The sequence below is a fragment of the Hemitrygon akajei genome, chromosome 14 (assembly GCF_048418815.1).
Source record: "Hemitrygon akajei chromosome 14, sHemAka1.3, whole genome shotgun sequence".
In the NCBI taxonomy this organism is placed as follows: Eukaryota; Metazoa; Chordata; class Chondrichthyes; order Myliobatiformes; family Dasyatidae; genus Hemitrygon; species Hemitrygon akajei.
In genome coordinates, this window is record NC_133137.1 from 15,658,795 (window position 1) to 15,935,969 (window position 277,175).

Here is a 277,175-nt window from a genome sequence, read left to right on the forward strand (position 1 = left end):
TTAAAGTCATGATGTGCATGAAGTCTAGGATGCAACACTCTAGGAAGGATGTGATGGTGCTGGAGAGAGTGCAGACTAGGTTCATCAGGATGCTGCCTGGGTGGGAGCTATTTATTTATGGGGAGAGCTTGGGTAGGCTGGGCTTCTTTTCCATGGAGTGGAGGAGGCTGAAGAGTGGAAGGTGTATGGAATTAAGAGAAGTAGATAACACAGCTAGATAGTCAAGATCTGTATTCCCATGGTGCCAATATCAGAAACAAGAGGACAAAGTTTGAAGGAGATATTTGAAGAGGAATTCGGGGTAATTTTGTGAGTGTTGCTTATTGGTAATTGTTCTTGACACAGTGATTGTTGAATCTCTGGAATGCACAGAGAGGAGAGAGAGTGGAATCAGATCCAATATTATGCTCGGAGGAATTTGACTGACACTCAAGTAGGCAACACACAGGATGAGACAACAGACAGCTTACGGAAACCTGTGAAAGACTGGAAGCTCTTCACTATCCAAGCCCAGCCTGCAGCGCAGACGGGCTAAAATGTTGGCGTGGATGCGGTGAGCCAAAGGACCTGCTATTGTGCTGTACAAATCTGTGACAGATTAGATCCTTCATGGTGAGCAAACATGCTGATGTCACTGCAGTGATCAAAAATGAACCATACCAGTGTTGATCAGCTTTGCAGAGAGCACCATTTTATTTCAACAACTAATATGCAACGTGAGGATGTAAGGAAAATACTCAACTCATGGAGTCCATTGCTACAATACATAATGGCGTGACGGCATCTGAAATGGCTTCCCAAAGCACAGGTCACTTGGATTATTTATTACACAGAACTTTTACTAAACTACAGCAGTTGCCTATCACTGCTCATATTTTAAAAAGACAGATCGTACTTACTCTTGGAAGAAACCATCTGAATGACTGCACTATATATCCTTCCAGAAGCTACAGGGAAAAGGTCTGTCATAGAAACATAGAGAAACCTACAGTGCAATACAGGCCCTTCAGCCCACAAAGCTGTGCTGAACATGTACTTACTCAGGTTACCCATAGCCCTCTATTTTTCTAAGCTCCACGTTCCCATCCAGCAGCCTCTTAAAAATCCTATTTTATCTGCCTCTGCCACCATGGCCAGCAGCCCATTCCACGCACTCATCACTCTCTGCATTAAAAATTTACTCCTGACATCTCCTCTGTACCTACTTCCAAGCGCCTTAAAACTGTGCCCTCTCATTTTAGTCATTTGAGCCCTGGGAAAAAGCCTCTGACTATCCACACGATCAATGCCTCTCATCATCTTATACACCTCTATCAGGTCACCTCTCATCCTACTTCGCTCCAAGGAGTAAAGGCCGAGTTCACTCAATATACTTGCATAAGGCATGCTCCCCAATCCAGGCAACATCCTTGTAAATCTCCTCTGTACACTTCCTATAGTTTCCACATCCTTCTTGTAGTGAGGTGACCAGAACTGAGCACAGTACTCCATGGGGTCTGACCAGGGTCCTATATAGCTGTAACATTACCTCTCGGCTCTTGAACTCAATCCCACAGTTGATGAAGGCCAATTTACTGTACACCTTCTTAACCACAGAGTCAACCTGCACATTCAATCATTGCTGAGATCAAAACTTCTTAGCCTGGCCAGGCTAGAATTCAAGCAACACTTTGAACAAATTAATTTCACTTTCCGAATGTCTAAGTGAGCAATGGAATCTGGGGGGGATTTAATAGAAATGTAAGGACAATAAAAAAGGGGTTAGTGTAATGATAGTATAAGTGGCTGGTGGGCAGAAAGGCTAATCCCACGCTCTGTGATTCTAATTCTGCTTTTAACCGCATTGCCTCACTAATCATAGTGATCTTTTGACCATAATGGGAATGCATAAGGGAAACAGATTTCCATAAGTTTTGTATGTGCTGCACACTGAGCAGTTGCTAAAAAACGTATTTTCAGCACAAACTGGGTTTTTAATTATTACAAGAATTATTGAAGCATCATACTAAATAGCTCAACTGATGATTGTTCCATAAAGGTTTTATTTTATACCGTTTTGCCTGGTCAAAGACAAAACTTAATTGCATTGATTTTTTTTTACTGGATAATGGGATCATTAATATTTCAATTTTCCGTTGGTCTGTTGCGAACCCTACAATGATCTACAACCCCCTGTGATCCTTCTTATTCTAATCAGCCAATGATTGCAGCACACTGCACAGAAGTCCGTAACAAGAAGATTTTTAATGCCTGTTTACCAGATTATATTACACCCTAGCTTAGCCTGAAATTAATGTCATATCAGATTTAATTCAGCGATTCACATTTTCATGCTTTTTTAAAAAATGTTTTCTTCTCTGTAAATCCAGAAAACTCACCCAGCGTCTTCTGTTCCAGATCATGTATCAAAATTAACGTCAGACTAATACACTCCAGTATGGAGACTAATCAGTCCTTAGAAATTCTGACAAATAGTCCATGCTCTTAGAAAGCAAGAATTTTTCTCTAACATTTCTAGACAATCTCTAGATTATTTCATTTCTTTGATCCCACTTCTATTTCCTGCCAGCAAAAATATGGTACTTGATTTTTTTTTCCCTCTTCAAACTTAAAAGAAGCTCTTTTTTTCAGAAATGCATCGCTTTATGAAACAATTCATTTCCCCACAGCTATTCATCTATCTGGTTCTTATTGACGAGACAAAGCTGTGATTTTAATCTCAAACAACTAACTACCGAACTTTATTACTTTGAGACCCAGGAAGGAAGTTCTTTCTCCTCCTTTCTCTTAAAACTAATTGACTTTTCTGGTTTTTAGATATACTCAAAACTTAAAAGTTCAATTGTCTAAATGAATGAAAAATTCAAATCCATAACTCACTTTTAAGTTGATTTTCAGAAAAATGAAGCCACTTACTTATATAGCACCTTTGTTCAACTCATATGTTCCAAAGGTATTCATAGTCATATTTCATACTTAGTAATTTAGCCTGTACAGCAACGTAAAAAGAGAACATCAGCCAAATCATGAACAGCACAGTCTTGCACACATCGATGAGAAAATTGCCAGTTAGTACTGCCCAAATCACTAGCGGAATTTGACTCGCTGTAAGTAGATTCAAGGGATCTTTTGCACCAGTCTGAGACAGCAGAATATGTCAGAAAGTGGTGCAAAGCAACTTGAACTCTAGTGCAGGATTCCCTGAAGGTTAAATTGTAGGTCGAGTCAGTAGTAAGGAATGGAAATGCAATGCTAACATTAATTTCGAGAGGACGAGAATATAAAAGCAAGGATGTAACGCCGAGGCTTTGTAATGCATTGATCGGACCACACTTGGAATACGGTAAGCATTTATCTATGAAAGGATGTATTGGCATTGGAGAGGGGCCAGAGGAGATTCACGACAATGATCTTGGAAATGAAAGGGTTAACGTCCGAGAAGTGCTTGATGGCTCTGAGCCTGTACTCTCTAGAGTGTAGAAAAATGAGGGGGATCTCATTGAAGATTGAAAGGCCTAGACAGAGTGGATGTGGAAAGGATATTTCCCGCAGTGGGGGAGTCCATGACAAGAGGGCAAAGGCTCATAATACGAGGATGTCCCTTCAGAACAGAAATGAGGAGAAAATTCTTTTGGCCAAAAGGTAGTGAATCTGTGGAATTCACTGCCATGGACGGCTGTGGAAACCAAGTTATTGGGTATATTTAAAGTGGAAGTTGATAAGTTCTTGATTATTAAGGATGTCAAAGGTTATGGGGAGAAGATAGGAGAATAAGGTGGAGAGGGATTATAACTTAACCATGATGGAATAGCGGACAGACTCGATGGGCTGAGTGGCCTGTGACTTAACATCTTATGGTCTTATAGTAGTTCAAAATTGTTCCCAAACTTAAATTAAGACAAAGCTACCCACCTTGTATATTTTACAGATAATTACTTTGTAATAAGGGAAGAGTATAAAGGTAATTTGTCTTTTTAGGTTTTCAGTCTTGAATAGATATTAGGTGAGTGTATTTGTGATACCAGGTGAAGCACTGATCATTGGAGTACTTGAGCATTGTTACACCAAAAGAGGATAAGAAACAGAGGTATAAATTTGACATTAGGGAGGGCTCCTTCACACTGTGTGATTATTAGTCAGAAAAATCTCAGGGTAACAAGTGGGGCGGGAAAAACAGAGGTGAGATTCTTCATTGGGGTAACCAAAATCTTTAAAGAGAAAAACCCTAAGGTCTCCGTGGAGTGGAGAATTTGACGGCTGGATGGCTTTGTTTACTTCTTTTTGTGACAGCAACAAAATACCCAAGAAATTAGATTAAAAAGAATTTTTGCTTAAATATTTATAATCTCTCAAATATAAATAATTCTAAATTAATTCTTGTAAAGTGTACATTTTGCATGAACAAGTAGGAGATTTACATTGAGAAAGATCTTTAAAATGAGATCTTCTTATCTCATAATCTGATGTCTCACACAGTTAATATTACCCCTTTCTATATGAAGGCAGTGTGAAATTTCCGTCCTGAAATTAAAAAGGGATTGAATGGTTGAATATTGTGTATTTACATTGCGATAAAACAGCTATTCATCAATATTGAATAAATAGCTAATGGCAAGAGAGTAATGAATGCAACGACACTCAGTTAATTGGACAAGGAGCATCTCGGTAATCTAATGCAGTTGCCCGAGGTACTCACATCTTTTTGGAACTCTCTATAGCAAACCTGTCAGACCTGAGTGATGAAGTTCAGTTGAAAACTGCTCGGCATGATTTTGGATCTCAAACCTCTACAGGCAGTGTGTGAGTCCGTGCCGCAGGTACAGTCTAAGATTTTAGGTGTGTGCCAGAGACAACATATACCGAAATCACAGCAGAATAAAGACAGTGCAAGGCGCAGCTGTGCTGTTGACCAGAGGTGATGATGCACGAAACAATAATGTTCAGACAAGCCTAATTCCTTCCTTACAAGTTAAAAGAAGTCTGCAATCGCTAATATTCTCCATTCTGAAAATATAGACATTATCACTTTAGCCTGTTTTTGGGTCACATATTTTACTATTTTTTGGTTATTAAAATCATTGAATCGTATATGACTATAATGTTATCTAATCTCATCCTATTTACCTGCATTAGGTCTATACTCCTCTTCAGCCTTCCATTCTGAATATCTATCCAAATGCATTGTAATGGTATCTGTTTCTGCCACCTTCTCTGGCAGCTCATTCCACAGCACCACCACTGTCTGCTTGGAAAAACTTATCATCACTTCTTTATATTCCTTTCCTCTCATCTTAAACCTGTGCCATCAACCTCTAGACTCTTCTGCCTTTGGGGGAAGAAAATCTATCTATCCTAACCACATGGCTCATGATTTTAATAACACCTTTCAGGTCACCCTCAACCTGACAAATTCCAATAAGAATAAACCAGATCTATCCAGTCTCTCCTTATAATTATTCCCATCTTGGTGAATTCCTTTAGTGTTCTCCCTTTTGCGATTACGTCTTTCCTATCATGTGGCAACAAGAACGGGGGCACACGAATCCAAATGCAGTCTACCTAATGTTTTGTACAGTTGCAACATTACACCCCAACTGTTATACTCAATGCCTATGAATTAAGTGTATTCATAGGCAAGCATATGAATTGCCTTCATCTCTACTCTATCCATCCATGTCACCTCTTTCAGCACCTAATGTCACTCAGACCACCAAGATTCCTTGCTCTACAATGTAACCTGGGCCCCACAGACCCCTTAGTTAATGGTAGGGGTCCATGTCATAGAATCCCTGCTCTACATGTTCTATTGTGAAGGGACAATCAACACCTTTGCATTTTGTACATCAGCTTTTCTTACCATATCATTATTTGCTGGTCGTACTTCACAGAACCAATTTCCACACTTTTTGAATTCTAGAACGTGAAACACAGCATTGAATCTGTTAGGGCATATTCAGGAATTAGGGTGTTACAGCAACCAATCTTTAGACCTGAATGTGGATTGTAGGTTAAATTTAAAATGCATCCCTGGACAATATTTTCCCGAAGCTGTGGACAGCAGTTAAATGAAAAACCAGACAATGCTGATTAACATTCGTTTTGGGTGTCTAGAGTGTGGGTCCAAAGAAGGTGTGAAAGTTATATGAAATTCAAAGGAAGCATTGTAGGTACATTGTAAATATAGAATCGTCCTTTGATCTTCAGCATATAAAATGTCATGTGATATTGGGTTGAATGGGCCTCTTCCTCCAGAGAGTTCATTTTATTGAATAAAAGGTTACGTTTGTATCTAGCTTCAGTGTCTCTCTGGTGACTTTGTTCACATTACAACAGAATTCATATTGTCAACAGGTATTTCACACCATTTCTCCAGTATCATTATTGTTCAACATCCGCAGACTCTTACTGTTTGCATTATTTTATATAACACATAAGTTTATCAATAATTTACCATTATAGAGATGATAATCAATGTTTATAAGTCACACAGAAATGGCAGGTTTGCAAACTGTTACTCATAGAATTCAACAGTCACTAAAAGTGAGGATAGAAAATTGACTTAAATGTAGTAAGTAGAGAATGGGTACAAACAGAAAAATGCCAGAGGAACAGCATCTGGAGAGGCAAATGGATAGTTGACATTTTAGGATGAGAATCTGCATTGAACACCTCCAGCCAATTTTATGCCCTGGATTCCAGCATCTGCAGTCTTTGGTCACCAATAGGTAGAAATAGTTGTTTTTCAAATTGAAGTATGGTAGAGTAGTTTCCAAGGATCAAATCAGTGGTTTTAATATTTATTAGAAATGGGGCAATGGAGGACAACACCTCCCAATCTGCAGCTGGCATATGTTTGGACTAATGATAAACAGTGGCAAGAATTGGATTAGACAGCAAGACAATTTAGTTAGGCTGACAGATTAGACAGACAAACCACAAATGAAATCTAAATTTAATGCTAATTAAAGCAGTTTGGCGAGAGGAATAGGAAGAGACAAGAGTTAAATAAGGGCACGAAGGAACTGAGACACCTGATATAAATGTATATAAACCTTTGAAAGTGCAAAGCCATGTGCAGAGAGTGTTCAGTAAAGTGTAAAATATGCTGGGGTTTATGATAGACAAATGGAATACAAAAGGAGGTGCTTTAAAGTTCAAGGTTCAAAGTAAATTTATAATCAAAGTGCAAAGGGGATTATTGTGGACTTCAGGCATTCTAGGAGCCACACTCATGTCCCCATCTACATCAACGGAGCTGTAGTGGAGCGTGTATCAGGCTTCAGATTCCTTGGTGTCCACATTTCCGATGATCTCACCTGGTCCCTGAACTCCTCCATCCTGATCAAAAAGGTGTAACAGCGCCTTTATTTCCTGCACAGCATCAAGAAAGCTCACCTCTGTCCCAGGATACTGATGGACTTTTACCACTGTACCATTGAGAGCATTCTCACTAACTGCATCTCAGTGTGGTATGGCAATTGTCCCGTATCGGACCGCAAAGCACTCCAACGGGTGGTGAAAACTGCCCAGCCGATTATCAGCACCCAATTGCTCACCATTGAGAACATCTACCATAAACACTGCCTGCGCAGGGTGAAAAGCATTATCAAGGATGCATCTTCCCCAACCATGGACGTTTTACTCTCCTCCTATCCAGTAGGCTCTACAGGACCCTCCGCTCCCACACCAGCAGGCAGAGGAAGAGCTTCTTCCCTGAGGCTGTGACCCTGCTGAACCTCACATCACAGCGCTAAGCAATATTGCACCCATATTGGACTGTCTCCGTACTTTTATATCTGTGTGCTGTAGCACTGACTTTTAATTTGCAGTTATTTTGTAAATAACATTATTCTTTTGCACTTCTGGTTAAATGCTAATTGCATTTCATTGGCTTTGTATCTGTACTCGGCACAATGACAATAAAGTTGAATCTAATCTAATCTAAATATATGTCACCATTTACAACCCTGAGATTCATTTTCTTGCGGGCATATTCAGCAAGTCTACAGAATGGTAACAATAACAGGATCAATGAAAGATCAACCAGAGTGCAGAAGACAACAAACTGTGCAAATGCAAATTTAATAAATAGTAATAAATAATGGGATAATGAAATAAAGAGAACTTAGTGTGTGATCATTGGTTGTAGGAACATTTCAGAAAGGGAGCAGGATAAAACAACAATTAGGCCTCCATTGAAGAACTGTACCTAACCTAAGGAAGTATATGAAAGTACCAGAGAGTTTACAGAAAATAAATACTAACATGGTTAGATTGCAGGAACTGTGCTTGTTCTCCTTGGAGAAAAGAAGATGGAAAAGAAATTTGAAAAAGATGAAAAAATCGTGACTTATTTAGATGGGGTGAATAGGAAGAAGCTGCTCCTGTTAGCAGATGGCTCAAAGAGCATGGGAAATTGATTTTAAAAAAGTTGGCAATCAATACGTGATGTGAGGGAAAGCAGTTGTATATACAGAAAGCAGATACGATCTGCAGGGAAAGTACTTCTTACACTCATTACTGTTAGGGCAGTGCAAACAACCATAATTAAGGCTCTAAAAGGAAACTGGAAAACCAATTTGTTGGAAAGTAATTTGCAGGGCTACATTGAAAGAGGTGGTGAATGGGATTGATCTGACTCTTTGGCTCGAAACTGGGACAGACTAAGTGGGCCAAAGGGCCTACTTTGTCACAACAATTGTTTAATTCCACAACATTTTGTTACAGCACATGCGTGAAGGGAATTGAATTCCCGTTCTTGTCCTCCAGGTATTCAGTTCTCCTCTCGAGTGGATAAAGTGTGAAACAAGGCAGAAACTTAAAGCCTGCATGTACAGTATATTGTGGTTTATTCCAAATTATTGACCTCTGGTCAGAATATTGATGAAGGTGCGAAGCAATTATATATGTCTTAAAATAGACCCCACTAAGGATTTCAGTAAAAGATGAATTCAGCTGGACTACTTTAAATACATAAATCAAAAGTTTGTAGAAATTTGTGAAATAACTGTATTGGTTCCTCTATACATTTGGATGGCAATGTGGCGATACATCTCTATCCAAAGGAAATGTAAGGCACAAGGCGCTCTTTCCCTCCACTAGCTTGCAGGTTACCCTTGGGTAAGGTGTAGCACCTGCTTAGCGCATCCGCCCCCAACCAATCAGGGTGACGTAAAGCCACGGGAGCAGGTAGTGGATAGTCGTATGAGCAGCTGGTGCATACCACAAGTCCTGGTTGTGCAACCACTGACAATTTCTGAAGTGTATTGTTAATGGCTGGGGTCACCCATCTTGTAAAGACACTGTCCAGTAGAAGGCAATGGCAAACCACTTCCGTAGAAAAATTTGCCAAGTGCAGTTATGGTCAGAGAAAGACCATGATTGCCCACATCACGAACGATACGCTTGGAATCTATATAATCTACTATAATAATAGAACTCACTCTAATATTTTCACAATATTTAAGAAAGATACATTCGCAATTGATTTTTTATCTGTTACATTGTAGGTATCTTCAAGAATTCATTCTCTTTTTGATATGATCATATAAAGCACTAGGGCATCTATGCTAAAAGAGTTGTTTCAATATCAGATGTCTCTAGCCTTTTCTGATCACAAATCTCCAAAGTAGATCAGTGAAGGCACTTTTGAAAATGTAACGCAATTTTGATCTATGTATTATCATTCCTCTGTCCCCATCCTTATTATTCTGGCATCCTTCTCCTTCCTTTCCAGTCCTGAAGAAATATCTCAGCCCGAAACATTGACTGTTTATTCATTTCCATAGATGCTGCCTGACCTGCTGAGCTCCTCCAGCATTGTGTGTGTGTTGCTCTGGATTTCCAGCAGCATCTGTAGAATCTCTTGTGTGTATGTTTTATCATTATTGCTTCTCATGGCTCATTATCCCAGACTGTGAGTGTTAAATTTGCTATTTAGCTCTCGAGGCATTTTCAGGAATGCCTTATAATTCATCATTGTTGTCCTCTTCCAAGAGAAAATGAGTTACTAGAGAGCTTGGAAACATCACATGAGATGGCAGCAAGCTTTCGACCCATTCCAAGAGTCAGAAAAGTTCATGGTGTCCAAAGGAAAACAGCTAGTGCTCTTTAGAGTTTCTGAGAGGGGGGGGGGCAGAGAATGCAGCTCAAAAATGAATAAATCGATGCGAGAAATATGAGAGAGCTCCAGAGGCTCTTTTTGATCCCTGGGATTAACTATGACCTATTTCAACTGACAAGGAATGTACATCTTTGACACCATTGCAGTCATACAGTACTGTGCAAAAGTCTTGGGCACATACATATGGCTATGACTTTTGTACAGTACTGTATTTGTCAATGTGGAGCAGAGAGCAAGTTTGTAAATCAGGTTGGAGCCAAGGATATTGGGAGGGGTGTGAGACAGATGCAGAGAAGGAGTGCCAGAGGCAGGGGGTGGCACAAATGCAGACACACCCAGCCCTGAGACACTAGGCAAGGTCAGTTGATTCCAAACAATTGGATTATTGATCATTACAGAATGTTTCTCTGGTGCCTCCTTCTCCCTCTTCCTGTTCTGAACCATAAAAAGGTTTCAATAGGTACGTTTAACGTCAGAGAAGTGTATAGAGTACACATCCTGAAATCCTTCTTCTTCGCAAATATCCACGAAAACAGAGGAGTGCCCCAAAGAATGAATGACAGTTGAACATTAGAACCCCAAAGCCCCCCAGCTCCTCCCACACACACACAAGCAGCAGCAAGACAACGACGCCCCACACCCCCACCAGCAAAAAGCATCAGCACCCCCCACAAAGCACTCAAGCGTGCAGCAAGGCATTAATAAAAATACAGACTTGCACAAAGACTACTCACTCACCCGGTAATTCGACATTCCACAGGCTCTCTCTCTCCCTAATAAGGAAAAAAGAGGTGTCCCCGTTTCACAGCGAGACGATTCCCCTCTCCCTATCCCCTTCCCACTCTCAGTCCTAGCTGGAGACCCATATCAGAATCAGGTTTATCATCACTCACTTATATCATGAAATTTGGTTGTTTTTTTTGCGTCAGCAGTACAGTGCAATACATAAAATTACTACAGTACTGTGCAAAAGTTTCAGGCACCCTGGCTATATATACACACACATATATGCCTTGGACTTTGCATGGTACTGTAAATAGTGGGGCCATTTCACAGCAACCTGCAGGGTAAACAAAAGGCATCGTACAACTTCCTTTCAATAATTCTGTCACTAGTGCCCAATGAAATATATGCAAACCCAATGTCACAAAGCCTCCAAGTGGACCTCAACATAGCGTTTGGAGGCTTGCGTGCCACAATGACCCTACAGTTTCTGGAGTCAGGGTCTTGTGCTTGGTAGGGTCATCCATGTCAAATAGGCCAAAGGGCAGAGGCTACACTCGGAGTGGTCCACTGGTCTCCAGGTTCGAGGCTCAGCCCAGGGTACTGTCAGCATTCATGTTCAGCATGTATACTGTCCAGCGGGAAACTGAAGTGATGGTGGCTTAACCCAGAGACTCACAGAAATCTCTGGTTATCCAATTCCTGCTCAGGTCAAAAGGAAGATCAGACAAGAAAAGTTCCTCACAGGGTCATCTACGTTTTCTCCCACTCCACCACCACCTTTCAAAGAATTGCCATTTTTCAGCCAAGGACTTTGTAGGTTCAGAGGTTTAAGGTGGTTCCACAGGCTGGCAACATCTCTTAACCACCTTGTAGTGAATTAGCTCTTCCTGCTGATAGGAGGTAAATAGGCCCACAATCCTAAATTATACAAATCAGTCATAAAGAAATAGAAACAAGTTATCTCGGACAGAGAGGATGTTTCCATTATTAGGATCTGAGAGCACAGCCTCAGAATAAAACTGAGATGAGGAGGAATCCCTTCATCCAGAGAGTGGTGAATCTCCAGAATTCATTGCCGCAGAAGACTGTGTAGGCCAAGTCATTAGGTATATTTAAGCAACACACGCAAAATGCTGGTGGAACGCAGCAGGCCAGGCAGCATCTATTGGAAGAAGCACTGTCGATGTTTCGGGCCGAGACCCTCCGTCAGGACTAACTGAAAGAAGAGATAGTAAGAGATTTGAAAGTGGGAGGGGGTGGGGGAGTTCTGAAATGATAGGAGAAGACAGGAGGGGGAGGGATGAAGCTAAGAGCTGGAAAGGTGATTGGCACAAGGGATACAGAGCTGGAGAGGGAGAGGATCATGGGATGGGGGCCTAGGGAGAAAGAAAGTGGGAGGGGAGCACCAGAGGGAGATGGAGAGCAGGCAAGGAGTGATTATGAGAGGAACAGAGAGAGGAAAACAAAAAGGGGGAAAAGTAGATAAATAAATAAGGGATGGGGTAAGAAGGGGAGGAGGGGCATTAACAGAAGTTAGAGAAATCAATGTTTGTGCCATCAGGTTGGAGGCTACCCAGACAGAATATAAGGCGATGTTGCTCCAACCTGAGTGTAGTTTCATCTTGACAGCAGAGGAGGCCATGGATTGACATATCAGAATGGGAATGGGACGTGGAATTAAAATGTGTGGCCACTGGGAGTTCCTGCTTCCTCTGGCAGACAGAGTATAGGTGTTCAGCGAAACCGTCTATTTAAGCTGGAGCTTGAGAGGCTCTTCATTGGTAAAAAGGGTTTAACAGTTCAGGATAAAGGTGGAGTAAGAGGCTGAAAAAAGATCAGTCATAGTTAAATGGCAGAGCGGACTCAATGGGCCAAATGACCTAATTTTGTTCCTCCATCTTATGGTCTTATCTGCTCTGGATTCCCAATATTTTCAGTGTTTCAAATAATTTACAGTACTGAAGTATTTTGGTTCTCACTACATTCGAACACAGCTCATTCTATGTCTTGCAAGCAGTTAAATGAGGATTTTATTCAAATAATTTATTAATTTACTGTAAGCAAATAGCTACAGCTGGGATAAATTGGGAGTTTGATTTTTAAAGCTCTGTTTTCATCTCAGCAGCTGGTAACTTGTTTCTATTGGTGCAAGAAGTTCATTCTCATTTCATGGCTCACTCCATCGCATCCATTCACATATGTTTTCAACAAGCCTTAATTCTAAAAGAAATTTCCTCATGATGCTATTGTTATTGCTAATGAAATACTGTCTATAGTTATAAGCAAAGCAATTCTGAATGCATTGAAATATATTAGCACAGTTACACAGAAATCAACTCCAGAGAGAGTCATTATTCAAATATCAGAGCATTGCATCCTTCACGTTCCTTTCAGATATCATTCTGCAAAATCTGAATTTAAAAATACTACTTCCGTTTAAATAGATCACAATCATTAAGGACCCCATCACCTAGGACATGCCCTCTTCTCATGCCATCAGATTTCTAAATGGACATTGAACCCATGAACACTATCTCAAATTTTGCACTGCTTATTTAACTATTTTATAAAGTTATATATATATATATACATATATATATAAAACACACATATATTTAGACATATTCATATATACACACATGCTATATACATACATACACACATACACAGATATTTGCTGTAATTTACAGTTTTTATTATCCTGTTTTGCAATGTACTGTTCCCACATAACAACAAATTTCACAACATAAGCTGGTGATTGATTTGGAGAATTGGAGATTCGTTGTCTCTCACTACCAGATCCCCTCTTGTTATCTCACTGATTTGTGAGCAATAGCTTTTGTTTATAGCTTAATTCAGTGCCAGAAGAAGAACAGAGTATGTTACGTTATTTACCTGGTTCACTGCAGAGTATGGTGCTCCTGAATACTTGTTCCTTGGGCTGACACTGCACCAGTACCCCCAGTATTTTTTTCAAACTAACTCAAAGTCTAAAGGCAAAAAATTGCACTTTACCTATTAAGCACTATCATCCTCTTAAGTAACATTTTCTTATTTACTCACAAAGATACGAGCCGATAATTACAGTTATAACTATAGATAGATAGATAGATAGATAGATAGATAGATAGATAGATACTTTATTCATCCCCATGGGGAAATTCAACTTTTTTTCCAATGTCCCATACACTTGTTGTAGCAAAACTAATTACATACAATACTTAACTCAGTAAAGAATATGATATGCATCTAAATCACTATCTCAAAAAGCATTAATAATAGCTTTTAAAAAGTTCTTAAGTCCTGGCGGTAGAATTGTAAAGCCTAATGGCATTGGGGAGTATTGACCTCTTCATCCTGTCTGAGGAGCATTGCATCAATAGTAACCTGTCGCTGAAACTGCTTCTCTGTCTCTGGATGGTGCTATGTAGAGGATGTTCAGAGTTATCCATAATTGACCGTAGCCTACTCAGCGCCCTTCGCTCAGCTACCAATGTTAAACTCTCCAGTACTTTGCCCACGACAGAGCCCGCCTTCCTTACCAGCTTATTAAGACGTGAGGCGTCCCTCTTCTTAATGCTTCCTCCACAACATGCCACCACAAAGAAGAGGGCGCTCTCCACAACTGACCTATAGAACATCTTCAGCATCTCACTACAGACATTGAATGACGCCAACCTTCTAAGGAAGTACAGTCGACTCTGTGCCTTCCTGCACAAGGCATCTGTGTTGGCAGTCCAGTCTAGCTTCTCGTCTAACTGTACTCCCAGATACTTGTAGGTCTTAACCTGCTCCACACATTCTCCATTAATGATCACTGACTCCATATGAGGCCTAGATCTCCTAAAGTCCACCACCATCTCCTTGGTCTTGGTGATATTGAGACGCAGGTAGTTTGAGTTGCACCATATCACAAAGTCCTGTATCAGTTTCCTATACTCCTCCTCCTGTCCATTCCTGACACACCCCACTATGGCTGTGTCATCAGCGAACTTCTGCACATGGCAGGACTCCGAGTTATATTGGAAGTCTGATGTGTACAGGGTGAACAGGACCGGAGAGAGTACGGTTCCCTGCGGCGCCCCTGTGCTGCTGACCACCGTGTCAGACCTACAGTCTCCCAACCTATGTATTAAAACTATGTATTAAAGGGCCAAATACATATTCTGTCTGGCTCCTTAATTTCATTCCTGCCATCCCTGGCGCATTTAGCTTGATTCCATTATTTTGAATAGGTTTGCTGAACTTTAATGAAATAGTGAAGGCAAGCAGTTCAGCAATTTTTTCAATTTCAAATAACACTGTCTTTAGTTAATTCATGTCAAATGGTTTCAAGTGAATTTATTTTATTAACTAAATTTTTAAAAATCACCAAGTTTCTTTCATGTGTTTCTAAATACCTTTCTGTTCAGACTTCAAAGTAAATTTGTAAACACAGAAACATAGAAACCCTATAGCACAATACAGGCCCTTCAGCTCACAATGTTGTGCCGAACATGTACTTGCTTTAGAGATGACCTCGGGTTTCCCATTGCCCTCTATTTTTCTAAGCTCCATGTAATATCAAAGTATGTATATTTTGTTATAAACTACCTGAGATTAATTTTCTTATAGTTATTTATGAGAAAAAAGAAAAAAGAATTTTATGAAAAACTATACATAAGCAAAGACTGACCATCAATGTGAAAGACAAAATGCACAAATAAAAAAATATTGAGAACTTGAATTGTAAAAAAAGTCCTTGAAAGTGAGTCTAGAGGTCATAGAATCAGTTGGGAGTGGTGACGACTTAAGCTATCGATGCTGGTTCAGGAGCCCAATGGTTGTAGCATAATAACTGTTCCTGAAACTGGTGGTGTGGGACCTAAGGCTCCTATACCTCCTGCTCAATGATCGTAGCAAGAAGGCATGGCCTGCACGTTAGGTGTCTTTGACGATGGATGCGACTTTCTTGTGTAGCGCTCCAGGTTAACGTACTCAGTGGCGGAAAGGACTTTGCCTGTGATGGAATGGGCTGTATCCATTAATTTCTTTGGCCTTTTCCGTTTCTGGACATTGGCACTTCCATAGCAGGCCATAATGCAACCAATCAGGATATTCTCCTACATCCACCTACAGCAGTTTGATGACTTTGGTGATCTGCCAAATCTATACAAACTTCTAAGCAGAGGTACTGTCGTGCCTTCTTTGTGATGACACATGCTGGCTCCAGGACAGATCCTTGGATATGTTCACGCTAAGGAATTTAAAGCTGCTGACCCTCTCCAACTCCGTCCCCTAATGAGGACTGACTCATGGGCATCTGGCTGATAATCAGCTCTTTGGCTTTGCTGATGTTGAGTGAGAGGTTGCTGTCGCTGGGGCATCAGAGACATTTGGAAGCAGTGAAATAGCCTCAGACAGCACAAGGTGTCGGGCATCCATCAGGCCAGCCTGTCAGCAGACTGCTTGATTGCTAGGTATAACCTTCTCCATCTTGCATATTGATCAAGGCAGTAATGTCGGCAGAACCAAGAGCTACATGGTCTGAATCACATTAGTGAGCTGCATAGCTACCGCAAAGGCAGACTGAAAGACGTCGGCAGGATTGGTGAAATAAATCCACAGGAAATACCTGATCACAAGGTGCAATTCTTAAATACCAACCAATATTCGATATGCCCCATATTCTACATCGCTCCTTTAGTAATGAAAGGCAAAGAGAAAAATGTCCAAAATAACTTGCTAGTTTCCAAACATTTTGAATCCTTCAATTCCCTTCCTACATTTTTTACACCTCCCATTTCTCTACTGCATAAAACAAATGCATACTCATCTGCTAGATGCTCGACTGGAGCGATTGTTTGTGTCAAAGCAATATTCATGATGCTGTCATCTCCCTTTATCCATCCTAATTGCAGTACTGTACTATTTTCAAATCTAGAGTGATTTTTTTTTTGGTCTATTTCAGTGAAACCCATATAATAGCTCTCCTGATGCTTTGGATTCACCTTCAGAGATCAGCTCTGAGTCAGCTTCAAAGATTTCCTGTTACACATGACTCATATATTTCAACTGCTCTGCCTCAAGATTAATAGCTTACTTTGGAAGGGCATTGCACGTGGCTCCCAAATCAACTTGAAATGCAACTGGTCGCCCTTGTACCAAAAACTTGTTTTACATCTTGAGTGTGTTTCTTTTACAGATTTTTCATTTGAAAATCTCAATCTGACCTTGCTTTAAACCCTGCTCAACTCATCTCATTCAATCCATGGATTACTGAGATCCTCTCCCCCATGTATTCTCATTCTGGGAATGTATCCTCAAAGTTCAAAGTACATTTAATTTCAAAGTATGTAAAAATTATATATCCTTGAGAGTCATCTGCTTACAGGCAGCCACAAAGCCGGAAACCTGAAAGAACCCAGGGGGAGAAAGGGGGAAGTGGGGGCAAGAGAGGGAGAGAGGGGGAGAGGTGGGGGCGGGAGAGCGAGGAGGAGAGGGGGAAGGGAGTGACAGAGATCATACAAATAGTGCAAACAATAAAAGCAAGCAACAGCATTCAAAACAAAAGTGAATTCATAGACACGAAGCCCGGAGCAGCTGGAACAGGCCCAGAGCCTCGGTCTCAGTTCAACACAAAGTGGATCAAAACCAAGCTTTCAGACACAAAGCCCGGGGTAGCCAGAGCAGGTGTCAGCCTCAGTGCTGCAGAGAGTGGAGTATAGGTCTCGGAGCAGCAAGCAGAACTGATTCAACCATCGCCACTGGTCCCAACACCCAGCCTTTTCAATCCATTCGGCCTCGTGCTTGAATTGTCCAAACAACAGGTCATCCCTCGCTCTAGAAACTGCTGCTCCAGCTTTTCTCAATTTTGCATCGCACCCCCATGCCTCGGTCCTCGAGGCAGTCTTGTCTTTGATCGCCTCTTCATTGTTTACACCCCATTGAGTACCAGCGTAATAGGGAGTCCACCTCCTGCAGATGACATCAAATCCACCACCTTCAGTATGGTGATTAATAAAGTCACTGAGTAAGACAACATGGAAGCAGGTCTTTTAACCGAACTAGCCCATTCCGACCACAGTATCCTCCCTGCTAATTCAAGTTGCCCTCAATTGATCCATTACAATCCAAGCTGTTCTCCTCCCTGTACTTTTCCAAATGCCTCTTTAAATATTACAATTGGACCCACTTCAACCACATCCTCTGGCAGCTCATTCCAGATACTCATTACCCTCTGTGTTAAGAAGTTACTCTTCTAATTCTCTCTCCTATCTTGTATTTGTGCCTTCTACTCTTGGACACCCAACAGTGAGACAAAAACTAGTCCCAATCACCTTGCCATACCCTTCTTGGTTTTATAAACTTCTATGAGGTCACCCTCATTCTCCTGCTCCCCAATGTGCCCAATTTCTCCATTTAGCTCAAGCCTGGATCTAGATCTGCTAGATCTCTCTACACCTTCTCTAGTTTGACAATATCTTTCCAATAACAGAGCAACCAAAACTGTACAAAATATTTCAAGAGCGACTTAAGTAACTGCAACATAATGTCCCTACTCCTAACCTCAAAGATAGCATGCTAAAAGCTCTTCTCAACATCCCACCTACTTGCACAACTGCTTTCACCAAAACATGCACTTGTACTCCCAGACCCTTTGTTCCACAACACTTATCAGTGCTCTGCTGTTGACAGAGTAGCTCCTATTCTGGTCTGATGGTCCAAAACGAATCATCTAAAATGTATCTTGGTTGAAATCTGTTAGCCATTCCTCAGCCCATCTCCCTAACTGATCAAAATATCTTTCTCATTCATTGTAACCTACGTCACACTAGCAATGAGACCCCCCTAATTTAATATAATCAACACACTTGCTAAGCTACACACATAAAATGCTGGAGGAACTCAACAGGTTAGACAGCATCTTTGGAAATGAATAAACTGTTGATGTTTTGGGCTGAGATCCTTCTTCAGGACCGAGAAGGGGGAGGGAAGATGCCAGAATAAGAGATGGGGGGAGGAGAAGATGGATAGCTGGAAGGTGATCGGAGAAGCCAGGTGGGCAGGAAAGGTCGAGGGCTGGAAAAAAAGGAATCTGATAGGAGGGGATTGAGGACCATAGGAGAAAAGGAAGGAGGAGGGTACCCGGGGAAGTGATAGGCAGGTGAGAAGAAGTAAAAAGGTCAGTGGGGAATAGAGGAAGGGGGAGAGGTGGGGAAATTTTTTTTACTAGAAGGAGAAATTGATATTCATGCCATCAAGTTGGAGGCTAACCAGATGGAATATAAGGTGTTGTTCCTCCACCCTGAGGGTGGCCTTATCTTGGCACAAGAGGAGGCCATGAACCGACATGTCAGAACAGGAATGGAAATCAGAATTAAACTTGCTAATTATGCTATGTGCATTCACGTCCAAGTCATTTACATGAACAATGAACGATAGAGGTCACAGCACTAACATTGGGGCAGCCCACTTGTTGCAGGTCTCCAGTTGGAGAATCGACCTTCAACCATCAGTCTCTGCTTCATAGTATTAATCTAATTCCAAATCCTCCTTGCCAGTTCTCCCAGAATCCCAAGCTACCAAATCAGCCTGCAATGCAGGACTTTGTCAGATGTCTAAAGTCTATGTAGACAACAACCACAACCCTGCTCTATCTCTTTATTTAACTCTTCAAAAAAATTCCAAAATTGTCAGATGTGACCTTCCCTACATAACACCATGTTGACTATTTCTTATCAGGGCTCAAGATTCCAAGTGACAGTATATCTTGTCTCTCAGAGTTCCCTCCGGTAACTACTCTATAACTGAAGTCAGGCCCATTGACCTGCAGTTCCCTAAAATTAATATCACTATGCATTCAAACAATGTGGTAAAATTGAAAACGAACCAACAAAGATGAGTGTAACAAGCTATTGATTCTTGGAAGAAACAAAAGGGTCAACACCGTACAAAGATTCCAGACCTCATCAAAAGTGGTCAGGCATGAATGAAATCAAGTTACTGTTGAAGCAGGCTATGTTTGTTGTGGAAGCCTACTGCTTATTTGCTTTAAACAAGACATGTACCATTTGTCAGATGCTCGGGTGCCACATTAATAACAAGAGTTTGAAGCTTTGTTGGCTCAGATGTGAGCATTGGTTATTCTACTTAGCTAAAATTTTACAATTTCTGTGGTGGAAAAGGACCACAGAATTATGAATAAAGTTTTGATAGGATTCCCAAGAGATTGAAGTTGAAAATTATCTCAGGAGAAATCACTCTTTCATTCATTTTGCAAGCCTTCTGTATACTGACTTTTACAAAGTAATTGCATCCCTCAGTCATAACAGATGCTGCCTGAAAAGAATTATACCCGAAGGAATCAATTGTGACAAATGACAAATAACTTGCTGAGTGTGAACAATTCTGGACCAGAGCCGTCTGTGGTACATTCAAGCACAGGATTCACTTAGTTTTGGGGAGAAAATGAAATTATTAGGGATGGCATAATGCATGGCATTATGTGTGGGAGATCCTGTCTCACAAATTTGACCAAATGATTGATGAGGGTAGAGCAGTGAACATTGATTATGTTCAAAGTAAATTTATTATCAAAGCACACACGCCACAATATACTACCCAGAGATTAATTCTTTGCTGGAATTCACAGCAGATACAAAGAAACACAATAGGATCAATGAAAAACCACACACAAGGATAGATAAACAACCAATATGCAAAAGGTGACAAATTGTGCAAATACAAAAGGGAAACAATAATAATAATAATACATAATAGAGAACTTGAATTGTAGAGTCTGAAAGTGAGTCCATAGGTTGTGAAATCAGTTCAGTGTTGGGGTAAATGAAGTTATCCACTCTGGTTCAGGAGCCTGAAGGCTGAGGGGATATAACTGTTATCGAACCTAGTGGTGTGGGACCCAAAGATTTTGTACTCCCTTCCAAATAGCGGCAGAGAAAAGAGAGTATGACCTGGATGGTGAGAGTCTTTAATGATGGATGATGGATGCTGCTTTCCTGTGACAGTGCTCGTTATATATGTTTTGCAATAATGGGGAAGGCTTTTCCTCTGATGGACTGGGCTGTAAACGCTACTTTTTGTAAGCTTTCTGTTCGTGGGCATTGTTGTTTCCATGATGCAGCCAGTCAGTATACTTTCCACTGTGCATCTATAGAAGTTTTAGATAATATGCTGAATCTTCACAAATTTCTCAGAAAGTAGAGGCACTGCCAAAAGGACACTTATGTACTGGTCCCAGGAAATAACAGTAGCTGAGAAATTTGAAGTTACCGACCCTCTCCACCTGTTTCCCCCCAACCCAGTCAATAATAGGCACTTTGATTTTGCTGCTGTTGAATTAGTGGTTGTTGTAGCACCATTCAGCCAGATTTTCAGTTTCCCTCCTATATGCCAACTTGTCACCTTATTTGATTTGGTCAACAACTGTGGTGTCGACAGCAAGCTACATAGACCATAGTAAAGCATTTGGCAAGGTCTCTTATGTTAGGCTGTTTCAGGAGATTGAAGCACCTGGGATCCATGGTGAATGGGTACATTGGATAAAGAATTGGCAATGCCATATAAACCAGAGGGTAGTGGTGGAGGAGTGTTTCTGTGACTGGCAGATGGTGGCCAGCAGGATCAATGCTGCGTCCAGTTGTTCATACACATGATCTGAATGAAACTGTTGGTGGTTTGATTATATGTTTGCAGATGACATTAAAATGAGTGAAGTTGTGGGTAGAAAGGAAAGCTATCAAATGATACAGATTAGTTGGAAATTTAAACAGGGAAATAGAAAATGGAGTTCAATCCAGCTAAGTGTGAATAATAGCATTTAGGGAGGACAAATGCAAGAGGTAAGTGCACAATAAATGGCTAGGATCCTTAGGAGCAATGGTGCACAGAAGGATTCTGGGGTGCAAATGCATAGCTCCCTGAAAATGGCAACACAAGTTTAAAGTAGATGCATTATCAAATGTATATGTCACCATATAGAAACATAGAAAACCTACAGCACAATACAGGTCCTTCGGCCCACAATGCTGTGTTGAACATGTACTGACTTCAGAAATTACCTAGGGTTACCCACAGCCCACTATTTTTCTGAGCTCCATGTATCTGTCCAAAGAGTCTCTTAAAAGACCCTATTGTATCCACCTCCACCACCATCGCCAGCAGCCCATTCCACGCACTCACCATTCTCTGCGCAAAAAACCTACCCTGACATATCCACTGTACCTACTTCCAAGCATCTTCAAACTGTGCCCTCTCGTGTTAGCCATTTCAGCCCTGGGAAAAAGCCTCTGACTATCCACACGATCAATGCCTCTCATCATCTTATACAGCTCTATCAGGTCACCTCTCATCCTCCGTCGTTTCAAGAAGAAAAGGCCAAGTATACTCAACCTATGTAGGACATGCTTCCCAATCCAGGCAACAGCTTTGTAGATTTCCTCTGCACCCTTTCTATAGTTTCCGCATCCTTCCTGTAGTGAGGTGACCAGAACTGAGCACAGCACTCCAAGTGGGGTCTGACCAGGATCCTATATAGCTGTAACACATTACCTCTGGGCTCTTGAACTCAATGCCATGCAGAGATTCATTTTCCTGCAAGCAATAACAGTAAATAAAAGAAACACAATAGAATCAATGGAAGACCACACCCAAAAGAGCAGCCAAGCAATGTGCAAAAGAAAGAAAAACAATACAAATACAAGGTAGAGAAAAAAATGATAGTACATAAATAAGCAGTAAATAACGAGAACATGAGAAGTTGAAAGGGAGTCCCAGTTCAGTGATGGAGTGAGTGAATTTATCCCCGAATGGTTGAGAGGTAATAATTGTTCCTGAACCTGGTGGGGTGAGTCCTGAGGCTCCAGTACCTGCTTCATGGCCTGGTTGGTGGGAGGTCCTTGATGATCTTTGCTGCTTTCCTGCGACAATGCTCTGTGTAGATGTGCTCAGTGGTATGGAGTGTTTTACCTGTGATGGAATGGGCTGTATCCACTGCTTTTTGTAGGCTTTTCCCTACAAGGGCATTGGTGTTCGTATACCAGGCCATGATGCAACCAGTCAATATACTCTCTGTCACATGTCTATAGAAGTTTGTTGAAGTTTTAGATGAAATGCCGAATCTTCACAAACTTTTAAGGAAGTAGAGGTGCTGTTGTGGTTTCTTCATAATGGCACTTACTGTATGTGCTGGACCCAGGTCAGATCCCTGAATGGGGTGGTAAAGACATGTTTTATCTTTATCAGGCAAGATACTGAGTACAAATGTTGGGAGGTCATGTTGCCATTGTATAAAATTTTGGTTAGGATACCTTTTTGTGCAGTTCTGGTCATCAGATACAGGAAGATGCAAAGGTTAACAAATTTCACGACACATGCTGGTGATAGTAAACCTGATTCTGATTCTTAGGAGAGGGTGAAGAAGGGTAAAACCAGGATGTTGCCTGGACTGGACTAAATTAGCTATAAGAAGTTAGACAAACTTGGATCGTTTCCGCTGGAATGTCAGATGCTGAGGGACAACTGAAAGAAGTATATAAAATTGTGAGAACCATAGATAAGGTATATAGTCAGAGAATACAGTCAAGGTGGAAAGGACCAATACTAGAGGGCAAAGATATAGGTGACAGGGGTAAAAGTTCAAAGGAGATCTACAAAGTTTATTTCCTAAACACAGAGAGTGGTAAGTGCTAGAACATACTGCCAGGGAGGTGGTAGAAGCAGATGTAACATATTCGAGGCACTTAAGACAGTCAGGGGAATGGTCAGAGACAGGCCACGTACATAAGTTTAGATGATGGGCCACAGGGCTTGTTTCCATGCTGACATGTTCTATGTTATAAGCTAAGTAGCACAGAAAACATTATTATTCAGGGAAACCCAGAAAGAATTCAACTTTGCATTTTATCTAAAGAACAATATTTTCAGTAATCAATTAGAATATCAGATTAAATGACAGGTTTAAATTCATAATCCTCCGACCTAGAGGCAAATATGCTCTTAACTAATCCATCTAACAACATATCTAAATCTATTAACTCCTTATACTAGAAAGGTTTAACTCCCACAAGAGAAACAGGCTCATTTAACAAAAGCACAGCAGATTAAAACAGAGCTCGTGGCTATAAAGTGCAAAACACAGCTGCTGTGCAAGGGAAGCTTCAAGTGTGAAGGAAGTATTTCAGATACGTATTATGAAAACAGACTAAATATCCAGACTTATCAAAGAAAGCCTCTATGTAGATTTAAATATATCAATTTATTATTATTTTCACGGCTTTCCCCAAGTATACTGTATGACCAGGTTAAAGAAAAACAAGTTACATTATACTGTAGAGTATCTGTGATGGACATGAAGACCACCTTATAGTCAACAGGTTTTAATGTATCTAATCACACAGTAAGATTACACAAAAAATATGATAATCACCAGATTATCTTGATGTTTTTAATTTGAGAAAAAATATTACGCAGAGCATCAAGGATAAATGCTGCTGTAGAAGTACCGGGGGTCCTTAATATCTCCTGTGAAAGCAGAATATAAATGCAAGTTGTTCTTTGTACCCAAGTTGAAGAGTTAGTCTAAGTCTTTAGTACTAATGGACTTTATAGGATGAATGTTGGAAGCAGTTGAGGAAGGTTTTACTGAAGTAATACTTGGAATGGGAGATTGCTTTATGACAAAAAGTTCTGTCTGCTAGAGTTCAGAAGACTGACATGTGACTTAAATGAAATAAAGTAGCTTAAGTGGCTTTAACAGAGTGTATATGGAGAGAATGTTTTCATTGGAAATCTAGAATTTAACAGGACTATTTTAAAATGAAGGACCAGCCAATTAATAAGGCAGATCAGGTGAAATATCTTTTAAGGGCCACAAGTCTTACAAACTTCTTCAAACACAATGAAAGCAGAAGTTTTGAATATTTTTAAGCCAGAAAGGCTACCAGAACATTCAGCAATGTATAGTTGAGTTATAATCAGCCACAATTTTATTGAATGGAGGAGCAGGCTCAAAGGATCAAGATGCCTAATCCTGCTCATAGTTTGTACATCTACCAATTCACAATTTAAATAAACAATAGCTGCTCATTGGTAAATCGGAACAAATACGTGGAAACTTAATTATCAGTTTGCCTCAAAGTCCTTTTGAAACAAAAATAGATGAACTCTCCCAAAATGAATATAATGCTTATCTAGTTGAAAATGTCAGTGAAATCTTCTTTCTACCTATGGTAAATTGTGCAAACCCTCACAATCAGAATGTAGGGGTGTGGTTGCAATAGTTCAAGCAGAAGAGCCACAAGCCTAGGGTCCTGATGCAATTTGCAATTCGATAAAAAAAAGTTCAATCAATATGCATATTGTCTCACACGCCCACTAATTCTCTCACACTTTTTCTGCAATCAACCGACACTGGAGGTGGGTTATAGTAGCCATCCAGCAAATCTGTGAGAAGTCGGATGAAACTAGATCACCCTGGGGTGGGTGAAGAAAAAAGAAAATGGAAATGCTCTGTGCATTCCTGGAGAAAACATGCAAACTCTTCACAGACTGCCAAAATCAGGATTAAACCTGGGTCAACTGAACTGTACAGTGATCAGTACTTGTTCAGTGCCAACCCCTTCATGGTTTTAATTTTCAAACCATTCACTCTTTTGATTTGAACATTTTTCTGTCATTTCAAATTCAGTAGTGTTGCTATATTATTATTTAGCCAATCACAAGTGTTGATTAACGAGGGACTCCCATTACTAAATATTATAGATGTATTACATGTGCAAACAGACCATTAGTATTGTTTCAAATGGAATAAAATCAATAGAACCTAGAGTATGAAGCTTACATTTCTATGGCCTAGGCAGACTTTAGGCGCTTCTATGTAACATCTAACAGGAGAACTCAGAAAAAAAGGATGGTGCAATAATTTACTGCTTGAGAAATCTTTATCTACAACCACTAGTTTTAAAGAAGACAATTAGTACTGTCAGGCAGTCTCAACTGATGAATGTATACTTGTCTTTCTAGTAGATCTACTTCAAAAATTAATTGTTTTTAACAGCTCCTTTGCAATCATTAATTACAATAAAATGAAGCAGCAAACCAGAAAAGGCACAGAAACTCAAGTGCTATTTGCATGTGCAAATAAACCTTCTTCAGAAGTCTTACAAACTTCCAAGTGTATCATTTAAAGTAACACGAATCAAGCTTTTGTATTGTTCACATGTCCTTGTGTGTTAACCCCATTCAACATTCAGTGCAGTCTTCCAGCCTCCAGGAGGTGGTGGATGTAGAGAAGGTGGTAACTCATGGACTGCATGATATCCTGGAGGTAGCCAATACATAGCAGGCGCATCTTCGTCTTTTTCCTCTTCCAGATCGCTAATAAAATATGACATAATAATATAATATTAATGTTACTACAATATACAAGTTCTCAAGTAAAAAATAAAGTCATGATATCACAGTGTTATAGAAAAAAGATCAGTAAATGGGATGTACCACTGGCTGGTCTTGGTAGTGCAATATTCAGCAACATTCAATTTAAATAATTTTAACTTTAGAACTTCATATTAGTATTACACTTCAGGGTAACATTAAAATATCCCAACAAGAGAGTGAAAATCATCTTTAAATTAACATTTCAGACAAATAAAACTTGTTAAGACAATTTGCCAGTTTAAAGTTGTGGCAATACATTTCATTCACAGGCTCTTCCATCAGTATTTGGGACTGTGTATACAGTACTTTGAAATGTGTTGTAACCAGTGTTGTAGCAAAGCACAGAGCAAGGGATGTAGTGAGTATTTTAAAACAAGGAATCAAAGTTGCAAAGATGTGGTATATCGAAGATTAGAGGCTAAGAGAGTACATATTAATGAAAGAAAGAAAGAAAAAGGGCAGTACTGTAGCATAGTGGTTAACATAATGCTCTGGAATACCAGCGACCCGGGTACAATTCTCACTGCTGTCTATAAGGAGTTTGTATGTTCTCCCTGTGAAGGTGTGGGTTTCCTTTGGGTGCTCCAGCTTCCCCCCAGAGTCCAAGACTGTGGTTAGTAATTTAGTAGGTAAAGACCTATGGTTAGTAGGTTAATTGGTCATGCAAATTGTTCCACGATTAGGCTAGCATTAAATTAGGGACTGCTGGGCATCGTGGCTGATAGGGTTGGAAGAGCCTATTCTGTGCTGTATCTCAATAAATAAAAACTGACAGGAAGACATGAAGCCATAGCCAAACCAACATGAACATCAGACTACAGGTTACAGAAAAATAAGAACAAAACTAAAGGCTCTACACCTGAAGACTTGCAGCATTTGAATTCATGTTCAAGTTCCAAGTTACAGACACAGGCATACAGTATATACCGAGGGTATAAATGCAATGAAAGCATTTATAGCAGCAAATCTCAGGTTCAGCAGGCTGCAATCAGGGTGAGATGTCAGTTTTTGGCAAGGCAGTGTATAGTATAAAAAGAGCTCAGGGCCTTTGGAGCCTTTTGCACCAGAAGGCATAATAAATCACCCTTGATGAAATGGCAGAGCAGACTTGATGGGCTGAATGGTCTGATTCTTCTCCTATATATTATGGTCTTATAACTAAATTGCAACTAACCACCAGAGAAATGAGAGGTAACATTAGTTCTTAAAAATGAGAGACGAATACAAGATATATTCAATTCTATATTTATTTATACAGCAGCACTTCACAGCTAACTAAATGCTTTGAAACACAACCACTCTTGTCTTGTTGGACATGTGACAGCCACAACATACTTAAAATTGTTGCTTGCGGGATTATGCTCAGCACTAGATACAATGTGTAAGCAAAAACCAGAGTAACTTGAAATAAACACAGAGAAGTGATTCATCAAAATGTAGATCCACGAGCAATCAACATGGCCCTCATGAATAATTAATATCAAAGTTAAGTTCACACACACCACTAAAACTGGCTTATTATGAGCATGTAAGAATTCAAGATGATAACTACATAAATTACCATAGACACAGATAAGCGAGCTGCTAGGAATGATTGAGTTCATCACTTTTATTTCAAGCTTACATCATTTGCAGAATTATGGTAGGAGTGGGGAAAGAGGTAACCAAAGAAAGAAAAAATAGGTAGACATTGCATAAGTTGAACAAGTCCTTAATATTGACCATACCACGAGGAAGGTTCAACACAATGCCTGAAGTACTTTTGACAAAGAAATTTAGAGGATTGCTGTTATCTGTGAGATAACTTGATCAAAAAACCATGGAGATCTCTCATGAAGAAGTCAGGCTCATTTTTAAGTTTATGAATTCTAATCAATTTGTTTGTCCTTTTAGCTACCCAGCTAAAAAAAATAAGAATTGTTGAGTAAATAATTTGTCCACTGAGGATAGTAATGTTGAATAACCAGTTTGAATTTCAATGTTTTTCACCTGAACAATTATATTTTCAGTTTAGCGATAGAAATCAATTTTATTGATTAGATAACAGAACTAATTAAACCCTTATGATGCCGCTCATCTGTGATTATGCTTGCTTCACATAGTCAAAACAGTATCATTAAACATTGTCAGAGTAATGGGAATCTTATTTGTATAGCATGAGCAATTGTTATTATAAAGAGACAGAGGTTATGTTGATAAACACAAGAAATTCTGCAGATGCTGGAAATCCAAAGCAATGCACACAAAAATGCTGAGGGAACTCAGGAGTTCGGGCAGCAACTATGGAAATGAATAAACAGTCAATATTTCGGCTGAGAAAGGTCCTGAAGAAGGGCCGCCAACATTATGTGTGTGTTGCGGCAGAGCTTACAATGAAATTGCATTTCACACTCTTTAGTGCAATAAATGGGAGCTATACCAGTGCTAATACATTAGTTTCTCCCACACAAGTATAGATTACAAATGTTTTAATACCTCTAGAACCTCAATGACCAGAATTCATCAATAATTATTTTTTCTAGACCTCAAGTGTTAAGTACAAGATAGAAAGATCCAAAACCACAAACAGCATATTAGATCTCAGGCCAGATATTGAACATGGTCCCTCACTTACGTAAGTAATCAGAGAATTCCCAAGATCCTCCACTATTCTGAAATAACAAAGCACTAAATTGCATAACAATGCCAAGCAAATTACGATTATTTCAGCGGAACATGTTGCACAAGACGGCTCTTCTGCAACGCTCTGTATGTTATTTCTCTAACGCAACTCTCAAATCTAAAGATCCTTAAAATAGAAATGTAATAGGGGTGTTCCCACCTATTTTTGATATTGTACAGTGATAAGTATATAACATAATTAACTTTAGTGAAGAATATTACAACTACACATCTTAAAGGCTGTATTTTAAGCCAGCTTTCTTGGACATCATCCAAAAAGACAAGCTAAAAGTCTACAAAATAGATAATCCCTCATACAAATCAAAAGCAATACTTCAAACATCATATTTACTTTTAATGTTTTTCAATTGGAATTCAAGTATTTTTAGAAAAGACTAATTATGGATTTTAGTAAGATGCTCGACAAGGTCCCCACGAAAGTCGGGAGGCATGTGATGATCCAGGTGCACGGATACAGAATTGGCTTGCCTACAGGGCTTGGTAACAGATAGAATGTATTTATTCTGCCTAGAGATTGGTGACCAGTAGTGTTCCACAGTTATCTGTCTAGGATGCCAGCTCTTTGTAATTTTTAATAAATGACTTGGATGAGGAAGCGGGAGGGTGGGTTATTAAGTTCACAGATGGCACAAAGGTTGGTGATGTGTACAAGGTTGTCACAGGTTTCAATGAGACATTGGCAGGACGTAGATCTGAACTGAGAAGTGGCAGATAGAGTTTAACCCAGAAAAGTCTGAAATAAAAAACTGGACTGTCAACTTGAACGCCGAATATGGGGTTAACGGCATGATTCTTAGAAGGAAAGAGAATCAGAATTACTATCGTCCAGGTGATCCAAGGCCAAGTGGAGAGCTAGTGAGATTGCATCCGCTGACCTATTGAGGCGATAGGCAAATTGCAGCAGGTCCAGCACCTGGATCAACTGATTCTAGCCACGACCAATCTCTCAAAGCATTTTATCATAGTGGACATGATGGATGATAGACATTGAGGCAGCTCACTCTGCTCTTCTTGGGCACTGATATGATTATCACACTTTTGAAGCAGGTGGGAACCTGACTGCAGCAGTGAGAGATTGAAGATGACCTTGAACATACCCAACAGTTGGTTGCCACATGTATTCTGAGACCTAACTGGTACACCATCAAGGCCTGGGGATCAAGGCCACGTGATCTCCCTCTGGAAAGATGTTCTAATGCCAGCCTTCAAGACAGAGATCACAGAGTCACCAGGGATTTGCTTAAATGTAGTTTTATTCTCCCTTTCAAAGTGTGTGTAAAAGATGCTGAGCTCATCTGGGAGTGAGGCATCACTGCCATTCATGATGTTAGGTTTCACTTTGTAAGAAGTAATGGCCTGCAAACCCTGCCAGAGCTGACATGCTTCCAATTCCATCTCTAACCTCAACCAGAATTGGTTGTACCTGAACTTCCTGTATAGTTCTAGTTCACCAATATTGAATGCCACAGATCTAGCCCTCAGCAAATTATGAATCTCCTGGTCCATCCATGACTTTTGACTTGTGTATGTTCTCAAAGGCACACATTCATCCACATCAGCTTTGATGACAACTGTGGTATATTAATTTCTATCCAAAGATGAATCCCTGAATATGGTCCAGACCATCAAGTCAAAGCACTCGTGTAAGCAGTCTCTCACTTCCCTTGACCATTCCTCCTTGGTCTTAACCACTGGTGCTATGGTCTTTAGTGTCTGCTTACCTTATATGCTGGGAGGAGTACATCCAGGCGATCGGACTTTCCAAACTGTGGGCACAGGATGGCTTGGTAAGTGTTCTTGATGATGGTATTACAGTGGTCAAATGTGTTGGCTCCTCTGATTGCACAGGTGATAAGTTGGTGATTATTGTTCAGAAACTTCTCGAAGCTGGCCTGGTTGAAATCTCCCGCAATGATAAGGAAAGACATCAAGGTGTGCAGATTCACGCCTGCTGAATATGTTGCTCAGCTCCTTCAGAGCCTGCCTGACATTGGCTTAAGCTGGAATACACACTGCTACCAAGATGACGACAGATAGAATGGACGGCATTTGACTGCTAGATGTTCCAGGTCGAGTGAGCGGAACAGAGACAGAACTGCCACGTTTCTGCACCACAATGAGTGGTGCAGACTCCAACTCCTCTGCTTTTAAAAGACTGAGCTGTCCTGTCTTTGCGGAGAACGGTGAAGCCATCAAGCTGCAACACTGGGTCCAAAATGGCGGGTGTGAGCCATGTTTCCTGATGTGTCTTTGATACAGCAATCTTGCTTTGATGTCTTCAATTTCATTTTCCAGAGGTTGTACATTCACCAGCAGGACAGTTGAGAGCGGAAGTCTAAAGCCTCTGCATTTCAATCGAACTAATAGACCAGCACAGTGTCTCTGCCATCGCTTTCTTTAAGGGAAACTGCACTCGCAGCCAGAGTCTGCCATCTGAGTTTCATCAACTGTGTGCATTGATTGATTTTTTAAAATGTCTTAAAATTATGCTGCTTACTGAAGGATCTTGGGGTCTATGTCCATGGATCCCACAAAGCTGCATATTGACTGCTGGCCTTCATTAGTCAGGGGATTAAATTCAATAGCCGCAAGGTAATGTTGCAGCTCTGTGAACCTCTCGTTATAGCACACTTGGAGTATTCTATTCAGTCTGGTCACTTCATATAGGAAAAACGTGAAAGCTTTGGAGGAGCTGCAGAGGAGATTTACCAGGATGCTACTTAGATTAGAAAACATTTCTTCTGAGGAAAGGTTGAATGACCTAGGGCTTTTCAGTTTAGAGCAAAGGAGGATGGGAGGTGACTTGATAGAGGTGTGTAAGATGATAACAGGCATTGATAGAATGGACAGCCAGCACTTTTTTTTTGCCAGAGTGGAAATAGCTAACACAAGAGGGCATAATTTCAAAGTGTTTGGAAGAAAGTATAGCAGGGTGTCAGAGTTAGGTTCTTCACACAGAAAGTGGTAAGTGCATGGAACATCCTGCCAGGAGTGGTGGCAGAGGTAGAAACTAGGGACATTTAAGAGATTCTTAGACAAGAACATGAATAAAAGTAAAATGGAGGGATATGCAGGAGGGAAGTGTTAAAATGAACTTGGAATAGGTTAAATAGGGCCTATACTGTTCTATGTTCTATCTATAGAATTTTAAATGGTTAGAACAATTTAACCATTCTTTATTTAGGTACATTGATTCACAAATTTTCTTCTACAATACCCTAAATTCCATTACATTGGTCAGCAAATATAAGTGAAAACAATTATAACATAATACTTCAGAAAACACTTTAGAATTCAAAACAGGCAGCATGTCAAACCAGTCCCTAGATTAGATGTCAAACATATTTGACAGAGCCCTACAAATTTTTTTTGCTCTCTAGTCCTGCAAGGTGATATTTTGATAGGAGATATTTTGAATATGTTGCTGCAGAACAAAGGTGCAAATAGTTCAAAGAAAATATTAAAAATAAACTTATTTCACTATTTATGGATAGAAATTGTAAGTCACTTACATGCAAGCAATCTGGCTTAATAGAATCTCAAAAAAAGACATGTAGAAGTGATGGAATTAATATTGAAGTGTATCCAGAAAGGCTTCCCACAGTTAAAAATGCCAGGTGTTGGTACTAGTTTCAGCCAAGGTGAATTAAGATTCAAAATATAAAAACAATTCTTGCTCAGCTGAGAGCATTTATGCCATTTGAGCAAGAACATATTGGGTTTCTTCCCATACTAGGTTTTGAATTCCAAACAGTGCTATCATTAATCCCACAATTTTCCATGAAATGAAATAAAGACACATTCATTTTATTACTATTCAAGGAAGCAAGGTTTTCTCCTATACCCAAGCCAATATTGCACCTCAGCATTTAGAAGATTCATTTTTAGTTAACTTCCCTTACTGTTTATGCATTGCAGAAACTATTATTTACACAAGTCGCTGTTTTTCAAAGAAAACATTAAGCACATTCAATACTAATTTGCATTTTACCGTACAAATCAATATGCTACTGTAACATATTATTTGCCTTACAATGACATTTTGATCTGCATAGTTGCTCATTAAAATCATAACAAAACACAATAAAAAGTCTTCCACCTCACTTAAAATGTAAACAAGAGAGAAAGTGCTAGCAAGAGAATAATGACCCTCCTTAAATGTCAATAAATATTTGAGGCTTGAATTCATCAAACTGAAATGCAGTATTCCACTCAGCTAAAAATAACCTGCATGGAATGTGGTCATCATGGTTATGGAACACATACAGAAGCACACAGCATGCATCATATTTGAGCAGAATGCCATAGCTGCTGACACATGAATTGGAAAAACGTCACATTCTTCAGAGCTATCAGTTCTGATTACCAAGAGTATCAATTTCATGTACAGACAAACACTACAAATTCTGATACAACAGGTACAAAATCCTGGAGGAACTCAGCAGGTCAGGCAGCATCCATGGAAATGCACAAACAGCTGATGTGCAAACACGAGGAAATCTGCAGATGCTGGAAATTCAAACAACACACACAAAATGCTGGTGGAACACAGCAGGCCAGGCAGCATCTATAGGGAGAAGCACTGTCAATGTTTCGGGCTGAGACCCTTCATCAGGACTAACTGAAAGGAGAGAAACTAAGAGATTTGAAAGTAGTGGGGGGAGTGGGGAGCTGATGTTTTAGGCCAAGAACTCACCTTCAAATTCTGACATAGCTTTCTTAGAAACTTACTAAATTCTATCTTATTCAATATTGGAAGTGTAACAATATCATTTAATAATACTATTCTTTAGCTTCCGTTTATGTTTTACTTTTGAACTTGAACAAATGTCAATGTGTCAGACTTACTGTACATTCATAAAGGAAACCGCTGCATATTTATTTATAAAACAAATCTTTAGAACATAAAATTAAGATATATGTAGATAACTGATGAAGGTGTACATGATCAATTGGAGGAAGGAATCTTTTAATATGCACTGAATGTCACATTATTCCACTGTTCATATTATAACATTGTATTTGCAAGTTCATCTTTTCACTACCTCAATAAAACACATCCCAAAATTATTCTGCTAACTGCTATAAAACATAAGAATGACCTCCATCAGAATAAATCAACATGGAAGACTGGTTCTGTTCTGCGGGTGGAACTGGATTCCCTGGTGGTTATTTCTGAAAGGAGGATGCTGCAAAAGCTAAGAAGCATTATGGACAATCCCTCTCACCCCCTCCATGACATAGTGGACAAACAGAGAAGCACCTTTAGTAACAGACTGATTCCACTGAGATACACCACTGAATGCCAGAGGAGATCCTTTCTTCCTGTGGCTATAAGACTCTACAACTCCTCCTCAAGTATATGGTTAATTGCACATCTGTATTTTGCACTATTACTTCTTAGTGCACATTTATACTCTTTTTCGTACCTCAGTGCTTACATTTTGAATTTTAAAGTATATACTTCTGACTAAGCAACCTTGCAATAACTTCCTTTGGGATAAATACAGTTTTATCTTATCTTATGGTAAGTCCAGTGCTTTTATGTATTTACTTATTTGGAGTAAAAGCCCTTCAGACCCAACGAATTGCACCACTCAGCAACGCACCTATTTAACATTAGCCTGGCCGCAGGACAATGTAAATTGACAAATTAACCTACTAACCAGTACGTATTTGAGCAGTGGGACTATGTACAAACTCCAATACAGATGCCACAGAATTGAATCCTGAACTCCGGAATGCCCCAAGCTGTAATAGTGTCGTGCTAACCACATTGCTACGTGGCACTCTACCTAACTTTTGTCCCTACATACTGTTTAAAAATGACTTTTCACTGGTTAACTCCCCATATACTGTACCGTGCAAAAGTATTAGGCATGTGTAATAAAATTCTGTAATGCCAAGGTAAATAATGAAATGAAATGTTTCTAAATATCAAAAAAGTTGCTTTAAAGGACAATGACAGTAAAAAAAAACTAAATTAAATCAATAGTTGGTGCGACCACCCGTAGCCTTTAAAAGTGCATCAGTTCTCTTAGGTACACTGTCAAGCAATTTTATAAGAAAAAGCAGCTGGTAGATTGTTCCAAGCTTCTTGGAGAACTGGCACAGTTCTTCTTCAGACTGTGGCTGTATCGTTTGCTTCTGTTTCTCTAGGTAATCCCAGACAGTCTCGATGACGTTGAGATCAGGGCTCAGTGGAGGCCATGCCATCTGTTGCAGGAACTCCTTGTTCTTCACTTCACTGAAAATATTTCTTTTGGGGTCATCATCCTGCTACAGAATGAAGTTGTTCACCAAACAGATGCCTCCCTGATGGTACTGGATGATGGCTAAGAATCTGTTTGAACTTCTCAGCATTGAGGATTCCATTAATTCTGGTCAGATTACCAACTCCATTTGCAAAAGTGCAGTCCCAAACCCACAGGGAACCTCCACCGTGCTTCACTGTTGGCTGCAAACACTCATCCATGTAGTGCTCTCTAGCTCTTCTACGGACAAACTGCCTCCTGCTTGAGCCAAAAATTTCTTATTTTGACTTGTCAGAGTCTTAAGCACTTTCTGCAATTGTTCAACACCCCAGTCCTTATGTTTTTGTGCATAGGTGAGTCTCTTGGCTTTGCTTCCACTTTGGAGCACTGGCTTTTTGGCAGTAACGTTTTCATGAAGACCATTTCTAACAAGACTTCCCCAGACTGTAAAGGGGTGCACTTGAGTTCCAGTCGTTTCTGGGAGCTCAGAGCTGATAGCAGTGTTGGATTTCCTCTGATTAAGAAGGAACGCCAGTTTAATGTATCTCTCATCTGCTGCACTCAGTTTCAGTGGCCAAGCACTGTGTTTCTGGTTCCCAACCTTGCCAGTCTCTTTGTAGTTCTTCAGAAGAGCTTGGACAGCACATCTGAAACTCCTATCTACCGCGAAATTTCTGCTTGGGAGAGACCTTGCTGACTTACATGACCAACTTGTGTCTTGTTACTATGCTCATTCTTGCAAAGGTATAAGAATCGATGATTTGAAGGTTAAAGTGTCACATCTGCGACACCCTCACCTCTAGGTTTGATTGTCCTTCACCCAGTTTATTCCTTCTACACCTTTTTATGTGTCCTTTAATCAGTTTAGTTCATTCAACTAATTATGTCATTGATCATTGGGAACTGTTTGTTATCTTTGTTTAATCATGCGCTTGGCTACATACCTACAAAGTAATGAGGTTTTTATTTCAAAAGTGGTCTATTACTTAATGTTACTTCCTTTAATGAAATATTAAAAAAATCTCTGTAACATTAATTATTTTGGAAAATGAATGTTTGGAAATCTAAAACTTGCTCTTTACTGACACACTGACAGATGCAGAAGACAAAAGATAAACATCTAAAACAAAACTTGTATAAAAAATCTAGGGTGCCTAAGATTTTTGCCCATTACTGTATTTAATTACAATTTGCCGCTGCTTTAGGAACATATAAAAGTGAGCGAATTGAGTATAATTCTGTTACAAAGCTGATAACGCATTACAACTCAATGCATTACATACAATTTACCTTGTGTGTGATTTGTTTTCTTTTCGTTTGGCTCTCTTAGCCAACCATTCATCAATGCTAGGAGCTGGCCTGTCATCTTGTTCAACTTCATTTTCATCTGCAAAAAAATAATTTTAAATAATGTTAATAATAGAAATATTAAACCCGAATAGTTAACTCAAGAAACTTGAAAATTCCCTCACCCTATATTTCTTTTATAATTACGTTACCATGTTTTCAAAGGACAATGGACAAGACAGTTAAATTTTGGGTTTTCACTCATTTACATGTATGTAGGGTTTACTTTTATTTTATTTAACTTTGCAAAGCTGATAAATATCAGAAACACAAAAATGTATTTCCCTTCTGACTTTCCTGCTATTTTCTTCTCAATCAACCCTTAACATTCTTTGCTGCCTCACTGCTCCTATCCATGTGTAGTCTGTGGACACTGCCAATTTTTAAACCAATTCTTTGTCCAGATTAATTTCTTGGGTACACTATGCACATTATACTCCCAATAGCTGAATCAACAAGGCAAAACGTTACACTAAAATAACGTGAGGGAAATGTGGTATACACTGAAGAAATTCAACCTCAGGAAACAAAGAAAAGCAGTCACAAGAATGATCTAAAGATAGAACTGCAAGAAAAAGCATGGGGGGAAAAAACATATTTTCCAGGGTTTAAAGGGTAACTGAAATACCTACTGCAGGAACACCAAAGATCAATCAGCCAAATTGTAGGAGTCATGTTATCTGTTCTGTATACAAAGGTATTCTGTACTGCGGTGTTTTATTACGCTTATTACAGTAACTAGTCACAAAGGGAATAAGCTATGCATTCTTGCCTATTTCATCGCAGTTTGTAGTTTGGGACCAGCAGAGGTCGTATCTTTTGCTGACTGCTGAGATAACACTCAAAAATGTTTAATTGTATGTTTGCTAAATGATCATAAGGGATTGAATAAAGGGTTCGACTTTTGGAGCAATCTTTGAAGCTGTGGGCACATCACAGTCACAGGCAAGTAGAACATGTTTTGTTTTGATTTTGGATTAGTTTTGCCGCTACAGAAATTAAATTACTGACTGAGCAAGCGGCAGAGATTCTACACTGCACATGTTTTTAGTTGGTTAAGGAGGAACCTACTTACAGTTCTTTCTCATATAAATCTTACAGTATACATCATAAAATGTGGTTCAACAGACAATTTATCAGTTTAAACATCATTTCCTTCAACTGGAATAATATTTCAGTTTTCAGTTTGCTTTGTTGATTGTTGTTTTGCTTTTATTGAGTATGTCTTGTGCACAGTCTGTAAGAGATTTGGGATCTTAAAGAAAACCTATTAAATTGGGTAATAAAAACAGATAATGTATAAGCATTTGTGTAGAAGACAGAGTTAATGATCATTTAACTTACCCTCTAAATCTGAACAAAAGCATTTGGTACTTAAGCTGCTAGGCTGAGCACAGACGTAGTCTATATTCAATGCAACAGAGTATCAATACTGTGGAGGCTTTAACAATAAACAACTGTCTAATTTACAGCCTCCAAAATCATGAAGGTCGTGGGAAGAATCTCTAATGAAGGGATAATGTTGAACTGGTCTGCCCAAAGAGTGATGGATATGTACAAAAGACTACATCCACCATGAAGTATCAAAAAGGTTCAGTATTTCAAGTATAATTATACAGGTACTTACAGAACAGTTATTCATTAAGATGGTGGAATATCTGCCAAAATGCTCTTCTTCATTAAAGATCCAGCTTTAAAATTTCACTCAAAACAATCAGAGGTGCTATCTTTTGATGAATATTCAACAGACTTTCCAAGCTCCCAGACTCTCAAGCCACTATCCTCAAAAATCCATCCACTATACTCAGAAGTTTCCCATGGACTAGCCACCAAGTTTCCTTCGAAAGAATATCCGGCTATTTATCTATTAGTTATGGTAAAAACTCTGATGCACAAATTGACTTTTCTATCCACTGTTATGATCACCCAAAAATTTGTAATTTCGAAGGATTTATAAGTGTCTATGCAAATGTAACCCCTTTTAAAAAAAGGCAATTTTACAATCTCTTTTGAAAGCCATTTAGATCTATATGCATTGTTCTGGTCATAACGATGGAAAATTACACAAATTAATAAATTTAACAACATAAGCTGGTGATATTAGATCTGATCTGATCTGATTCTGATTTACTTAGTCGTCATTGTGGGGTTGATAGTGGGGGAAGAACCAACAGCTCCATCTGCTGGAAGAGTTGTTTTCTTTTGACTCACTGCGGTTATGAAAAAAAATCAACACGTTGCTGAAACATTCTGATTCAGTGAGATTCTGTATAGATTTGTCCAAAATTTGAAAGGTTGGGAAGGAAGGGGGTAAAAAGCATTTGAAAACAAAAGTTCAAATTCCAAAGGTAAAAAAATTCATCAAAGCTGTTGTGAAGAAATGGCAGCAATATGAAACATGATCCCTCCATTAATGTTATCAGCATTTTCTATTTTTAATTTTGTGTCTGAAGTACTGGTCATTTGCCTACATGCTAGGATATTTTGCAACAGTGTGGTCAGCCCCTAATAAAACAATGCACCACTGAATGAAACACTATTATTAGTGCTGCAAAGGCACACCAAAATTCTCAAAAATTCTTTATCGTGATGATTCTTCACTGAATTGGAATGTCAGTGACAATAAGGTTGCTTTCCCACAACCTTGACAAACCTCAATTATCGCCTTTGGTATCTTGTGCCCTGAGATTTTCTATAAACCTATAGACTTTACAATTATGGATACTTAGCTTGCCCTACATTTCTAGAGTTTTATGTTTCATCTTTTATTTTTACACTTAGATGAACTTTGTACAGATGTATAACTGTATTTCAACAGTTATAGCCATTACACCTATAAAGTGTAGCTGGTGTAGAAATTATAAATGGATTTTGATATTGCTGCCGACATGTCCAAGGATGTAGTGTGTTCCAAAATGTTCCAATTGCTCCATAAATTCTGTCTGAAATTGGTTGCTTATTTTTTTTCATTATTCTTCTGAAACTAACCCATGTTCTTTAAAACCAAATTGAAACAAAATTGCTATTTTATTTATGCCTGGTTAACATATAATCAAATTTGGCTAGCACAGGCTTACTGCAACAATTGATTTTAGTTTTCCAAATGCATGCAGCTCTTGATAAATGACCCATTTTCTCCCATCCCTATATACAATTGCTTAATATTATGACAATATTATCAGGGACCAAACATCAGTGATTTTTTTCCTATACTAGTTGCATCAAAAACATCAGAATTGCTTCTTAGATGCAAAGTAGATTTAGTCCCGCAGTGCAAATCAGCTGATGTAGGGGAGATTTCACAACCAGCTTTCAGCTTACAACATCAAGAGTAGCTGAAAAAAACCCAGCTTGTTCTAAAATTTTAAAGAATATAATCAATGCGTTACTCTAGTGGACAAGTGTGCACAGCTAAGTGTTGCTTGTATCCTTTCTTTTGCACATCAGACCTGATGACAAGGTGTGACAGCTCATGTTGTCGTGGTGGACATCACCTCTGCCAAATTAGACCCCATCCATCAAAAAGGTCTGCTGAAGGATAAAATAGACTTCAATTCAAGGTCATCAATGAGATGCATTAACAGGAAAAAACAAGGGATTATTCTGGGATCAGTGTGACACAACTGCTTGGTGAATTAACTGAATCCCAGGGAAACTAGTTTTCATATCCAGTAATCGTATTACAATGTATCACTATCACCTACTGAAGTGCTGTGACAGTTTCACTCAATATTGTTCCATGTCTTTAGTTACATTAAAGATAAGACTAAATTTCAAACTTTTTGACAGCCTAGAGTGTGGCAGATTGCAAATGGAAATAAGGAAAATTACAAAATAATACCTAAGAAATATTACAAACACAAAGCCTCCAGTCCTGTCCTTCAGAGCCAAAGAAAATGGAAAAAATTTATTTCGTCAGACTTTCTGATGTCAAACATCATCAGAATGTTCATCTTTTATACCACATGCACTAACCTTCCACCTTTTGTCTCAACTTCTGAATATCTTCATCTGTCATATGGGAAAATTTGCAATTAGCCCCAAAATCACACTGTCCTGCAGAGAAAAAAAATAGAATATTGTAATCAATAAAATTATCAAAGACATAGTGATAAAATAACAAACATCAAACAATACAACAATGGACAGTGGGATCCAAGTATGCAGGCTCAGGCAGAATTCTCAATCTGAGCCATACTGGTCAGTCCCAAGTAAATAACTCAGATTGGGGTATCTTACTGAAGATATGTCATGAACATTCTACCGGCTGCCAAAAAGGTATACAGTTGCTGATATGCTAGCAGTATGTTTCCCACTCAATACCAAAATTATTTTGTCAAATGACAAAATTCAAAACACTTACTTAAAACAAATCTAAAATAAATTTCAAACTCATCAATCGTGTCATTGATATCCTGTTAATAATAAAATAATAAATCTAAACACATGGAAGTCTGCCGATGCTGGAAATCCAAAGCAACAAACACACAAAATGCTGGAGGAACTCAGCAGGTCAGGCAGCATCTATGGAAATGCATAAACAGTCATCGTTCAGGCAGAGACCCTTCTTCAGGATTGAGAAGGAAAGGGAAGATGCCAGAGTAAAAAGGTGGGGGGAGGGGAAGGAGGATAGCCAGAAGATGATAGGTGATGTCAGGCGGGCGAGAAAGGTCAGGGGCTGGAGAAGCAAGAATCTGATAAGACAGGAGCGTGGACAACAGGAGGAAGGGAAGGAGGAGGGGTCTCAGGGGAAGTAATAGGCGGGTGAGAAGTAGTAAAAGGTCAGAGTGGGGAATGGGGGGGGGGGGGGGTGGAATTTGTTTACCGACAGGAGAATTCAATATTCATGCCATGAGGTTGGAGGATACCCAGCCGAAATACAAGGTGTTGCTCCTCCACCCAAAGGTGGCCTCATCTTGGCACAACACGTCGGACTGGGAATGGGAATTAAAATGTTTCGCCATCACAAAGTCCTACTTGTGACTGTTTGTGTAGAGGTGCACAACAAAGCAGTCCCCCAATTTGTGAATCTGCTGGGGTTGTCCATTGTGTCCAGTGATCCTGAAGCGGTCTCCTCGACACTGGTGAGACTCATTGTAAATTGGGAGACCACTTTGTTGAGCACCTCCGCACCATCTGTCACACATGGGATTTCCAGCATTTGCAAAATCTCTTGTATTTATTCCCAAGCTAAGACTGGATAATTAACCAGCTTTCAACATATCCGCTATTACATGTCTGTGATCAGCCTGTATCAGTATTTTTTTGTACTTAACTCACAGGGAAGTATTTGGTCTGATATGGTGGTAATGCCTCTACATACCATCTTCTTCTATTCATCCACTCCTCAAAAAGAACAAGAGTTTAATGGGAGAAAACTTTAACAAGAGAATGGAATTGTGACAGATGTCTATGTACAAATGTCTCTTGCAGACATGCAAAAAGTTAGCTTACAGACAAGTAAGACTCAAAGCCCTTCTCTTATAACAGAAAAAATACAAATTGCATTTACTTTCTAATTTCACAGTTCTGATGAGAAGTTATCAATCTGAAATATCAACTTTTTAAGAAAAGAGGGACAGAGAAAAAAAGGGAATTATAGACCAGTTAGCCTGACATCAGTGGTGGGGAAGATGCTGGAGTCAGTTATAAAAGATGAAATAGCGGCACATTTGGATAGCAGTAACAGGATCGGTCTGAGTCAGCATGGATTTACGAAGGGGAAATCATGCTTGATTAATCTTCTGGAATTTTTTGAGGATGTAACTATGAAAATGGACAAGGGAGAGCCAGTGGATGTAATGTACCTGGACTTTCAGAAAGTCTTTGATAAGGTCCTATATAGGAGATTAGTGGGCAAGATTAGAGCACGTGGTATTGGGGGTAGGGTACTAACATGGATAGAAAATTGGTTGGCAGACAGGAAACAAAGAGTAGGGATTAACGGGTCCTTTTCAGAATGGCAGGCAGTGACTAGTGGGGTACCACAAGGCTCGGTGCTGGGACCACAGCTATTTACAATATACATTAATGATTTAGATGAAGGGATTAAAAGTAACATTAGCAAATTTGCAGATGACACAAAGCTGGGTGGCAGTGTGAAATATGAGGAGGATGTTAGGAGAATGCAGAGTGACTTGGACAGGTTGGGTGAGTGGGCAGATTCATGGAAGATGCAGTTTAATGTGGATAAATGTGAGTTTATCCACTTTGGTGGCAAGAACAGGAAGGCAAATTACTATCTGAATGGTGTCAAGTTAGGAAAAGGGGAAGTACAACGAGGTCTAGGTGTTCTTGTGCATCAGTCACTGAAAGTAAGTATGCAGGTACAGCAGGCAGTGAAGAAAGCTAAAGGCATGTTGGCCTTCATAACAAGGGGAGTTGAGTATAAGAGCAAAGAGGTCCTTCTGCAGTTGTACAGGGCCCTGGTGAGACTACACTTGGGAGTATTGCGTTCAGTTTTGGTCTCCAAATTTGAAGAAGGACATTCTTGCTATTGAGGGAGTGCAGCGCAGGTTAACAAGGTTAATTCCCAGGATGGCAGGGCAGTCTTATGTTGAAAGATTGAAGCGATTGGGCTTGTATACACTGGAATTTAGAAGGATGAGAGGGGATCTGATTGAAACATACAAGATTATTAAGGGATTGGACACACTAGAGGCAGGAAACATGTTCCCGATGTTAGGGAAGCCCAGAACCAGAGGCCACAGTTTAAGAATAAGGGGTAGGTCATTTAGAATGGAGTTCAAGAAAAACCTTTTCATGCGGAGAGTTGTGGAATGCCAATTCTCTGGATGCTTTCAAGAAAGAGTTAGATAGAGCTCTTAAAGATAGCGGAGTCAAGGGATATGGGGAGAAGGCAGGAACAGGGTACAGATTGTGGATGATCAGCCATGATCAGATTGAATGGCGGTGCTGGCTCAAAGGGCCGAATGGCCTGCTCCTGCACCTATTGTCTATTTTTACCACTTTCTCCACAGATGTTTCTCCACACATTACACATATTTTTTTACTTCAAAGCATTTAGGCATCCAACTCCTTTTTGAACTTATAACCCAGAAGAAAATATAAAAATTACGTTCAAGCAAAGGACTTCAGAATTATTTTAAATTCACAGTCAGATTTCTCCCACTAATAGAGCTATGTACGGTTCCTACCACAACCATCTTTGAGCTCTAACTACCATCCCTAGAATCAAAGGAATTTTAAGACTTTTCTGCAGATCTTCCCTAAAAGTATTCATCAAGGAGCAACTGAGCCCCAGAAACACACTCCAAATCAAGAGACATGGTTAATTTGAAGATGATCTCCCAGCCAAGATGCCAGCGCAACAGGTATAACCAAATTCAGTACCCTGGGTTATGGAAGAAAACAAGTGTTCCTGTTTTGCTTTGCAAAAACAGTTGGTGAGTGAAGTAGGAGACCTTTGCCCAATGTTGACAAATCTCTCTTTTAACATACAACTCTATGTATTGATTTGTGCAGTTAGCATTACTCAGAGTTGTATACTGCATACATAACAACAACAATAAATGGACTTTGAACCTTTCTACATGACAAAAACTACCCTTGAGAAAGTGGCAAATCACTGCATCCTTCTTAAGGAGGTACTCCTAAAGTTCTATATACAGTACTTAATGTATTCAGAATTTAGAACTAGAAATTATGAAGAAACAATGATTAACCCAGGAAGGTGTGCCTCATTGCACTCTTGATTTCAGTCCTTCCACTAACAACAAAGCAATGAGGAGTCACTTGTCACAAAATGTCCAGTATCCCATCCAAATTATAAATGCTAACGATCAAAAATGTGCACTTAACTGCTGAAGACATGTTTAGGAGTCAATGTTAACACAAAGTATACTGCTGATGCTGTGGTCAAATCAAGACGTACAAAAAAGGCTGGATGAACTCAGCAAGTCGGGCAGCATCTGTTGAAAGGAGCAGTCAACGTTTCGGGCCGAGACTGAAGGTCCTGACGAAGGGTCTCGGCTCGAAACGTTGACTGCTCCTTTAAAAGGATGCTGCCCGACCTGTTGAGTTCATCCAGCCTTTTTGTATGTCTTAGGAGTCAATGTTGATGCTCCTTGATATAAGCACAAATTGAAAACAGAATTTTTTAAGAAGTAAACAGAATCTGAAATTTAGATATGCATTTATTTGGTTAAGTTTCTATTCAATAATAAGTCGTGATGGTGGCAAGGCACAAAATCAGTGAATACCAAGGAGTAATTGGATAGAGTCACTCTTTGTGGAGATTGTCATTGCCTGTCGCCTATGTAACTTAAGCATTTTATCAGCCCATGTCCATGTGTTGGCGAGATTTAGTGATATGCAATCTTGGGCTGCTTCACTACCATGTTATTTGATTGACATTCACATGATTATCAATTGTAGACTGATGGTATGGCACTAAAAAGGTAAACTGTACTCTAGCAACAAACAAGACAAAATAAATTAGCTCTAATTTTCCAATTCAGATGGTCATTATAGAATGGACCACTATAAGCACTGGATACACAACTAATCCGTGTTAAAAATTTGCGATGATTCTTAAATCAATATTTAATCTTTAATATTAAGAGGCCTTTAATAAATGATTGTCAATATAGTTCCACTTGTGCTTTAGATCCACATCTAGTAGGAAAAGGAAGAGAAATTCATAAAAGCATTCAGAGTTTTCATCAAACTAAAGCCCTGGATGACCATGAGATCTGCAATTTGCTGAGGACCAAGTAAAATACAAGAACGAGCTCCAGAAGGCATCTCAAGTAGGAAGTAACAATTCTGGACCAACTTGAATCACTGAAGGATGCTTGTCATCTGTAGCAGGGCTTGAAGGCTATCATCTCCTACAAACTGAAACAAAGGGACATAGCTCCCAGATGAGCTCAATGTCTTTTATACTCGCTTTGACCAACAAAACATCAAGGCACTTTCACAAACTCCCACAGCCCCAATGACTGTGATTTCAGTCTCTGAGGCCAACATGAAAATGTTCTTCAGGAGGGTGAAGCCATGGAAAGCATCCAGCCCAGAAGGGGTACCTGGCCAAGTACTAAAGACTTATACTGATCCACCAGCTGGAGTGCTCACCAATATCTTCAACTTCTTGTTTTAGCAGCCTGAGGTACTTACCTGCTTCAAGCAGACTTCAATTATAATGGTACCCAAGAAGAACATGGTAACCTGCCCCAATGATTATCACCCAGTTTTACTTACGTGAGAACTTTCAGCTAATATATTGCCAGTGAACAAAAGGGTGACCTCTTCCAGATAGTCAATTACTTCACTTTTTCTGTGTCTTTTACTTATTCTTTTTAATCTTAATTGTATTTTGGAAATGCTGAACATGTGACTTACAGTTTGGAATTCACGTGAGTGATCTAGTGATCTGCTGTCTCCGAGAAAATTCCAGGAGAGGACCGCGAGCACGAGCTGTCCTGAACATGAGACCAGAGGCAGGATATGGGGCAATGATCATCTCCCATTTCTCACCAATCAAAGTGTCAAGGAAGATTGAAACATTGAGGTGAATACAGAGGAGGCCAGATCAGTGGTGCTCTTCACAGGTCAGGCCGGAGGTCAACCCCCACGGGAGGCCACGTGCCGGCGAATGAAGGCCCCACAGAAGAACTGAGTTCGAGCTCTTGCTCTTCTCGATGCTGACATAGGATGTTTCAAAATTCCAAATGCGATTATTGGTGGGGACTGTAGTATTGGTCTCCTTCAGTTTTTCTGTGTTTTCTTTCTTGTTGCCGATTGGCAGATGATCGATGTTACTTTTTTGGGGGAGGGAGGGAGGGGTTGGGGGTTTGATGTTGTCGATGTTAGTGTCACTGTTTTTTTTGCATGGGAGGGGCTTGGGGGTTAGGGGTTTGATATTTTAGCTACCGTGTCCAGATGGGCAATCTCTTAGTTTTTTGTGTGAGGGACGGGTTGGGGGCGGTTGCGAGTTTTATTTCCTTTTCTTTTCCTTGCAGGGGTGGGGGGTGTGGGTTATGTCTTTTCTTTCAATGACCTCCCTGTATTTTCTGTATTTCATGACTATCTACAGAAGATGAACCTCAGAGTTATACTCTGCGTATGTACCTGGATAATAAACCTCTGAACATCTACTGTGATGAAGTGTTTTGAGAGGCTGGTGATGAACTTATCAACTCCTGCCTGAGAAGTGACTTGGATCCACTCTAATTTGCCTACCGTCATTTCATTGGCTCTTCATTCAACCCTGGAACATCTGGACAAGTGAAGATGCATATGTGAGGTTTACAGCTCAGTGTTCAATACTGTAATTCCCTCAAAATTAACCATGGTTTCAATACCTCCTTGTGCAACTGGATCCTCAATTTCCTTATTTGCAGACTGCAGTCAGTTTGGATTGGCAACAACAACTCCTTCACGATCTCCATCAGCACAGGTGCATCACAAAGCTGTGTACTTAGCCCCCTGCTCTACTCACTTTACACTTATGATTGTGTGGATAAGCACAGCTCTAATGCCATATTTAAGTTTGCTAAAGACACCACTGTCCTATTCTGAACGAAGGTGGTGACAAATCAGCATATAGGAGGGAGATTGAAAATCTGGCTGAGCGGTGCCACATCAACAACCTCTCATTCAATGTCAACAAGACCAATAGTTGATTATTGACTTCAGGAAGAGGAAACTGGAAGTGCATGAGCCATTCCTCATTGAAATGATAACACTGAGGTGGAGAGGGCCAGCATCTTTAAATTCCTCACTGTTATCACTTCAGCGGATCTGTCCTGGGTCCAGCATGTAAGTGCTATTATAAGGAAAGCACAGTAGTGCCTCTATTTTCTTAGAAGATTGCGAAGATTTAGCATGACATCTCGATCTTTGAACAACTTGTTATAAAAATGCAGTGGACAGTTTGCATTTTGGCCTGGTATAGAAACACCAATGCCCTTGAATGGAAAAGCCAACAAAAAGGATTCTATACAGTCCAGTCCATCATGGGTAAAATCCTCCCCATCACTGAGCACATCCACATGAAGCACTGTTGCAGTAAAGCAGTACCCATCAACAAGGACCTCCACCATCCCGGCCATGCTCTTTTCTTGCTGTTGCCATCAGGAAGGGGCAGGAGCCTCAAGAGTCACTCCACCAGGTTCAGGAACAGTTATTACCCCTCAACCATCTAGCACTTGAATCAGAGGGGATAACTTCACTTGCCCCATCACTGAACTATTCCCACAACCTATGGACTTACTTTCAGGGACCCTTCTCCTCATATTCTTGATACTTATTGTTTACTTATTATTATTACTACTACTTATTTTTTTCTTTCTTTTGCACTTGCAGAGTTTGCTGCCTTTTGCACATTGGTTGTTTGTCTGTCTTGCTGAGTGCAATCTTTCATTGATTCTAATGTGTTTCTTGTACTGTGAACCCATGCAAGTAAATGAATCTCAGGGTTGTATGTGGTGACATAAATGTACTTTGTAATAAATTTACTTTGAACTTTGAAATTAATTTTCAATAGCACATGTGAGGTTGAGATGCAAGCAAGCCCCAGAAGTGATCGAAGTGTGCGTTTATCACATTACTCTGTTCAGTTCTTACACTTGGTTTTGACATTTGACTTACCTGATTGTAGAAACTTTCTGCAAGGCTTTTTGGTAAGTTCTTCTGCCAGGATTGTGGCACTATCTAGAATTTTTTTTAAAAATTGGAGAAGTTATTATTTTAAATAGTAATATTTAATCAGGGCTTCTCCAAAAACAAAAAAAAAACACAAACTTATCTTAGTTTGGCAAGTTATCATTTATGTGATAGTTAGGCCTTTACAATTAGCCAAAGCATTCTAGACAGATAACATAGAAAAATAAACAAAATTCAGTAATTTCAGTTATTATTCTGTCATATATACTAAATATACATCAGTAAAGGCAAAACTCTTACACCCACTACTATGATTAAACAATCTGACAGGTTACACAATAATTCTTCTAAGCATTGCTTCTTTTTTATTACATTTCACTTCTCCAGAAAAGCACATTATGATACAAGTTTTCAAACCATCACTTTCCCCAAGCATCTCATTCCAGATTATTAATCCCAACCCATTAAAAATGAGTCCTTTTCGACTGTGGACAACATGTGTAGAATTCCATATTCATCTTCCTTGATGTAAACAAACTGAAAGTGGGAAACCTGGAAGGTCCCTTATCCTGAGATGACAGGAGGAGGGTGCTCTCACTTTTGAGTAGCAACCAGAATAGGGAATTTACTACCAAGTGAAGTAGTTGAGGCAAACAACCAAAAATCAGATAGACAGCTGAAAAAGAAGTAGAATGAGATACAGATGGGATGAGGCTTCACTGGATCATTAAGCATGAAAATGGATTAATTGGATTAAAAGGATTACATCTATACTGTATGATTTGTATAATTCTGAAGAAAGTAGTGTGTGCCAAATGAGCAGAGAAAAGGCCATTAGAATGTAATCAGTTATTCGACATACAAGATTAATTTGTTATATTAAACATGTACTCAGATAAACATCCCATGACTCAAGTTATGGGAGCAGTGGTATTAAATGAACAAAAAAAAATCTTGTGCTACATCAAAATGTTTTTTACAACATGCTACTTTTAAGAAACGTTTGAAACAATGACAGCATGGAATTTATTTTTAAGTGGCCTTTCAAGACACTAGTTCTCTCTTCCCTATTCCCCTGGCAATAAATTTTGAATGACATCTGTGTTCTGTGAATCTTTTCATTGCTTGTTGATTTCTACAACATTGTAAGCAATTAAATAGATAGTGTGTAATTTAGGAAGTTTGCTGATTCTCCTGTTCCCTTCGGTCTACAGCAGGTGGCAGCAAAGACAGAGAAAAATTGGTCATTCATGAAAAAGGTCAATGTAATCATGTTCACCTCAGACAATTCTATTGAATCAGAATAGTTTAATATCTATCACTGGCACATGTCATGAAATTTGTTCTTTAGCAATAGCAATACATTAAAAAGTCTATAAATTACAGTAACAAATATATACACACTCAGTGGCCACTACCTCCTGTTACTAATAAGGTGGCCACTCTGCATGTTTCACATATTGTGTGTTCAGAGATGCTCTTCTGTACACTACTGTTGTAACGTGGTTACTTGAGTTACTATTGCCTTTGTGTCATCTTGAACCAGTACGGCTATTCTCATCTGACCTCTCTCATTAACAAGGTGTTTTCACCCACAGAACTTCTGCTCACTGGATGGTTTTTTTAAAAAATCACACCATTCTCTGTGAACTCTAGAAACTGTTGTACATGAAAATCCAAGGAGATCAGCAATTTCTGTGATACACCACCGCTGTGGCGCTCACAGTCATTCCACAGTCAAAGTCACCTGGATCACATTTCTTCCCCATTCTGATGTTTGGTCTAAACAAAAACTGAACCTCTTGACCATGTCTGCATGCTGTTAAGCATTAAATTGCTGCCACATGTTTGGCTGATTGGATATTTACATTAATGAGGTACACAGGTGTACCTAATAAAGTGCCCACTGAATGTAAATGTTAAAAAAAAATAAACAGGGAATGCAAAAGGAGAGCAAAAAAAAAGTAAAGTGGTATTCATGGGTTGGTTTGTTAACCATTTGTAAATCTGATGGTGGGGGGGAAGCAGCTGGTCTTAAAATGTTGAGTTTTATGCCCCTGTGCCTCTTCCCTGATAGCAGCAATGAGAAAAGGGCACGTTCTGGGTGATGGGAGCCCTTAATGATCGATGCTGCCATTTGAAGCATTGCCTTTTGAAGATGTTCTCCATGCTGGGGCCCATGGTGAAGCTAGTTAAGTCTCCAGCTCTCTGCGGCTTTTTCTGATCCTGTGCAGTGGGGTGCATTCTTCGTAACTGCATCAATATCTTGGTACCAGAGTAGATCTTCAGAACACCCTTTCCACTGTTGAGCCAATGAGGGCTAGTGCGTGTTCCCTTGACTTCCCCTTCCTGGAGCCTACGATCAATTCCTTGGTCTTAGTGATGCTGAGTGCAAGGTTTCCTTGCAACACCACTCACTGAGTTGATCTATCTCACTCCTGTACGCCTCCTCATCACCACCTGAGATTCTGTCAACTACAGTTGTGTCCTCAGCAAACTTATAGATAGCATTTGAGTTGTGCCTAGCACACAGTCATGTGTGTAGAGTACAGCAGTGGCTATGCATACATCATTGAAGTTTGCCCATGTTGACTGTCACCGAGGAGGAGATATTACTTCTGATCTGCACTGATTGTAGTTTCTGATGAGGAAATCAAGGGTCCAGTTGCAGAGGAAGGTACAGAGGTCCTGGTTTTGAAGCTTGTTGATTTGTACTGAGGGTACGTATGATGATGATGTTGAACGCTGAGTTGTAATTAATAAAAAGCAGCCTGACATAAGTATTGGTGTTGTCTGGCAGTCCAAGCCTAAGTAGAGAGCCAATGAGATTGTATCTGCTGTAGACCTATTGTGGCAGGAAGCAAACTGCAGCGGGTCCAAGTCCTTGCTTAGACAGGAGTTGATTCTGGTCATGACCAACTCTTAAAGCACTTCATCATGGTAGATCTGAGCAGAACAGGTATGATTGACACCCATTTGAAGCAGGTGATAACCTCCGAATGCAATAGTGAGATTGAAGATGTCCTTGAACACTCCCGCCAGGTGGTTGAAACAGATTGTCAATGCCCTACCAGGTACACCATTGGGGCCTGATGCCTTGTGAGCCTCTTGAAAGATGTGCTGATGTCAGCCTTCGAGACAGAGATCATAGGGTCGCCAGATGCTGCAGGGATTTGCACAGGTGTAGTTTTATTCTCCTTTTCAAAGTGTGCATAAAAGGCATTGAGCTCATCTGGGAGTGAAGCAACACAGCCATTCTGTGATGTTAGGTTTCGCCTTGTAAAGAGTAACAGCCTGCAAACCCTGCCAGAGCTGATGTGTATCCAATTCTGTCTCTAAATTCAATTACAATTGTTTTTTTAGCTTTTAAGATAGCCTTCTGTGGGTTACAGCTGTACTCTTTGTTTAGTTCTGAATCACCAGCCTTGAATGCTATAGATCCAGCCTTTAGCAAATCTTGTTCATCTACAGCTTTTAGTTCATGTATGTCCAGTATGGTCTCAAAGGCATACACTCACCCACACAGGTCTTGAAGTTGGTGACAACTGGCATATTCATACAGATTCAAAGATAAACCCCTGAATATTGCCCAGTCTAATAATTCAAAACTGTGCTGTAAGTGCTCCTCCATCTCCTTTGACCACATCTTCGCGGTCCTCACCACTGGTCCTGCGGCTCTGAGTTTCTGTCTGCATGACGGGAGTAAAAATACAACCAGGTGTTCAGACTTGCGAAAGTGCGGATATGGAATGGTGCTGTAAGCACGATGATGTTACAGTGGTTAAGTGCATTGGCTCCTCTGGTTCCACAGGTGATATGTTGGTTAGAATCCTTCAAGCTGACCTGGTTGAAATCCTCCGCAATGGTCGGGAAGGCATCAGGGTGCGCTGTTTCATGACTGCTCAACACAGTTCTCAGCTCCTCTGATGGCTGCCTGACATTGGCCAGGAGTGGAATGTACACCACTATCAGGATGAAGGCAGAAAACTCCCTTTCATTTCAATCTTAATTGCAGCCCAGCCCAGCCCACTTTCCATGTTTCCTTCCTCTTAAAAGGAAACTGCACTTGTGACTCGAGTCTGCAGTCCAGGGTCCACCAATTTTGAAGTTTGGTAAGATTTTTTAAACATCTTAAAACAACGTTGGTACTGAAGTACTCATGGATTTCAGCTACAGTAATCCTACATAGGAATAGCTGATGATTCTCTTCAGAGCTGCATGCATTAAAGTGGTTCATAGGGCTCACATGTCTAAAGATAACCTAGAGCCTTGAGAGATACCGAAAGGAAGTATTCCAAACTTTCTCAGTACTTTTCAAGATAAATTTTAAGCCTAACCCTTCGATCGCATTATATGGTATTGTTGGAGGAAAAGACTATTTTAGAAACACCTGATTTGCATATTTTGGCTTTTACTTCTCTTATAGCTAGGAGGGCACTCTTGCTTAAATGGAAGGATGCTGTTCTGCCTATTCATGCTCAATGGTTACGGGATGTTACGTCATGCTTAAATTTAGAGAAGATCTGATGTTCAGTTTTTGAATCTAGCCAAGACATTTACACATTGTGGGGACCATTTCTGAGTTATGTTCAAAACCTTTGATTTGTTATAAAAGTGGCTAATAATATATTTTATTATATGATAAGGGTTTTTCCCCCTTTTTTCTTGCTTTTCCTAACAGCTCTGACTTAGGTAGTGGGTTTACATTTTTTTTCTGTATAACAAAATAATTATATTTCAATATTACAATTTAATTTAATTTTTATGAATATAGGGTTTTGTGATTGTAACTGTATTTTAATACAATGTATTTGGTACTATCTTTTTTTTCTTTTGACTTATTATATCTTCTTGTACTCTGTATTCCTCTATGCAGAAACTAATAAAAATATTGAAAGAGAGCTGCATGCAAAGGGTCATCACTTTCCGCCACCACCTTGTAAGGTTGTTTTACAGAGTAATGTAACAGCTGCAAGATCTTTCTTATTAAGTAAAAAACAGGTGCACGTACATATATTTTGGATGATATTATCCAAAAGTTATAAAAATATAGTTAAAACTGTTATAGTCACAGTCCATGAAGAGATGGTAAATCAGCTGCACAGAAGCAAGCAGATATGTACATATACAATGGCATTACAAACATGCAGGGAAGCAGTAATATGTTCAAGACTTTGAACACTGATGTATTGAATACCTGTGATATAATAACAACCAAAGCATCAGGAGGCACAGAAATCAAATTCCAGATAGGTGCTAACACTGCCACTAAACAAACCTTTTAAAAATTAAGAGCAGCACTCAGGATGAAATAACATAATATACACATTTATTCTATGTTATTGAAGCTATAAAACAAGTTTTATTTATTTATTCTTCCTTTAATTTCTGTGTATCTTCTTAAGTATACCACAGTCTTCCAGATACAAGAGTTCAATAAGTTCAGAGTCTGAAATAACAACTGGAAATTCTGATTAAGCATCTATAACATTTTTCTTTTGGAACAAAACAAATTGACTTTTCCCACAGTTATTTATTTATTGGGATACAGTGTGGAAAGACCTTTCTGGCCCTTCAAGACACGCCACCCAACAACCCCAGATTTAACTTTAGCCTAATCACAATTTATAATGACCAATTAACCTAACAACCGATACACCTTTGGACTGTGGGAGGAAACTAGAACACCCAGAGGAAGCTCATTCAGTCACTGGAAGAATGCACAAACTGCTTACAGATAGCAGCAGGAATTGAACCCAAGTCACTGGTACTGCAAAGCATTATACTAACCACTACACACACTACTGTTCCTCCAAATTGATCTTTTATTTCACTATCCCTTTTCACTTTACATTGCACTGGATCCCCACAAGGCTGTGTGCTTACACTGCTGTTTACACTGCTAACACATGACTGTGCAGCCAGATTCAAGGAGAACCTGATCATTAAATTTGCTGATGATACCACAGTGGTGGGGCTCATCAGCAAAAATGATTAAACAATGTACAGGGTGGAGGTTAAACACCTAGAGAGCTGGTGCAGTGACAACAACTTGATACTTAATGTCACCAAAACCAAGGAGATGATCATCGATTTCAGACGGTCTCAGCCTGAGCACACACCCCTCAGCATCAGCGGCTCCACAGTGGAGAGAGTGGAAAACATCAAGTTCCCTGGGGTGCAAATCTGGGACAAATTGGTCTCAGACCTGGTCCAGGAACACCACTGGGATTGTGAAACGAGCCCAGCAGAGATTGCACCTTTTGAGGAAGTTTAAACAAGCATCACTCCCCACTAACATCTTAACTACATTCTACAGAGGAGTGATTGAGAGTGTGCTGACCTTTTGCATCACAACCTGGTACTCCAGCTGCAGTGCTGCTGACAAAAAAGCCTTGCAGAGGGTGGTTAGGGGAGCAGAGAAGGTTATTGGGGTCTCCCTACCTTCTGTCTAAGACCTCTTTCAGAGTCGATGCCTCCAGAAGATACGATACATCATTAAAGACCCCTCACACCCTCTCCATGAACTGTTTGTTCTTCTGCCATCAGGTAAATGTTACAGGAGCATCAAAACTAAAACCACAAGGCTACTAAACAGCTTCCTCCCACAGGCAGTCAGGCTGCTAAATAACTGCTCTACCTGACTCTGCTTTGCGCACTTTTAACTTGCACTGGACACTTATAACTTGTTTTTAACTGACATGTGGTTGTTGTGTTTTACTATTTATTGTTATGTTTATTATTTAGTGTTGCATTTGTTACGTTATGATTGCACTGCTCCGGGAAAACACTGTCTCATTCTGCCCTGCAGAGCTGATGTACGGTTAGAATGACAATAAAGTTTTTGAATTTTTTTTTGAATCTTGAATTATCATTCATTTTATTATTTAGTCTCTCCTACAATCTACTATTGTAGAACCTCATAAAAATGGAAGAGAGAACACTCTTTAATGATCCCCAGCTCTGAGGAAAAGTCACCAAACTGGTAATATTATTTCTCTCCACAGTTAGTGCTTAACCTGTTGAATAGTTCCAGCTTTCGTACTTATATAATTATGTTAATCATATACCAGGGGAGGGGGGAAAGGGGGACTTCCAGTCACTAAAGCCCAGACATTTTAAAGGCAGAGCTATTCAGAATAATACGTACAACTAAAATGCCAAAAACTTAAGATGGTTGAAAGGCTGGGAAGGTTACAGTTAGATTTGATGATGGAGGGGTTTCACTGTAAAGATGACAATTTTACAATTAACGTGTTGCAAGATCAGGGAGTATGCCAGTAAGGGCAGGGTTGATCTTGTGCAATATAAAAATAACACACCAGGATTCCTTGGGATTTGCCCTAATTTTCCTTACATATTCTATATGCTACTGACACTGTATTCCAAGCCTCAAACTTGTATGTCTTGTACAATTTATTAATAAATACACAGCAAGACACCTTTTCAACATCATCCTCCAGATAAGTGATATGTATGTTTAGCAGCTAGGAATTATCTGTTAAAAGATTATTTTTCTGACTGGAGAGAAATATGCAATAAGCTCACTCCAAGGTTGGTATTTGAAAGATTACTTTTCTTAAAAACATTACTTCTTTTGTAACTTGGTCTAGGGTAGATGAAGTACAGTTTCAAAATTTGTAGCTGGTACAAACACAATAATGTGGTGAATATTTAGGAAGTGCAAAGGACACGTTTATGAAAAGGGTAAACATGTTAGATATAAAATTAATGTCTGATGGGAGTTGTATACAAGTCTCCAAACAGAAACAAAGATGCGGAGTACAAATTACAATGGAAGATGCAAATAGCATGTAAAAGGGCATAGTTACGACAGTCATGGGGATTTCAATATGCAGGTAGATTGAGAAAATCAGGTTGGTGCTGAATCCCGACAAATGGAATTTTTAGAATCCCAACGAGATGGCTTTTTAGAGCAACAAATGGTCAAGCACGCTAGCAAAAGCAATTCCGGATTGGGTGTTGAATAATAAACCAGAATAGGGAGCTTAAGGTAAAGGAGACAGAAATCATAGTATGATTGGATTCATCCTGCAATTTAAGACGGAGAAGCTAAAATCAGATATGTTGGTATTACAGCTGAGTAAAAATAATTACAAGAGGCATGAGAGAAGCTGGCCAAAGTTGATTAGAAGGGGACATGAACAGGGACGACGGCAAAATAGCAATGGCAAGAGTTTCTGGGGACAATTCAGAAGGTGCAGGATAGCTACATCCCAAGATGAATAAATATTCTAAACAGAGGATGAGGCAACGATGGCAGACAAGGGAAGACAAAGACAGCATAAAAGCAAAAGAGAGGGCATACAATATTACCAAAATTATTGGGAAGCTTTTAAAAACTAACAGAAGGCAATTACAAACCCATAGGGCGAGAAAAGATGAAATATGAAGGTATGCTAGACAATAATAGGAAAGTGCATACCAAATGTTTTTTTCAGATATATAGAGTAAAAGAGAGGCAAGACTGGAAAATGATGATGGAGAACTACCGTAGTCATAGGGAACAAAGAAATGGTGTATATATTTTGCGTCACTCTTGGCTGTGGAAAACAGCAGCAGCATGCCAGAAACTCAAGGATGTCGGAGAGCAGAAGTGAGTACACTCACTGTTACTAAGAAGGTGCTTGGGAAGCTGAAAGGTCTGAAGATAGGCAAGTCACCTGGACCAGGTGAACTACACTCCAGGGTTCTGAAAGAGGTAGCTGAAGAGATCGTGGAGGCATTCGTATTGATCACTAGATTCTGAAATGGCACTAAGGGACTGGAAAATCACAAATGTCACTCCACTCTTTAAGAAGGGAGAAAGGGAAAAAAAACCCAGGAAATTATGGGTTAGTTAGCCTGACTTCAGTGGTTGGCAAGATGTTAGAATTCAGGGTATTTGAAGGCACACAATGAAATTGGCCAAGTCAGCGTGGATTCCTTAAGAGGAATCTTGCATAAACAAATCAATTTGAATTATTTGCATTGAATTATCAGCGTGCCCACTGTGTTCCAAGCGAGGAACCCTGGAGCACATCCTCAGCAGCTGCACAAGGGCACTTGGTGAGGGACGGTACCGATGGAGGTCGTGAAGCCATCAGCGCAGGAGTGGAGTGGGTGAAGCAGTCCCGACCCTCCAAGCAGACCATTGCCTTTGTAAGAGCTGGGGAGCAGCCAATACCCAAAAAGAACATCGGCAGGTATCCTGACCTCTGCAAGAGACTGGCAGCTGTTGGTGGACCTCGAAAGGCAGCTGAGGTTCCCCGACCATACCACAGCCACCACCCTGCGACCAGACATTGTCCTTGTGTCTGAGTCTACGAAGCAGGTGGTGATGCTGGAGCTGACAGTCCCATGGGAAGATCACTTGGAAGAGGCCTTTGAAAGGAAGCTATCTAAGTATGCAGGACTGGTCAGCAACTGCCAGCAGGCTGGATGGAGAGCGAGGTATTTCCCAGTGGAAGTTGGTTGTGGGGGATTCGCAGCCCGTTCCTTAGCCAGAGCCTACAGCAATTTGGGCACTGAGGAAGAGAGGAAGAGGAGAGCCATCCGCAGTACCACCGATGTGGCAGAGAGGGCCTCAAGGTGGCTGTGGCTCAAGAGAGGGGAGCCATGGAGTCATGTGTAGCTAGCCACCTGGACACAAGCTGGGGTCTGATCGGCCCCAGCTGGGTCACCTGGAGGAGGGTGTATGATGTTGAAAGACCCGAAACACCCGATGGTTCCAGGAACATCACTGATTATGTGTCCAGAAACATCAGTAGATATATGCACACAGAGGAAATAACATGCAGGATAGACAAAGGAGTCAGTAGATGTTGTTTACTTGGACTTTCAGAAGGCCTTTGACAAGGTGCTGTATGAGGCTTCTAAATAAGCTAAGAACCAATGGTACTACAGGAAAGAAACCAGCATGATCAGAAGATTGGCTGACTGGCAGAAGGCAAAGACTGGGAATAAAGAGGGGCTTTCTGATTGGTTGCCAGTGATTAGTAATGTTCACAGGGGTTCCTGTTGGGTCTGCTACATTTCATGTTATGCATTAAAGATATGGATGATAGAATTAACACCTTTATGGCCACATTTGTGGAGGACATAAAGATAGGTGGAGGGGCAGGTAACGTTGAGGAAGTAGGAAGTCTGAAGAAGGACTTGATAAATTAGAAGAATAGACAAAGTGGCAAATGGAATACAGTCTACAGAGGTCATGCAACTTGGTAGAAAAAATAAAGGTGTTGACTATTTTATAAATGGGGAGTGAATTCAGAATTCAGAGGTGCAAAGGGACTTGTGAGTCCGAGAGTAGGATTCCCTAAAGGTAAACTTTCAGGTAGGGTCAGTAGTAAGGAATACAAATGCAATAACACACACAAAATTCTGGAGGAATTAAGCAGGTCAGGCAGCATTTATAGAAAGGAATAGAGTCGACGTTTTGGGTGGAGACCCTTCATCAGGACTGCAATGTTAGCATCATTTTGGAAGGAGTAGAAATGCAAGGATGTAATGCTGAGGCTTTATAAGGCATTGCTCAGACCACATTTGTGAGTAGATTTGGGGCTCTACATCTATGAAAGGACATGCAGACATTAGAAAGGGTCCACAGGAGGTTTATAAGAATATTCCCAGGAATGAATGGGGACTCGATAGAGTTTATTGGAATGAGAGGGACTTTCATTGAAAACTACTGAATATTGAACTAATTGAGAAATTAGCCAGGATTCCCTTCGTTTATTTGGGACACTATGCCACTTAATTAGGACAGAAGACTGTTACTCCAGTGATTTTTTTTCACTGACAGTTGGCAGAAATAAGTAGCAAGAAAATTTGGAAATCTTTTGCTCACTGTGGTTTCAAGCATTTAGGCTTGGAGATTCCAGAAATGGCCAGGAATGAAAATAAAATGATTACGCTCTTTCCAACAAGTTAGAAACAACAAATAATTTAATGTATCAGTAATCATCTTGAATGTTACAATGAAAATGTAGATTTAGAGGCTGGAATCAGCACCTCTCCCTAACTTATTTTCCTGTAATTTCCACTCTAAATTGCCAAGCAACACCACGATTCTGCTACCACCCAGCTATTATAGTAGCCAAGCAACACACACAAAATCCATCATCTGCAGATTTTCTCTTTGTTTGTGATTGAACCTACCAAGCAATATTGGTGGATCTTGATGATAAAACTCTCAGCCCATGGTGAATAATTTTAAACTCGATTTCTACTTTTCCAAATTCCCTCCGCCAAGCTTCGCACTAAATCTATCTACCAAACATAGATGTGCCCATATCTGTCAACCTTCTCACTACTCCAGGGCCTGCCTCAGCCATGTCAGGACAGGACGGGACACAACACACACACACACACACACACACACACACAAGATGCTGGAGGAACTCTGCGAGCCGGGCAGCATCCAGGAAGGGAAATGCACAGTCTACATTTGGGGTTCAGACCCTGCCCCGGGCGTGCCAGGACCCTATCTGTACCCCACCACGTTACGATCCTCTTTATAAACTCGGTGAGCAGCCAGTCCCAAACCCTTGACCTAAACGAACTAAATCCGCTTTTACCTCGAAACGAATCGAACCAGAACTTCTTTGCCCTCTGATGCTGAACTCCCTGCAAGTGTTTCTTTCTGTTATGAAGATTATCTTGGAAGGATCTGCCACAGTAATCGCAGAAGTAAGTCTTGCCCATGGTGCAGCACCCGGCGGCGGCTCACGTTGCCGTGTTCTGCCGCAAAATGTAGTCCCAGCATAAGTCCACAGGTTGGATGCAGCTGCAACAGCCACTTACGAGGGAGTCTACCTCAGTGACTGTTTTTTTTCTTTAATAATACGTGACTGGGCGGCGGGGCAGCTGTAAGATTAGCCTCAGAGACGGCGGCGGAGGGAGACGCGCTGGATGGAGCGTGTGTGGTGAGCGGGCTCAGTCCGTAGCAACATGGCGCTCATGAGGAAGGTCTACAATCTGCTCTTCAGGAGGACCTCCACCTTCGCGCTCACCATCGTGACGGGGGCCTTTATCTTCGAGAGGGTCTTCGACCAGGCCGGCGACGCGATCTTTGAGCGCATCAACCAAGGGGTGAGGCTGCCACTTCGAGCGGGACGTGGGTTCATTCGGGGGCAGGAAGGTGACCTACGGGGAGGATGCCGCTTGTTGCCCGGCCTTGGCTGTCGGGCTCGGAGGCTGAATCCCCCCCCCCCCCCCCTTCAGCCGCTTGGTGTCTCGCTCACCTTACCGCTGAGTTCCACCTGGCTATGAAATGTGTAAAAGCTGACGGTATAAAAAAATACCAGTAGCTGTTTCCTCACCGGCGTGTGAACATCTGCATTGTATCTTCTATTAATATTTTATTTGTCTTGTTCGTGCTCGGTTTTTCTTAAAACAAAACGCCGAATATTCTCTGAATTAAACAAAATGTTTTAGGAGAAGCCGTCAACGTTTTTGGTCGATGACCTTTCAGAAAGGTCGTGGACTAGATCATTAACCCCTTCCCGCCCTGCTTGACTTGCTGAATATGAGAAAATAATAGGAGCAGGAGTAGGCCATTTGGCGCATCTGCCTGCTCCACCATTCAATAAGATCAATGAGCCCATGGACTCATCTCCACCTGCCTGCCTTTTCCCCATAACCCTTAATTCCCCTACTATGCAAAAATCTATCCAACCTTGTCTTAAATATATTTACTGAGGTAGTCATTGGGCAGAGAATTCCGCAAATTCACCACTCTTTGGGAAAAGCAGTTCCTCCTCATACCCATCCCAAATTTACTCCCCTGAATCATGACTTATGTCCCATAGTTCCAGTCTCACCCACCAGTGGAAACAACTTATCTATCCCTTTCATAATTTTATATGTCTGATAGTTTATCTCCTTTCGAATTTTAAATGTCGGTACTTTGTTTGACCCGGTTTACTTTCTTGATCTTTGGTGTGGGTGGTGATAGTTTGAAAAGTGATCACTTTATGTTCAGAGGTACATCATGATAAAGGAGAATTTGTCAGAGTTAGTACTCTATAAGTTTTCCATTTTGTGTCATTGAGTCTTTAATTGGTTTTTCAAAGAAACTAGTAGAGTTGATGAAACTGAAAGCCAATAAATCCCAAGGACTCTGATTTTATTAGTTTTTTTGGTATCTTAATGCTTGTTATTACCCATCGTTGTGATGATAAGCTACCACCTTAAACTGTTGTACTGCTTTTGAAGGGACTCCCACAATCCATTGACATCCTCCTCTGTGATTTTACCACTCAACATCTAACCAGACTCATCCATGTCCTATCAGATTTCTGAAGTCTTATGAACACTACTTCACTATTTTGCTCTCTTTGCATTGTTCATTTTTTACACCTTATTGTAACATCATCTTTTATATGTTGCACTGCTGCTGCAAAGTTAACAAATTTCACAACATATGAAAGGGGCAGATAAGATGGAGGCAGGAAAGCTGTTTCCACTGGTAGGTGAGACTAAAACTAGGGGACATAGCCTAAAGATTTGGGGAAGTAGATTTATGATGGAGATGAGGAAGAACGGCTTTTCCCAGTGACTGGTGAATCTGTGGAGTTATCTGCCCAATAAAGCAGTGGAAGCTACCTTAGTAAATATGTTTAAGACAAGGTTGGATTGATTTTTGCATAGTAGGGGAATTAAGGGGTATGGGGGAAAAGGCAGGTGGGTGGAGATGAGTCCACCTCAGAAATCCATGGCCAGATCTGATGTTCTTATATGTCAGTGATAATAAACCTGATTCTGAAGTAAGGTCAAGAACCAAAAAGAGGCTAAAGTTCAAAGTACATGTATACATTATCAGAATTAGGTTCAAAATTTGTTAACTTTGCAACAGCAGTACAATACAATACATGAAAATAGAGGGGGAGAAACTGAATTACATTAAGTGTATGTGTGTGCATATAGATATAAAAAAAAGTAGTGAGGTACTGTTCACGGGTTTGATGTCCATTCAGAAATCGGATGGCAGAGGGGATGAAGCAGTTCCTGAATTGGTGAGTGTGTGCCTTCAGGCTTTTGTATCTCCTTCCTGACAGTGCCAATGAGAACAAAGCATAACCTGGGTGATGGGTATCCTCAATGATGGACACCGTTTGAGGCATCACTCCTTGAAGAAGTCCTAGATATCATGAAGGCTAGTGCTCAATATTAAAAATACCTTTTCTGAGATAAATTGCGTTAAATTACTGCCGCAAACAGTGAAGGGGTGAGCAATGGTGAGGTGAGTTTGGAGGACGAGCCGAGATTGTGTGTTGCAGACGGAGTATCAATGCCTGTACAGCTGGCCTGGGTGCGGGGTTGGATTGCTCTGGGCACCAAAAGGAGAAGTCAGGGCCTGGGCTGAGAAGTTCTGATACTCGTTCAACTGGCCTCGGTACAAGGCTGGATTGCTCTGGGTGCCACACTGCCTTTCGATGTTCTGTTGTTTAGTCAATTTAAATGCTGGCCCAGATGGACTGAAAAGACAAGGTGCCGGTCAGGACAAGAGTTGTTCTCTATGGTGATCATTTTTATGGAGCTGAGGCTTTGAAGACTGCCCCAGCGGCTGTACTCTATGCCCGCTAATATGAACTGATAAATGAGGCGTTGGGCCTACTCCGAGCTGCTCTGGGGTTCAGATCTGAGGACTCAATTTTAGTTTGGAATGTTGTTCACTTCAATTGTTCATATGATTATTTTTTCTCTTGTACATCAAGTGTTGACTTTTTTTTCTTTAATTGAGTTCTTTCTTACTTTGTGACTACCTGTGAGCAAGCATATCAAGGTTGCATAATTTATACATTCTTTGATAATGTACTTGAATCTTGGATCATCTTAAGTTCACAAATTTCAAACCTTCTCTCTTCCTTCCTGCTCCCATGCCGCACAGTGATGCAGCCTGAAGGATATACTCAATGAGGTACATCTGGAGAAATTTGTGCTTTTGGTGACATAGCAAATCTTCTCAAACTCCTAATGAAATATTGCTGCTGTCATGATGTAGCTGCATCGCTTTGTCAGGTCCAGGTTAGATCCACAGAGAAATTGACATCCAGGAACTTGAAATTGCTCACTCTTTCCACTTCTGATCCCTCTGTAAGGACTGGATAGTGTTCCCTCATCTAACCCTACCTGAAGTCCACAACCAATTCTTTGGGCTGACTGAAGTTGAGTGCAAGGTTGTTGCTGCAATAACACTCAGCTAGCTGGTATATCTTGCTCCTATACACCCTCTTGTCACCATCTGAGATTCTACCAACAATGGTTGTATCGTCAGCAAATTTATAGATGGCATTTGAGCTGTGCCTAGCCACACAGTCATGGGTATAGAGAGTAGAGCAGAGGGCTAAGTACACCTCATACCATATAATACCTTGAGATTTTTCTTGCAGACATTGCAGAAAAAAACCCAACAGAATTTAATGAAAAACTAAATATAAACAGACTGACAAACAATGTGCAAAAGAAGACAAGCTGTACAAATAAAAAGTAATAGAGAGCATGTATTGTAGAGTCTCGGTGAAACCTAGAAAATTCTATGTCTCGACAAAGTGAATGCTAGGGTGGGGAATCTAGAGCAAGGGGCCACAATGAGATGAGGAGCTTCTTCACTTGAAGGGTATTGAAATTCTCCTCCTGGAGGATTATAAAGTTTTGATAATTGAGTTAAATTAAAAAGGTGAAGAATTAATTTAGAATCATAAAGCACTACAGCCTTTGGCCCATCTAGTCCATGCTGTATTATTATTTTGGACATTAAGGGAAGTAGAGAAATAGTGCAGGGAAAATGGAATTAAGGTGGAAGATCAGCCATGATCTTGTTGATTGGCAGAGCAAGCTTGAAGGTTCAGCTGATCTACTCTCAATTTATATCCTTCCTTAATGCAACAGTATGTTTAAAAGAAACAGAACATTGTGCATTCTAAGCCATACTTAAAAATTTGTTTGTAAATTAAGCTGAAGCCACATACTAAAACATATATTGATATAGAGGTTAAATCAAGGCTCCATTGGCTTTTTCTCATTTAAATGAATTCTGCATTGAATGGCAGTGACAGTGTTTCAAGAGCAGAATTCTTCTGAAATCTTAGCTGTCGCTCCTTCAACCAAGGCTAGAAAATTTGGACATCAGTTTCTCAGCTGTTAGTCAGTTTTCTCTTAAACATTTACGTGCAACATTACCTTGTATAATCTTCAACTTCTGTACAAAATGAAATTCTGAAGTGGGATTTAAACATACAATGTTCTAGAGAACTATGGTCAGTCATGTAGAAAGGAAACATTGACAGAGGATAATGAGTAGTGTTCAGCATGGTCACCACTGGAGAAAGATGACTGAAATTGACCAAGATTTGCTTTGAATATTGCTACAGTGATAGAATGAGAGGTTGGGATTTAGTTTGGTGCTAAGTGACACAAACAGCAGCCTGCAAAAGGAAAGAACAAATAAAACACCTGCAAAACTCCTAAGCCACCCAGGCAGGATCGTCGAGAGTTAACTTGTAGAAAAAGAGCTATGCCACCATAATGGGCACCATGGTAGTGTAGCAATTAGCACAATGCTATTACAGCTTGAGGCATTGGAGTTCAGAGTTCAATCCCGGTGTCCCCCGAAAGGAGTCCGTATGTCCTCCCCGTGGATTGCGTGAGTTTTCTCCAGGTGCTCTGGTTTTCTTCCACAGTCCAAAGGTGTACCAGGTAGGTCAATTGGTCATTGTAAACTTTCCTGTGATTAGGTTCGAGTTAAATTGGGGATTGCTGAGGTGTCGCTGCTCAAAGGGTCTATTCTGTGCTGTATTGCTGAATAAACATCTGAGATTGTTGTAATCTCCTCATTTGCTCAAGGACTGACCATGTACAGTTCGAGACCTTGCCAGGACTAACATACAAAGCTTTGAATTATGCCTGTCAGTGGAGTAATCTGAGTATGGGTAGATGAAAGATTGCTCAATAAGGGAATAACAGCAGGAAACTGAAACAAAAAGTCCTAGAAACATTGGAAAGTACATGGCCATGCACTTTGGTAGATTAAATAAATAGGTATACTATTTTCTAAATGGCTTCAAGAGGACCAGAATATGAAAACAAGGATGTAATGTTGCTTTCTAAAGCACTGATGAGGCCTCATTTAGAGTATTATGAGCAATTTTGGGTCCCTTATCTTAGAAAGGATGTGCTAACACTGGAGAGGGGTGTCAAAGGAGGTTCACAAATGTGACTCCAGGATTGAAAGGTTTGACGTATGAAGAGTTTTTGATGGTTCTGTACCTGTATTCACTATAATTCAGAAGAATGGGGAGTGAGCCTCGAATGTTGAAAGGCCTTGATAGAGTAGATGTGGAAAGGATGTTTCCTATGGTGGAAGAGTCTAGGACCAGAGGGCACATCCTTAGAATAGAGGGGCGTCCTTTTAGAACAGAGATAAGGAGAAATTTCTGTAGCCAGAGAGTGGCAAATATGTGGAATTTGTTGCCACAGGAGGCTGTGGAGGCCAAGTCTTTACATATATTTAAGGCAAAGTTTAATGGATTCTTGATTAGTCAGGGCATGAAAGGATACGAGGAGAAGTCAGGAGATTGGGGCATAGAGAGAAAGTGGACCAGCCATGATGAAATGGCAGGGCTGACTCGATGAGCCCTTATTGTGCTCTAAATCTGCTCTTATTGTGGTCTAATCCAGCCTTTCTCAACCTTGAGCCTTGTGTCTTGGAGAAATCCTTGAAATAATTTTCTGGTCTCGGGGAATCTCTGCATAAAAATTATTATATCTACAGCTCACGGTACGTTAGTGTGATTACTAAGTTATAGATATAATCAAAAATAATTGTCAATGCTCTTTTAAGTAGAATGTTACGTACCCCGTAACTGGGTGTCTGACCAGCAAAGATAGAAGAATCCGTTGGAGTCTGGTGGTACTATTTTCAAACAGTGTTTATTAGTAAAATATACAAATCAATATCAACAATGCAAATATACAGATAAGATACGTTACCAATACTAAACCTAAAAGTGTGGGTATAATAATAATCAATAATAAACAAGCTCTATCGTTGTCTAGGGGATAATGAATTGTCATATGTGAAAGTATAAAGTTCAGTTCAGTTGTGCTGAGGTAGTTGTTGGTTCTTGTGTTTTAATTGTGAGAGAGAGAGAGAGAGAGAGAGCAAGCGAGCGAACAGTGACAGCTACAGTCAGTCAAACCTTCCTTTATGTTCTTGATCCGTCAATGTGTTGTGGCCATTCAGGTATGACCCCTCTGTCCTTCAAAGCTAGACCGTTCTTCTGTGGTGGACTCGTCACCCAGGCAAGGGCGGACACACACACAAGCCCCCACTGGCCCTGCTGTAAACACTGAGTTAAACTGACCGATCCTTTGCCCCACATCGGGGGGATTGATAGGGGATTCTATAGTCAGGGGGGCAGATAGGAGATTTTGTGGGGAAGATCGGGATTCTCAGATGGTATGTTGCTTCCCTGGTGCTGGGGTCCAAGACATCTCAGATCGGGTGCAGGTTATTCTCGAGAGGGAGGGCAAGAATCCAGATGTTGTGGTCCATGTAGGGACCAATGACGTGGGTAGTATGAGTGAGGGAGTCCTGCGTAGGGAGTTAGGTGCGAAGCTGAAGAGCAGGACCTCCAGGGTAACAATCTCAGGATTGCTACCTGTGCCACGTGCGAGTGAGGCAAGGAACAGAAAGATTATAAAGATTTATACGTGGCTGAAAGGATGGTGCAGGAGGGAGGGCTTCAGGTTTGTAGATAATTGGGCTTTGTTCCAGGGAAGGTGGGATCTGTTCCGAAGGGACGGCTTACACCCGAACTGGAGCGGTACTAACATTCTTGCAGGGAGGTTTGCTAGTACTTCTTGGGGGGGGTTTAAACTAAATTTGCAGGGGGCGGGGATCCAGAATATGAGAGAGGATAGCGAGAGGAAGAATAAAGGACAGGTGGGGACTACACGGTTCCGGAATATTAAGTGTGTAGTAGAGAAAGGTAGGCAGAACAAGTGATAAGGAGGACACATGTACAGAGGGATGGTCTGACGGAACATGAAGTTAAATGTGTTGAAAGAATAAGTAAATTTAGGAAGGACAACAAAATTCTAGAGGCGTATAGCCCGATGGGAGTTCGGGGAGCTGGGTTAAGCACAATAGGCAGCGATTCAAACAGAGAGAGGAGAAATGGGCTAAAAATTCTATATCTGAATGCACGAAGTGTCAGAAATAAGGCAGATGAGCTTGAAGCTCAGGTGCGAATGGGTAACTATGATGTTGTTGGGATAACGGAGACATGGCTGCAGGGAGATCAGACCTGGGAAATGAATGTACAAGGGTATACGTGCTATTGTAGGGACAGAAATGTGGGCAGAGGGGGTGGGGTGGCCCTGTTGGTGAGGAATGAGATTCAGTCCTTTGCAAGGGGGGACATAGGGTCAGGAGAAGTAGAGTCTGTGGATAGAACTGAGGAACAGTAAGGGCAAAAGGACCCAAATGGGTGTTGTCTACAGGCTACCAAACAGTAGCATGGATATTGGGTACAAGTTGAATAGGGAGTTAACATTGGCATGTGGCAAAGGTAATGTCGCAGTAGTTATGGGGGATTTCAACATGCAGGTGAACTGGGAGAATCAGGTTGGTGCTGGACCACAGGATAGGGAGTTTGTAGAGTGCCTACGGGATGCGTTCTTGGAACAGCTTGTACGAGAGCCGACTAGGGACAAGACTATTCTGGATTTAGTGTTATGTAATGAACAGGATTTGATAAGTGATCTTGCAGTAAAGGAGCCTTTAGGAGGTAGTGATCATAATATGATAAGTTTTTATCTGCAATTTGAGAAGGATAAGGGCAGCTCGGAGGTGTCAGTGTTGCAGTTGAACAGGGGAAACTATGGAGCCATGAGGGAGGAGCTGGCCAAAGTTGACTGGATGGATAGCCTAGCAGAAAAGACAGTGGAACAGCAATGGCAGGTATTCTTGGGAATAATGCACAAGGTGCAAAATCAGTTCATCCCCCAGAGAAGGAAGGATTCAAAGGGGGGAAAGGGGCCACAGTGGTTGACAAAGGAAGTCAGAGATTGCATAGCATTAAAAAAAAGTAAGTATGACAGAGCTAAGGTGAGTGGGAGGACAGATGATTGGGAAGTTTTTAAGGAACAACAGAACTTAACTAAAAAGGCAATACGGGGAGAAAAAATGAGGTACGAACGCAAGCTAGCCAGGAATATAAAGGAAGATAGCAGAAGCTTTTTTAGGTATGTGAAGAGAAAGAAGATAGTTAAGAACAATGTTGGGCCCTTGAAGAATGAATTGGGTGAAATTGTTATGGGAAACAGAAATGGCAGAAGAATTTAATGAGTACTTTAGATCTGTTTTCACTAAGGAAGACACAAGCAATCTCCCAGATGTATGGATGGGCCAAGGACATAGGGTAACAGAGGAAATGAAACAGATTGACATAAGGAAGGAAACAGTGATGAGTAGACTGATGGGACTGAAGGCTGACAAATCCCCAGGTCCAGATGGTCTGCATTCTAGGATACTAAAGGAGGTGGCCCTGGAAATTGCGGATGCATTGGTAATCATTTTCCAATGTTCCTTAGATTCAGGATCAGTTCCTGAGGATTGGAGAATGGCTAATGTTATCCCACTTTTTAAGAAAGGAGGGAGGGAGAAAACAGAACTATCGACCTGTCAGCCTGACATCGGTGGTGGGGAAGATGCTAGAGTCCATTATTAAGGATGAAATAGTGGCATATCTAGATAGCAGTGATAGGATTGGGCCAAGCCAGCATGGATTTACCAAGGGTAAATCATGCTTGACTAATCTGTTGGAGTTTTTTGAGGATGTAACCGGGAAGTTAGACAGGGGAGATCCAGTGGATGTAGTGTACCTCGATTTTCAGAAGGCATTTGATAAGGTCCCACATAGGAGATTGGTGGGTAAAATCAAAGCTCAGGGCATCGGGGGGAAGACATTGACATGGATAGAAAACTGGTTGGCAGATAGAAAGCAAAGAGTAGCGGTGAATGGGTGTTTCTCGGAATGGCAGGTGGTGACTAGTGGGGTGCCATAGGGCTCGGTATTGGGACCACAGCTGTTTACAATTTACGTCAACGATTTAGATGAAGGCATTGAGAATAGCATCAGCAAGTTTGCTGATGATACTAAGCTGGGTGGCAGTGTGACGTGATGAGGATGTTCGGAGAATTCAGGGTGACTTGGATAGGCTGGGTGAGTGGGTAGATACTTGGCAGATGACGTTTAATGTGAATAAGTGTGAGGTTATCCACTTTGGGAGTAAGAACAGGAAGGCAGATTATTATCTGAACGGTGTAGAGTTAGGTAAGGGAGAAATACAAAGAGATCTAGGAGTCCTTGTTCATCAGTCACTGAGGGTGAATGAGCACGTGCAGCAGGCAGTGAAGAAGGCTAATGGAATGTTGGCCTTTATTACAAAGGGAATTGAGTACAAGAGCAAGGAAATCCTCTTGCATTTGTATAGAGCCCTGGTGAGACCACACCTGGAGTATTGTGTACAGTTTTGGTCTCCAGGGTTAAGGAAGGACATCCTGGCTGTAGAGGAAGTGCAGCGTAGATTCACGAGGTTAATTCCTGGGATGTCTGGACTGTCTTACGCAGAGAGGTTAGAGAGACTGGGCTTGTACACGCTGGAATTAAGGAGATTGAGAGGGGATCTGATTGAAACATATAAGATTATTAAGGGATTGGACAAGATAGAGGCAGGAAATATGTTCCAGATGCTGGGAGAGTCCAGTACCAGAGGGCATGGTTTGAGAATAAGGGGTAGGTCATTTAGGACAGAGTTAAGGAAAAACTACTCCCAGAGAGTTGTGGGGGTCTGGAATGCACTGCCTCAGAAGGTAGTGGTCTGGATGCTTTCAAGAAGGAGCTAGATAGGTATCTTATGGATAGGGGAATCAAGGGATATGGGGACAAGGCAGGAACCGGGTATTGATAGTAGATGATCAGCTATGATCTCAAAATGGCGGTGCAGGCTCGAAGGGCCGAATGGTCTACTTCTGCATCTATTGTCTATACCTTCTCGTGGGTTCCAACACTTAAGCAGTGCTCACTAGTGTGTCTGAGGGGTGTCTCCCCAGACCTCACTTTTATCCCTACTCACGGGGTCTCAGGTGTCAATCAGTTTTGAATGGCTTAGTCCATCAAACCAGCCCACTCCGGCTGTCCACGGAGGAATTTTAATGAATAGAATAGTACCAAGTAAACAGCCCTCTCCGGAGCCATAAGTCTTTCAGCAGTCATAATATGGTGGAACAACAAGTCTCTCTCCCCTCTCTTATCAGTAGCAGATGTTCTGGCATGTTTTTGTTCCATCTCGTTCTCTCTTATTAACAGCATGGCAACAGTAACGGTTTGTAATTCTCCCAGGGGAGGGGATATGGGCAACTCTGCACCCTTCTGCCCATCAGAGCTGTTCATCCTTCGTAACAAGAGAATGAATTTTTTCCCAACCTTCCTTGGGGGGGGGGGAGGGGAACATATAGTTAAGCTTAGCTTACCTTTCTTGAAATTAATCTTTTTCTTTCATAAATTTTAAAAACTCATGAGACAAACAATTAATTTCTCAATTCTGGTTTGTACTTGATATAAGCACACACAGATTTCACTGTCAACTCAAATGAAACGATTTCTATACTTTTGATGCTTGTTAAACAAGAAAAATGTTGTTCACACATGTAAGAAGTTGAAAACTGCAACAGAATGTTCATTGCTTTCCTATGAATGGTAGGATACTCAGAAATCCAGAACTTGTCCAAGGACACGTCAGTAAATCTCATCTTGGGTGCATGATCAGAGCGCAGTGTACAAAGTTCTTCCTCTTCTCTCAAAGTCAAGTTCTCAAGCTGAGCAGAAGATTCGGAGGAAGGATCCCTCACCCAGTCATTAACTTGTGTTGAAAAGAAAAAAAATGCTGTTCAATTTTGTTCTGCAGTTCTTCCAGGTGGTTTTCAATAAGACGTGACGCTCTGATATCCTTCCTCACTCTGAAGCCCAAGCTGCAGTGGAAACGTTTCAAGATTTCCTTTTGCAACATAGATTTAAAAGGAAACTGAATCTTTGGAGAAATCAAGAATCTTGTCTCTTGAAATCAAAACATTTTCTCCAGGGCCTTACAAAGACCTGTTTATTAATAGATTCATATGATGAAAAGTGTCTATAGGTGACTTTCTACAGCCATTCTTCATCTTCAAAATACTCAGCAAAATCTGACCTCCTATCTTCTTGAAAGTACTCCTGCAATTCACCTTTCAGCTCAAACACCCTGTTGAGTACTCTTCTGCTAAGCTACTGGATTTCTGTATGTAGCAGGAGATTGGTGTGTTCTTTGTCTAAGTTTTCAAGCAGTTTTTTTTTAAATAAACGTTCTCTACTGAACTGGTCTTAAAACCACTAAATAACTTGCTTCCTGATTATTTTTACTGACTGTGACTTTATTGTCAGTGGGCCTAGGCCTAGAATCCTTCTCTTCCATTTCGCACCTCTTCAAAAGTCGCCACACTGGAATATCTTTAGAATGAAAGCTTCCTTCCTATGTTTTACTACACTGGTAGTTTGTTCGCTCCCATAAGTCAGTTGGCAGCGTGCAAGTTGAAGTTGAGGGAGGTAATTCGGGAGGGAGAGTCTGATGTCATGGACCAAGTTGGGCAAGTCCATTCAATGCTTGGGAAAACACACTTTCACGCTCCTCATCAGCCTACCATCCTCCCCTCTATGCAATACAGCACTCACCAATTATTAACGGTATCTCCTATCTAAAGTCAAAAACTGAGAATGGACTCAACCAATTAAACACTGTCCAACAGCAGAACCTGGGCCTCTGTACCTCCTTCTGCAATTGGATCCTTGACTTCCTATCAGGAAGATCACAATCTGTGTGGATTGGTGATGACGATCAATGTTGGTGCACCTCAGGGGTGTGTGCTTAGCCCACTGCTCTACTCTCTCTATACCCATGACTGTGTAGCTAGGCATAGCTCAAACACCATGTATAAATTTGCTGACAACTATTTTTGGTAGAATCTCAGCTAGTGATGAGAGGGCGTACAGGAATGAGATATGCCAACTAGTGGAGTGGTGCCACAGCAACAACCTGGCACTCAAATCAATAAGATGAAAGACTGATGTGGACTTCAGGAAGGGTAAGATGAAGGAACACATACCAATGCTCATAGAGGGATCAGAAGTGGAGAGAGTGAGCAGTTTCAAGTTCTTGGGTGTCAAGATCTCTGAGGATCTAACCTGGTCCCAACATATTGATGTAGTTATAAAGAAGACAAGACAGCGACTATACTTCATTTAGGAGTTTGAAATATTTGGTATATCAACAAACACACTCCAAAACTATTATAAATGTACCATAGAGAGCATTCTGACAGGCTGCATCACTGTCTGGTATGGGGTGGCTACTGCACAGGACCAAATGAAGCTGCAGTGGGTTGTAAATTTAGTTGGCTCCATCTTGGGCACTAGCCTACAAAGTCCCAGGACATCTTCAAGGAGCGGTGTCTCAGAAAGGCAGTGTCCATTATTAAGGACCTCCAGCATCCAGGGCATGCTCTTTTCTCATTACCATCAGGTAGAAAGTACAGAAGCCTGAAGGCACACACTCTACAATTAAGGAACAGCTTCTTCCCCTCTGCCATCCGATTCCTAAATGGACATTGAACTGCCTCACTACCTCACTTTTTTAATATGCATTTGTTTTTTTACACAATTTTTAATCTATTCAATTCATTGATACTGTAATTGATTTACTTATTTTATTTTTTTCTTCTATATTATGTATTGCATTCAACTGCTGCTGCTAAGTTAACAAATTTCATGTCACATGCCGGTGATAATAAACCGGATTCCGATTCTGAACTGCGTATTGCCATACTTGGCTGAGACCTCTTGTGTGATTGCTAATGGGGTTGCCCACCACTACAAGTGCTAGCATCACACGTTGCATGAAGTTCAAAAAATGTTTTTTTTAGATCTGTCACGGAATCCTAGTTGAAAAGCCCTGGTCTAAACACTTGAGTCAAGCATACCTGTAGAAACACCAACACTTGACATTTTGGGTCAAAACCTCCTTCATTGGAACTTGATTGAGCTGCCTGCCCAAGTTTCATTTTAGATCTCAATCCTTTGATGTTTGTCGGAAAACTATTAATCTTAATTAATTCATGTACCTTATAAATTTACTTTATCCTGGTACTGCTTTATATTTCAAGTTGATAGTCATATTTTCAATTTGTATATTCTAATAACAAATGAGATGAAAATTAGATCAGTGAAGTAATAGCTTTTCTGTTTGCAGAAACTGTGGAAACACATCAGACACAATTACGAAAACAAAGAGGAAGAATAGGATTCCATTGTGTAATGAACATTGAATCATCTTGAATGTTGCTCCTAATGAAGAGCCCTGCATTGAGATCGAATCCACTCGGACTGTTTATTTCTTTGGATGATTTCTACACAGCCCCTACGAGAATGGATTATTACTTTAATTTGATTAATGCTCAAGAAGATTACTAGAGATAACAAATAAATGTTATAATATTTTTTTTGCCTTTATATCATTTTTGCCTGTGCTGATCACTAAAGACATCTTTGAGGTATGGCAGGACAGATGGTATATTCAATCATATTTTTCAGTTGAGAGATACTGTGACCCCTTTATTCAATGTTGCTGAAATTGAGCTGTACATTTCTGGTTTTTGATATTTTGTTATTTATGATTAGAACTAATTTATTTTAGGGTAGGATTAAAGTCAATTTTAGAAGTTACGTTAATGAAATAATTCCTTTATTTCTGATAATGTACCCTCCCAAGGGCATTCAACAACTTTTGACCTATATGGGGGAAATAGAGGTTTAGTCAAGTTTTCTTTCTTTTTATCTTCTGCTCTGCATATGTGTGAATATATTTTCCCCTCACCAAAGTTCCAATAAGACTGAGTTTACTCATTCTCATTTATTTTTTCTCTTCTTATTAGATTTTTGAAAAGGCTTAAATAACCAGTTCCTTCAATACTTAATGACCTGGTTAGGGAATTATGAAATTCACCTCCTAAGTCTCAGGAGTGAATGATGAGTGAAAGGAAAGTAGAAAATGTTATCCATTTTAGAATGTTTGTATCAAAGAGTAGATGGGGAAGATTTTGTGTAACATAGGAATTAGTAGAAGCAATCCATATAGATCTTGAACTTCCACTAAGATCATATAATATGGTCTTTCCACTCATACCCAGATCTTTGTAAATTTAACTTCCCTGTGGTCCAAAAATCTGTTTCAATCTTGCTTATACTTGCAGAATCCTCATACTTGGGCAACATTAGCTCCTTGTTCAACATAAAATCCTCAATGATTTTAAATTGTGTTCATTTCTCCTTGCCTCGAAATTCTTTCTTACAACGTTCTGATGACACAAATAGTTACTGTTTTAGGTCAGTGAGTTTTCACCAGAGAATTAGAAAATAATCAGAATTGGCTTTATTATCACTGAATTATAGAACATGAAATTTGTTTTGTGGCAGTGCCAAGATAAATTGTAGAAACAAATGTTTTTTTTAAGAAGATGCAGTAGCCCAATGAAGGGGGTGATGGATAGGAGGATAATTGATAAGTGCGATGATGCAAGGCAAGGAAAGATGCTTCCATAGTCTAGCAGTGTTTTGGGAAATTTTATAGGTAATTCTTGTTAGCTGAGTACTAATGGAAAATCTGTACTTGAACTGACATTACAGCTACTATGTGAAAGAACTTCAGTGCTTCTAATCTCTTAGCAGCTCTGTAAGAGGTCAAAAAAAATCTCTGCTAAGGTTTGAAGTTATTGCTGTTAAGGCAAAAAAGCTGCAAACTGCACCATAGAAAGATGAAGAGTTGTTTCTGAGTGCATGCTGAACAACAAAACCAAACAGAGAAACAAATCTATAAACAGGATATTGTGCATGCTAAGCATTGGCAGCTGCATGTCATACAGAACCAGGCAAATTTACAATCCACATGGTTCAAATCAAAGATGCAATCCTGCCACATCAATTTGTAGGTGAGAGTAGCTAATTAAGCAGCTAAACAGAACTTCTGGCCACCTCAATGCTTGACAGTTGGAGGGCCTAACATAAGTACCAAAGTCAATATTGAAATAGATGAAGACATATTTGAATGCATGTACAGTGTATTATCCTTATTGGTTTTTTTGTGTTGTAATTTATGGACAACATAAATCTCCATGATACCAAGACTAACAGGATCTGACTATCCCACTAAGGGTGCTTAAGATATATTCTAAAACTAGTGGCACATGCCAGGTTGTTCCTGTAAGGATACAATATTGGCATCTATCCAATGTATAAAATTGCCCAGATACATCTTGTCTGCAAATACCAATAATCCAATCCACTGATCATTCTCTTCTGAGTTATTACAGTGATGGAAGGTGTTCTTGGGGATATCACCTGTGAGTCTTTCCAAAAGACCTGTCCTGGCCTAGAACCATTGTTGCTGTTTTTTCTTCATTATTTGGTCTAAATAGCACTTCACCACAAAAATTGCTGTTTCAGGATAGTTATCAACTCGTAAAGAATAATTATGGACGGACAACGATGTCACTAAATGTTGGCAGAATTTCATTCAGATCCCACAAATTAATAAACAGGAACCAATCAGGGACACTCGTGTATCACTCATATTCTATTCAACTATTCCAAGAATTATCTGGATACAAATAGGAATTTATGACACAGAAAACCCTTGAGCCCTGGGTTAGACAATCCTAAAAGCTCTATTATCTGATGGACACTGAATACACTCAGTGGCTACTTTATTAAGAGTAGAACCCAGTATGGTCTTCTGCTGCTGCAGCCCGTCCACTTCAAGGTTTGATGTTCAAAGATACTATTCTTCACACCACTGTTGTAACAGGTGGTTAATTGCGTTACTGTCAGCTTGAACCAGTCTGGCCCTTCACCTCTGACCTCTCCAATTAACAGTGTATCTTTACCCACAGAACTCCCGTTCACTAGATGTTTTTTGTTTTTCACACCATTCTATATAAACTCTAGAGATGGGCGTGAAAATCCCAGGAGATAAGCAGTTGTGAGATGCTCAAACTCCACCATCTGAAACCAACAATCATTTTGCCTAGATTACATTTCTTCTGCATTCTGATTATTGGTCTGAAAAACAACTGAACCTCTTGACCATGTCTGTATGTTTTTATGCATTGAGTTGCTTCCACATGATTAGCTAATGAGATATTTGCATTAACAAGCAGATGTACCTATAACAATGGCAGTCTAGTGTCGTCCTGGAGTGTTAACTTATGCTTTGCATATTTTTTCTCCTGGGCCAGCTGGCAATTCCTGCTTGTCCAGGTGACTAGGCTCAAGAAAGTGAAAAAAAATCCTAATTAGTGATTTCTTAATTTGGATAGTGACACTTAATTGTGTCTGCACAGTTTGCGGACAGAATTGCGTGTTATCAAATGGGCAGCCCATGGGACATGTGATCATGCATTTGTCAAGATTTATCAGTGAATTTTATTGTTCTACCAGATGAACTATATTAAACCCAACAAAAAAAAACTTCTGGAGGAACTCATTCAGTCTAACAGCATCAGGAGGCAAAGAGCTGGTCAGCATTTTAGGTCAAAATCCTGCATCAAGATTGATGATTCATTCCTTTGCTGCTACCAATGTTGCTTGATCTGCTGAGTTCGTACAGCAAGTTTCAGCATTTGCAGCCTTGTGTCTTTATTTTAACCAACTTTCCTCATACTTGTATCATCACCAATAATGGTCTTAACAATTTAGATACAATTGACCCATCTTAAATCCTTGATCATTGTTTTAAAGATGGTAGAGCAGAAATTTGTCTTCCGTAGGGTATTTTTAACTGTTGCTGTATGTAGTGCTGGATATGTAATCACTAACGATCTACTATGGTAATTTTTTTGCCACTTTCTTGCACAAATTTCTAGCCCTGTGGATTATAAGACTTGTATTCTCTATCATCTTTTGTCATAAATTCTTTGACACTTTAATCATTTTCATTTCACTTCTACACTTTCTTTCCTGTTCTATTATGAACCATATTTAATGTTTCATTTTAATCTCTAGCCTTGAATCATCACCTGTCATCATTTTAGGATATCTTTTGTTGTCATAAGAATATATTTAGTTCATACCCAAACTAGCTCCAGTATTTTTCATTTAATTTATAATCTATATTTACAGCAATTTGAATGTAAGTTTTTCTTGTGCTGCTAGAAGTGAAAGCACAGACAATGACTTTGGCACTACTCCTTATGAATTACAGAAAACTAGGGGATATGCAGCAAGAAATGAAAATCCGCAGCTTAAACTGTTTGTTTAATTGTATGTTTCCACATGTGTGGCACCATTTTATAGAAATACAGCACAAATAAGTCAATTAGCTGCAAGAGGATATGCAGAAATATGCAATTAAAGCCACCCTTGTTGGCAAAGTTCATATCCTCAAATTAAAAGAAATACAAAATATACTGATGGATGGCACATATTTTATTTCAGAAGTATTTATATCACATGTAAATTTCTGCAAATACATTGGTTGTAATTAAGTGTGGATTCTGTAATTACCACTGGTTAGTACAAACCATAAACTCTGCAAATCGGGATTTAGTCTATTGTTCTTTTCAATTCATCAATGTGCAAACTGACTGTGCCATGCATACATGCATCCTTTATATTTTCCCCAATGCTTTCACATGAGTCCAAGTCAAAACTTCAAGCAAGGGGCAAGAAAAAGATTTCCATAGTCCAGGTACCCAAGACTGCGAAGCTGTCTCTTAACAGCCAGGTCAAACTTGGCACCAATGACAGGTTTTGAAACCAGAATTAAAAAACCCTTTCTGGATATTAAATAATACATGACATTAGTGCACCTAAAAAAAAAAGAATGAAGTATCAAGAATTTTTCTCAGAAAACTTTAAATAAAAGTTCTACTTGCTTAATTACTCAATTGTAGCATGGTCCAACAATAATGGACAGATGCATTATAGATACATTAAACTGAATTACAAACAGATTGAAACATTTGCAAGTGTTATTTTATCACTGCAGTCTAGTTTTGACTGACATAAATTTGGCCATCATGTCAGAATGAGATTATGCAGCAAAATGTTCAAGGGAGTGAACACTATCCAGAAAAAGAGAAAAAATAAATGTATTATATTGTAAAATAAATGTATTACATTTGGCTCCTCTTGCCTGAGAAAGAACATTATGGAAAATAAGGGTCCATTTATACAGCACATGATCAAAGTGGGATAAAAGACAAAGTTTTAAAAGCAGGAGAGAACGAAGAAGAAAAGGTTAAATAGAAATAATGATTAAAAGGAAGTTGGAATCATTCCTTTGTTGCGCTTTCTATCTGCTAGTGATCGTCGATTATGATTAGCTCGAAAGGATTTATTAGCCTCCTTTTTTCTTCTTTCTGCTAGTGTTTCTTTGGATTGTCCCTGGCCCTTTGCAGCCCCTGCAACAGCAGCGTCACGTTTGATTCTGCAGAAATATAATTTTAGACGTTATTTAGACAAAAGAAAATAATGTAAAACAATTGGCTTTCGTCATTCAGAGGAGCCAACCTAACAAATCAATCACACCAGGATATTGTGATGGGAGAAGAAAATACTTTGAAAGGCAGTGCAATGATGAGATTTGCAGTAAATTTAACTAGTGTCACAATGTGTGCATGTTTACAAATTCCCTAAAGACCAGTTTAAAATCCAGAGATTCCCCATAATGAATAAAAATTATTGAATAATAAGCACTGCAATTACAATATACCTCAAATGAAATTAAACTAAATCATTCAAAAAAAATTACAGCTAAAGAGGAACGTAAAAATCTGAAGATTTTTGATTAAAATGTTCTCAGAAGTCTTCTGCAGTACTTATAACTGAAAGTTTTCAGCATAGGCCATACCTGAACAAAGAATCAGATGGAAACCAGAGAAAGGTCTGTCATATTAAACAACTCACCTTGCAACACACAAAATACTGAGTTCCTCCAGCATTTTGTGTGTGTTGCTTGGATTTCCAGCATTTGCAGATTTTCTTGTAAATAAACAACTAACCTTGGGAGTTTCAAAAGCAATTCATATATATATTTCCCAGCAAGAAGAGTAAGCAGCATATGAACATACAAAATGGAAGCATTCCTCTCATTGCAATTCAATGTTCAAAACTTATTTGTATCCTGCATTTTACATTCCTATCTACCCATAGCTATCAAGTATCCTTCCGCCAACCACATAAAACCACAGAAATAATTTTAAAATACAATGGATTCCAGTTAACTGGAACACATTGGGACCAGTACATTTTGGCCCAAATAACCAAAGTTTCACAGAAATAGTTAAAAAGTCAAATTACTGGTTAACTTAGTAACAAATTATGTATTTAAATGAAATACAGAACAAATTAGAACACTACCAATGCTACTACAGTCCTAAAGACTGTATTAGTTCCTGACAGTTATTGACATAGGAATTTATCTAGTGTATGCTGCTGTGTATGGGGTATCCAGGGAAGGTTAGCACCTCTGGTAAAGGGGCTTGTCACATTCATTTTGGGACAGTTGACTCACCTTTAGACCCCACTGGCCACTCAACTCTCATCTGTGGCTTCAAGTAGCTGTTTGCATGTGACAGTGGCCTCCCAAAATACACCACCTCACACGTCTGGATTAAACTCCATCAGCTATTTTTCCATGGAAATTTCCAACTGACCTATATCCTGCAATATCCTTTAACATCCTGGAATATCTGCAATTCCACCCACTTTTATGTCACCTACAAACTTACAAATCAGGTTACCTCTATTTTCATTCAGATAATTTAAAGACAACACTGATCTTTATGGAACAACAACAATCATGTATCTTCATTCAAACAAACTCATCCCACACATCACCCTCTGTCTTCTCTTACCAAGCTATCTACTGGATGCACCTAACAAGTTCTGTCACATTTAAGTCATTGGTGCAAAGGGAGTCTCAGTCAATATTGGTGAAATTAAAATCTGTTCTTTTTACATCTGTGCATGATCTACCCAAGTATTCGTTACTCTGGCTTTTGGGAGGCATATAATATCATTCATTACAGTCACTGCACCTATCTTATTCCTGAGTTCGACTTAGGAAGATTAAGCCTGCACTGCTCCCTGTTACTATTGATGGTGAGGACATGGATGTAGTGAGGATATACATGCACCTGGATGACAGACCTGAGTGGAGCACCAACACAGAGGCTGTGTACAAAAAGGGAGAGGGTCGCCTCTACTTCCTGAGGAGATTGAGGTCTTTCAGAATATGCAAGTCTCTCCATCACATGTTCTACCAGTCTGTTGTCACCAGTACAATCTTCTATGCAGTGATTTCTGATTAGAAAGGCTGGCTCTATTATAGGAGTCAAGATGGACACACTGGAGGCTGTGGTAGAACAAAGGACCCTACAGCAAAACCTGGCAGTGGTGGACAATGTTTCTCACCTCTGCATGTCACCATGAGGAGAGCTTTAGTGATAGACTACAACAACTGCACTGCTCCAAAGAGCTCCATATGAGGTCACTCTTACACTCAGCCATAAGGCTAACTTTATAATGAGTTGACCTATAGCCAGGGAAGTGATGCCACCCCTCCTGTTAGACTTTGAGATAACTCTTTTATTCTTTCTACTTCTCTTCTTATATTTATATATCTATGCACTTGTAATACTACTGTGACACTGTAATTTCCTTTGGGATCAATAAAGTAGCTATCTGTCTATCTACCCACCCATATGGCTTCACTGAATAAGCCTCCAGGATGTCCTCCTGAAGTGCAGTTGTATCATGCTCGCCGAATTGACATCAGGAGGAGGAATCCGGAGGTCCATCAGCCAGTCCTCATTGGGAGATCAGAGGCGGAGAGGGTCAGCAATTTTATCATTTCAGAGGATCTTTCCTGGGCCCAGCATGTAAGTGACATTAGGAAGAAAGCATGGCAGTGCCTCTACTTCCTTAAAGGTTTGTGAAGATTTGGCGTGACGCCTAAAACTTTAACAAACTTCTATAGATAGGTGGTGGAGAGTATACTGACTGGTTGCATCAAGGCCTGGTATGGAAACATGAATGCCCTTGAACAGAAAATCCGACAATAATTAGTGGGTACAGCTCAGACCATCACGAGTAAAGCCCACCTACATGGAGTCCTGTCGTAGGAAGACAGCATTCATCATTGAGGATTTCCACCACCTAGGCCATGCTCTCTTCTCACTGCTGCCATTAGAAAGTTGGTACAGGAGCTCCAAGAACCACACCACCACTGTTTAGTAATAGCTGTTACCCCTCAACCATCAGGCTCCTGAATACAAGGGATAACTTCATTTGCATCATGAAATGAAATGTTTCCGCAACCAATGGACTCAAGGTCAAGTTTATTGTCATCTGACTATACATATGGATGACCAAACGGAACAATGTTCCTCCAGACTAAAGTGCACCCACACAACATATATCACAGGCAGCAGTATAACCCAGTATTATTATACTAAAAATTAAGTTAATAAAATATATTTCAAAATGCATGTAGTAATGCAACACGGGTAAACACTAAACAGTAAACACCCCACTGTCCTAGTGACAAGGCCTCAGTGGTGGCAGGATATTCATCACTCCCACAGCCTGAAGGAAGAAGCTGTTACCCCAGTCTGGCAATCATTATCCAGATGCTCCTGTACCTTTTTCCTGACAATAGTGGGTCAAATAGATTGTGGGATGAGTGCTGGGATCCTCAACAATGCTTTGGGCCCTTTTGTCTGCAACACTCCTGGTAAATATCACAAATGAGGGGGAAGGAGACCCTGGTGATCCTCTCAGCTCTTTTTACTATCCTCTGTAGGGTCTTGTGAGTGATGCCTTGCAACATCCTTACCACACAATGATGCAGCCAGACAGGATACCCTCTATGGTGCTTCTGTAGAAAGTTGTTAGAATAGGGGTGGGGAGCCATGCATGAATCAGCCTCCTCAGAAAGTGCAGATGCTGTCGTGCTTCCTTGGCTAGTGAGGAGATGTTGTGGGTCCAGGTTAGATCGTCCTTTAAAAGCACACCAAGGAACTTTGTGCTCTTCACCCTCTCTGTGGCAGAGTTATTGATGTGCTTCACTCTTCACTCCAGTGGTCTGCATGCAGGGGTTAGCAGAATGGATGTGTGATCTGAGTATCCGAGGTGAGGACAGGGGGTAGGCATGTAGGCTCGACAAACATTGGTATATATTCTCTCCTCTGGTTGTGAAGTTGACATGCTGGTAGAACTTTGGCAAGACTGTTTAAGTTGATATGTTTGAAGTCACCAGCAACAATGAAAATGGCTGAGAGTTCCCTGCACTTCACCATTAAAAACTCTTAACTGTAATGAGCAGTGCGCCATTACTACCGAGGCATTCACACACCAGTTCATTGGCATAGACACACAGACCTCCTTTCCAAATCTTGCTGTCCACCCGAAAGGAGATTAGGCCTTCTAGCTGGATGGTCCAGTCTGCACTGGTGTCTTGAAGCCATGTCAAGTGTGCAACAGCCCCTCATCTCCCGCTGGTTCAGACACAAACGCAGGTAGTTCAGTTAAATTCTACTCCAGCCAAGAGCAGATATGCTGTATCCTGGCATTGGTCTCCTGGAATCCTTTTTTTTGCTTTGGGCAGCTCTGTATCAATCCAATCTCAGGAAGGTGTTAGTCACCTTAACTGCAAGCCTTGCCAACCAATACCCAGATGGTAAACTTGGAATTTCCATACAAGCCATAAGGAAGAACATATTTAATACCTCAATAAAATTTTTCTCTTACTATTAATTACATCCCCCTCTTTTATTTTCAATTTTAGAATCACCAAAGTAAAAATAGCACCAAATTTTTCAAAGACTGAAGATTTATGTTTAAACTAATGTGGGAGGAAACCAACACATCCTTGCAGATGTAAATTTTACAGACGTAGCACCCAAGGTCAGGATTAATCCTGGGACACTGGAGCAGTGAAGCAGTAGCAGTAACTCTGCTGCACCAATGTGCACCCCCCCCCCCCCAAACAAATCATGTTGTTGCATCAGGTTTAAAAGTCGAACCATCTGGAGACGAGTTTGAAAAATAAAATTGACACTAGAGCAAACACTGCCACGAATGATGGCACTTTCAACTAATTTTAATGTATCCTAATCAATATTTTATAATTGCATGCATATTTTTCCTTCATGAAATGAAATTAAAGCATGTAAAATTAAGTAAAATCAGAATATAAATAAAATAGGCATGTAAATGTGGCTGCAGTGCTTCTCTACTACATTTAGAAAGTCATTACTCCGAAATCTGCACTGATTCTTGGAGAACTTTGTCCCTGGAGTGAGTCTGAACACTCACAGGTATGTACCCTCCGAAGTTCAAAGTTCAACATATTATCAAAGTACATATATATAGTGTACCATGTACAACCATGGGTGCCCACAAGGAGATGAATGTCAATGAATCTCCATACTATAAACATGACATCCACTCGGGCTATGGTGCTGGGAAGCTGGCATATCCACAACAATTAAACATGCACGAGAGATTGTTAAGGAAAATGATTTAAAAAGATAATATAATAAAGGCACTAATATAACAACACGTCAAACATGTTTGGTTTTTTTTTGTTCTGCCATGCCTCCTTACCCTTTTCTTGCACAGAAAGCAGCACGCCTTGCTTCAGCCTTTTCTCTTAGCAATGCTGGGTCCTGCACAAATAGATCCCTCTTTGGTCCTTCCTCCTGGAAATTACAACAATCCATTAATCATCACATTTTTCAGCAATCTCAAACACCATTCTTTTTACCTTCACGGAAATAGATCTTTGGTAGCTTGCTGGTTTACGTCCAGAACCATCATTCATTCTCCAACAATCTGAACAATAGAATAAGCTGAAAAAATGCTGGATTTAGCAAGCATGCTGTGTATTTCCACTATGTTCTATTTTAATTAAAATTTTCAATGTCTGCAGTTTTTTTTTGGTTTTTCATTTTAAACAATAGTTTTATATGTATTGGAATATTAAAAATAACTACATGGGTACCACCCAATTTAAATAGCCTTCATAATCAGAACAGTGGATTTTTGTGTTGAAACAATCAAAGTAACAACTCCAAACCTGGAAATTTTATTTTAAATGATGAATTCATAAGGAAAATATTTTAATCTAATACATTAGGATGCAGTGCCTGATACAATGGCAGATATGGGAAAATGATGAGACAAGATGTGCCGATTTCTGTGCCAATATGGTAAGCTCCCCTTCCTTCAAAGGGGAACAGATAAAATTGAGTGAAAAAAAGAGTTACTGAACAGATGCAGAGGAAGGATATGGGAGTGTAGGAGATTAATTTGGGCATAAACTCAACAGGCTGAGAGATTTTATGAAAACAGTTACTTTCCCCCACCATGCCATTTAATGTGAACAGGATTACATAATTTGTAGTGTTGATGAAAGAACTGGAAGTTACTGGGTGAACTTAACAGATTGATTGTGTTTCTCATTTAAATAGAACAAAAGCAGAGCTTTTATAGAAATACTTAATTTTCCTCCCCAAAGAAAACAAAATCCCAATGGAGTGCCTCTCAAAAGAAATGATTATTTGACAAAAATCTGTGTGAATGTGTACTGAATATCCTCAAATGTTACGGCTAAGTTACAAATACTTTTGCCTTGAGTTCTAACATATTTGCCTTTAGAGCGAAAAGAATTTCTTGACAAAGTACTATGGGTAGGTTCTAAATTGCCTTTCATTTTGGAAAATAGCTTAAACAAATCCAAGTCTTGCCTTTATTAAAAAGTGATTGTGAATGAAATGAAAGATTAGTTGTGGAGAAAGGACATCAGCCTGAAACTTTAATCCTGTTTCTCTCCCCACTGAATAATTCCATACAGTATTACGGAATTTTAGATTGTAAGAATTTGCAGTTCGTTTTTCATAAATAATTTGACTCTGAGTAACATAATGATTTTTCTAAATGCTGAACATTGAAAAGAGACAAAATAGGCCAAACCAAACTGGATTGCAACTAGCCCATGTTGAAAGTGTTTTAAATGAATGCAGGGACAAATCAAATAAATGGAAATACAGATACAAGAAAGAAAATGACAGACAATTGGAAAGCTTGTTATTGCAAATGCAAATATGCCACTTAATATTCAATAAGATATGCTTCCTGAGTAGCAGCTGCATAAATTTTAGGCAGGCCACATTTGGAGTACTGTGTGCAGTTTTGGTCACCACACTATAAGAAGGAAGTGGAGAGGAGTGTCATAGCTATAGAGGAGAGGTTGGTCAAACTTGGATAATTTTGTCTCAATACTTAGAGGTGGAGGTGTGAAAATTATGAAGTATTAAGAGTCAAAGAAAAAGTAGATAGTCACAGTCAATTTCCAAAGTTGGAAGAAATGTCTCAATTTTAGAGGAAATAGGTTTAAGTGAGATTTGCAAAGCAAGTTTTTTTTTAGTACACAGAGAGTAGTAGGTGCATACAATGCATTGCCAGAGAAGGTGGTGGAAGCAGACATGGTAGCAACTTCTAAAACAAACACAAAAACAGGCAAAGCACAGAGAGATATGAACATTGCAAGCAGATGGGATTAGTTTAGTTTGACATCATGGTTGGTACAGATAGGCCTTTTCCTGTGCTCTATTGTTCTATGTTCTAAACTTGTGAATACCATAAGGGAAAGATCGCGGAGAAGATATTAAGCTTAGAATGATTCATCTTGAATTTGTTTTTGGTACAACTCCATTATTTGAATTAATATAGAAAGACAGAAAAGATATTCAAATACAATCACCAATCCCACCCTGGGAATCAAAAACAAGCTAGAAGAATATCAAAACTTAATTGTAAAGTAAATGGAATATTAGTCTGTGCATCAGCTTCCATGAGTTGCAAAATTGCACAAATTGGACTTCATTGGTCTAAATAATTTGCATTACCTTTGGTACTTCATCTTCAGCTTCCTCTTCCTCTTCTGCTTCCTCTTTCTGTCGTAGAACACGAGGGATCGTAAATGGTCTGTGGGAAAACAAGCAAGTGGATTATGGCGCACACACAGACAAGTAAAACCTTTTATTTGTGAATGCCACTGAGCTCCAAAATGCACCTGTCCAATTTTTAAATTATTACATATGGTTCCTGGAAATGTATGTCAAATGCATAAAGAACAGACTATTGAAGACAATTCCTCAATTAGAGGAGCCTAATTTCAATTCCGCACTGGCTTCCTTATCCTAAATGGAAAAAATGCTAAAGTCTTGAAAATATTGGAGCACACGTCCCTTTAAATTGACTGTTGAGCTTCTACATAATCAATCTAAGATATTTTTCATCTTGATGCACACCCTCTATACAAAATACATTTACTACTGTTACACAATTTCAAACTTGGAAAGCTTCACTCTCATGATATTCTATCTTTTCCTTACTTAAATTCCACATCATGCCATTTGGCTATCTTTACATTGTAATATTTTCTTTTCAATTTGTTGACAATATGTCAATTAACTTTTACTGACTTACTAAACTTTCTTATGAGTCTAAAGGAACAAACTCCTTATATACAACTATAATCTCCTTGGTTCACTTTTTTTCAAAGCCTTTCAAATGAAATCATATATTAACCTCATGTATGTAAAAAGATCTGCCTGAAGGCTGGTGAAAATCTTCCTGCTGGGATATACCCTGTACACAAATTCCCTTATGGCCAGAGTGCCTTGGCTTCACACAACATGGGAAACTACTCACTTGTAGCTAATTGGCTACAACCCTTCTGGATCATGCCAGCTTTTACCCTTAATTTTCTGGATTGAGAAAGGAAACATGGATAATGATAGAGAGATTATAAAGTTATCAACTCAACAGCAAAAGAAAATTATACTACTGTGTTTTCGTTAGTTTATCCTGCATAAACTTAACAAGGTGTACTTTTACATCAATAATACATACAGCTAAACAAAAAGAGTATCTGTAAATAATTTCAAAGTGCAATATTGAAAAACACAATCAAATATTATGAGTTTAGTCACAAACAACAGTTTTTATATTAAAAGCCTGAACATCATAAATACATTTGATAACATGAAGGTTTCTAAATAAGTTATCAATCACATTACGGCATATTATCATTCATCCTACCTTCTGCTGATAAGTTCATCATCAGAATCCACGTCATTTGCTCCAATTTGATTAACGTCATATGTGTCATCATATTCGTCATCATATTCATCCCCATAAAACTGAACTCCATCTTCTACAGGAACATCCTCTACAACTATACTATAAGCATTATATCTTTCCTTTTGATGTGCAATGTGAGTTTTATCATCAAGCAGTGCTTTCCCACTTTCTCCTTTTCTGCAAAGATGAAAATACAATCCTAGTGAAAATCTCACAGCATTTTTTGTGTTCATCTCATAAATTTAATTAAATTATTAACTGTGCAAGAAAATGAAATACTTGTAGGTTATTGGGCTGCAGTGATCTTTTCCTGAGACACACACCACCTGCAGTATGCACCTCAAAACACTGGGGAGATACCATCAGTGCTGCCTTCACAAAATACTCCCATCCATTGACAGTGTAACCAAACAAACATTGCTGCCCTCCTGTTTCCTCTCAGGTCAATATCATCTCATCACAACACAGGGCTCCCAAAACAAGCACATCGCTCCAAGCTCCATCACAGCAAAGGACTTCAGTACTCACCAATCCGTCCCATCAGGCATCTCCTGCCCCATCTGTAGTGAGTTCAGGGTTCCAGGATTAGCCTCATCAGTTACTTCAGAACGCTCAGAATCAGAGTAGAAACAAATCATTTCTGATCCCAAGGTACTGTCTAAGGAGCATCTCAATACCATTTACAAATTCAAACACTGCTCTTAAATACCTCCATCTTATCTGCTCTTAGGATAATAATCTGGCTTCTCTAAGGTCATTCATCCCTGGACAATTCTAGCAAATGTACTCTACACATTCTTTGACTCCTTTCCTACTGTCTGATGCTCAGAATTGAACATAATAATAATAGTCCAGTTGAATCTTAACCAGTGAATGTCAAGGGAATTTTGCAATTCACTAGATTTTGGTCTCCACAGCTCAGTTTTTAAATCATATGCCCAGGGCTCAGGAACTATATGAATGGAAATGGAAGGGGCTTTGTTCTCTTTAAACTGTAGAAAAAGCAAGCACCACTGATTTAAATGTAATTAATAGAATGATCACAGGCAAGAGAAGCAATAGATTTATTTTCTAAGCAGAGGATATATGGAGCACGCCATCTAATAGAGGATGTAGGATAGGGGATGTGTAGGGGAAAAAACTCTCACCATATTTTACTAAGTTATTAAATAAGAACTGTCACTTGCTGTAGCATCTAGTGCAGTAGAGGTTTGGTAGCTCTTTTTCAATTAATAGAAAACTGCTGATTTTATATGCCTTCTTTAAAACAATTTTTTTTACTTGCATAATTGCCTTCTTTCAAAACTGAAGATACAGCCCAGATCTCTTGATTCCTGCTCCCACTTCCAAGATATATATCATGTGGTTAATATTTGCTTCCACATCTTTCCTAACAAAATGTACGTGCTTCATTTCATTAAGATGGATCTACCATTTATGTCCCCATTTCACCAGCTTATGATTTCCTGCTATTGTTATTGCTTCCTGCATTAAGTTTTGTCATTTTTTTAAATTAAAAAAATCCACCAACAAAATGGAGATTTATACAGTGCAAAACAAACGTGTCTAATATACAATTCATAACAATACAGAAAAAGCACCCAAAATGAAATCATATAGTTAGTATCCTCCCCACCCTCCACTACAAAACTCCAAGCCAACCATTACAATGTAAAGATAAACAAAGCTTTCATCACCATAGATCTGCAAATATAAAAAGTATAATGCCTAATACCTAAACTATAATGTATTTCACATCAGAAAAAAAACCGTAAAATTTAACCAGAAGAAAGAAGCTGAAAGTAAGGGATTGTAGTACAAAAAAGAGGATAAACCTTTAATCTAAAGAGGAATTGTGAAAATATTCAAGAAAAGGTCCCCACACCTTATGAAACTTTATGTCCGAATTAAGGAGAGAATAATGAATCTTTTCAAGGTCTAAGCAGGACATAATGACTCTAAGCCATTGAGCACGAGTGGGTGGGCCAACATCTCTCTACCCAAGAAGAACTAACCGTCTAGCCAAAAGAGATGCAAAAGAAAATGTTTGACATTTAGTTATACTCAAATGCGTGTCAACTTCACCCAAAGGTGCCAAAAAGAGCAATCAAAGGGTTAGGTTCTAAATGGCAATTAAGAACATGGGATGAAGTTAAAAAAAAAAATCTCTCCAAAATTTCTCCAAACTAGGACAGGCCCAATACGTATGAATAAGAGAAGCCTCGAACCTCCCCCCCTTATGCTTATCACCACGATAATTTGGTTTAGGTCATCTTTAAAATTACACTCCATATTCTCTACCAAGACATCAATATCATCAAAACAAACAGTGGTTCCAAAATCAACTCTAATAGAAGAGGGAAATAACATCTTATAATTCTCTGTAAATGGGAAAATAACAATTTTACATATTGAGTACTGTTTTCCATCTCTTAACAAATTTTGTATCTATTAAATAAAACCAATAACAGTTATTTCAGTTATTGAACAGTTCTAATGAGTCCCTTGGCATAGAATACTACATCAAGTTAGTTTGTGTAGCTTTAGCTTAATTGAAAATGAGAAAATAGTCAATTAAACTAAAGCTTTTACTCTTGCATTATGTTGGAGATTGTAAAGATGGATACATTTTGTAGACACTATGGTAATAATTTGCTCTTACATTTAGGGGATTGCAAATGGTTAAGATAAAGGGCAGAGTCTGATATGACCTCTCATTGACGAGACCAATTTCCATTACAAGATATACAGAGTTCCATATTTCAAAAACATACTGTTTGTATAATACACAACAGAAAACAATGTCTATAATCTAATGAAGAATAAAACTTTCATAGTGGATTTTCAGCTCTCCATTCTTTTTCCCCAAAGATGTGATTCTTTATTGATCAATGTTGATTCTATCTATAAGATTAATGATCATAAGAACAAACTGAGAAGAGAGAGCATACATGTTGTAATTGTAATCAATACTGCTTCTGTACTGTAGTAAGGGCAGAAACCTGAATGAAGAGATCCAAGCAAAAATCTCAGGCAAGATGTGCATGTATTTAGGGAACTACATCTTATTCAAGTGCTTTTGAGAGAAATGAAAAGTTTTGCATTGAATCACAAATACATTCCTTCACCAACCTACATTTCCTGATGACAGTGGTTTGTACTGTAGCTGAGATTTCCTTTTTCCAAAAATAAGTTGAAAATACAGATGCATAATTAAACCTGGGAAGTATATGGTCTTTAATTAACCTCTGAGTTACAAGGACAATGGCATTTTTTTACTGTAGAATATACTTTGTTGGCTTACCTTAAAGCTCTAAATAAAAGTACAAAGATTCAGAATAAATCATAAAGATTTAGTCCAACATATCTACAATAACTATTAAAAGGTCAAATTTTGATTTGGAATGTCAAACTTACTTCTTGCCTTTCCAGATCTTGCTCTGGTCTACAGTATTTCTACTGTAAACATCAAACTCATCATAGTCAAAAACATTTCTTCTGGTTGACAGAATTGATTCCTGGTTCTGGTTCACCTGCCTAATGAACACAAAAAATCATACTTGTTAGACTTTGTTTCATGGAGTATTGCAATTTGCACTTCACATTACTAAACATTTCAAGAACATATTCCTAAACCGGTATTTGATTTTAGACTGTATGTACACCAATTAAATGCAGGATTATGAGATTTAAATATTCAATGCTAAACTGAAAGATGAAGTGGAAAATCAAGTTTTTTTCAGAATATATTGTGTGTGTGTGTGTGTGTGTTAGTATTACGTATGTGTATACATATATGTACACATAGATGTGAAAATTTGTTATTGAGCCATTCCAATTACTTTCAAGAGATTCCAGGAAAATGTTGTTTAAGGGGAAAAGACTGAACTTTATACAAACCCAACCTGCAATTAGTCTTTCAATTGGCCATAATTAGCCCATTTAAAGAGTCAGCACAAAATGACCCAGTGAAAACTTCACAAAATATTTAATTTCTCAGAGAATAGCTAGTTAAGGTGAAACAAAGAATAATCCCATTTGAAAACAATAATGGTACCATGCCACAGAATTTATCAGAGGCAGTGCTGTAAGTTGACCTGAATATGTCAACTTCTGTTTTTGTTACATGGTCATAGAATGATAGGCAAAAAAATTAACATTTTTTATTAATGAACATATTCCATTACCTGTAAACTTAAAATGATACCCTTTACAATTCTGAATCTTAAACATAAAATGGCATTAAATGATGAAATCTGAACAGCTACCTATGCTGGTCAGTTCTTACCAGTGAACATATGACCAAACTTAATTCAAAAAAGGTATCATGTGAACATTAACTGATTATGATTTAGAAAAGGCTATGCATCATTTCTTGCAAGCTTAAACATGGGCATGAATAACACCATTGAGGCACTGTGATTCAGGGAATATACTGAACCAACAATTTTGATTTGCACAATTCCTAATTTTCCCATTGTGATTTGCTATTATTTTAACTTGATTGAGTTAACAAAATCAGAAGTGAAATATAACAGAAGAAATTCCACAGTACCTAAACTCTTGCAAATATTCTAGTTATAAGTGAACCAAATAGCTAACTAAATAAAGTGGTAATTAGACATATTTAAACTGACTACATAGGGAAAAAACTCTGCAATCACATTAACTCCATTAGCTGTACCAAATGGATCATAAAAGTGACAAATTCAAACTGTACAAGTTTCATTGTTTGATTTTGATAAACCCTGGGCTCTGGACACATTTGGAGATTCCTAATTGCAACAAAGGCAACTGAACACATCAACTAACATATTCAGAAACCACTGTAAACAACACTATTGAAGATTTCAGTTTTAGATTCCTGATAGAAAATTACTTATGCCCAAGAGAAAAATTTAACAGCTGGAAACATATTATACCATAAATATGTAATCAGATAATGTAATAAAATTTAGCTTGTATTCAAAATAATTACACCTTGAAATTAAGAATGAAGATGGATGCAATATTCTCTAAACAAATCATATTTCTTACACATTCCTCATGGAATAAATTAATCAAAACCTAACAATGCTACTATTTTATGTTTTCACAGTGGTACTTTACAGCTTTTGTAAGCACTTTGATTTAAATGTTCTTTGGATATTTGTTTCCCAATAAACCTAAGTTTTGATTTTAAATTGGGAAGCCAAGTCAAATAGAAAACCTAAAATTCCTTTTGAGAGTATAAACTTAAGAAGTAGAAAATTTTTAGCATGCCAATTAGGTTTTCACCTGCAAAACTACACCCTCTCGCTAATAAGCTGCCACCAAGCGGTACTTTCATCAGGAAATACTTTAGCACCTCACTTGGCATAGAGGATGCATTCCCAGGAAAATATATACTAATGGAATAAAAACTAAGATCAGTTATTATAGCATTATATTCAGAGGAATGTATTACTAATGGCATACTGCACTGGTAGTCTGGTGCGACCTCCTAACTCTTCCTTGTACCAGGAACCTTCTAAGAAACTAGGTCACTCTGCTCTTTCTACAACTTGTGCTTTGTTGTGCAGAGGCTGCCTGCAAGGGCTGGTGTTGGTCAAGCTTGGAGGAGCTATGTGGCTGCACAGCACTGAGATGAGGGGCTAAGGTCTGGCCTGTGCCAGGCATGATTGCTACAACCCTGCAACCGTTTGGGACTCGCACCATGCGTTGAAAGACCACTTATTACTACAGACTGCAATCTCTGGGACAAGAAGAGTAGTTCAACCAAAGAAAGATGGAGGGACAACAGTTTCCATTAGATTCATCTGGAGGTGACAAGAGAAAATGTTCCATTGCTTATTACCAATAATGGCATGTACCTACTTTGAAGGCCATCACTTGGCTTTAAGACGCAGATCAAAGCATGTAGCCACAATACTTCTCACTACAGCTCACCCCACACCAGACCTCACAGGCAGTCTTGCAGATCAAATCAATGATTCATTGCTGGGGAGCACCAGTAGAGGCCGCTGATCTTTTGACAGGATTTTGGTTCAGTAGCACAAAGGAGGGAGTCTGTATCATGTCCCATGTAGTGCATAGTGCACAGACTAACCCGATGTCTTTTTCTTAAAGTATTTGTGTGTTCAGATTCCAGGATCAAGGGCAGAATATCTGTCGGGCATCACTGAGTGGAATGTACAAAATCTATGGCATGTCCAGAAAAACTCAGAATAATTTAAAGATCCTTGATATCAAAGAATATTCAAAATTATAATTAAGCAAGAGTTCTTACTTAATTCAAGGACTGTACTATGCCAGCAAAACTTCAATTTAGAATAGCTAACCTTAATTTATTACCTTGGAAGAGACTGATCTACTTTCTGAAGTGAAGGTGATATTTTATTTTCAAGGATATTATTGATTACTTTTTCTGTGTCATAATTGTATTCCTCCAAGCATTCAAGGATGAAGCCTTCTCCAAGATGTGGTAAAACGTCCTTCACTTGAGAAACTAAAGAGTCCAGCTCTACTCCTGTTACCTTTGCTGCAGCTGCACCTTCACACTATATGTCAAAACAAGGAATTAAAAACACATTTTCAATAAATTATAAAAGTTACTCATTTTATATCTCAATCTAAACTACAATGAACATTTATTAAAGTCAAAGTAAATAAAATTTACTGGCACCTAATGTCACTGAAATTAAAATTAAATCAATATTTATTCTTAGTAAAATTCAATTATTAAAAATATTTTCTGTATGTACCATGTCAATTCTTATTATAAATTCTTATAGCCAAATTTATAATAGGAAATAGCTGCATAAACTTGTAATTACACTCCCCAGACAACACAGGCAGGAGGTGCAATTACAGCAGCAGTCATCCTTTGTTCTTTCAAGAAGGCAATTGTAAGAACTGGAGAAGGGAATATCTGTCAAATAACAACAGTAAAATTAAACAAAAACATGTGAGAATATCCAGCAATTCTAACTGCTGTGCAAAAGTATGTTCATGCTTTAAAAATATTCCGTCCATATCCTTATGAATGAATACCAACTTCAGAATTGTGCTAAGTTTTCATTCTCAATTAATCCTCAATTCCTAAACAATATTGGGCCAGTTACATACCTTCCAAATGTAGGCCACAGGACTCCAAATAAATTCATACAGCCATTAGGAATGTGAACTAAAGTAATTCTCATACTCACATAGTCATCATTTTGATGTTCTGGCTGTTTGAGGTCTTGGTCCACTTCGCCATTTACAGCTGAAACCTGAGAGGCACCAGATGCACTTGAAATATGAGAATTTCCTGTGGCAAAGACAGGTTTCTTCCTGCTACAAGCTTCCCAAGCACTGTCAACCGCTTTGATGATGTAAGATGTCCTGGTTTCATCACTGTGATTTTTGTTAAGATGGAAGCAAATCAAATTGCATACTATAGACATATTAGCATTAAAAACACTTTCTGTGGTTTTAGAACACACAGAGTAATAGCTAAAGTGAATACTGTAAACTTAAAATCAACTTTCCCTGACTTTTTGTTAAATACCCACCTCTACATTGGTGGCACAGCAGTGGAAACATCTTGCACAACTTCTCCTGGTCCCAGAACACATCCGACACAATCAGGAAATCTCATGAATGCGCCTCTACTTTCTGAGGAGGGTGAATAAAGCTGGACTATGCACTCATGTCATTCTAAGTTGCGCAGTAGAGAGCATCATAACATGCTGTATCACTGCATGGTACAGAAACTGCATTGTGGCAGATCGGACAACACAACAACAGGTAGTCAAAGCTGCCCAACACATTATTTAACAGAAGCCTACCTGCCATCAAAGGCAGACTGGTACTGAAAGGTACCAGTGGGCCAGTAACATTATAAAGGATCCCACCCATCCTGCTCACGGACTGGTCGTTCCATTCCCATCGGGGAGGAGACTACATAGCATCTACACGAGGACCACCAGACTCAAAAACAGTTAACTTTCCCCAAACAGCAAGGCTGATCAACACCTCAACCCACTAACCACTTATTGTACTTTTTTTTTTATTGTGCTGCATTGGATCCAGAGTAACAATTACAGTGGATTCTGGTTAATTTGGCCATCAGTTGTTTAATCAGGGCAGCCACTTATTTGGGGCAACTCTTAAAGAACAAAAACTAATCGATAAAGTAGCCAGGATTCCCTTCACTTATTTGGCACATGATGCCACTTAATTGGGACAAAAGACTGTTGCTGAACACTTTCTAACTAGCATCAGTTGCGTATACTTGTACGGCCATTAGACACTACCTGTGCTTAGAGCAAATGGTTTTTAAATAGCATTAGTTGCGTGCTTGTTTTCAAAAATCTGTGATTTTTTTGTCACTGATAGTTGGTAAGAAATAAGTAGTAAGATAATTCCAAACTATTTTGCTTATTCTGATCAAGAATTTGGGCTTTGAGATGCTAGAAACATCTGGAGTGAAAATGAAATGATCGTACTATTTCAACAAGGTAGGAACTACAAAGAATTTGAAGGTATCAACAATCATCTTGAATGTTACAATGAAAAAGAAGATTTTGAGGATGCAATCACTGAAAGCATTATGTGAAGGCAGACCATTATCTGCACAAAATGCACTGATTTTGTTCATTTACAGTCAATCAAAAGAACACAGCAGTATAGTCTGGATTAATTCCTTCAACAGTAACAATTAGGAACTAATATGCAGTTTTATAGTACTGTATTGGTGGTATTCTAATTTGTTCAGTATTTCATAATTTATTAATCAAATGGTTGTTCGTGCTTTTTATAGCTTTTTTAACTATTCCATGAAACCTCAGCTAATTGCAGAAGCCGCTTAATTAGACCAAAATGTACTGGTCCCAGTGTGTCCCAATTAACTCGAATGCACTGTATTTTGTTCACTTGAGTACTGGAAATGACATTAAACAATCCTATTTGGGTTTTTTTGTTGTTAATGCAACATTTAGAAAGTCAATTTGGTTGAAACATTTCCTGCACCTCTACGATTTGAGACTTATAGGAAAACTCCAAACTACTCCATTTGTACTTATCCTTTACTGAGTGAAGAGGAAGACACAGATTTTATTATAAAAGATACAGAATGTTTTTTACCCAAGTCTGTCGTGTATAATTCTAAAAAAAAAGCACCAAAGAAACAAAAGGTGCATTTTTTTTCTTTAAAACCATTTCTTTGCTTCCTACCATAGTAAAAATGCAAGAATGTGAGCATTCAGTCAGATAACATACATTTCCTGGCCTGTCACATGGCGGATACTTCGGCAATGAACCAGTTGCACGAGAGCTCAGAAAACTTCTAAAACACTTCAACATATTCCCATTAATGTTAAGTCTCATTCAGAGTAAGATTCATCTAGTTGATCACATCAGCTGTTCAGCACAGCTTCAAAATACATTTCAGTTCTCATTTTAACATGATATGGCTTGAAAGTGCTGGATGGATGGCAACAACCTTACGGATTAAAGAACTTGCAAACAAGTGGCTTTTTATCTGTACTTATAAATTACATTTTTCCAACAGATGCTCAGTAACTTTTGCTCAAAACGATAATGTATATTAAATCAAAGATGATGACAATTCTCTATAAAATTATGTTAGAAGCATGTAATATTCCACAGGCTTGCAATATTCCAGTACCACATAATTTCATTCATAAATGTGTGGAGAGGAAAAGAATTCAAACTACTCTTCAAAAGCCCCTAAAATTCCAGAGATTATCTTCAGTAGATTAGAGTTCATAAAAGAACAGGTTCTTGTACTGCCAGTTACCATTATTTAAAATCAAAATTGATAAAATACCAATTCTTTTTTCCTGCCAGTTGTTACTTCAGCAGTAAAGGATACAGTGCAGGAAATGCCTGTTGTAGAAGGCTGATATCATCTGCCACTGGAAACTGCTCATCATAGTCTGTCAAAAACCTGTGTAAAGCATTATGAAATTCTTAGTATTAACACGGTCAACCTTTGCAGATGTATAATGCTTGCAGGTATATATACGGATTCTCAGAACTGAGAATATTTCCCTTGCCATTTCTTTTTGCAGATATCACACTATTTATATTATAAATAAATAACTGACCTAAATTATTTCATACACATTGGAATAGGTAATTATAAGAGCATAAGAAAGCTGATGGCTTCCATAAGCATTTTTTGCAAATATGCTTTCTTTTAAATAAAAAATAAAATTATTTGCAATGTATGCAAATTTCACAATGATGTCAAAATAATTTGGGTCAGTTGTTCATGGCACACAGGTGTTTACTGGTTTGCATATTTGTTATACTTCTTTCAGCTTGCTCTGTCTCACTTGTAGATTTTTGCTATTAGCACTGTGATGCAACCCAGTGGAGAACAGATCAGGTACATACTTCATTACAGCTCAATGATTAATCAATACAGGCACATCAACAGAATAAGACTAATCATGCAACTCCCTTTTCCCTTCTTTCGCCTTCAAACTGGATGTACAGCCAATGTAGTACATTATTAAATGAAGATGCTAAACAACAAAGTAGCTCCCAAAGGAATAGACAAGGTTAACAAAGAACCTCATCAGAGCCAGTACTTTACATTACAATTGACACTACAAAAAGGATAGGTTCTGTTTTCTTCACCCTGACTATTAATGCACCTTAAATAACTTCTCTTAAAGCTTTAACATACCAAATTACTTGAAACCTTTGGCTGGGAAATGTTTTCTAATGTTGCAAATCTTCCAGAGCTTGACTGCTCACTTACCTTTTTTGGTGTAGTAGAGCAGTAAAGATCTGAAGGAAATCTTCTATAAAAGTCAGACTATGTTCAGACCTATAAAAGAGATAAACAAAACTATCAAGGGGCTTAATAAATTATCAAGTGTGCTTTGCACAGCTCTTTTGTAATAAATTTCCTACAAGTTTTTTTGCACCAAATATTATTATATTTGCAATATTTAAGTATGGTCGCTTAAATGATCTAAAGATTAAATTATTAAAAAAAAGGAATGATTACATAACTCGAGGTGTTTTTTTTGAAATTCAGAAGGTTGAAGGGTAATGATACAAGTTTTTAAAGCTTTTAAATGAGAACTAATAGGGCTGAGACCCATATATTAACATGGTTTATATCTGAGGTTTTTCCAAGGAAAATAGAAATCCTTAATTTAAAAAAGAGTCCCCTGGAGAACAAATTTAATTAAAATATATCCAATTATTTATTTACTTTTATAAATGTTCCAGAAACTCAAAATAATGAATTTAATTGCTTATATTCAATTGATGTCTCTATATTTATGCAATCATGTTTGGTTCAGTCTGCCTGTAACAACAGAAGCTGCATTTTGAAAACAATGGATATTTGGGGTAGTGCACTATGTATACCATTAGACAATTTTAAATTAAAAAAGTACATCTAATGGGTGACAATAAACTGAATGATGATGGAAGGACTCACTGTATGTTGTATTTACCTTACAATCACTGAGAGAAAATGAAAAATAAATCCTTTGACCTCCCCACAAGATCTGAGAGAGGTAATCAAATTGTTAGCGGCCACCAAATTTCCTAATATATCAGAACATTCAAATTTCCGACAAATATTCTTAGCATTTCCAATGAAAGCTATTAGATTCTCTTTTTACAATTAAATTCTGAAAGTTCTCATTTGTTGGCAAATATCCCATTTTGAAGGTCATGAATGTACAGAAGCACAACAGTCAAGTCTACTAGCAACACAATATGTAGGGAAAAAGCACTTCAACATTTGAAGCAATCCTTATATTTCCATTCAAACATTAATGAAGACATTACAAAGAAATGGTGACAGTTGACAATTCTGCCACACTGCCCTTTTAATAAAGGCTATGTTCAGTGATTCTTTATGCTGAGTACACATCCAATGGAAAATGTAATAATTAGCTACGTACACTTACGTTCCTAGTTTCCTCATGAAGACAATTCAGTCAAATTTTTTTATGAAGAGGAACTAAAATAATGCGTTAGTTTTTTTCAGGCATGACTGACATTCCCACAAAATCACTAAAAACACAAGACATCATTCAGCAATAAAATTCAATGAATTGATTTCTGATTATTTGTTGTCATTCTTAAATCTGAGAAGTATGTGGAATGATCTTCTTGAGGCATGAAAGTAATTTATGTTTAGCAAGTTTTCAGATTGTTATCTTATCTGGATGGAAATCATTACAGAACTATATACAAATTCTGTAGTTATATCTCAGCAAACCAGCAAACATTCAGCACTCAACCATGAGTGATAATTAACAAATAAATGGCCCTGACCACCATCTAGTGAGCATGTTGAAAGATGGATTTGTATGGATGTTAGATAAAATACAATTGGACTGAGTTGTGGTGTTCTCCCAATTGAAAATTGCTACACACTTATGAGTTAAGTAGAGCATACCCTTCAGTATTTATTATACTTAGCTCTAAATACAAAAATATTATATTAAAATATTCTCCAACATCTTTCAAATTGAAAAGCATACTTGCCAGTACAGTGACAATGAATGGCCTAACAAAGCTTTTATAAATATACAAAACTAGTTTGTTCCTTCCTTACCCATTTTCTAATATAGGTTGAAGGCACATGTAATTAATGATGTGATGAAAAGTTTCAATAATTTTCTTCCTTGAGTGTGAGAGTCGCCTCCACAAGTCATTCTGCATACTGAAAAGATAAATTTCAAATATTAATACTTTGTATGGAGGAGTGAGGAGTGAAAGAAATGGGAAGGGTGCACAGCAAGACATAAGAAACCACATGACCCTGTATCAGTATTTACACAATAAATCCTGACTTCTTTAATCCAACTAAAGTGGATATTTCAACAACGGTGAGAGGGAAGTAAACAGAACTTTCAGCTTGCTGCTACAAAATATGACATTTCTAAGTTAATTTCTCACTGAATTTCATAAAATTCAGAGCATTAGGGAAATTTCAGTCCTCCCTCAGAAGGCTGGAAGCGAACACTGGCTTAATAAAGTTGAGATAAAGTAAACAGCAAGAAGAGGTTAAGATCTAAACTCAAGATATCTCAAAACCATCATTAAACATACCTAGCTGCTTCAAAATGCCTCTTTTTAATCGTGTTTTCTAATTCGGGGATAATTAGTTCATAAAATGAGGTCAATCTGCAAGAAACAGAAGAATTGTCAAAAATACAATATTAAAATATAATAATTCTTAATTATGTCACTTTGGGTAAAACCCAAATACTTAAGACTTACGTGGCAAATCAACTTCAAGTTTAATTGTCAATTTTACATATGAATACAGCCAAATAAAACAGAGTTCCTCTGGGTCCAAGTTATAAAACACAATATGATATGGTACATATAATAATGACAGCAGAGAAACATAGCCAGAGAAAAAAAATATTAAAAATATATATAGCCCAAGTCCCTGAGTGTCATGGTCTGTAGATGTTGTAATGAACAGATGCTGTCCTGGAGCCACGTTTCTGCAAGAACAAGTCCGCAGCAGCTCCTCATTTTACGCAAGTACAGCCACAGACGAACTTAATCCAGTTTGTCTTCCACTGAGCAAACACTGGAGAGTAACACTGTTGAGAGGGGCCAGCCCCCTACCCAATATGGAATCCAGCAATAATCCAGTATGGTGGGAAAGGTAGAAGCAAATGGGAAGGTGTTATTTATTTATCTATTTATTTATTGAGATACAGTGCAGATTAGGCCTTTCTGGCCAGCAATCCCCTGTTTTAATCTGAGCCTAATTATGGGACAATTTATAATGACCAATTAACCTAGCAGCTAGTACCTCCTTGGACTGTGGGAGAAAACCAGAGCACCCAGAGGAAACCCATGCGGTCAGAGAGAGAATGTACAGGCAGTCCCCGGGTTACTAACGAGTTCCATTCCTGAGTCCGTCATTAAGTCGGATTTGTACGTAAGTCAGAATAGGTACATCTGGTATTATTTAGCGTCAGTTAGTCAAACGTTTGTCTTAGTGTATAGTATATATTTTACCTTTTTATGCATATGAAACACTTAAGAAACATATGTATTTCAATAACTAAACCACTGCGTTGCTGAGTAATAATTGTAGCTTTCATTGGGGCAGGGCCTTTCACATGCTCCATTATTCTCACTTTATCCATTACCTGTATCCTTTAAAGTTGTTCCGATCATTGACCAACTGTAGCCTAAAGCTTTTCCAATGACCGATGGCATTTCACCTCTTTCCAATCACTTTATTATTTCCACTTTATTTTCAATCGTGATCATTTTCCGTCAGCGGAACAGAAAACTGCGGATTTTATGTTCTATCGCTGAGCAGCAGTGAACCGTCTGATTGGCCTATCAGAGTTCTCTTTAGGAACTAGTTGACTTGATCAGCATTTCTGATCTGGCTATTGTTCACGATCGCACTTAATAAAAAAAAATACAGCAGCAGCCATGGGCGGCGGGTCTTGTGCTGCTCCGGGTCCTAAAGTCCACCCGCACTGAGAAAGGTTAAATGGGACAAGTGGGGGCAGTGCTGACTGGAAAGTGGGGGGGGGGGGTCAGGGTGAGTCTTGCTAAGAAATATTTAAGCCAAATACAAAGTTACACACTCAGTGTTACCAGCAACAACTTAAAATGGTGGACGGCGTCATGATCTGACTGAAAATGGCGGATGGCATTCTCCTCCCTCAGTTCGTAAGTACGAGTTGTCGGTAATTTGGACATTCGTAACTTGGGGACTGCCTGTACAAACTCTTTACAGGCAGCAGCGGGAATTAAACCCAAGTCACGTGCACTGTAAAGCGTTATGCTAATCACTAGCTACCATGGCATCCCAAAGCTGCATGGGAAGGTCCCACAAAAAGAGGAATGGGTCTTATTAGAAATGGAAGGGCAAAACAAGAAGACACCAAGAGACCTATCCTTTTGAAAGGAAAGGGGATGGCGTAGCAGGTGATCACATCTCAATGGTGGGAATTACAGATATTCACTGTATGGAAATTCATCCCACTTGGACATCCTCTCTTCTCCCCCCTTCCATCAGGAAGAAGGTACGAGAAGTTTGAAAGCACATACCACCAGGATCAAGGACTGCTTGGCCTCTCAACCTCACAATCGATCACATTATAGCCTTGCATCTTATGTCTGCCTGAATTGCACTTTCTTTTTAACTGTAACACAAACTATTAAGGGACTTAATAAATTATCAAGAAAACAAAATTATTCACATGTGATAATACTAAGCCAATTTACCAAATTATCATCTAGTAGATGGTGAGATGGAAAGCAAGGACAAGGTGAACCCTAACTTGGGTTTGAGTGACAGTAGAGTGCATGAAATGAAACAGACATGGTTGAGAGTGTTGTCAACTTGGTAGGAGCTATTTTTATGGAGCATGGAAGACATCACAAAAGCATATGTGTCAGCAATGTGGTCTTCCAAACAGAAACAATCTTGATGAAGAAAAGAGAAATAGAGTCCTTATAAAAAGGAGGTGGGAGGAGGCACAACACCTCCTGATATTAACTTCATTACCCTCTCTCAGATAACAGCAACACCATTAGTATTATTTTTCTCTCTTTTGATCTACACTACCAGAGGTATTTTCTTCATCTTTTCCGAAATCTGATGAAAGATCATTAACTTGGAACACCAATTCTGCAAATGTTGTCCAGTTCAGTGGATATTTTCATTATTTTTTGCTTTATTTCAGACTTGCTTTATGCTTTCGTACCTTTGTATAAAGTCATGCTTTTGGAATGTCCTACTAGCTTCAGGGAAAATGTCCAAGAATGCAAACAACGTAGTGCAGGTATCACACAGATACAGCAAAACATCCTTGAACTCCTACAAGGCAAAGAGTTTATCATGACATTGTTTATAAATGCAATCTGACTTGCATAACAAACCAGAAATTTTTTTTTCAGAATTATTCAGACCCAAATCTCCTAACACAGAATAAACTTGTTTAGTAGATCGACACTTTTAACTTGTGCAGCTTAACTGTAACATATAGTACCCTGAGTGTAAGAATTCTGCTATTTTACCAATAATTCTAAAGAACAAGTAATCACATGGCTCTGAAATTAAAATTGACACCAGTTCTCATCATATTACATTAATCACTTAAATGGGAGATCAAGCAGAGGTATAGTATATACTGTAGACGCAATGATGCATGCTCGAAGAGCATTCATCGTGGAAATGGTCATGAAGCAATAATTAAATGGCAAGACCCAACGAACATATTTCAACTAGCCATTTAAAAAATCGTTGCTTGAATATATTTGTGGACAATTTCCAATACCAATACAAAACAAAATTATAATCATGATAGAAGCAATCTTAAATACATTTATCAATAGGTCTATTATTGCTAACAATATGAATCAGTATTGTGTTAAGAATTTATTTAAAAATATTATTTTTAAATCATACACAGAAATTAATCACAAGTGATGCTGCTTGTACAGTCAGTAACACAGAATAGTGTGTGATTGTTTAAAGAACTAATCAGAGCTAACACATTTTGCTGCAAATTTTGTTTTAAATATCTTAGCTGTTAATTTCGCCAAAATATTTTTTACTGCTTGGAGCACATTTATTCTTCTTGGTTAACATAAGAAATACACAGAAGAGATTTTGAGAGATTGTTTTCCATTTACAAAGCTAAAGCTCTATTATGAATGCTTTAGTGATTAAACTTATTTTTAAGAATCAAAGTGAACAATACCTGAAGAGGCATATCCATGGGTGAAACTTTGGTTTGACCATCAATCTTTTGAGGGCAATTGGAATAATTTTCCAGCCTTAAGCCACACTTCTCACAAATGTTACTGTAAACCTTGAAGAATGAAAAAAAATATCATAATATTACAGATATCCAAACTCAGTATTTTTTTTATTTTCACCTTTTCATGCTATCAGGAGTCACATTAGCAACATCACTAGTCAAGGAAACCTTGGGAGCTAAAATATTTACTGGATAGATTCTGGTATTTGTAAGATATATCACAATAATTTCACAAACTTGCTGTGGAATGTGTCCCGAGAAAATGAGGTGAAAATAGTTACTTTATTTCATATATAGTTGAGAGGTGATATATATTTCTACAGTCAGGGTCAGATTTAAATTCTTGTTCCAGAAAAAAAAATATCAAGTGCTCTCAGTCACTCTCAGGATTTTGCATCTATTTTTACACAATTGTCAAATCTATTTGCAGAAACACAATAGTTACCTTTAAGGTATTCCAGATATAAATGTTTACAAACAATGATGCTTTTCTAGTAAACTTACAACAACCTTATACAATCTCTACAAAATTTATAGTCAAGTAATTAAGCTATAGAATAACCACAAATCAGTTTCAATACCTGGAGGATTGTGGGCACTGTTTCATTCAGATCATTAAAATAATTTGGCTGCTGATTAAAAACATTTCCTGTGGATAAGAATAAACTCAATTAAAGTACAAATAATGAAGATCATCCTTTACAAAAAAAAGCTACACATTTCTTCAAGACTAACCAATCATTTTCTTAAGAAGAGCAGCATTTCCTTTTCCAAATATTACGCACAAGTCAAAAATTTTTGGGATGTCGAAGAGAAAGCCGTCATAGATAATTTCTCCAAAAACACTGGGTGTAATGAAGTGTTCCTAATGAAAAAGAAAATAGTTGGAAAACAATTAGATTCATCTGATCCTACACGTATGTCTATCAGCCCAAATTAAAAATCAGGCAAACAGCTCTTTAGCTCTGCACATTTTTGACAAATGAATCCACAAATAGATTCATTAGTGCAATCTTAATTGGCAAAATATAACTGGCATCAAAAACATTTTGTTTTAATTGCAGAATGATTATATTCATTAAGTGTAGTTGAAAGGTTCACCCACACAAAGGCAGGCTACAAGTTATTCGAATTCCTGGCCAATTTGATTGTGCACGCATTTCATTTTCATTCCAGCACCTTTGCTCATTTTTAACGTGATTGTTTTATTTTAGAAAGCACAGTTAAGACACAAGAATCCCCAATGTAAAATGGTATAAACAGTTTTAATACAATCATATATCGGATCCAATTATAGTGAGCAAATAAGCTGCTATTCTATGTTTGTCGGGACCCCTGGTAATATAGAAATAATTAGATCATTATTCAATGCAATAAGGTTATCAGCTAATCTCGATGTTTCGTTTATACAGTATTCAATTATGATAGGCCTTCTTGAGAAACCTATCTTCCATTAGTTAACGAGTTTCCATTCACCTGGAGAATGGAGACGCGCTAACAAACAGATCTCGAGTTCAGGATACAGAAGTATTCAAAAGGGTCTGTTCACGTGAAAAACTTATGAGTCTTCCCTGAGATAAGTAATATCATAAAGATTGCAATATCAGAATGAAATATTTTAAATGAAAATCAATCAGCTATTAGGTCTCAGGCTGATCTCTGCTATATTGTTAAAATAAAGATACCATTTGGCTTTTTAAGGACGTCATAGTTTAAGTGGACATCCCCTTCTTATATTTAAGCAATAAACTTTGAAATCACACTAAAATCAGAAACAATTTAGAAATGTAACTATTTTTTTCTCGAGAAAAACACCCACTTCTAAAACAACCTCTACAAATGAAGTTCTCTACAAATATTACAATTGAGAAAGACAAGTTCTGAAGAACAAATACCGGGTAATAGAACTGTATACTTAAAGTAGATGGATTATTTGGAATGTATCTCATAGACTCAGAGTTATACAGATGGAAATAGGCCCTTTGACCTAACCCACCCATGTCATCCAAAGTGGTTATCTAAACTGAACCCCATATGCCTAGATTTGGCCCATACCCATCTAACATTTCCTAACCATGTACATCCTAGACTTCGATCTTCTGTAATTCGTTTATTTACCCTCTGATGTTAGAAATGAATTTTCCCACATATTCTTCAATTTAAATAGATTTTGGTCTGTCTCTCTCTCAGAAAATTACATGGTTATGGGAGTAAAGTTAAAAGTACACATAAACTGCACCATGCTGACCCAGCAATGACCTTGTGAGGAAACTAGTCTATATCCTGTTTGTAGCTGAATAAAACAAACTTGTAAAGTTATTGATGCAAAAAATACACAAGCACCAAATGTACATTTCAGAAGGGGAGACAATGCAGTCAGCTGAGGTACAATATGATTGGTGATGATACAATTATTCTCAGATAAAATACAGAAATGCATGGGCACAGAACTCATTTAAATTTACTCTAGCAAAGTATACTCAATGTCTAATCAGATAAGTATCATGAAATGTTTTATTGCACAACCCGAGGCAAAAGCTTATAAATAACAACTTCTGACCAGAATATCGAATACATGCATGCAAATTTGTTAGTTGAAAGAGGTAATTGAATTTGATTTTGAACCTATTTGTCAAATATTATTTTAATATATTTGATTAAACAGTAATGAAGTATTTTGTAAATCTCCTACTATCCATAACAATAACTTTATTCAACATACCTGTTTATTTATTGAGATACAGCGTGGAATAGGCCCTTCCAGCCACACCGCCCAGCAATTCACTTATTTAATCCAAGCCTAATCACGGGAGAATTTTACAATGACCAAGTAACCTACCAACTAGTACGTCTTTGGACTGTGGGAGGAAACCAGAGCACCTGGAGGAAACCCACGTGGTCACAGGGAGAATGTACAAACTCTCAACAAGCAGCAGGGACCTGGGTCATGTGTGCTGTAAAACACTGTGCTAACCACAACGCTACTATGCCACCCCACTACTTTGGTTCAGCATTTGCTCATTGAAAACTAACATAAAGAACATATTTAGAAATAAAATTATGATATACTTTGGACTCTTTGTGGGTGGACATCCTAAGAAAGGTCATAAAGATGTTGCGATGAAGGCGTTTTTGCATTTCTGCTATGGCTGGAATTGAATTCACCATTTCGTCATACTGACGAGGTGTGTAACGCAAGAAAGAGTCCAAAGACTTCTGCAGAGTCTCATCAAAAATAACCTAAAAGTGAGCAAAAAAAATTACATTACAGTAACATTTAAGGTATTCAAAGTTTACACTTCCTATCCATTTGTTACCTCATAAATTCTTTGACCCCAAATTTAAAATAGAAACTAACCATCCACATACATCGCACTAGTTAAACAATTTTTCCACTGTGTCTTTCTTAGCAATGCCCCGCCATGTGAGGATATGATGTGATCATATGACAAAGTTTGTTTTTTAAATTGCATAAGTTAATCCACTACTTCATCTATACAGAAATATAGTAGGCAATTCCCAAATACAGTAGATACTGGTTAATTGGGACACTGGTTAATCGAGGCAACCACCTACTTGGGACACCTCTCAAAGGACAAAAACTAATCGAGAAAAAAGCCAGGATTCCCTTCATTTATTTGGGACACTATGCAACTTAATTAGGACAGGAGACTGTTGCTGAAGTTTATAACTAGCGTCAGTGAGTTGGACACCACACCGTGCTTAGAGCGAACAGTTTCTAAAAAACATCAGTTGAGTATGCTTGTGTTCAAAAATCAGCGATTTTTATCACTGATTTATGTCGAGAAAGTAAGACAATTCAGAACTGTTTTGCTCACTGCGGTTTCAAGCATTCAGGCTTGGAGCTGCTAGAAATGGCCGAGAGTGAAAGTGGAACGATTCCACTATTTCAACAAGTGAGGAACATATGTGAGTACAGCTAAACGAAACAGTGTTACTCCAGGGCCAAGGAACAAATCATAGTCACACACAATACAAGACACATAGAGCATATATAACAGTAAAAATACAGTCACACAAAAAAAAGTCTAATTCCCTGAGTCCATGAATGTTGGTTGCATCAGTCTGTAGTAGAACACAATATGGCTTGTCTTCTGCCAAGTGAACACTAGGGCGCAGCATTAACTCCAGCATGGACACTGCACCACACTGCCTCCAGCACTCCAATGCCTTCGTCTCTCCCAGGCGGCTGCAAACAGGCGAGACCGCAACCTGAGTCCTAGACCTCGCTATGTACGGGGCCACACAACTCCCCTGCTGTCTGCCAATAAACCAGTTTATGACAGCTCTCACCATTGTAGAGAAGGCCACATTGGAAGCACCAGACCCCAGCAAATTCACAGGTGAAGTGTTGCCTCAAATTGAAGGACTGTTTGGGGCCCTCACTAGAAGTGAGGGAAGAGGTGAACGGGCAGGTGAAGCACCTTGGCTGTTTACAGGGATAAAATCCATAAGGGAGATTAGTAGAAAAGGACAAATGGACAAGGGAACCATGGAGGGAGTAATCCATGTGGAAATCTGGGTCGGGGGCAGGGGGGAAGTAAAGATATGTTTGGTGGCTGGATCCCTTGGGATATGGTGGAAGTTGCAGAGAATGTGTTGGATGCAGAGGCTCATGGGATGGTAAGAATGGCGGGAAGATGGGATGAACCAGACAATCGGGAGAAGTGATGGCAGCATCACTGATGGAGGAAGGGAAACCCCGATCTTTGAAGAAGGAGAGCATTTCTGATGTTCTGGAAAGTAAAGTCGCATCTTGGGAACAGATGTGGACAAGATGAAGGAAATGAGAAAAGGAAATAGCATTTTTACAGGAGACAAGGTGGAAAGAAATATTATCAAGATAACCGTGTGAATCGGTAGGTTTATAAAAGATTTCGGTCAAGTTTGGCTCCAGAGATGGAGATAGAGAGATCAAGAAAGGGGAGAGGGGTGTCAGAAATGGACTAAGTGAATTGAAGGGCAGGGTGGAAGTTGGAGGCAAAGTTGGTGAAATTGATGAGCTCAGCATGGATGTGTGAAGCAGCACCAATGCAGTCATCAATGTAGCGAAGAAAGAGTTGGGGACCATTACCAGGAAAGGCTTGGAACATGGTCTGTTCTACACAGCCAACAAAAAGGCAGGTCTAGCTGGGGTCCAAGCAGGTGCTCAAGGCTAACCCTCAAGTCTGGAGAAAGAGGGAGAAGCCAAAGGTTAAATTGTTGAGGGTGAGGACCAATTCTACCAGATGAAGGAAGGAGGTGGTGGAGGGGAACTAGTTAGTTGTTTTATTGAGGAAAAAAAGCAGAGAGCTTTAAGGCCTTCTTGATGAGGGACAGAAGTGTATAGGAACTAGATATCCAGGCGAAAATGAGGCAGAAAGTGCTAGGGAACTGAAAGTTAGTGAGGAAACTGAGAGCATGAGAAATGTTGTGGATATGGTGGGAAGAGACTGAATCAAGGGGGACAGAATGGAGTCAAGGTAAGAGGACACGAGTTCAGTGGAACAGAAGCAGGCAGAGACAATAGGCCTTCTCAGACAGTCAGGTTTGTGGAAATTGGGGAGGAGGTAGAAGCAAGCATTGGAACTATGAGTTTGGTGGCTGTAAATGGGAGTTCTCCAGAGATGATGAGGTCAGTCATGGTGTCAGAGATAATTTTCTGATGGTCTGGTGTGGAGTCCTCTTCAAGGGGTAGTTTGAGGATGTGTTTAAGAGTTGTCACCTGGCCTTAGAAAGGTAAAGGTGAGTCCGCTACACTACAACAGCACCCCATTTGTTTTGTTGATTTGATTGCAAGGTTGGAATTGGTGTGGAGAGAGTAAAGGGCAGTGTGTTCAAAGAGGGCAATGTTTGAGATTTGAGATTATAAGATCCAAAGCAGGATGAGAACCTGATCGGGGTGGCCAAGTTGAGGAGGAGGGTTGGAGATGAGAGAAGGGATCATCAGTGCTAGGTGTGGAATTCTTGCTAAAGAACTGGGCTCGGAGAAGAAGGTGACAGAAGGAGAGCTCAATGTCATGATGGGCCTGGAACTTAGTGATGTGCGTGCAGAGAGGGATAAAGGTAAGGCCCTTGCTGAAGACAGAACATTCCACCTCAGAGAAGGGAAGGTCTAGGGAATGGAGAAGACACGGCAAGGATTACAGCTGGGATCGGAGGGGGGGGGGGGGGGGCGTGGGAAAGACCTGAAGTTGGAGATGATGGTAGGGGAAAGAAAGCACAGAGGCCGAACAACAGCAAGAAACGTCTCAGGTTGTAAGTGCTAGCAGCTGAGGTCCATGCTGGAGCCAGAACTAGAGGCCATGCAATTTGCAGTCTGAAAACATCCAGGGTCTTTGGAACAGGGGTTGGCGACAATTGTGTCACAAGTCTGGAGGCGCCCAGGGCCGTCAGAGCTGAGGTTGGAGTCCGCGAGTTTGGCGGTCTGGGGGCACCCTATTAAATCAGGGTCCAAGTGAGAAGCAGCAGGGACCACTGTCTGGGGACGTCCAGGGTCATTGAAACCAGAGTTGGAAATGGTGGGGTCCACAGTCTGGAGATGGGCATTCTTCCAATCCTTACTGAACACAAGGAAGGTGGAGAACCGGCAGTTAAAGATCTGGATACGGTGGATGATGAAATGTCAGGGAGGTCCTGTACTGTAGTGATAGTGCTCTAATTCGTACTGTATTTCATTAAAAAATACATAAATTATTACTGAGTTAAATGGTAGTTTGTCATTTTTATACATTTTTTTACTATTTCCATGTCACTTCAGCTAACTGGGGCAGCTGCTTAATTGCGCCAAAATGTACTAGTGTCGCTGTGTTCCAAATAACTGGAATCCACTGTATATGAAATTTCTCTCAAATCAGACTTCAAGAAGTCTGGAGACTCTTACAAAATATATATCTGTCTATAGCCTTGTTGCCAACCACCAAAAACAAACTTGAGATCTACCAAGAGATTTTAAAGAACATTTTATTGCGCTTGTATTTTGAAATAGAAAGGAGGATTGTATTACCTGGCACCAAAATTTATCATGAGGAAGAGATAGCAACCATTCAAGATCTCGAGCAATGAAATTTGCACGCTCCAGAAATTCTTCCACCAGTGCTGGTATGTCATCTTGAGGTGGAGGCTTATACAACACAAAGTAACATTCTTCTTTCCTGCTTGGGTGCTTTTTCAAAAATTAATACACATATAATGAAAAATCATGAATATATTAACTTTACTAAGCACAAGGCTAACTCAAAAATTTAGCCTTCATTAATGAAATATTATTCCTAACAGGCTTTACACATACAACATTCTCAATGATGTTACTGTTTTAAATTAACTTCACAACATTCTAAAGGGAAATCTGAATAAAACAAGGATGCTGAAGAAGAAGAAAATTATTTGGCAATTCTACTTTGCAATATCATGGCACCATTCAGGTATAAAAGATGGCTATACTGTCTATTAAGTTTCTATTTTTGTGGAACAGGTCTGTCAGATCCACTCTCTCTCCTGAGCCCTGCAAATTATTTTCTCTCACCAATGGTTGATTGTTTTACTAAACTTTGAAGTAATGAGATCCAGATCAAAGCTATCTGCTTAAAAAATTTGACCACAAATCACCTGTCTTTGGACAATCAGTCGCTATCTGCATCTGTGAATTTATGAAGTATCTACTGGTGAAAGCATAATTCTCTACACAAACACAATCAAATTTTCCAGTAATTTATTTTTATTTCAAGGAGAACCACCCCAGCCTCTCCAATCTAACCACGTACCAGAAATTTCTCATCTCAGAAACCTTTCCAGCAAATTCTCCCCTGCATTCTTGCGAGGACCTCGACATTCTTCCTAAATTGCAATGACTAGAATTTTACATGATACTAAGATGTTGCTCACTTTTTTATATGCTTTTTTTTACTCTTTGTGCAGTATATTCATGTTATTTTGCATCATGGTGCCATTATGTAAAAGACCTGCTGAAAAATGTGACAGTGCCCAGATTTCTGTGTTCAGTTTATAACATTTGCTCATCATCTACAGTATCACTACCCGGACTTTGTTATTACAGGGCACTCTGGCTGTTATGGAGTCTATAAACCACACACAAAAAGAGTTGCTATCATAATAATAAACCTGTTTAGGACGCCCATCAATGAGTCACCTTTTTCCAACAGCATTGGAACTATTCGCCACAGGAATCCAATTTAAGGTGATATTTTATTATCCAAGTCACTGTAATAAGGAACCCATGATGGGAGGTCACCAAGAATGGGAATGACTGGTGACTGGGTCAGATTATAAGCAACAATATTGTGGTGAGTTTGACGCTTAAGCAGCATGGAGAATGCAAAGCCAACCAAGAAAGAGCAAAATGCATTAATCAACTTCAGATGATAAAGATAGAAGCAGGGAAAATCATGTTATAGAGGTAAAAGCAAAGTCTGTATGGAGTTACAAAGTTCAGCCAGAGGGTGAATAGGTCCACTGAAAACAACAGTAAAAAAAGACATCTGAATGGTTGGCACAGGCGCAGATCTCATAATAGTAGTAAAAGAATGATAGTTATAGTATTTTCAACAGTTCACTTAAGGAAAATATGGATTCTCAAAGACATACAGCAGGAGAGTACAGAGACAATTGGAAAAGCTAGTCAAGAAGATTGGTGGAGAAACAAAACTACAAGTACATCGCATGGAGGATTGCTCTACAACTTGAGATGATTTCAATAATGGTCTACCATTAATAGTCAGAAGAATCTTACCAATGCTGGTAGCTGTTCTGTCTTCCCAGTTTTTGCATCTGGTTCAGACACAGAAATTTGATCTAGAGGCAAAGTTGGGGCCATGATGGATTTTTCCTAATGTCAATTTAACAAATAGAAGCTATCAATATACAATATTGCTAATACAATTGATTAAGTTAAACATAATACATTCATTCTTTGATCATGAATGTCAATTTAACCAAAAACATTATTAACGTTCTTAAGGAACAATATATTCACATATAATATTGCCATACATTCTTTAATGCAAGACATTCTGCAGATGCCAAAAATCCAAAGAAACACAATATGCAGGTTAGGCAACTCCAATGGAAAGAAAACACCTATTGAAAGGAAAGGACTCTATCCTGATGAGTCTCTCAGCCTAATGCATTGATTCTTTATTCCTTTCCATAGATGTTGCCTGACCTGCTGAGCTCGTCCAGCATTTTGTGTATGTCACACATTCTGTTACCTTTTTGTAGAATCCACACAAAATTGACAAATCTATTGTAAATCTACTGGAAGAAAAATCTTTCACAGAAGTTCCAGATTTGTTTATTAAAAGCTAACTACTCATAGGCAAAGGAACATTCATACTAGTTAAACAGCTGTGTAACTTTATGTTGATCCAGAGTTTTTCTCTCAATGACTGCAAGTTCTACATCCAAGGTCAATAGATGTTCAGAAAAATTGTGCATCTCCCTTTTTCAAATTAGCCACTAATGAACTAGCTCAGATTGGAATCCAAGTTTCAGGAACATAACTTAAGTAATAAAAACAAAGAATATTTAGAAATATTCAGCAACCCAACTAATACCTCAGGGGAACAAAATTAGAGTTTGGGCTGGAGGTCTTTTATTCAGCCTATTTCACTTTGATACATAATCGAAAGCAGTTTTATCTGTGCAGTACTGAGGTTTCATGAACAAACTGTTAAACCAAAACAACAACCACTTTAATTGGTAAGAAATAATATTGCATAGTTCTAAAACTTGTACATTTATTAAATACTCTACCAAATATTCCTTTTCAGAAATTAACAACAAATTAACTGCATACTTAATTAATTTGCTGTTTGTCACAACCCACTGTATACCAATTGTTTGGCAAGTTTGCAAAGGTAACAGTATTTCATTCATTTCAAAAACACCCCACATGACAAAAATACAGCAAGTCAAGTCCCTCCTATTCAATAAAGAGCTACTAGACAGGGAGACTCTTGAATTTTTTCCAATTTACATTTTTTGTGGAAAACCCAATTGAAAAGCAGGACCTTTTATCCTAGCATTCACTTTCCTTTAAGTGTAAACAACAGTTCTGACAAAGTTAAAACAAAACAGAGGAAATAGCAAACAAAACAGCCTAATCAAGATATCAGGCAAATTGAACAATTCAGAAATACTGCACACAGATTGATAGAATATTATCAATGCATTTTTGGTATTGAACAAAATACCAAATTAGTTTCACACTTGAACCAGTAAGAAAATTGGCATGATGGAAGCCAGAAAATTTAATTATTATACTGTGTATTTTTTTACTCTCAAAAGACAATCAATGAACTCTTTGGGGAGGTTTGTAAGAGTCAGCAACACCTCTACACTTGAGCAACTTTCTCAATGAGCACTTGATATGATTAATTAATTTGTTTTTCTAATAATAATCAAAACTATAACCTACATTGCCACAGTTAACTCCCCCACTCAATTTTGGTGCGGGATCATAGTTTTGCATCCATCTAAGGAAAGAGACAGCTTGAGTTTCAAAAGATGGCATCTCAGATTGTAAAGTATTCTGTATTTCACCGGAATGACTACCTAGAATTTTGTGCTCAAGTGGCTATATAATGTGCTTCAAACCTCACCCCCGCCCTCTATTTTATCACTCAAGGGAACCCTTTACCAACTGAGCCACAGATGAAGGTTTAAGCAAAAATTGTATTTTCATAGCCTATCCACTTCAACCATTGGATATAGTTTCTAGTATGATTATAAATTTGCACCTTGTTTTCAAATTATAAATTTGATTATAAATTTATATTATATTATAATGATTATAAATTTGCACCTTGTTTTCAATTCTGAGCCACATAGGTGTATCCAGAGATAGCGGCCACGTGACCGATGCACTGCCACCTGGCTGGTCGGAGGACACACCACATGCCAATCAACATTTGATCCCTCCCAACTAATCAATGCACACCTAAATTATTGGTCACCTTAATTGGATTATCTCACCCAGCCCCATGCTTTAAAAGGTGAGACTTGCCCTTGGCTGGTCCTCTCTTACAGACCACCACATTGGAGGTAAGTGCATTGATTTATGCTTGGGAAGGTCTATTGTTTGTCCTGGTAAGGGAGCTGCAGCTATCCAAGGTCAAGGGGGATAGCTGTCGTAGTGCTTTTCCCTTGTTCTTTGTTTGTGTAACTGTACCCTGTCCCCACACTGCATCCTGTGTATTGTAGTTGCTTGTGTTGACCCGACTTCCCCTTGTAAATAAATTCCTTATTATTAAAACTGTGTGTGTCCAGGCCTCTACTGTTGAGACTCAAAGAACCAGTTATTTTCCATCACAACAATAGGTCAAAAAATAATTGAAAAGAATATAATTGTAGATACTGAAAATATGAAATTGCATCATAAATTACTGAAGATAGTTATCAATTTAGGCAGCATCGACGGAGCACAAAAAAGGTTAATGCTTCGGGTCAAGAGCTAGGAGAATGAGGAAATCAGAAGTTTTACATTGTTGAGACTTTCAGGACAGGAGAATAAATATAATAGGGTGGTGACAGGTTAATCTGAAAGCAATTTTTTGTGAACTCTGTTATCATAGTTGATCTGTCTGTCAAAATGTACAGGGAGATGAATGAGGACAGTTATAGAGGGAAAAAATTGTGACCTTAACTTAGTTTTTATCTGCACAGATGTTGCCTGGCTTGCTGATATTTTTCAAAATTCATCTGGATTTCAGGAATTTCATGTGTTCTGTGTTACGAACCCCGTAACTGGGTCACTTACCAGCAAAGAGAGAGAGGTCCGCTGAAATCTGATGGTACTATTTTTAAACGTTTTTATTTATAAAGGGGCACAAAAGTAAGGTTAATACAAACATTCAGATAATATACGTCGCCAATACTCAATCTAAAGTGCGGGTATAGTAATAATCAACAATAAGAAGTAGCTCTATCGTTTGTCTGGGGTAAAAATATTGTCCGATGGAAATATCAAAGTCTCGGAAGTTCATACAGGCTTTTAGCCTTTCAGGGACCGCTGGGGTCTCACGTGTTGGAGAGAGAAAATAAACTTGCCAGCCTTTTGGACTCAACTCGTTGAATCGGGAACGTGGGTTCCCCGTTGTCATTTCGAAGTCTTTTTTGGGGTTATCAACCACTCATTCCCCAAGCTAGGGGAACCGAATCACACATGGCTCCCGAACAGCTTCCCGTCATCACGGGAGCGATGAGCGATGGTCTCTCCTTCTGGTGCGTCGCTGGGGTACTGCCTCCTGCAGTCTACTTTTTATCATGACTGGCAGATTTGTAAATGTCAATCAAGGTAGGGTGATACAATCCCCACCCCACATTGCCCGAGGGTGTCCATGTCCCTGATAGCTGGCACGTACTATAGAGTTGCAATTCACACAGGTGTCTCTAAGAACAATGGTCAAATCCGTTGCATTGTCTCTCATTTCCTGGGTCCAAGACCTGAATTAATAGCGATCTTGCGATTCTCCGGAAGGAGGGGGCTGGTCCCGCACCCTTTGGCCCCTCAGAGCTGTGGTACATTCATAACATCTGCATCTCACTATTTCTGTTTAACTACCCACATTCTCTTCCATAGTTATATTATGACATATATTGACCACTGGACAGCCTTGATCTCTGCTCTACAACAGAAATTTCCTTTGTTTTCTTCACAAGTTCAAAAAAATCTCTTACTTTTACGTGTTCTGATAAGATGCTGTTATTGAGAAACTTAAACGCTCACAATACATATTGCTTAATCTAATGACTATCTAGCATTTTTGTATTTATCTTAAAGCTACGGTACACTATGCATATTAATTATGACAAGGCCAAAGGCAATGATTCAAAAGAACCACAAGCTGCAAATCAGCTTTGCTGTTTTATCAGTTGTTGCACCAGTACACATGGAGATGCAAACCCTTCCGATCAACCACAGAATTCAGAAAGATAGAAGCGGCGGAATGCAACTTCAGTATTAGTACTGCGCAATGCGAATTTATTTTTGTTTGCTTTAACTTATCTCACCAGAACACTTGGGCATGTGCTCAGGATAAAACAACTTGACAGAAAATAAGTAACATTCAACCCATCTTCCAACGCTGATTAGATGTTCTTCTTTCCAAGGACAAATTGAGCCATAATTTGCTGAAAGCTTACCAAATACAAGATATATTATGTTCTGACTAAATGATGAATTCCATTATTTTATTATAAAAGACATTAAAATTCCATACTAATATTTAGAAAGATCTAAAGGATTCTAAGAGTGTGGTTTTCATAAGTTATTGGTGATAGTTGTATACAAGATGGTTGGAAGTCTCAAATTAATATTTTGGTATAATAAATTGCAAGTAATATTTGTGCCTCAGAAATTCTTATCAATGACCATTTCCAACAAGGCAGAACTACCTATCCTTGATCTTCAATGGCACAGTTATCAATATCCCGGGGGTCACCAATGACCAGATACTCAACTGGACTAACCACATAGATAACACAGCCACAAGAACCAGACTAAGGTTGGGCATTGTGATCAGTGACAGACCCACAAGGTTTAAATCAAGGGTGTGGTAAAATGCTCTTCAATTGAGTACAAGGTCATTAACAAAAGGCTCAACATCACCCAAGGCAAAGCAGCCCATTTGATTGACTTTCCATCAACCACTATGCAGTCCTTCCCCCCCCCCCCACCCCCCCCCCCCCGATACTAATGCATGATGGCTGCAGTGTAAACCATGCACAAAATGTACAGCAGTATCACTCAAATTTGTGAACTCTAACCCCCAGAAATACAAGGGCAGCGGGGGCATGGAAACATGACAGTGGCTAGATCCTCCTCTAAGTCACACATCAACCAGACTTGGAAAAAGATTGCCAGTGCTTCACTATCATTTGGTCTTAATCTTATAATTCCCTGCCCAAGAGAAGTGTATGCAAATCCTCAGAAAAAGGAAAGAAGATCATCACGACATTTTCATGCTTGATTAGGGATGTGCAACAAATGCTATCCTTGCCAGTAAACATAATTAATATAAACTTCAGAAGACTGAGAGGGGATCTTACAGAAACATACAAAATTTTGAAAGGGATAGATAAAATAGAAGTAGGAAAGTTGTTTCTATTGGTAGGTGAGACTAGAACTAGGGGATATTGCCTCAAGATTCAGGGAAGATGATTTAGGACGGAGATGAGGAGAAACTGTTTTTCCCAGAGAGTGGTGAATCTGTGGAATTCTTGGCCAAGGGAAGCAGTTGCAGTTTCTTCATTAAATATACTTAAGATACAGTTAGATGATTTTTACATAGTAAGGGCATTAAGGGTTATGGGGAAAAGGCAGGTAAATGGAGCTGAGTTTACAGACAGATCAGCCATGATCTTATTGAATGGTGGGGCAGGCTCGATGGGCCAGATGGCCGACTCCTGCTCCTATTTCTTATGTTTACGTAAAGTTACAAAGCAGTTATTGAACTGATTTTATAAATTATCTCTGATTCGCATACAAAAAAAGGCAAATTAGATTTGAAAATGAAAGGAGAAATTACTGAATCAGCAGTTTACAATCACACACTGGGAACTGATGTGTACATTAGTACAGATGAGCAAAAAAAACACATTGCACTTCTGTCCTCTTCCAAACTTACTGCAGAATCCTTCTTCTGTCAAAACTACATTTTTACCTTTCAAATGCTAACTGAAAACTGCTAATTTGATAGAATCTGCACTTTGCTTCTTTCAATGTTCACTGCCCATGGAGTGCAGTCATGGGCAGTGTAGGCAAAATTATCAAAAGAATGTCAAATATTATTTCCTTGAAATATGGATGAAATCTACTGAACTTGAACAAGAAAGAGTCTGCTTTCATTTTCTCCTAACTTTCTATGAAGGGTATTTATGTCAATGAGAATAAATAATTTATGCACTGTGATCTCTGGGCCTAGGCACCCTAGCTATCACAATCACCATTCTAATTTGTCCAGTTCTGTTAAAATGCCATTAATTTATGGAATCTCCTCTCATGCTTTTAAAACTTAATGAATAGAAGTCTAATTAACTCAATCTTTCTTCATATATCTGTCCCATTACCCCAGGAATTCTCTATATTGCAAGAACATCCTTCCTCAGATAGAAGACCAAAACTGCACACAATACTCAAGGTGCAATCTTATCAATTCAATCACAACATCTCTGCTCCTATTCTAGAGTCCCATTGTTATGAAAGCCAGCACACAACTTTCTTTCTTAATCACCTGCAGGAGTTATGTGCTTATTTCAGTGAAAGGAACACCAGAATCCCCAAGCACTGACTCGCTTCCCAATCTAACACCATTCACATAGCAATCTGACTTTCATATTATTACCATCAAAGTGGTTAGTCTCACCTTTATACTGCACCTTGCATGTATTTGCCTACTCCCTGAACAAGTACAAATGAACCTGGAGTTTCTCTGCATGCTTGTCAGGTCTCAACTTACCATCCAGTGCTGTATCATCCAACAAATCTGGAGATACTACATTTAGAACCTTCATTAATATTGAATGAGTTGTGAATAACTAGAGCCCCAGTACCAATTTCTGACATATTCTATTTAGATTGATCTTAGAGTAGGTTCAAAGGTCAGCACAACTTCATGGGCCAAAGAACTGTAAAGTTCTATCCCACTAGTCGCTGCTTTTTACTCAGCCATTTTTATTGCTCCGCCATGTTTCCTATCAAACAAACAGTTCCCTATCTATTCAACACCTTACCCCAAATCCCACGTGTTTCAATTTTGCAAGGCAATCTTATACTGCACCACATTCACTTGTATACTGGTTATACCAATTTTCCTTTCACAAATCAATGCTGCCTTTGTCCAATCCGGTCACCATTTCCCTAGAACTCTACTTTTACATTTTAAAAAAAACGAGTCTAGTATTTTTAACACTACCAATGGGCAATCTGTAATTATTTTTTTTTCTCTACTTTCTTTTTAAATATTAGCTAGCCTTCAATCCACAGGAAAAGAACCACAAATTCATCTACGATTTCTAGGGCCACTTCCTTAAATGTTCTGAGAAACCAGAAAAACTGGAATCTGATATATATCAAGCATCAGTTCCACTAACATCATTTCACTAATAATACCAATTTCCTTCAGTTACTCTCTCTCATCAGACCCTATGCTTCCCTCCATTTCTCAGACGTTATATGCTTTCTCCATTGTGAAGGCAGAACCAGAGTCTGAACTGAATTTATCTGCCATTTCTTTGTTTTCTGATAAAGTACCCTGTCCTGACTGTGAGGGAAATGAATTTGTCTTCATTTCTTCTCAGAACTTTTATACAAAAATTTTTGTTTTCATACTTTCTTCAAGCTTATACACATACCGGTACTTTCTCCTTACTAATGAATCTCTTTGCCCTCCACAGGTTTGCTGCCGTTTTCTGACCTTTTTATGTTTCTCCACCTGGACTAATACTATCCTTAATTTATTCTGACATGAACAATCAAACCACTTCTCAAACTTTGCTTTTGTACCAGATAGCAATGAACAATTTCTATGGTTTATCCATGAACTATTTAAACATTTGTCTACTGTCAAGCCTTTAAGTAATGTTTCTCAGTCTGTCAAAGCCAATTAATTTACACCCCACATCTTCACAACTTTCCTTATTGACACACCATTGTCTCAATATTACCGTATCTCTCCTGCTCTTCATCCTATGAAGATTTCTCTCAAAGTATGGTCACTTTCTCAAAGGATTTTGCACAACAAGCTTGTTTACAGATCTCTTCTCATTAAAGAGGACCTGGTCTAGGATAGTTCATTCTCTAGATGGTTCCTCAACATACTGCTCCAAAATGCTATCATATCATTTTCTCGGAATGGCAGGTGGTGACTAGTGGGGTGCCACAGGGCTCTGTATTGGGACCACAGCCGTTTACGATTTACGTCAACGATTTAGATGAAGGCATTGAGAATAACATCAGCAAGTTTGCTGATGATACTAAGCTGGGTGGCAGTGTGACATGTGATGAGGATGTTAGGAGAATTCAGGGTGACTTGGATAGGCTGGGTGAGTGGGCAGATACTTGGCAGATGACGTTTAATGTGAATAAGTGTGAGGTTATCCACTTTGGGAGTAAGAACAGGAAGGCAGATTATTATCTGAACGGTGTAAAGTTAGGTAAGGGAGAAATACAAAGATCTAGGAGTCCTTGTTCATCGGTCACTGAAGGTGAATGAGCAAGTGCAGCAGGCATTGAAGAAGGCTATTGGAATGTTGGCCTTTATTACAAAGGGAATTGAGTACAAGAGCAAGGAAATCCTCTTGCATTTGTACAGGGCCCTGGTGAGACCACACCTGGAGTATTGTGTACAGTTTTGGTCTCCAGGGTTAAGGAAGGACATCCTGGCTGTAGAGGAAGTGCAGCGTAGATTCACAAGGTTAATTCCTGGGATGTCAGGACTGTCTTACGCAGAGAGGTTAGAGAGACTGGGCTTGTACACGCTGGAATTAAGGAGATTGAGAGGGGATCTGATTGCAACATATAAGATTATTAAGGGATTGGACAAGATAGAGGCAGGAAATATGTTCCAGATGCTGGGAGAGTCCAGTACCAGAGGGCATGGTTTGAGAATCAGGGGTAGGTCATTTAGGACAGAGTTAAGGAAAAACTTCTTCTCCCAGAGAGTTGTGGGGGTCTGGAATGCACTGCCTCGGAAGGTAGTGGAGGCCAATTCTCTGGATGCTTTCAAGAAGGAGCTAGATAGGTATCTTATGGATAGGGGAATCAAGGGATATGGGGACAAGGCAGGAACCGGGTATTGATAGTAGTTGATCAGCCATGATCTCAAAACGGCGGTGCAGACTCAAAGGGCCGAATGGTCTACTTCTGCACCTATTGTCTGTCATAAATGCACTCTAAATATTTCTCCTCTCGGTTTATTGTTAATTTAATTTGTCCTCTTGCCCTCACAATGTACCTTGTTATGACTTTACACTTTATTGTCTGCCGCACTGCACTTTCTCCGTGACTAACTTTTATTCTGCAGTCTGCTATCGTTTTACTCTGTACTACCTCAGTGCATTGGTGCAATGAATTGTTCTGCATGAACAGTATGCAGGGCAAGTTTTTTCCAGTCCCTCAATGCACATGGCAATAGTAAACCAATGAACCAATCTATAACCACATTGAAGACACTCATAGATACAGTTGTACCCTCATCTTTAATTTCTTGCCTAATGCCATTCTCTACATTACCATCACTGTTTTGAAGTTTGGAAATCCCTCTAACAATTTCTGCTCTTGGTTTCATCAATATGGATTCCATGTTCAGTTCTCAGAGCTAATATTTTTGCTCACTATTGTACAGATTGCTGCTTTACTGATGATGCTCCGACACCTTCGTTCACGCTTTGCTTCTCTTCCAGAATGTTCAGTTCCCAACCCTGCAGCCACGTTTCTGTAACTGCAACTATTTGTACTGTTATTTTCTACTTTTAACAAACTGTCAGCAATGATTAACATAAAATTTCCTCAACTTCAAAGTAAGCCAGCCATATGTATCTTCTAAGCACCAAATAGATGAGTATACTAACACAATATTTTTTTAAAAAATCTGCAGACCTACTATCAAATTTCCGATTTTCTTTGTGCAACTTAAGATCTTAATCACAATAATAAAAGACACTGAACAAATTTGAGGAAATCATAAATGTACCAAATTCCTTGCTCTTGCAGTAAGCCAACTAAAATGCAAAATCCGACTTTGAAGATAGGAAGATGGCATCACAGAAGTTATGATCCAATATTTTCCCTTCTCCATCATCTAGCTATTAACTCAGTTCGTTTGCTGTTGACTTCTCTAGGCACATATAAGATCAACTGAAAGATCAAAAGCCTGAAACATCAGGTCTGTATCCACCAAAGTTCCCGGTCAGCTTTTTCTAGTATTTAAAGGACTCAAAGCATATTTATTATCAAAGTATATATGCAGTATACAATTCTGAGATTCGTCTTCCTTGCAGGCAGCCAAGAAACAAGAATCATGGAACCCATTCAAAGAAAGAAAACATCAAGCCCTCTGTATTTATTTCAAATTTCAAAAGGCTGCAGTATTTGACGTCAGAAACGTGTAGAACAATGTAGTTTTATCACTGAACATCCTCGCAAGTTAAGTCAATGAGTTATAAAATATAACCATTCTCAAGAAGACAAGTATCATGTCCAAAGTCCTGGATTCACTTCCTATGTCACACATAAGGGCAGAGGAACATAGTCATAAATGCGATTTGACAAAGAAACGAGCTCTGTACAACTTAACATTTACAGAATTATTTGCTTAGGATCAAACCTTATAGCGCTCCAAATGCTGACACCAGACCACCCCAGGCTGGCTGCCGACAAGCTCTGCCGGTTCAAAGGGCGTTTCCAAGGAGTTGACGTGGCCCGCAGCTCCGTTTGAAAACAAATGGTCGCGTTCAGCCAATGCGGCCGCGCTCCGCCGGAGGGGGCGCGGCGTCCGCTCGTGAGCGCGCGTGGCCGCCGGGTGACGTAGCGAGGGTAGTTGACGTTCCCCTCCCCTCCCGCCGCCATGTTCTGAGCCGGAATCCCATCTCCTTGGAAAGAAAAATAATAACAAATGAAAATGACCTTTCTTCAGTGAAATAAAAAGGCAGTTCCGGGCATCGAGGAGTCTTGTATTCGAGTGCTCCCGGACGGAAGGGACAGTTTTATGTTGTCTGCGCTGGGGGGAGAAGCCGGTAGCTGGTCTGGTGCTCAGGTTAGTTTACAAGTTGTTTGCTTTCAGGGTGTCCGCCCTCCATCTTGACAGCGTTCGGGGATATGCGCCGTATACGCGCTGCTTGGCTTTTAGTTTCCTTTTATTCTTAAAGCCTCGCCGTCTATTTCTTTGGACGACATTCCCGTCCTGTGGAAACGTCAGCCCCGAATGGCATCCATTGTAGCCTGAGCGGAGTTTTTAACTGGATGGGAGCCGCCGCAGTTTTATTGAATGAGTAGTCGTGGGATTAGTTCGTGAGGGTTTTGGTGCTGCTCAGCTGATGTAGTTGCTGTTCGCCTCTGTCCAACGTGGCTGCGTTTGCCTTCTTCGCTTGGTGTTTATAATGAAATATCTTGGGCGCTTTCCATCTCCCATCCCTCCCCCCTCAGCTTGAGGCTAATGTAAGGGGGTTCAAATATTTAGTTTCATGCTGCAATTCATCTTTTCTAGTGACATCAATTGAAAATTCCCTGAACTCGATATCATAAACAGCTTAAATAAAATCAATGTTTTAAACGCATCTTTTGTAGATAACTACGGTACCATTTTGCAAAGTGTGCAGTCAAAGGTCATTTTATTTTTGATAACCAATTTATTACCATTGTTATTTAAATGTTACTGAAAGCCATGTAGGGTGCCCTGAGTGATTCCAAGTTACAACTTTTTAAAAAAATATATCAATATATGCTTCATTTAGACATCTAATTAAAACCAATATAGTTTTAAGCAAAACTGGCATCGTGTCAGTTGATATTTTCTAATTCTCACCTTTTAAAAAAACTGTTAATTTCTATCACCTCATGTGACGTACTGATAACACTGGTTTTTAGAAGCAGTGGTAAGTGGTAAATATTCGAGAAAATCGTGAATATGAGTTGAAAAGAATTGCTGTAAGCTGCCACACTACATAATTTTTGGATACTAATTGAATGCACTTGAGCTCTCGTGATTTCTGAGGTATATCCCCGGGAGAGCGTTGCCGCTTTGCAACATTCGCTTTTGTTTATTATGCCTTTTGTCATTTGATTAGAGTAAGGGCAGTCTGTTTCTGAGTAAAAACTTTAAAATTTAAATTTCTGATGGGAGAATCTATGGGAATTTAGGTCTGAATATTTACCCATAAATGACTACAGTCTTAAGAATATTTACTCATCAAATGACTACAATGTCCCTGAATCAACCTGTGGCTTCACTTGCCACCTTGAGTGTGATATCAGAATCAAGGTGTGCTTACTTTAAAGCTGATAAACTGAGCTAATCGGTAGTAAAATGTAAATTTGTGGACAGTTAAGCCAACTGCTCTGAATCAGACTTAAAAGAAAATTCATGAATGTTTCTTGAATATAGAACATTCCTGCTTTTCAGGGGTGAAGTAAGTCCTAATGTGAAACTGCCAAATTCATATTTTTAAAATTTTCAATCTTCAAGTGCTAACCCATTTATTTTAAATGTAGTATTAAGGGTTCAAATGCTGGTGATGTAGCACATTGTGAATAATTCTAATGCTCGATTTTATTTTAGGTGAAAAGCTAAATGTCTGAAACTGCCACTTTAAAACCAAGAATGCTTCCATTAAAGTAGATGATTTAACTTATACCAGATTGTATTTTTAAAAATTTGTTCTTTATCATGTCATCTAAGTTTTGATGTATGAAGTTATTCTGAAGTGGTTTTCCCTCAATCATTTTGTTTTGAGACATCACACTGCATTTGTAACTTCAAGCTGTTGTGTTGCAGCCTCCAAAACTCTGATAGTGTGTTTATAGAAACTGATTTGTTAGTTCCTGCATGATAAGGCATCTAAGGTCATTAATGCTGTAAAGTTTCAATGTGCAACCATAGGAAGCTAGGCATTCTGGGTCCAATTTAATGCTGCTCTTTGGGATGGAGAAGGTAGTGACTGAGTTTTAAGCAGTCTTTCAGTATCTATAGGTATATGAGAATATGGTTGTCAATCAGATATAATTCATCCTTTTAATCTTGTAATCAGCTGCATCTTTTTTTGTTTCAACTGAGTTTGTCATGTTATATTCTTTCTCACTTTAAGCAATTTATATTTGGTTTGTATCATTTTTGATAAGGTTTAGCTTTGTTTCAATTATGTTGGTAACTGGATATCATGTACATGACACAGTTGGTGTATAATTATGTACAGTGGTGAACAAATGGAGATTTCTAAACTAATTTTTTTCCTATAATGTTAAAATGGTGTGCTGAATAATGCTGAACCAAATTAATTAGTTGGAGTCGGAGCTTGAAATTTCCCCTGCATCTTCCATAAAGAGATGCTGTCCTGAGATATACCAGACTCCCAACAGTGACAGTAAGACCTCTATGTAGCACTGCACAAAAAAATTCAAAAAGTCCACTATGCTTTTGATAGCTAGAGTATTGTGAATCCAATTTTGCCAGGTGTAAACACTGAACAATTTAACAGATTCTTCAAAAAGGTGGCATCCATCATTAATGACCCCCTTCACCCAGGACTTGCCCTGTACTCGCCCTGTACTCTTTGCTGCCATGAGGGAGAAGGTACAAGAGCTTGAAAGCACACACTCAACAATTCAGGAACAGTTTCTTCCCTGCTACCATCTGATTTCTGAATGGACGTTGAACTCATGAACACTATCTGACATTTTTTATTTCTACTTTTTGCATTTAGTTTAAATTAAATATATAAATCCACAGATTTTTCTGTAATTATGTATTACATTATACTGCTGCAAAGACAACAAAATTCAGGACATATGCTGGTGATATTCAACCTGATGCTGAGCTTTAAAATTGTTTTGACTAGGCTTGGCATTCAGAGTCTATATTTAAATTTAGGGCTTTGCACAACATTTGTGGATTTTTATTCCATTTAAATGGATAAGAACAGAATATTGTGTATTAACCAATAAGACCCATAAATTAGCTCCTTTGTAACGAAGATAATTTATTCATCTTCATTTGGATTTCTAAACTGGCTTTATTTATTTTTTTAACCGCTCAACATTTTTCCTGAAAAGACTGGCCAAGGTATGAGCTAATACTTAGAATAATGGTTGGCCTTTTGCCCCTTGGACAGTGGTGAGCTTCAACAGCTAATGTAAATTGCTTATTGGAGCCATTTGAGAGGCAGCCCCTGTCCAATCTTTTGCTGACTAATTGTATGTATTTGTAGTTTCAGTGCAAGGTAGTGAATCAGATATTTCTTGCCCAACTTTAAATTATGCCCATATTGCTGCCTCCTGAGATTAAAAACTTGGCACAAAGCCACATCAGTTTTGTAAAATTTATGACTGCATAGCTGAGTCATTTGCTGTATTAACAAAACCATCAGTGGAACCTTCAACCTGTTGGGAAAACATTTTGGATCCATAATGGGTTTGGATATTAGGAATACTTGAAATTTAAAATTGTCTTTCTTTAATACTTTGGCTGCTTTTTCCCTTCCTAGCCATCTAATCTCTTCCAGTCAATAGAACTTTGAGAATTTTGCTTTTGTTACTAAGCATTTCTCTTCCTCTTAGCAGAAATATTGACCTATAACCCTAAAACTTTGGAATTGTAATGAAAGTTTCCACATTTCTTTTTCTTTGAGATCATCTTAAAACTTTATGCACCCTGTTATTCTGTCCTTTGGGTTGTTACTATCGAGATTTCTTGGGACATTTAAAGCTTTGTACAGTGTAAAACCTTGCATATTTCATTTTGTGTATCTGGCAGATAAATGCAGATGCAGCTTCCACTTTTGAATAGTTCATAATCCCTTGCTGAAGCGAGGCCATGCTGGTAAAAATCACAGATGTTGCGTAGCATGATTTACTACAGTCTGTAATTGTTGCTCCAGCTTGCAGCATTTGAAATGCTGAACTAGTGCATCACGAAGTTTCATCTGTACGTACATTGACCTAGGATGTTTTCAATCAAAGCTTCATGTATATTTGCACAAAGCAAACTGATCTCAGTTGCTCTGAAATTAATTAGTTTCCTTGGTGCAGCAGAAGACTGGCAACATGGTAGGGGAGGAATTAATCTTAAGTACTTGTTCCCAGTTTTTACTCAAAAGATGCTCATGTGGACATTGGTTGAGAGCATAATAAAACTTAATGATGGTGATTTTCTTTATTAGCTTGCTGAAACCGAGGCTTGTTAATTTTTTATAAAAAGAAGCATTAAATGGCTGGAACTTCTGCTCAGGAGAGGCCATGTGAGTGCAGAAAAATACAATGAAAACATTGTCTTTTAAATCATGTTTTGTTATTTATTTGGAATGAATGTAGTCCTTGATTGTGTGAGAAAATAGTTGGCAAGTAATGAAAAATAATGAAGTCAAATTAGCAATGGGACTCAGAGTAATGTTAGTAGGCAATAGAATAGACTATTATGTAGTTGTATCGAGGGTTAGTAAATTACCCATTCACCTTTAATTTTAAACTCTGGTTTAGTTGGTGCTTCTTTTATGTCAATTAGGGGCTAAATAGAATACAGCTAGGCAGATGCACATTTTCAACATCGAACTATTCCATCCTTTGTCGCTGTTAAGGCAAATGTTTTTCTTAGTGTAATGGCTAGAAAATGAGCTTTTTTTAAAAAAAAAAATAGAGTATTGATTTCAAATGAAGCTTTTCCCAGTGCAGCAGGTTTCTCTTTCTCTAGTACTGGTACCAGCATCCCATGAATCTGAACCCAATTCTCCTATGTCAGTTTTTAACCATGCATTCACTTATCTGATCTTATTTACCCCTTACCAATTTGTACTTAAATCGGTTAATAATGACTGTTTACTGCAGAAAACAATGCCCATTCACTAGGCTTTTGAACTTAATTTTTTCCCTTTACACACCCATGCCCACTCAGTGTCACAGGGGATTTGTATATCTCCTCTGCTCTCATCCAAGCTAGTAGCAAGAGCATCATACCTGTTAGACAAAGGTAAGGACTATGGATCCTATGAAGATACTATAATGAATCCCCTGCTTGTCTTTTTTTACAATCACCCTTTTGCTGTCTGTGCGCACGGATCAAATTTGGGGTAATTAATTGGCATTCTAGAATAGTGTCTACAAGGCTTTTCCGTCTACAGTCTGGAGGTCAGAATCATGTTTTTCAATTCTGAGCCACAATTAATTGAGCAGCAGCATTTGCTGGATTTGGATTTCATTATTTTAGACATACACTCAGTGGCCACCGTATTAGAATAGCAGTGGAACATGGTGTAGTCTTCTGCTACTGTAGCCCATCCACTTCAAGGTTCGATCTGTTGTGCATTCATAAATGCCCTTCTGCACATCACTGTTGTAATATGTTGTTCTCTGAATTACTATTGCCTTCCTGTCAGCTTGAACAGTCCTCTGACTTATTAAAAGGTGTTATCACCCACAGAACTGTCGAACGCTAGGTGTTTTTTGTTTGTTATTTTGCTTTATCCTCTGTAAATTCGAGACTACTTGTGAAAATTTCCAGGGGATCAGCAGTTTCTGAGATGCTCAAACCCACCTTGTCTGGCACCAAAAATCATTCCATGGTCAAAGTCACTTAGATCACATTTCTTCAATCAGATGATTTGGGCTGAACAACAATTGAATTTCTAGTCCACATCTGCATGTTTTAGTGCATTGAGTTGCTGCCACATGACTGGCTGATCAGATATTTGCATTATTGATCAGGAATACAGGTGTACCTAATAAAGTGGCCACTGAGTGTAGTGCTTTTTCTTTCATAAATTTTGGGCCATTCATAAAGAAACGAAAAAAAATACCCAACCATCAAATGATTGAATATTGATAATGTGTAATCTAATATTCCTATTATGCAGAATTATTTGAACCGATTTGAAAACTTAAGATTATATATAATAGAGTTACATGCTGTAGCATTTTTTTCTGGCACTCTTAAGAGAGATGTGTACCAAATTCTGAGATTGCTGCAAAATGAACTCATATAATCAGTTGGCAAAGAAATCCAGAAAAAGCTCTGACAGCTCTAAATTTCTGTAAGATTAATAATTAATACAGCCATTTTTAAGATCTTTATGCAAATAAACTGAGTTATAATTTATAATATAGTTCATTTTTGTGTTCAGTTCAGAATTATTTTAACTTGAAGCTGCTATCTGGTTGTAAATTGTAACATGAGTAGCAAGATAAATGTACAAGCAAAATATTTGGAGTGTTGTATTTTGCAATGAGTTACCAACCCATCTATTAATCTAGAGTTCTAAAGTGCAGCAAAATTGTTACCTTCACTTGTTTGAAATCTATTAACCTCATAGATGTTAGGAGGGATTTTGTTAAATAAATTGTGATAGGTGGGTGGTTCAAATACAAACAACACACTTTAAAAGCTGTGCAGATTTATTATTTAATTGTTCATACTTTTTTATGTTGAAAACTTTTAATCTACTGCACCATTCTCCTTTAATGTGATACCATTTTCTTTGAATAATTGTAGGATTAAGAAGGAAGAATACTTTAAAAAAGTTCATTTTTTTGTATGGTAGGAGAAATAAAGAAAACAAAATAAAGACTGGAATTTTCAAAAACCGTGCCACTTGGGATAAAAATGCCTCAAGTGTGTCCACATCTGCTCTCTTTTTTGTTGCAATAACACTTTATGCACAACAGTGAAGTGTTCTTAACACAAAGTACACTGCAGATGCTGTGGTCAAATCATTACGTACAAACAAGCTGGATGAATTCAGCAGGTCGGGCAGTATCCATTGAAAGGAGCAGTCAACGTTTCGGGCCGAGACCCTTCGTCAGGACCCTGCCTGACAAAGGGTCTCGGCCCGAAACGTTGACTGCTCCTTTCAACGGATGCTGCCCGACCTGTTGAGTTCATCCAGCTTGTTCGTAAGTGAAGTGTTCTTGGAAGCTTGGGAGATGATTCATGTTAAATGTAAAGATTTCATGACAATGTTGATGTAGACAAAAGGGTGTTGATTCAAAACCTCAGATTACAAATGTAGTTAGACTCCCAAAGTAGGATCATTCTTAAATTAAAATCAAGACTGTCATTAGGAAATTTTGGAATGTCGTGTAATTAGCAGAAACAGATAAAATTCTATCTTCCTTACAATGAAATAGAATTCAGTTATTTAATCTCCAAAAATGCACTATGAAATTGATTTTAAAATTGTGGACATAGCCAAATTTAGAGGATAGGAAGTGGGGAGGTGAGGAGAGAGCCAGTCTCTCCATAATAAATTGCAATAAGGCATTAATAGCCTTAATTGGTATTTAATTAATAAAGTAATTCATGCACAGAAAAATGGTAGGGACAATACACATAATGCTAGAGCACCTCAGTGGGCCAGGCAGCATCTATGGAAAAGAGAACAGTTGACGTCCCAGCCAAAAATGTCGACCGTAATCTTTTCCATAGGTGCTGCCTGGCCTGCAGAGTTCCTCCAGCATTTTGTGTGTGTGTTGCTTGGGTTTCCAACATCTGCAGATTTTCTCTTGTTTGAAAGCGTAGGGAAGTTAGTTCTGCTTGAAATATTTGAACCTAAGTAGAAATACAAGTACACTAATCACTAAAAAGTTGTGATGTAAGGGATAGTAATGTTTTTATGCGAGGGGGGGGGGGGGGAACAAGCCCTAAGGTGGAACTAAATACCAGAATTTGTGAAACTTTTATCTTAGTAGATCGAAACAGCCCATTTGATGATGATCATAGAAAAAGGAGAGGATATACAAAGATTCACAAGAACTGTATAGCCTTGTTCTGAAACTAATATGAAAAGTATAGGCAGGGTCTCAACTTGGAATGGAATTGCTATAATTTGATAGAGTAAACAAAGCCATTATTAGAAACAGGGAAATTGGATGTTTGGGGAGTGATATGATGCTTTGGGAACTAATAAAGTTTACAGGCAAGGAAGTGGTTGAAGTAAATAGTTAATATATTTAAGGAAAGGCTAGATCTCCCTATGAGCAAGATGCAGAGAATGCCTCATCTGCCAATGTGTAGGCTAGGTGATTTGTCTTACATTATTTAATATTCTGTGAAGGATTAATTGTTTGCTGTTTTGCTATCTTATGAATGAAATTTATGGAACTGTTTTGGAAGATATTTGCCTTGTGTCCTGAAAATTTAGTGGAGAAGCATATTTATTAATAAGTAAGCTTTAAGGAATTTTTTTTAAAAAAATACAATGCAAAATGCAATTTCAACCCCTCAACTGAACTTGGCCTGAATATTGTTACTACGATGCACTTCAGACCAGTGACATTTAAGGCTTGCCAGTAGTTATTGTTACGTACCCCGTAACTGGGTGTCTGACCAGCAAAGATAGAAGAATCCGTTGGAGTCTGGTGGTACTATTTTCAAACAGTGTTTATTAGTAAAATATACAAATCAATATCAACAATACAAATATACAGATAATACACGTTAGCAATACTAAACCTAAAAGTGTGGGTATAATAATAATAATAAACAAGCTCTGTCGATGTCTAGGGGATAATGAATTGTCATATGTGAATATAAAGTTCAGTTCATACGTGCTGAGGTAGTTGTTGGTTCTTGTGTTTTAATCGTTGGGGGGAGAGAGAGAGAGCGAGCAAACAGTGACCACTACAGTCAGTCAAACACTCCTTTACGTTCTTGATCCGTCGATGTGTTGTGGCCATTCAGGTATGACCCCTCTGTCCTTCAGCTAGACCGTTCTTCTGTGGTGGACTCGTCACCCAGGCAAGGGTGGACACACACACAAGCCGCCACCGGCCCTGCTATAAACACTGAGTTAAACTGACCGATCCTTTGTTTGGTCTCCGATGCCCCACACCTTCACGTGGGTTCCAACACTTAAGCAGTGCTCACTAGTGTGTCTGAGGGGTGTCTCCCCAGACTTCACTTTTATCCCTACTCACGGGGACTCGGGTGTCAATCAGTTTTGAATGGCTTAGTCCATCAAACTAGCCCACTCTGGCTGTCCACTGAGGAATTTTAATGAACAGAATGGTACCAAGTAAACAGCCCTCTCTGGAGCCATGTCTTTCAGGAGTCATAATATAGTGGGTCAACAAGTCTCTCTCTCCTGGTGTTATCTCTCCCTTATCTGAAGCAAATGTTCCAGTCCCAGTATGTTTTCCCTTTGTCTCTTTCTCTCTCATTAGCAGCGTAGTAACAGTAGCAGTTTGTGATTCTCCTGGGGGGGGGGAGGGGGGGACATGGGCAACTCTGTACCCTTCTACCCATCAGAGTTGTTCATCCTTCATAACGTTATCAAATTGTAGTGAAGCTCTCTAAATGTTTTAAGCAAATCTGTGGGAATTTTTTTAAATTATTGAAATGTTTTTTAAAAATGAATAGCTTTATCAAATGTACAGAAGATGTAATGCACCTAAAATGTTGAAAACTAATTTCTTCACTTAGAGTTTAAATTTAATTTTTTAAAGTTGGATTTTATATTGAGCAAATGAGGTCCACTTTAAATTTCAACATTTTAGGCATTCTAATAACAGTATGAGTTGGTAAGGATGTAAAAACAGATAGAATCCTGGTTATTCTAATGAATGGTGAAGGATAGGAAATGTTGTTCTGGGTTCCCTCCCACCCCCACCCCCTTTCCAATCCTGATGAAGTGTCTCAGCCCAAAATGTTGACTGTTCATTTCTCCCCGTAGATTCTGCCTGACTTGCTGAGTTCTTCCAGCATATATGTGTGCCGGTCACATAGGAAATAACCATTTAAAGGAAAAGTTGCTGTTTCTACAAAATGTGAACTGAGTTATTACCAGGGATGAAAATGGAGGCTTTAAAATCTGAGGATAAAATGCCATTTAAGTAAACTTTTTGAAAGGAAAGGCAGTCTAGTTAAAAGGGATGCCATCTTTCAATAATTATGAACTAAGTTGATATTACATTTTTAAAGTTATACAATCACAAACTACACTTAAAGTGAGCAGATGCAAACAACAGCATCTGTTGCACTGCAGTATTGGAAATTTTGTTATATCCATGATATGTTTTTCCACAATATCTTTGGCTTTGCTGTACTACCTTATTTACTTTTAATTTAATTTTAATGTATTGAATTAAATTTTGATGCTGTGAATTTTTGGGAAAAATTAACTTTTGAGCTATGGCAAGGGCCTTGGAGAACTCGTAGCTAATTAGTCTCCAGTGCCTCCTAGTGGTCAGTTACATAAATATTGATGTTGGATTGGAAAGGTTAATTTCAAAGTAAATTTGTTATCAAAGTACATCCATGTCACCATAAACTGAGATTCATTTTCTTGTAGACATACTTAATACATCCATAATAGAATAAAAATAAAAATCAGTGAAAGACTGCACTAACTTGGGCATTCAACCAGTGTGCAAGAGTAGAGACGGCACAATACAAAAAAAAGATAAATAATGTTTATTGCTTGTATATTATTGAGAACATGAGATGAAGAGTCCTTGAAAGGGAATCCATAGGTTGAGGTAACAGTTCAATGACGTGGTGAGTGAAGTTGCCCCTTTTAATTCAACATGGTTGAGGGGTAATAATTGTTCCTGAACCTGGTGGTAAGTCCTGGGCTTCTGTATCTTCCCAATGAATGTTGGGAAGATACAGCAACATTCCCTGTGACAGTGATTCATGTAGATGTGCTCAATGCTAGGAAAGACTTTGTCTATGATGGACTGTACCATATCCACTACTTTTCATGAAGGCTGCTCGCACGTTGGCCTCGGACTGAAATCACAGGATCCTCAGGGGGCTGTGGGAGTTCATGATGGCTCCATGTTTTGATGGTCAAAGTGAGCATAGCAGGCTTATCTAGAAGTGAAGTCCTGTTTCTTATGTTGCTTGTTTTTTTAACTTTATAACCGGTGATAGCATTCAAGTACTCCCACAACTGTTGAGCATCCTTCTTTGACTCAAGTTTAGTCTGAATCAAGTTAGTGAAGTTCAAATAACACAGTTGCAAAATGGAGGAGATAAAAATACTAAAAACAAAAGATATCTAAAAGTTCCCAGCATTTTAGTACTCAATCTAAGTAGTTTTAAATGTATTATGTTTTAAATTCTCCACTGAAATTAAAGCTATCATCGTTTTCAGTTGCAGATCATAGTGAATCAGTGATTGCTAACTATTTTTGGCTACTGCTTTTTCCTCTCCTTGTTCTCAGTACATCCATTCTTGATATTAAGTTTGTCAACTCTATTTCTATACCCCATTTTGCTATTACCATATCAAGCACTCGTCTCCTTTTGCTGAGCACCCAATTCATGAATACTTAAATATTTCCCTTGCCCCAATGTGTCGCCATCATAAATGGTTGCATTTTCTCAGATGTACTCGTCTTCTCCACTCCACCAGCTTTCCAACTTATCATTATTCTGCTCCTGAAAACTCAATTTTCTGCTCCTTTGTTGTGTCATTCTATACTGACCTGCTTTGCCTTGTTAAGATCTTAAACATGTTGTTGCCATAGTGCTTCATACCCACATTCTAAAACTTTCTCCTTTTAATCTGCGGATCTTCCAATACACTGAAGATTACTTAATCTTGTTATTAAAGCCAGCTTTTGTGACTGCAGTCATGCTGTATTATCCCTTCTTGCTATTGGATAGTGTTACTCACACATTTCTGAAGCCTATTTAGTGGAGACCCTCAAATCGTTGTTATGGTTCTAGCCTTGATCCATTCTTCAGTTCTGTACAGACATTGAGTACACCATCTGTACAAAATCAGCTTTTATATGCTTAATCAATTTTCAAATGGTTATCTTTTCTCTGTACATAGATTGCTTGACAAATGTTTTCTGTAAAATCCATATGAAATCTATTTTTTGACAGCTTAATCAGTGATCTTGTATTTACAAACGTTTGGAACAATTTTTCCTATGTGAAATAATTGGGGAACTTGTTCAGGCCAAATAAAGCATTATTGCATCTTGTATGGAAATTGTTTCAATACACTAATGGATTAAAAAGTTGCTTATGAAATATTCAGTTCAGTGGGATCTAGGAGAGTATGCACATTGATGCAAATTTGATGTTTTCGGATTTCTAGGTCTGACTGTCGGGAAAGCCGATATTAGGAAGGTACTTTAAATGTAAATCGAAACTCTGATAATCCACTATCTAACTTCAGAAATGCTTGATAGCTCACCAGGTGATGTTTCTTGCATTCCTCTTAATCTGACCTGGATTTATAATTGAAATTAATTGAAAGTGTATTTGGGTAGACATAACACCCAATAGTTAGGAAAGTTTGCTAGTCAGATGGCATGGTGTGTGTATCCAGAGATACCGGCCACGTGACAGATGCACCACATGCCAATCAACATTTGGTCCCTCCCAACTAATCAATGCACACCTAAATTATTGGTCACCTTAATTGGATTAACTCGCCCAGCCCCATGCTTTAAAAAGTGAGACTTTGCCCTTGGCTAGCCCTCTCTTACAGACCACCACATTGGAGGTAAGTGCATTGATTTATGCTTGGGAAGGTCTATCGTTTGTCCTGGTAAGGGAGCTGCAGCTATCTAAGGTCAAGGGGGATAGCTGTCATAGTGCTTTTCCCTTGTTCTTTGTTTGTGTAACTGTACCCTGTCCCCACACTGCTTCCTGTGTATTGCAGTTGCTTGTGTTGACCTGACTTCCCCATGTAAATAAATTCCTTATTATTAAAACTGTGTCCAGGCCTCTACTGTTGAGACTCAAAGGACCAGTTATTTTCCATCATAACAGTATGCCCAACTAAATGGTGGCGTAGCTCTACTGTATAGTAATCATCTGTACATAATACTATACATAATCATCAGCACTATGTAAACAAAGTTAGAAATACCAAAGGACAATCATTATAACAATGTGGAAAAGCGTTCAGTTACAATATAATCAGAGTGGTATGTTTATCTTGTGAACAACAATGTGCCCTTGAATTGCTATGTATTATAATATTGTTCATTCATGGTATTTTGGTTGTTTAACTTCATGTAATCTTGAAAACAAAGTAACTTGCAGTTTACAAATATTCTATGATGAATGTACTTCTATGTGGACTACTAGTTCATTTGATTACGGCAGTCAGTGGCAGAAAAATTGCATGTTAAATTTGTTATTTTGTTGTTTCAGTATTTTTTGTCCATTCTGGTTAAGGAATAGCTTCAGAACTTCTATGTGGCTCAAGGGCAGGTGTTCACAATGTAGCTCATTGATTGCATCAAAACATGTAGGTTGTTCAGTGAGACAATTATAACTCATTTGTTTAGTAAGTAGGCACATTTTCCATGCATTCATATGCAATGGACAGGAGCATGCTAATTTATAAGACTTGTACACTGAGACCTGGATTCAAATCGTACCAAGGTAGCTGGAAATTGAGTTCAAATTGTGGAAACCACAAAACTCCTTGATAGTTGTAAAAGCCTGTTTGAATTATGTTAAGCACTTGTTGGCATGTACAAATTGTTCTGTAAATTTGGTATCTGCTACCCAAATATGACCTGTATGTTTCATCGTTTAGTAATTTGATGACAGCAAAAGCTTTGTCAACTGACCAGTCTTCGTTTCCATGCTTACATGCATGTTCCCTTTTCTTTTCTCCACCTTTCCCTTATTGGGCTGAAAGTATAACTGTATTTCACATTTCTGGTTTAGATGAAGGGTCATTAACCTCAAACATGAATTCTGCTTCTCTCTATAGATGCTACATGATCTAAGTATTTCCAGCACTATTTTCATTTTAGATCCCAGCACTTTTGATTTATTTTGCTTTTCATTTGCAGGATCTGCAACTGTTGGTGTATCTATTGTGCTTTATCACTGGCAGTCTGGGCAGGCTCTGAGATGATACCTTCACATGTAAAAGTGAAATGAATCTATAGGTATTAGATTATTATAGATGAGTGGAACTAAGTGGCATCTACTTGTATAGTTGATGAGGTATTAGAAAATAATCGTAAGTCCACTGAATGTTTACAACACTACATCCCACTCCTTGGAGTTGCTTGCTAGTGTAAATTTCTCCTTTGTTCCACTGTAGCAAATTAGCTGCTATCTTTACCTTTTGTAGAGTTTGGAAGGCTTATTTGTCCTCCTGGTGAAGAAATATCCCTCTATGCAATAATTCAAATGCTTTTTTTAAAGTCTTAACCTTGTCCTATTTACTGTCTATCTTCACTTGCTTCACATTCCAAGTGAGTTTGCACAACTCACTTACAACAGGGGGGGGATCTCATAGAAGCATCCCAAATGTTAAAAGCCTGAACAGATTAGATATGGCAGTTATTCCCATGGTAGGGGATTCTGGGACAAGAGGGCACGGCTTTAGGATTGAAGAACGTCCTTTTGGAACTGAGATACGAGTATACAAAATCAAATTTATTTTCATGCTTGCAGTACATGGCATCAAATGTACAACCTTCACTAGAAAAGCAAATTATGCACAATCTTTTACAAGAAAGAACAATTAGTGCAAATAAGTCTGTTATAATGCAAAGTGGTCATAGTGTAGCTATAATGAGGTAATAGAATTCTGCAGGTTTGGTTCAAGAATCAAATGGTTTATTTTGGTTTGGTTTATTATTGTCACATGTACTGTGATAGTGGAAAAACTTGTCTAACATGCTCTTCGTACAGATCAAATCATTACAGAGTGCATTGAGATAGAACAAGATAAAATAATAACAATGCAGAATAAAGTATAAATACTACAATAGAAGTACAGGGAAACAAAGTAGAATGGCAGGTGATCTTCATTCCTTTAAGTTCCTAGGTCTCAACCTCTTCACATTGATGTAGAGAAGAGCTTGTGTACTAACCCCCCCCCCCCCATCCCACTTTTCTGTTGTCAATGATCAGCTCTTTTGCTTTATTGATATTGAGCGAATTGTTATCATGACTCCCTGATACTAAGCTCCCTCTCTTCTTCCTGTACTCTGACTTGCTATTTGTTGAGTTACATCCCACAATGATGGTATCACCTGCAAACATAGTTAGTTAAAATGGAATCTGGCCACACAGTCATGAGTGTGGAGTGGAGCAGGGTGCTGAGGGTTTCACCTCAGTTTGAGTTATAGAGGGAGGTGATGACTCCCAGCAAGAGCAGTTTGGTGGTGAGTTTGCTTGGTTGAGAAGAATTAACTAGCCTTAACTTGGTGATGTGCCACTAAATGCTTGCATACCTCCTGCCTGATGTAACTGCAAGAGGATGTCAAGTCCTTAATGGTGGGGATATTTGATAGATGCCTTAAGGCAGCATCTCATGTTGGTACTACCAAAGGTGGGGAGGGATGTGCCCCTGATATATTGGCTGAATCCACTACTCTCTACAGCTGTATGAATTCCTGGCCATCCAATTGTCATAGCAGACCATGCTCCAACCAGTTGATATTTTCAATAGTAAATTTGTAGTAGATTGTTAGTGTTCAGTGAAGGCCAAACCTCATCACCTGAAGGTAAAAATGCTGGTGTGACTTCCTTGCTGTGCCTAGGATAGGTCATCTGAAACCTTAATACCTGGGAATTTAAAGTAAGTGACAATCTCCACCACTGATTTGCCAATGAAAACTGTCACATGCTCACCCTCCTTCCCCTTCTTGAAATCAATTTAGTTTAACTGGCTTTGAACAAGTTGTGCAGTTCTTGAAGTGCTTATGAGGGGGATGGCAGTTGTTGTGGCAGGTAATCACACTTCTCCTGGGCACTTAAAATAACATTTTTTTTAGATGGGGATCCCAAACTACAGAAGTAATTGTAATCTTATGATAGCATCAGGTCTTGTTTATTGACTGGAATTTTAGATAAAATCTGCTCTATAAATTATTTCATGTCCCAATTATTTTAAGTAAACTGAGTTCTAGATTTCCTGTTTACATTACAATTGTGTAACTTCGATGTTCAGCTGCAGAAAAGATGAAGTGAGAAATCGAATGACAAAATAGCAATATTGAACTTTTTATTTTGAAGAAAAATATTGGTGATACTTCTGAGTAAAGGCATCTTAGTCTCTAAGTCAAGGAAGAAATACCTGGACTTTTAATGAAATTAATATCAAACCAAGTCAGTGTGGATTTATGGAGGGTAAACAGTTTAAGAAATTTTCTAGAGCTCTTTGAGGATATAACAATCTAAATACAGTGGATTCCAGTTAGTTGGTCCAGACCAATCAGGGAAGATATTTTTGTGACAACTCTTAAAGAACAAAAACTAAATTAAGGAAAAAAACTGAGATTCCCTTCGTTTATTTGGGGCACTATGCCACTTAATTGGGGAGCGATACTGTTGCCGAATATTTTCTAACTAGCATCAGTTGTGTGCACTTGCGTGACTGTTACACCATGCTTAAAGATATTTTTAAATAGTGTCAGTTGTATGTATTTGTGTTCAGAAAGTAGTGAATTTTTTGTCACTAATAGTGAGAAATGAGCTGTATGACAACTCAGAACTATTTTGCCCACTGCAGTTTCAAGCATTCAGATTTGGGGACGCCAGAAACTGACAGGAATGGAATTGAAATGATTTCACAACTTCAAGTTAAGAAATATGAAAAATTTGAAAGTATCAACAATGTTGCAATGGAAGTGAAGATCTGGAGGCTGTAGTTGTCTATAGTATTGTATGAAGGCAAACTATTAACTGCACTACATGTCTGTGCTGATTTTGATCATTTACAGTCAATCAAAAGAATATGCCAATGATTCCTCCGCTCATAGTTATTAGGGACTAGTAGTTTTATTGTACTGTAGCGGGATTGGCAGTTTTCTAATTTGTTCTGTATTTCATTTAAATACATGAGTTTTTACTTGGTTAAAAGGTCATTGGTATATCTTTCTAACTACTTCCATGAAACTTCAGCTAATTGGGGCTGCCACTTAATTGGGCCAAAATGTATTGGTCCTGATGTGTCCCAGTTAACTGGAATCCACAGTAGATGGGGAAATTATAAATGTAGTGGTATTTGGATTTTCAGAAGTATTTGACAATGTGCCAAAAGACTGGTGTAATTTTTAGGGAAATTATATTGGCATGATTTAAAGATTAGCTATCCTAGAGATGAAAGACAAATTAAAGGGGTCTTTTCTAGGCATGAAGAATGTAACTAAAGGCTGTTTCCTACCCATTCTCTTCTCCCCCCCCCCCCCCCCAAAACACCCACCCATACTTGGCACTCAATTATGTGCAATTTTACAATATTGAAGAGGGAATAGTGTAAGACATCCAAATGTTACTTGACCTAACAGCTGGTACTAATCAAAGGAATTGATATTTTCAAACTGCATATTAAATTTTAATAAAACTCATATTTTGAGGAGACATCTACTTAGCCCTTTTGTTTGGTACTGGTCTAGTACTTTGCCAGTAACAGTTATGTGTCAAAGTGAAAAATGAAGTTAAGTTACTTCACTTTTTTTTCTGAACTAGTGAAGCATTTGACCATGTGCAATATTTCAGCACAGTGGTGCAATTAGTAGAGCTGCTGAATCACAGCATCAGAGACTGGGTTCATTCCTGACCTTGGGTGCTGTTTGCGTGGAGTTTGGTGCTGGTTTCCTCCTGGTACTCCAGTTTCCCCTCCAATCCAAAAGGCACGCAGGTTGGTAGCTTAATTAGCCACTGTATATTGCCCTGAGTTGTAGGTGAGTAATAGAATTGTGGGAGGAGTTGATGAGAATGTGGGGAGGGTAAGACCATATTCGTTGAGTAGGTGGCTGATGGTCACCACAGACTCTGGGTTGAAGAGACTTCCCCCCCCCCCCCCCCCCTGCTGTTCCCACTGTAACTCTGATGCAGAAATGGCTGCAATACACCTGCAACCTAAGTGAAGGAGTTTAAACTGCAACCCATTATATGATTATAGACCCCAACTGAGAGCGTTTGCCTCCAGTTTGTATTGGGCAACTTTAAATTCTTAATGCCAACAAATTCTATCACCTTACACGTTCCCACAAAACACAGTCTGAAGTATGTAATTTCATCTTTAAATAAAAGATTGAATTGAAAAGTGGACATATTTTTAAGAGCAGTTCTTTCAGATCCAAGAAAATGAGTAGAATGAACAGTATCCATATACTTTCCCTTTAACATATAAACCAAATGAAGCAAGGGCTTCCCAATTTCATAGAAAACTGAAGAAATTAGTGAACTTAAAAATGCATTGGATTTGATTTTTATGTTGATCTGCAAAAGTATTTGAGAATCGGGTTTATCACCACCGGCATGTGTCATAAAATTTGGTAACTTAGCAGTACAATGCAATATATGATATAGAAAGAAAATATAAATGAATTACAGTAAGTGTATATTAAATTAAAATAGTGCAACAACAGAAATAATTTTTTAAAAATAAGGTTTCATGGGTTCAATGTCCATTTAGAAACTGGATGGCAGAGGAGCAGAAGCTGTTCCTGAATCGCTGAGTGTACCTTCAGCTTCTGTACCTCTTTCCTGATAGTAACAGTGAGAAGAGGGCATGCCCAATGTAATGGGGTCCTTAATAATGGATGTCACCTTTCTAAGGCACTGCATTTACAGATGTCTTGGATACTACAGAGGCTAGTACCCAAGATGGAGCGGACTAATTTTACAACTTTCTGTAGCTTTCGGTCCTTTGCAATAGCCCCCCCAAACCAGACAGTGATGCAGACTGTTCTCCATGGTACATCTATAGAAGTTTGAGTGTTTTAGATAACATACCAAATCTCTTCAAATTCCAAATGAAATATAACTGTTGTCTTGCCTTCTTTATTGGTGTATCAATATGCTGAGACAAGGTTAGATCCTCAGATCTTGACACCCAGGAATTTGAAATTGCTCACTCCACTTCTGATCCCTCTGAGGATTGGTTTGTATTACCTAGTCTTACCCTTCCTGAAGTCCACAATCGGCTCTTCCATCTTACTGACGTTGAATGCAAGGATGTTGCTTTGACACCACTCAAGTAGCTGGTATATCTCGCTCCTGTACACCCGCTCATCTCCATCTGAGACTTGACAATCAGTGGTTGTATCATCATCAAATTTATGGATGGTATTTGAGCTATACCTAGCTGAACAGTCATGGGTATAGAGGGAGTAAAGCAGTAGGGTAAGCGCACACCCAAAATGTGCCAGTGTTGATCAACAGTGAGGAGGGGATTTTGTCACCAATCTGCACAGTTAGGAAGGTGAGGATCCAGTTGCAGAGGGAGGCTCAGGTTCTGTAGCTTATTGATCAGGACTTTGGGAATGATGGTATTAAACGATGAGCTATAGCAATGAATGGCATCCTGACATGGGTGATTATCCTGTCCTGGTGATCAAAGGCCATGTGAAGAGCCATTGAGATTGTCTGCTGTAGACCTATTGTGATAGGCAAATTGCAGTGGCTCCACGTCCTTGCTAGGGCAGGAGTTGATTCTAGCCATGACGAACCTTCAAAGCATTTTATCACTGTAGATGTGAGTGCTACTGGACAATAGTACTATAGAACTGCTCATGCTATTCTTAGGCACTGGTATAATTGTTGCCTTTTTGAAGCAGGTGGGGACTTCCAACTATAGTTTAGTGTAGTTTTTGTATTGTTCATGTAGCACCATGGTCCTGAAAAATGTTGTCTAGTTTTTAGTGTGTACTCTACCAGCAGTTTTGGTTGAAATGACAATAAAAAGTGACTTGACATAGCAGTGAGGGGTTGAAAATGTCCCTGAATAATCCCACCATTTGGTTGATATTATACCTTTAGTAAAAAGATACAAATCTTGAAAAAACAAGCATGTATGCATGTAAACAAAACAATTGAGCAAGCAAAGGGTGCAGTGTAGTTCCTCAATGATGACAATGTTTTACTTTCCATAGTTTGTGTTCAAAATGTTTTTGAACTGAGGGAGCAATATAAAGCATGTTTACAGCTTTGAGTTTTTGTGTTTGTCATTTTGAGTATATTATTGAAAAATAAACTGCCAGAAAACTCTTGTAGCTTTTTAAACTACTAAAGATTGAAAACTTGTTTTGCAGTTTTTGATGTGATCTACTCCAGGACACAAGGTTTATTTTGGGAAAAGTTGATTAGACATTGACTAATTTTGGTAAGTGCATTTTAAATTTCATTTTGGTTTAAGTAAAGAACTTAGAATCTGATTCTCTAACTGCAGAGTTTCACAAATTTATTTTTTGCAGCATTTCAATGACAATGGGGTTCTACTGAACTGTAAGGCATGCAGTGCAGCTGATTGCAGCAAACTTTTTATTTATTTCTTCATCTGTATTTCAATTAATTCAAGCTTCAAAATTGTCTGTTACTTAAACATTTTCACACTTCAAATGATATTTGCTAAAGTTGATCAGAAAAACTGAATGGTTAATAGCCATTAACTTTTTGCTTAAGCATCAAAATTACTTCTCCCATCTGAGTTGGTTATGTCAGAGGTACTGATTGACACTTTTATAGGACTATTATAATTGTATCAATTTTTAAGATAAATTAACTTTAAAAGTTGCTTCCATGTCCACCATGGCATAATAAAACAAAACTAGATGTGTAAAAGATTTGCAGCTTGTTGCCTGCAGTAGAGCAGTTCAGTTATGATATTAGAACTGGATTGGCTTTACTTGGTGCAAAAGGGAAGCCGATTTGATGCCTACAAAACTGAGGGGATGGGTAATAAATAACTTTTCCCTGTAGTGAAGTACCTAAACTTGATCACATTTTTTAAGTGGTATAGAAGGGATCTGGCGAAGAACTTAATCACCAATGAGGCGAGCTGAAATCCAGAATATTCTGCCTGAGGGTACATTGGAGGCAATACTCTGCTAACATTTAAGTTTTGTAGATCACATGAAATGGCAAGTATTGAAAAATGGATTGGGGATAGATATGCACCAGATGATCAGCTAAAAGACCTTTTTCTCTGCTATGACTCCACAGATTTATTAGGAGCAGGTGAGCATTTCATTCCTCAAGCCTGCTCAGTTATTTTAATAAGATCACAGTTGCTCAGATTTTAATCTCAACTTCACGTTCCTTACTACTTTGACCTTTCACTCCTTTGCTTTAACAGGAATCAAAGTCTGTGCTGAAAATATTCAAAGTTTGTTTTCACAGTTGAGGGGGAAAAACATTCCAGAGGCTCTTGTGAAAACAAAAATTGCCTTGTTAAATTGGTGACCCTTTATAATTAATCACTGATCCCTGTTGCAGATTACCCCTAAGGATGAAACATCCTAGCCATATCTGCCTTGTCAAGACTCTTGGGGATCATGTATATTTCCTCCTCTTACTCTAAATTCTACAGGATACAAGACCTGTCTGTTTGGCTTCTTGTAAGGTGAACCATTTATTTCAGTTATTAGTCTATTTTGTATGTTGCTGGAGTGAGAAATGCTGTTCCATTCCACAACAGAAGAATAAGTATTGATACACTTACAGGCACAGATAAGTTATAATGTAGGTTTTGAGTCTGGAAATACTGTATACTGAAAGATATGAAAACATTGTGATGGTTAGATTGTGTATGAGTTTTACAGTGGATATTAATAGGCTGATATTCAAGAGAACTATATCTTGTAAGATTAAGTCTTGTGTTTACCACGAGGAATTGCAGAGGTAGGTGATGCTGGGACGAGTGTGCCAGCAATCAAAACAGGGTAAATCAAGATCTTAATTGTCATGTAGCACCTTGGGTCACTGCTTTAATTTGAGATTTGAATGTGCAACTTTCTGCAGTGTGTGTCCTGTAGTTCATACTGTAATCGTAATGTTCCTGTCATAAAGATGGTCAGTTGGTGAAAGTATTGATCCAACTGTCTGTCCTACATGTTTTATCACACTTTAAGTAATTGTAAACTGCACTCATCCAGGTGAGTTGTAATTATTTCATCACATCCTGCCTGGGTCTTTTAATAGATGAAGATGTCTTGACAATTGAAGTGGGTTTCAAGCTTTAGAAAAGTTGGTATCTACCTTGTTTCTGGTAGCAATAAAAATTATTGCTTTAGTCGATAATGACAGAAATCCTATCGATGTATTGTGGAATCACAGAATTTGTTCAAGTTAATCATCTGAAACATAGTTATCTTCACATCAGAATGTGGTTGAATGTTATCCATGTTTTGCTGCATGGACTGCTTTAAATACAGAAATGGATATGGTGGATTCACTGCTACCTTTGTGATAGAAGATAGTTCATTAATAATGTTAAAGTCAGCTAGGTAGTAATGGGCTGAATGACAGCGTCCTTCCATGATGTTTTTAGGCTATAATAAGTGCTTTTGTGTTGTTTCATGCCATGTTTAGTTAAATACTATATTAGTGTTGGGTACAACAAATCTTGGTCCCTCATGACATTTAATTTTTTGTGGATATTTTTTAGACAAGATCAAGGCTATTAAGGGGTCTGTAGCTAAGTGGTCCTTTCCAATGATGTTAAACTCACTTTGAGTAGGTTATTACTTTTAAAAAAAAAAGAAAAAAAAAGTGTTCCCTCATGGGACTGTTGAAGACTTCGTGTTATGGGAGAGCACACTAAATGGACGTGATTGAGTTAGGTATTTCTCAAATATTTTGTCTTCCATACTATCAGCCTCTCAGCCCAGGCTCAAAAAAAGTTTGTCATGCAAATTGAAGCTTTAAGCCTCATTCTTTACTTTTACTACCTTGGCACTAACTAGCAAATCTAAACACTAATAATGTAAAGATACAAATTCTGTTTAAAAAGATGTACAATTCACAGACAGGCATCAAGTTCATAGAGAAAGGGAAATGAAAGAAGCAATTTAAAATTTGGGGAGGTGAGAAAGGACAATAAAAGATAACTAAATTGACCAGAGCAAGATAAGGAAAAGGTACAGTAATAGTGACGTTTTATATTTTCTCATGCATTGCATCTGGAATGCAACAGGTTTGCTATTTGTGTTCTGCATGTTTTGCTTCTCTGCATATGATACATACATTCTGTGTATGTTATCAATTACTGAAGAATTGTGTTTTTTTTTCATTTCCATGGAGATATCCCATCTGCAGTGCCTTGAAAAAGTATTCACCCCCGCAACTATTTTCACATTTTACTGTCACATTTTCTGAATTAAAATATATTGAAGTAGGATTTTGAGCTAAAGCACTGTGCATTATATCAGAAGAAAAATCCCCAAAACTGCCAACAATTTACTAAAAAGAGTGGTTGTAGACGGGTCATATTCTGCTCGGTTACCATTGGAGTGCCTCAGGGATCTGTTCTGGGACCCTTGCTCTTCGTGATTTTTTTTAAATATATAAATGACCTGGATGAGGAAGTGGAGGGATAGGTTAGTAAATGTGCTGATGACACAAAGGTTCGAGGTAGTGTGGAGGGCTGTCAGAGGTTACAGTGGGATATTGGTAGGATGCAAAACTGGACTGAAGTGGCAGATGGAGTTCAACCCAGATATGTGTGAAGTGGCTCATTTTGGTAGGTCAAATATGATGGCAGAATATAGTACTAATGGTAAGACTCTTGGCAATGTGGAGGATCAGAGGGATCTTGGGATCCGAGGCCATTGGACACTCAAAGCAGCTGCGCAGGTTAACTCTGTGGTTAAGAAGGCGTATGCTGTATTGGCCTTCATCAATCATGGAATTGTAATTAGGAGCCTAGAGGTAATGTTCAGCTGTATAGGACCCTGGTCAGACCCCACTTGAAGTACTGTGCTCAGTTCTGGTCGCCTCACTACAGGAAGGATGTGGAAGCCATAGAAAGGGTGCAGAGGAGATTTACAAGAATGTTGCCTGGATTGGGGAGTATGTCTTATGAGAATAGGTTGAATGAACTCTGCTTTTTCTCCTTGGAGTGAAGGAGGATGAGAGGTGACCTGATAGAGGTGTACAAGATGATGAGAGGCATTGATCATGTGGATAGTCAGAAGCTTTTTCCCAGGGCTGAAATGGTTACCCCCCAAGAGAACACAGGTTTAAGGTGCTGGGGAGTAGCTACAGAGGAGATGTCAGGGGTTTTTGTGTGTTTTTTTTTACTCAGAGTGGTGAGTGTGTGGAATGGGCTGCCAGCAACAGTTGTAGAGGTGGATACGATAGGGTCTTTTAAGAGGCTTTTAGGTGGGTACATGGAGCTTAGTAAAATAGAGGGCTGTAGGTAAGCCTTGTAATTTCTGAGGTAGGGACATGTTCGGCACAACTTTATGGGCTGAAGGGCCTGTATTGTGCTGTAGGTTTTCCATGTTTCTATGAAATAATTACTAACCAAAATTGAGGCTGAAGTATTCATCCCCCTTGTAGTTACTAAGCTAACTTTCCTCTGGTGCTGTACTGTTTATTACCTTGCCAACTCCCCCAATTTGTTGATGCAGAAAATTGGTTGATCATCTGAATAAAGAATCCTCCTCTCTCTGACCGGTCCAACAGTATAGTAGATTTTCAACAGACCAAACCAAAATGAAGACAAAAGAGCATTCAAGCAAATCAGGGAAATAATAGAGCACAAATCTGGAGAAGGGTATAAGACCATTTCAAAGGCACTGAACATATTTCAGAGCTCAGTGCAGTCCATCATGAAAAGGTAGAAAAATATGAAACCATGGCCACACTGCCTAGGTCAGTCTTCCCTCTAAATTTAGTTGTCAGAGAAGAATGATACTTGTGAGAAAGGCTACTGTGACACGAGCAGTCACTCTGAATGAGCTGCAGAAGTCGCTGGCTGCAACTGGAGATGAAGTTCATAGCTCAGATCTCTAAGGCCTTGCACAAACAGCATATTTATGGAAGAGTGGCAAGGAAGGTGACCTGGCTTAAAAAATATCCTTGCCCATAAAGACTTTGCAAAGCGTCACTTAACAGACACTCTAAAGATGTGGAAGAAGATCTTGTGGTCGAATGAAACTGAAGTGGAACTTTTTGGCCTCAACGCTAAACTACGTGTGGCATAAATCTAATACTGCATATCAGCAGGAAACAGGATTCCTACTGTAAAAGTATGGTGGAGGTATGGGCATGCTTTCCAGCAGCAGGGACTGGAAATCTGGTCAGGATTAATGGAAAGATGACTACTACTAAATAAAGAGATCTTGGATTAAAAACCTGCTAGTCTCTGCCAGAAAGCTTAAGCTAGGGAGGAAGTCGGCATTTCAGCAGGGCAAAGACCAGAAGCACATTGCCAGAGCAACCATGGAGTGGCTTCAAATGAAGAAAATTGATGCCCCAGAGTGGCCCAGTCAGAGTCCTGACCTTAACCCATTTGAACATCTCTGGCAAGACCTCCAAAATTGCTGTCCGCCACTGCTCCCCAACTCAACTTGGCACAGCTTGAGCTATTTTACGAGGACTGGGCAAATATTGCTCTATTACTGTGCACAGCTAAGAGAGACTTATCCAAAAAGACTACCAGATGTAATAGCTGCAAGAGGTGATTCAACTAAGTACTGAGCAAAGGGGGATGAAGACTTCTGAACTACTGGCATTTCAGTTTTTGAATTTTTTGTTTTTCATACCTTACAATTTTCCCTCTTTTTGGGCTCTTCTGTGGGGTGGGGGAGGGGAAGCATGTGGTCCACAATTAAAAATTCAGTTAAATTGATCAAAATCCCTGGTTGTAACACATGTATGTAAACAAGGGGTTGGGGCTGAATACGTTTACAAGGCACTATATTGAATAATTGATGTGTTTTGTGATCAGGTTGTATTAATTTGATTTGTAAAATTAAAATCTTCTATAAAGCTGGCATATACTAATTGTATTCTGTGTAATACTGATTTAGGGATGGCTTAATAGGAGCCTGGCATAGTTTTGTGGGTCCAAGTTGCTCGCCCTTGATCAGATGATGGTAGAAATAATAAACTAAGGTAAGTTCTTAGATAAAATGTACTTCAGAAATGGTGGTTATTGCATGCACTGGTATTAGTGGTATCTGGAAATCTAGCAAAGATGTGCCCAGTAATAAAAGTGTAATTACATAAAATGTTTATTTAAATCTTTGCTTAATTTTTAATTTTGGCTCTTGCCTATGATTGCAGTAAAGTAGTTGTAAAATTTTTAATTTGTAAATTACAATGTGCTTTTGTGTTTATCCATGTGCTGTCTCACAGGGAAGTTGCATAATTAATCTTGTATTAACATGAATTTTCAGATTTGATCTCGAGTGGATTACAAGAACAGCAGTGATACCAAAGAATTGTACATAAACTGTAATAGTGGAGCTTACCATGGTGAGCTTACCAGCTTTTTATTTATATTACATTCTGTAATGGCCATTGCATTCACCTTGAATTTCTTGTCCTTGTTTTCAATTCCATGAGAAGTTCCTCAGTGTTCTGAGGATAGTCATCTTGTTGAGACTTGTATTGCTTGTCCTATTGCTCCTAATTGTCCTAATACACAGGTTTAGCATTTCTTTTGCATCTCTTTTATTCATGAGGTAAAAATTAAAGTATTTTTAGACATGACAGTTTTTTTTCAAAAGCATTTTAGCTACCTCTATAACTCCATGTATTTTCTACATACTCAATTATTACTACCAAATACAACTTCCCTTCCTCACCTCACTCCCCTTTTCTTGGATGTGGCTGTGCTCTCTTTCCCCATCCTCTTCCATATCCTTCAGTATGCTCCGGTCTGATTGCCATCAGTGGTGTATCACTGGAGGAATAAAGGTGGTTTCCCTCAGCAGAGGATGCCATTGATCAAATTTGAGTTGGAAAAATACTTGATTAAAAATACCTGTCTGTGAATAAAGAATACCAGAATGTTCAGTGTACCCTAGAAAGACGTGATGAAACCGGCTATTGATGTTTAAAATCTACTTAACAATACATTTAATTCATTTAAAAACTATTGAAATTGGACATGTATCTTTTCTGCAAATGCTTCTGCATTGCATTTAAGTCAGCTAAATTGTCGTAATGAAACATTTGAAATAGGTAAGTGCTGGAATTGAGCTCAAGTGTATTAATGTGTGGCCACTTCGAGTATTTGTTGAAAATTGCTTGCAATATTATGACATGGTCATAAGTCAAAGGTGTATCCAATTGATTTATTCTAACAGTTAAAGGTTTTGAGTATTTAATTTTCTATATGACCCTATCTCTAACCTAGCAGGAGAAGATTGTTAGAGAATCTTAGTGAAGAACATAAAATAAAGTATATTTTGAATATGGTGAATCAAAGGCTGAAAGAATGGATCAGATCTTATTTTTCAGTTTTTACTTTTGTCCCCTATGATTTCTCTTGTTCAAAGGTCCAATTTAATGTCAGAGAAATGTATACAATATCATTTTTCTTCACCAACATCCACGAAAATAGAAGTGCCCCAAAGAATGAACGACAGTTAAGTGTGAGACCCCAAAGTCCCCCCCCATCTCCCCCTCCCACGCATAAGCCGCAGTGAACAACAATCCCCCTCCCCCACCAGCAAAAAAAAGCAAGCATTGCACTCAAGCATGAGCAAAGCAATAGCAAAGACAGTCTTGCAGTTACCCCAAAGACTTGGCATTTCACAACGACATTCAAAATGCCACAGGTTCTCTCTCTCTCTCCCTAATAAGGGAGAGAGAGATGTTATCATTGTCCCAGCAAGCAGAGAGATAACAAACAACTGGCTGGTTTACGATGTTAAAAGTCCATTATGTCGCTTTTTTTGCGAGCTCTGTGCCTGAGGATCACAAAGATCTCGTGTCTTCGGGCACACCGTTTATTTATTTACAGATACAGCATAGAGTAGGCTCTTCTGGCCCTGAGAACTGCACTGCCCCAGCAATTCCTGATTTAACCCTAGCTTAATCATGGGACAACTTGTAGTGACCAATTAACTTGCCAGCCAGTATGTCTGTGGAGTGTGGAAGGAAATGGGTGCACCAAAAAAGAAAACCCACACATTCCACTGGAAGGGTGTACAGATTCCTTTCAGATGACATTGGAATTGAACTCTGAACTCCAATTTACCGAGCTGTAATACAGTTGCACTAACCACTACTGTACAGTGGCTCTCTTATATATAATTCAGTAGATGATGTAATAAAGAGACAAAATTTGTACAGGTTGCAAACTCAGATGGAATGCTGTGATGGCAGGTTTAGAATACCAAAAAAATAGACTTGATGCACACACGATTACTATCAAGTTCTCCTTTCCGCTATTGCAAGAATACTTGGTTACAGATGAATACTCACTGCAAAGTTAGTAAAATTGTAAAATAATCCATCTACCACTCATCATTGTAACTCCTGGGAATTTTTTCTTCAAGTGTAGTGCATAAAAATGCAACTTGAACAGTTCAGTTAACCTTGCCTGATCATTAAACAACAGTCTCTTGATCATTTACAATTAATATCTTTAGTTATCATCTTTTGTATAATTCCTCCTAATATATTGAAGTGCATCAGTTTGACATGGAACAACAGGAACAACTTCCTTGATTGTTATGCAAGAAGCACTTTGCAAAATGAGGGAATTTGTTCATGTGGAGGTAAATACTGTGGCTGCCATTTGATAAATTGAACAATAGGTGCAGATTTATTAAACTTTTAAAATGGATATCCAATTTAATATCTAACAAAAAATGTGTTAAATTAGACCCAGTAGGTGTCAACTTTCCATTTAAGTAGTCTTTACATTCTGTAGGCTTATTTGTGTCTCAGCAGTGTAGAGTCCCTCATTCAAATACCTTTGTAAAGGTCCATGATGTGCTCTGTGACTTTGGATTTTCGATCAAGAGAATGGGTGAACTTGAGGTGAATACATGCTGTTGCTGTCCATCAGTAATTGCATGGGCTATGGTTAAAGGTAACCACGATTGTTGCCTGTTGCTAGGCTGATTCCACTCCCAATCACTTCTGAGCAGAAGCGTTTCAGTTTAATTTAAGATCGGTTTATTCTACAGCTACCAAAGCTTGCAGTGGAATCTGGACCACCTGGAAAAATGTACTTTGGGAGAACAAACCAGGGTAGAACTTGCATGGTGAACAGTAGAACAAAAGGGATCTGGGAATACAGATCCATAATTCCTTGAAAGTGATGTCCCATGTAGATAGTTTTAAAGAGAGCTTTTGGTGCTTTGGCCTTGTCAAACTATTGAATTCAGGAGATTTGATGTTGAAGTTGTATAGGATGTTAGTATGGCCTAGTTTGGTCGATTGTGTGCAGTTCTGGACACCTACCTACAGAAAAGATGTAAATAAGATTAAGAGTGCAGAGAAAATTTATAAGAATATTGTCACGGCTTGAGACGCTGAGTTCTGGAGAAAGTTTGAATAGATTAGGACTTTTTTTCCCTGGAGTATAGGAAAATAAAGGGAGATTTGATAGTGAACAAAATTGAAGGGTATTGATGGGTAAATGTAAGCAGGCTTTTTCCACTGAGGTTGGGTGAGACTAAAGGTCATGGGTTAAGGGTGAAAGGTGATTTCACATAGGATCATGGTATGTGGAACAAACTGCCACCGGGAATTGGTAGAGCTAGAGAGAATTGCAACATGTAAAAAGACTTTGGGCAGGTTCATGGATGGAAAAGCTTTAGAGGTATATGGGCCAAACACAGGCAAGTGGGACCATTTCAAGTAGACAACTTGATCAGCATGGACGAGTTGAGCTGAAGGGCCTGTTTCTGTTCTATAATTACTCTGACCCTGCAAGAAGCCTCAGTTTTGTTTCAGAAGTGTAAAGCAAAAAGAAAGTAAGGTCTCTGAAATGTTCTCTCTTACTATCTCCACTGATTGCCAAATGCAGCCAAGTTTGAGATGGGGAAATGCACTTGATAGTTTACATACTTCAGGATGCTTTTGCAATTTTCTTGTGTAGCAAGTATAGGAAAACTTGCTGTTTTCTATCAAAACACATTAGTTTGGATTTTACACAAGTAGTGTTAGAATTATTGGTGTTTTCAGCTATTAGTCTCAAAAAGATGGCAACTTTGGAATTCTATTGTTCAATTTCATGTGCAAGTCCCAAAGCTGTTATTAATGTTACAATATTGCTCCCGAGGATGTTATTTAAGACATTTTCATCATAATGAATTCAAACTACTGCTGTAAAATACCCTGAAAATTGTATGATTAACTGCAGGAAATCGAAGTGAGGTTTTATAGGCTAACTAAGACACAATTACTGTTTGGCAAACTGAGCCTGAGAAAAATCTATCTGAGACTTTTAATACATCTGTAACTTCACATTTCAAATTCAAAGATTTTGAATTGTTTTTGGAAAAATTTTGGATATTTGAGTTCGTGATTTATTTGTGTTCATTCCAGCTGTAGTGCTCTGTAACATAGCCAAAAATTGTGCTTTTTCCTTTTTGGTAGGCAGCCTGTCCAATTTTCTTGATTGTATTTGGCTGCAAAGCAGTTGACCTGATTGGCAGCAATCTGCAGTGAAATTGAGGTGGCTTTGCCAAAATGATCATTGTGGGGAGTTTTCTTTCAATTTGGCACCAAGTACCTTTTGTTGCACTATCATAAAATATGGATCACATGTTAGGATCATACAGTACAGAAACAAGATCAACCAGTCCATGCTGGCCAAAGAGCCTGTTTCTGTGATGTAAGATCTTGACATTCCCTTCAATGTTACATTTTTCATATCTGTACCTGCTTCAGCCACTTCTGGCAGCTCATTCTATTATATCGACCAACCTCTGGGAGAAAAAGTTGCCCTTCTCTTTCCCTTTTTAAATCTTTCCTCTCACCTTAAATCTATGCCTTCCTAGTTCGTGACTTTCCCCAACCATGATGTATTTGCCACTCAAGATTTTGTGCATCTCTTTGAGATCATCCCCTTATTCTCCCTTGCTTCAATGAATAAAGTCCAACCTGCTCATCCCCTTGATAACCCATTCCTGCATCTTCATAAGCCTTTCCTGCTAATGAATGGTAATTTGAGTTCATTTGGAGGCAGTTTCTCCAAATAACTGTTTTACAGTCGAATATGATGAAAAGGTTTGCATTGAAGATAGATGAAATAACTTTTATAAGGAAAAAGTCTAATGCTGCTGATAATTAGCGAGTAAATTAACAATATGAGCTATCAACTGTAGCATGCCCTACTTTATTACATTCAACGGAACAATATAATTAAAATCTGATATTGTGGAGCATGTACCATTACATGTGGCTTCAAATTAGCACAAATGTTTTAATAAAGTACCAATTCAGTTTTCTAGCTTCCATTTAATTGCATCTGTTTGAATCCAAGTTTAGCTAGATGACTAATTCAAGCCACGTTCAAGAGATTATTTTGTCCAGTTGAATAGATTCTCAGTTCATTTATAAGAACTAGTGTTACTTATCATCAAACTTAGCAAAGCTTGGAGCAGATGCACCCATCAGAGGTGGCTGGTTTCAAAGGATATTGCACATAATTTAAAGTAGATTGTCCTGGTAAAATAACCTGATGCTGTTGTTTATCTGAAATTACCACAATCTGTACCAGAATTAATCCATTCTAAATATTTTGTTTTCTAAGAAATCACCTGATGTTATAAGGATATATGTATACAGTTGAAGATAAAATCTTACAAGAGAAATTATTTTAATTTGATGGAAATTAAATGTGCCCTTTGACTAAAAAGGAAACCAACCCTCCTTTTTAGGATGAAGACGGACAACATAGTTTGGAATGTATCCAAGCCAATCAAATCTTTCCTAGAAAAAAACTAATTAGAGAAGAAGAAAACCTCCAGGTACAAATGGAAAAATTGTAGACTGTTTATAAATTAAATGTTCATATTTGTTGATCTGCTTGGCTAGCTTTAATTCCATCAAGTATTCCAATGTAGTACTGGGATAGATCCCAGGTTCATCTAAATGTCTCATCTCCTGTTGGTTCTTTGGATAGCTGTATTAGTTTTTAAACTGAGAGACGTGCAGTTAACTTTCTCACCCCAAACCATTTCAAAGTACTTTCAAAGTTTTAGTCACTGCTGTGAAACAGCACTTAATTTGTTCTGTGCTGTATACCATGTACAGCCTTATGATAATAACCAGGTAGGTTGTTTTAGCTGATCTGTCTTCATATTACAGAAGACTCCATTGTGAATTTGCCTCCTTTAAAGTGTTTCCTTTAGGATCCCTTGGATCCACCTGGGCAGGGAGATGGGGTCGTCAATTAACTTTGAAAGAAAACATCCTTGGGTGAACGTTCTTGCAATGACTGAGTGTTAACCAAACTGTTTTGTTCACTTCTCTAAAGCAACATTTAAATTTCAAAGTCTCTCTCGTTAAAGTGAAAGTATTGCCGTACAAATGCGACTGAAACAATTGGCAGTTTCACAATTTGAATTATTCCATTAATGACTTGCTTTCTTTTCCTCATGGTTATCATGGCTTTTATTATGTGATTCTCTATTGTCAACTATGGGTAAAAATTTCTCCATATATGAAAATATTTTGTGTATAATGAGGCCTTGTTGACTTTCACATTTTATGTACTGTACCTGACATGATCAACCACAATTGTTGATTGTAGCCTATGCTTTCCTCCATTTTCTTTAATAGATGTTCAGTCACTGTTAAAATAGATTTTATGCATGTATATAATGTTTTGTTGCTTTAGAGTAGATGTACATTTTTTTGTTTTTAAATTTCCCAATGGACCCCTGCACTAAAGTGCTAGTTATGTATTTGTGGCTGAATCAAGATTATGACAGCTAATTTTCATATAACCAGGTGCAATTACAACAAAATTTTAGTTGTTATGCTGCTTAATGATTACCAATTACTTATTATTTTAGGTTCCATTCCCAGAACTTCATGGAGAAAGTACAGAATATATAGGACGTGCTGAAGATGCAGTTATTGCTTTGTCTAATTATAGATTACACATCAAATTTAAGGAATCACTTGTGAATGTAAGTGTTGAAAACCTTTTAAATAATCAACCAAGTAAGAGGTTAACTTTTGGAAATACTCAGGCTTTATAGCACACAGAGAGAAACAGCTGATGTTTCATCCGAACTAATAAAAGTTTGAAATAAGTGATCAGAAGTGAAGTTCTTGATAATGAGTCTTAAGGAGACTGACATGAATGGTGGTAATGATAAAAGGATGAGGATGGCTAGTAAAGAAACAGTAACTGATTATATAAATAGGATGTAACAAATGCAATCTGAAATCAGCGAAAGAACTTGCCAATCTGAAATTTAAAAAAGAAATGTGTAATAAAAAGTGGGAATGGGTATCTATTTGTAAGTATTGAATTAAATGTTGCATCCTTAAAATTTAATTGTCTAGTTGGAAGATAAATCAGTATTTCTTGAGCTTTCTGTGATCAATCTATGTGAGCAGCCATAGAGCAGGTGTAAGGAGATACCAGAGAATGCTACCAATGGATATATTCCAAGGTGCAGGAGTCTGCTGCTGCTACTATTCAGTTTGTTGCTTTTACAGTAATCAAGGTACAAATGCTTGGAGAATTGAATCAAATTGATCAATGTTTTAGAATGAGAAGTGTAATAAATGTGTTGAATTTCTTTTTAGAATCAGCTTTACATGATTAAAAGCTGTAACCTAATCTCCATTGTATTTTACACTTCCTATAATCTTGGAGCATAGTACCTACCTCACTTGTGCTCTTCATTCCTGTCTCCCATCTCCACATGCATCTTTGATTCAACCATTTTACTGCAACCTTCTTTCCAAGGATTTACTCTACCCTTGAGCATTCAGTAATCACCCTGTCATCTCTGTCTGTTTGGTTTTCTCATTTCACAATGGCACTCTTTGTGCTCATCTTTCCCCCAACTCTCCCTCCAAAAAAAATCAGCTACTCACTATAATGCTTCCACCTTTATCTCTTCTAGTGTGTACTAGCCTTCTGATGTTCCTTTCCTTCGTATACATTGTTTTCTATCTTTTATCCCTATTTTTCTACAACTTAATTCCAGTTGAATCAAGATGGTATGAAGATAAATATTTGCGTTTTCATTATAAAACCAAAGCAGATTTGCACCATCCTATTCCAATGTAGCAAAGCAGGTAGAATTGTGAATTCCTGAACTCTGTTAGGAAACACAAGAAATTGCTGAGTTAGCGGTTGACAGGATAACCAGATTATTATATTAAGAAGGCTGACGCTGCTGTTAATGTTAATTAATTTTGAGCTTGCACCCCCCCCCCCACAAGTATACTCATGTAATTTTCCCAGTGTGTTTTTATTTAACAAGTATGTTTTTATTGGTGCCTTTGTACAGAAGGGGATCAGTTGAGTAAAATTACATGCTCTGGATTTAAGATGTCAGAACTTCCAGAGACTTGGAAGTTTGTGCTCTATAGAATTCTGAAAATATTGTTTGACAACTTCGCATGCACATTAATTCATAGACATCTCGGGAAAAACAGAAGTTTATTATTGTTTATGTACATAATTAAAGAATTGTTTCCATTACTCCAAGCAAAAAAATCTGTTTATGGCTTATGGAGGAAAAAACAGTTTTGTTTTTTTTTTGGTTTCCTGCGCAGAGTATTTATCAAAATACCTTTTGTGAACTGACAGTAAGTATGATACTTTTTTCTTATCTTAGCATCATCGATGGACATGTTGAAACAGAATGCTGCCAGTGCATTGTGGCATTGTAGTTCTTGCATGCTTTTGTCTTTTAAGTGTGGCTTTACCCTAGCATTATACGGTAACAAGTATTTGAACTTTCTGAAACATTGCCCAAAGTAGACCTTTTAGTAATGGTGCATTGTTCTCTAGGATAAATCAGACTAGAAACATGCTTTGGTGTATTACAAGGTGTGTAAAGTTGTTCAATTTCATCAGTGATAGATGCTTAACCACTTTTACCCCTTGCTGCTTTGAATAAGTCTCCGCTTGATCTACTATGTTTTAAACTAAACCCGAGTCTAGTTGATATTTGCCCATAACTAAATTCCAGCCCTGCTATATCTTCACTAATTTCTTCAGTAGCCTTGCTACTCTTAGCACATCCTTTGTGATATTCTATAATTTGATCTAATACCTGGCTAATGTTTTATACATTTTCTAGTGTGACTTCATTTGACTTGTTATGTACTGTCACTAATGAAGAAAATATTCTAAATGCTTGACCACTAATCTACCTGCCTTTCCACTTTCAGTGATCTGTGGAAATTCATTTGAAAGTCCCAATATTTCTTTATTTTTCAGTATCCAACTGTGTTTTTAGTATTCATTGTTCTCCGTAAAATGCTTTACTTCAGTCTCCAGACTGAATTATGTTTGCTATTTTACTGCTCTAATATTTTGCTGCGGTCTGTAGGTTTCTCCTTAAGATTGACCACACAGGCAATTTTTGCACACTTTATTTCATCTACAAGCCTCTTAAATATGTCTCCTCCATTTAAGTTCAAATTGAGATTTCAGTGCAAGAGCTCTTCTGAATCCTGTTCCAAATAAATGCCCTATTATCTAATATGCCCTAATCCCTTCGCTACTCTAGGCTTCAAATTTGCTGATTAATCTGCCAATCCATGTCATGCCAACACTTGACCAAATGTATGTGGGCCACTTAAAACATTCAGAGTACATTATTATCAAAGTATGTATGCACTATACACCTGGAGATTCGTCTTCCTGCAGGGAGCCACGAAACAAAGAAACACCATGGAACCTGTTCAAAGAAAACATCAAACATCCAATGCGCAAAAGAAGAACAAATTGCGCAAAAGGCAAAAATGAGCAAAAAACACACAGAATATAAAACATCAGACCAGAGTCCTTGAAACAGTTTAGGAATATTCAGGTTAGTTCTGTTCAGTTTAATTTAGCACTGTTGTTCGTTAACTGTAAGCCTCAGAGTTAATCCACCCCGATCAAAATTGATCAAAAGAGCAAATAAAAAAGAAATAACCAGAAACGCTTAACATAAACGGCAGTCTACTCCACAAAATCGCTGAAACGTTGCCCAAGACCCAAGACTCCGGCAGCAGTGACGAGAGAGACCAGTCTGCGCTGAACACCCACTCACTTCTGCTCTCATCGTCATTGACTTCTCATTGATATGATGGATGAGAAATTGAGTCCAACTCCAGGCTTTTCCTCCAGGCCACACACTCTGTTCCAAACCTCACCAAACTCCTTCAGCAACAACAAAGTGTCAGATTGCTCAGTCGACCCAAAAGCACACCATCAAAATGTAAATCACAGGTTCCAAATGCATGCAGCTTAGTTCTAGAATCATATTTGAAAGAAGTGAAAGGAGTAGTTTATTGAACACGGCACCATTGACTTTCTGCCACCACTGCATATATATTAAATATGTCAAGCAGGATTCCCTACCCCTTTGCAAATCCAATGTTTAATCTGTGCCTTTCTGAATAATGCCCTTCAGATAATTTTTAATAAAATGCCTACCCTGATTTTCCGTTCTACTTTCCAGAGCAACTTTCCAGATCCAAATTGCTCTTTTTACCCAGTTCTCACATTTAATTGATGCCACCATATTCGCATTTCCAGTCATTCAGCCTGTAGCCGAAGGATGATTGGAATGTGATGCCAGATTTTCTTCATTTTGAACTGATGCTCCTACATCATTTGAAATGTATTTTTATCTTGCTTAGCAACTTTTTTATTTTAAAAGATACTAATCTGCGTAATACTTTTTCTCTTTGAATATTATAACGTCTTGTGTTTTACCCACTATCGTTGATTTCTGTAGGTCCATTTTTTTTCTCTCTTCCCCCCCCCCCAATTCATTTGTATAACATTTAGATTTACTTTCACTTTTTTTCTTTCACATTCTGTCTTTGCCTTTAACTTTCAGTCATGGTCATAGAAAACTACACTAAAATATGCCCTTTGACCCTTCTAGTTCATGCTGAACCATTTAAACTGCCTAGTCCCATCAACCTCCATCTATGTATCTATCCAAGCTTCTCTTAAACACTGAAATTGCATCCACCACTTGCACTGGCAGCTCGCTCCACACTCTCAGGACCCTTTGAAGAAGTTTCCCCTACTTTTTCCCTAAGCATTTCACCTTTCATGTTTAACCCATGACCTCTGTGTGTAGTGCTGCCCAACCTCATTGGGGGGGGGGGGGGGGGAGAAATCTGCTTGCATTTACCCTCTCGATACCCGTCATAATTTTTTTAAACCTCAATCAAATCTTCCCTCAATCTTTGACATTCTGGGGGAAAGAAGTTCTAACCTATTCAATATTTCCTCTTAACTTGGGTCCTCCAGTCCTGGCAACATCCTTGTAAATTTTCTCTGTACTCTATCAATCTTATTTACTACTTTCCTGCAGGTAGGTGACAAAAACTGCACACAATATTCCAAATTAGGCCTCAACAACATCTTGTACAATTTCAACATAACATCACAACTCCTGTACTCGTACTTTTTTCTTCAATGAAAGCCAATGTGCCAAAAGCTTTCTTGTTACCCTGTGCACCTGTGGCACTACTTTCAAGGAATTAGGGACCTGAATTCCCTGATCCCTTTGTCCTACTGCACTTCTCACTGCCCTATCCCTCACAGTGTAGGACATACCCAGGTTGATCCAAAGTGCAACAGCTCACACTTGTCTGCAATAAATTGTATCTGCCATTTTTCAAGCTGGTCCAGATCCCACTGCAAACTTTGGTCTTCGTCTCTGTCCACTACACCCCCAATCTTGGTGTCATCAGCAAATTTGCTGATCCAGTTAACCACATAATCATACAGATTGTTGATATAAATGACAAACAACAATGGACCCAGCACTGATCCCTGCAGCAATCCACTAGTCACAGGCCTCCAGTCAGAGTCGCAACCATCTACCACTTTGGCTTTTCCTGCATAGCCAATATCTAATCCAATTTGCTCCCTCACCTTGAATGCCAAGTGATTGAACTTTCTTGACCAACCTCCCACATCGGACTTTGCCATATGCCTTGCTTAAGTCCATGGAGACAACATCCACTGCCTTCCCTTCATCAATTTTCCTGGTAACTTCCTCAAAACTGTACAAGATTGGTTAGTCACAACCTATCAGTATCAGGTTTATTATCCCCAGCATGTGACATGAAATTTGTTAGCAGCAGCTCAATCTAGCAGAGAAAAAATAATAATAAACAAAGTAAATCAATTATGTATATTGAATAGATTTTTAAAAATGCAAAAACAGAAATACTGTATATTTTTTTAAAAAGTGATGTGTCCAAAGCTTCTAAGTCCATTTAGGAATCTGATGACAGAGGAGAAGAAGCTTTTCCTGAATCGCTGAGTGTGTGCCTTCAGGCTTCTGTACCTCCTACCTGATGGTAACAGTGAGAAAAGAGCATGCTCTGGGTGCTGAAGTTCCTTAATAATATAGAACACTGCCTTTCTAAGACACCAGGAACAAAGTCTCCCTTTCTTTCCAAATACTAATTCATCCTGTCCCTTAAAATTCTAATAACTTCCCCACTTCTGATGTCGTGCTCACTGGCCTAGCATTCCCTACTTTATTCTTAGCCTTTCTTAAACAGCAGAACGACATTAGCTATCCTCCAATCCTCCTGTACCTCACCTGTTGCTAAGGATGATTTAAATATCTCTGCCAGAGCTCCTGCAGTTCCTGTACTTCCCTCTCACAGGGTCTGAGGGAACCACCCTTTTTCAGGCCCTAGGGATTTGTCTACTCTATGATTGCTCCAAGACAGCAAAATCTCCTCTGTAATCTGTATAGGGTCCATGACCTTGCTGCTGCTTTGCCTCACTTCTCTAGACTTCATGTTTATCTCCTGAGTAAATACAGGTGCAAAAACATCCATTTAAGGTCTTCCCCATCTCTTCTGGCTTCACACATAAATTACCTTTCTGATCTACCAGAGGACTAATTTTGTCCCTTGCAACCCTTTTCCTCATAATATTTGTACGAGACCTTAGGATTCCCCTTCACCTTGTCTGGTTGAGCAGCCTCATTACTACTTTTAGCCCTCTTGATTTCTTTAAGTGTTCTCTTGCATTTCTTTTACTGCTTAAGTACCTCATTTCTTCTTGGCTGCCTATACCTACTATGCACCTCCCTTTTTTAAAAAAAAAAAAAACAGGGCCTCAATTTCTCTCAAATCAAAGTTTCCTAAATTTCTGTTCTTTTTGTTCTGTCAGGCACATAAGCTTTGTATTCTCAAAATTTCTTTGTGAGCCTCCAGCTTACTAGGTACCTTTGCTGGAAAACAGCCTGTCTCAATCCACACTTACCAGATCTTTTCTGATACCATCAAAATTGGCCTATCTCCAATTTAGGATCTATTTGATGACCAGAGCTATCCTTTTCTATAATTACCTTGATACTAATGGCATTTTGAACAGTAGATGCAAAACTTCTACACAAACTAGTGTCTCCTACCCTGTATCATTCCTTAATAGGGTATGAAGTATTGCGCACTGTGATTGGAACTTCTGTGTATTGATTAAGGAAACTTTCTTGAGCACATTTGACAACCTTTCTCTCCTTTTATGATAATGGAGTCCCAGTCAATATGTGGAAAATTTAAATCACCTACTATCACAACCTTGTATAGTGCCTCGGGGTTTCACAAGTATTGAGCTCTCTGCATCTCATTCAGTTTTTCCAACATGTAACCCCTGTGCTCTAAATAGTTATTTTGGGGTCACTTTTGTTAAAACAAAGCTTCAGAAAATTGGACATACTCAACTGGTAGCTGGTTGAAACTATGTTAAATCTGGTTTTTTGAAAATTATTGAAGTAATGTTAACACTTGTATTTCTACATGTCCCAGCTTCCATTTCCTAAACTGAAGCCTAAAACTGTTCACCATTCAATCCAAGCAAGCTATACATTGAATAAAAACTGTTTTTGACTTCAAATAGCACTATTTCCATCCCAGCTAACATTTAAGATAGATGAAATTAATACTCCAATTTTTGTGGAAAAAAATTGCCATTTTCCCCTCTGGCAGCATTCCAAAAGTAGTATGAGATTGGTGATTCAGAATCTTTATTTATTAATTAAATATTTCCGTAAGTCATAGGAGAAGAATTAGACCATTCTGCCCATCAAGTCTACTCCACCATTCTAGTATGACTGATTCTTATTATCCTTCTCTACCCCATTTTTCAGCCTTGTCCCGATAGTGTTTGATTCCCTTACCAATCATGAACCTATCAACCCCTGTTTATTTCCAATAGCAGCACATCTTATTTATGAGGCCCAAAACTACTGACAAAGCTCTAGGTACTGTCTGACCAATGCCTTGTAAGCCCTCAGTATTACGTCCTTGCTCTTAAATTCTAATCCCCTCAAAATGATTGCATTTGTCTTCCTAACCATAAATTTAACCTGCAAGTTAACCTTTGGGGAATACTGCATGAGAACTCAAGTGCCTTTGCACCTCTGATTTTTGAATTTTCTCCCCAGTTATAAAATAGACTCCGACTTTATTTCTTCTACCAAAGTGCATGATCATACATTTCCCTACACTATATTCCATATGAGACATTGCCCATTCTTCCAATCTAAGTCCTTCTGCAGACTCCCTGTTTCCTCTACTTGCCCTTCCTCCTAACTTTGGATGACAGAATTGATGGCTTTGCAGATGATAAAAGCCATTGACATTTAACTTGGTGGGGGGGTGGGGGGAAGCAGTCCCAACACTGACCACTTGTAGAACAGCATTAGTTACTGGCAGCCAACCAGTAAATGCCCCTTCTATTCCAACTGTTTGCCTCCTGCATCTTCTATCCTGTAATACTGTGGGCTCTTATTTTGTGTGGCAGCTTCTTGTGGCACCTTGTCAAAGGCTGTCTGAAAATCCAGGTAAACAAATTCAAATGTCCATAATTTTTTTTAAAAAACTTCTCTGCTGTTGTGGTTTGCTCAAAAGTTATTAACACTGTTTAAGGGATTGTGACATCTGATAATAAATTTAGGATATCAGTGCTGTTGTACAGTCAAGAGAATATGTAGAGGCAAGTTTGCATTAATTAATAGCAGAATGTCTTATCCCAGAATCTGCAACAGTTTCAAAATGATCTCACTTCATATTTCTTCTATTGGTACCAGATGTTCACTTCAGCAGCTATTTTAAGCTGAAAGTGATGGCAATCTGAGTTAGGGAATTAATTGCTTGTCTTTTTACACTGCCTGTTTCAGCATTTCTGAATTACTGATGCATGATTGGTATGGCTACGTTGCTGGTTTTAAATGGGCTGTGCCTATTCAACATACTGATTAAATTGATAATATTTTGTTGGAACAGCGGAGTAACAGTGCTTCTATTTAACATTAAAGACCCTGGCCCACCCACTTCATTAGCTCAATATTTGATTTTTAATTGTGCCTTCTTTCCTTAAGGTGGTAAAGCATTTCTAGAGGAGATTCCAATGGCACTAACAGCTTTCTGGTTCTTTCAAGAGATGATTTTGTGCTGTGTATTTCCAGCTATTTCAACTGATAACATTCCTAATCCTGTCCATCAGTGCTAATGCAAGCATTACTCAGCAGTTTTATTTGATGACATGAGGTTTAAATTGGGTCTTAATTCAAGTGTTCCCCCCTCCCCCCACAACCCCTCTCAGAATATAAACACTGGGCCACAATGTTGACAAATGTGGAATCATCTTGGTCTTTCTGTCCCATTCCTGAATGATTAGCTGAATCCCATGGTTGAGTTCATATGCTACAGTTATGCAAGTAATCAACTGCAGTAATGAAGATGTGCTGTAGCATTAGAGACTTTTTTTCTCTCTCCCCAAAGGTAAATATAAACAGAACTTAATTTAAAAATTGATGTGAAATACATCTGGTCCTTGTTTTTTGTTTTTCAATTCTCACAAACAATATTTATCTCTAAATCTGCAACACCACGAGATGATGATCTGACCTTTTAATTCACCGCTGTTTGAGAGCACTTCATTCCATCTAAATCACTACTACTTTTATTGTAAATGTGCTTTCATTTCAAAATAGTTGTGGAACTTTTTAGCGGATCATGAGGCTGTGGAAAGCACTACTTTAAAATCAAATTCCTTTTATTTTCTGAACTGTGCAAGATTTACAAAAATTGTTGAAGGTTCTTTTTAAATCATGGTTAAAATTCCTACATTTTTTTGTTTGTGCTTAACAATTCCTATTATTTCTCGAAATCATCATTCTCGTATCACACATTGAATGGAAAAATATCATGGAGGAAAAAAAATGAACATGAAACTTTTAGACAGATAAGAGGGTTCCCATGCATCTAAACAAGTAGATTGTTGCACTGTTGAGATATATCAGCTAGTTAACCAGTAACAGGAAAGAAAGCTATGTCTCCTTTTTGGTGAGGTTGTCCTGTTCCTGGTTCTTTAGGTAGACATGGGCTTCAGCTGCACCAGTAGGAGTGCAGGTACTGGGGACACAACAGTACTTCTGCTTAACCAAGTAAAGTCTGAATAGATATGCATTGTTTAATGGGTAGCAAGTCTGAGTGTGAGTATTAATGTTCCCATTGAGCTCTTAAAAACATTATGACATGTTTTCTTTTGTAACAGAATTGCAAGTTCATTTGAACTTGGATCAAATATGCAACAGTAATAGATGGGATTAGATCAGTAATTGTCCACATAACAAATGGTGCATTGGGTCCACTAATTAGTAGGTTCTGGATTGTATTTATCTATTTTTGGGGAGTGTGGGCATTGTTGATAAGGCAGATATTTGTTGTCAATCCCTAATTTCATTTGAGGGTTGTGATGAGCCATGTGTTTGAAATGTTGTAGTCCTTACAATGATGATCTCACTAATTCTAGTCTATGATGTATGAAGGTCAGGATTGTAATTTGAAAGGGAATCTGCAAATGCTGATGTTGCCTTCTCTGGTGTTGAGTTGTTAGACTCAGGAGACATACATTTTCTAGACAACCCATTCTGCAACTACAGTATAGCTGTAACAGACAGATTGTTAAAGGGTGCTGTATGGGTTGCTAATTAAGTGCACATCTTTTCAAGTATGCAGCTTTGTCCTAGATGGAGTTGAGTTCCTTGAATTGGAGCTGCGCTCATTCAAGCAAATGGACTGTGCTCCATGTGCTGTGGGTTTGGGTTGGCATTGAATTACTAGCCTCCGGATGCCCAGCCTCTGATCTGCCCTTGAGCCATCACGTTTGTATGGCTGCTTTAGTTGACTTTCTGGCTGTAATGATTGATTTTTTTTAACAACTACAACCATCTTCCTTTGTATTAAATATGACTCCCAATGTGAGTAAAGCTGCCTTTCGCCTCCATTGGCCTGGGTTTAATCCTGTGATAATGTCTGTGTGGAATATGCACATTCTCTCTGAGACCTCTCACTTTCCTCAATGTACTTCATCATCCTCCCATGTCCTGAGGATGTGCAGATCACTAGGTTAGTTGGCAAGGCCCCATGACATTAAAAAGGTTGGGAATCCCTACCCTAAGCGGAGTGGTAGAATCTGCATTTTGTTGATGGGACTGTGGGAAGGATATGTTGGGATTGGTGTAAATAGATACTTGATGTCTAGTGCAAAATTGGTGAGCTATGGGGCATGTTTGTATCATTGTTGAAATGTTTCTTCATGATCCCTGTTGATTTCAGTTTTACTCAAGTTCCTTTATGCTGCACTTAATGGAAAAATTGTTTTTTTTATCAGAGGTAGTAACTCTCACCCAGCCTCTGGAATTCAGCTGTTAGATCAATAGTGGAACCAATGAGGCGAGTTGAATTGGATTTTGTAGCTATAGCTTAAATTCCACCCCTCTAGAAATGGAAGTCAATGATGTATTAGTCCTGTTGACTAGTTTTTGTATCTGTGATCTAACTAAATGACCACAACACCTCCAGTATACCTGAATAATAGGTGGTGTTTAATTTTCTTGTAATAATGTGTTTGGTACAAACAATAGCAGTACAGCTATTACTGCATTGATTTAAATGCACTAGAGATTGCTTTTTTAACTTCATGATGATGCTTCATGTATAATTTACTATATGTTAAACTGTTAGAATTATCTAACTTGTATGCAAAAATTCAGACAAAATAATGCTCTGGTACACAGCCAGCAATTTAGTAGAAGGCATTTAGCCATGGGAAGATCATGCCCTATTAATTGGCTCTAATATGCTGGATCTTGTAAGTGCTTTAAAACCTTGGCCAACTCTGTAACGCTTCTAACTTTGTTACTGTTGTTTTACTTGGACCTTCTATACCACCTAATATATTAATATTGTTCCGTTCTTCTGTGGCTTTACACGAGTTTGAGTAAAGTGCTTCAGATGAAGTAGGTTGAAGGGCAAAATTTAATTTGAAATGGGCACATTGTATGTACTTCCCATATCCTGGCTGACATTAGGGATTGCCCATTTAAACTTGCATTTAGTGATCTGAGAAGCTGCTCTTTATATTATTAGCATGGCAATTTCAATTCTCAGTGTAGGTTAGAAATTTATAATCGAATACCTAGATCAGAGGTAAGCAAATGTAAAACTTCACTGTCAGAATTTGAGCATACATTTAAAAGAAAACTAATAGTAAAGGTATTAATATTATTTTAACATTTGGAGTACTTAGTTAAAGAGGCTTCATTATTCATAAGCAACACAAAATGCTGGAGGAACTCAGCAGGCCAGGCAGCATCTACAGAAAAGGGGTACAGTCAACGTTTCAGATCGAGATCCTTCCGAAGTGTCTCAGCCCGAAACATCGACTATACTTTTTTTTTTCCCCATTGATGCTACCTGGCCTGCTTGAATTCCTCCACTATTTTGTGTGCGTCGCTTGGATTTCCAGCATCTGCGGATTTTTTTCTTGTTTGTTATTCATAAGATGGTTTTTTGGATTTGACATTATTGAGTTTGCCCATCAATGTACATTTTGGCTTGAAAATGGGAATCAAAATGGGTTTGTTATCACAATTTTTATGTCATAAAATTTATTTTATGGCAGCAGTACAGTGCAAAGACACAAAATTACTATAAATGACAAAGTAGCAGGAAAAAGCAATAATCAGAATAGCGTTTAATATTGTTGGGATATGTTGTAAAATGTGTTTTAGGGCAGCAGTATATTACAATGCATAACAAACTATAAATTACATTAAGTATATATGTTTAAAATTTTATATTAACTGAGCAGTGCAAAAAGAGAGGAGAAAAAATACTGTGGTAGAGTCCATAAGTTCAATGTCTCATTGAAAATCTGATGGCAGAGGGGAATAAGCTGTTCCTGAATCGTTGAGTGTCTTCAGGCTTCTGTACCACCAATTTGATGGTAGCAATGAGAAGGGGGTATGCCCTGGGTGATGGGTCCTTAATGATGGATGCTGCCTTTTTTTGAGGCATTAGCTTTTCAAGGTGCCCATGATGAAGTTTGCAGAGTTTACAACTTGAGCTTTGTCTGATCATGTGCAGTGGCCCTTCCATACCAGATGGTGAATCAACCAGTTAGGTAGTGTTCATGGACCATTCAAAAATCTGATCGTGTAAGAAAGGGGCTCCCAGTCTGGGGTTCATGGACCCCTTGCTTAATGGTATTGGTCCATGGTGTAAAAGAAGAGTTGAAAACCTCTGGTGTGGGTGAAAAAACTGTTTGAACTCATTGAATGTGGGTCTTCAGGCTTCTCCGCCTCCTCCCTGATGATGATAATAATGAGAAGAATGCATCTCCTGGAGAGTGTGGTTCTTAATGATGGATGCCTACTTCAGGCACCACATCTTGAAGATGTGCTCTGGTGGGAAGAGTTATGCCTGTGATTAAGTTATGAAGTTAAAAGGAAGGAAGCTGAAAAATAATATAGTCAACGTGGATTTCAAAAGACAATATTGTGCTTAACCAATTTCTTGAGTATTTTTGAAGAGATACAGAGAGGAGACAGTGATTATAAAGTTGATGTAATTTAATCAGATTTTCAAAACATCTTTAATTTGTGCCCTGGAAAAAACAAATGAACATTAGATAATTCAGTGTCAGGGCTACAAAGCAGAGTGGATTGCAGGTTGAATTCCAAAGAGCAGAGAATGGGATTAAGGGCCCAGCTACCCACAGGTGGAGAGGGGAATGGCTTGATCTATGCTGGATCTATATAATTCTTTAATATGCACGTGAAATGTATTTAAATCTTACAATGTTAATTTGGAGATATAACCAAGGAGAGGGACCAAAGCATGAGCATTGTCCAGAAGTTTAGATCCCATGGGATCCAAGGGAAGATGGCAAATTAGTTCCAAATTTAGTTTAGTAATAGAAGATGAAGGGTTGCATTTCGGATTGGAAATCTGTAACTAATGATGTGTACCACAAGGATAGGAACTGGGATCCTTGATGTTTGTGATATTCTTCATTGACTTGGACACTCGTGGGTGATATAACCTTCAAGTTTGCTCATGACAAAGTTTGTAGATAGTCAAATTAGTGGAGCAATAACAGGTTGGATTTAATCCTGACCAGACTAATGTCCTACATTTTGGAAGGTCAAATAATCATAGCATGTGCTCTGTGAATGGTAGTTCCTAGGAGGCTCTAATGAGTAGAGGGACCTTTGGGGATACAAGTCCATAGATTCATCCAGCAGAGATAAATAAGGTTGTGAGAAGGGTATATAGAATTTATCACTTGTAGAAAACGAGCAAGGCTATCATGTTATAAATTTATAAAACCCTTGTGTGACATTACCTTGCGTGTTGTGTGTAACCCTGTTCACCACACTATTATATTAGGAAAGATGTTATTGTTCTGGGGAAAGTGCAGACTATTCACCAGAATGTTGGTTGGACTGGCATTTTGGTTATAAGGAGAGATTGGATTGGCTGTGTTTGTTTCCCCTGGAGTGAGGACACTGAGACGTGACCTGTAAGAGGTATACAAAACTGTAAGCAGGATAGCTGGTAAGAATTCCACCCCCCCCCCCCCCCCCCTCCCCGGTAGTGAGAGTCATAAACAAGAGAACATCTTATAAGATAGAAGGTGCAAAGTGTAGTTGGAAATGAGAAAATTCTGCTAAAGGAGGTGATGATGCAGGTAGACTCATAACCTGTAAAATTACCTAAACAAGACTTGAATTGACAAGGCGTGTCAGGCTGTGGGCCCAATATGGGTAAATGGTACTAATATAGGTTATTAAATGATGTGGGGCACAAGAGTCTGTTTCTGTGTGTGCTATGACTCCAAGACTTAATGGAACTAAGCCTCCATTGAACTTCAGCAGCCCAATGCCATTGGGCATTTTCCAGTGCATTTTGAAATATAGAGCAAAAACTATTAAATTGTTAGATCATCATTTCAGTACAGGAATGGCTTTACACTCTGTTTACTACTAAAAGTTTATCATTTCCACTCTCCTCAAACTTGTGACTCAATATAGATTGTTATCTTAGTTTGTGTATCTTTAAAAGGTTTATATCCATATCAAATATTTGTAAAATTGCCTCATTTTCTCTGATACTTTTTTTTTTTTACAGGTTCCTTTGCAACTAATTGAAAGTGTTGAATGCCGTGAAATGTTCCAGCTTCATTTGACTTGTAAAGATTGCAAAATTATCAGGTACAAAAAATATGTTTTAGATATTTTTATCTTGTATCTAATACTACACATTTTCAGGACTCACTGACACAGCTGGTCTTTATAAAAGCTGTAAAATTCAAATGTGAAGTTGAGGTAATTAAAGCAATAATTGCTGTAGACGGGAGACAAGATTTTTGACCAAGTTATTAGATGCTCATTGTTCATGCTAAAGTGGGCAAGGCTTCAATGACTATTGGCCTCCGCGGATTCTTCAGGAAGTCTGCCTTCATAATAGATTGTTCACATTCCCCATTGACTGAAATCTAATTGATGCAGATCCATGTGGCTCTCCTAGGGCCAATACAAAGCTGATGCAGCATGACAATCAAGCAGTGTAATCAGATCACAAGTGGACTAAAACAAGCCAGTAATACAGATTTTAAAAACAGTTTTCTCTTTTTTAAAAACAAAAACATCAAAACAGGTGTCAGTTTTCTACCTTCGAACAATGTCAAGAGTGGGTAAAGCGTTTGAATAATGCTATACGACCTCCTACAAAAATAGAAGACCTGTTTGCCTTTGCTTACCATGCTTGGTGTATGGATGTATATGCCAGTGAAAAAGAGCAACATGGAGACCTGTGTCGACCAGGTATTGTTAACGTTTTACTTTCTTCATAAATGTTCCTTTAAACTTTGTACCAAAGAAGGTTATTTTCAATCAAGTAGGGAGCACATATAAAGGAAGTTTCAAAGATTGACAGTCCCATTTGAGAAATTGTCTGACAGGAAGTACACCTTGCTGGATATATTCCTTTCCAAAAAAACTTGTTGGCATTCATGAGCGCAAACTAAGAATAAAAGTGCTTCTGCAGCCAAAAACATCACATTTCAGAAACGTACCTTTATTTACTTAGAATGCTTGACGCTACTTCTTCCTTATAAAGAGTAAACCACTTGTAACTATTCCTAAAATATTTAATTTTTCAGGTGAGCATGTTGTTTCAAGATTTAAAAATGAAGTGGAACGAATGTGTTTTGATATGAAAAATGCATGGAGGATCACAAATATCAATGACAAATACAAGTAAGACTTGTATTGCAGTAATTTATCCTGTTGGTGATACTTATTAGTTGTTAATCTTCTGACCTTTAGTCTTGGCCAGATGAGCATGTACATTTGTATCCAGAATTGTGTGCTATGGTAAGGTTGGCTCTGATTTCTCACTACTTGATATTTGTAATGAAAGTTAGTGTCATTTTTGAACATTTTAATGAACTTCAAATTTGATAAAGTTAAGGTGTTGATTTTTTAATTTCAGTGAGTCAAGTGGAAAATTTGCTGTATGTCAGTAATTGTTAAAGTACACAATGTCTTAATATAGCAAAACTTGCTGTTCAGCAAACTGCATATTCTTCAATTTTGTACTCCAGAGTTGATAGGTTCCTTCTTAAGGATATTTGGATTGTTTTGAAATTTATCTATGGCCTTTATCAGATTCCAGTGCATGATGGCTTTGACATTTATATTTGTGCTACACTATTATGTCTCTGTATTCTTTGTATTTTCTTGGTCATTTGATATGCAAAAAATAATTTTTTGTTTACTATTTTAATTGTTCCTCCAACTTGTCACATGTACAATGCATACTACTTGTACAGATCAAATCATTATATCGTGCATTGAACTGGAATAAGTTAAAACAATGGTGCAGAATTAAGTGTAAAAGCTACTGAGAGTACAATGCAGAGTAAAGTGCAAAATCATAAGGAGGTTGATTAGGAGGCCATTGTATAGAAGAGGTCAGTTTATACGTCTGAAACAGTGGGATAGAAACTGACCTTGAGCCTAGTGATACATGTTTTCAGTATTTTGTATATTCTGCCCAGTGGGAGAAGAGAAAATGTTCAGGGTCAGTGGGGTCTTTGATTGTGCTAGCTGCTGCACTGAAGCAGCAAGAAGTATAGATTAAACTAAGGGTTCCCAACCTGGGGTCCTCGGAACATAATTGTATTGGTAATTTCCTGACTGCTATTCACTGCTGGATGTTGTTTTGGAGTCCATAAGGCAAATGGAAATGTGTAGATTCTTGAACATTTGAGCTGGGGAATCTGACAGTACACTTGGATAACCCTGATGGATCATTCATGAACCATTAATTTAAAGGAAGTACTTATGATTGTGTGAGAGATCAATGTAATGGACACGTTTAATTGTTTGATAATTTATTTAGTTTTGGGATGACTTTTTATTTTCTATTTAAATTGCTTAATCGGTATTTAATTAAGTTTTTTTCAATGCAGTTTAATTGTCAGGAATACTCAAGCATTCAAAGTCTTAACCACTTTGACCAAAGGCAAAGCTGGGGTAATTTCTTTGTTGGATGCCAGCTCTTGGTTTTCGCCATTTTGTGGTGAGGATTGTTCTGACCTGGTGAGAAAGCCCATCATTGTTCAGCAAAGTCAGCCTCAGAGATGAATGATTATGACATCCTTTCATCGTCTTTTACTACAATATATTAAGCTATTTTGTTGCCTTTTACATATTGAATGTTCTCATTGATGATTGAAATGATAAGGATTGTTAAATAGTATTTTGCTTTGAATTGCAGGTTATGTGCCAGTTACCCACAGCAATTACTTGTACCAGCTTGGCTAACTGATAAAGAACTTGAAAGTGTTGGAAACTTTAGATCATGGAAAAGAATTCCGAGTGTTGTCTACAGGTGACAAAAGATTCACAAAGTTAATATATATGAAAATGTACTTTTAAAAGTGCATTTGAACATGCATTACAAATTTGTGGGAAAATATCTGTATGATAAAACAGTGTAAAAACCCCCCTACCACTTTGCACTGTGACCTGTCATCACAGTAGTTGGGATGGTTCAGCCATTTCTGTTTGAATTTTGTTTGCCAAGCATAGAAGGCCTTTGAAAACAAACATATTAGGAATCCTCCATGAGTGATATCCATTGCAACTCATTGGAGGTGTTGAGAACTAGGTAATATTTTCTAAATCTGATAAAGATATTCCTTGGTCTCCTTTTCATCATTAAAGTTTATGAAAGATGTCTTTTTTTGTTTTTAAGACTTCAGTAAGTAAAGAAATATTTCTCTGAATGATGTCCAGTTTTCTGAGTGAATGAGTTTTTGATTTATTGGGCTAATCAGTGGATATACTGCTTAATTTATTGAATACTTAATGACTTATTCAATGTTCAATTTAAAAATAATTCTCAACAATATTTTTTGTTCAACTCCTCCCATGTTTTTCCTCCCCACTCTTAAACAAATTCATATTTCAGTTACTGTTTACTCTACTGCTGCCATCTCAGCTGCTCTGGGCTTAGTGATACAGGTGTCCCCCTTTTTTTTTCCCCCGAACGTTTGCTTTATGACATTTCGGCTTACAAACGGTTTCATAGGAATGCTCTACCTTCGGATTGTGGGAGAAACCTGTATAGCCTATCAGCATTGTTGCTTCATTTATTCTGCCATGAAAAGTAGTTTTCAAAAACTATGACTTAATTTTTTGTAATTTAGCAGGTCCAGTTAAACTTAAAGACAATCTGAATGTGCATGTTTTTTAAAATTCATTTTAGCTAGTTTATCTGTCTAACAATACAGTGATGAAAAGCAAATTGCTTTTTGTTTGTATATATGATTTGAGCATTGCTGCCAGCATTAACAGCATTGATTTTATTCATTATCCTTGGAAGCATCTTGACTCACTATCTTTGTAGTGAAGGTATTCCCATAGTGCTATTTGAAGTACTTAAATTCCTCATCTGAGTAACGATATACCCTATTTTTATGTGGGATTAATGGGGTCTGCCTTAGTAAGCAATTTACTTGCTGTTGATGTTACAAGAATAAGCCGGCTGAGTTACTGATTCAAATATTTCAAATTTTCCTTATTTTCCCATTGCAAACAATTATGGGCAGTGCAGTTTTGGTTTTGTTAGCAGCACATGGATGCAAAAGTATCTTTGTAGTACTCCATCTTGGTTAAAATGCTATATGCTAATCTGAATAAATTTATTATTTTGTTTTAAGAAGACTCCAGTTGGTTTGCCAAATCTTGAGATGCATTTGTATTGTACAATACCTAAAGTAAAATGAATCCCAATTTAAGTAGTAGTCTATCATATCCTCTGGCATGTTTCAATTGTGCTGTGAATTTTTTTTTTTAGTGATCCTTATGTGGGCAAGCATGTTGATGATCCAGTTACCTGAGAAGAGGATTATTATTAAATGTATTACCATTAGTACAAATTTTATATAAATAACTTCATGGTTTTTCAGGCACCAGGGTAATGGAGCAGTGATTGCCCGCTGTGGTCAACCAGAGGTCAGCTGGTGGGGCTGGAGGAACGCAGATGATGAACACCTAATACAATCTGTTGCAAAAGCTTGTGCCATGGATAGCAACTCCCTGAAACATGTCAGTGGCATTTATATGCGTGATTGTCCTAATGGCAGTGACCTCTCTGATGGAGAATTTGGTAAGAGTTGTAATCATTTGTTCATGAGAGTTACTAACAGCAGTAATACATTTATACTTTCTGTTAAAGTCTTTTGGTTGTTAACTACCTGCTGATAAGGTGATTGTTTTTGTATTGTAGATTCTTCAATGACTAATACAACTGGAGTAGAAAATATATGCAATCCGCCACACAAACTTTTGATATTAGATGCAAGGTCATATGCAGCAGCTGTAGCTAACAGGGCAAAGGGTGGTGGATGTGAATGTCCTGGTGAGTATCAACAAGAAAATGTAAAAATAAAAAAATCACCCTTTAATTCCAACGGGGGTGGACTTGCACATATGTGAAAGATAGCTGAAGTACACCACTAAACCTGGTCATATTATATAATAGCCATTAATTCCTGTCAGCTGCCAAAACATATCAATGTTCTGGGGTCCGGTTGTCCAGGAATACAAAGAAGTAAAAACACAAAAAGTTGGCAGAACTCAGCAGGCCAGACGGCATCTATGGGAGGAGGTAGTGACGAAGTTTCGGGCCAAAACTCTTCATCAGGAGTGAAGTAACATGGGATGGTGGTGAGGGGATAAGAAGTGGGAGGAGGGATGAAGTAGAGAGCTGGGAAGTGATAGGCTGGAGGGAAATGGGCGCCGGGGAAGGTGGAGAATTATGGGAAATAAAAGAGAAAGAAAGGTAGGGCTGGGGGGAGATTATAGTGAGGGGGGAAAAAAGAGAACCAGACTAAAATAATAGATAGGGATGGGGTAAGGGGGGGGGGGGGCAGGGGTATCAACGGAGGTCTGTGAGTTGGATGTTCATGCCGGCAGGTAGGAGGCTACCTAGGTGGGAGATAAGGTATTGCTCCATCGACCTGTGTGTGGCCTCATCTTGACGGTAGAGGAGGCCATGGACAGACATGTCGGAGTGGGAATGGTCTGTGGAATTGAAGTGTGTGGCCACAGGGAGATTGCGCCACTGCTGGAGGACTGAGCGCTGATGTTCGGTGAAATGGTCTCCCAGTCTGCGGCGGGTCTCCCCAATGTATAAATGGCCACATCGGGAGCACCGGATACAGTATATCACCCCAGTTGACTTGCAGGTGAAGTGGTGGCTCACCTGAAAGGACTGTCTGGGGCCTGGGATGGTGGTGAGGGAAGAAGTGTGGGGGCAGGTGTAGCACTTCTGTTTGCAGGGATGAGTGCCCAGAGGGAGGTCGGTGGGGAGGGATGGGGGGGATGAATGGACAAGGGAGTCGCTTAGGGAGCGATCCCTGCGGAAAGCCAAGAGTGGGGGGGAGGGGAAGATGTGGCTGGTGGTGGGATCACGTAGGAGGTGGCGGAAGTTACGGAGGATTATACGTTGGATCTGTAGGCTGGTAGGGTGATGGGTGAGTATTTAAATCACTTGCGTATGAATTTTAGAAGTGTATGTATTTTAGAAGTTATTGCAATTGGCGAGGAAAGGAGCAGGCTTTTAAAACATTAACATTGTGAAGGCAACTTGTCTTTTTCATTTAGTATGTAACTTAATCTACTCCAAATGTTATATCTCTCAGAGTATTATCCCAACTGCGAAGTAGTGTTCATGGGTATGGCAAATATTCACTCCATTCGGAAGAGTTTCCAGTCATTGAGATTTCTCTGTACTCAAATGCCAGACCCTGGAAAGTAAGTTATTAATTTCATTTTGTTTTGCTCTAATTATGAAAATAAAAAATGATCTGAATTTTGTAGTTCTTTCTTTCAGAACGGAAGTGCCCACAAGTTAATTTTCACACAGGCTAATTAAGTTTTGGTTATAAATCATTGAATGTTTTTTGCATATTTGTAGTTAAAACTAATTTCTAGCCAAGATGCAGGTGGTTGTTTATAATCATCATTTATGTATATCACTGTAATATTATTGTCCTGTTTGTTTGCTGTGAAGTCACATTATCAATCTAAAATTTTCCTCAATTGATTTTTAATTAGCAGTTGGTTATCAGCATTAGAAGGTACCAAGTGGCTTCAGCATCTATCCATGCTCTTAAAAGCAGCAGTACTTGTAATTAATGCAGTCGATCGAGACCAGCGGCCTGTTTTAGTGCACTGCTCTGATGGCTGGGACAGAACACCACAGATAGTGGCTCTATCAAAATTACTGCTGGATCCTTATTACAGAACAATTGAGGTGTGCATAAATGTTAAGTTTTGTAGGAACTTAATATGCAAATTGGATCTGTTAGCAGGATTATTAAATATAGTTAACTCTTAAACCTATAGTCTTTAGTATTCATAAATTTGAGCAACAGTAAATTGCTAAATTTTAATACAAACACATCTGTAATGAAAATTATTTTTTACAATTGAGAGCGCTTTGATTTATATAGACACTTTTTTTAAACAGGGCTTTCAGGTACTGGTGGAAACAGAATGGCTAGATTTTGGTCATAAATTTGCTGATCGGTGTGGCCATGGAGAAAACTCAGATGACTTTAATGAACGCTGTCCTGTATTTCTTCAATGGTTGGATTGTGTCCATCAGTTACAGAGGCAGTTCCCTTGTTCATTTGAGTTTAATGAAGCATTCCTTGTAAGTGGAGTGGATTTTCCATTTTGCTGCTTGCTTAATCTAAATATAAATGGCTATTAATGTATTCTTTTTATTTATTTACAGGTTAAATTGGTGCAGCATACATATTCTTGCCTTTTTGGAACATTCCTGTGCAACAGTGCAAAGGAGCGTGAAGAGAAACACACTCAGGAAAGAACCTGTTCTGTTTGGTCCCTACTGAGGCCTGCCAACAAAGCCTTTAAAAATCTCCTATACACTTCACAATCTGACACTGTATGTTTGTTTACGTCAGCTTATGTTAGATGTAGTACAATGGCAATTAATCGTTGACCTTCCAATGCATTTTTATAAATGCTGAGGCAATATAAATTATTTCGTATCATATCAAATAATTTAACTTGTTAAAAGAAACAGCTGATAAATTTGTACTAAGGTTACAACGTGTATATTACAATGTGTGCCTTTTTGTTCTAGCTTTAATTATATAAACAACATGAAAGCTAAAAATAGATTTTTATGCTTTAGGCCGTCTTTGAGGTTCTGAAATCTGATATTTTAATCAGTCATTCTGATTTTCTAAGACATTTTGGGCTAGCAAGCAAAGTATATGTCAGTATATATTGCATAATTGTTCGTTTCATTTATAAATAATGACAGTAAAAGAATGCCAGAATCTTCATAACTTTCTGCTAAGCATCTTCTAAAATTTCCACCATGTGGAAAATTCATGGATTGCTCAGTTTCTATACTATTCAATCCAAAATTAAAACTTAATGCACATCTAATTATTCAAGATATGAAATGTTTATTTTCATTAGCTATCTAATTTGTAAAGCTCTGGAAGACTATTTGGTGCAATTTATTTAGTCCAGTTCTGAGAATAACCCAACTGTATTTGTGTACTAGGAAATGAATTATTACCTATATCTTAACACTGACACTTGCCCAGATGTTATGGATTTCATGTTGGGATTAATGCTGATAAAATGTCTTTACATTTCTGATTATCTCCTGTATTTCTATTATTTCTCTTTTAATTCATATTAAGTAGAAAACCATACTTGTAAAATGTTTACAATGGTTTTTCATGTTTTGCTTATAAGTATTCTAAATAAGCAGAAATGTTTTTGTTTGATCATCTAACTAGGTATTGCATCCAGTGTGCCATGTAAGGAATTTAATGCTTTGGAGTGCAGTGTACATACCGAATTCATCTCCCTCGACACCTGCTGATGACCACTATGCCCCTTATCCAGTTCCAAGGTCCATTCCTGAAGAACAGACGTTGGGAAGGTGAGCTTCAGACTAGCATTTCAGCTAGCGTTTCATTAATTATCAATATGATGATATGTTAGATATTGCACTTGGTGCATATAGATTGGTATGATTTTCTATTAAATATTGTTTTTGAATTGTATGTTTGTAACAATAATGTGGAAATAGTTGTCTGCAACTATGAGCAATTCTGCATTCCCACATGTAAAAGAATTATTTTTCTGTCAACTGATTATAAATAAGTATCTCTCCCCCCCCCCCCCTCCCCCACAGATGAGTCAAATAGGCTAAGATAGGAAAGTGGCAAGAACTAATACTGGAATATTTTATGAAACTATTTGAATGTTATTAGCAATGTTTACACCAAATAGAAAGCAAGAATATATTTGCAGTTTATACTTTTCTAGGATCTTTCCTCTGAGCAAAATCCTTATTGACATCATAGCTGTGTAAATCAAGAAATTAGAGGGTTAATTTATTGGAATGTTTATTAGCACCACTCTTGAGCTGGGACTTTTATGTGGAGTTTTTTTTTTTGTAGAGTAGCTATAATTCAGTATTTTCTCTGTTCCTACTTGTCTATTCAGGTTTTAAAGTAAGGCCACACAAGGGAATGGGATTCTTTACGTACCCAGTATCAATTAAAATTGTGTTTAGTCTAGTTGAGCACAGTTGTGTGTAGAACTGAGCTCCATTAATTCTGCCCCATGATTGGGGGAAAAGACAGTAATTTCACATGATTTTTTTCTGTTTCCCTATGCAGACAGTGTATTGTTTCTCCTGCTTGTAGATTGTGCTGAATTGATAAAGTGCAAATTAAGTTGATTGAATTGGATTTGTGCCTTTGTGCCAAAGATGAGAACACATTTCTGATCTAATATGCATTACAATTCCTTTAACTTTTTGAACACTCTCTCACATAGTGTCCCACTTTATTGTGATCTGTTAGGTTTGCTCATTTTTATTGTGTAAATGGAGCTGATATCGTTACTGAATGTTAGGAAGAGCAAATAAAGCAGAAGAGATTTCCTGATAATTAGATATGGACAATGATAAATCTTGTTTTGTATACAAGATAGTAGTAATTTGGTACTGAAGGCCAAATGACCCCAGTGTTCGTTATCTTTCATTGAATAAATCTGCAGACAAGACCATACTGTTTTCCTGCTCTGAAGCTGTTGATACCAATCTTAGGTGTAGTATTTGGCTAAACACCCACAGTTTCTTAAGAAGATTCCAAAGCTTCATAATCTACAGAATAAAATATATTTTTCTCATCTTAGTGCTAAATAACCAACCCATTATTGTAAACTATGATGTAGATTTCTGGACTGCTCCATTAGAGGAATCTGTCTTTTGGTATCAACTCTGAATCCTCAAACTTTATCAAATTAAGGGGATCCTCTTTCATTTTTCTAACCTACAGAAAATTCAAATCTAGATTACTCGCTACCCAACTCATTTGACAACATCTTGTACCGGAAATTAATACAGTGGCCATAGTTTATACTGCTTCCAGCGAAAATAGTATTACACCTTTTGATACAGTAACTATATACTGTTGCCCTGTGAGAATTAAGGTTAACAATATCCTTGCTAATGATTTACTGTGCTTGCTTTTTAACCTTCAGTAATTTCTGTCAAGGTTTTAAGTTCTAATTGAAGAAGCACTCACACTTGGTGAAATAGTGGAAATGGAAACAGGCAAAATTTACTCTATACTAATTGCACAGATGAAGGAAAATAGGCTTGAAAATCCAAGTCTAAAAGTTACATTATTACATTTGTTTTTGTGGAAAAAGTGCTTTCCAGTTTTGTTCCTGAATTAGGCTCACTCTTTTTTTCCCCTTTCATAAGCAGAAGAAAATTCTTCATTGCCATCCTTATAAATCTTATTAACATTGAAAATATTTTTAATAAGTATCACTTTTTCAGTTCTGAGTAAGGCTCTAAGGAATCAGTTCTGTTTTGTATTCATTCAGTTTGAGATTGACTAAATTCTACTAATCTCTAGATTAATAGATTTTCCTTTAAAAGTAGAGATTATTTTGTTCTCCTTTACACTTGTGTACTGGAAATTACATTAAGCAATTTTGAATTGCTTGATCTTTTACACCTGCTTTTAATGATTCCTGTACTTCTCAGTAATGCCTAAGTTCTCATCCTCCAGGTAATATTTTTCTTGTGCCTAAAGGTGTGTCTACAACTTTGTATGATACAGTTTTATTGATGGTCATCTCTATATTTGCTTTCTCTAATTACATGCTGTTCACAAACATGGATCTACCATTCTCCTTCTACTGTACGTGAAAATTGAGCCTCCAGAATACATAATTGGAGAATATCACATTGTTTTGCGGCTCAATTAATATTTCATCATTTGTACCTTATCAAGGGTTAAATTGAGATTTGCTTTCAGGCAAGAATGCAAAAAGATTATAAAATAGATTATAGATGTTTGTATATGAGGTGATTTTTAAATGTAAAATGTGGCCGTTTATATTACTTGTATTCTGTGTGCTAAACAGTTGGATGTGATATTAAGGAGCAGGAACTTCAAAATTAAATTTAATCTGGTTGGTAAAAGAGTAGGGTTGATGTGTATTTAGTTGTACACGGTTTCTAGCATCTTTCTTTTTGGAAACAGGTTACCAAAGACTAGATCATTTGACAACCTGACAACTGTTTGTGATAACCCTGGGCCTACAGCAAATAGACGCTCCAGTGATCCAAGCCTAAATGACAAATGGCAGGAGCATCGCAAGTCATTGGAACTTAATAGTGTCGGATTAGGAGGACTGATGGATGGGAATGGACTGGATGATTCCTACGGCAATGAAGCACTGAAATTGGGAAAAAACCCATTAGAAGCTGAACTTTCTGTTGCTGCTGGTGTTGGAGAAGGACAAATAGAGAATATTTTACAAGAAGCGTCTAAAGAAGATGGTGCATTGGAGGAACAATCAAAGGATGTGACAACAATAGAACTAAAACAAGAAGTAAATGTATTAAGTAGTGAAAGTGATCTTGATACTGGCTTGAGTAACCATTTGGTAACTGACTCTTCAGAAACTTTAGCAACTAATGAAATGGAAAATGCTGAACCTGATTCTGGGCTTGTTACAAGCTCAGAAGAAGAGACACAGGAGGGCTTCTTGGATTCTGTTAATCATACTCAAGTAGATGTAAGAGAAGATGCAGCAGATTACCCATCAGGTAATGCAAAACCATGTGCTGCAACAGAGGACTTTGACCCAGATGTTGAACCAGAAAGTCACTTTACTACACCTCAACCTTGCTTACCACATTTAATTGCTCCAGACAAACTGGAGGAGAAAATATCTACTTTGGAAAGTTCTACAGAAACATTAACAGAAGATGGAGCAAAGCAGGATGTGCCACAAACCTACTCTAATAAACTTCATCTAAATACCAGGGCCAATGGTACATTGGTACCTGCTACAGACTCTAATTTTTCTCAGTTTTTGCCTGTAAACCAGGATACAATAGTGAAATCCAGATCAACGGATACAAACAGGACTTCAGTTAAAAGCATTCAGAGTACACAGCCTCCTCCTTGTGCCTTGTCATTCAGTGAATGTAAGGATGGATTTACTCCTAATGGAGAAGTGATCAATGAAAATGCAGTAATTGAGAAAGCAATGGACTTCGGGACCGGTGCTCAAAGAAATATCACAGCTAATGGACTCTGTATAAATGGAGATGAAGTAAGAGGGAAAATGGTGTTAAGTAGGCAGGTTTCTGCAGCAAGTTGTAGTTCTTTGCAGTTTCCATCTGGCCATTTTAGAAACCCTCAGATCAAGTGGTGTCACTACTATTCTGGAAAGCAGCAGCCAATAACGAGTCCAGATCAACCTACACGAAGCCACTTGGATGATGATGGGCTGCCCACATACACTGATGTTATACAACAACGACTTCGTCAGATGGAGACAGGTCATCAACAAGAAGTAGAAACTTTGAAAAAGCAGGTACAAGACCTATGGAGCAGGTTGGAATGCCAGCATTTTAGCAATTCTTCACTGCGTTTTAATGGGGAGTTTAGTGATGAAGTGGTAAGTATAGGAAATTTAAGTTTTCATATTCTGATTGTTACTGAAGCCTTTAGTATGCAGTTATTTTGCATTTTATTTTGTAAGCAAGTGAACACTTTCATTTGCACAGTATGGCTGCTACACTGTACAAATTGTGTGACATCTAATTTATTTAAGACCTTGTATTTTCAGTTACTCATCAATGATTAGTTGGTATTACAAAGAATAGCATGAGTCATGCGTAGTTATGTCCCAAAGAAGGCCATTTGATTTTTTTTATATACATCTATACCAGTTGACAAAATTGCCCAACCTGACTATCTTCCAGTAGCAGGTCCACGGACCCATAGATTGCAGCTCCTAAAGTAGGCATCCAAGTAATTTTTTAAATGTGATGCCTTTGTGCCTGCATTTCAGGCACTGATTTCCCTATCCTCAACTTCCTTTGGGTGGAGAAAGTATTTTTTCATCTCCCTTCTGATCTTTTCGCCAATTACTTTAAAGTACTCTCTTTTGATTTTTCTTTTTACCTCACTGCCAAAGGAAATGGGTTTAATCTAAGTCCTTCATAATCTTAATACAATTAACTGAAGTTTCTCCCATTCTACTCCATAAAGGAATCAGTCTTAGATTACCCAACTTTGAAATCAGAATCTTGAGAACTGTGTTCCTCAAGATGTCATATTACAAAATTGCTGTAAAGCATCAGACACAAGCTGTTGGCAAATGAAGCCAAGTTAATTCAAACAAGTACATCAGCTCTTTTATTAGTGAGTTTAAGATTACTGATCCCAGTTTTAAAATTGTGAATGTTCTGAAATGTAATGTGATAATTGAAGACCTTAAAGTTCATTGTTCTGAGCCTGACTTGTCAAATGATAAGAAGCTGGATTTAAATTGCCATTTCTGGAGAATGGTGGAAGGTTCAACACACTACAATTTTTTTTTTAAACTACTATCTGAAAGAATTCCCAAGCAGAATTAATTTAGCTTCCATGAGAGATGGGAGCATATTAGGACATTCAGCCCATCAAGTCTGCTCTGCCATTCCATCATGGCTGTTCCCAGATTTCACTCAACCCTATACACACGCCTTTTTGCCGTATCATTTGATGCCCTGACCAATCAGGAAACAATCAACTTCCGCCTTTTAAAATACCCACAGACTTGGCTTCCACTGCAGTCTGTGACAGAGCATTCCACGGATTCACTACTCTCTGGCTTAAAAAGAATTCCTCGTTACCTCTGTTCTAACAGGTCACCCCTCAATTTTGAGGCTTTGCCATCTAGTTCTGGGCACCCCACCATAGGAAGCATTCTCTCCACGATCACCCTATCTAGTCCTTTCAACATTCGGTAAGTTTCAATGAGATCCCCACACATTCTTCTAAATTCCAGTGAGTACAGGCCCAAAGCTGCCAAACACTCGTATGTTAACTCCTTCATTCTTGGAATCATCCTTGTGAACCTCCTCTGGACTCCAATGGATAACACATCCTTTCTGAGATGTAGTACAACCATCCTTCAGCCACAATTCAGTGATGACCAGCACTTCATACCTGACAATCTGTAAAAGTGTAGAAAGATCATCCACCTTTTTTTGTTGAACTCCGTGGATTGAGATAAACACTTTGAGTACTGTATTTGTTGCCCTTTATGATTCTGGTTCCCTAATGCGCTGATACTCGCCCTGCTGGCTGCAATTTTGTCCTATCATCTGCCTGCCCTTCCTGACAGTCTGACTGCATGCTATTTTTTTTAAACCATCCACCCTATCCCAAGTCCCTTCACTCCAGTTCCCATCCCCCTGCACCAGTTTCTCAGCCACTCATTTATTTGCCAAATCATCCTGTTTCTACCCTCACTGCCACATGGCACAGGTAGCAATCCAGAAATTACTACCCTGGCAGTCCTGCATTTCAGCTTTCTGCCCAGCTCTCTTAAATTCTCTCTTCAGGCCCTCATTGCTTTTCCTTCCTATGTCTTGGAACTAATATGTACCAAGATATCTGGCTGTTCTCCCTCCCTCTCCAAAATTCTGTGGACATGATCCAAGATGTCCCTATCCCTGGCACCTGGGAGGCAACATACCATCCGGAAGTCCCGTTCATGTCTACAGAATCTCCTGTCTGTTCCTCTAACTATTGAGACCCCTATCACTACTACTCCCTTCTCCTCCCTCATCTCCCTCATTCCCTTCTGCACCACAGACCCATGCTCAATGCCAGTAACCTGGTCTCCATGGCATTCCCCTGGGACGTCATCCCCCACAACAGTATCAAAAACAGTATACTCATTATTGAGGGGAATGGCCACGGGTGCTCTGTGCTAACTGCCTAATCACCTCTGCTCCTGACAGTCACCCAGCTACCTGCCTCCTGCAACTTTGGTGGTGACTCCGATCAGTGATCTCCTCACTTCTCCAGATCCCTGACACTGTCTTCAAGGAGCTGCATCTGGGTGCACTTCATGCAGATGTAGTTCCCTGAGTGACTCTGGGTGTTGTGGGACTCCAACATCTGGGATGAAGAACACACAAGCTTCATTGGAATGTTACCATTTAAAACAGCCTGAAGTGAATGTGTTCACTTGCTGTGTTTTCAGTTTTTTTAAAATCAGTTGCAGTACAGTGTATCTTTTAGAATTAATCGACAATGAAAATCTGCAAAAATCTGAATTTTCAAGTATACAGTGATTCAAATATTTTTGGAACTAATGGTAATTTATGGTAGCATTTTGATTGGATGGTGCAATATGTATTTTTTTGATTCTGAGTAATTAATACTATTTCAGGTGAACGTTTTTAAAAAATATTGCAATGGCTGCAATCTCTAGTTATAATTTTGCATACTTTGAAACAAGCTACCATGAACATTTTTGTGTGCAGTCATTAGAATCAAATGAGTAACTTGTCGCTAATGCTAGTTTTGTATGAAATAACTTTGTCAAGCAATGACAAAGTATTCTAATGCAAGTTAAGATTTCAAAATAGATTTCAATTTAGTATTTTATACTGTAAAAATTGATATACATTTAAGTGGTCCATTATTTTATGATGAACATAGAATGGGTTGAAGGAATGAGCCTGAGCGTTTAATTTAAAACTCATATTTTTTGTTTGCTTAAATAGTACAACAGTTGCTTAAATTCCACTAATGTAGCTGTAAAATGAAAATGATCATCCACACTATTACTTCAGAGTCAACTACTCCTTTAGAAGTAAAATGTATCAACCCAAGCAAGCTGCATAATTGCTGATTAATAACCAGACTACTTTTTCTATATGCACCTTGTTAAAATCTGTTTTGTAAACTTTATACCAATGGTTATAAATTGTATGATTGTTATGACTGTGTAAGCATTTGCTGTATTCTACATTTTAAAGTCTAAGGATTGTAGGTAGCTACTGAAGAACTTTGCATTTTGAGAAAACCTGTAAAAGCTCCAGAGTCAGCGCAATGACTACCTGTGGTAAAGTGTGCCATTAATTACACACGTGTTATGTAGGGAAATGTGTGTCAATATTGAAAATGTATGAAGACAAAAGCTATTTCATTCCTTTGACATTCAGCTGCTGTGGTCCAAAGGCAATAAGTCACACAAGTCAGTGAGTATGGTGCAGAAGGTATTACTTCATTCTGCAGGAGCCCACTGTGCCATATGCTTAGGAGTCATCAAGGCAAAACAAGTGAATAAATATTTTACTGAGTAATACTGGAATTAAATACCTTTACTGAACTTCAAAAACCAAGGCAATGTTCTGATGGTCTAACTGCAATCCACAGCTTTACTGATAAAGCACATAAATGGTGCAGGAGTAGACTAGACTAGAGGAAAATTATTGTCAGTGTTTGATCAGATGATCAAAGTAAGTGAAGATAAAATCTACAAATGAATAACAAACTAAAGTGCATTCATATTAAATATTGTAAGGTATGGAACAGATTAATCAGTGATACCTCAAATATGATGTGGCAGGAAATTCAGAAGACTAATACCCTGGGGGAAGAAACTGTTTCTCATCCTGACCATTCTTGTTCTTGTGCATTGTAGTTTCCTGCCTGATGGTAGGAGGTCAGAGTATGCAGGATGGGTGGGGCCCTTAGTATTATTAAGGGCCCTATGTATGCAGCGCTCCTGCTAAATGGTTGAGGAGCAGGAGGAAAAGCAAGGAAGTAATTTGTGAAGTCCCTTCTTGGCTAGACTTTGGCACAATTTTATCATACCTGTAGATCTAACCTTAATTCTCCATTCACCAAAAATATCATCTCACCATTTGTGAACGTCCCTTGATGTCTGTACTGTGAGTGTTTGCTTTTGTTAGTGATCAGTGTTACCATTGGAGCTGCAGCATGATGGTGGAAGATGCTGATCTGCTTGTGCTGTAATGAAAGCTATGATGGGTAACTAAAAGCTAAGGGAGTGTTGATGCTGGCTGATACTGCATGTAGGCTTTCTGGTAGTCCTGCTGTACATCATTGTGCATATCAGTAAGAAATTAAAGCAAATTCAAATGTTGAAATAGGAAATAAAATTCAAGAAATACTTAGCAGATATGCAGCAGCAGTGGAAAGAGAAATGATCTGAGGTCAATGACCTTTCATCAGTTTTTCTTTTTGTAGCTGTTACTTGACCTCTTTCCAGCAGTTTCATAAACACGAGATGCTGGAAATCTTGAGCAGCACCCAATGCTGGAGGAACTCAGCAAGTCAGGCAGCATCTATGGAGGGAAACAAACAGTCAATGTATCAGACCAGACCTTTCATCTGGACTGGAAAGGAAGGGGGCTGGAGCCAGAATAAGGTAGTGGGAAGAGGGGAAGGGAGCACAAGTTGGTGGGGGAAGATCAGTGGGCCAGGGAGAGGTGGGATAAAGTGAAAAGCTGGGAGTGGCTAAGTGGAAGAGGAAACAGGCTTAAGAATGAATATAATAGGAGAGGACTGTCAACTATGGAAGAAAGGGAAGGTGAGGAAATCCAGACAGAGTTGATAGCAGGTGAGATGGGAAGGGGAGAAATAGCTATTTGTATCGTCAGGTTGAAGGCTGCCCTGTTGGAGGAGGGTAGCTGTAGAGGAGACCCTGGACACACAGATCAGAATGGGGATGGAAAATCAAACTGAAATGGGTAGCCACTGGGAGATTCTTCCTTTTGCAGTGGACAGAATGAAAATGCTCAACGAAGCAGGACCTCAATCTGCATTAAGTCATACTGATGTAGAGTAGGCCACACTGAGAGCACTGGATACAATAGATGATCCCAACAGACTCGCAGGTGAAGACCAGTGTGGACAGTTGAGATCATGGTCGGCATGGACAAAGTGGGCCATAACATCCTGTTTCTGTATGTTTCTGTGATTTGCTTTTGCTGTCTCCTGCACAAATTGTACATGCATGTTCAAAAACTAAGCTCAAGTCAACAATTTGATAACAAACCAAGAAGTACTAAGGTTGTCTACTGAACTGTCCCTATTACTAGGCACCCACTGGATAGACCCTGAAAATTGAAAAAAGATCCCTATATCCCAATGATACTGAAATTCACCATTACCTATTGTACATCAGTTAAGCATTTGGTTATCCGAACAAATATGTTTGAAGTTTGATACTTGAAGCCTGGCATAAAAACTCATGGTCTACGAGGAGCAGTAATCTTTACACTCCTATATGCTTCTGAGATGTGAACTACTTCCAGCAGGTACTTGGAGGGATTGGGAAGTTAATACCTTTTGCAAAATCATCCAAATCCATTTACATGACACATGAATCAATATTGGTATCCTTTCCCAGACTACCACGTCACTGCCATATCAACACTTGTCTCTAAAGGCAAGAAAATATCAGGCAGACAAAGGAAAACATCCTAGGAAGCTCTCGAAGCCTCCTTGTGGAAACCTAATGCAACATTCACACCGACATGGGAATCAGTGACCTGTGACTGCTCAATATGGAGGAAGAGCATTTGGGATGGCACCAAGATCTTCCAGCCCCTTCACTAGAAGCCCTCTGAGGTTGAGAGTAAATGGTGCAACAACTGCACAACCTTTGAAACCACCCACCTGCCCATCCCTTCAAGCACTTGGCCTCATCTGTGAGAGAGTGGACAACAGTTTAGCTTCATCCCTTACTTAGCTGCAAAACACTGAAGAATGAGGAGAGGTTATGGATCTGCTATTGCACAAAGTTTACTTTAGTGACTTCAGTATGTTACCCTGTCATTTCATTCAAACATTGTCCCATTGGCACGATTAGATCAAGCTGGGAAAGTGAGTTCTGGGCCAGTTGATGGTATTTCTGAAAAGTTGAACAGAGAAATAAGAAATTAGTTTTCCGTTATAGTATGACCTTTGAAATAGAATACTTCATCATAATTTGAAGTTACCGTTACAAATGTTTATTCTACACTGAGTTTTCATTATCAGTCTCATCTACATTAAGACTGAAAAAATCATAGTGTCTGAGCAGCTATTGTAAATTATAGCAATCAGAATCCATCTTGCATTTATAAAAAGGAATGTAATTATTTTTCAACAGAAGTTGAAATGCTGGCCAACTATTATCAATCAAGTTAGACGGGGGAAGATCCAGTGAATGTAGTGTACCTCGATTTTCAGAAGGCATTTGATAAGGTCCCACATAGAAGATTGGTGGGTAAAATCAAAGCTTAGGGCATCGAGGGGGAAGGCATTGACATGGATAGAAAACTGGTTGGCAGATAGAAAGCAAAGGGTAGCGGTGAATGGGTGTTTCTCAGAATGGCAGGTGGTGACTAGTGGGGTGCCACAGGGCTCGGTATTGGGACCACAGCTGTTTACCATTTACGTTAACGATTTGGATGAAGGCATAGAAAATAACATCAGCAAATTTGCTGATGATACTAAGCTGGGTGGCAGTGTGACATGTGATGAGGATGTTAGGAGAATTCAGGGTGACTTGGATAGGCTGGGTGAGTGGGCAGATACTTGGCAGATGGCGTTTAATGTGAATAAGTGTGAGGTTATCCACTTTGGGAGTAAGAACAGGAAGGCAGATTATTATCTGAACAGTGTAGAGTTAGGTAAGGGAGAAATACAAAGATCTCGGAGTCCTTGTTCATCAGTCACTGAAAGTGAATGAGCAAGTGCAGCAGGCAGTGAAGAAGGCTAATGGAATGTTGGCCTTTATTACAAAGGGAATTGAGTACAAGAGCAAGGAAATCCTCTTGCATTTGTACAGGGCCCTGGTGAGACCACACCTGGAGTATTGTGTACAGTTTTGGTCTCCAGGGTTAAGGAAGGACATCCTGGCTATAGAGGAAGTGCAGCGTAGATTCACGAGGTTAATTCCTGGGATGTCTGGACTGTCTTACGCAGAGAGGTTAGAGAGACTGGGCTTGTACACGCTGGAATTAAGGAGATTGAGAGGGGATCTGATTGCAACATATAAGATTATTAAGGGATTGGACAAGATAGAGGCAGGAAATATGTTCCAGATGCTGGGAGAGTCCAGTACCAGAGGGCATGGTTTGAGAATAAGGGGTAGGTCATTTAGGACAGAGTTAAGGAAAAACTTCTTCTCCCAGAGAGTTGTGGGGGTCTGGAATGCACTGCCTCGGAAGGTAGTGGAGGCCAATTCTCTGGATGCTTTCAAGAAGGAGCTAGATAGGTATCTTATGGATAGGGGAATCAAGGGATATGGGGACAAGGCAGGAACCGGGTATTGATGGTAATTGATCAGCCATGATCTCAAAATGGTGATGCAGGCTCGAAGGGCCGAATGGTCTACTTCTGCACCTATTGTCTATAAAACTTTGTAACAAAGCAAATTGTATTCCAGCAAACTTCTAACAAATTTCCAGAAAAGACTCCAGACTTGTTTATTAACTAACAAGATATGTGATTTCATGCAGAAAGAACTGAACAGGCTGCCAAAATGTCTGCTTCTGTGCTTATTTTGACATTCTTTGAATCTCCAAATTTGTGCCACACCCAGAACATTACCTAATTTATTTTTATGCAACATTCCACAAGCGCACAGGAATAAAATTGTTCATTGAATATGTTCATGATAATACAATGTGTTGAGTATGCATTTATGATTTTGAAATATAGTTATCTTTTTAATTAGACCTCAATCCCAGACTCGGAGAGCAATGTGGATCATAATTGTTTATCTCGCTGTAGCACGGAAATATTCTCTGAAACTAGTTGGGAACAAGTGGAGAAACAGGACACAGAGGTGAGAAATACAGCTTCAACAAAAGCTAGGAACAGTGCAGAAATTTAAAAGTGAATTCGTGTCAAAACGTACTGTCTGAAACGTCACTTGAGGGGAAAAAATGTGAACACAATGTCTTTTCATGTGATGCAGAGAAAATCCAAATCGTGGCCATGTTGATGATTAGATATGGGTGGTGGCCAATGTAAATAAGAAATTTTGAATGAACTTTTCAAGATTGAGGAACTAGGTAGAATTAGTAATCTAGTCTACTAAATATTTATTAAGAGTTTGAGAACTGTTTCAGAAATTAAAGAAGAAAGAATAGTCTACAAGAGAATGAGTGTCAAGAAATCGATGAAAAGAGTGAATTAAGGAAAAGGTGACAAAGGCCAGGGACAGCTATTTGCAACAGAAGAATACTTATCTGCCAGCTTAAGAAATTGTGCAAAGAAGACAACAGAAGTCAATTTTAGGACAATTGTGAAGTTAATTTGGTTTCAAAGTTTACTCACATCAGCTGTACCAAATTATTTCTTGACTGGTTTGAGAAGTTGACAGTGAAGTCACGATATAACGATGGGTGAGAGCTTGGATACTTCCCTGAGATAAGGCTATTAGCCCCACTCTCTCACTGGATGGATTTTAAAAGGGGTAATATTCACATTCAGACTGATGGGCGTTCCTGGAAAGAAAGATGATCTCATTGCATTTAAGCTTCAACTAATGAATTATACTGTGAACGACATAACGGTAGGTCTTTAACTTGGATCTTACTGTCAATGTATGAAGAGTGGTTTATTGTTATCTTGATCTAATGCACTTTCTCATGATGCCTATTAGAACACATGATTTCTCAACTAAGCCAGATAATTGGATGACAGTGTTTTGACATTATGGTCGTTTCTAAGTATACTCAGTTTGAATTTGAATCTTGTAATTCAGTATTTAATATAGAGTGCACATTAATGCAATTTGATAAATATAGTGGGTTTCAGTTAATTGGGACACATCAGGAAGTACATTTCGGCCCAATTAAGCAGCTACCTCAATTAGCCAGTTTCATGAATCTTTAAGAAGGTATATTTTTAAAGAAAAAAGCAAACTACCATTCAAATGAACAAAATCAGCACAGACAAATAGTGTAGATAATGGACTGCCTTCATCCAATGCTCTAGATGACTGACTGTATTCTCATCTTTTTCATTATAACATTCAGAATGATTGTCAATACCTTAATTCTTTGTAGTTCCTAACTTGTTGAAGTAGTGAAGTTTTCATTTTCACTCCCGGCCATTTCTGGCATCTCCAAGCCCAAAAGCCTGAAACCGCGGTGAACAAAACTGTTCTAAATTGTCTTGCTCCTTATTTCTTGCCAACTATCGATGACAAAAATAAGTTTTTAAACACAAGCACATGCAGTTGACACTATTTAATGCTGTATACACAAAGCACTGGTGTAATGGCCACACAAGTGCATGTGTCTGACTCTAGTTAGAAACTGTTCAGCAACAGTCTCCTGTCCCAATTAAGCGACAATTAAGGGAATCACAGCTATTTTCTCAGTTGGTTTTAGTTCTTTGAGTTTTCCCAAATAAGTGATGCCCCAATAACCAGAATCCACTATACTTGCTCCCTGTGGAATGGTTTAGAATGAAAGTTGTGTGCCAAATGTGACAGTGTTATTTTTAGCTTAGTGGCATAAATAACAGTTCAGACTAATGATTAATTATATCCAAGCATGACCTGTCATTGCTTTATGTTGCCTGAAATTTTCTATCGTTATCAAGTTTATTTTCTTGATTTCTGCTTTTCCTTTATAACTCAAGTGTGCTTTCCTCACTTTTACTTGTGTTACTGTTTTTTTAAATCTTTATTGTTTCCTAATCATCTGTCTTTAAGTTAACATTATAATGAAAGAAATTCTTGGGGGTTGATGTTCACTTTTTCTATTTGGAAATTTCAATGCCAATACTGTTGATTATCCATTGTATGTTCATAGATTTTTAATCATATTTGCATGTATTTGATGGGCAATATTCAGTTTATTTCACAATACAAATTGTACAATGATGAGGCAAAGAAAGTGAGAAACTAAAACTTCAAAAAGCATTTTAAAACTTGAAATTTTGAATGCAATTTTGACGTTGGATTGTGCTTTCTTCGATTCACAATGTCTCTTCCTAGGTAACTCGATGGTATCCTGATCATTTGGCTTCACAGTGCTACGGATGTGAAAGTAGATTCTGGCTAGCCAGCAGGAAACATCATTGCAGGTACTATGCTGCAAAAAAAAAAAAATAACGTAACTAAATGTTTTCTTTTGCTTGGTCTTATTTTTACAAAACCTGGTTTTTTTTTGTGTGAGCATGTATGTAACTAATATTGAAACAAATTTCAAGAAATTATTTAACTTCTGCATGTTCCAAAAAATCTACTGAAAATTGGCACCAATTGAAAATATTAGTTTCTAAAGATTCTGCAATTGTACTATTTACAACCAGCAGACAATTTTTTGATAAATTTCATGCTCTTATTTTTTGTAATTGGCTGTTATTTCCATTTAACAAAGTTTAGGACTTTTCCAACTGGCATACTTTTTCTTATTTAGGTGAAATTAAAGTTTGGGAGTAATATTATTGATCCTTTATACATTTCATTTTCATTACGGATTTCCACATTGTTTTTATAGTTACCACATTTTCCCCCAAATAATAATTGTCATATTAGGCGTGATGTGATTGGAGGGAACCTATTCAGAATATTATCATCATGAAGTTACAAAACTGCCTGCATCAAGGTTCAAACATCCCACACTATTGTAAAGTTGTGAACTGAATCAATCACTGAGTTCTGACTTTCTCCTGAAACTTGCCCTTTTGTAGTTTTTCATGCACTATCTGCATGCCTGCATGTACACACATACCATGCTGTGTTTGAAAGCAAAATAAACTGTAAAAGGAACTGCATGAATGGGGGGGGTGGGGTGGTGGTGAAAGAAATTGCCATGTTTTGTATCAAGACCCTTCATCAGGGTTGAGAGTGGAGAGCAAAGGTAGCTGGTATAGAGAAGAGTAGGAGTGAGACAGGAGCCCTTCATCCCTCAGCCCTCCTCATTCTACCTATTGTCTACAGGCCAAACTCTCATCTCTACCCTATCTATACCAATTGCCTTCCCTCTCTGCTCCCAAACCTGGTGCAGAATCTCAACTCGAAGCTCGACAATTATTTTGCTTTCACAGATGCTACTTAACCTACTGAAATGCTCCAGCCGTTTTTTTTTATTATTGCTCCAGATCTGCATCTGCAGTCTCTTGTGTATACTGCAGGAGTTCACACCCTTTTTATGCCATTAAAGGGTCTGTGGACCCCTGGTTGGGAACCCCTGGCACCAGCTTGACAGGACTCAATTGCGTTTGTCACCCTCTGCTTGAACTGTAACATTTTGTTCTGATCTAACAGTTCAGTGCTGCTTAGAAGGATTGGTTATTAAATATTATAGTTACAAGATCTATTGTCAGGTTGAGTTACAAGATGGATGGTCATTGCAGATTGATTGTACTTCTGCATTTTGATGTATAATTTTACATTTGTTTTAAGTTGAGACATTAGTACAGTGAGTGATACCATAGTCTGCGAGCTAGTCTGCTGAAGTATTAAGAATAGGTTTGAAGTGAGTGATAACTGTAAATCGGTTCTCTTCCATCACTGAACTGAGAGTCAGTGAGAAATGGCGTGTATCAGCAGTAAGTTGTAATGCTGATGACACATTGGGGAAATGTGCTTGTTCTTGTAATACATAGAATGAGATGCTACTTCAATCTAGTTCTTTTGTTCATATTTTTGTTACCCATCGTGTGAAGAATACATTGAGTGGCTGACTGTCTGACAGAAAATCAGGTCCATGTTTTGCCAACAAAATGAATTGCCTGTCCCTTCCACCTGAGGGGTGGGGTTGCACAGAATGTATAATGATGAGAGTCAAGGTACCACTTGCATAGTAATGGTCTTTAGTTTGGTAAAGTGTCATCATTTTACATGCCACAGGAATGTTACTCATTTGGATGCTTAGAGAATATCTAAAAATGCTTCAAGTCTTTTAAGTACTTGTACAGTATAGTCAAAATGATAAAATGGGAAATGCAGACAGAATTTCCATTTTCTACTTTAACCAAGAATTTGATCACTTGTGCCATCAAACAAATGGTTTTTAAGGATGGGAGAGATTTTGGGAAGTTTAAAATTTGATCACTTCTGTGTTCTCTATGCTCTCTAAAGAGTTTTTTCGCTTAAGGAAGGATGTAAATATATGAAAGTTTATTTCACTGATGGTTGGAATGGACATGCTGTCTTCTGAGAACAGGTTGGACGGACTAGAAATATTTAGAGGATGCAGAGAATATTTCCTCTTGTGAGAGCATCTAAAACTGGGTCGCTGTTCAAAAGTTACAGTGAGGTTGTATTTGGAGTTCTTTTTCGAATGGCAGAAGAAGCAAAACCTTTCAAGGCTTGAGGTACAGGGAGATAGATTCTTAAAAAGCGAGGAGGTGGAATGTTACTGGGGTAAGTGGCAATAATTCAAGATTGTAATTTCTGTACAAAAGTGTAAGGAGAACGATAATTGTTATTCTGGATCCAATGAAGTGCAAAAAAAACCCCACAAAAGATAAAGAACACAATAATAAAACAACACGTACAGGTAAATATCTTGTATTGATCATATCTCCATAAAGTGACGTTAGGCTGTACATAAGGTGACTGACAGTGAAATAAAGTGGTGCTGGAGTTAATGAAGGTGCAGATGCTGGAGATTCCAGTCAGATCAGTGTGATCTCATTGAATTACCAAGCAGGTTCAAGAGACTGTGTTATAGTACTACACAATTTTTGTGCAAGTTTCAAAACTCATTTCGGCACCTTCCATTTTTTTTGCATCTTTACTATTTCCCTCTAATGTCGCTTCAACTAATCCCCCAATTCTTCTATCACTAAGACATGCTTTCTGTGATATCATAAGATGTAGGAGCAAAATTAGACTATTTGATCTGTCGAGTATTTCCACCAATCATGGATGATTTTTATTATCTTCAACCCCATTTTCTAGCCTTCTCAGAACCTTTAACCCCCTTGCCAGTCAGTAACCTATCAATCCCTGCCTTCTATAACACCCATTGCCTTGGCCTCAATAGCTCTGCATTTTCACAAGATTCACTACCTTCTGCCTAAAGAAATTCCATCTCACCTCAGTTCTGAAGGATTGTCCCTTTTATTCTGAGGCTGTGCTCTTGATTCCTTGATATTCCTCCTATTGGAAACATCCTCATCATGTCCATTCTATACAAGTCTTTCATTGTCCAGTACCTTTCCTTCCATAATAATCAACCATAATACTGCTGCGGCAACTTGCTCAATTTTGAAATCTCAGGCATTCTGATCATTGCTAACTTGTGCAAGACTTATCTTAATTTACCTTCTAAATCTTTTCCATCACAAAGACTTGCACTAATCCTTTCATATCTCACCAACTTATGACATTTGCCATCATTCTTGTATGTTCCACTAACATTGATATTTTACAACTGCTCAACACCTCAAACCCTTTTCACTTTTCTGATTCCTGCCTTTAAACCCTTTTCAAAGTCGTAAGTTTCAAACATGACTCCCCACCCACGGTGAGTGAACTTGAAGTTATGCTTTATACGGCACATTGTAATGCTTTCTTCATTTAAAAAGATGGCAAGAATGTTGCTTAATAGAATTAATTTCATTTTTAAGATTGACATTGTTGTTAACATATGGAATTATTTCAAATATACATCTCTCATTGTAAAGTTGCTGCATGTGTTTTTCATTTGTTTGTATCCCCTGCTGTTGCCCTGCTGATTTACACCTTTTCCTTAGCTAGTTTCCCTCTGAGCTCTTTTTTCCGTCTTGCAGGGACAGGGAGCCTGTTGATGACAAATGGTGAGCATTTTCAACAGTCTTCTCTGTCTCTTGTTTGTCTTCATTCCTGGTGATATTTATTTTAAAACATTTACTTGTGCCTTATTAACTGAACATCTCAAACAATTGGTGCTTGTTGATTGTACATTGATTAAATTCAAATTAAATTTTCCAGAAGGAACGTACAATGTTTTATAGGCCATCTATCCATACCAAAGTTGAAAATTTTTTAATTTGCTGCCCAGTAAACCAGTTGACACCTACATTTATTACTTTTCCTGTTTGCACATATGTAATTACATTGATAGAAACCTTGTCAATAGTTTTCTGTTTTTAAGTTTAGGATATGTATATGATTTTGCCATTTCATCACATTGTGCTTTTAATCAGCTTGACAACCAAGGTCATGCAACATATAGACGTCTTCTGCCACTAATTAAAACTTGGTTTATCTATACACAATCTGAATATGATCTTTTTAAAATATTTTTGCACATTTCCCAAGAATTGAGATGGAATTAAAAAGTTACAGTAACCTGTTCACTGGCAAAATATAATTTCATGTCACTCTTTTGTCTGTCTTTAAAATATTAATTTTCTGCTTTGTTTATAAAAAAAAGAGCTGCTGAATATTGGACTGCATGTTAGTTTTATAAATCTTTTATTTGCCGGTTGTCTTTATTGTAGAGAAACCATTATTGCCATAAAGTTGGTTTTCTAAACTAGTTGCACTGTAAGCTTCATTTATCAACTGACCTAATAATCACGTTTATGCTCACCATCTGATATCTTAGTAGTGAAAACTTGGAACTTGTTTTCTTAAACTGTTTCAAATATTAAAAGGCTGTAGGTTTGTCATCCAATGTAAATTATGTGCAAGATTTATACTGAAAACATCATTAAACATGAATAGTTAATTAAACAACTGTTTCTTGATTTTCTATGGAACATTTGGAAAACTTTGGATTCTAATTAAAACAAATTAAATCTATTTTAAATGCAATAACATTTCAGTAGTTAAAAGACTATGAAGTATACAGCACAAAATTGGACTTCGTCAGATTAATTGGTGAAAATAGCAGATTTTAAAACATTACTCAAACTTTTGATCTGAACTGTTAATTCAATTGCATTATGGACATCTGACTTGGGACTTGTAAATTGAAAATTACATTATTTGGTAATTTTTTTTTTCAATTTAAAACAATCAAAACCCTACAGCAAAATGTTACATCTTTATAACAATAGGTTCCCTCAATAGATTCCTGTGACTTCTTCACCTCCCCCTTCAGACTAGGTTTGCAGATGTGTAAATAGGAGAGTACATAATCCTGTGACGTTTGAACTATTCATTGGAATGGAAAAGGTGAGAGTTCTCAGTAGAAATTTTTTTTTTCTGGATTGGATTCTGATTATTAAAAAGTTTTATTTTCATCTTGAACTAACAGCTATGCAATGGTTTCAGGCTTTCATAGGTGAAAACAAGTGTTTTTTCATTGACATAACTTCCTTTGAATTTTTGAAGAACATAATTTCACTTGAGACAGTTCGTCCTTCAGTTTTTATAAAAATTTTGCATAAATGTTGCTAGTTGTTGAAAATTTGAATACTTAGTTGGCAGAAATTCAACATTGATGTTTTCATTGTAATATAGTGGTTGGGTATATGTTGATTGCAAATTTATTATTGAAAATAGAATTCAATGTGCAGCCACTACATGTGCATAGAGCAAGCAACCAAAGAGAAATATTTCCCCATTTTTTTTTTAAAGAAGCTGAACTTATCAATATTTGTCTCAGTAAGTTTAATGTTGATTATAGAGTGATGAAACAAGAATTTAATTATCAATCTGCCCATTTGTTTTTTTTTCCCTAAAGGAATTGTGGGAATGTATTTTGCTCAAGTTGTTGCAATCAGAAGATTCCAGTGCCGAGTCAACAACTTTTTGAACCTAGCCGTGTCTGTAAATCCTGCTACAGCAGTCTACAGCCCAGTGGGTCCACCCTGGAGATAGAACTGGACAAACCCATTGCAGCTTCTTCAAACTAAAGGCAATGCCTTTCCTCCTGGAAACACGCACATTATGGGATGGTGTACAAGAAGTCAAGCTCTTGGTATTACTGTGCACTTAAGATGAAACTGAATGCACATTATAGCTTGGAATTTCGAACAGGATGCAGACATATTTAGATAGAGTAACTTAAAGCTGTTTGAAAGTTTATTTACAGTGACTTGTGACTGGAATAGAATGGGCAGTGCAGTATATTACTGTATTAACCAAAGGCCTTAGACTTGCAGAAGTGATAAAAACAAATTTTGATGGAAGATTGCATTGTCGCACTACTCCTCCTAAATAAGTAATTGAATATGTAAAATCTTAATATGGATCAGTGTTAATTATGTTCCTTTTTATTTACTAAATTGATTTTTGGCATGTACAGAAAGTATTATAAATGCCCTAGAGTTGCAGCAAAATGATTTTACAGTGAACTGATGGGCACTGAAGGAATGAAATATTTTAAGCTTTGTTTACACAATGTTTTGTAAGCTCAAATGTTTTTGTCTTCTATTTGGAACAGGATTTCTTTTGAGCTTGGTGAATTGACCTCTTTCTGCTGTGATTCTGAAATGCAAATGAAGGTTAGAGGAAGTCAAGAAATGAGAAGTTCTGGATAGGTGCCATTGTTTATGATACGGGTTTCTGGGATTGTGTTTTAAAAGCATATTTGACATTCACTTTCATTTCATTTTCTTCATGTAAGCACTTTTTTAAAATTTCACTCTTTGTAAATAAAGAGGACAAAATGCTGTTGCTAGCTACATAAGCACTCTTTCCTGAAAGACTTAAGTGCTCCTTGCCCCACCATGAAGAGATGTTTTTTCCAGTTTTGTTTTAGAAGTGCATCAAGTGCTGTAGGCATTTTAGAAAGGATGTAAAGAAAATTTAAAGTTTGGCATTTGTATGAAGCTTATGCTAACTCTTAACAATTTTATTACTTTTATTATTAATAGATGAGCAGTGTTTAATATGAATAAAATTGGGCCAGTGGATATACAGGTAAAAACACCAAGTGCTTTTCCACACTTGACATTGAAGTTTAACTTCATTGTTTATTAATAATGTGCTGTAAGGTATCAATTAATCCAATGCTTTCCCCTCCTTTTTGCTCTTGAGTTGTAAACAGCCAATCATTGCAGCACAATTGGGATTGCAAATTATTTGTATCAGGCATTGTTTCCCTTTTAAGAGGTATGGGTGGTAAGTCCATTTTAGGGACGTCGTAGAAACTGCTGTTTGTAACAAACAAGGAAGAACTGTTCCAATCTTCTAAATTCAAATTGCATCTAAGTAATTTACTGGTGCTGTTTTTGATTTATTCTGGAATTACTTTGTTTATTTTTAAAAAGTGACTAAAAATTCCATAAACCAGATTAGAAATTTCCTAGTAACAAAACTAACCACACAGTTCACATTACCAACTGGTTCAATAAAAAGCTGATGTAAGAAACTGCACTTTATCAGTACATTAGTTGCTTAATATAATTCCATTTTACAGTCTGTAAATTTTTTTTATTGAACTTGAAATTCAGAATCCACCTCATCCTGGTGCTTGATTTCACAGAAGTTGAAGTGTGTCAAGTACACACAGTAACATCGTTTTGGGGTTTGGAACTAAAGTTAAAATGCTGCTAAACATGTTTTGAACAGTCTGGTCATTTACCCCTTCCCCCCAATCTTTGTTTAAGTGACTGTTATCCTTTTGTGATTGTGCACTCAAGTGGAATTTTTAAAGTAGCACTTAAAGCCAGACTTTAATTGCTTTTAAGAATTGATGCCACAAAGCTGAGTGTGGAAACTGTAGTGCTTACCTGTTTGTAAGCTTTCATGGCATATACTCTTCTGTAGCCTCAGAATGATTTATTTAAATCTAAATAAATTTGTCATTTTCATATATTGTGTTTTATCTTAAATTTGAATGACCTGTTTTATTGCATATTGATTATAAGTTGACTAAAGAGGGGGTCACTTTGATTTTCATATCAACACAATTGTTCAGTGTACTGTCTGCTAAATGAATAATGTATTTGGACATAAATGGATATGTTCAGTAGTTTGAAATCTGTCATGCATTTAGCAGAGTGAACTTGTTAAATTTTGTGCATTAGTTGGACTCTTTAAGCAATTTAACTGGACAATCTGTAGTCACATTTCTTTTACATTTTTGTTGGGAAAGGAGAGGTGTAGAAATAATTTTAAAATATTAGAAATCCCTATTTGGTACCTTTCCCATTGAAATGCTTGGTTCACTGTTGTGTAACAACATTTCAGATTACAATCATTCCAAGAAAATGGAGATCCATTGAGACTATCTTTATAAACATCAGTTAAAATCAATACTGTACCCTGCTGGGTTTATTTGTCATATATGCCAGGAAAGCACTCTATCCTTTTTCACTATCTTTATTCTTGTACAGAATTTTGCTCCTTCCAGTATTTATCCAGTTTTTATTTTCACTATTCCCAGCCATATATAATGTATATTTGGGTGAATAAACATTTTATTGCCTTTCCACTTCCATCAGAGACTGTTCAGATTAAGATTTGTCTTGGTGAATTCCTAGCTGCTATAATTAAGGTATTCTGTGCATTCCTCAGTCTTGTAACTGTTTGAAGATGTTTTCACTTGGCCGTTGGAATGAAGCACTTGCCAACAATTAGAATATCTGATCACTTGGCATTCCTGTGGCAAGATAAGTTTTACATAAATATTACATTCTGGACAATAGAAATAAAAACAAATTTTGGAAAGAAATTAAAGTTTACTTGTCAGGAAAATTATCTTCCATCAAAAATGTCAAATAAAATATCTGTGTTGGTGAGAAAGAAAGGAAAGAAACAAGAGGTCTGGAGAAGCACAAGAGATCATCTGCCAGAAAGGGATGACATTTACATCTTGAGGGGGTGGGGGAGGGGTGTGAATATGCAAGTGAAGAATTACGTTTTTTTAAAATGTCAGTCTAATGCAGAATAATCATCTGAAATGGATCGAACATCAAGTTCAATGTAAAACTATTGGAAAGTGAACTAGTTGGAACTGCTGCAATGAAACTTGATGCCTGTGCTGGAGGGTAGTGTGATGTGGATAATTGAGGCAGATTCAATAATTAAGATAGTAAGAGATTCTCCTACTGTTTCTTACAGTTATCCTGATGAAGAGTCTCTGCCTGAAACATTGACTGTACTTCCTATAGATGCTGCCTGGCCTGCTGTGTTCCACCAGCATTTTGTGTGTGTGTGTGTGTGTGTGTTAATAAAATTTGAAGGTAGCATTGAGCCATCTTAATGAAGTGTAATCTATTATTGTCAAAGTGAAGCCATTTTTCAAAGGAAGCCTGATTTTGGAAATGGGGAGATTTTAAAAATCACGCATGGGAACAGGCGGAGGGAAAGGGTAAAGTTTTAAGTTCAGAAGCATCTGTGGGGAAAAGAAACAGCATTTCAGCTCAATGTACTTCTATCCTACAAATTGTTTTCCTCTTCTGTTTTTTCCAACATTTCATTTGAAATTTGCAGCATTGTTACAAAAAAAAGTAATGAATGTATGATTAGGTTAAGTGCTTGGTCTGTTAGATTTTATTGCAAATGCATTTTGAAGTTTATTTTGTAAACAGAAAATAGAATGTTGGACAACCTTCCGCTGACTTATTTCCAATTAATTCCTATGCCACCATTTGTATTCAATCATTTATAGCTGGCATTTCTATATAATCCTTCAAGTGCTGGTGGACGAGGGAGGTTAGAACTTCGTCTTGTTATTTGTTCAAATATATTGAGTGGAGTCGCAAGAACCACCTTGCACTCAACATCATTAAGATGGAGGAATCGATTGTAAACTCCAGAAAGAAGTAAGGGAACACACACCGAGGGATCCGAAGAGGAAAAGTTGAGCCGTTTCAAGCTCCTGGGTGACAACATCTCTACTGAAGATCTATATTGAAGCAATTACAAAGAAGGCACAATAGCGGCTATATTTCAGTAGCAGTTTGAGGAGCACTGGTATGTTACCAACGACGCCCGCAAATGTCTAGCAGTACAACGGAGAGCATTGTAACTGGTTGCATCACCGTCTTTCATGACATATCGCAGTGCTATTAAACCCGATAAATTCCTGATGAAGGGTCACGGTCCGAAACGTCGACTCTTGCTCTTTTCTATAGATGCTGCCTGACATGCTGAGTTCCTCCGGTATTTTATGTGTATTGCTATTACTGCATCTATTCTGAATTCACCTGCGGGAAGTCCGCAATGGTCATGCGTGTAAAGCAGTAAAACGTTGCGCATTGGCGAGTGGCTGAGCGATAAGTACGTATTAGTTTGTCATTGGCTAGAACTATGCTTGCAAGACATTGTGACCAATCGGTGCAAAACGAAGGGCTCAAAGGCAGAGGACAACCAATCAAGGTTCTGGTGCTGCGACAATGCTTTACCAATGATACTCGGCTGCTGGAGTTCGGCCGCGCAATGGATGCGATGTGTCTGAGAAAGGGGGGCTTCTCGGTGGTGGTGGTGATGCTGTTCCTCGGCTCCTTCACCGCCTTGCTGGTGATGCATCTCAGGGGTGCCTTGTGGCTGCTGCGATGCCGTCTTTTAGACTCAAGCTTGGACGGCGACTCCAGCACCGAGCTCAGCCTCACCTACAGCGGGGTTGAACTGAGCCAAATCGGCGAGCCCTGGGCCTTCAGGCAGAGAGCGGGGCCAGGTAAGAGCTCAGCGGTGGCAGACCGCAGCAAAGATAGGTGCGTGGTTGGGGGATTTGGTGAGTTGGCGTATCTCGACCGACGGTAGAAAACGTAGGTTCCAGAATTGGTTACGGGCCGGTGCAGTTGTCTGCCCTGCCCATTTTGGGCAAATTCCGACTAACGGAGTCTGCTTCCTATCCTCGGGCGGCTGTTGCTTTTCGCCCTCTACCTCGCTCTCTCGGCGCTCAGTAATGAACTTCCAGCAGTTTTGTGTTTTTTTTAAAAGGCCTGTAGCATTCGCCATGTCACGCAAGTGTACATTTACGCAGTCCTTTATACGGCAGTGAAATGTTCCTAGGCAACTGACACCAGGCGAAAAACAGGTGATTGGAAACTTGTATAAATCTTTTTTCTTTCACTTTTCCTCATTTTTTTCAAGTTGTACAGTCACGAGGGGTTTCGGGGTGCAACTCTTAGACATACATACATAACCGAGACAGCTGAAAATAGGTCTTTTAACTCTGGAATTCCACCTCCTAAACTCGTGATGTAATTTAGGTACAGATTAAAGATTTTAAAGTGTTTTATTTGTTACATCTACATGAAAACAATGAAATGCGTCGATTGCGTCAGTGACCAGCCCGCAAGTGTCGCTCTGCTGCGCCAACGTAGCAGCACCACAGCTTTCTCGCCTTTTAAAGATGGCAGGAAACCCCCAGAATTGAACCCAAATCTTACTGCTGGCGCTGGATAGCTTTACGCTAACCACTACGCTACCGTACCGCTCTTACTGGAAAAATTCAAAGTAGATTTATTATCAGAGTACATACATGGAAAACCTACAGCACAATACAGGCCCTTCGGCCCACAATGCTGTGCCGAACATGTACTTACTTAGAAATTACCTAAAGTTACCCAATAGCCCTCTATTTTTCCAAGCTCCATGCACCCATCCAGGAGTCTCTCAAAAGACCCCATCGTATCCGCCTCCACCACCGTCGCCGGCAGCCCATTCCATGCACTCTGTTTAAAAATCTTACCCCTGACATCTCCTCTGTACCTACTTCCAAGCACCTTAAAACTGTGCCCTCTCGTGTTAGCCACTTCAGCCCTTAGGGAAAAATTATCCACCATCTGTCAGTTCTCATCTTCTGTCGCTTCATGGAGAAAAGGCCTAGTTCATTCAACCTATTCTCATAAGGCATGCTCGCCAGTCCAGGCAACATTCTTGTAGATCTCCTCTGCACCATTTCTATAGTTTCCACATCTTTCCAGTAGTGAGGTGACCGGAACTGAGCACAGTACTCCAAGTGGGGCCTGACCAGGGCCCTGTATAGCTGTAACATTACCTCTCAGTTCTTAAACTCAATCCCATGGTTGATGAATGTCAATGCATCGTATGCTGCCTTAACCGCAGAGCCAACTGACGCAGTAGCTTTGAGTGTCCTACGGACTCAGACCCCAAGTTTCCTCTGACCCTCCACATTGCAAGAGGCTTACCATTAATACTATATTCTGCCAAATTTTACCTACCAAAATGAACCAGCTCACGCTTATTTGGGTTGACTCCATCTGCCATTTCTCAGCCCAGTTTTGCATCCTATTGATGTTCTGCTGTAACCTCTGACAGCCCTCCACTCTATCCACAACACCCCCAACTTTTATATCATCAGCAAATTTACTAACCCATCCCTCCACTTCCTCATCCAGGTCATTTATAAAAATCACGAAGAGAAGGGATCCCAGAACAGATCCTTGAGGCATACCACTGGTCACGGACCTCCATGCAGAATATGACCCATCTACAACCATTCTTTTTCTTCCGTGGGCAAGCCAGTTCTGGATCCACAAAGCAAGGTCCCCTTGGATCCCATGCCTCCTTACTTTCTCAATAAGCCTTGCCTGGGGTACTTTATCAAATACCTTGCTGAAATCCATATACACTACATCTACTGCTCTATCTTCATCAATGTGTTTAGTCACATCCTCAAAAAATTCAATCAGGCTCTTAAGGCATGGCCTGCCCTTGACAAAGCTATGTTGACTATTCCTAATCATATTATGCCTCTCCAAATGTTAATAAATCCTCCCTCTCAGGATCTTTTCCATCAGCTTACTGACCACTGAAGTAAGAGTCACTGGTCTATAATTTCCTGCACTATCTCTACTCCCTTTCTTGAATAAGGGAACAAGATGTGCAACACTCCAATCCTCCGGAACCTCTTCCGTTCCCATTGATGATGCAAAGATCACTGCCAGAAGCTCAGCAATCCCTTCCCTTACCTCCCACAGTAGCCTGGGGTACATCTCATTTGGTCCCAGACTTATCCAACTTGATGCTTTCCAAAAGCTCCTGCACATCCTCTTAATGCCTATATGCTCAAGCTTTTCAATCCGCTGTAAGTCATCCCTACAATCACCAAGATCCTTTTCCATAGTGAACACTGAAGCAAAGTATTCATTAAGTATCTCTGCTATCTCCTCCGGTTCCGTACACTCTTCTCCACTGTCACACTTGATTAGTCCTATTTTCTCACTTCTTATCCTCTTGCTGTTGACATACTTGTAGAATGCCTTGGGGTTTTCCTTAATCCTGCTCGCTAAGGCCTTTTCATGGCCCCTTTTGGCTCTCCTAATTTCATTCTTAAACTCCTTCCTGCTAGCCTTATAATCTTCTAGATCTCTATCATTACCTAGTTTTTTGAACCTTTCATAAGCTTTTCTTGACTAGATTCTCAAAAGCCTTTGTAAACCAGGGTTCCTGTACCCTACCATCCTTCCCTTGTCTCATTGGAATTCTACGCAAATATCCCCTGAACATATGCCACATTTCTGCCGTACATTTCCCTGAAAACATCTGTTCCCAATTTATGCTTCCAAGTTCCTGCCTGATAGCTTCATATTTCCCCTTACTCCAATTAAACACTTTCCTAACTTGTCTGTTCCTATCCCTCTCCAGTGCTATGTTAAAGGAGATAGAATTGTGATCACTGTCTCCAAAATGCTCTCCCACTGAAAGACCTGACACCTGACCAGGTTCATTTCCCAATACCAGATCAAGTACAGCCTCTCCTCTTGTAGGCTTATCTACATATTGTGTCAGGAAACCTTCCTGAACACACCTAACAAACTCCACCCCATCTAAACCCCTTGCTCTAGAGAGATGCCGGTCAATATTTGGGAAATTAAAACCTCCCACCACAACAACCCTGTTATTATTAACCTTTCCAGAATCTGTCTCCCTATCTGCTCCTCAATGTCCCTGTTACTATTGGGCAGTCTATATATAAAAAAAAAACACCCAGTAGAGTTATTCTAACTTCCACCCACAGAGACTCAGTAGACAATCCCTCCATGACTTTCCTCCTTTTCTGCAGCCGTGACACTATCTCTGATCAGCAGTGCCATGCCCCCACCTCTTTTGCCTCCCTCCCTGTACTTTCTGAAACATGTAAAGCCTGGCACTTGAAGTAACCATTCTTGCCCCTGAGCCATCTAAGTCTCTGTAATGGCCACAACATCATAGCTCTAAGTACTGATCCACACTCTAAACTAATCCTCTTTGTTCATGATGCTTCTTGGCTGCTAGAGGAACAGGACTGGCAGCTCAGTCTTCTGGGGTTCTGTTGTTTTAGACAAGTAGAGCAGGAGAGATTAAAGGGGAAGGGGTGGCATTGTTAGTCAGGAAAGATGCCATAGTGGTGCTCAATCAGGACAGACTATAGAATTCTTCTAGTGAGACTTTATAGGTGGAACTGAGGAATAGGGAAGGTATGACCAAGTTATGGGGCTTTATTATAGACCACCCAACAGCCCGTGGTATTTGGAGGAACAAATTTGTAGAGATCACAGACTGTTGCAGAAAACACGAGGTTATGATAGATGATTTTAACATTCCATGTGTTGACTGGTCCTCCTGCAGGAGGACTAGATGGGATGGAGCTTGTCATATGAGTTCAGAAAAGCTTCCTTATTCAGTACATAGAAGTCCTAACAAGAGAGGGTGCAATTAGGGAATGAGACAGGGCAGGCGACTGAAGTTTGTATAGGGATATGCTCTGCAGCTAGTGATCATGATGCCATTAATGTTAAGATAATTATGGAAAAGGATAGATCTGGTCCTCGACCAGAGATTCTAAATTAGAAAAAGGCTGATTTTGATGGTGTCAGAAAAGATTTGGCAAGCTGTTTTCTGGTAAAGGTGTACTTGGTAAGTGGAAGGCCTTCAAAAGTGAAATCTTGAGTGTACAGAGCTCTATGTGCCTGTCAGAATAAAAGGCAAGGATAACAGGCTTGGGGTTTCCAAGAGATTGTTTTGCATCTGTACTTACTCCAGAAACAGGCACACTGTCTATAGAAGTGAGGCAAAGCAGCAGTGAAGTCATGGGACAATATACAGATTACAGAGGAGGGGGTGATTGCTATCTTGGGGCAAATTAGGGTGGATAAATCCCTAGGGCCTGACAAGGTGTTCCCTTGGACCTTAATGAGAGACAAGTGCAGAAATTACAGGGGCCCTAGCAAAGATATTTATGTCATCTTTAGCGACAGGTGCGTTTAGAGGATAGCTAATGTTATTCTGCTGTTTAACAAAGGCTCTGAAAATAAACCAGGGAATTATAGGCTGGTGAGCCTGACATCCGTAGTTGTGAAGTTACTGGAAGGTATTCCAAGAAACCGGATGTATGAGTATTTGGATAGACGAGGACTGATTAGGGATGGCCAGCATGGCTTTGTACATGGTAGGTCATGTCTAACCAGTCTTAAAGAATTTTTCAAGGAAGTTACCAAGAAATTGATGAAGTCAAGGCAGTGAATGTTGTCCATATGGCATTTGACAAGATCCCGCATGGGAGGTTGGTCAAGAAGGATCAGTCGCCTGGCCTTCAAGATGAGGTAATAATTTGGATTGGACAGTGGCTTTGCGGGAGAAGCCAGAGTGGTAGTAAATGGTTGCCCCTCTGACTGAAGGCCTGTGACTAGTGGTGTAACGCAGGGATTGTTGCTGGGTCCTTGATGCCTGTCATCTATTTCAACGATCTCTAATTGGTTAATTGGATCAGCAGATTTACGAATAACAAGAAGATTGGGGGTGTAGTGTACAGTGAGGAAGTCTGCAGCGGGATCTGGACCAGCTAGAAGAATAGACTGGAAAATGGCAGATGGAATTTAATGCAGACAAGTGTGAGGTGTTGCGCTTTGTGAGGGTCAACCAGGGTAGGTCTTAACACTGTAAGCACAGGTACACGGGCACAGATGAGTGCAGTCAAACAAAGGAATCTGGAAATACAGGCGCATAATTCATTGAAAGTGTCATCAATCGTGGATAGGGTCATAAAGTGAGCTGTTGGCACACTGGCCTTCAGAGATCAATGTATTGAGTACAGGAGCTGGGATGTTATATCGAAGTTGTATAAGACATTGTTGAGGCCTTATTTAGAGTATTGTGTGCAGATTTGTTCACCTCACGGGAGAGACATAAATAAGATAGAAAGAGTATAGAGAAAATTTACAAGGATGTTGCTGAGACTGGTGAACCCGAGATATAAGGAAAGTTTGAATAGATTAGAACTTTAGAAGATTGAGGGGAGATTAGATAGAAGTATACAAAATTGAGGGGTAGCAATGGGGTAAACATAAGCAGGCTTTTTACACTGAAGCTGAGTGAGACTGCAACAAAAGATCATGGGTTAAGGGTGAAAGGTGAACTTAAGGGAAATGAGGGGGAAAATCTTCACTGAGTTGGTGAGAGTGTAGAACGAGCTGTGGTGGATGCGATTGATTTCAACGTTTAAGCAAAGGTATATGGATGGGAGGGGTTTAGAGGGGCTATGGTCCAGGTGCAGGTTGATGGGACCTAGGCTGTTTAAATGGTTTGGCATGGACTAGATGGGCTGAAAGGCCTGTTTCTGTGCTGCACTTTTCGAAGACTCAAATTCAGTTGTTGAGACCAAAGTCCTCATTTTGATCTGTGAGTGCTTAAAAATTGAAAATAGTTATTCAGCCCAGCTAATCCTGTAATTTGTTCAGGTTAAATGAATTTTGCAGTACCGATGTTATTGTTTCATCTATTATGATGCCTAGCAGACGCTTTCACCACATTCAATCAAAAGCGGGTTCCCTGTTGTTCATTTGCCTTGTCAGATGTCTGTGGATAGGTCCTAACAATTTCCAAAGTTTAAAGTAAATTTTATTGTGAGAGAGAGAGAGAACGAACGAACACGTACGTACATACATAACCGCATACAACCCTGAGCTTCTTTCTCCTGTGGGCATACTCAGCAAGTCCGAAGAATAGTAACTATAATAAGATCCAATGAAAGATCAGAGTGCAGAAGACGACAAACTGTGCAAATGCAAATATAAATAAATAGCAATAAATAATTAACATGGAATGACAAAATAAGATTTAGAATGAAAATTACATGCGTTAACCTGCTTAAGATGTGATGTTGTCAGTTTTGCTTGTTTATTCCGTAGTTAGGCACAACATCACCTAGCATAAATCCTTTGATCATTCAGAACATGTTTCCAAGTTTTGATTTTTGTCTTAACAGCAGCTTAGCCTATTGTGATTTATGCAAACCAGATATCCGACAAATTAAAGTCACAGTCTAGAATATCTTTAAACTGGTTTAGTCCCAATAACTTTAATTGATTTTGATTTCAGATCTCCAATTGGAGGCTAAAGCTGCTTTGCACCAAGCTCTGGAGATGAAGCGTCTGGGGAAAAGAGAAAAGGCACACAAATTGTTCATGCATGCCTTAAATATGGACCCACACTATGTAGATGCATTGAATGAACTGGGTGTCTTCATGGAAGAGAACAAGGATGTTATTCAAGCCGACCATTTGTACACAAAAGCATTGACCATTTCTCCATGCAACGAGAAGGCACTGGTCAATCGTGACAGGACGTTACCTCTGGTAGAAGAAATTGACCAAAAGCAATTTAGTATAATTGACCACAAGGTTAAAAAGTTGATGGCTATACCCAAAGGGAATGCAGCGTTGCACCGTGTGATGGAGGAAAGTTATTACCATCATATTTATCATACTGTGGCTATTGAGGGCAATACACTGACCCTTTCTGAGATCAGGCACATCATTGAAACAAGGTATGCCGTACCTGGAAAGAGCCTGTTGGAGCAGAATGAAGTTATTGGGGTTGATGCAGCCATGAAGTATCTCAACAAATCACTGCTATCGAGAATTGGATCTGTTAATATAGATGACATTTTACAGATTCACAGAAGGGTCTTGGGTCACGTTGATCCTGTAGAGGCTGGAAGATTTCGAACCAATCAAGTCTTCGTAGGCCATCACATTCCTCCCCATCCCAGAGATGTCAGGAAACAAATGCAAGAGCTTGTCCAGTGGTTGAATTCTGAAGAAGCCATGAGTCTACATCCTGTGGAGTTTGCTGCCCTTGCCCATTATAAACTTGTTTATATCCATCCCTTTGTAGATGGGAATGGAAGGACGGCTCGATTACTGATGAATCTTATTTTAATGCAGGCAGGTTATCCGCCTGTCACAATCCGCAAGGAGCAGCGGGTTGAGTATTATACTTCATTAGATTTGGCCAATGAGGGAGACGTTCGGCCATTTATCCGCTTTATTGGGAAGTGCACAGAGATGACGCTTGACTTACTGCTGATTGCAACAGCTGATCATTCTGTTGATAAAGGTTTACCTGAAGCTAATCCAAACCACTCAGATTATACACAAACCATCTTAGTTAAAAACTAATGGTTTAATGGCTACGATTGTGAGTGTGAACTCTAGCTCAATTTGATCCCTTCAGAAATTTGCCAAGTCTTCTGTCTGGCTTTCACTAGGTGTCATATGGGAGGGAAAAGCAAAATCCCATTTTACATTGTTAGGAGTACTGATGTTGGAATACACTTTCTTTTTAAGAATAGTGGACCGAATTTCCACATCAAACCCATTCCTGAACAGTACAGAAAAGGAAAATAACTTCTATAATGTGCCTGTGTTATTTTTAAACAAACGAGTCTTATAATAATTTCAACAGCTAAATATTAGGCCCACAATTTGGATGCAGTGGAACAAGGAAACAACTGATTCCCAAATTTCTGGATCAGTTAAGGAAATTGGAATGTGGATTCCAGCACCTGCAGCTGGTCAGCAGGTTTATTCATTAGGGGGAGAAGCAGAACAGCTCCTGAATTTTAACCTCTCCCAAGTCAGGAGGGAGGCGATTACTATCTGCATATTGAGAACATATTGTCAAGTTTAATGTCCAGGGACCACTTTCAGCAACATTTTTTTAGTACCTATGAGGGAGCAAAGTCAAACATTTTCCATGCAATGTCATACTAATAATAGTGCATCATTTGATGAGACTGGTGTGAATGTTCTGATTCTCAAATTTGTTTAATTACAGGCTGTTATGTGCAGCTCTAAAGAGGAAACATAACTTTTAAGTTTTATACAGCTGGTGAGATTACTGGCATTGGTTTCAGCTAATTGTCAGAGAGCAAATACCTGCATGAAAAATATCCTGAAGTTCATTAGAGTTCAGCTAAAGTAGAAACTGCATTTTCTCATCAGATTTAACTGCAAGCTCTCACTTGAATAATCCTTTCCAGAGGAATCATTGTGGAAGAAACCCTGGACTGTAGCTCAATTGTTCTTTGAAGTGACTGAAATATTTATGTGACTGGAACTTGCACTTTGTATAAATTAATTATTTAAACAGGCCATTAAAATAGTATATTTATAATATAAAATAAATTATACTCTTTGTATCCTTTGGTATTATAATTGTCATTTGTACAGAAGGAACACTTTTCTGAAAGGGTAATTTTCTGGTGTGTAAGCTCACGATTAAACAGACACCAAAACTTTTGAAACTAACAAGCTCTATTGGGCACTTGTAATCAATAGCTGCCTGTTTACCAGTCATTGCTTGATGCCAAAAACTATTAAATTTATGCTGCTGATCCAGCTGGGTTTACTCTGTTGAATAGCTCTAAACAGTAAAAGTCCTTTCCTGGTGCTAAGCAAATCCAACAGAATAAGCACCTTAGTCCAGAGTGTGTTAAATCTAAGAGAAACCCACATATGATCACACAAGTTTAACAGCCAACCATTGCTTTCTTAGTTGTTTCCCGAGATTACAATGCCTATCACAATTGGGAGTACAGTAGATTAAAATCTCACTTGAGACAGCATCAAAACACCTCAGTACTTAAGACTGTAGTCCATGCTATAAGGTAGGAAATCTGGTTTCTAATTTAATATTCAGTAAAAGCTGTATGATTGGTAATAACTGGTTTAGTGTTATTAGCTGTAGGATTACTAGCCCTTGGCAGTTTCCCTAGTTCTACTAGAAAGAATATTGTTCATTCTTCTGTGCCTGTGGGCCATTTGAGCTTCCTTCTGACAAAGTTGAAAGTTAATGTTAATGCATCAGAAAATGTACAACTTCACCAGTTCACAAACTACTTTGTTCTATTTGTATCTTGTTCTTGATGAATCACACAAACACAGATTGAACCAGTGAGATTGCTCTTCTGGCCAATGTTACATGATGCAATTATAGAAAACATTTAATCTGGAACAAAAAAAAACTCTCACCCAGTATTTAAAAAAAAAAGATGAGGTCAAAATAACATAAAATGGTCCCCAAAATCTTCCTACATAGTATGGTGTAGTTTTAGACAAGAATGCAAATTTACTAACCCAAGTTGCACTTACAAAACAATATTATAAATGAACATACAACCCAACTCTATAAATAGAATAGAGCAACTGCTTAAAAATCGAGGCAAAAATCTAGGAGCTTCCATCAAATATATTTAACACTTGTCAAACTTTCTTTAAAAAATTAGATTTACAGTTCACTGCTCATCAGAATTTCTGTCCATGCTTAAGGATGTGAAATGGTTTCTGAAAAGGAAGTTCAATCTTTTTTTTCCTAGACACTCAGCATTTAATCACCAAATGCTGCTTATCACAGTTATTTCTTCAACAACATCTTCGCAAAGTCTGCATTTGTCATCTTTTTTGTCTCTGCTGCAAGAGATGAATCACCCTTTGAGTTATCGTCCTGACTGCTCACCGTACCATTCTCAGTATTCGTTCCTGATGCAGGCAAGCGCTGTAAAGCACGAGGCACAAGTGCAAGCTGTGTCCGGCCTTTGCCCCTCCTTGGAAAATTGAAAGAAATTTCATGTAAGTCAACAAATCCAATTAATCTTATACAAATATAGGATTATTTATCATAATCCATCTATTCAACAATTTCAAATTGAAGTCAAGATTTAGATCTGGCCCACCCACAAGGGACATTTGAATGGAGCTATTCCACTTACTGCTCTATGTTCTTCCTTTTTCAGATACTCAAATGTCAATCTTACTTTTCCATCGTCCCCCATGTATACTATTACTTCAAACTACCTACTCTTCCCCCAAGCTCACATCAAGAGCCTAACTAAGACCTAGCAGATCAAATGCTGTTTGGAGTTTAGTCTTCATCGTGGCCTTTTCGCCGATAGCCCTGCTGAGAGCCCATAAACATCAAGTCATTCAAGTTCCCAGATGCTTCCCATCATTATTTCAATGAAAATTGACTTGATCCTTAGCTTCAACTTGATGGTCATGGTATCATCCAACTTGGATATCCTCAAGCTTTCCCCTTGCACTGAATTTGTCCCTCGCCAAACTGGCTTCTTCCCAGGGCTATCATTAAGTTCTCCAATGAAGAACGAGGTTTCCTTACTTGCCTCTAAATCGGGGTCCCCAACCTGGGGTCCACAGCATAAAACTGGTTGGGAACCCCTGCTCTAAACCATTCCAAGCCACAGCAAACTGCAGCTTCCCCATGATACCTCATCTCACCAATTAAATGTAATTTATAAATAATACCTATTCACACGGTAGACTAGTTTGGAAGGTTAGGACTCATGGAATCCAGAGAGAATGAGTTTGGTGGGTTCAAAATTGGCTCCAAAGTAGGAAACAGAGGGTGGTGGTTGAAGGTTGTTTCTCTGATTGGAGGCGGGTGACTAGTGGGGTCAGTGTTTGGACACACATTCATATAAGTGATAAGACTTACAGATGACAGGAAATTAGGAGGTAATGGTTATGGTTTGCACAGGGATCTTGATCTGTTGGGGAAGTTGGTGAAGGAATGCCAAACAAATAAGTGGGAGGTGACGCAATATGAATTGGTAAGGCACTGCAGAGGTTTCTGACCTGGAATCCACAGACCCTCAGTTAACAGTAGGGGTCCATGGCATAAAGAATGAAATGGAAAAGGGGGATCATAGAAAGTGGTGTAATGGTGTCACAGGTAAACGGTGGTGAAGAGGGCATTTGGCACATTGGCTTTCATCAGTCAGAGCACTGAGTGTAGGAGCTGAAACATTACGCTGCAGTTGGTGAGGCCACACTTGGATAATGGTACAGTTTTGGTAATCCTTTTTCAAAAAAGTAGTAGTTAACATGGAAAGACTGCAAAAAAGATTTGAGAATATTGCCAGTACCACAGGCCCTTAATTATAGGGAGAGGTTGGCCAGAGTGGGTCTTTATTCCCTGGAATATAGGAGAATAAGGGGGGACCTTAAAAGTTTATAAAATCATGAGGTGGATGATAGCAGTCCAGAAGCTAAAGAGCATAGACATTGGGTGAGAGGGGACTCAAGGGAAAACTTTTGCCCAACAGAGGATGAGGAGTATATAGAATGAGTTAATGGAGGAAGTGGTTGAGACAGGTACAATAGGATTATTTAAGAAACACTTGAATATTTTATTTAACATATAGTGGGAACCAGCAACGCTGCCCAGCAACCCACCACAGGCAACTGGGACTAGATGGGTAGGCGTCATGGCCTCATTAAGCTGAAGGGCCTGTTCTTGTGCTGTTCCACTCTATGACTAATACCTCCTGATCATTATTTTATAAATGGCCATCCAACAATCAAACATCTATACAAGAGAGCCAATAACCTGGAAGTTAGAACTAGCCAATTAATAGTAAACAACAGAAATACAGTCTTCCACTTCCAGTTGTTGAGTGTACAGTAATTGAAAGAGTCAAAATTGATGCTTTTAAGAGAATTGAGGAAGATAGAACTAATGCACAAATCACCCATGAATTAATGAATGGCACTCTAAGGATGAGCTATTTCTATGAAAGCAAATCAAAATTCTCTCTAGTAATTAACAGGTACACCTCAGACATGTAAAATAGAATCTGACCATCAAGACATCACCATTACTAACTACATAAAGGCTCCATCACATTCAATACAAGATACATGACCCTCAATAAAGCCACTCAAATGGATGGATATCTATTCCAATATGCAAGTCTGGCAAATCAAAGGAAAGAGTAAATGAAACAATATATGACAAAAAGGAGCCTAAATTAAATTATACAATATTCATATGGATATCTAGAAAATTAGACCACAAATAAGTAATTTTCTCATCTCGCAATCGGACTGAATCTTTTTTCACCGTTTTAACACTTACGCTCCATATAACTGCCGAGGAAGCAATGAGCCCGAAGCTCTGCCAGCTTCAACGTGAGGAGCCTGCTTTCTCTGTGGAGGATTACTGATGGCCACTCTGATCGTGTGGTCCTTCACTACGGTTCCATCCAATTTAAGGACTGCCTGAGAGGCTTGCGTTTCATTTTCAAATTCAACATATGCCAGACCCTGAAACAAAAAGAGATTCAAATTTCACTTAATCTCAAGAAATCTCAAAGTAAATAACAGTAGAAACTAATTCGCTTTTGAGTTCATAATACATCAACTAACACATAGTTGCTGAAATATTAATATCTAGCAATTATCAAGGTGACAAAAATGACCTCACAGACCCTCTACATTGACTTTGTTCACACTAGTAAGATTAATAATGTGGAATTTTTCATTTTGTGTTTCATCTTCCTGCTCCCTAGAGGAAAATTACTGTGTGTTTAAAGATTAGTTACTTGTTCCTGGCAATCCAGGTTTGAGACTAGATTATACTAAAGCTTGCAAGGCAAGTAGAGTGTGCTGAAGACTTGATAGATACAGCTAATCTTTCTAGAGAAATACATTTTTAAAAATGAAGACAGAGGAAGAAATAGAAAGCAATGTTGAAATGGCAAAATATAAAACACCGTAGTTGCTGAAATCTAAAATAAAAGAAAATGCTGTAAATACCCAATAGGTCAGGCAGGAGTCACGGAGGGAAAATGGAGTTAAGTTTACATTGTCTACTTTCCCTTTTGACATCATCAGGAAAGGCTAATTATCTGAAATTGCTGAATTCAGCATTGAGCCCCAAGGGCCATAAAATACCTGACGTAAGATTAAGTGCTATAGATTAAGATCATTTTGTGCTTCATAGGAAGAGTGTAAAGGCTAAAGACAGAGAGATTAGAGTTGGACTTTGATGGAGAATTGGGAGTGCAGTGATCCTTACAACTGAGCGTCAAGGAAGAGCATCTATACAGGGATCGACAGCGAGTTCAATTTCAGATAACAGCCTTTGCTTTTTGGGTCCATCTTTGACCTAAGCATCAATTCTTCATAGATGCTACCTGATGTAATTATCTATAGAATATTCATTTTATTTACATGTTTAATGAAATGCCACTTTCCAGGAACTCACTAATTAGTTATCATTTGTTGTTTACAAGATGCTGATACTTTAGTCATGAGGTGCAGTAACAGGCTCTTCAGCCCTCGAGTCTGTACTGATTATCAACCACTCATTTACATTAATATCACATTAATCCTCTCTTTAATCATTCCAAAATTTCCATCACATTAGGGACAATTTACAGTAGCCAATTTACCTACCAACGAGCACATCACTGGGATGTGGCAGATGTCACAGGGAGAGCAGGCAAATTCCAGACAGATCTGGGTGCTGTCTCTGGCACTACAGCAGAGACTACTAGCTGCACCACTCCCCCCATCCTATATTTGCTCTAAGTGAATGGTAATTGTGAAAGAGACTGAAATATGACATGCAAGACAGCATCAGAGAAATTGGTCAAAGCTAAATGATTCAACTGTTCTTCTAATTGATGGCTATCCAGAACTACAGTGGGACATGCACTTCTTTCCCAGAAATTTGGCTGTACCATACTTTCAATACAAAGTTCCAGTAATTGTCTAAATAAAATGGAAGGAGCTGACTTCCTCTGAATTCAGTATTGAAAGCCTCAAGTCTTTTATCTCTCAATACAGAACTATGATCAGAGATTAAGGGAGCTAGGGCTTTACTCTTTGGAGAGGAGGAGACATGATAGAGGTGTACAAGATATTAAGAGGAATAGACAGAGTGGACAGTCAGCGCCTCTTCCCCAGGGCGCCACTGCTCAGTACGAGGAAATGGCTTTAAGGTAAGCGAAGGGAAGTTCAAGGGGGATATTAGAGGAAGGTTTTTCACTCAGAGAGTGGTTGGTGCATGGAATGCACTGCCTGAGTCAGTGGTGGAGGCAGATACATTAGTGAAGTTTAAGAGACTACTAGACAGGTATATGGAGGAATTTAAGGAGGGGGGTTATATGGGAGGCAGGGTTTGAGGGTCGGCACAACACTGTGGGCCGACGAGCCAGTAATGTGCTGTACTGTTCTATGTTCTATGAAAGTTCTCAAAGCCAGTGAAAAGTGTGTAAGATCTGGCAAGGAAATGGAAAGGCATTTTCTTACATGCTATTTGTGAATTTTAGACGAAGTACTGAAAATTCCCAAATCTTGCCTAAGCTCAGGGAATATTCTTGCTTCACAGATGAGCACAGCACACTACCATCTCAATAAACAACTGTCCCAAAGTTGGTACCTTTGGCTTTCCAGAGCGATTAGTGACGAGACGAATCTCCTTCAGATTTCCATGTTCTTTGCAGACCTCCTCCAGATCCTCTCTAGTGCAGGAGAAAGGCAAACCTGATATAAAAATCTTGTGTTTCTCCAAACTGGTGCTGTACTTAAATACCTGGAAAGTGAGAAATAGCAAGGCTTAATAATGTGGAAAAATTAATTCCTTTAAGATGTTTTGTCTAGACTCTTACTGTTGCCTTCCATGGTGCCAATTATCTCATTTGGAAACAGAAAAAATGTGAGAGAAATGAATGAAACACTGCAGAAAGGCTTGAATTCAAAAACATACCAGAAATGTATGTCATTCTCTTTGTTTAAACAGAGTTTTGACCTGAATACAAATGGATACCAAAACTGCTACCTTAAATTCTGGATTCTTTGCCTTGTCGACACAGGGTGAAACAAACATTGGCCGGCCTTCCAATTCCCGGCGGTCTACTGCTAGGGCATTTGCAGCCGCCGCTTTTTCTTTAAATTCTACATAACAATATCCTCGAAAGTGTCCCCTGTTGCTGTAAACGGGACGGATGTCTGCGATCTGGCCAAAGCTTTCAAATATCTCCTTCATCCTCTCCTCAGGGCTAGGCATTGAGTAAGCAAGATTGCTGACAAACACAGTGAGGTCATCCTTGCTATTGTCATGAAGAACTTTGTTCCTTGTGGCAGCAAATGCCTTCTGCTTTTGTTGTGCTGGAGTTTCTACAGACTTTACGTTGCTTTCTCGCCCAAACAGGCCGAATTCTAATGAAGAAGCCTCCTCAGTTTCCTCCTGTTCCCCATGTCGAGGCTTTTTATTTGGTTTGTCTGAAATTCAACAAGCAATCATTAGAAATCTCTATCATAAAAATCTCATCTTCTCACCTTAAGAGGAGCAGGAGCATACAAAGAAAACTAAAGTAACAGAGGCACCTGCAAGCTTACTAAATGTAAAACCAGTGTAAACTCTGTACTTTTGACCTTACTTACTTTACGTGATATCAGCACAGCAGCTTAAGCCTCCATGTGTCTTCCATCAGTAATAGTGATGAAAGGATTGGTAAATATGACACAGTCATCTGGGATTCTTAAGGCAAGAAACACTTGCTTTCAGAATAAACTGAGTTCTCAACCTGATAAAAAGGGTTAGGATTTTTTTTTTAAATACAGAAAAACTTCAAACTATTTTCCCATTTTCTAAACTACTGTACATTTTTCTTTTCATTCTTACTTGTGGTTACACTTACGAAGCAGATGTATCACATTAAAATTTGGCTTCAACTACAGCTATGCTGCAAAATTTTGTAAAATCATCCAGCATCAATTCAGAATTTCATGTTAGGCAATATGAATTAGAAATAGCAACAGCTGCTAGAAATCAGTGAGAAATTACAAAAACTAATAATTGGTCAAGAGAATCTACTAACATACTGAACTAACTGAATAATTCAAAATCACTCATTTTTATTTAATCTCAAATGCCTAGAGTAAGGTTTTAAGCAAAAGATCAAAACAACACAATGACCAGAGTTTGGCAGAAGAAACGGGAAGATAAGCATTCATAATTGGAATTAATTCAAAAATAAATGTTTTTTTGAAGACTTCGGACAATTTATATATAAAACTTATCACCATAAGCTGATTTTCTGATGCTCACACCAGCCATTCTAATCGAGCAATTATCAAAGACCCCGACAGTGATGCAGAACCATTGCTTACTTGTCTGTATATCATAGCATCTTTTTTTTCCTCCAGAAAACCTACAACACCCAAGGACTTTCCAAACGTAAGATTACCTCAAAAGTGTAGCTGCAGGCTACAGTAGAATCACCTGAAATTGTGGAAACCATTTAAGAAATGCAGGAGCAACACACAAAATGGAGAAACTCAGCGGGCCAGGCATCATCTATGGAGGGAAGTACACAGTTGACGTTTCAGGTCATGGCCCTTCTAAGCAGTCCAGATGAAGGATCTCAATCCAAAATGTTGACTGTCTATTTTCCTCCATAGGTGCTGCTTATGACCAGCTGAGTTCCTCCATCACCTTCAAGAGAAAATCTGCAGATGCTGGAAAGCTGAGCAACACTCACAAAATGCTGGAGGCCTGAAACATTGACTGTACTTTTTTCCCCATAGATACCTCCTGGCCTGTTGAGTTCCTCCAGCGTTTTGTGTGTGTTGCTCCTCCATCTCCTTTGTGTGTTGCTGCATTCCAGCATTTGCAGTTTCTTGTATCTCTATAAATCAGTTTGTCCTTTTTTTCTAGGTTTATCAAAGCCCACCTCCACTCCCAGTGCACCTCTTTCCTATCACTGTTCACACAATCTTGACAGTCAAAGGGGATACTAAATACCAGTTACTGGATGCTCTCATCTTAAAAAGTGGCAAGTCACAAAGGAGTGCATAACCACAAAGGAAGTCTGTTTCCCAAGTGCCATGAGTTAGTATTCTCATTCTTCACTCAGACTATTTTATTTTCCTGCTGCTATGAACTGATATTGTCAACACCAGAACCTCATAAATGTGATACATAGCCTTAATAATGTGCAGGATAAAGAGAAAGGGAGCCCAGGAGAAGAAAGGAAATCTCGATGAGAGTAAAAGAGAAAAAGTTATGAAACAAGTTAAAATTTAAGTAACTCCAGGAACAATTTACTTATGGGAATATCATTTAAACTTTACTGTTCACTTTCTAAATCTTCAGTGTTCAGTGACAAGAAGTAACTTTATTGACAGGTGCAGAGGAACTTAAGAGTCCTGGTGCAAGACTCCCAGAAGGTTAGTTCACAGATTGAGTCTGTGGTAAAGAAGACAAATGCAATGTTGGCATTTATTTCAAGTGGAATAGAATATAAAACAAAGATAATCTGAATACACTGGTTAGGCCGCACTTGTGAGTACTGTCAACAGTTCTGAGCCCCTTATTATCATTGGAGAAAGTCCAGAAGAGGTTCACAAGGATGATTGCAGGAATGAAGGGGTTAACATATGAGGAGCATTTGGCAGCTTTGGGCCTGTACTCACTGGAATTTAGAAGTATATGTGGGAATCTCATTGAAACCTACCGACTGTTTAAAGGACTAGATAAGGTGGCTGTGGAGAGGATGTTCCCTCTGGTGGGGTATCCAGAACTAGAGGGCACAGCCTCAAAATTGAGGGGCAACCTCTTAGAAAAGAGGTAAGGAGGAATTTTTTTTTAGCCACAGGGTGATGAATCTGTGGAATGCTCTGCCACAGACTGCAGTGGAGGTCAAGTCAGTGGGTATATTTAAAGCAGAAGTTGATAGTTTCCTGATTGGTTGGGGCATCAAGGGATATGGTGAGAGGGCAGGTGTATGGGGTTGAATGGGATCCGGGATCAGCTATGATGAAATGGCGGAGTAGACTCGATGGGCTGAATGGCCTAATTCTGCTCCTATGTCTTATAAACAGGGCCTAGAAGACGTGAATTACTGCCCCAAATGACTGCAGAGCGATCAATTAATATTAACACAAGGAATTGAGTATTGTGATGGAACATAAAAGGGAAGATCATAATAAGAAAGTATTTATTTATTGATTGTATTACAGCGTGGAATAGGCCTTTCTGCCACCCTTATTTAATCCTAATCTAATCATGGGACAATTCACAATGACCAATTACCTACCAACGGTCTTTGGACTGTGGGAGGAAACCAGAGCACCCGGAGGGAACCCATGTGGTCACGGGGAGAATGTACAAACTCCTTAAAGCCAGCAGTGGGAATTGAACCCAGGTCGTTGGTACTGCAAAGCGTTGTGCTGACCACTAAAGTTTTGGCAATGTGTGGTGAATCAAAATTCAGAGCAGCACTCTACCACAAATTTTCTTTTTAAGATTAGACACAGCTGGCATATTTTGAGCAATTTCTTGGGCATAAGAATGAATATCTATTAAATTTCATAATCTGGGTGACAATTCAAAGAGAATTTTGAAGCAGTCACCTATCTATATGTAAAAAAGAACTCCAGCTATTAAGTATAAACAAGGCTCCACAGATGCCAAAGAGAATAAGGCCAGTCAACATGATTTGGTGGGGTTGATGGAAAGATGAGTGTTGGCCAGAATAATATAATAATTTTAAGAAGATCAGAAGGTCATCTCAAATCCACAGGATATCCTCCATATATCCTAAAACCCCCAGCACTCCACCCCTGCAGGACAACTGATTTAATATCTTAACTTACATGCACGTTGGTAAGTTAATCAGGACAGTGCCTGGGAAAAAAATGTCAGGCACCTGGAGAGTGTTGTAGAACAGAGAGACCTAAGAGAACAAGTATATAACTCACTGAAAGCAAAGACAGAGTGATAAAGAAAGTGTATGGCACACTTGCCTTCATCGGCTGTCTCGTTGGGACATCATGTTGCAATTGTACAAGTCATTGGAGAGACAACACTAGGAGTATTGTGTGCAGTTTAGGGTGCCCAACTATAGAAAGTTGTCACATTACATTGGAAAGGGTGCAGTAAAGATAGAAGAAGGAGAAACTGAGATGTCGTTCCCCACCCCCCCCCCCACCCTGGAGACAGGAGGCCAAAGAGTGACCTTATAGATATTATGTACACAAAATCATGCAGACCTTGTCCCAGCGTAGGGAAGTCTAAACCTAGACAGCATAAGAGAGATTTTAAAGGGACCCGAGGTTGCGATACTTAAAAGACATTTCAACAGGTTCATGAATTGGAAAGGTTGAGAGGGATATGGGCCAAGTGCAGGCAAATGGAATGAACTAAAATAAAAATAAAAACTTTGAAATAGTGAATTTTAAGATAAATTGTAAAAAGGAAGAGATACTGAAGAATTCAGTTAAGTAAGTTCAAAGCACAGAGTCAGGCAAATGGAAAGAAGGAAGGGAGACACATCTGGAAGAAGTTTGTAAGGCTAGAACAACTGTAAGTCCATGGAAGGATTTATGCCAGCAATGAGCAATGATACCTCTAAGGTGTGCGTGAGCACAAAGGAACTTAAACTGCGCACAAAAGGTTGGCAGGTTAACTATATTTAACGATCGTACACAATCACATTTCCTTCCCCGGCTTCTAATGCAAGCGGTGTTGACAACCTGGAGTTTGCGATAATTTGTCTGCAGATTTTAGAACTGGCTTATTTATATTGTTTTTATTGAAGAAATTATTCAGAGTGCACACGTTGTGACTGGGCAAAAAGTTGCACAGGACACTAGTCATTACAAATTAGAGGGAACATTGGCCATGATGAGTATTTGGTGGATTAAAACTTAACATCAGTCAGTGATCTCAGAGGTGACAGATCAATAGGATTTGATGCAGCAGGCAATCATGTTTTGGATGAGTTCCAGTTTCTGCAGAGAGAGGAATGGGCACCAACCAGGAATGTATTGTAATAGTCAACTTAGACAAGAGAAAATAATAGGGTTACACAGTGGGCTGTGGAGCAAAATATTGAGAGTTAAAGATTAGACAAAGGGTTAATATTGGCTTTTTGAGTATGGAAACCAGTTTGCAGCTTAGTTTTTTATAGATTTGGCCTTGGGTTTCAGCAGGGACGACTCTGAGAATAAATACTTGCAGTTGCTTATCTTGTAAGAATTAGGCTCAAGGATATGATTCAAACTGTTCAGTACAAAGTTGTACACAGGACTGAATTTTTAATTTTTGGCTGATGCTATGGGTATAAGTTTATCACAAGAGAATTGCACGTGAACCTAGCATATCTTTTCCAATTCACAAGGTTTATCAAACAGCTTTTGCATTTGATTTGTACATGCACAAAAGGAGCCATACTCTCTGTACTATCGGGAGTTTGAAACCCACTGTTAAGAGGTTCCACTTCCCACAATATCATGAATAAAGCTCTCTTTACTTTGAAGTCCATATCTAATTTACTTGAGATCAACTTTAATCCAATGTCCCTAACCAGTAATACTCCTAGAAAATGTAGAATAAAAATGGCGTAGATAAATAGCCAGCATCTTTTCCTTCCAAAATCAAAATGTCTAATACTAGAGGGCATGATCAAGTTCAAAGGGGATGTGTGAGACAAGTTATGATAGTGGTATTCAATAGGCTCTTAGATGGCACATGTATGTAAAGAGAATGGAGGGATATGGACATTGTGTAGACAGAAGAGATTAGGTTAGTTAAGCATTAAATTACTAGTTTAATTAATTTAGCACAACATTGTGAGCTGAAGGGCCTGCTCTTGCACTGTACTGTTCTACATTCTACCCATCCTTTTTCAGACCTCTTGAAAGAATACTTCAGAAAGTAGGGTATAGATACAATGAACCTATTGTTTCAAACCAATGCATTCTCCACTTTGACGTAAACCATCCGCAAGGAAAGCTGGTATTAATTAAATCCATTTAAATATTTTGATATATGTCTTTGCAAATAAACATGTATCAGAAACAGGAAAGTCTTGCTCCAACCAGGTCTCGTGCACCTAGTCTGCTCTAAATTTCTCAGTACAATGATTGAAAACTGAATGCCAAAACAGAATCAATGAATTCTGTCCTACAGCAGATATGCTTCTGATTACGGAAACTGCAAAATTATTGCTACTTACTGTAATTATTGAAAGCAAAGGAATCTTCTTTGAGGTTTTTAAACAGCAATTTTGAACTATTTTTTAGATTTTAACTATAAATTTAGAATATTTTTATAAGACTGTGGAACAGACGCTTAAAATCATTTCATTGCCAAATAAAAAAAGTTCTTAAACAAATCTTAGTCAATCATTTGTCTCACTACTGGATTTCACATCTATAAGATGTTGGTACATACAGAATAGTGCTCATTTTGTAACTACAGAGTCAAATTTTCTCACCTAACTTTGCTTCCCAGTCCTCCTTATCTGCTTTGCGTTTTTCTCCAGGTACTGCCTGTTTCTGGGCCTTTTTGGCAGCCTTCTTTTCAGATTTGGTTTTCCTCCTTTGCTCTTCCTGCTTTGTCAGCAGGGCTTCTTTCTCTGCAGCCTGGGGAGAAAAATGAAACAATTTAAAGCTACTTCTTAAAAGCCTCAATTCCACATAGGAGTTTCTTTCTTTCTATAGTATTTAAAGGTAATCTTTGTGGCTCGGTAAAGTTAAACTGAGAAGTATCAACAAAGTTTAATATAAATTACATGATCACGTCTAATTTCACAAAGCTGCTGCCACGCACCTATATATAACAAGTATTCTTATTCATGACTAAAATCAATTGTTAAAATAGAGGCATTCAATGTTCCAGATGATAAAGGTTATGTTGAGGCTGGGTTGTCCCCTTGGTTTTGTTTATAAAACGGTAAGGTCCATTGTCGTTCTGGGAGGGACTGGAGTTTGATTTATGTAATGGACACCTTCTATCATAACACAATGCTGATATATGTCCACACCATGATTAAGTAATTCCCTTACCAATATTTTCTAAATTAATTTCAGTTCTACTGCATTCACAAAATATTTGTTTGCATGTATTTTATAATACTGACATTTTCATTCTCTTTGAGCAGCAATTAAAATTATTTAGCACCAAGTCTCCCAGCATGATGCTTTACTAGAATTGCAATGATCAAAAATTTAAATCAATTGTTCTTCACAGTAGTGACAAAAAAAATTAAAACTTCCTTCCGATTCACTGTTGAGTGGAGAGTCAACTATCAATTTCCATGTTATGTATTATCCCTTTATGGCATATTTTAGGTGCTTTGCTCAACATCAGATTTGTAACACAACAGATCTAGGGGCACAAATTGCTATCAGTGCTTAACTCTGGTCTCCAGTAATGGAGATTCTACACTATAAGAGAATTCAGAAAGCAAGTCATTCCAAGGCAGCAACACACACCTTCAGCTGTTATCACCTGCTAGCCTCCCTGAATATACAATGACAATCAATTTTTACAGAGCATCTCCCTCGGTAATGACCGAAGCTGCAAAAGGCATCCCAATGTGCATGGAAGAACCTCTGGCAGTATTACTAAAGATGCTCATGCTGCCAAGAAACACCAAGCACTTACTTTGGCTCTCCACTCATTTACTTGATTGATTCTGCTCTCAGTCTTTTCTACAGCTAGGTCCCAGTCCTCCAAAGACCCTAAAAAAGAAACAAATATGTGTTGTACTTCCCATTTACGTCTCTGAAATTATCAATGATGAATCAGTGTTAAAAAAAGATCTTTTCATTGTTCTGAAGCTGCTAAAATCAATTAGTACTTTGACTCACACTTTGAAATTTGATTTAAAAACTCATCACATTTTTCTACTCAGTGGTGAAACTACAAGGACCTGTTTGAATCTGGGACTGAAAACACTACATGACATGATGTTGGTTAGATTACTACAATAAGATTCCTTCCTTTTTACTCAGTCCAACTGCAGCAGATGTGAAAAATAATCATAGGTTTCTGTTCCTGACTACAATCCAGTGACACTGAGTGTAAACATTCCATTCTTTATACTGTTGATGAGGTCTGCCAATGGTCACGTGCAAGTCACAGCCATTTCGCTAGCGGAATATATATTGATCCACGTAGTTTCAGTCACTTAAACTTTAAAGTGCAAGTTTCAATTTTAGTAGTTTCAGAACACTGAAACTCTCTTATATAGAGAGATCTATATTGTAGAATATGTGTGTTTATATCATTTATATTTGAGTGCGTGTATGTACAGTTGCAAGAAAGTTTGTGAACCCTTTGCAATTACCTGGTTTTCTGCATTAATTACTCATAAAATGTCATCCAATCTTCATCTAAGTCACAGTAATAGAAAAACACAATCTGCCTAAACTAATAACACACAAACAATTGTACTTTTCACATCTTTATTGAACACGTCATTTAATCATTAACAGTCCAGGCTAGAAAAAGAATGTGAACCCTTGTATTTAATAACTGATGGAACCCCCTTTAGCAGCAATAACCTCCACCGAACATTTCCTGTAGCTGCTGATCAGACTTGCACAACAGCGAGGAGGAATTTTAAACCATTTCTCCATACAAAACTGGTTCAGTTCATCAATATTTCTGGGATACCTCACATGAACAGCCCTCTTCAGGACATGCCAAAGAATCACAATTGGGTTAAGATCTGGACTCTTACTTGGCCATTCCAAAGGATAATTTTCTTCTTTTTAAACCATTCTGTTGTTGATTTACTCTTGTGTTTCAGATCATTGTCTTGTTACCTCATTCAACTTTTATTGGGCTTCAGGTGACAGACCTCTACCCTAACATTCTGTAAAATGTCTTGACACAATTTTGAATTCATTGTTCCCTCAACATTTGCAGCTATCCAGATTCTGAGGCAGCATAGCAGACACAAACCATGATGTTCCTTCCACTATGCTCCACAGTTGGGATGAGGTTTTGGTGTTGGTGTGCAGTGCCCTTTTTCCTTCGAACATAGCAGTGTGCATTTCTGCCAAAAAGTTTGACTTTTCTCTCAGCTGTCCACAGAACTTTGTCCCTAAGTGTTGGGGAACATCCAGATGGTCTTTTGCAAACTTGAGATATGCAGCAATGCTTTTTTTGGAGAGTAGTGGTTTCAGTGTTTTTCTTATAGTGGACACATGAACAGAGACTTTAGCAAGTTCTAGAGATTTCTGCAGGTCTTTTGCTGTAACCCTTCAGTTCTTTTTCACCTCCTTCAGCACTGCACATTGTGCTCTTGATGTGACCTTTGCAGAACACCCACACTAGAGAAAGCAGCAACAGTATTGAATTTCTTCCATTTGTAGACAATTTCTCCTACTGTGGACTGATGAACATTCAAGTCTTTGGAAATGCTTTTGTAGTCTCTTCCAACTTCATGCATCTCTACAATTCTTCTAAGGTCCTCTTAAAGTTGTTCTGATCGAGGCATGGTGCCCATAAACAGATCTTCCTTGAGAAGAACAGGCTCTGTCAATAACCTGACTTTGTGTGCCTTTTTTTTATATATAAATAGGGCAGGACATCTCTACAACACCACACCTCCAAGGTCACCTCATTGATTGGAACATCTAACTCCAAATAGCTTTTGCAGAAGGCATTACCTCAGAGGTTCACATACTTTTTTGAGCCCAGACTGTGATTGTTTAAATGGTGTACTCAGAAATGACAAGAAGTAGTACAATGTTTGTGTGTACTACAAACTTTAGGCAGATTGTGCTTATCTATTATTGTGACTTAGATGAAGATCAGAACAGATTTTATGAGTAATTAATACAGAAAACCAGTTAATTGCAAAGGGTTCACAAACTTTTTCTAGCAATTGTATATATGTATGTACTATGTGTATCCATATGTGTACATATGCACTTACACATATGCATACACACATTTACATATACACACACATTTATTTTATATTTTCCCCCAGGATAAAAACAAAACACAAGAACAATTTCCATTTGTACCCTTTGGTCAATCCCTTTTTGATAAAGATATTTAAGATTTATCAATTTGTTTGAAACTATAAGAATCCAAACCTTCTCAAAAAAACTTTCCACTCTTATAGGATAGGACAGATTCTTGAGATCACTTTTTTTCCCATCTTAAACCCATTAAGAGCAAAGAGCCATTATCTTATATACTACCTTCTGACAAGATATGGTTGCACTCAATACCTCAGGACCCACTACTACCAGGAAGCAACATTGAGAAAAACAAATCTTAAAGTGCTAATATCATCAAGAATTTCAAGGAGGTATTCATCTGCTGAGACTCCAAGGGAACTTAAAAGTCCCTAGGTCTGAAGCTCTCAGGAGAATGTCAGTATTTTCAGAGGTCTGTCCCTCATGTCATGTACCTGTCTGAAAAGTAACTTTACAAATATCAAAACCACAGAACATAATTTTGTTTTACTTGTTGTTATCCAGTTATCTATCATACTGCAACGCTGTATACGCTCTCTGCAGTCACATAAGATATTGCCAAGGTCTCGGTACTCTTTATCCATCGCTTTAACATTTTAAGTTTGCGTACCCTCTACCCTCTCAAAGGTGAGCAGCACATCACAGACATGCTCAGGATAGTCGGTGGTACACTGTACTGCTCGATGCAAAGCCTTCCTGCAGTGCTGGGGATCACCATGAGCTCTGTAAGAACATCATATGCAGATTTTTTTTTAAAATCAAATTGCTTCTTAACATAGGCAGGTACAGATAAAAATGGTGACAATTATAATCTTCCTGATTGAACCCACAGATCCAATAGTACTGACTGGTTACACTGCATTGTTTCTGATCTCAGAATTGTGATTCCTTTCTATCCCTGTTGATCAGAATGATTTTTAACAATACATCTTATTTTAAATAACTTTATTATTCATTAGCCACCTCATTAATCTTGACTGCCCAGGTATTTTTATTACTATATATATTCTGACCTTTACACTTATTTTTTTTAAAAATTCTACTATTTCCAAATAACTTATCTGGTTACTGATCATCTCCTTTACCAGATTAAAATCTTATCAAAGATCATCTTACTCCTTTCCGCTAGGTCTGGTTTTCCACAGATACAACAGCATTTGAAAGGTTGACAGCTGGACAGAATTATGGAAGAATGTCAATGCCAGCGTACATCAACAGCTGTTTCATCCAGTGCCTTCAGGACAGGTTGGAAATTAAATAAATCAAATACAAGTAGTTGTTCGATAGGGCTAACATTCTTACCGTTCCAAATTGAAATACTCCAACCACATGTTGGCATACTTTGCATTTCCTTTGCTCATGATTCTATCCCAGAGCTCACGGGCTTTCTGCATGTTCTTGCAGAGTCTTGCCTATAAAGAATTACAGAGAGAGGCAACCAATAACCATGATACAATTCAATCTTCCAGCGATGAAACACTTACCATAAACCCCATCTCCACTGCAGAAGAGATAAGTCACTCTTAGCACAGTTCACCTATCAGGAACACAGTACATGATGCAAGCCAGACTTTCTCATCTGTCATAATTTCTGGACGTGGGCAGGGCACACTCCCTCTGTACTCAGGAATGTATATAAAGCAACTTTATTCTCAAGAGGCGCACTGTGAAAACCATATTTCTCTATATTCCTACATAACACGAGGCAGTGCGTAAAAAGAGCTACCTTTCAGTCAGGTCCACGTTCAAGATTAAAAAGCAGAGCTTTGTGTCAGTTTTCTCTGAGTTGGATAACCCATGGCAGGGAGTATGATAGAGAGCTACCTTTTAATCAGGACAGCAATTGAGATTTTAAAGGCATAGTTAGGCAGCAATTTACAACTGAGCTTTGACCAGTGACTAATCAGCGTTTGCAATTGATTAACACGGGCAAGTTAAAGGAAGGCAGTGGCAAGTGCACGGCCATCATCTAAGTGGACAGAGTCAGAGTGATGATCTCGTGGCTTCAGTCAGAGAAAGCAAAAGAAATGCTCTAGGCTAGGTATTTTTTTCCTTCCCTTCTTTATATCTGCCCACCTAGGATAGCAGAGATGCCAGACGGGATAGCTGAATGCTCCTTTTGCAGGATGTGGGAAGGCAGGGAGATATCCAGTGTCCCTGACAACTACAAGAAGTGCATCCAGATGCAGCTTCTGACAATCCACATTAAGGAGCTGGAGCTTGAACGAGATGAACTCTAGATCATTCAGGAGGCTGAGGGGGTGATAAATCCCCCAAGGCTATTGCAATATTGCGTGCATTTTCTATCTCCCGTTGGAATTTATGGACCACATCCTTATTATTGTTTGGGGGTCAGTATACAATGCCCATCAGTGTCTTTTTACCCTTGCAATTACTTAGTTCTATCCAGAAAGATTCAGCACCTTCTGTCCCTATGTCACCCCTTTCTAATAATTTGATTTTATTTTACCAACAGAGTAACGGCGCCCCCTCTGCCTTCCTGCCTGTCCTTTCGATACAATGTGTGTCCTTGCTGGTGGGGGGGGGGGGGGGGGTTGACCTAACAGAGGAGAGTCACAGTGGTCACCTCTAGCACTGAGTTTGCATCTGTGACTCACAAGGGAAAGGGGGAGAAAAGGCACGCTATGGTGATAGAGGATTTGTTAGTTAAGGAAAGGACAGGAGGTTCTGTGGGCGAGGACAAGATTCCTGGATATGTTGCCTCCTGGGTGCCAGGGTCTAGGATATCTTGGAGAAAGGCCTCAGCATTCTTAAGCGGGAGTGAACAGCCAGAAGTCATGGTCCATGTAGGTACCAATGACATGGGTAGGACGAGTGAGGAGGCTCTGCAAATGGAGTTCAGGAAGTTTGGTGCCAAGTTAGGGGCAGGGTCATGAAGTTATCATTACTAGAGAGAAGGTTCTCAGGAAACTGAAAGGTCTGAAGGTAGATAAGTCACCTGGACCAAATGGTGTACACCCCAAAGTTCTCAGAGAGGTGACTGAAGAGATTGTACAGGCATTAGTAAGGATCTTTTCAGAATCAGTAAGTTCTGGAATGGTTCTAGAAGACTGCAAAATTGCAAATGTTACCCCACTCTTCAAGAAGGGAGAGAAGCAGAAGAAACTGTAGGCCAGCTATTCTGACCTCAGTGGTTGGAAAGATGTTGGAGTTGATTATCAAGGATGAGGTCTCAGGGTACTTGAAGTCATATGATAAAATAGGCCATAATCAGCTTGGTTTCCTCAAGGGAAAATCTCGCCTGATGAATCTATATGAATTCTTTGAAGAAACAACACACAAGATAGACAAAGGAGAATCAGTCTATGTTGTGTACTTGGATTTTCAGAAAGCCTTTGACATATCGCCACACATGAAGCTGCCTAACAATCTCTGAGCTCATGGTACTATAGGCAAGGTTCTATCACGGATAAAGTACCGGCTGGTCGGCAAGAGGTAAAGAGTGAAAATAAAGGGAGCATTTTCTGGTTGGCTGCCAGTGACCAGTGGTGTTCCACAAGGGTCTCTGTTGGGACCAACTCTTTTTACATTATATGTCTGATTTGGATGATGGAATTGACTGCTTTATTGCAAAGTTTGTAGTGTTATAAGTGCTGAGCAGACCTGATGGAAATGGGGTGAAGAGTTAACCATCCCCCCCCCCCCCCCCACTTGAGAACTATGAACTATGCTGCTACTGAGAGAGAGAGAGATGAAGCACAGAGGCAGGGACATCTGCTACAGAAAAGAGAGAGAGAGTGAGACATTTGATTTATGTATTATGGCTTTTTCCTGGATTGTTTACCTTTCGCTGCAAGGACGTTACTTTGCTTGTTAACATTCCTAAGGAGACAGCAGGAGTGGCCTGATTTGATGGACATGGTCATTTTGAATTGATGGATGGCTGATACCCCGTCAGTGGGGATAAAAGACAGGTGTGGGGAGACACCCCTCAGAGACACACCAGTGGACACTGACCGAGTGTGGTGCACCCACAGAAAGGTGGGGGCTTCAGAGACTGAACCAGGAGATCAGTCAACAAAGCTCACAGTGTGACGGCAGGGCTGGTGGGGACTTGTGTGTGTGTCCACTCATGCCAGAGTGACGAGTCCACCACAGAAGAACAGTCAAGCTGAGGACGGAGGGGTCATAACTGAATGACCACACCGATACGACGGAATCAGAATACAACAGAAGGTTTGCTGGCTGCAGCTGCTCAATCTCTTGCTCGTTCTCTCTCTCTCCAACAACTTACAATACAACAACCACAACTACCTCAGCACACATGAACTGAACTGAACTCTATATTCTCCTATGACAATTCATTTACCCCAGACATTGATAGTTTATTATTGTTGATTATTATTCCTACACTTCTATGTTTATCATTGCTTACCTGTCTTATATGTATATTTTGCATTTTTGATACTGTATTGTGTAGTTTACTAATAAACACCTTTAGTTTTCAGTACCACCAACGGATTCTTCTATTTCTGCTGGTCTGTAAACCCAGTTACGGGGTACGTAACAGTAGATGAGAGGAAGATAGGTGGAGGGGTAGGTAGTTTTGAGGAAGAGGCTACAGGAGGGCTTAGACAGGTTAGGAGAATGGTTAAAGAGATGGCAGATGGAATACAGTGTCAAGAGGTGGATGGTCATGCACATTGATAGAAGAAATGAAAAGTTTGACTACGTTCTAAGTGGAGAGATTTTTTTTTAAATGAGGCGCAAAGGGACTTGGGAGTCCTTGTGCAGGATTCTCTAAAAGTTCATTTGTAGGTTGGGTCTGTGCTAAGGAAGGCAAACGCAATGCTCGTACTCATTTCATGAGGACTGAATACAAAAGCAAGGATGTAATGTTGAAACTTTCTAGAGTACAATACTGGTGAGGCCTCACTTGGAATATTGTGAGCAGTTTTGAACATCTTATCTTAAAAAGGATGTGCTGAAACTGGAGAGGGTTCAAAGTTGTTCACGAAAACGATTCCAGGATTTATTCACTAGAATTCAGAACAATACAGGGTGACCTAATTGAAACCTATCGAATGGTGAAAAGACTTGATAGAGAGGATGTGGAGAGGATGTTTCCTATGGGGGGGGGGGGGGGGGGGGGAGAGAGTCTAAGACCAGAGGACACAGTATCAGAATAGAGGGGCATCCGTTTAGAATGGAGATGAGGAGGAATTTCTTTAGCCAGAGTAGTGAATCTGTGGAATTCTTTACCATAAGCAGCTGTGCAAGCCAAGTCTTTATGTATATTTAGGGCAGAGACTGTTAGATTCTTGATTGGGCAGGGTATGAAAGGATACGGGGAGAAGGCAGGAGATTGAGGCTGAAAGGAAAAATGGATCAGCCATGATGAAATGGCAGTACAGACTCGATGGGCCAAATGGCCTAATTCTGCTCCAGTATCTTATGGTCTTATGGAACAACACAGAAACTGAATAAAATACAGATCAAAGCATTTCATACCACATCTTAAAATAGTAATCTGGAATCATCATTTCATTCTTTCAAATGTTTCCAGAGAACAAAATAATGACAAACCAGAATTAATTTAGAAATCACTTAGCTGACTTTATGAAGAATTCCAAAGATAGTTGGTATACCACAATGTATCACTGTGACACCCTCTTAAAGGGCACATTTGGACAAAAATAAAGGTCATACTTTTCATTTATTCTTTGTAATTGAAGTTAAATAGAAACATATTCCTCAAAGTCAACTAAATGATTTGTAAATTAATTCTGGTTTGTCATTATTTTGTTCTCTGGAAACATTTGAAAGAATAGAAAGTCTCCCAATTTCCCTCAGGATCAATAAAGTATGTCTGTCTGTCAGTGATATAAGCAGCAATGTCTGCTACAGACAAATTCCTAGAATGCTTTTTATTTATCTTTTCTTTGTGATGCTTAAATGATGATTCCAGATTACTACTTTAAGATCTGGTATGAAATACTTTGATCTGTATTTTATTCAATTTCTGTACTGTCAGGTTCTTTCATTGGCTTCTTAATTGTTTTTTTATTATCTGGAATACTTTCTTAAATCATCCCACCTCAGTTCCACTTGTCGCCTTACCTCAATTCTTGCCCAATTCTGTAGTATTGTACATGAGGGGTCTCCACTCTCACTGAATCCTGCAAGAAGTCCGGAAATTACTTCTGCTTTGATGTTACAAATCAAAATACCATGTAAAGGACTGAAAACAATTCCTCTAATGAAAACATTAAATTACTTCTCAAACTAAGGAAAAATACTGGATGAAAATAGTAACTCAACCAACCTCATCTTAACTGGGACTATTAGACCAAGTATAAGGTGCAACTCGTCAAATATCTCCCGAAATATACAGTGGATAAAAATCAATTTGGTTAACTGATAAGGGTGTCCACAACTAATTCTGCTGAAATGTGACATACATAATTAATACATCTACCAAAAGTGAAGCAGAATATCAATCACTGAAGTTGCGGGAACTGCACCTGTAATGAATACTCTACGAAGAGTTAATGACATATAAAAATCTATTTCTGCTATTAGTCAGAAATCAAACGAGCATAAATCTTTTCTATAATTGAAGTTTATCTGTTCCACAGAAGAGAGGCAAAAGAATCTAAGCTATTAAATGTGGTTCAGAATTGATCCTCAAGCTGACGTCAAGCTATCATCATTTCCATTCGATGAAATGTTGTGTGACAAAGAATCATAAGAACCTCTAGTGTCGGGCAATCCTCGACAACAATAGGCTTTTAAAAAGTTGTTGCAGTAAATGGTAAGAACAGGTATAGGTTAGTGAAATCATGAGATTAGTTAAAATAGATCTAATAATCGCCAAACAGTAACTTTCTAACTTTCTGTTGTTTCATTGAAATACTACACGATACAAAACCAGTATAAAAAGAGGTGCCTGATAGGGGGAACACAAAGCCTCTCGGGATACCAGGGCCTTGATGTGGCCTAATATCCCGAGAAAATTGGCCATCATTATGTAATACAGAAGCTTCGGTATGAGAGGAAGTATTTGGCCATCCAGTACTGGAAATCATTGTTTTATTTACATTCATAGTCATTTCAAGCTTATCTAATTTGAGCTCTAATGTAACTTAACCAGTGCTCAATTACTTATTCAGTGGACTCTGAAGGGCCGGTAATGGGATGGCTATATTTAGAAAGGTAATTTTGACAGACAGCTATAGATCCATTAACTCAACATCTACAACAAATAAAATCAATCTAAAAATACAAGGTTAATGTGAAAATGGCAGGAATCAAACGTTCTCATCACTTAATGGTCAGATGAATGAATCACCATAACATCTGGCTGCACTGAAACAGCCAGTAATTTGTTTTTGAAATAATAAAGGGCAAACATACTTAGTTCTATATCCTGTTTCAAGTAATCCACGCCACGACTATACGCTGATCTGAGCTCCTCCAACTCTTTACTGGAATCTATTCAAATAAAATGACAAAGAATTAGCAGGCAATAAGCCTCCACCAGGACCAGAGGGGTGAAGAGATTTTATCAGCAAAGTACAGGCTTGGTTTTCTCTGGTGGAAGTAATCACTACTTCCAAATGTCCTGCCGTGTTAGCTTTGCCTTCACTGACAAAGAAAAGCTTAATTGCTCAAATCGCAGTCCTCAATCACTCAAACCCTTCAAATGCTGCTGTGAGAACTGATTCACTCTAAGCATAGCATGCAGATATTCAGAAGCAGTCAAAAGACAAATACAGCACTTTATCTTTTATTTTGTACAACGTGATTCTCTCTCTCATGCATACAGTTGGTAAACAATAGCTGTAGCACTTTGGCAGAAGAGCTCTAACACTGCCCCAATCTGAGTCCAAAGGAACATCATATAAATGAGCCCACACTCAGTTGTTTGGAATGTACCATCTGGTTCACGCTGCAAGTTGCTTTTATCACTCTTATAAATAGCTCTTGTTCCTTTTTACTCTCACTCTTTATTTACTGCACATCTTTCCTTCATAAAATATCGTCAAATACTCTGTGCCATGCATTTCTACACCCAACCTAAGACAATCAAATCCTTCAATCACGTCTCCAGCTACAGGTTTGTGACTTTGATTTGAATTTATTAACAATATTGTATTTCTCTGTATTTTAGCTCCATGGACTTGCACTTATTTTCTTCCATTTCTAATAGCAAGAATCAGAATTTTGAAAAGGTGGTAATAAATCAGCACGTAGGAAGAAGACTGAAAATCTAGCTGAGTGGTACCACACAACAACTTTTTAACTCAATGTCAACAAGACCAAGGAGCTATTTACTGAGCTCAGGAGAGGGAAACTGGAGGTGTAGGAACCGAGGAGGATCAGAGGTGGAGAAGGTCAGCAACTTTAAGTTCCTCAGTGTTTGGATTTTAGAGGACCTGTCCTGGACCCAGCACTTCAAGAGCAGTTACAAGGAAAGCACGATGTCGCCTCTGCTTCCTTAGGAGTCTGCATAGATTAGACATGACATCTAAAACTTTGACAAACTTCTATAGATGTGTATTGACTGGCTGTATCACAGCCTGGTATGGAAATACCAATGCCCTTGAATGGAAAATCCTACAAAAAGTACTGGATACGGCCCAGTCCATCACGGGTAAAGCCCTCCCCACCACTGAGCACATCTACATGGAGTATTGGTGCAGAAAACCAGCATCCATCATCAGGGACCCCCATCACCCAGATTACGCTTGCTTCTCACTGCTACCTTCAGGAAAGTGGTACAGGAGCCTGAGGACTCACACCACCGGGTTCAGGAACAGTTATTATCCATCAACCATCAGGCTCTTGAACCAAAGGGGATAGCTTCACTCAACTTTACTTGCCCTATCACTAAAATGGTGCCATAACCTATGGACTCACTTTCAAGGACTATTCATCTCATGCTCTCAATATTTATTGCTTACTTATTTATTATTAATATCTTTTTGTATTTGCGGAGTTTGTTGTCATTTGCACACTGGTTGAATGCCCAAGTTGGCGCAGCCTCTCAGTGAATCTAATATCCGATTATGGATTATGCTCGCAAGAAAACTAATCTCAATGTTGTATATGGTTACATATGTACATTGATAATAAATTTACTTTGTACTTTTGTATTTTGAACCTTGAAGAATAAATCTGAAAAAATGCTTGCAAGCAACTCCCTCTTCCGCACCAACAACTGCAGCCCTCCAGGATTCTTTCTCCATTCTTCCTCATCTGCTGCTTGAGTTATGTCACCCAATCCGAGTGTCAGTTTCCACAGAATGCTGATGGCACCCTGCTTTTTAGCAACACCTGTCTACTCAACCCATAACTGCCTGGATACTGTCCAGTTCATTGTCTCATATTAAATCACGACTAAGTCCAAACTGTCCCTCAAAAGTAGGTAAACTAAAGACTTTCTTTTCGTCCTTGCATATAATCTCTGTTCCTTTAGCACAAACTTCATAGATGCTTTCTCACATTGACCCACATTGTCTATAACCTCAGTCTTTTTAAGTCAAAGTTCAAAGTAAAATTTATTATCAAAGTATATACATGTCACCACTTACAACCCTGAGATTCTTTTTCTGCAGGCAAACTTAGCAAAGCTATAGAACAGTAACTGAACAGTAGACATCAGGACTTAACTGTAAACAAACTGTGCAAATGCAGATATAAATAAATCACACAATAAATAATGAGCATGAAATAACAATATGACAGAGTCCTTAAATGAGTGCAGCTGTCCCCTTATGTTCAAGAACATGACAGTTGAGGGGTAGTAACCATTCTTGAACCTGGTACTGTGTGTCCTGATGCACCAGTACCCTCTACCCGATGGCAGCAATGAAAAAGAGCGTGGTCTGGGTGATGAGGATCTTTAATGATGGCTGCTGCTTTTCTACATCAAAGTTTCATGCCAATGTGCTTAGTTGTTTGAAGGGTTTTACCCGTGATGTACTGGGCCGAATCCACTACCTTTGTAGGATTTTCCACTCAAAGGCAATGGTATTCCCGTACCAGGCTGTAATGTGCAGTCAGCACACCTTCCACCTCACATCTATAGAAGTTTGCAAAGGTTTTCATTTACATGCCAAATTTCCGCAGACTCCAGAGAAAGTATAGGCACCGTCTTGCTTTCTTCGCAATAATAATATCCTCTCTCACATTCTGGATCCCCGCCCCCTTCAAATTTAGTTTAAACCCCCCCAAGTGTAGAGTTGGGTAAGGGAGAAATACAAAGAGATCTCGGAGTCCTTGTTCATTAGTCACTGAAGGTGAATGAGCAAGTGCAGCAGGCAGTGAAGAAGGCTAATGGAATGTTGGCCTTTATTACAAAGGGAATTGAGTACAAGAGCAAGGAAATCCTCTTGCATTTGTACAGAGCCCTGGTGAGACCACACCTGGAGTACTGTGTACAGTTTTGGTCTCCAGGGTTAAGGAAGGACATCCTGGCTGTAGAGGAAGTGCAGCGTAGATTCACGAGGTTAATTCCTGGGATGTCTGGACTGTCTTACGCAGAGAGGTTAGAGAGACTGGGCTTGTACACGCTGGAATTAGGGAGATTGAGAGGGGATCTGATTGAAACATATAAGATTATTAAGGGATTGGACAAGATAGAGGCAGGAAATATGTACCAGATGCTGGGAGAGTCCAGTACCAGAGGGCATGGTTTGAGAATAAGGGGTAGGTCATTTAGGACAGAGTTAAGGAAAAACTACTTCTCCCAGAGAGTTGTGGGGGTCTGGGATGCACTGCCTCGGAAGGTAGTGGAGGCCAATTCTCTGGATGCTTTCAAGAAGGAGCTAGATAGGTATCTTATGGATAGGGGAATCAAGGGATATGGGGACAAGGCAGGAACTGGGTATTGATAGTAATTGATCAGCCATGATCTCAAAATGGCGGTGCAGGCTCGAAGGGCCGAATGGTCTACTTCTGCACCTATTGTCTATTGTCTATTAATATTTATATGATGGGTCTAAGACAGGTTCTCTGAGATAGTGACATCCAAGAACTTAGAGTTACTGACCCTCTCCACCTCTGATCCTTCGATGATTACTGGCTCATGGATCTCTGGTTTCCCTCTCCTGAAGTCTACAATCAGTTCCTTGGTCTTATTGACATTGAATGACATAAAGTCACAGCCAAATTTTAAACCTCTCATTTTTTTTAAACTTTTTTTTAATTGTGTTTTCAAATAGTTACAGAATAAAAGTGTGTGAAAAAGAAAATATGTGTTACCCATCCCCCCTCCCCTTAACCCCTCCCCCAACACTGCCTACTTTTAACTTCAAAATATCACCGAACACTTTACTTGCATCACCCTATTGATTCCATGACATTATTGTTTTCTCCCAGATATTCCTACAGATAGCCAAATCTTATACCCAAATTTTGAATTAGTTTGACTCTCTCTACCATCTTGACAACATATATCAACCTTTCAAGTCCCAGAGTTTTCTTACCATGATCTATTTCATTGAACAACAAAATTTGCCATTCCCAAACAATTCCTCTTATACAGGGAACTTGACTCAAAGCAGGTACAACTGACAGGGAAATAAGTTAACAAATCTTACAGGGACAAAAGAAGCTGTGGATGCACAAGAAAAGTGCTTCCTGCATTTTTGTGCTCCAGAAATAAAATACTTCCTGCAGCAGTTCACTTTGCGAACACTTTGCCATTTGATATCTTCGTCAAGATAAGGCCAAAAGCACCAACTCACACTTTTATGGTATACCTTGGCTAAAATTCACCCTGCGCCTCAGATAGTCGAGAAATGCCTGCCAGAGCTCCACGTAGTCTGTCGCTTGGATGAACCCGGCATTCAATGCCTTTTCAAAAGTATCTACCAATTATAATTTTAAAAAAAACAGTAGTCAGTTGCACTGAAATGATGCTCTACATTATAGCATTTCATGATTACTGTAATATATTTTAAAATGCATAACAAACCTCCAATTTTCCAAGCACCAGTCTCACCTTCTGCAGAAAATGTATGAAATAATCATCCCAGCAACATCCGTTGCTACATAAGCTGCACTTCCTCACAACTGCCAATCCAGTAAGGTGCCTGTTTAATTCTCCCAGTTTGTCAGTCTCTAATAATGTCAGAACCACTGGAGTGGTAAACGTCAAGCCTTTCTTTTTTCTCAACTAAGGATTCCCTTTTATCTATTCCATTCTGGTTGAGCAGGACCCTACATGCCCATTACTGATGAAATAACAATTTATTTAGTAATTTAAAGGACAGCACAAAATCGTGTGAGGCAAACTCATTGTTGAATTAACTAATTACAGATCATTACCACCATCCCATTTTTAAACCAGCACCACCTCTGTGGTCTTTTCCTATAGTTCTTTACTTATCTCTCTACCATTCCCATTTGTCTTACATCATCTTCTCCTTTATCATTTAATCTCTCTTCCTTTCCATTTTCTTTCCACCCACCCAGCTTCTGAATAAAGTCAATAACACCTGGTTACTAATTCTAAGTAACACAAGTACAGCTTCTTCCTCCATAAAATTTTATTTAACTTTTTAGTATTTACAGCATTTTTCTTTTACTTACAGTATCAAGAATATTTTACTCTTTATACAATTCTAACTAAAATATAACTATTCTTAAAACTACTTCTTTCAATGGCTGACAAAACTAACCCTAAGTTGATAGGTGCCTGAAGTACTGGTTGCTGAAAGAATGCCAGTATTACTCCAAATCCTCAAAACCTTCTAATTTAGGATTCGGATGAGCACAGTCCATTTGTCAGGATAAATGCAATTCCAATAATAGTCCAAATCATCTCAGACAAAAGTCTACACGGCTCCATTCACATTATCAATGCACCTGGGCTGTCAAATGAATGCAGCAAACTTGTAAAAGCTTCTTCATCAGCATCCGCCAAATCTTTAACATCCACTATCGAGTGCAAGGACAAGGACTACAGTGTGAAAGGTCCCACCACTCCCACTGAACCCAGCCCCACATGCAGCAGAGTAGCTTGTATATATATATATATATATATATCACTTCCTTCAAAGATCATGGATCCAAGTCCATATACAGTAAGAATGCAAGAACACCTTCACCACACAGGGAGAAGCAGCTTAAAAAAAAGAGGCATCCCACCAACTTCTCAAAGGCAAATGGAGATGAGCATTTAATGGTTACCAGCAACACCTGTACGTCATGGATTTTTTTTAAAAATGTGCGAATGCTAAGTATCCAAGTTACCTGTTATGATCTTGTGTTCAGCTTGGTGTCTTTCCTGTGCCAGAAGATATCTGTTCCACAATCCAACTATCCAAGGGCAATTTCGAACAGCCCGCTCATGTGTAGACAGAACCAAATCTTTAATCTTCAGTTGCCTGTCCTACAATGGCATGGAGGGCAAGCCAATATGCAGACATCAGTAATGAAGAAACAAAGATAATCCATCCTTAACTCTCTTTATAACATACTTCTTACAGACATGAAGGCAATCCACCTCATTTAGTCTATGATAAATGAGGAAACAAAGCTTTAAGAATCGAAGCACTGTTCAGTCCAGCTAAAAGTGGGCCAAGCAGAGAGGGCACTGAAATGGTGTGGGCAGTGAAGTAGAGCACTCCATACTGCACTGTTAAAAGCAGATCAGAGAAGGGTTGAGAATAACATCAAACAATAAATTAGATCACACAAGAACTTTGTACACAAAACAAATAAAAAAGGACTTGGAAAAGAGTGTCCGTACGTACTGTAACTAATGCTGGATGAAAGACTTCAATCTAAAGAGTGTCCAATTGCACTGGGATATTTTGTAGTCAAGATAAATTCAGATACTCAGTTGGGATGAATTTTATGAGGATCAGCAGATACAGTAACAACTGTTCCTTCCATAACATGAAGTACCAAGCAGTTTACTTTAAAAGCACCCTGATATTTGTACTTATTAAACTAAAGCATACCACTGTCCTTAAGTTGTTTAGGTTAATTAGGAGAGCATATCATCCTTGTGCAGGTCACAGAGCCGCAAGATATTTACTTACAGAACCAGAAGACCATGCTGCCCATCTTAATTCATCCATGAAAAAACAAATAACTAAATGGAACTTGTTTATACAAATAGTTTATTTTGCCAGAGGGTGGTGAATCAGTGAAATTCACTGTGCAGACAGCTGCTGAGGCCAAATCATTAGGTATATTTAAAGTGGAGGTTGACAGATTCTCGATTAGTAAGGGTGTCAAGGGTTACGGGGAGAAGGCAGGAGAATGGGGTTGAGAGGAATAATAAAATCAGCTGTGGTGGAATGGCAAAGCAGACTCGATGGACTCAATGGCCTTAACTCTGCTCCGTTGTCCTAAGCTGAACACAGAACATCCCAAAGTTCACAAGGCCACATAAGGTATATTTGGATAAATAACAAAATATTGCTCAGTTAGGTTTCAAAGATTGCCTTAAATTTGGAAAAAGAAATAAGGAAGCAGAGAGATTAACAGCTAGTGGTGAAAGAATCATATTCAGGAATGACCAAGAGGCAAGAGCAACTACAGAAAAACAGATCAAGTCTGAAAGAGACAGGGTGTGCCAGCCATGGATGGATTTGAGAAAAAGAATGGCTTTTTTTCTGTCAGCATCGGTCAAGAAATTCAGCGATGAAGGATAAAGAGCAACTGCACTAGTTAAGGTACAAGTAGCAGAATTTTGGATAACATCAAGTTTAGAAAGAGAAGGCAACCCCAGGATGCAGACAGACATACTTTATTGATCCCGAGGGAAATTGGGTTTCGTTACAGTCGCACCAACCAGGAATAGTGTAGAAATTAGCAATATAAAACTATTAATAAAAACCATAAATAATTAAATAATAATAAGTAAATTATGCCAAGTGGAAATTATGCCATTGGAACAATCAAGTAAAAAGTGCTAACAAATGCATAAATTAAGGTATGAGCAGTACATATGCTGAGGCAGCTGATTAGAGGTGGCTGGGAGGTGTGATCTTAAGGATGGTAGAGGTCATTAGGTGATACAGTATCACAGATCTACAAATTCGTGAAGACTAACACAAATGCTCCTAAGCAGTCAGCTTTGTCACCTTTTCCTTACCAAGTACTGAGTGTAGCGTGCCCAAAGATCTGGCACTAAACAGTTCTCAGACAGTGCCCGTTCAAAGGTGATCTGAATCCTTGCTGGGTCTCCCTCCTTCATCTCAAAGTCAATGTAAGCCTGAAACTCTGCCAGTTTTGGAGGATCAGCTACCAACTGCAACAGAACAAGCAAATGTTATTTGGAAAATATGATATCCTAATTTCCTTTTAGCTCTTCCCTTCCCAACAGTACTTCCAGGTGAAGTAGCAATTTATTTGCACTTCTTTCAATCAAGTGTACGGCGTTTGGCTGTTATAATGTGGTCTCCTCTACACTTGACATGGCACATGCAGATGGAGCGAATGCTTTGCGAAGCACCTCCATTCAGTCTGCAGGGATAAGTCTGAGCTTCCAGATTCTCCATCCCACTCCCCTCCACAGGATCTTCAAACTGAAGGTTAACTCCGTTTCTCTTCCACAGAAACAGCCTGGCCTGCTGAGTGTTTCCAGTGTTCTCGGTCTTTATTTATAATTCTAATTGTTTCAAAAGCAAGATGGATTTGAATACAGTACAACCAATCTGTAGGGCTCATTTACACGCCAGCAGTAATCACGTTAATATACACATCGTTTCATTTCTCAAATTATGAATCATTTCACACCAGTATTGTCAAAGGAAATCTATATCATCTGGAAATAAAAGTACCAGAAAATCAACTTGCATATTGAAACAGAAAATCAAATGAGTGCAATGGGAACAATAAAAAAATCAAGTTCAGCTGTGTTTCTAAATTCCCAGAAATACAGAATGAACCAGGTAATTGCATCTCAACTCCAAATGCAAAACGAAAATGGGGAAGTAACTCAATATTACAATTATCACAGGCTAATCTAAACAGCCTTCAGAGATGCATAAATCCACTTTCGATATATTTGTCTTCATTTCCGAATGCAAAGAGTACCTCTGCAAAATGTCACTAAGATGGGAAACATTCAGGAATTTTACGCCTGAGAAATAGCAACACACATGATTTACCTTACTGAATATCTAATATTCACATATTTAATATGTAAACTAAACCAATCCCTCAAATACAACAAATTGAAGTTAGTCTACTACTCTCCTGACACGATCCATTAAGATTATGACCGACTTATAATCCAATAGCAATTTTCCCATTTGGTTATCTGTACCTCAAGTTTAGGTTTCAAATTCATAGTTAATCTGGCAGCAATTGCTATCTGTGGAAGAGCATTAAAAATTTCTTCCACTCCCTAGAGGCTTAGTTCTGATTTTCAGATAATACTCTTTAGTGCAAGATTCCCAATCAGTAAAAAATTTCTACTACTTTATAGTTCACTTTAAAGTTTAGGAAACTTCAATCTAACTATCTAAATTTCAGGGAATAAATGCTGGTTTGTGTCATAATTTAACACTTGGGATCCAGGCTGCATTCAGGTAAACTCATGCTGCACTCCCTTCAAATCACCCTTTGTAAGGTGAGGTTGCTAGAACTGCTCAACACTTCTCCAGGTGTTTTCCAAACAGGAATTTGCACAGCTGTAGTATAACTTATAGTCACTCCCACTGCATCCACCTCAGATTAAAAGGCCTTCTTGATTAACAAATGTATCAGTCAGCTCCAGAAAATAATCGATGGACAGATACCCACCCCCACCTCTGTCTCTTCTCCTTTCCTAGCCCACGCCCTCAATTGCCAATTCGCTGCATTGCTTAAAGCTTTGCAGTATGTAGAAAGTACTGAGTTTTGTCCCTTTTATGTAAATTTGCATCTCTACACATTAAAATCCAGTTACCACCATTTTTTCCATTCACTTGAAGAATTACACTTGCTCTAATTGATTCCTTCCAAGTACATCACTTAAAATGCTACCTATCTTTATGTAATCACTAAAATTAGACATCTATACAATTTTCCATCTCTTCATCTCAGTATATACTCTGATTATTATAAATAACTATAATTTCCCAAAGCTTCTTTGATTTGGGAGCCATTCTTTTACATTAGGACATTGTGGATGTCACCTCTTCTAATAAAGATGAATGAGATACACGAAGGAATTGTTGATCAATAACCGTTCCAGAGACCTTGGCTCTAACCTTACCAATCTGACTACATGCCCATCATTCCTCCTGGCATTCTGCCAAGTTCTGAACCAGCCACAATTTTTTTCTCTCAATTATATGATCTTTAGCTTTAAATAACAATCTCTTGTAAGGGAATTTATCAAATGCCTTCTAGAAGTTCACACAATTAACATCATAAGCATGCTTCTGCCAACTAATTTGGATGCTTCTTCAGAAAATTAAATCTGTCAGCAATAAATTGATGCTAGATTCACTGATCAGCTGAAAAATATCTGTTCATTCACTTGATCCTTAATTACATACACCAGTAATATTGGGATTATTGTCCACCTCATTCATCTTTATTAAAAGAAGTGACATCCACAATGTCCTAACCTAAAAGAACAGCTCCCAAATCAAAGAAACTTTGGACATTATAATTATGGGAATTGCAAAGTTCTTATCTCCCGAGAAGGAATAAAACAGAAATGGCAGCAGATCTCAGCCAGTCAAGCAGCACTGTAAGAGAAAACACTTAACTGGGTCAAGGACCCTTCCTCAGAACAGTTCTGACGAAAGAGTCCCTGACCGGAATTGTTAACTTTTTCTCTTTCAGCAAAAGCTGCTTGACAGATTGAGTTTTTCCATTTTATTTGTTCTCCTCAGAAGGAGTAAGTGGATTGAGATCCTTTCTAATGCATGTCAAAAGCAGCACAAGAACCTTGCCAGCCACAGTGAAATAAAATTAGTAGTCGAATGTTCTCCCAATCAAATATTGTAAATGGAGTGCCACCATTTTGTTAGAAAGATGTGAACCTTCAGCAGGTGTTCAGCGGCTCTAAGTTCCATCCAATGCAAGTTTCTTTAATTAGATTATTTTCTATCACATCTCAAAACAAAAAATTTTTTTATTTTATAATACATTTTTGAACACAGTTTTACATTACAGAACTTTAAAGCAAAACTAACTCAGGCTTAATTCATACCAAAGCTTCTTCAAAGGGTTTGCGCTTTTCCATTTGCTCCAAGGCCTTCTTGTACGATTGTATCACAGATTCGCTAGGTACCTCGTCAGCCCATGTCTCGTATTCAGCATATGTGGATTCCATGTCTATTCAGAACATAGATAACCAGCAATAAGCATGGGTGAAATAAATACAGCTACACTTAACAGCGAAATCTAAAATGCTCTTTTTGCAAAAATGTTAAAGCTCCAAAAATAACATTAAAAGTACTTAAAAGTTAAAATAAATTTGTGGCACATAGTGAGATGAGTGATGGAACTAAGCCGAATTCCCTTCTGAAGAGCCAGCACAGGCACAACAAACTGAATCACCTTTTTGTGCTTTCTGCCTCTGATTTAATAAAATAATCAATATGTATTCATTTGGGAAACTAATTTGCATTTTACTGAACCTCTTGTTATTAAAGCACAACAATCTAAGACTCAGCCAGATGCAAAGAGAACACTTCAGCATTACACTTAAAAAGATCACTGTAGTCCTTCACAGAGCTGTAGTAATACGATTACGGTACTTTATTAGGAGAGCAGAACAGAATACAAGTGGCCAGGGCTGGATTGTACTGAAGTTTCAATACCTGGTAGTCTTCATGGAATGGTACACATCATGCAGAATTCTCTGGCCTAGATTGCAGGTGCTTTATTTTAAGCAAATGCAGCTCATTCCAGGAGAATTGGGGGGGGGGGGGGGCATACTGATTATGCCATTCATGAAAAGTGGGCTAATGGCACAAGGTTGTTTTTGTACCTTCTAATAAAGGCTGATCAACTTGAAGATAAAATATTACACGTTTCACATTGCATTCTGAAAGCAGAATCCTCATCTTTTTTTTTTAAGGATGGCATTGTGAAGCAGTTAGCTCACAGCTGCCTTCAATTCTACAGGTGTACAATGAAAACAATCTCACTGGCTCTCCATTCTCTTTTGGAGCATCTAGACAATAGCAAAACACATATCAGATTGCTGTTTATTGATTAAAACGACATTCAGTACTAACATCCCCTCAATGTTAATTGCCAAGCTTCAAACCTGGGCTTCTGTATCTCCCTCTGCAACTGGATCCTTGGCTTCCTCATCCAGCGAGCACAGTTAGGATCACTGATACCTCATCTTCATGACAATCAACACAGGAGCAAATCAAGGTGTGCATAGCCCACAGTTCTACTCACTCCACACTCATGACTATGTGACTAAGCACAGCTCAAGTGGCATCTATAAATTCGCACTGCCATTGGTAGAATCTCAGATGGCAACAAGGAGTCAGGCAGGAGTGAGACAGATCAGCTGTTGAGTGGTGTTGCCACAACAACCTCACACTTAACACACAAACAAGAGAAAATCTGCAGATGGTAGAAATCCAAACAACACACAAAATGCTGCAGGAAGCCAGCAGACCAGGCAGCATCTATGGAAAAAAGTACAGTCAATGTTTCAGGCCAAGATCCAGCATTTTGTATGTGAACCTCGCACTCAACATCAGCAAGAACCGCACTCAATGATTCGGGAACAACTTCTGCCCCTCCATCATCAGATTTCTCAATGGTCTACAAACCCATGAACATCAGCTCATTATTCCTTTATTTGCACAATATTCATTATGTAATTGATAGTAATTTTATGTCTTTGCACTGTACTGATGCCGCAAAACAATAAATTTCATGTCATATAAGACAGTGATAATAAACCTGATTCTGAATTCTGACCTTTTGAACTTGCAGGTCCTCCTGAAGAGTGATAAGTTTCAAAGATGCATTCTTCTGTTCGCAACTTAGCAGCATAAAATGGGCAGAGCCATGGCTAATGCAGTAATAATATAGATAAATACAATGTTGTTCACGTTAATCCCCCAAGAGGACCACAACCTTGTCGTAGGGTGTGGAAGCTGGCAAACTTCAATGACCCAGAGAGATATATTGGCTAGAGTCAGGGCCTTGTGCTTTGACTCTTGGTAGGGTCACCCATGCCAAACAGGTCAAAGGGTGGAGGCCAGACTAAGAGCAGTTCTCTGGTCCTCCAGGTTCAGAGTTCTTCAATCCTGGCTGGTAAAAAAAATGTTACGGAAATAACAAAGAAAACCTTCCTTGCTGCCCTAAACACCAGCAGTGTTACAGGCAGTAAGTAAGTATCCACTTTAATATGCAAAACAAAAAGGCAACATACTGTATTATGGTGCTAGGTTGGGAAGGTATGCAAGCAGACTTCAGCGATCAGTCACTAAAAGCAATACTGGTAGAGCAAACAGTATGGATTGAGTTCAGGAGCAAAGATGTCTTGCTGTAATTATGCAGGGCCTTGGTGAGACCACATTTGGAATAGTGTCTGCAGTTTAGGTCTCTTTCCCAAAAAAAGCTATTTTATCAAACAATGCAACCAAGATTCACCATATAATACTTCCACTGGCTGGGAGATATAGAGTGCAGTGTCTCAGTGTCAGGAGATTTAAGATTGAGAAGAAACTTCTTCACTCAGCAAGCTGTGTACCTATGGAACTTGCTTCCACAGATGTCTGTATGAGAAAAGTTGTCAAATATATTTAAGAAACAGATGGATAAATTTCTAAATGCAAAAGAAATAAAGTTACGAAGATACAGTGGGAGTATGGTATTTAAATTTCTGTTCTAAATATGAAAGATTCATATCTGCCTAATAGGCACCCTACACAAATTCTACTTGATGCAAATATTTCTGAAGAAAGCACACTTATCCACACACAAACTAAAAGCACTTTACCAAGCAAAGGGATAGTCAACTGCCTCTTGAAGAGTGTATGTACTCGGTCGAGTTGTGTTTTCATCATTTCCTGCTGTTCTGAAGTCAAAATGGTACCAGGTAAGGGCTGTCAGAGGGGAAAAGAAAATCATGTAATTCATACTAACAACTACTGGATTTAAATATGAAGAACTTAATTGAACATTCCAGAATATTCCCATTCTTAAACATTTTAAATGCCAATAAATTTTACTTAAAATGGTGTAACATATCAGAATTTGACAAATTCAGAAGACAGTTCATTCTACCCGTGACATATGGTCCCTTCAAAGCCACAATCAATACTCTTTCCTAAAACACTAATCATGCTAAAATACTGTTCTGTTTTAGCATGAATTCCCTTGCTCTTACGCAGATAATGGCAAGAATGAACTGGCTGACATGCCACTGGATTAGATCTGAGTAACAATTATCAATCCAAAACTCATCTATCATTGCTCATTTCAACATTGCTCACCCTAAATCCAAGTTCACATCAACTGTGAAATGCACTGGGAACAAGGATACACACTGAAATATTACTACAGTATATCCATAGTTCTGCTTTAAAAGTCCTATTTTATGACACTGGCCAAGTCTTCTGTGTGGATAATGGACAAAATTTTATTCCCATTTCTTCACTAAAGGAAAATTCAACAAAATTATCTAATTGATAAAATTAATGAAGCAATTAATTTAAAAATTGTGAAATCAATAGTGAATTAATGCCTTAAAGCAGAAAACACTATTTTATCCATGAAAATTGGGTTCATGTCTTATGCTTGGATTTCATGTATCCTCTGTATCAGGAATAAAATAAGTTAGGGCAACTTCAACTGACTTTCTAAATAACAAAACACAAATTAAGCAATAATTTTCTATTAATTGCTTTTGCTTGGATGGAGTGATATTACAGCCACCAAAGGGGTCTATGATCAACCGTATACAATGGAGGGAGATGTGGTTAAACAGGCACAAACTGACTAATAAAAAGCTAAAACCAAACACCAATGCTTATCATCCCATATATGCTACAGTAATTGCTAACTACTTTTAGCTGGTTTACATCTACCCCTATGAGAAATAACACACAAACAGCTCCTGATATGTTCATTGAGTTACATTTGCTTACCTGTAAAGTTCCTAAAATAGCATTTTCAAATTCTCTAAAGGCCTCCCAGATTGCTAGTCCTTTTGTCATATGCAATCCAACAGCAGTTAAGGCTCGATCAAATATCCCACGAGCTCGCTCAATACCACCTTGCAAGCCAATCCCGCCAATGGAGTATTGTGCATATTCCAGCCATATCTCAGGACCTGTATTTAAAATTTGTTAATTAATGGTAATGTACATTAACACAGACCGGGGAATAGGACATGCATTTTTATAGCTAAGTCTTAGTGAAGACTAGACGTTTACAAACATGGAATTATTCCGTTAAAAATGTATCCAGACTTCTATCTTACATATGGGTAGAATGGCTCCTTCAGACAGAGCACATATTTTTGACTAAGAAACTTCAGATTGGTAGTAAAACATCGCCATGAAACAGAGAGTGGCCCTTTGTGACTGACCCAACAACTGCTAATTCAATCGTGAAGCAATGTGCTCATCAGTGTTACATAGATCCTAAAATTATGTTATGAGCAAATTGTTCAAAACAGCTTCATCTGCTTTTAGCAGCAGTGTTAACTGAAACAAATTAACACTGCAGAAAGGAACTGTAGAGACAGCACTAAACTTCCGTACACTGATATCCCATGATATTACTTCAGGAAGGAGTTACAGAAACATGAAGGCACATACTCAATTACTCAGAAACAGCTTCTTCCCCTCTGCCATCTGATTTCTGAATGGACATTGAACCCATGAACACTACCTCACTACTTTATTTCTATTTCTGCACTACTTACTTAACGTAACTCTTTAATATATACTTAAAATAACTAACAGTTTTTTTCTCTATTATTACGTATTGCATTGTAAGTCTGCTGCAAAGACAACGAATTTCACAACATATGCCGGTGATACTAAACCTGATTCTCATTCTGATTCTGTTGGGGATTCTTACACAGCTTGTTCGTCTCAGTTATCTGAAGATTTCCTGTATCTGTAGCTGCATTTCTGCCATTGTGACAAACTAATGAGTATCAAAGTGAGCAAAGGAGAACATGACAGTCCCATTATATACACCAGATATATACAAGAAACTACTATGACACAGGGACATTACATCAAATTTAATTATTTATCTGCTCTAAACCAAATGGACATTTCATTTCCCAGTTTGTAATTACACAGATTTGAATTCAGGTTTATTCAAGCAGATTAATCTTAAATAGAAAGCTATACTATGGCTCGAACTTATTTAAGTTCGACACGACGTTAATAACCCCAAGATCTCTTCATATCTCCACTCAGGCATGTTTCTGTTTGGCCAACAGATGAGCTCTTGTTCAGTCATTAAGTCGAGTCCAACTCTTCGTGTCCTCACGGACCATTGGGTTTTCATGGCAAGACACAGAAGTAGATTGCCAAACCTTTCTTCCGCGTAGATACTGCTGCTGCCCAGGTTGGGACCCAGCTGGGTTTGAACTCAGAACCATCTGCCTTGCAGTCCAGTGCTGATGTCACTACACCACCAGCCCTACTGACGAGTGCTAACTCAAAAAAAGAGCTGTGACACAGAGGAAGCGATTGTCCTCTCAAATTCATGTTGGTCCCCAGCAGAACAATCCCATTACTCCCATGTCTCCTCTCTTTTTCATCTGTGACTCCTGAAACTTGTTCTCTCTCACCATCAGGTCCCCTTTGATTTTCTTGCCTCTTCCCTACACCAAAGGAGTACTCAGTTAACTCATCAGCAAATCTTCGAGAGGTGAGAAGAAACTGGGAATTCCTAGGGGGACGCCAAGCCATAATGAGGAGCAAATACAAACTCCACAGAGACAGCACGAGGTCAGGATTTTAGCCAGTTCCCTGGAGCACTAACTGCTGTGCCACCATGCCGAGAGGCTCCTACCTGAGAATCATGGATGGAACTATAACATAGCAAATTGAGCAACTTACAAATATAATCTTTGATGGCCCTCTCAAACAGTTCATACATTTTCTCTCGGTCATGTGGTTCTTCAGCCATTCGAATCTCATCTTTCAACCAGTCCAGCCAAAGCTCTGCAGAAAACAACATTTATTTACCGTACTTTCTTAATACTCCTAATACAACAAAGCAAAGTCTTCCCAAAGAAAATTATTCATAATTGTAAGAGTGATAATTGATACATTAACAGTAAAAACAAATAAAACTACAATAGCAAACATGATTCACAGCTACATACAATCTAAAAACAAATCACGAACTACTGATAAACAATTAAAACTTCTTCACAGTGTAAAAGCTAATTTTCTACATCTTCTAAGAACCAAGCTGGCTTACAAATGTTACAAAGAAAGCCTGCTCCACGTTAAAATATCTCAAGACTCAGCTTTCAGTACATTTGCAATCATATTACCTTCAGTAAGTGGAAAAAGTTCACTCATCTTCTGTCGAGCACTCTGCAATTTCTCCAGCTCACCCTCCTGGCGTAGCAATTTAATTAAGTCCACATGACAATTGTAGTCATATGCACTGATGGAAAGCTGACAAAAAAGCACAAGTCACCATTACCACTAAGCCCAAATATCAGCCAGTGCCCTAGTGAGTACAGACTTGTGCGTAATTTTATTTTACAGTCTAATATACAACTCAGGTGGCGGGGTGGAGATGCATTTCTACCAAAGGACGCCTGCAGGTCACCCTTGAGCAACGTCTGCTTAGAACCCCCACACGCCAAATCTGGATCACGTGAAACGATGAGAGCAGGTTGTATAAGCAAGCCGGTGCAAATCACAAATCCTAGTTATGCAGCAAATAACGCCAGGCAGACAATCTCTGAAGAGTATTGATTATGGCTGGGGTCGCCTGTCTCGTAAAGACACTGCCCAGAAGGAGGCAATGGCAAACCACTTCTGTAGAAAAATTTGTCGAGAACAATCATGGTCACAAGACCATGATCACCCATGTGATATGACGTGGCACATAATGATGAATGTACAACTAACAAAGGTATATATAAATTGTATGATCTTCTAAATAACTGCAGCTCGTGAACACCACAAACAAAACTGCAGAAAAATGTAAGTAATATTTGCTATTACTTACACTAGCTTGCAAAAATCAGTAGAGTGGTAACCTGGCAATGGCCAAGAAGGAAGTCAACTATCCCAGGGTATGGGGATTTGGCTTCCTTCTTGGCCATTGCAGTTGACAACCCTCTGAACAGCACACTCATTGCACAAGTAGTCTCATATTACAAAATCTGCAGTACTGTTATCTAAGCCAAGCTTTCATGTCTAGTTATTAGTGAAGTCACTGATCCCAGTGAAGTTGTTCAACTCCAAGCATGATAATGAATTCATTTTCAGTCCAGACTTCTTTATTCAAGCTAAGCTACCAAAATGATTTATTATGATATGTAAGCATTGTAAGCCATATTACAACAGAATTACGTACAAGCCAAACAGGTAAGACGCAAAGATGTGTGTTCACAATTTTCACTATCCACTGCACATACTAAGTATTTTCTAGTAGCAGTCATGTTTACCAAAATAAATCTTATTTTGCCAAGTATTCAGAAAATCCATTATAGGAAAAATGAAAGGGGGAATTGTTGGCAGTAAACAAAGTAACAGAAAATGCATATAAATCAGCCATGATGGACTAGCAGAGCAGATTTGATGTTCTGAAGAGCCTAACTCTGCTTCTAATCTTATGACCTTATGGAAAAACTCAGCAATATTTGATTTGAATAATCCTGTGTATGTAAAATAAATCCTGTCACCAGAATGTCTTTTTAAATACTTCTGTTCCTATGCCAAAACATTTTACTCAATTTTATGATAGTCTTTTAAGCAACTTCATGCAATCAAATCATTAGCGAGGAAACTTTGTACTGGTTAATTGAAGCAAATTGCACAATATAAGTCATCCATTCTGTTTCGGGCAGTAAAGAACTAATTGCAAAAGGTTGCCTGGATTCTAGTTCGCAGGTTCCCTCTAGACCAGGCTTCCCAATCTTTTTTTATGCAATGGGGCCTTGCCATTAATCAAGGGGTCCAAGAACCCCAGTTCTAGACTGTTCTCTGCATTCTCTCAATTAACAAAAAAAGTATTCAATGTATATAACCTACAATGCTGACAGAGAATTTTATCAAAAATAAACTTTTTAACAGCTTAATTTGTATCAAGAAGTCTAGACTACAAAGAACTTCATTGAATACATAACGTGGACTAATTGCAAATGGCCACAGCAATAAGAGCACTGATAACTCGTCTCTAATGTCCTGCTTAAATTAAACTTGCTAAATTCCACTATAATACTATTTTTTAGAACTATTTTCATTGTATTTGTCACCTGAGTCATCAGCTGCTGAAAACCAAGAAGACCTCAAAGAATGGGTGAAGTATCTAGATGACATTTATCATTCAATCGTAACCAATTACCGTTAATATAAAGAGTGGATTCATCCCAGGTTCATTGCAATATTATTAAACTCTTAAAAGTATTACATCGGGGGTACACTGAAATGGAGAGTTCTACAGTTCCGTGTTTTTTTTTAACTGGGCATCAAGACGTAACAAGTGACAAGAGCATTATTTGTGTTTTAAGACAATTCCTTCTGCTCTTTTATATCTTCTGTCATCGCCTTGATTTCCCTGAAAGGTGGTGAGAAGTTGTGCCTTACTCTTACAAAGAAAGGTACTTTTGCAGGTGAATAATGTAGCTGAGCCACAACAATCTTCTTTAAGTTTAGGGCTCAGTGACTGACCCTTCAGGGAAGTCACTCGTGGGAAGGGTCCCGGGTTTCAGGCATATTTCGTGCTTCATTTCCCTCCTGCTCTGGGGAAGGCAATGAGCGGGACGGGAAGACAATTTAAAACCCCGCCGACTCCAGCTCCGGCCTCCCGCCGTGTTCCGCCGCTGCGTCGGCCTCAAATCGCACCTGTTCCTCCAGCCGCTGGATTTCGGCTTCGTTTTCCTGCTCGTCGTCAGAGGAGTCCTCCATTTCCTCCGCCGAATCGCTCGCGGTTCCAGGCTCCATCTCCTCGGCCTCAGTCGCCCGCCGCCGCCCGCTGGTCGCCATCGCGCAGGCAAGGGTGGCGAAGCTCGCTGCGCCCGATCCAAGTCAGGACAATCTTTCCTCCCCAGAACCCACCCTCCTCCCGTAACGCCCTCCTTTAATTTGCACAAACCTTAAAAATCAGGGACAACACAAACAACTCGTCAGAAAGTGAACCAAACATCGTATTTATTGTGAAGAAGAAAATAAGGCAACAAAGAAGGCTATCAAATGAGTCATTACAACGCGAGTGTTTTTTTAACTGGGCTTACATTAATCTAGCGGTTAAGATTTACGTCAGTAGACATGATCGCTGAAAATGCGTCTTTCCAGATTCGCCATATTTGTAAGGTCACTGTGTGTGTGTGTGTGTGTGTGTGTGTGTGTGTGTGTGTGTGTGTGTGTGTGTGTGTGTGTGTGTGTGTGTGTGTGTGTGTGTGTGTGTGTGTGTGTGTGTGTGTGTGTGTGTGTGTGTGTTATTGCAATAAAATCGTCAGAATCGGGTTTATTATGAGGTGGTTCTCTCAAAACTGATGTTATGTTTGACCAGCTAAACATGAGTGAAAGCTTGCTCCTGCAAAACTTTCATCTTTTGTTCCGTATTTTTTTTTTTTAAATTCATTCTTTATTGCAGAACATTCAAGTCAATATTTTTGGAACAGATCACTTACTCCTGTACACATTGTCGGTTTTCATTCATTTGCAACCATAATGCAACTAGTTCTTGGATTTTTAAAATACATTTCAGGCAATGGGTGTGGAATAGAAGATCGTAAGTGGTGGCTTTTACCCATACAGAACTTCTGGTGCCTTCACCCAGCTTCACTACTTAGTATGGGACTATTGGGTTTGCTGTTTTGCAGCTCAACACCTCGTTCAGGAAAAAAGCGGGCAGCTTCAGGCAAATCAGAGGATGTCGTTTACTGGAGAGACAGCACTAATCCTCTCAGCAGTCCTCACAGTCTTATGTAGGGACTGGTGGTCAGGGGCCTTGCGACTCCGGCACCAGGGAATTCCCGCATGCAGTGGTGCTCCTGTAAAAACTGGACACCTCCCTCCCCTTTCTTGATCTTTCTGTCTCCATCTCTGGAGACGACCTATCTACTGATATCTACTATAAGCCTGCAGACTCTCACAGCTACCTGGACTATTCCTCTTCCCACCCTGTCTCTTGCAAAAAGACTATCTCCTTCTCACAATTCCTCCGTCTCCGCCGCATCTGCTCTCAGGATGAGGCTTTTCATTCCAGGACGAAGGAGATGTCTTCCTTTTTTAAACAAAGGGGCTTCCCTTCGTCCACCATCAACTCTGCTCTCAAACGCATCTCTCCCATTTCCCGCACATCTGCCCTCACCACATCCACCCACCACCCCACCCGGGATAGGGTTCCCCTTGTCCTTACCTACCACCCCACCAGCCTCCAGGTCCAACGTATAATTCTCCGTAACTTCCGCCACCTCCAACGGAATCCCACTACCAAACACATTTTTCCCTCCCCCCCCCCTTCTGCTTTTCGCAGGGATCGCTCCCTATGCGACTCCCTTGTCCACTCGTCCCCCCCCATCCCTTCCCACCGATCTCCCTCCTGGCACTTATCCTTGTAAACGGAACAAGTGCTACACCTGCCCTTACACTTCCTCCCTCACCACCATTCAGGGCCCCAGACAGTCCTTCCAGGTGAGGCGACACTTCACCTGTGAGTCGGCTGGTGTGGTATACTGCGTCCGGTGCTCCTGGTGTGGCCTTTTATATATTGGTGAGACCCGGCGCAGACTGGGAGACCGTTTCGCTGAACACCTACGCTCGGTCCACCAGAGAAAGCAGGATCTCCCAGTGGCCACACATTTTAATTCCACATCCCATTCCCATTCTGATATGTCTATCCATGGCCTCCTCTATTGTCAAAATGAATCCAAACTCAGGTTGGAGGAACAACACCTTATATACCGGCTGGGTAGCCTCCAACCTGATGGCATGAACGTTGACTTCTCTAACTTCCGTTAATGCCCCTCCTCCCCTTCTTACCCCATCCCTGACATATTTACTTGTTTGCCTGTTCTCCATCTCCCTCTGGTGCTCCCCCCGCCTCCTTTCTTTCTCCCGAGGCCTCCCGTCCCATGATCCTTTCCCTTCTCCAGCTCTGTATCCCTTTTGCCAATCACCTTTCCAGCTCTTAGCTTCATCCCACCCCCTCCGGTCTTCTCCTATCATTTCGCATTTCCCCCTCCCCCCACTACTTTCAAATCTCTTACTATCTTTCCTTTCGGTTGGTCCTGACGAAGGGTCTCGGCCCGAAACGTCGACAGCGCTTCTCCCTATAGATGCTGCCTGGCCTGCTGTGTTCCACCAGCATTTTGTGTGTGTTGTTGTCCAAAGAGATTATTGTGGGTCTTTAGGAAGATGCAGGCTGCCCACTCCAATGCACAAAAGAAATGGCTCCTCAGTTAGAAGCACCGCAATCCTGGGAGCACACATACACGGATGATCTCACCTGGTCGCTCAACACCTCCGCTTCGATTAAAAAAAGCAGAGCAGCATCTCCATCTCCTGAGGAGATTGAGGCAAGTGAGGCTCTCCTCCACCCCACCCCATCCTAACCAGTTTTTACAGGAGCACCACTGCATGCGGGAATTCCCTGGTGCCGGAGTCGCAAGGCCCCTGACCACCAGTCCCTACATAAGACTGTGAGGACTGCTGAGAGGATTAGTGCTGTCTCTCCAGTAAACGACATCCTCTGATTTGCCTGAAGCTGCCCGCTTTTTTCCTGAACGAGGTGTTGAGCTGCAAAACAGCAAACCCAATAGTCCCATACTAAGTAGTGAAGCTGGGTGAAGGCACCAGAAGTTCTGTATGGGTAAAAGCCACCACTTACGATCTTCTATTCCACACCCATTGCCACTACTTTCAAATCTCTTACTATCTTTCCTTTCGGTTAGTCCTGACGAAGGGTCTCGGCCCGAAATGTTGACATCGCTTCTCCCTATAGATGCTGCCTGGCCTGCTGTGTTCCACCAGCATTTTGTGTGTTGTTGTTTGAATTTCCAGCATCTGCAGATTTCCTCATGTATAATCTCTTTGGTCTTGCTCACGCTGTTGTGCTCACACCATTCTACCGGCCGCTCTACCTACTCTCCGTAATCATCGTTACTCTGTGCATAGGCGAGAGGTAATGTATACGGTCCTATATAGGACCCTGGTCAGACCCCACTTGGAGTACTGCGCTCAGTTCTGGTCGCCTCACTACAGGAAGGATGTGGAAGCCATAGAAAGGGTGCAGAGGAGATTTACAAGGATGCTCCCTGAATTGGGGAGCATGCCTTATGAGAATAGGTTGAGTGAACTCGGCCTTTTCTCCTTGGAGCGACAGAGGATGAGAGTTGACCTGATAGAGGTGTACAAGATGATGAGAGGCATTGATCATGTGGATAGTCAGAGGCTTTTCCCCAGGGCTGAAATGGCTACCACGAGAGGGCACAGTTTTAAGGTGCTTGGAAGGAGGTACAGAGGAGATGTCAGGGGTAAGTTTTTTACTCAGAGAGTGGTGAGTGTGTGGAATGGGCTGCCAGCAACGGTGGTGGAGGCGGATACGATAGGGTCTTTTAAGAGACTTTTGGATAGGTAGATTGAGCTTAGAAAAATAGAGGGCTATAGGTAACCCTAGGTAATTCCTAAGGTAAGGACACGTTCGGCACAGCTTTGTGGGCCGAAGGGCCTGTGTTGTGCTGTAGGTTTTCTGTGTAGCTCTAACATGTGCCAATGAAAAATACATTCCTGGCCTTGTCTTCACTTAGCTTTTTCCTATCACAAGTATACCCTGGTATCAACGTTTTTTTTCTCTTCTATGTTACTTAGGAGGCATCCAGGTCAAAAACATGCATTTGGAACACATAGATAACCAGTGTTTTGCTTTCTGTTATCTTCCTTAGTAAGAATGTTCTGCACTCAGCAGAGGCACTGGGGATTTCCCTGCAATTCTCCCCAAAAGATCCACTTCCAGAACGTTTTCTAAGTGACCGCTGTGCAAGTTCCCCACCACTCTGAAGCCGCAAACTCCGAACAAGACTTTTTTTTTCAACAAGATCCCTCACTTTCGGGGTTCTTGGGAGTTCATTTTGGTCGAGTACCTCGTACTGCCATGGTATGTCAAGACATCGCACCTCTCCTGGAAGTTGTGGGAATCTCCCGCATATTGATCGCGGCAAATTATATACAATATCCCGGAAATCAGAGGGAGGGGGATGGATGGCAAGGGTATTTCAAAAAAATATATAAAACGTACTTTACCCCAGACTACACTAAAGTGCACCCCTGCCTAATAGGGGTCAAAAATAATGACAGTGTTGCTCGCTGCACTGTTTGCAACAGCGACTTTTCTATTGCCCATGGTGGGTTAAAATGTAAAAGACATGTTGAGGTGAGTTTAACAGGTGTCATTCGTTCATTAGCATAGCTAATGTTATTTACTAGCTGGCTAACTGCTAAGGAACTACTCTGTTGCAGACATCCCAGCTCTCCCGGGTGTCTCCCGCAAACTGATGGTGCTACCTCCCTGAAATGAGTCTTTGCAGGGTGGGATGTCCGGTATGTTAAAGAGTGAAGCGCAGCTCCTGGAAGAACCGTCTAGCCTCTGGCAGTCCAGTCGGCAGCGTGCGACCACGGCGACGGCCGCGCTGACGTCACGGCGCAGGGAGGCGGGTCCGGAGGGTGATTGATGTCTGACGTCAGGTAAACTGGACGGGTGACGCAGTTTACCTGAGCGAGCGATAATGGCTGCGGCGATGGCGAGCTGTGTGTCCCGGCGGTTGCTGCGCCTGGCGCCGGATGTTCGAGCACCTCTCTCGGCGGCTTACCACGAAAAGGTGGGTGGGGGACGCGCGCTCCCTGATGGCGGCCGGCGGTTGTATCTCGTCTGCGTGACCGTGGGTGATGGAGGTTCTGCAGGAGAGTCAGTGGCTCAGCTGGTGGCATTAAATCATAATAATCCTCCCCCCCACCTGAGTGTTTTAGTGTCTTGTGTAACATGGGAAAGTAGTGAAGCGAATGGAGTCACGGGCCGTGAGTGAATGGCAGCAGGAACATAAGGTCATAGATTAAATAGGCGATGGGGTGATGATTGACCAATTTCCTTGCAGCATGGTCATCTTAACAGAAGGTTCAGAAGTGCAGAGTCATTGATCATTGAATCAGAAGACCATAAGACATCGGAGTTTTCACGAACTATGTACCTCCATGTTTAAATTTATCACTTTAAAAATGAGGGTGAGAATAGCAGTGGATTTATCTCTGTTGGAGAAATTTGTGATATTAGTATCATGTAGAATAATTTATGTTTTTGCATATATCTTTGCAATTCTTTAATAAAGTTGCTTGGTGACTTAACAGTTTAGGTCTGTTAACGTACAGGAAATCAGTGACTACAATAACTGGATGCATTGGTGGAATTTTTAACTTTTTTCCCCTCCTCCCATATCTTGTAGGTAGTGGATCACTATGAGAATCCCAGGAATGTTGGTTCTTTGGATAAGAATGCAAAAAATGTGGGGACTGGCCTGGTTGGTGCCCCTGCTTGTGGTGATGTCATGAAGCTACAGGTAAACTTGTTTTCATGTACAAGGGGGCAACTTCACAGGGTGTTTCTTAACTGAGTTGTCCTGACTTTGCTCAGTGTTGAGATATAACAGTTGACCTCAGTGTTGTTAAATAACCCCAAATTCTGCTTATGATTTGCTACCCAATGGATTCTACTAGAAAGTGTACAGTGTGTATAAGAATAAAGTTATATTTAAACTGGACAGGTGAACCTAGACAGTTACTGTTGGTATCTGATGACCAGTGTCAGACAGCACTTTAAACATTGTGCAACTGATGCAGTCTGCAATGCTACTTAATCTCATGCAGGGGCTCCCAACCTTTTTTATGCCATTAACGGAGGGGTCTGTGGCCCCCAGGTTGGGAACCTCTGATGTAATGTAACTGATCTGGAGTTCTGCCCTCTTTGTGTAAAAAAATTAAAAAAAATTGACATTTCCTAATCTAGGAATCTTTTTTTCCCCCAGCCAGTGATCAGAAAATGGTGAAGGCCTTCCAGAGGTTTTTTAAACTATTAAATTGACTTGAGAAAGAATATATATGTGGGGGGGGGGGAGAAGAACAGCAGTTTGCAAAACAAGTTCACCAACCGCTTTTATTTCTCAGTCATCTTCCCCGCATTGCACGTGTGAGTGCTTGCTGCAATTATTCCGAGTTAATACCCCTCAAGAATTGTGACTGAGCTGTACCTCAGTGAAGGCAAAGTTTTAAAATCACTCATTTATTTTCTCTTCTAAGATTGAAGTGGACGGTGATGGAAAAATTATTGATGCGAGATTTAAAACCTTTGGATGTGGATCTGCAATTGCCTCCAGCTCCCTGGCAACGGAGTGGGTGAAAGGAAAAACGGTAAAGCTATAATTTTTCAAATCCTGTCTGGAATACCTCAACAAAATATCTTTGTTTTAAAGCCCCAAAGTTCACTGAGATTTCCAAATGCCTAAAAGTTACTGGTTTTATTTCAACGGAATATTTACACGTTTCCTCCCTCCTGTTCTTTATCCAGCAACCCAAGCAGCTTGTTATATGATTGAGGCTCTGTGCCATGGATTTGTAGTCGGAAAGGGGGTTTCATGAAATTGAGCCACCCGAGTGCAATGTAGAAAAATACAGCGGTATCATAGAAGGCAATTCCTGAAAAATAGGTAGTTTGTCATTTGATCAATTAGAGAAACTTCTGAAAACTAAAATGGAAAAAGTAAGGTGCTTCTGTATCATGGTAGGGAGAGATAATTTACTTTATCTGAAAATTCAGTCCTGCAGATTAAGATTCTGCCATTTTTTTTTTACCTTGGAGTTGCATGGTATCTCAAATTTTCATGTGTTTCTTTTGCAGTTTTTTAAATTCATATGGTAGTATTATTTGTACCTCATGATCATGCCTGGTTTGAAGAAACTGTCACTGGCCTTCACTTAATTACAGGTGGATGAAGCCTCAAAGATTAAGAACACAGATATTGCTAAGGAGCTGTGCCTTCCTCCAGTCAAACTGCATTGCTCAAGTAAGTCTGTGTTTCATAGCATGGCAAGCTTACTAACTTGTAGACTTTATGGGAGCAAGAAGCAATTTTGTTGAAAAGTGCAGATTCTGAAAAGAAATCATTTTAAGCACAGTAAAATGGGGGGGGGGGGGTTGTAGAAACAGCATCCTTTAATTAGAAGGCATAATCTCAGGTTAAGAGATCAGCCATTTAGTACTGAGAAGAACAGAAATATCTTAAAGGTTTTAAGCATCTGCTGTATTTTTGGGTTTGGGATGTGGCATTAGAGCAGGGAGTAGATTTCAGGCATTAGATCAGCCATGACCTTAAAGGCAGAATCAGCATAAGGAGCCAAATGACCAACTTCTAGTTCTGTAACATTTCAGATACATCAGCATGGTCTAATAAAGGATCTTGCTTTCTTTGTTCAACCAGTAGATTTTGTGCTGCAGGAAATTTTTGTTCCATCACCAAACTGACATAAGCTTAGTTGACAACAGATAGGCACTATAGGAAGAGGTTAAACTAGGTGTTAACGATATAAACATTTTAATATAAAAAAACTGGGAGGATTGGAAAGTTTTATCAAATGAGTACAAGACTGAAACCTTGGGATTTAACAGAAACTAATGCAAGCCACTGAAGAATAACTTAATGGTTTTTATTAGAAATTCAGCAGCTTTAAATTGCCCTTTAACAGATGACTTTTGTATGTACCTTTTCAGAGGTTCATTTCAACTTGGCAGTGTTATTTAATGTTATTAAAATTAGTATTTTGAGCATATAAGATATTTTTAATGTGAGGAGAAAATGGTTTAAGGCTGTATAATTATGATACTAGGTTTGTATTTCATTCAACCGTAGTGTTCCTATAAATATTAAATATTGGTGTTGACACTTATCAGTAACTGGTATATTCAAGGACTACCTCAGCACTTTGACATTGACTAACTATTCAGTGCAATATTTTTTTTCCTTGTACTTAAATATAAAGCAGCCTTTTGATTCTCACACTTTGCAGCTTCTCATTTAGCTCCTTTTCAGTTAGACGCCATCAGAATCAGGTTTATTATCACCGGCATGTGACGTAAAATTTGTTAACCTGGCATTCTGCCATTGTTCCAGTATCGGCTGTACTTCAAAAACCCCCAAGTTAGAATTGAGGGCTGTGGAAAGCAGTTTCATTGAGCTAATTTCTTCAAGTAAATGTTTAAATTGAAGCTGCACACTTAATTGTTTTTTTTTGTTTCAGTGTTGGCAGAAGATGCAATTAAAGCTGCTCTAGCTGACTATAAAGTGAAACAACAAAAGTGAAAAATCTTACTGGAAACTCAAAATCACATGGTTTTCAGCACCTGTTAATAACAATGGTCTAACCAGTGAAGCTGTATAGTTCTGCAGCAGAATTTCAAACGTTAAGAATACACTAGTTTTTTTCTGTAAAAAAGGGGACCGTAAGCCATAAATATATTAAATTGATTCTTATCTGTGATATTCTATTTGTGCCTTAATTTTATGGAGTGCAGAAAATTATTTTGAGAGTGCTGAACTTTTTGAAGTATAAATGCTGGTATAAACCAAATTAGTTGTATAATGGTCTTGTATGATGTGCATCCATGTTCAAATACCATTTTATTGACTCAGCAGGTTTTGCTTGGATTTCAATAAAGCAAGTGTTAGCTAATTCCTAAACTGGTTCATGATCCATGGCTGTCCAGCTTTTGAGTTTTTTCAAAGATCTCTTGTGGATTGAGAACTGAAGCAGGGGGAAAAAAACTAATATATTGTACAGCACACAACCTGACGAGGGGTCTCGGCCCGAAACGTCGACAGTGCTTCTCCTTATAGATGCTGCCTGGCCTGCTGTGTTCCACCAGCATTTTGTGTGTGTTGTTTGAATTTCCAGCATCTGCAGATTTCCTTGTGTTTGCTAATAGTACAATTGTATATCCATATGTTACAGATCCTTGTACAATGCTATATTGGTAATCAAGTCAAGGTTCTGAAATGGATTTTAAAGGATAGATGCTAAAAGTGGGTTCCTCCACTGGATTTTCTCTAATGAACATGATCTCAGAAGAAGGTGTCAGATATTTCAGACTGTGGAGAGAATGTTTGCTTTTTACATACAGGCTTGTAAAATATTGGGATTTCTACCTCCCTGAAAATGGGTGGGCAATCTTGAAATATCTGAGGCTGAGAATGATTTTGAACACCAAAGGAATTGAGGTATGGGTCTAGGCAGAAAAGTGAGCCCGGGATATGAGGTTAGCCTTGATCTTATTGAAGGACAGCACAAGCCTGAGTAGTTTCCATTTCCAAGTCTTTAACAATCAGACATTTCAATGGGTTTGGGCGAAGGGGAGATAGAGCAAATCTAATGAGTAAACAAATTGATATGGAGGCCAGGTTTGTGACAAACATTTAAAGACTGAGGCAAAGGAACTACAGGGGAGGGGGGGGGTTAGAACTAGATATACAGTACTGTATTACAGATCCTTTTTGAACTTGTACTAGTAGAAATGTTGCTGGCCAAAATAAAAAACCAACAAAGAACCAACAAGCTTTACAAACAGACTAGACTAAAGCTTCTGGAAAAGAATCATTGACAAGGACTTGAGACAAACTCAAGGCCAGAATGTGCATGAGAATAAGAACGTGCAATGTGCTGATAAGCCAAGCATTCTTCCTCATCAAAATTCTTTTGTGGGCATTTATGACAAACAAATGAATCAGGAATTCACAGATGTAGATGCACCAGTTTGTTCACAGACGATACCTTTGAGTGGAATCGGTCAGTATTAATCATTACAATCATTACAAGTGTGAACTTTGTATTATAAAAAGAGTTTGGCCTTAGGCATCTCAGTAAAATATAAATACGATTAATCAATTCTACAGCTGGGGCGATGTTTCTTTGAGTGATAGCTGTGATGAGTTGTGTTTGGAGCTGTAGTGGTAGAGAAGTACATGCAAGTTAAATACTGTATATATTTCAGAGCTATTAATCTAACCTGTGTCATATTTAAAGAGTTCATGTTTGTGCACAATATTTTGCAGCTGCTTAAAATACATTCAGTGGCCACTTTATTTGGTACACGTGCTTGTTAATGCAAATATCTAATCTGCCAAGCACGTGGTAGCAACTCAATGCATTAAAAACATGCAGACATGACCAAGAGGTTCCATTGTTCAGACCAAACATCAGGAATGGGAAGAAGTATGATCTAAGTGAATTTAACTGTGGGTTGAGTGTTGGTGCCACACAAGGTGTTTTGAGTATCTCAGAAACTGCTGATCTGCAATTTTCATGCACAACAACCTCTAGAGTTTAAAGAGAATGGTACAAAAAGAAACAGCCAGTGAGTGGCAGTTCTGTCGGTGAAAGCATCTTAGTAAGAGAGGTTAGAGAAGAATGGTCAGACTGGTTTAAGCTGACAGGATGGCAACAGAAACACAAGTAACCATGTGTAACAACTGGTGTGCAACAATGATTCTTTATTCTGCCTGTGTAGTCTCATAGTTCACTCGGCATGCAGGTTTGGAAATAGTGCATTATATATGCAAATTCAAGCATACAGTACTTAGTAAAATAAAGTGTGTCTTAGCATTGATATCTAGGGAGTGTCTCTGTACCCTTCATTGCCATTCTCTGTTTCCTATTAGCTAATTTTCTATCAACGCTCATGTAGTGGCAGTCAATAGTGTTATCCTTATGCCATTCCCATGTGGGAGGATTTCACATACTGTACAAGCAGATTTGTCATTAAAGTTCAGTTCTGTATCCTGCATGCTGGCTTCCTGGTGTGCTCTGCACTATCCCTCATTAACAAACACAGCGTGATGTCAGAAGTGGTTGATCAACGATGAATTGGTGCTACAGATCAAGTGAGATCCCCATCAAGAAAGAATTTACAGTAAGACTCTGTGTTTGCGTATATCTATGAAAAATATCCAGAGGCTGATCAACCGTCTAAAATAGTTTTTTAATTCCATGCACCATGAGGTTGAGTTGGAAAAGAGTTGCTAGAAAATGCCTTCAAGCTACACGCAATATTGAATGCATCGAAATAATCTTAGCAACTAGCCTGGGACATAGACACAAGCAGGCAAGTCAGTCAAACTTGAAGAGAAAAAAAGATTTGTAGTCCAAATAATAAATGGGAAAATTGAGCGAATACCTGCAGTACCTACATCTACTTACCCGATAATGCACCCCCCCCCCCCCAAGACATTTAACTTCTGTAGACCAGAGGACACTGTGAGATGGCTCAGATGCTTTGAAGGATTTCGGGTTGCAAGCAATTTCGCTCAGGCTTCAAAAGAGCATCAAGTGTGTACACTGATATACAGCATAGGTGTCAAGGCAGATGACATTATGGGTGGATTAAAACTAAAAGATGCTTAGAAAAGTATACAAAACAATGAACAATTTCAAATAATATTTCACAGGGACACAAATTGTTATATATCTGGGGGCAAAGGTCAACTCCAGAAAACAGAAGCCAGATGAAGGTATAACTGGCTTCAGCACAGCGTTGTATGAGTTGTCAGACAACTGTGCATACGGAAATCTGAGGGATGAGCTCATTAGAGGCAGGATTGTTGTCGCTACTAGACACCAACTTGTCAGAGAAATGTCAATTGCAAGCAAATCTCACACTAGAGAAAGCTATTACTATAGTCAGGCAAAGTGAGAATGTTCATCAGCAACAAAAATTCGGACATGAAAACGATGCCGAGGTAAAGATAGAAGCGGTACAAAAAAAGGATACTATCAAAGTGCAGTCAGAAAGAGGGGACAGTAGAACTCAGATCAAGCAAAACAGGTGAGACAAACAGCTCTGTCCAGTAAAAGAAGTGAAGTGCAAGCAATACAATTATAAAAGCCAGTGTCACTCAAAAACAGCTCTTCAGGAGGTCAAAGGAGACCATGATTCAGCCAAAGAGAGAGCTTACCTTGGACTTCTAGATTATAGACAAGGCTGGTGTACTACAGTTGTAAAATGAGGCAGTGACATTCAAAATGGGCGCAGGGACAGATGTCAGCCACCCCTGAATGTCTGTTTGCAAAACTGGTGAGGAAAGCAGACATTACGCTAAATCCATCAAAGGAAGTCAAGTGCTCATCAGGCCAGGGAAACATAAGCTCAGTGTGAAATAAATGTTTATTACTTGCATCTGTAAAAATGAGAAACAGTTAAAAGAGGAAGCCTATCTTGTACAGAATCTCTCCTCACCACTACTGGGATGACATGCCATCGAGAAGCTGAACCACATCGCTAGGTTGGATTCGGTAAACAATGTTCAGCGGCAGGAGACGTACCAGGAGTTGTTCACAGGTCTGAGGGTACTGACAGTACCTTATCCATTGGAGGCCAGGAGTGACCCCCTACCCTCTGCCCACAGCGGGGCGTATACCAGACCCACTGACGAACACAGTCAAAGCTGAACTTGAGAGAGAATGGAGACAGTTGAAATTATAATTGGAGTGAATGGAGTACTAACTGCTGGGCAATGTTCCTGTTCCCAAGTGAGATGACATAGTGAATATCTGTGTTGATCTAACAAAACCCAATAATGTAGTGAGGCAGGAGTTTATTCTGCCCTCTGTTGAGCACACATTGGGTTTGCTGGATGGAGCAAAGTTCTTCACCAAACTAGTTGCAAACTCAGGGTTCTGGCAGAACCGTTTAGCTCCTGAGTCACAGAAGTTCACAACTCTATCACATCATATGGACGCTATGCTTTCAAGAGACACTCCTTGGGCATCTCATCAGCTCCTGAACGCTTTCAGATGAGGATGAACCAAATTTTGGAGGAACTGGAAGGGGTAGTCTGACACATGGAAGATACACTCATCTTTGGAGGCTCAAGAGAGGAACATGACAAAAGAGTGGAAGCTGTCTTGGAGAAACTGAAACAGACTAGAATCACCCTGAACAGAAAGAAATGTGAATTCGCAAAATTGGAGGTGAAGTTCTTGGGCCATCAATGCTCCCCAGAGGGAGTGCAACCAGATTCAGACAAACTGGCAGGAGTTCAGAGCACGGAACAAACTAGGGATGTATCAGAGATCCGCAGTTTCCTTGGCATGGTAAACCAGCTGGGAAAGTTCATTCCAGATTTGGCCACTACATGACCTCCTCTCTCAGAGGAACATTTGGACCTGGGACGCACCACAAGAGAAGTCATTCTCATCTCTTAAAGCAGAGCTTATCTCTCTGCCAACATTAGTGTTCTTTGATCTGAACAAAGCAACCAAGGTCCCTTCAGATATCTATTCCTTTGGGCTATGGGGAGTGCTTATGTAATATTGCAGTTCCATACAGAAACCAGTGGCATATGCCTCAAGAGCACTGACTCCTACTGAACAGCATTATGCCCAAATTGAAAAGGAGATGCTGGCTCTCCTGAATGGTTCAGCTGCTACCTGGCAGGCACTAAATTCCTACTTGAAACAGACCACAGCCACTCGTCAGCCTCCTCAACACTTGGCTGACTTACCTCCACGTCTGCAAAGATTCAGAATGAGATGTAGGCAATACTGTTATGACATTGAACATATCCCCAGCAAATCTTTCACAACACCAGACACTCAGCAAAGATACCAACATCTACTCAGCTCAGGTACGTGAAACCTTTCCCGCCTCACAGCGTATATGGGACGAAATTTGAAAAAAAAGACCAAATCTGCAGCAAGGTCATGCAATGCTGTGAGCATGGATGGCCAGCTGTTCTAAAAGGAGCTCATGAACTCAGACCTTACTCTCTTGAAAGTTTCTTCTTGATGGTTTGCTGCTAAAGGGCTCTAGACTCATCATTCCTGCTTCTATGCATGCTAGAATCATCAGTCAAAGCCACCAAGGATATCAAGGCATTGAAAAATGTTGCCTAAGAGCAAGCAGCCTGTGTGGTGACCTGGTCTGAGCAGGGGGATTATGTAAAGCAATGTGAAGCATACAGAATACTGAAACAACAAAAAAATCATACTGAACCTCTCTGTCCCATAGAATTCCCAGACATTCCCTGGCAAATTGCAGGCACAGACATTTTCAAGCTGAAAAGAGACAGATATCTTCTCAGTGCGGATTACTACTCATGGAATGTTGAGGTGTCCAAGCTGTCCTCTACATTCTCATCAGCAATTATAGGGCACCTGAAAGCTGTACTCACTTGCCATGGAATATCAGAGGCACTTGTGTCAGACAATGGTCCACAATTCAGCTGCTCAGAACTCAAAGCCTTTGCAAGGGGCTATGAGTTCAAACTTCAGTCCACAGTACCCACAAACAAATGGAGAAGCGGAAAGAGCAGTGCAAACTGCTAAGAGTTTCTGACTGAAGGCAAAAGACCTTTACAAAGCACTGCTAGCTTATTGCTCCACACCTCTCGCGAATGGCCACAGTCCATCAGAGTTGTCAATGGGAACAAACCTACCTGTTTTTCCTTCTCCAGCCTCACTTACATAAAGTGAGGAGTTCTGAGACAACGCAGCACGAGAAAACAAAGAGCATGCATGATCTCAGACTCAGAGTAAAATCTTTGTCGCCGCTCAGGACTGGTGAAGCTGTTTGGCTTTCAGACCAATCCACCAAAGGGATAATAGTCCGGCAGCATGCACCACGATTGTTTGTGATCAGAACATCACAAGGTGAAGTCAGGCAGAATAGGCGTGTGCTCGTGCACCTTCAAAGTCCATGAAAAGTAGAGAAAGAAATAGAGTGGCCTGATCCTTATGATGAGGACCACTTACCTGAGAAGTATGCTCTGGTTCAAGAATCTCCTTCCGCTCCAACACTTCCAGCAACCTATACCAGATCGGACCCTTTATCCGTCCCACCACAGAGATATAGACAATAGCCTAATAGCTTATGGCAAATGACTAAAGAGGTTGAATAATCCCCTCACTTTGCCAGAGTGTTCAGGAAGTCCACCCTGACCTCGGTTGGATTTAGTGTTTCCTAAAAAGTGTTCTAATGTTGAAAACATTTCACAAAATGAAACTGTTCTTAAAAAAAATGAATTGTTGAAAAAAAGAGGGGAAAAAAAGAGATTAAAAACAAAGAGAAAGGCAGTTATAATGCTGGTATTTCTTTTTTTATGTTTATGTGAAGAGCATAAGTTATGAGCTATGGTTAAAGTGAATTGAATCGCTCAATTTCAGTGACTTTAATTTCAATGCAGTTCTGTGCACAAGAAGTACATACCTAGGTTTTTTTTTCCAGAACAGCAGATCTAGTGGTAGTGTTACGAATGTGCCACAACTCTGAGGGGCCGAAGGGTACAAAGTAGCCCCCTCCTTTCGAGAATCGCAAGATCGCTATTAATTCAGGTCTGGGACCCAGGAAATGAGAGTGAATCCACAAGGTTTTGGAATGTGTCCTGGCCTCAGCGAGACAAAGCCACGGATAACGGCCATTGTCTCTTGGAGACGGAATTGTGTATTGAGTACTGTACTATTCATTGACGCCCTCAGGGAATGACCAGAGTGGGCTGGTTGAGGGATTGCATCATCCCAACCTGATTGACATCTGAAACCCCGTGAGTAAGGATAAAAGAGGGTCTGGGGAACAACCCCTTTAGACACACCAGGAGAAATGTAGGAGACCGGTGGGGGCTTGTGTGTGTGTCCATCCTTGCCTGGATAACAAGTCCTCCACGGAACGGCCTCGCTAAAGGACGAATATGGATTAAGATTGGATAAAGGAAAGCCGGCAAGTTTCTTTTCTCAAAAATCTCTCTCTCTCTCCAACAATTGCAAACCCAGCGGTCCCCAAAGGCTGCAGCCTGAATGAACTGAGTGACTTTTATATTTCCATCGGAAAATACATTTATCCCCTAGACAACGATAGAGCTATTTCTTATTGATTAGTATTATACCCGCACTTCTAGATTTAGTATTGATGACGTATATTATCTGAATGTTTGCACTGATATTATTTTTGTGTATTTTTACTAATAAATACTGTTAAAGATAGTACCATCAGACTTCAACAGACCTCTATCTTTGCTGGTAAGTGACCCAGTTACGGGGTTCGTAACAGTAGTTAATCATGATATTCCTATACCACTCAGTTAGCCTTCCCTACACGGGAGGAGTTCACATACTGTACAAGCAGGGTTGTCATTAAAGTTCAGTTGAGTATCCCGCATGCTAACACCCTGGTGTGCTCTGCTCTATCTCTTAATAACGAGTACAACAGGTATCACAGTCCATTTCATTAGTATATTACATGGCATCTTATCAAGTGCCTTTTAGAAGTTCATGGCTGGCACATTAAACTCATTTGCCTCATTCACTGCACTTTATCAATAACTTTCAGTAGTTGAACATAACTCTGGCATGGTTCTGGAAAATTGCAAATGTCACTTCACTCTTTAAGAAAGGAGGAAGGCAGTAGAAAGGAAATTATAGACCAGTTATCCTGACCTCAGTGGTTGGGAAGATATTGGAGTTAATTGTTAAGGATGAGGTTATGGAGTACTTGGTGACACTGTACAAGCTAGCACAAAGTCAGCATGGTTTACTTAAGGGAAAATCTTGCCTGACTAACCTGCTGGAATTGTGTGAGGAGATTACAAGTCAGGTAGATAAAGGGAATGCAGTGGATGTTGTATATTTGGACTTTCAGAAGGCCTTTGATAAAGTGCCATGCATGAGGCTGCTTACCAAGTTAAGAGACCATGGTATTACAGGAAAGTTACTGGCATGGTTAGAGCATTGGCTGATTGGTAGGAGGCAGCGAGTGGGAATGAAAGGATCCTTGTCTGATCGGCTGCCAGTGACTAGTGGTGTTCTGCAGGGGTTGCTGTTGGGACCTCTTGTTTTTATGCTGTATGTCAATAATTTAGATGATGGAATAGATGGCTTTGTTGCCAAGTTTGCAGGTGATAAGACGATCGGTGGAGGGGCAGGTAGTGTTGAGGAAACGGGAAGGCTGCAGAAGGACTTAGACAGATTAGGAGAGTGGGGAGGAAAGTGACAAATGAAATACAATGCTGGAAAGTGCATGGTCATGCACTTTTGGTAGAAGAAATAAATGTGCAGACTATTTTCTAAATGGAGAGAAAATCCAAAAATCTGAATTGCAGAGGCACTTGAGAGTCCTTGTGCAGACCACCCTAAAGATTAACTTGCAGGTTGAGTCAGTTGTGAGGAAGGCAAATGCAACATTAGCATTCGGTTCCAGAGGTCTAGAATATAAGAGCCGGGATGTAATGCTGAGGCTTTATAAGGCACTGGTGAGGCCTCACCTTGAGTACTGTGAACAGTTTTGGGCTCCTTATCTCAGAAGAGATGTGCTGGCATTGGAGAAGGTTTAAAGGAAGTTCACAAGGATGGTTCCAGGAATGAAAGGGTTATCAAATGAGGAACGTTTGATGGTTCTGGCCCATTTAGAAGGATAAGAGGGGATTTCACTGAAAATTATCAAATATTGAAAAGAGTAGATGTGGAAAGGATGTTTCCCATGGTAAGGGAGTCTGGGACAAGAGGGCACAGCCTCAGAATAGAGGGTCATCCATTTAAACAAAGATGCCAGAGGGTGGTGAATTTGTGGAATTTTTTACCACAGGCAGTTGGAGAGGCCTAATTGTTGGGTGTATTTAAGGTGGAGATTTGGTAGGTTCTTGATTGGCCACAGCATCAACGGTTAGGGGAAGAAGACTGGGAAGTGGAGGGGATAAAAGAAGGATTGGCCATGATTGAATGGTGGAGCAATCTCAATGGACCAGCTAGCCTAAATCTGCTCCTACGTTCTATGGTCATATGATCTTATAATTTGCCTTCAGCAGGTCCACTCATACTGGCTTTTTGCAAACTGTCCAAATGACTGCTATTTCTAGAATTTACCTAATCATGAAAAGTTAAATCGTTCGGTCAATAGTGAACTGAGTTTATCCCTTGTAATTCACTAGCACTCACTCAGGAAATCTATACATGTTCATATCATGATGAAGGCCTAAGCAATTTCCTTCCTTCAGAAATCTAGCATGCATCCCATCTGCACCAGGTATGCTGGACTTCTTGCTAATCAATTTTTTTATCCCGTCTAGAATCTCTACCACGCTTCTATTTGCTGAACATTATTTTCCTCCTTCGTGAAATGAACTAGACTATTCAATTAGTACCTCAATAATGCTACCTGTTTCATGAGTATATTTCCTATTTGGCTTTGGTGCAAAGTCTCCTGTTACAGCTATATCCCAGTTCACGTTTCTAAAGAGTCTTTAGATTCCTCTTCATGGTAACAGCCATTCTCGTGTTCTCCCTTCTCGTGTTTCTGTTTTCTACTTATGCTCTGAACTTCAAATAATCAGACTGGTCTGGTTCTATTGTGTGTTGGTTTCTATTATAAATGAGCGGTACAATCTCTCTGAACGCTTTACGCTGAAGGCCAACGCAACATGATCAGTAGTTCTCAACATTGAAATTTGTTTGCATTGTGTAATGGGGTTTTTAAAAAAATCACACAATACACCAGATTTGGACAGGATATTGGAAGTTCTCCTAATTCTTAATAAGAAACAACATTCATTTTAAAAAGATAAGAAACATTGGATTTAAAACAAAACGTATGACTTTTACTTAAATTAGCTACATTATATTATAGATATGTAATTGATCTCTAATAGAGGGCTATGGGTAACCCTAGGTAACTTCTAAAGTAAGTACATGTTCAGCACAGCATTGTGAGCTGAAGGGCCTGTATTGTGCTGTAGGTTTTCTATGTTCTGTGTTCTATGTATGCAATTTCTGCAGGCATACCGAGCAAGTCTATAGAGTAGTAACTATAACAAGATTCATTGAAAGATCGTAATTTGCAGAAGACTGCAACTGTTGTCCAAATGCAAATGTAAATAAATAGCAATAACTAATGAGAACATGAAATAACAAGATCAAGGTTCCTTACAGTGGGGTCATTGGTTGTGAGACCATCTCAATAGGTGAGTGCAGTTATCCCCGTTTGTTCAAGAGCCTGATGGTTGAGGGGTAGTAACTGTTCTAGAATCTGGTGGTGCGAGTCCTGAGACTCTTGTACCTTCCACCTGATGGCAGCAGTGAAAAAGGAGCACGGCCTGGGTGGTGAGGATCTTTGATGACAGATGCTGCTTTCCTACAACAGCATTTCATGTAGATGTGCTTTAAGTTTGGGAGGGCTTAACCTGTGATGTGCTGGGCCGAATCCATTAACTTTTGCGGATTTTCCGTTCAAAGTCATTGGTGTTTCCATACCAGGTCAATGAGTCAGTACATTCTCCGCTACATGTCTATAGAAGTTCGTCACACTTAGAGAAGCTTGTCAGTGCTTATACCCCAACTGACAGTAAGTTCTCATGTAAATGATAGAATATGGTTCAGTTTTCACCCAAATGCTAATAATAAATGGTTAGCGCAACACTTACAGATCAGTTCGAAGTTCAATTCTGGTACCATCTCCCTCCATGACCACTTCTGCTTTCTTGCACATTCCAAACCACAGTGGTTGGTAGGTAAATGGTAATGATCGTTGTAAATGGACCTGTGACTAGGCTGGGGTGGCTTACTTGGTGGTGTTGCTCGTTGGTCCGGAAGGGCCTGTTGCACACTGTATCTCTTTGTAAATAAATAAAAAATGCAGCATTCTTAGCATCTTTAGGTGCTACCATAAACACGGTAACAATATTTTATACATTGAAAACGACTTGGAAGGAGCCATGTCTATGTACACGGTTTGCTAGCAATGTTGAACTATTTCACCAAGGACATCTCTTGGCCAAATGGACTTCTTGACAAGAGTCCATAGTTCTGCCAAAAAGGAAGTAACAGTTTAGTTAGACATGGATGAAAATCTGGTCTAGAAATTCGCATAAAGGACAAGAATGTATCATAAAATGGGGAGAAATGTGAGCGATGTCTGTTCCCTCTAGAATTCAAGAAAATGAAAGGAGATTTCATTGGATCATAAAACTCTGCCCAGTTCAAATGTCTAAAACCACAGGCCACAATATCAAAATGAGGAAGAGGTAATTTAGAACAGAGGAGATCTTTCTTCACTTACGGGGTAATGAATCATTGAAATTCTCTGATCTGGAGGGTTGTGGAGTCACTGAATCCACGCAGAATAGAGCTTGATAGTTTCCTGGATATAAAGGGAACTGAGGGATGAGGAGATAGGTATGTAGGTAGCATTGAACTAGAGGATTAGTTCTGATCTTGATGAAACAGGAAAGGGAAATCATGAGAACAGGCACCAGTGCTCATTGAGGGATCAGTGGTGGAAAGGG

The 277,175-nt window shown here is 39.0% G+C and overlaps 7 protein-coding genes across 16 annotated transcripts; 4 read left to right on the forward strand and 3 right to left on the reverse strand.

The window, feature by feature from the left end:
* Positions 1–24,088: 24,088 nt before the first annotated feature.
* zmat5 (zinc finger, matrin-type 5) lies at positions 24,089–60,044 on the reverse strand. The gene is made up of 5 exons (XM_073065518.1): positions 59,778–60,044; positions 48,184–48,246; positions 40,546–40,626; positions 36,514–36,610; positions 24,089–26,227 (listed from the first exon to the last, which is right to left on the reverse strand). The coding sequence occupies exons 1-5, from the start codon at positions 59,902–59,904 to the stop codon at positions 26,083–26,085; spliced, it is 513 nt and encodes a 170-aa protein (XP_072921619.1). The 5' UTR covers positions 59,905–60,044; the 3' UTR covers positions 24,089–26,082.
* A 56-nt stretch (positions 60,045–60,100) lies between these two features.
* uqcr10 (ubiquinol-cytochrome c reductase, complex III subunit X) lies at positions 60,101–73,793 on the forward strand. The gene is made up of 2 exons (XM_073065519.1): positions 60,101–60,291; positions 73,546–73,793. The coding sequence occupies exons 1-2, from the start codon at positions 60,151–60,153 to the stop codon at positions 73,594–73,596; spliced, it is 192 nt and encodes a 63-aa protein (XP_072921620.1). The 5' UTR covers positions 60,101–60,150; the 3' UTR covers positions 73,597–73,793.
* Positions 73,794–77,753: 3,960 nt separating this feature from the next.
* ascc2 (activating signal cointegrator 1 complex subunit 2) lies at positions 77,754–123,942 on the reverse strand. Of its 2 annotated transcripts, none has more exons than XM_073065517.1 (19): positions 123,924–123,942; positions 113,031–113,126; positions 111,288–111,446; positions 107,351–107,521; positions 105,017–105,146; positions 104,863–104,930; positions 104,222–104,332; positions 103,223–103,335; positions 100,581–100,655; positions 100,084–100,191; positions 98,260–98,328; positions 97,363–97,437; positions 94,691–94,880; positions 93,837–94,042; positions 90,921–91,040; positions 87,462–87,680; positions 86,264–86,342; positions 83,961–84,055; positions 77,754–78,777 (listed from the first exon to the last, which is right to left on the reverse strand). In XM_073065517.1, the coding sequence occupies exons 2-19, from the start codon at positions 113,112–113,114 to the stop codon at positions 78,606–78,608; spliced, it is 2,244 nt and encodes a 747-aa protein (XP_072921618.1). In that variant the 5' UTR covers positions 113,115–113,126; positions 123,924–123,942; the 3' UTR covers positions 77,754–78,605. The 2 variants fall into 2 exon arrangements, with proteins under 2 accessions (XP_072921618.1, XP_072921617.1); XM_073065516.1 differs by lacking the exon at positions 123,924–123,942 and adding an exon at positions 123,625–123,718.
* On the forward strand, positions 123,843–201,798 carry mtmr3 (myotubularin related protein 3). Of its 8 annotated transcripts, none has more exons than XM_073065507.1 (22): positions 123,843–124,053; positions 143,979–144,049; positions 149,703–149,787; positions 150,072–150,150; positions 155,523–155,612; positions 156,663–156,779; positions 171,295–171,377; positions 171,823–171,989; positions 172,328–172,424; positions 173,950–174,063; positions 175,646–175,845; positions 175,966–176,097; positions 177,383–177,494; positions 177,798–177,996; positions 178,213–178,398; positions 178,483–178,653; positions 179,528–179,673; positions 182,303–183,731; positions 191,814–191,924; positions 194,091–194,179; positions 197,840–197,866; positions 199,723–201,798. In XM_073065507.1, the coding sequence occupies exons 4-22, from the start codon at positions 150,148–150,150 to the stop codon at positions 199,892–199,894; spliced, it is 3,645 nt and encodes a 1,214-aa protein (XP_072921608.1). In that variant the 5' UTR covers positions 123,843–124,053; positions 143,979–144,049; positions 149,703–149,787; positions 150,072–150,147; the 3' UTR covers positions 199,895–201,798. The 8 variants fall into 8 exon arrangements, with proteins under 8 accessions (XP_072921608.1, XP_072921609.1, XP_072921610.1 ...); XM_073065508.1 differs by having other exon boundaries at positions 177,801–177,996; XM_073065509.1 differs by lacking the exon at positions 197,840–197,866.
* A 2,489-nt stretch (positions 201,799–204,287) lies between these two features.
* On the forward strand, positions 204,288–213,557 carry ficd (FIC domain protein adenylyltransferase). The gene is made up of 2 exons (XM_073065521.1): positions 204,288–204,606; positions 211,257–213,557. The coding sequence occupies exons 1-2, from the start codon at positions 204,369–204,371 to the stop codon at positions 212,336–212,338; spliced, it is 1,320 nt and encodes a 439-aa protein (XP_072921622.1). The 5' UTR covers positions 204,288–204,368; the 3' UTR covers positions 212,339–213,557.
* Positions 213,558–214,044: 487 nt separating this feature from the next.
* On the reverse strand, positions 214,045–256,925 carry sart3 (spliceosome associated factor 3, U4/U6 recycling protein). The gene is made up of 19 exons (XM_073065520.1): positions 256,720–256,925; positions 254,190–254,316; positions 253,747–253,851; positions 251,809–251,993; positions 250,659–250,764; positions 247,893–248,017; positions 244,836–244,991; positions 242,981–243,119; positions 241,486–241,593; positions 237,134–237,211; positions 235,838–235,896; positions 231,059–231,168; positions 230,367–230,479; positions 227,421–227,497; positions 226,249–226,396; positions 219,804–220,246; positions 219,405–219,557; positions 217,095–217,282; positions 214,045–214,764 (listed from the first exon to the last, which is right to left on the reverse strand). Exons 1-19 carry the CDS (start codon positions 256,858–256,860, stop codon positions 214,575–214,577), a joined length of 2,751 nt encoding a protein of 916 aa, XP_072921621.1. The 5' UTR covers positions 256,861–256,925; the 3' UTR covers positions 214,045–214,574.
* Positions 256,926–261,539: 4,614 nt separating this feature from the next.
* iscua (iron-sulfur cluster assembly enzyme a) lies at positions 261,540–265,611 on the forward strand. Of its 2 annotated transcripts, none has more exons than XM_073065522.1 (5): positions 261,540–261,695; positions 262,314–262,427; positions 263,164–263,274; positions 263,849–263,927; positions 265,159–265,611. In XM_073065522.1, the coding sequence occupies exons 1-5, from the start codon at positions 261,603–261,605 to the stop codon at positions 265,218–265,220; spliced, it is 459 nt and encodes a 152-aa protein (XP_072921623.1). In that variant the 5' UTR covers positions 261,540–261,602; the 3' UTR covers positions 265,221–265,611. The 2 variants fall into 2 exon arrangements, with proteins under 2 accessions (XP_072921623.1, XP_072921624.1); XM_073065523.1 differs by lacking the exon at positions 261,540–261,695 and adding an exon at positions 261,982–262,095.
* Positions 265,612–277,175: the final 11,564 nt, after the last annotated feature.

Excerpts from the sequence above, each read along its gene's own strand:
- iscua (XM_073065522.1), top strand. The coding sequence starts at position 261,603 with ATGGCTGCGGCGATGGCGAGCTGTGTGTCCCGGCGGTTGCTGCGCCTG. Across the intron at positions 262,428-263,163 it reads GTGATGTCATGAAGCTACAG|ATTGAAGTGGACGGTGATGG; the intron begins GTAAACTTGTTT and ends TTCTCTTCTAAG. Across the intron at positions 263,275-263,848 it reads AGTGGGTGAAAGGAAAAACG|GTGGATGAAGCCTCAAAGAT; the intron begins GTAAAGCTATAA and ends ACTTAATTACAG.
- ficd (XM_073065521.1), top strand. The coding sequence starts at position 204,369 with ATGGATGCGATGTGTCTGAGAAAGGGGGGCTTCTCGGTGGTGGTGGTG. Across the intron at positions 204,607-211,256 it reads CAGGCAGAGAGCGGGGCCAG|ATCTCCAATTGGAGGCTAAA; the intron begins GTAAGAGCTCAG and ends TTTTGATTTCAG.
- mtmr3 (XM_073065507.1), top strand. Across the intron at positions 191,925-194,090 it reads TGGAGAAACAGGACACAGAG|GTAACTCGATGGTATCCTGA; the intron begins GTGAGAAATACA and ends GTCTCTTCCTAG. Across the intron at positions 194,180-197,839 it reads AGCAGGAAACATCATTGCAG|GGACAGGGAGCCTGTTGATG; the intron begins GTACTATGCTGC and ends TCCGTCTTGCAG.
- sart3 (XM_073065520.1), bottom strand. The coding sequence starts at position 256,860 with ATGGCGACCAGCGGGCGGCGGCGGGCGACTGAGGCCGAGGAGATGGAG. Across the intron at positions 217,283-219,404 it reads ATCGCTCTGGAAAGCCAAAG|GGTCTGGCATATGTTGAATT; the intron begins GTACCAACTTTG and ends TTTTTGTTTCAG. Across the intron at positions 214,765-217,094 it reads CCTCGGCAGTTATATGGAGC|GAGGGGCAAAGGCCGGACAC; the intron begins GTAAGTGTTAAA and ends CAATTTTCCAAG.
- uqcr10 (XM_073065519.1), top strand. The coding sequence starts at position 60,151 with ATGGCGCTCATGAGGAAGGTCTACAATCTGCTCTTCAGGAGGACCTCC. Across the intron at positions 60,292-73,545 it reads TTGAGCGCATCAACCAAGGG|AAACTGTGGAAACACATCAG; the intron begins GTGAGGCTGCCA and ends TTCTGTTTGCAG.
- ascc2 (XM_073065517.1), bottom strand. The coding sequence starts at position 113,114 with ATGGCCCCAACTTTGCCTCTAGATCAAATTTCTGTGTCTGAACCAGAT. Across the intron at positions 105,147-107,350 it reads CCACCCACAAAGAGTCCAAA|GAACACTTCATTACACCCAG; the intron begins GTATATCATAAT and ends CTTTTTCATTAG. Across the intron at positions 100,192-100,580 it reads AGGCATTTTGAAGCAGCTAG|TATGCAGAATGACTTGTGGA; the intron begins GTATGTTTAATG and ends TTATCTTTTCAG.
- zmat5 (XM_073065518.1), bottom strand. The coding sequence starts at position 59,904 with ATGGGCAAGACTTACTTCTGCGATTACTGTGGCAGATCCTTCCAAGAT. Across the intron at positions 48,247-59,777 it reads CTGGTTCGATTCGTTTCGAG|ATAGTGCCACAATCCTGGCA; the intron begins GTAAAAGCGGAT and ends AAAAAATTCTAG. Across the intron at positions 26,228-36,513 it reads GAAAACAAATCACACACAAG|CGATCTGGAAGAGGAAAAAG; the intron begins GTAAATTGTATG and ends ATATTTTATTAG.